We start from the raw sequence: 254,217 nt of genomic DNA, 5'->3' as shown, positions 1-254,217 counted from the left end.
ATGGCAACAATATATTATTAGTATATATGTCCAAGAAAACGTTTTATTTTTTTTAAGTTAAAACCACCATCTTTAAGTATAAAAGAACATGTTTAGAGCCAGTAAAAATAGTTACTTTGTCTTTATTTAAGTAGAAGACCCTGTCTAAAAATATGAGTTTGTGTCTGGAAGAGCTTTAATGCCAGGAAGAGCTTTAATGCCAGATAGCCACACATGCATAAGAACCATTTCTTTAATCCTCTCGGCCTTGGTTAATTTTGAGAGGTCTGGCACCAGTGACTCCATTGGAACTCTGATGGCATTAGCCCCCTTGTCTCCAAACTGCTTGTCTCTGAGCAGTCTCTTCTGAAGATCTGTGTTTCATCCAAATACTAACCAGGCCCAACCCTGCTTAGCTTTTGAGATCAGATGAGATTGGATGCGTTTAGGGTGATGTGGCCTCAGACTGAAGATCTTTCTTGATTGGTTGCTCTTTCCTGGATTTTGTTTGTTTGGTATTGGTCCCATGTTGGGGGCAAAATAACGAGCAGATCAGGTGGGAGTCAATGCCAACTAGTCCATTTTGGCCAAATTTAGCAACAAAGAGGCTTAGAAGAAGTGGCTCTTAGGCAGCGGGCTTCTAGACAAGGATAATACAAAACAAAATCTAACAAAAGCAGATGTCTGAAAAGCTAACCTAGTTGACACATAAGTAGTTTTTAGAGTCAGTTTTTAATGGACTTGATTGCAAATGCCCAGAAGGATCAGAACTGTAATGACAAAAACTTAAACGTCATGGTTAAAATTCTGATGGACAATTTAGCAACTAACAGAACAGTATATAAGTACCACTACCTTTTTGTTACCATGTTTATCTAAATTTTGTATTTAGAAGGGTTGATGTATTTGAAAAACATAAATATATTTAATATATAGGAACCATCAACAGCATCACAACTCTATAGAGGTGATATATACATATTAGCTTACTTGTTCTTAAAGTAAAACCTTAAATTTTTATCAGTTGTAGGGGGAACGAACAGTTTTAGTAAACCCAAATAGCCCTGTCACAGACACATATAGTGTACCAACTGTATTAGAATCACCCATGACAACAGTTGTTTAACTATGAGGCCATTTAGAAAATTTTACATAAACTGTTAGAAAATAAGAGGCATGGAAGAGGCAGAGAATTGTCTCAAACACCAGTACAGGGTTTATTATTTAGGCAGGAGCCTTATGGAGGGAGTCCCCAGCAAGAAAGCTAGAGCCCATTGCCATACAGAGGCTTGGGCCAGATATAGGGGGCTAGTGGAAAAGTACCAGGAAGGTCACTAAGGGATAGTGGTTGCTGGACAACCAAGAAGGATAAGTTGTAGTTAGGTCACTGTCTACCCAACTGTCCTTGGCATCTATCCAGGAAGATAAAGGTAAGCCATCTGCAAGGGGAAGGGTCTAGTCTTAACATGGCTGTCCTCATTGTTAACCCCAACATAAATCAATTCTTAAATGAACATGATTCAGTTACCTTAATAGTTAAAACCCCTACAAAAATCACCAGCGAACACAGGTAAATATTTATAGGGACTAAATGTGGAGTTAGGAAACATAGTGGCCAAGAATCATGGCTCAGATGTTGATAAGGGATCACATCTCAGATTGTTGACATTAACAGATGGCTCATGACATACAGCAGGATCCCACCAACTTGTAGTCAATGGAGCCCCCCTAAAATAACAGACCGAATCTAGACATCCCAGGGAAAAAATTCCCTCCATCCAACATGCAAAAGGAGTAGGACTAACACCTCCACTCTGTTGAATCCAATAAAAACTGGAGTTCTTGACTTTCAGTGTTGTACTACCTTTTTAGCTTTTATTTATTTATCCTATCTGGAGGGTGTACTTTGGCTTTACATAAGTAAATCTATCTTAACCCTCATATCAGTGCAGCAGTACTCCCTGTGCTCAGCTGCCTCTTATTTTTTTGTGTGTGTTTTAATAAACTTTTGTCTTGACAAATTTGTGGATTAACCTGTAACACCAAAAACTCCTGACAATTATCGTGACAAAATAAAAACCATTTTTAAGACAATTTTTTTGTAAACATTATCAAGAACAATACAATATTGTAAAGATAGCCTTGTCATTATGGGCTTAGAGAATTAAGTTTTAGTTTAACATCAGTACATTCAATTTTGACCTCACAAAATCTTTAATGTAACTCTAAGATTTTAGTCAACTTAATCATTTATGTAAGCATCTATAAGCTCCATCTTTTCATGACAACTTAGTCTGTACCTTTATGACAACTTATTTTGTATCCCCCGGGGGAGATTTTCTTTACCTTTTTTTTTTTTTGAGACAATTTTGAGGACAAACCTTTTTTTTTTTTAACAATCCTTGTTTTATCTAAAAGTTATTTTATCCTTCCTTTTATTTTTAAAAACCATATCCTTAATATCTTTTGTATATTTTTGTTACTTGTTGAAAATAATTTATAAAATCTTTTAACTTAGAGTCTTACATTTGTATGGAAAAAAAACCAAAAAGAAAGCAACCTTGAAATTATTTTTGTATAAATGCAATTTATAGAAAGCTTATTTGTTAATAGACCCATGTATAATAAGAGAGAATTAAATTCCAGATTGTATTTATGGCAGAATGAAACATGCTAAGGTCATTTTTTTAACTACCCAAATTTTAAGATTCCTGCTTCAGACTGTGGCCCCCTGCCTTTTTTTTTCTTTTCTTTTTTTTTTCTCCTCTGGTCTGAGCTGGAGTGTTTACCCCTGAATGCCTGCATCTTAGTGAGACCTGGTTGAAATAAGTTTGAAAACTGCTTTTCTTAAAAATAGCAGTAGAACAGAGTAATAATTTTTTTACATTGACCTATAATAAGAACTGTTCTCAAGATGTTTACATTTTTATGTGTAAAAAGCCTAAGCAGTTTATAATAGAGACCTTTAAAACAAACACCCTGGTTTTTTGTTACCTTGAATATCATATTAACCTTATAGCAGCAGTTTAAGAACCAATTTGAAGATGCTTACACCTACATACACACTGTGAGCACGCCATTAGATGGATGCATAATCTGACCAGCCATTAGCAAGGGAAACATAAGCATCTCATGACTGTCTCAATAACAGACAAAGCCTACTGCACCAACATTTTGGAACAGTTTTTTTTACTAGCAATAGTCAAAGTTGCTCTCTTTTTTTCCTCACCCTTTTAGGTAACTTCTTCCTGTTTATACTCCCTAGAAGTAAAGGTGCCAGCACGCTCAGTATTTCTGGCATATTTTAATAATCTTAAATTGTTTTTTATTTACTTTTTATTTTTAAGACATAAAAACTCAACTGAAGGCGTGTATTATACCTTTCATTCTTTTCTGTCTTCAAAAATTTCATGACATTTACACTTTCGATTTACTAGACTTCATCCATGAAGACCTCATCCTAATTTTGTTTCCTTTCCTCCATTTCCCCCTCTCCACATTCACAACCCTTCTGCAACATTCCTTTTCTTTCAAGTCAGACCGGATCTTATGTATCAGTGCCAGTCCATCCTTCATGAGTTAATTTTTGTAAGAGCTCAGTTAGTGCTGAGCCTCAGTCCTCCTTCAGGATGCCCATTTTGGGTGAAGATGTGCAAACTGGGGCACCAAAGCTACCCATCAAGACCGAAAGACTGATTTCTCCTGAGTTCGCCCAATAAATTGCTACCTGAATTTAAATAAACAACAGAGTCTGGTGTTTGAAGACCAATTTTAGCCTCTTGGCTTTTCTCATTCTCCTGGATGTTCGGTTTTTGGTTTTTGGTTTTTTTTTTTTTCAATTACTCTGTAAACTTTGCTAACCACACAGTTTTATCTAGTGATCTGACCCTTCCAGAGGCCATCCTACACCAAAAGCAGGCCAATCTACTTCACAAAGGACCTTTAGCTTGTTAGGAGTTAACTTAACTCCATAGGCTCCATTAAATCCCTTTTTAAAGTTATTAATCATAAACTCCAAGGGAGTGTTTTACTCAGATTTCCACACATCTCCTCCCATCAACAGACTGTCAGACAGTCACAGAGGGGGAGGGGTTTTGGAAAAGAAGCAGCTTTGTTGTCTCCTGCTGCCCTGCCCCCCTTGCGGGATTTAGGTGTCTCTCTGGCCATAGTGAGTTCATATAAACCCTTGGACCGGAGGCCCCGTTGGGGCTCACCCTTGACCTTATGAGTTCACCATGAACCGAGGATCGGGACTTCTCACTCCCTTCACAGCTGGGCTGTGTCTCAGGCTCATACTTTCACACACTCTCACCCAGCACAGTACTTCCACCCTGCTCCCCGAACCTGAGAGACATGGCTTCACCCCAAAAAAGGCAATTACTAACACTCTCTGGGAGGTGATCAGTCTCCCCTTCTGCCTCCTGGGGCAGGCCTGAATATGAACCTGGGTTCTTACCAGTCTGATGAGCAGTGCTGCCCTCCCCTAGCTGGTTCCTGCACCTCACTGGATTCTGTTGTGTGTCTGAGGCCCTCACTCCAACCCACAGGGAGGAGGAATCCCCCCTTTGGATCAAGCTGTCCGTTGGTGGCTGGTGGGATCTCCTCCCATTGTTCCGGGGGATGCACCCCAGTGGCAAGGGAGGTGATAACTCACCATCTCTGCAATCCTGGATAACGAGCCCCCAAGAAATGTTGCAGGAGTTTGCTAGCTGAGATCCTAGACTCTGAGGCAGTTTAGCAGGAAGCAATGTTTTATTGTGCCAGCACAGACTCAGCAGACTCATGTCCAAAGACTGAGCCCTCAGAACAAAAGGGCTTATATACCCTTGCAAGCAGGTTACAGAGGCAAAAAAATTAAAAAACAAGGTTTAACCCATATATGGTTACATGCAATTCTATAGGCTAGTTCAGCCTAGTTGTTTCCTGCCCTTCTACCCCTAGTGCTGTATGACCTTTGTCACCTTTGAATTCTTTAGGTTTTATCTCTCTGCTATGCCATCCCTTCCTCCTGCTACTTTATCAGAACTCAGGCCTAGTTTCTTCCCTGCTACATTACTTGGGGCTATTGAGTCAAAGCTGGGGCCAGCCAAGGAATATGTGATGGAATTCAGAAAGCAGACACTTAAGGTGACTCTGGACAACAAGCTTCTTTTGCCTTCAAGGTCCTAACATTCTGAGCCTATGTTGTGTGTGTCAGAGTTTATGATCTGTGACACAATTGATTTCCTGGTCTTCTACTATCTTGATGAACACTATCTGGACCCCTTCTACTCATACTAAAGTCTCTAACATTGCTTGGCTACACCTTAGTATTCTTTCCAGAAAAATTGTTTTTATTCTTTATATGGCCATGATGTGAGTTTTCCAAAGCTTTACATTCTTTTCACTTTTAATTATAAATTCTGTGTTTCAATAATCTTTTTCCCTCTTAGAGCTTACATTAAACTATCCAAACCCAGCCATGTAGCATCTTGAATGCTTTGCAACTTAACTACTTCTTCTGAAGATACCCTAGTCTGTTACTTTTGAACTCTACTTTTCACAAAGTCCTAGGTCATGGACACACTTCAGTGAGGCTCTCTGCAATGGTATCACAAAGGTGGCCTATTCTCCAGTTTCCAGTATTTTGTTCCTCATCTGAGATGTACTCACAATGGGTTATACTGACCATATTACTGTTAACATTCTGATCATGACCATGAAGTGAACTTTAAGAAGTTCCAGACTTTCCCTAGTCTTCTCTTCTTCTGAGCCCTCAACAGAATCAACCATAATGTTCTTTATAGCCCACTTCCACAAATTCTTCTAGCCTGTATGCATTACCTGGTCTCAAAGCTGCCTCCATTCTAATAAAGCTGCCTCTATTAGTTATGATACTGGTTTTCAGTTCATCAGGCACTTGTCCAGGATCAGGTGAAGAAAGACAAGCCTGGACAGTCAGTGAGTAGCAAGTGGGAAAGAAGTTTATTGAAGAAAAGTTCAGAATACTACCCACATGTGGAACTCAGAAAGATGGGGCCATTGCAGCTGCAAGTACAAAAGTTTTTATCTAGTTTTTGGAGTACTTTTGGGGCAGACCTTGTAAGTCCTGGATATACCCAATTTTCTTCTTACAAGGGATTGGCACACTTTTTCTTCCCTTCTCCCTGATGGTCCTTTGTCTTTAAATTTTAACTGTCTTCACTTTTTCCCTATCCTGGGCCTACTTTGAAGTTAGCTACTCATCTAAAACTTAATCCACTCTTTACTTAAGGGTAATCTCCATCTTAAACATCAGCTAGGCCTGGTGCTGGGAGTTTACTCAGGTGTGTTTAACAAAATAAAGACCCAGACCTAGGAGCTGGATAGAGCAGAGGTTAGGCATTTCAGACAGAAACTCACTAGCAATTAGAGCAGGAACTGGTAGTTTACACAGGCAATCTCTCTCATTTAACAAGACAAAGACCCAAACCCAGAAAATCATCCTAGGGGCCAAATAAACCCAAAGCTAAATTTCTATAATACACATTCCAACCTTAAAGCCTAACCTATCTTTCTCTCCCTTGAGGCAACCCACCCTCAGTCTGCCTCTCCTTTCCTAATGCACTTGGTTAATATTTTTATTATAATCTTTGCATCTTACTTGAATTCTCCTGCCAGATGCAAAAACCAAGGTATCTACCAGTGCTATTTTTCTGGTAACATAATTTCTTACTTTAATTGCAACTTTATAGCCCCCAACCCTAACTGCCTAAGATCAAGCTAGTTCCTAACAGTTATAGCAGTAACTTCACTCTTGGTAATAGTTTTTTGTTTTACTGTTTTCCATTGTTATAATAGAAATACACCTTTGGGATAAGTTATGGGAAAAAGAATTGTGTTACTTACAGTACTAGAGGATGGAAACTCTAAGTCTGAGGTGCTTTCTGGAGCATTATTCCCTAGTGGCACAGAGAAAGGCAAGAGGGGGCACATGAAAGAGAAGACACTAGCTTCATAACAAACGGAGTCCTGCAATAACCACCCGCTTCCATTATAGTTGCCTTAATCAGTCTAGGGGCCCTGTCAAAATATCTTGTTGAGGCCCTACCTCATAATAATTTTACATTGAAAATTAGATACTAGTTTTAAAGAAGACAGACAAACCACCACAGCATACATACATACATACATACAGATAGATAGATAATTTTATTGTATGTAGGTCATTTTTTATTGTATGTAGGTCATTATGTGTAAAAAAAAACTTTCATAGAATCTCCAGGTAGTTCTCTTAGAGATTCTTCCATATTCCTCTATTAGAAAGACACACTAAAGAACTGATTACCCACATCATTCATGGATTAATTTACATCAGAGGTGAGTGAGTTTTTCAATAACTTTCTCATTCTCCTTTACTTATATGGAACTGTTCAGATACACGCATTTATACTTTTACTGGGAGTACAGATTTTAAAAGTTTTGGGGATTAATCTCTGTGATGATTAATCTTGAGTTTCAGTTTGGATCTAGTAACACCTAAGGGATTAGTAAAGCACTCCTCTAAGGGCACTTCTAGAGACAATTAGTTCATGAGGACTGTTGCTCAATGAATGATTTAATTCACAGATTGATTCAAAATTTGAGGAGACTATTGGGGGTTGGAGGAACTGTGGAAGGTGTGGTCTCATTGGAGAAAGGAGGTCACTGGAGGGATGTCCTCAGAGCTGTGTCTTGTCCCAGGCCCCTTCCTGATTCTTTCTGTTTTCCAGCTACCTTGACGTAAGCAGCTTCTGCACTATTCTCCCATTACCACGATACTCAATCTGGCTTGTGGTCTATGGCAATAGTCCTTGAAACCTCTGAAACTGTTAACCAAAAAAATAAGCCTTTGTGTGAAGATTTATGTTTTTGTGTGAAGAGTTTGGAAAAGTTTCAAGAAATTGGCAAGTGAAATCCTAGACTTCAGAGTCTAATAGGGGATTCTGGTAGTAGCTCAGAAGGCCAGAATTCCGGTAGAAATGCAGGAAATAAAGACTGTCCCCATGCGGTTTCAGATGGGAACAACAGGTGCACAACTGGAAATTAAACTAGAGGCCTTGTGGGTTGCATTCTGGCAAAGAACTTGTCTACATTTTGTCTGCATCCTAAGAATTTGTGAGAGGTTGAGTTTAATGGTGCCAGACTAATGTATCTGGTAGAAGAGAGTACAAGGCAGTACAATATTCAGGCTTTAGCATAGATATCACTAGCTACTTTTAGCCAGGTTTACAGTGAGAAGTAGGTGCAAACTGCTATAAAAAGATTTGACAAATTTATGTTTTGGTCAGAAAATTCTGGCTAAAGGTTTGGCTAAGGAAGCTATGGTTTCTGAAAAGATTAACACAGATGATAAGTAGTACTTCGCACCAGGACAACAGGAAATAAGCCTTGCAGAACATCTCAGGAATCATCAAGAAAGACCACATGCTCCAGGGTATAAAAATGTAAACTCAATTGAAAGATTCCCTAGACAAAAAGAGCTATGCCAGGGTACACTGCTCACTTAGGACTACATAGGAAGTTGTTTCCCTAGCATTCATTTCACCATGTCTAGCAACTCAGAGGTCACTACAACCATGGTATGGGGGCCCTGCTGCAGCTGGTGGCAGGCCTTGGTGTCATCCATATGATGCTGATTTTGCAAGCATCCAGTATGCAAGAGTTACCAGGGAAATCATGGAAGGCCAGGTAATGTGTAGCAGGGTCAGAGTCCCTGCAGGGAGTCTCTGAGTGGGCAACATATGAAGGTATAAGAGTGAAGGCAAAGATCCGGTAGTGACCCCAGGAAGCTGGAGATGACAGGAAGTTGGAACCTCTAGCAAGGAAAGCTTCTGGAGTGAGCAGAGCCAGCCCAAAAGAGAGACCATGTGGACTGCACCAGTAAGGACACAGTGGTAGGTCTGGGGATGGAGCTCAAGGATAGAGTGCTTGCCTAACATGTGTGATATCTGGGGTTCAAACCCCAACATCATGTTTTTTAAAAAAATAAAAAGAGGGGATGCGGCGGTGGAATGGCGCTGGGCGCGTGATTTTGAACAAACCCGGGTTTGTGTCTCGGAGGCGCCGCCGCCGCCGCCGCCGCGGCTGCTGGGAGCCCGGGGAGCGCAGCGCGAGAAGGAGGCGGCGGCGCCGCCGGCTTTGCACCTGATCACCTTTCTAGCAGGAGAAGATCATGGAGGTGGTGCCAGCTGAGGTGAATAGTTTGCTTCCAGAGGAGATAATGGACACTGGTATAACTTTAGTGGATGATGATAGTATTGAGGCTGTTATTGTTTCATCCCCAATTCCTATGGAGACAGAACTGGAAGAAATTGTCAACATAAATTCTACTGGTGACTCTACAGCCACGCCCTTTCCACGGAACCAATCACAGTGTACAGTAACCACACTAACCAAGTTGCAGTGAATACCACAATTACTAAAGCAGATTCTGTTCCTTTGGAACATGAGAGGAATGTCATGCCACTTCGACCTATACCACAGTGAAACCAACTTTTCCAAGTGGCCTTCAAAAACTTGGTGCTCAGACTCCTGTGACTATATCAGCCAATCAGATTATTTTAAACAAAGTATCACAGACATCTGATCTTAAACTTGACAACCAGACCCTTAAACCAGATGGACAGAAGTTAATTTTAACAACTTTGGGCAAGTCTGGTTCACCAATTGTTTTAGCACTACCCCATAGCCAACTACCCCAGGCTCAGAAAGTTACAACTCAGGCCCAGTGAGGAGATGCTAAGTTACCACCGCAGCAAATTAAAGTAGTTACCATTGGAGGGAGGCCAGAGGTGAAACCTGTCATTGGTGTCTCAGCATTGACCCCAGGAAGTCAACTGATTAATACTACAACTCAGCGCTCTGTGTTACAGACCCAACAGTTAAAAACAGTACAGGTAAAAAAACAAACAAACAAAAAAACCAAAAACAAACAAAAAAGGGGCTTATTAATTAAAATGCATGTTAAAAAAATTAAACTGATTCATAGTTGTGTTTGTAGGGCTATTAATTGCATAGCTGTTAATGAATTCTTTTGAATGTTGCTTTAAGTAATTGTGTGGATTTTTTGTTTTTGTTTTTAAGCTTGAACTGTCTAATGCTTATGAAAAATTTTTGCCAGAGAACGTAGAGCAAACTTTGGTTAAATTCCAAACTATTATATTTATAGCCTTATATCACTTTAAAATGCATTTTATTCTCGATGGTAGCTTGGTTACAAGGATGTTTTGCTGGTGTAAAGATGCAGAGTTACTGCAGGGTTATCAAAAAATCATTCAGACAAATTTTTTTTTTTTTTGTTAACCCATGGCCGAAAGCTAGCAAAACTTTGCTTCTCTGAGTTAGCAATACTACATGCTAGCCAGTATGTATCTCTTATTTGCAGTTTAAGGACTATTGCTGTCACTCATGTTTGCAATGATAAAGATAGTGACATATGGAAGATGACATAGGCTTCTGAGTTGAACTAACTGGGCTTGAGTTACCTCAGGCTACCCTCCCAGCTATGAAATTTTGGAGAGCTTTTGCTTTCTGAGTTTTAGCATAAAATGACTTATTTGATCATTGAAGAAATACCTAGTGTAGTTCTCAAAACATTGAGGGTCCTTTAGAATGGTACCTATTAGTAGTATGAGTAGGACTCTAAGATAGAAGGTTATCAGAACATATATTAATGGTTTCTAGTTTTTCATGTCCCAGAAGACCTTCTTAGCCACAACTACTCTTAGAAATACAATGATCCACTTAAGAGCAGGAAATTAAAATGCATTTGCTATTTGAAAAGGTGAGGAAAGTAGAAGGCAGAGTTAAAGTTAGTAAAGGAACTATGTAAGAAAGTAGGAAAGTTTGGAAGTACTGTCTGTTACTTTAGCTGATACTTACAAATAATGTTGGGAAAGAATTAGAAACTTACTTTTGATTGGCTTTGCATTTAAGAACTTTGTAAAAATTTCTCAAACCTTGTAATTTGCTGGTGTCCTTTCTGACACTGTTAACTATATCATGCTCTTTTTTTTTTCTTGATCATTGTCAGCTCTCTCTTCTCTCTGACTTCCTTTTACTACTTGTTTTTGCTGAGGAACTCTTGAATGATATATCCTATCACATCTTGTCCTTAGCTTTGAAAGTTGTTTATATTGGTTTACCAGAGTTTATCTGGCTTTTGCAATGCAGATCATAATCATGTTCATAAGTAACTGATAACAAATATTAGAATGTCATTTTTTCATTTATAAAAGGAATGTATGCATATGATTTCAGTAATTGGTGTATTTGTATCCACTGGTTTTCTACTATAATTTCCTGAGAACTGATAATAAAAACAATGACTGGGAAAAAAAATAAAAAAATAAAAAGAAAGGAAAAGAAGGGGGAAAAAAGAAAGAATAATTCTTTCTAGTGGAGTGGGAGGGGGGCATTCCTGAAATGTCAGTACTTGTGAGACTTAGGCAAGAAGCTTGCAGGCCCCAGCCATTCTGGGCTATATAGTGAGAACCTGTCTCCAAAAAGCATAGCAAGGTCAGGTGCAGTAGCTTGTGTCTGTAATTCCAGTTACATGGGAGGTAGAGATCAGAAGGACTATGGTTTAAGTCAGTCCTGGGAAAAAGTTAGCAAACCCAATCTCAACAAATAAATCAGTCAGACATGCTGGTACACACCATATAATTCCAACTACATGTTAGAAGTAAATAAGAGGACAGCAGACCAAGGCTGGACCAGGAAAAAAGTGGAATACACTATTGGAAAAATAACTCAAAGCAAAAGGTCTAGGGATGAGGTTCAAGTGGTAAAGCATTTGCCTAGAGTTCAATCCCTGGTAAAGCCAACAAGCAAACAAACCCTAAAATAATCCACTCAAATTGCTTAAATAATGAGAAGTGAGACTGTGTTAGGATTACATTTAATGTTGAAAGTTCAAGATCCTATCATTATTGATCTCTGTGTTTCCATGGTTTTGATGCATGCAGGACACTAAAAATAAATACATGTAAAGTTTCATTGAGGATTGGAATTATTTACTGCAGCTGAAGATTTTGCTATTAGACAGAAGTTGGAGCTTCCCCTTCTTTCTTAGATGCTGTATGCCTCTTCCACAGCAAAACTAACAAACACAAAAATAAAACCCAAAAAGGAATCCAAAAAAGTAGATTAAAGTAACTTCTGGCCAATCCTTCATTTGTCTCAGGAGGAGGGCCACTGTCAACACTACCTCCAGAGCCATTTATCAGGCAGTTGGGGGGACCAGATCCAAAGTTGCAATGGCAGTGATGTTTATTGTTGCAGACCCCTTTCATATTGCAAGTATTTGGTGAACAATCACTTGTCCAAACTGACTTGTGAACACACTTCCTGTTCATGCACACATGTAGTGGACTACACTCTGTGCCATCTTTCACATCACCAATATCAGGTATGCTCATTCCTGAATGGTAGTCAATACCCCAGCATGTGAACTCATTGAATTGAGTCCGATGCACAGTAGAGTGTTCTCTTAAAAAGGGAATTTCTGCCACGTTATCACACTGAATTCTCCCACAGAGGATATCTGAGCTATTACACTTTATGTATGTATCGCGACTTATTCCGCAGTTACCAAAACGGTCACCTCTGGTGTTCATTTCCCTATAGCAACTCCGAGATGCACTCCTGGCATTAATGCCAAAAATCTGCCTACACTGCTCATCATGGATATTACATCTCTTTTCATAGCAGAAGCCCATGCCTAGGCAAGGACTGCCATCCTGCAGATAAACATCTTCTGGACAGTCCTGTGAAGTTCCATTACACCATTCTGGAAGATCACATACATTGCCCTGTTCTCTACACACTGTGCCTGATGGCATGAATTGGCAATTTTTGCAACAAAGCCCAGAAGCACAGCGGGCACCAGATTTTAGAGTGCAGCCTAGCTGACAACATGGATCGTTTTTACACATTTTTAAGGATCCACAGTCACACTCCTCCCCATCTTCAACCATGCCATTCCCACAGTGCTTCAATGGCAAGATGTCCGCAACATTGGGTGCACTGAGTATACAGCTTTTTGTTGCATCAATTTTCACCAATACAGAATAACTGCAGTTGCTGAATTTTGTAGACAGATTTTCTATGGGAGTCATTACACACTCTTCCTGCCCACAGGTACATGGAGCATGGTCATCATGATCCATTCCCAGATTATGACCGAGCTCATGTGCTACAATGTGGCCAATGCTATGGAAATCATCTCCCAAAAGACTATCAACTCCACAACTAAAAGTGGGATTACACACAGTGCTCTTATAAGCTACACCAAGATATATACCAAAATTATGCTTTGCGAAAAGATGTGCTACATCATGTGGTATGCGATTATTAAGGTTTGCTCTCTTCCACTTGCAAAATTCTCGCAGGACAGGAAATATTTCTTCCAGTAGCATGGGGTTTCCTTTATTCCAGATCTCAAGTCCAAGTAAAGCAATATCAACATCCAGTGAGGCTAAAACTAAATTTGCTTCATTGAGAATGATGAATAATTCCTGTAGCACTTTTGATGTATTACTTTGCCGATGAAGGAAACGTTCATAGTCTACAACCAATGCCAGTTCAATAAACCGTGTGTGGGTCCACCAGCCCTCATAGCCACTTTGCATCAAAATGGATTTATCACGTCCTTGAAGCTTCAGTTGTCGTGCTATTTCTTCTTCCGTTAATGCACATCTTCTGGGGTGGATTTCTGTCTCATCAGTATCCATCTTATAAACTAGATGTTCAAATGTGTCAGAAAGGCTCTTGGGCTTGATTTCATAGAGCATATCATTTATCTGTAGTGTTCCTTGAAAGCCCCCAAAACAGGTGCTAAGAGCAACCAGGGATTCTGGGTTCCCTTCCACATAACCATGATAGTAGCAGTCATTTTGCACATAAGGCTGGTCCTCGAGAAGAGCGCCCTGATCTGTGTAGGTGAACACAGAGAGGTGTTTGGATACCAAAAGCTTCTTGGCCTTCATGTGGACAAAATATCTCTGTCCCCCAAAGTGGAGGCTGTAGGAGAGCCAGTTTTGAGTCCCCATGTCTTTACTTGTGCCAGTTACCCTCAAGGGTATCACTACTTCTGGGGGACTATGGTGTTGAATATGTGCAGATTGGGACCATCCAGAAAGAAGTAGTAATACACCCAGCCAGAGATGCAGGAGAGTGATCCTCAGGTGCACCAGGGCCTGACCCAGAGCCATCATGAGCTATGAGACAGCAAAGGAGGGGAGGGCAGGAGGCAGTGCTGGCCTTTCTTCTCCCTTTGTCTTGGTTTATGCAGCACTGACCTTTAATGGTCTGTTTTTGGTACAGTCAATTTTCAGAGCAGTAGCCCTACAAGAAAAATAAAAGGAAGGGCACACATTGAAGTGGAGAAATTATAAGTAAGCCAAGGTGGAGAAAAAGGATGGATGATGTGGCTTAAAATGTAATAGCATTTGGACCAAGACAGGACTTGATATAGTACCTGGGATTTGCTGTTTCATTTAGGTGAGTCAGAGTCTCACTTAACTAACACTTTATTCGTGCTCAAAGACCTGCAGTTGGCCACAAGTTAATAATCCCGAACCTGAATGAAGCACATGTGGATTCCTTTCATAGTCATTTCAATGTTCTCCAAATATATGTATATATGGAAACATTTCCACAAAAAACATTTAAAACCAAGGTATTTTAATAAGATTCAGCATAAACCTTGTTTTGATGTGGGAATTTTTATTTATGCATTATTAAACTGGAATAAATATCAATATTTCTTCCTTTCAATTTTAAATAATTAGTCATGTTTTTAGGAGATCTGTAATAAAACACTCAATATTTTTTTTCTTAGTCTTTTTTTTTTCCCTCGGTAATACAGACTCAAAGCAATAATTGTAATTCAAAAGTATTTGAATCTACTATAATGGAAATCTTGAATCAATAAGGCAAAACACAGTAGTGGAATCAGAAGGGAGGTGTACTTTTAGTTGATAGATGAATGTGCTCCAAAGGCGTTTATATTTGACTATACTCATAAGTATAACATTTTTCTAACCTCCTGGTCATATACTGAAAAAGAAATCAAAGTAGCTGGGAAAGCAAAAGTTGGGGATGGGAGAATTCTGAAGTCAAAACTAAGTGCCTTCAGAAATGAGAAGGAAATCAAAATACCTCAAAAGGATGGAGGAAAGCTCTGGGGAAGAAAATGTGGTTGTAATGGGACAAAGGTATCAAAATGTGGATATTTAAGATTGTAAGGATTAACCTTCAAATAGATTTATCTCAGAAATAAAAACACTGGTACACATCTCATATAAAAATTCAATTATAATAATTTGTCTCAATAATGCAAATGTACTACTGTGTACTTGTGAAAATGAGATTTGGCCAATCTGGCACAGTGCCAGGCTTACAATAGTGATGTGTTGCTTTCTTCTTAAGTAAAATATTATTAAATCTGAATAATATGCAGATACTATGGTACACAGTGGTGGAACACAAATGGAAGGTATAAAACTGTTAAATTAATGATCTGGACCATCAATTTGTGCAGAATAGCTAGTAAAAATATATACTTGAGATATCTGTAAACTTGCATTGAACATTTTACATTGACTATTGACAATACTTGCATTGACTAGTGCAAGTATTCACAGGGCTCATGAGATCATTAAAGTACTGAGATTAAGAATCATAGGAATGTTTGGGAGAAAAACAACTGTGAAAAATGAAATTTGCCCTGAAGGATAAAAATCACATTGATCAAGCACCACTTTCCACAGTAGGGATTACAAAAATGAAAGATGCCAGATTCAGCACCTACCATCTTCTGGACAAAGGACCCATTTCACCTGAAGTTTTCCTTTATCTTGATTCTAAGTTCTTTGACCTTCTCCCTCTAAAATCATTTTCCTGTCACTTATGGAAATTTCTTTTCCTAAAAAGCAACAAAAAGTATCTTTCCTGTTAACACTCTGTTAAGGTGAAATATTTTGCTTACTTAAATATACATAAATATATAGAGATGATTTCCACTTTCAGAATTCTCAGCAGTCATACAGACCGATATTCAGTTATAATTTTCTTTTACTGCTAAAGCTACTTCCAAATGCATGTCTGAAGAGACCACTACTTCCTTTTCTTCTTGTTTTGCACTAAATTCCTAAATCAATCCTTTACCAATCTCAACAAATTGGATGCCTACTAATTTTTCTCCACCAATAACCTTATCCATACCTTCACTGTATTCATGCCTGTGGACAACACATACAGTGCTGGTGTCTGTTTGATTTTACTGTGACAATTCATCCTCAAATATCTTTAGCCACTGACCCCTATTCATGTTCTGTATCATAGTTTCACCCTATGTTTTTCAAACTATGAGTTACAACAAATTAAAAAGATTAGTGGCTCCCAACTAAATAAATAGAAGAGAGTAAAAAAATAATAAAGAGTATAATTTTCCCCAAGATCTGGACAATTGGCAAAGAATTTTGGTGTCTGTGCATGTGTTCATGTACTAATTATTTGTGTTTCCAACCTTATAGTTACACTCTTGAATGGACTTACCAACAGATGAAGTGATGATTACCATGATTCTTAATATTGATACCAGGCCTCATGACTTCTTTGCAACAACTATCACATGAACAATGATTTTTATATGAGACCTCACAACCAAGAGAAATATTATACAAATCCCCTCCTTCAATTGTCTATCATTGGATTAAGTTCTAGATTTAGCTGCCTAGCAACAAGAGCCTCTCAGTCTATAGAACTTGGCAACTGACCAAGATTCCTCCCTACTGGGCTCCTACCATCTCAAACAAATTTTATTTCTTCTCACTCTTCAATATAAGTAAGCCTGAATTCCTTACCCTTGTGTACTGTGATCTAGTAACTGTTGAATATGAAAAACATCTGATTTCTTTACTCCCGTTCCATCTGTTTCTCCACACAGTATAGACAACTTACATCGTGTATCCTTTCGAATATTGCTTCCCCAGTCCCAGTTTATCTCAACATTGAACAATATTGCATAATACTTGATATTCTCCAGGTTCTAGAAAGCTCAAACCCATCTCAGAAATTACATAAGGAATTCAGACTTCGGTAATCATTGGTATCTTTCTTTCTAAGGTCAATGAATGACTCAGAGACATTACATATTTGCACATAAATATGTTTTATCTATTCTGGAAAACTATTGCCTGTATCAACAGGTAAAACCAGAATTTAGAGAAAGAGACAGATGAATTAATAATAATACAGGAATAAATTTCATAGGTAAATTGGCTAACTGGCATTTTGACTGAAGATAATTTTAGAAGACTACATTTAAGATATTGTATGGATTAACACACCAAAAATATTAGTTGCACATTATTCTCATAAGTTTATGTGTAGAATAAGTAAGAGCTTACTATATCTGTAAGTGTAGTTAATATTGACTGTCTTCCTTATTGGATTGACAGATAACTAGGCGATTTATAAAGCACATCTCTTGGTGTGTCTGTGAGACAGATTCAAGACACCATCAAAACAAGAAGACTCTGACCTAGTTAATTATTCTTTTGATAGAGTCAAATTTTGAATAGAATATTGAGAGAAGAGGAACTATAAAAGTGAGCCCTAATTGGAGGAAGTAAGTCATTGGGGATGTGTCCTTGGGGTTATATCTTGTCCCAGGTCTCTTCCTGATTCTCTCTGTGTCTTTTCTGGCCACCATGGGGTGAGTAGCTTTGTACCACGATGCTCTCTCCACTACAATGGTCTGCATAGACCCAGAAACACAGAGGTAATGGATATGGACTGAAACCTCAGAAACCATAAGCCAAAATAAATCTTCTTACTTTTGAGTTGAATTCCTGGTATTTCATCACAGCATCATGAAACTGACCATCATAATCTGTCATTCAAAAGATCACTGTTTAGCTCTCAACCTTCTTACCAAATATAAGTAAAAAACCAAGTAAGCATTCTAATAGAGAAACTGAGTCTGAACTGAGACAAGCTCCCTTTTAGTATGACCTATGTTCAGAACAGACCATGATTTACAAACATATCCACTTAGAAATCTCAGACTTGTTCAGCAAGATTCCATAAAAATCCTTGAATTTAACAAATGTAACGGGAGAAAATGATAAGAAATTGAAGCCCCCGAAATGCCTAATTCATGAATCTATCCCTTTGTAGTACTAAGAACATTGGGGTTTCTCTGTCTTGAGCAAAGGCCCTCTCCTCTCACTGGACCAAACCTCATTTCCTATTCATATGCAGTGCTGGCAGGTACTCAAGAGGGAATAATACAGGTCACCATGCAATTCATTTCAGAATTACCTTGTTTTAATTTGTCTAGTTCTCCTTGTAAGCACAGCTCTCTGTTACCTTTAATATATGGTTTTATAAGTTTTAATTGGGAATTTTTGGTTTTAATTCCAGAGAAAGCATCATTTATTATTACATCTAACATACAATTGTAAGCGTATTCTTTATCCTATTTTAAAAAGAAAGTTGCAAAGGAGTTGAGTGGCAAGTGCTATTTATCGTCTGCTTACTGTCTTAAAGAAATTCTACTTAAGTTTAAACCATTTCCCTAAGATGGAAGAGGGCAATGGTGAAAAACTTTAAAATCTTCTGGTGTCTGATTCCTTATTAGTACTATATTGAACCAAGGTAAGTACTGTACCATTCAGATATTAGTCACATAATAAGAAACCACATGCCTGAGATGACCACAAGTTTTAAACTAGAAGGTATAGCTGTCACCACTGGGGCCAGGGATCAAATGGAAGATGTTGAAGGATATTCATACCCAGAGATTTAGAGTTGGTCACATAACTGTAGTACTCTAAACTCTGAGGAGAGGGTACAGCTAGCTTGGAGATGGAACTTCTGGGATTTGGTGCAGGGCTCAGAGACTTGGGACCCAGAACTATGTGGGTGAGTGGTTTGGTAGTTGTTCTGGGTCTCTGGGGCTGATAATGCAGTTGCTCTGGAGTTATTAGATATACATCACATATTGTGCATACTGAAAATCACTACCTAGAGCTCTTACTAAGGCTATGCCGACATGAGCTTCAACCATTCAATTTATTCAGATTCCAGTCTCCTTCTGCTTCCCTTTTAGGAAAAAAAATATTTAAGAGGACTAGCAAAGATGAAAGGTTATTTATAGGTACGCCTTTTCTCTGTGGGAAGGTAGTTTGGAATTAAGAGGCACCAAATGAAAACACACACACACACACTACCCATAAACTGAGCCTTTGCTCAGAAAACACGAATGGACTACATTCATTAAAAATACATCACTAGGACTTGGTCTGGGATGTAGCTCAGCAGTAGAGTGCTTCCTAATATGTACAAAGTCTGGGGTTCATACCACAACATCACATTAAAAAAAAAAGAAGCGGGCAAAAGGGTGGAGGAGTAGGAGCTTTCTGTTACACACTTTGTGAATGAGAAGAGTCTGAACAACAAAGGAGAGACTATGTTCAGAAGAGCAAAAGAAAGGAAGAGCACTGAGAACCAAGAAAGAGGGGAAAGGACAGCTGAAAAACACAGCAAAACAGAAAGATGACAGAATAAATTAGTAAACAGTTTGGGGTTCCAGCCCCAGCTCCCCTGGAGAGGGGCACAGAAGTCCAATCCTCCACCACAAAGTAACACAGGTGGTTTCTGTGGCAGACTGGCAGACCTACCTGTGGGACAAAAATCACACCTCCCACAAACTTTAACTCCACTGAAGAGATTAGATGAGACAGCGACTTCTCCAGCACAAGAGGCCAACATCGGACAAGACACACTTTCATTCTCCAAAGTGTAGATTGCTGCAGCAAAGTGCCATCTTCAGAGAGAGAGCCTCCTGATTGAGACTAGGGTGCTTGGAGGGTCTTGAAAACAAGGGACAACTGCAGCTCAGAGCATCTTGAGAAACCTGACCAAGTATCTGAGAGGGTACAGCCATAAGATGCTCATGGAGAGGGAGAGGCTTTGACTTGGGGCAAGCAGAGAAGTTGATAGGGGCTTGGGAAGGGAGGAGTGCCCATGCTACTTAGTTTGAGCAGCTCCATTGTTTGAGGAAAAGTTAAAAAACAATCACGTAGCCTCTGTTGTCAGAGATCTTAGGTGCGTGTAGACAGGCAACCTCTAAGATTAAGCCATCCAGGAGACTAGAAAAATTGCAGCTCAGGGAGTTCTGGGACTGTTGCTACAGTGTCCAGTGAAAGATTGCCACCAGAGGCGATGAGAAGTGGGAGAAGAGGTTTTGACTTGGATAATCTCAGGGCTCCTGGTACAGCTTGGGAAGTAGCAAAAGGTCCCGAGTTCATAGGTCCTGCCCTAATCTATGGAAGCAGCTTCATTGCCTGAGGACAATTTAAAAAACAAAGCATTTTGCGTCCTCTGGCAGAGAGCTAAGGTTACAGGAGCTCCCCAAATTGCTGGTGACCAGGCAGGCTTTGAGACGGAGCCAGCCCAGAAAACCAAGGAATAGTTTCACCCCAGGAAGTTCTGGGATACTCAATCAGAGTGTTGGGAGAGAGACAGCCAAGAAAAGGAAAAGCAGAAGCTTTGATAATGGTGAGCTGAGAAAGTAAAGCACCATAAGGAGCTAAGGCAGTGAAGGTTATGGTGGTTGGTGGCCCTGTCCTCCCTGGCTAGAGCAAGCCCCTGTGCCAGGGTTTCACTGCAGAACAGCACCATTTTCAAAAATTATAGGAGAATTTTCCTCAAGTCTTGAGAAAGAGACAGCCAATCAGGTACAGGAGGCTTTTAGGACACCCAAAAGACAAAAACAGAACAGAAAAGAACTACTTCAGGACATATCGTAGTTAAAACATTATGTATGAAGAATAAGGAAAGGGCGTGAAGTGAGGTATGTTAAGCATTGAAAGAAAATAACTGCCAACCCAGATTACTATACCCATCAAAGCTGTCATTCATAACTGAAGGAGAAAGAAAAACCTCCTAGGATGATTAAAGCAATTTATGTCCAACAAAAGAGCACAGCAGAACATATCCAAAGGAATTCTACATACAGAGGAAGAAGGTATAGATAACCATGAAAATATGAGAAAAAAAACTCATCAGATGAGTAACAAGCAAATGCAGAATAGAAAAGAATCAAAAAAACTACAAAAACAATAAAAATGGCATGAATTACTACATATATTTCAATATTAACACTGAATTTTAATGGCCTCAATTCTGCAATCAAAAGGCATAGAATAACAGGTTAGAGGGAAAAAGCAAAACCTGATCATTTGTTGCCTACAAGAAATGGATCTCACTGACAAAAACAATCATTGGCTTAGAATGAAAGTATGGAAAAGATCTACCAAGCAAATTTACCTGAAAGCAAGTAGCAATAGCTATACTCATACTTGATAAAGTAAACTTCAAACAAAGATAAGTCAGAAGAGACAAAGAAGGTTACTTCTTTGTCAGGGAATAGTCAGTCAAGAGGGAAAAAACAACTGTTAATATATATGTACCAAATATTGGTACATCCAGCTTCATTAAATAAAGATTACTAGACTTCAAAACACTGGTAGACTAACACAATGATAGTGAGAGACTTCTATACCCAAATTTCATCAGTAGCTAGGCCATCCACACACAAAAAAAATCAATAAGGTCAATAAGGAAGCCTCAGAATTATACAACACAGTAGATAAAATGGACTTGGCAGCCGGCATTTACAGAGTGTTTCAACTAGGTACTATACAACACACATTCTTCTAGACAGCCCATGGAATTTTCTCTAAAATAGACCATATCTTAGAACACAAATTAAGTCTTAGCAAGTATAATAAAATTGAAACTCCCTGTATTCTATCAGATCAGAATAGAATAAAACTAAACTGCAATAGTAAAAGAAACTACATAACATATTCAAATACATGGAAACTGAACAAAATATTTTTGAATGACCAGTGGATCACTGAAGAAATAAGGGAGGAAATCCAAAATTTCCTAGAATCTAATGAAAATGAAAATATGGCCTACCAGAATCTTTGGGACACAGTAAAAGCAATACTAAAAGAAAAGTTTATGACTATGAGTGCCTACATTAGAAAAAAGAGACATCTCAAGTAAATAACATAATGATGGACCCAAATTCCTAGAAATTTGAGAACAAGGCAAACCCAAAATTAGCAGATGAGAAGAAATGAGAAAAATTAGGACAGATATTAATGAGACAGAGACAAAAAATCAGCTATACAAAGAATCAATGAAACAAAAAGTTGATTTTTGAAAAGATAAAAAAACAATTGATAAACCCGTCAGCCAATATGACTAGAAGTAGGAGAGAAGAGACACAGATTAATAAAATTAGAGATGAAAAGGAGGAAATCATGACAAACAACAATGAAAACAACAGGATCATGAAAACTTACATTCAAACAAACTTGAGACTCTAGAAGAAATGGATAAATGTTTAGAAGCATTTGGCCTACAAAAATTAAACCAAGAAGATATAAGCCATTTAAGTAGCGCTATAGCAAACAATGATACTAAAACAGTAATAGAGCCTCACAACAAAGAAAAGCCTGAGATCTGATGAATTCACTGCTGACTTCTACCAGACCAAATTTTTCCATGTAATACAAAGGGAAGGAACATTATCAAATTCATTTTGTGAAGCCAGTATTAAACCATTCCAAAACCAGACAGAAACACAGCAAAAGAAGAGAACTGTAGACCAATCTTTTTAAAGAACATAGATGAAAAAATTTGTAATAAAATACTTGCAAACCAAATTCAACAACACATCAAAAAGATCATACAACATGTCATTGGCTCCATTCCAGGAATCCATGGATGATTCAACATACATAAATCAATATGTAAAGCATATAAACAGAATTAAGAGAAAAATCACATGATCATCCCAGATGTAGAAAAGGCTATTGGCAAAATTCAACATCCTTTTACAATAAAAGCTCTGAGAAACTAGGATTAGGAGGAAAATACCTCAGCGCAATAAGGACTGTAGATGACAAACCTATAGCCAACATCATACTAAATGGGGAAAAACCGAAATCATTTCCTTCAAAGTCAGGAACAAGACAAGGGTATCCACTTTCTCCACTCTTATTCAATATAGTATTGGAATTCCTAGCCAGAGCAATAAAGCAAGAAAAAGAAGTAAAAGTGATTCAAATAGGAAAAGAAATCAAATCATCACTATTTGCAAATGGTGTGACTCTATATTTACAAGACTCCAAAAAATCCAATAAAAAACTCCTAGATCTGCTAAAAACTTTCAGCAGCATAGCAGGATATAAAAACAACATACAAAAATCAATAGATTTTCTATATACCAACAATGAACAGGTTAGGAAAGAACTCAGGAAAATAATTCCATTCACAATAAACTAAAAAGAAACATCCAAGGATAAACTTAACCAAGTTCTATAAAATATTGAAGAAGGAAATTGAAGAAGACAGAAGATGCTCATGGATTGGCATTGGAAATGGTTATACTACCAAAAGTGACCCACAGATTAATTTCAGAGTTCATCAAAATCCCAATGTCATTCTTCACATAAATACACAAATAATTCTAAAATTCATATCGAAACATAAAAGACCCTGGATAGCAAAAGCAGTTCAGAGCAAACAGAGCAATGCTGGAGGTAGCAGTGTATCAGACTTCAAATCACACTACAGAGTCATAGTAACAAAAACAACATGATACTGACACAAAAACAGACTCAAATGAAGCAAAATAGAAGACAGAAATCTAACCACACAGCTATAGCCATCTGATTTTTCACAAAGGAGCCAAAAACATACAATGGAGAAAAGATAGCCTCTTCAACAAATGGCAATGGGAAAATCAGATACATGCAGGAGACTGAAATTAAACCCCTATCTCTTGCCCTGTACAAAAATCAACTCCAAATGGATCAAAGATCTCAGTGCAAGACCTAAAACTTTGAAATTACTATAAGAAAAAATAGGGAAAACTCTGGAAGATTTATACATAGGTAATTATTTTCTAAATAGGATTTCAATTGCCCAGAAAATAAGAGCAAGAATTGACAAATGGGACTGCACATCAAAAGAAACAGTTACCAGAATCAAGAAACAACCCACAAGATGGGAGAAAAGTCTTCTCCAACTATTCAACACATAAGGGATTGATATCCAAAATATACAAAGAGCTCAAAAAACTAAATGGCAAAAGAACAAATAATCTGATCAATACACAGGAAAATGATTTGAAAAGACAGTCCACAGAAGAAGAAATTCAAAAGACTAACAAATATATGAAGAAATGTTCAACACCCTTATCCATAAAGGAAAAGCCAATGAAAACATCAATAAGATCCTATCTCAGCCTAGTCAGAATGGCTATCATCAAGAAATAAACAGCTGCTGATAAATACGTGGCGGGGGAAAGAAACCCTCATACACTGTTGGTGGGAATGTAAACTAGTGTAACCACTGTGGAAAACACTATAGAGGTTCCTCAGAAAACTAAAAGTAGACTTACCTTATGATCCTAACATAGCACTCTTGAGCATATATCCAAAAGTGTGTAATCAATATGCAAGAAAGATACCTGCACCACGTTTACTACAGTTCTCTTCACATTAGCCAAACTGTGGAAACAGCCAAGGTGCCAAAACCCAAAGAATTGATAAAGAAAATATTATATGTATACATGTACACATATGCATATATATGGTATATTTATAATGGACTATTACTCAACCATAAAGTAAAATGAAATTATGTCATTTGCAGGAAAATAGTTGGAATTTGAGACTCTAATGCTCAGTGAGATAAGCCAAGCTCAAAAAGCCAAATATAGTATTTCTCACTCGTTTATGGGATCTGGTCTTAAAATGATGATTATGGTATTAATAATAATGGGATGTTAATGTATATGGAGAAATGTCTAGGGTAGAGACCAATGGGAGGGGGAGGGGAGAAGGAAAGGATACTGAGTGATGAAAAGGGTGGAATTATAAACATATATACATATAAAGAGAGCATAATGAAACTCACCAAAGTCTGTTTGAAAAAGTGGGAATGGAAATATAATGGAGAGGGTAAACTTGCCCAAAATGCACTGTATACATGTATAAAATTATTATAATAAGACCCTCTTGTCTTTTTAATGTATGCTAATTCAAAAATAAAATTAAAAAACAAATTGAAGTCTAAAAACAAGAAGAACAAGAAAAGAAAAGAGGAAAAAGAAAGAGAAAAGAATTACTCATTTTAGCGGGTATGGTGGGACATGCTTATAATCTCAGTGCTTGTGGTTTAGGCAAGAAAATTTAGCATTCCTGGCTACATAGAGGGACCCTGTTTCAAAAACCAAAGCAAGGCCAGATGCAATGGCTCACACCTGTAATTCCAGTTACTTGGGAGGCAGAGATCATGAAGTTTGTGGTACAAGGCCAGCCTGGGAAAAAAGCTGGTGAATATCCATCCCAATCAACAAGTAGTCATGGTGGTACACTCCATATAATCCCAGCTCTGTGGGATAGTAGGTAGGAGGAACACAGTCTGAGATTGGAATCAGGCAAAAAGCTGGAGACACTATGAGAAATGACTAAAAAGGAAAAAGGCAGGGGTGTGGCTCCAGTGGTAGAGCACTTGCCTAGCAAATGCAAAGCTCTGAGTTCGATCCCCAATAACTCTAAAATGATAACAAAACAAATATTTTAAATAATCCACTAAAATTGCTTAAATAATGAAAGGTGGAATATGCTGGATATTACCTTAATTGATGGCAAATTCATGATCCTATAACATCATTGATGCCAGGGAACTTCTGCATTTTCTGACACACACAGTGGTATCATTTATACTGTCAGAATACTAAAAATTACTTCATGGGAAATTTCATTAAGGATTGGAATATTTATTGAAGTTGAAGATTTTGCTGTTTTTGACAGATGACTAGAATTTTGTGTTCTTTTTCCTACAGTGATCTATTCTTCCACAACAAAATTAAGAAACCAAACTCCAAAAGATCCAGAAGAATCAAAAAAAAGAAGAGTGAAGTCATTTCTTTTGACCATCTTTTTTCCCACTTCTTCCTCAGGAGGTGGTCCACTATCAACACTTTCTCCAAAGCCATTCATCATGCAGCTGGGAGGTGCCCATCCAAAGATGCAATGGCAGTGATGTTTATTGTTGCAGACCCCTTTCATATTGCATGTCTTAACTGAACAAGCACTTTTCCAAATTGACTTGTGAACATACTTCCTATTGATGCACACATGTTCTAAACCACACTCAGTGCCATCTTTCACATCACCAATATCAGATATAGTCATCCCCAAATGGTAGTTGGTACCGCAGCAGGTGACTCTATTCAAGTGAGTCTGATGCACAGTAGAATGTTCTCTTAGAAAGGGAATTGCTGTCACATTCTCACACTGAACTCTCCCACAGAGGACATCTGAGCTGTTACACCTTATGAACGTATTGCTAGTGATACCACAGTTAGCAAAACGGTCACCATGGGTATTCATTTCCCTACAGCAACTCCAAGATGCATTCCTGGCATTAATGCCAAAAGTATGCCTGCACTGCTCATTATGGTTATTACATCTCTTTTCATAGCAGTAGCCCATGCCCAGGCAAGGGATCCTGTCTTGCAGATATACATCTTCTGAACAGTTTGATGAATTTCCATTACACCATTCTGGAAGATCACATGCATTGCCCTTTTCTCTACACACTGTGCCTGATGGCATGAATTGGCAATTTTTGCAACAAAGCCCAGAAGCACAGCGGGCACCAGATTTTAGAGTGCAGCTTAGCTGACAACATGGATCAAATGTACACAGTTTTAGGGATCCACAGTCACACTCCTCCCCATCTTCAACCATGCCATTCCCACAGTGCTTCAATGGCAAGATGTCCACGATGTTAGGTGCACTGAGTATACAGCTTTTTGTTGCAGCAATTGTCACCAATACAGAATAACTGCAGTTCCTGAACTTGGTAGAGAGATTATTTGTTTCTGCCATTACACATGCTTCCTGCCCACAGGTACATGGACCAAGTTCATCATGATCCACACCCAGATTATGACCAATCTCATGTGCCACAATATGTCCTATGTTGTGGAAGTCATCTCCCAATAGACTATCAACTCCACAATTAAAAGTGGGATTACACACAGTGCTCTTATAAACTAAGCCAAGATATTTTTCAAAACAATGCTTTGTGAAAAGATGTGCTACATCATGTGCTATGCGATTATTAAGGTTTGCTCTCTTCCACTTGCAAAATTCTCGCAGGACAGCATTTATTTTTTCCACTGCATGGGGTTTCCTTTATTCCAGATCTCAAGTCCAAGTAAAGCAATATCAACATCCAGTGAGGCTAAAACTAAATTTGCTTCATTGAGAATGATGAATAATTCCTGTAGCACTTTTGATGTATTACTTTGCCGATGAAGGAAACGTTCATAGTCTACAACCAATGCCAGTTCAATAAACCGTGTGTGGGTCCACCAGCCCTCATAGCCACTTTGCATCAAAATGGATTTATCACGTCCTTGAAGCTTCAGTTGTTGTGCTATTTCTTCTTCCGTTAATTCACATCTTCTGGGGTGGGTTTCTGTCTCATCAGTGTCCATCTTATAAACTAGATGTTCAAATGTGTCAGAAAGGCTCTTGGGCTTGATTTCATAGAGCATATCATTTATCTGTAATGTTCCTTGAAAGCCCCCAAAACAGGTGCTAAGAGCAACCAGGGATTCTGGGTTCCCTTCCACATAACCATGATAGTAGCAGTCATTTTGCACATAAGGCTGGTCCTCGAGAAGAGCGCCCTGGTCTGTGTAGGCGAACACAGAGAGGTGTCTGGATACCAAAAGCTTCTTGGCCTCATGTGGACAAAATGTCTCTGTCCCCCAAAGTGGAGGCTGTAGGAGAGCCAGCCTGGACTCTTCATGCCTCTACTAGTGCCAGTTACCTCAAGGGTATCACCACTTCTGGGGGGCTATGGTGTTGAACACTTTCACATTGGGACCATCTAGAAAGGAAGAGTAATATGCCAAGACAGTGTTGCAGGAGTGTGATCCTTGCATGTATCAGGGCCTCACCCATAGCCATCATGGGCTATGAGAGAGAGCAAAGGAGGGGAGGGCAGGAGGCAGTGCTGGTCTGTCTCCTCCCTTTGTCTTGGTTTATGCACCACTGACCTTTAGTGGTCTGTTTTTGCAGAGTCAATACTTCAGAACAGCAGAACTAAAAGAAAAAAGAAATTATAAAGTGTAGACATGGGGTGGCTAAATTATGAGCAAGCCACTGTGGGGGAGAAACAGCCGGGTGTGGGTTAAAATGTATTAGGATCTGTTCCAAAACATGACATGACCTAATGCATTTGATCTGCTGTTTAATTTAGGCGAGGCAGAGTCAGACAGTTGGTGTGCAAATAATGACATTGACTATAGATTAAAACTACTTATTTTATATTTTTCCAGTACATGAATAGTGTGAACACTTTCATATTAAGTATTTAAAATCAAAGTATCTCAATGAAATTTGAGCATACGTTTTCTTTCAATAAGATAATTTGGGTTTATACATATGAAATTAGAATAAATATGAATATCTCTTCACTTTTATATCAAGTAATAAATTAGTCATATTTTAGGAGACATGTAAGAAAACACCCACATACAATATTTTTTCTTTTAGTCTATATTATGATAACTACAGGCACAAAGAAGCAATTGTCCTTCAAAAATATGAGAATATACTCTAACAGAAATCTTTGGGCAATGAAGCGATAAGTAATAGTTAAATAAATGATAGTTAGATTGAGAAATGAATGTTCTTCAAAGGTGTTTATATTTGGTCATTATCTTTTTATTGTTACTCCTTATTAGTTGTACAGGGAGATTATTTGTGACATTCCTATATATGCTTACAATGAATCTTGGTTAGGATAGCTCCCACCATCTCTCTCCCTCAACCCTCACCTGCTTCTGGCAATATAATAAAAAGAAAAATCAAACTATTTGGAAAGCAAAAGTTCCAGATGGGAGAATTCTGAAGGAAAAAAGAAAGTGCCTTCAACTATAAAGGAAATTAATGAATCTGAAAAGGAGGGAGGAAAGCTCAGGAGAAAATAATGTGGTTACAATGGGGTAAAGGCATCAAAATGTTTGGATATTTTAGATTATGAGGATCAATCTTCAAATAAATTTATTTCAGAAATAAAAAATGATACATATCTCACATAAAAATCCAACTACAAAATATTGTGTCAATAATACCAATGTACTATAATGTATTTGTGAAAATGAGAAATTGGGTACCAACAGTACCTTGCTTGCAATACTGATGTGCTGTTCGCTCCTTAATAAAATATTAATAAATCTGGCTGACAGAGTAATTCAGTGGTGGAACACTTGTGTAGCAAGTATGAGGCCCTGAATTCAAACCCCAGAACCAAAAGAAATTAATAAGTGTGAATAATGTGCAGATCCTATGGTACATACAGAGGAAACATAAACAGATGCTATGGGCCTCATAGGTTCATGATGTAGACCATCACTTTATGTAGAATGGCTGGTGCAAAGATACACTTGAAGATTCTTTAAACTTGCACTGAATATTTCACAAATAAAACACCTATTTTGTTGATTTAGTTAAAATATTCACAGTCTAAAGAGATCATTTCATTAAAGCACATTATTCCAGGAATGGGGTAGGAGATAAAGGAGAATAATGGAGGGGGTGGATTCAACTATGATATATTTGACATAGTGTAAGAACTTTTGTAAATGTCAGAATGTATCCCCAGCACAACAATGAAAAATTTAAAACCAGAAATTACGGAGAAAAATACAGAAGGAAAAAATAAAGTACTGAGATGAAAAACTATAGAACTATTTGTAAAGAAAAAATTCCAGCAACCGTAGAAAGTGAAATCTGCTCTGATGGATCTAAAACATATTCACCAAACACCATTTCCAACACAGTAGGGAACACAGAAACGAAAGATGCCAGATTAAATTATATCATCTTCTGGACCCAGGACCCATTTCACTTTAAATTTTCTTTTATCTTGATTCTAAGTTCTTTAACCTTTTCCCTCTAAAATCATTTTCCTGTCACTTATGGAAACTTCCTTTCTTAAAATGCAACAAAAATCTCTTCTCTGTTAACATTTTCTTAAGGTGAAACACTTTTTCTACTTAAATCTGGAAATGACTTCTTAGCACTCTCAGAATTTCCATCAGTCATGAAGACCAGATATTCAGTTATAATTTGCTTTCATTGTCAAATGTATGTCTCGAGAGAACACTATTTGCTTTCTTCCTTGCTTCGTACTAAATTTCCAAATCAATCTTTACAATTCTCAACAAATTGGATGCCTACTAATTTTTTTCCACCAATAACCATATCCATACCCTTACTGTGCTTAGCCAGCATGTGGACAACCTATACAGTACTGGTGTCTGTTTGATTTTACTGTGACAACTCATCTTCAAATATCTTTAGCCATTGACCTCTATCTATGTTCTGTATCATATTATTCCCTCTAATATCCCATCTCTTACACCTTAGTGGACCACAACTTTCATTTTGAATTAAAACAAGATTCGTAGAGGATTCCCACAGCTTTTGATGCTTTCTCAGTTTCAAGTTCCCACACAGTCTGCCTGCTGTCCCGGTAGCCTAGCTCTAGACTCATCATTTCAAACACTCTGGACCAAAGTATCAATCAAATCTAGATGAATGTTTTTGCCACTCCTGCAACACACTGCCAACACTGTTGGGAATTTAAATCAGAGTCTATCCAAAGGGTTGAGTAAGAGAGGGAAACACAAAACGCACATATGATAGCCTGACATCTCAACTGGAAAGCTGAAGTTGGGAAGACATATTCATTTTTAAAATCTATGCTTTGAATAATTTGTGCCTTATTGTCCACATTGTTTTCTAACATTCTGATTTTATAAATTTTCTCTTCAATACATAGGATACTAAGCTGAAAATCAACATTATCATTGTTTTCTTTTTCTTTTTTATTAGCATATATTAGCTATTCAAAGGGGGTTTTCAATCATGGTAATTTAAGTTGTAAAACCAAGAATTCTAAATTTAATACCTATATATACAACATTGTATCTTTTTCTTAGCTTTTCCTTTGACATTGCACATAGGTGTCAAGGAACTTGTTTCAGGCTGAACACTATCCTTATTGCTCAAGTGACATGAGTGCATTTATTATTTTTACTAAAATAATCAAGTGAAATACAGAAAAGGCTTATGAACAAAATGCTAAGAGCCGTAGAAGAAAAAAGATAATGAAGGAAACCACTGACGACAATATCTCTGATTTGTGAGTTAAATCTAAATGCTGGTTCCCTTTTCATGTCTGTTCTAATATGTATTTAGTAATTATTATGCAGTGTTAATTTTTCGTGATGGACAAGGATTATTTATGCAGTAACAGTGTTGAGATTAAAATTAACCAGTGCAATCCCATTAGAAGTTGTTCCTAAGACCTCATCTTGCAAGCAGTTTACAGAAAACAAAACTGAAAGAATATTTAAGCCAAACTCTCCTTATATTATTTTACAGAGGCCATGCCTCCTGAGAGAATACAACATTTTTATTCATAAGTTGTAATAGTGCCATAACAATATAGAGATATCTTTGATAACTCATATACCATCCTAAATCAATTCTGCCTTTATCTCCCCACAGCTTCATCAAATTCATTTATCTCTGTAGCCTAATTATCACTTACTCCTGACTCTGATTTAATGCAAAATTCAGTGTTTTTCAAACTATGAATAACAACACATTAAAAACAGTTCAGAGGTTCCCAACCATGTAAGCAGCAGGGCAAAGAAAATGATAAAGGGCAAAGTTCTCCTCAAGATTTGAACTATCGGCAAAGAATCATTGTTTTGTGTGTCTTGGTGTGTATATGTGTGTGTATTCATGTACTAATTATTTGTGCTTCTCTCCTTGATAAACTCTTGAGTCACTTACCAGGAGATGTAGTGGTTATTTCCATGATCCTTTCTCTTTATAGTTCTCTCCATAACTCATTTGAATCCCTCATCTCATGAACAAAGATTTTAATTCAAGATCTCACATGACAAAGAAAAATATAAGTCCCCTCCTTTAGTTGTCTTTCATTGGCTGAAGTTCTAGATTGTGTCACTTAGCAACAAGAGCCTCTCAGTCTACAGAACCTGACAACTAATATTTTTCCCCACTGTGCCTCCACCATCTCAATCAAACGTTGAACCTTACTCCCTAATATGAGTAAACCTGATTTCCTTACTCTTATTTACTGTGCTCCAATAACTGTTCAATATGAATAAGTCTCATTTCCTTGCCTTCATTTCATATGTTCCTAATGTATGCTATCTACTTTCTGTAACTTTTCTTATATTGGTACCTTGATTCCAGTTTATTTCCTCAACATTAAATCATATTATGCAATCCTTGAATTACTTCAAGTTTCAGAAAAACATTCAAACCCATCTAAAAATTCTCTAAGGAATCCAGACATCACTAATCATCTGTATCTTTCTTTTTAAGTTCAATGAATGACTCACAGTCATTTCATATCTTACATAAATATACTTTATCTATTACGGAAAATGCAAAAACAGAATTTACAAGAAGAGAGAGATGAAAACGAACAATTTTCATAGTTAAATACTATCTAGCAGTTTTAAATTATCAGAGAAAATTGTATTTAGCAAATGAACTAAACAAACCATGGAAACAAGTTTATTTATTTATTGTCATTCAGCATTTACCTGTACAATGGAGAGGATATTGGTGATCAGAATGTTTGATATCTGTAAATGTCTTTCCATGCTTTTTCTTTTTTATAAGTAAATATTAACTACCCAGCTCTGCACCCTTCCCTTATTGGTCTTTTAAACATTTTTTTCCTACTTTTCATCACAAATAGTTTTTAAGGGGCCATAGTTCAACTATTTTTTGTTGTTTTTGGTTTTGTAACTCATTATGCTTTTTTAAACTCATATATGCATACATTGTTTGGGTCATTTCTCCCCCCGCCCCTCTCCCCCTTCCTCTCCCCCCTACCTCTCTTGCTTCCAGGCCAAACCTGTTCTGCCCATGACTCCAATTTTGTTGAAGAGAAGACACAGCAATAATTAGAAAGACAAAGTGTTTTTCCTAGTTCAAATAAGGATAGGTATACAGAGAGATTCCTAGCATTGCTTCCATGCACAAGTGTATTACACCCTGAATTTATTCATCTCTACCTGACTTCTTCACTACTTCCCAGTCATCTTCCCATATTGACCTCTGTTGCTTTAAGGTTGCTGTATTATTAGCTCCTCTGCAGTGGGGACATCAGACACTTTCATGTTTTGGGTTTCCTACCTATCCCCATTCATCCCATATGTGCTCTCCCCTTAGCATGTGACACAAGTTCAACAACATTACTGCCTTTGCCCCAGATCTAAAGTCCGCATATGAGGGAGAACATACGATTTTTGGTCTTCTGAGCCTGGCTAACCTCAATCAGGATGATGTTCTCCAGTTCCATCCATTTACTTGAGAATGACAAGATTTCATTCTTCTTCATGGCTGAGTAAAACTCCATTGTGCTTAAATACCACATTTTCTTAATCCATTTGTCAGCAGTGGGGCATCTTGGCTGTTTCCATAACTTGGCTATTGTGAATAGTGCTGCATTAAACAGGGGTGTGCAGGTGCCTTTGGAGTAACCTGAGTCACATTCCTTTGGGTACATCTCTAGGAGTGGGATTGCTGGATCATATGGCAGATCTATGTTTAGTTTTTTAAGAAGCTTCATGTTGTTTTCCAGAGTGGTTGCACTAGCTTTCATTCCTACCAGCAGTGTATGAGGGTTCCCTTTTCACCACATCCTCGCCAACTCCTGTTGTTGGTGGTGTTTTTGATGATAGCTATTCTAACAGGGGTGAGGTGAAATCTTAGTGTGGTTTTGATTTGCATTTCGTTTTTGGCTAGAGATGGTGAGCATTTTCTCATGTTTTTTGGCCATTTGAATTTCTTCTTTTGAAAAAGTTCTGTTTACTTCAATTGCCATTTCTTTATTGGTTTATTGATTTGGAGAGAGTTTAGTTTTTTGAGCTCCCTGTATGTTCTGGTTATCAGTGCTTGGTCTGATGTATAGCTGGCAAATGTTTTCTCCTACTCTGTGAGTGGTGTCTTCAGTTTAGAGACCATTTCTTCTGTTGTGCAGAAGCTTTTGAATTTTCTGAAGTCCCATTTGTCCATCCTTTCTCTTAGTTGCTGAGTTGCTGGGGTTCTGTTGAAGAAGTCCTTTCCTATATCTATTGCCTCCAGAGTATTCCCTGCTCTTTCCTGTACTAAATTCAGAGTTTCAGGTTTGATATTAAGGACCTTGATCCATTTTGAGTTGATACTAGTACAAGGTGATAAACATGGATCTAGTTTCAGTTTTTTTTCAGGCATATAACCACTTTTCCCAACAACATTTGTTGAGGAGGCTATCTTCTCCATCATATGTCTTTGGCTTTTTTGTCAAAAATAAGGTGGGCATAGCTGTGTGGATTCATATCCGAGTCCTCTATTTTGTTCCACTGGACTTCATATCTGTTTTTGTGCTAATACCATGGTGTTTTTATTGCTGCTGCTTTGTACTATAGTTTGAAGTCGGGTATTGTGATACCTCCAGCATTGCTCTTTTTGCTGAGTAATGCCTTGGCTGTTCGCGGTCTCGTGTGTTTCCAAATGAACTTTAGGGTAGCTTTTTTGATCTCTGTTTTGAATGTCATTGGGATTTGATGGGAATTGCCTTAAACATATTGATTGCTTTTGGTGGTATCGCCATTTTTACTATGTTGATTCTACCAATACATGAGCACGGGAGATCTTTCCACCATTTGTAGTCTTCCTTGATCTCTTTCTTCAGGGGTTTGTAGTTCTCCTTGTAGAGGTCATTCACATCCTTTGTTAAGTTTACTCCTAGGTATTTGATTTTTTTTGAGGCTATTGTAAATGGAATTGTTTCTATATATTCTTTCTCAGTTTGTTCATTGTTGGTATATAGAAAAGTTAATGATTTTTGTAAGTAGATTTTGTATCCTACTACCTTGCTGTAGCTGTTTATGGTGTCTAGGAGATTTTGGGTAGAGTTTTTTGGGTCTTTAAGATATAGGATCATATCTTCTGCAAATAAAGATATTTTGACAGTTCCTTTACCTATTTGTATTCCTTTATTTCTTATTCTTGCCTAATTGCTCTTGTTAGGAATTCCAGGACTATGTTTTTATCATGAAGTGGTGTTGGATCTTATCAAAGGCTTTTTCTGCATCTATTGAGATGATCAAGTGGTTTTTATCTTTGCTTCTATTAATGTGCTGTATTACATTTATAGATTTGTGTATGTTGAACCACCTCTTCATCCCTGGGATGAAACTGACTTGGTCTTGGTGAATGATCTTTCTGATATGTTGTTAGATTTGGTTTGCCATTATTTTTTTGAGGATTTTTGCATCAGGAGATTGGCCTATAGTTCTCCTTTTTGGAGGTGTCTTTGTCTGGTTTTGGGATGAGTGTAATACTGGCTTCATAAAATGAGTTAGGCAGTGTTCCTTCACTTTCTATTTGGAACAATTTAAGGAGGATTAGTATTAGTTCTTCTTTAAAAGTCTGAGAGAATTCAGCAGAGATTCTATCAGGTCCTGGACTTTTCGTTTGTGGGAAACTCTTTAATGCTACTTCAATTTCATTTTGTGTTATAGATCTCTCAGGTGATTAATATCATCTTGGTTCAATTTTGGGTAGTCATAAAATATCTAGAAATTTGCCCACTTATTCATGATTTTCAAGTTTATTGGAATATAGGTTCTCAAAGTAGTATCTGATGGTTCCCTGGATTTCCATGGTGTTTGTTGTTATCTCCCCTTTTGCAGTTCTGATTTTACTGATTTGGGTTTTTTCTCTCCTCATTTTAGTCAGGTTTGCCAGGGGTCTGTCAATCTTCTTTATTTTTTCAAAGAACCAGCTTCTTGTTTCGTTGACTCTTTGCATGGTTTTTTGTTTGTTTGTGCTATTTCGTTAATTTCAGCCCTTATTTATATAATTTCTCTCCTGCTTGCTTTGGGTTTTGCTTGTTCTTGTTTTTCTAGGAGTTTGAGATGTAGCATTAGGTCATTGATTTGAAATCTTTCTGTCCTTTTAATATATACACTCATAGCTATAAACTTACCTCTTAGGACTGCCTTTGCTGTGTCCTGTAGGTTCCTATAGGTCATGTTTTCATTTTCATTAACTTTCAGGAATCTTTTAATTTCCTGTTTTATTTCATCAATGACCCATTGATCATTGATCAATGTGTTTTTTCAGCTTCCAATTGCTTGCATGTTTTGTACTATTGTTTTTGTTGTTGAGTTCTAGTTTTAATGCACTGTGATCAGATAGAATGCATGGGATTATTTCTATTTTCTTATATTTGCTGAGGCTTGCTTTGTGCCCTAAGATATGATCCATTTTGGAGAAGGTTCCATTGGCTGCTGAGAAGAATGTATATTGTGCAGAAGATGGATGAAATATTGTATAGACATCAGCTAGGTCCATTTGACCTATGGTGTGATTTAGTTCTACAATTTCTTTGTTGCTTTTTTGTTTGGATGACCTATCTATTGGTGATGGGGGGGATATTAAAGTCTCCCACTACCACTGTGTTGTTATTCTTTTAGGTCCTTCAGAGTATGTTTGATGAAATTGGGTGCATTGATGTTGGGTGCATATAGGTTGATAATTGTTATTTTCTTTTGGTGTATTTCCCCTTTTATTAGCATGAAGTGTCTTTTATCTCGTTTAATCAATGCAAGTTTGAAGTCTACTTTGTCCGAGAGAAGTATTGCTACTCCGGCTTGTTTTTGGGACCATTGGCTTGGTAAATCTTCTTCCAGCCTTTCACCCTAAGCCAGTGCTTGTTTCTGTCAATGAGATTGACAATCTGTAAACAACAGATTGTTGGATCTTCCTTTTTAAATCCAGTTTGCCAAATGGTGTCTTCTGATGGGGGAGTTAAGTCTGTTAACATTCAGTGTTAGTATTGATATGTATGTGGTGATTCTTGTCATTTAGTTGTTTTTGTTGTTTAAGGGTTTGATTGTGTAGAGCTGAGTTAATGTTACTCTCTGATTCCTTGTCTTTTCTTCTCCTGTGGTTTGGTCCTGCCTGTCCTCTCATGGTTTTGTTTGCTTTCATTTTCTGGGTGCAGAATTCTTTAAAGAATCTTTTGTAGTGATGGCTTGGTGGTCATATATTGTTTTACTTTCTGTTTATTGTGGAAGGCTTTTATTGTTCCATCTATTTTAAATGATGGTTTTGGTGGGTAGAGTATCCTAGGTTTGAAGTTGTTTTCACTCAGTGTCCAGAATACCTCACTCCATGCCCTTGTTGCTTTTAAGGTTTCCATTGAGAAATCTGCTGTGATTTTGATGGGTTTACCTTTGTTTGTTATTTGTTTTTTCTCTCTTACAGCCTTATATTTTTTTCTCCATTCTCTGTGCTTGTTGTTTTAATGATAATATGTCATGAGGTAGTTCTATTTTGGTCAAGTCTGTTTGGTGTACTGGAGGCCTCCTGTCCCTGAATGGGCATAGCTTTCTCTAGGTTTGGGAAATTTTTTGTTATTGTTTTGTTCAATATATTATGAATCTCTTTTGCTTGCACCTCTTCTCCTTCTTCAATGCCCATGATTCTCAGGTTTGGTCTTTTGATGTAGTCAGTGATTTCTTGCATATTCCTTTCGCAGGTCTTGAGTTGTTTGACTAATAGCTCTTAAGTTTTTTCTGTAATTTCTATTTTATCTTCAAGTTCTGAGATTCTGTCTTCTACTTTTTCTAGTCTGCTGGATTGGCCTTCCTTTTTTTTTTTTTTTTTTTTTTTTGTATTTCTGTTTCATTCTTTTTTCTGAGGTTTTCCATATCATGGGTCACTTCCTCTTTAATATTGTCTATTTTCATCTTTAATTCATTTATCTATTTATAGTGTCCTCTGTTTCACTTTGATGTTTATTTAGGACTCCTATGAGTTCATTTATTTGTTTTTGTGTCTTATCATATTCTTTATTTTTGGTGACTTGAAATTTCTTCAGTGCCTCTTGTACACTTTGGTTAATCATGTCTAGTAACAGCTCCATGAAATTCTCAGTGATTACTTGCAGTATTTCTTCTTTGAGGTTGTTCTTTTGGGCATCATTGGGTTCCTTGGTGTCATTTTTCTTTGTTTTGTTGGAGTCCAGAACTGAGTATCCATCTTCTTCATTTCCCTCTGAATTCTGTATTAAATCATTTTGGGTGGGGAGAATGATTTCCATCCATTTTTTGTCTTCCCATCACTCCACTTAGTACTGTGCAACTATGTTCTTGATAAGCTAGTTAGTGGTTTCAGTCACCTGTTTTCTGTCTCTTGGTTTAATTTTGTTTTGTGGTTGTATTGGGTTTGTAGCTAGTGTGTGTGTGCTATTTCTGTCCCTGGTGTGGGTGTAATTTAGTATTTGTTAATTCAATAATAAAACTAACCAAAAAAAAAAAAAACCCCAAAAAACTCAACGTGGAGAGATGAACAAACAAACACAAACAAACAGGAAACAGAACAAACAAACAGACAAACAAACAAATTTCAGGTTCAGGAACAATAGAATATCAGTCTTTAAGTTCTGGTGTTACTCCTCCAGCATCCAATCCTGGTGTTGGTATTTAAGCAGAAGCTCTGTCATAATCTCACCACGTGGTTGGGTAGTTTTTTTTTCTTCTGTCTTTCAGAGGCAGCTACTTGGTCAGTTTGTATGTTGTCCTCAGGTTCCAAAATCAGCTTGATAGCCCACCAGCTGTCCTGCTTTGGAGTTGGGTTTTCACTGTGCTTGATAACTGGGCACTTGTTTCTTTGCCTTGTTCCCTTTCTCTGGGACAAAGTCAGTGATCCAACAGCTGGCCCCCTGCTATCAGTGTGTTATGATAGTTTGCTGATTATTTTTAAATTTTGCAGTAGTCTTTGTCTTTGGATTTGCTCACTGGCTCAGGAGATGAGCTTTGTGGACTGCTACCTGCCCTTTTTCAGGCAGTGGCTTATCACTCACCCACTGTCGGCCCTTGTGCTTTTCCAGCCTTTGCTGAAAGTTAGCATGGAGATTAGCTCCTTACTTCTCCCCCTTCTCTGGTGTGCTATCAGCAACTCTGCCCTTCTGCTGTGTGTTAGTTTTCAGTCCTTTGTTTATTGTTCAGTTTTTTGTTTTGTGAGGGGAGGGGTCAGTCTGCCCAGAGGGCTATGCTGGTTTATCCCAGCAGTGGCTAGGGGAATACCATGTGATGCTTGGTGCTCACCTGTTTGGTCTGCCAAATGTCTCCCAAGTAGGGAGACACTGCCAGTGTCTGGCAGTGCAACAGCCCTACTGTTTTCTCAGTGTAATGTGGCATGGAGAAACTTGCCATTAGCTAGGGGTTCAGGGTGTTGAAGTTTTGATTCTCCTTGCTGCTTTATTTCTGCCAAGTGTGGCTCCAGTGTCTCAGTGAGGTTTTGGAGTCACCAACATCAAGCTGTCTGCTTCTGCACCCTAGTTGCCATCTTGGATCATCTCCAAATGCTAGTTTTAATCTCTGTATTAGTTTGCTATGGCTTCCATCACAAAATAACACAAAATAAGTTGCCTAAACAACAGCAATTTATTAGCTAACAGTTTTGGATTATAGATGTTCAATATCATGGTGTAATCAAGGCCATACTTTGTCAAAAGTTGCTAAGGAATGATTTATTTAAGTCTTCATCCTCAGCTTCTAGTAGTTCCCTGGTTTGTAGTAGTATGATTCTAATCATTACTTGCTGTTCTTCTCTACAAACTTTTCTCCTTTTCAAGGATGCCAACTGATATTATGTAATATAGATGTTAAGACAAAAAAAATCCTAAGAGACAAAGAAGGTATTAATACAATGGTGAAATTTCAATTCATCAGAAAGATATATAACAATTTTAAGAATATATGCATCCAATATCAGACTACAAATGTGAAATAAACATCAAGAGTCACTATGATATCCAGACAGAAAGTCACAACAGATTTGAACAACATTGTGGAATAAACAACTAACAGACATATATGGAACATGCCACCCAACAGCATGTAGAATATACATTCTTTTCAAGCATATACAAAATATTTTTCAGAACTGATCACATGCTTCATTACAGACTATCAGAACTATTTTCAGAAGAATGAAATTATACCAGGTATCTCTTCTGACTATAAAAGTGATGAAACTAGAAATCAGTAACAGAAGAAAATCTGGAAAAATTCATAAGTGTAAACTACACAGTAACCCCTGAACACCTCAATGGGTTGGATAATATGAAGGAACATTTTGAAAATATCTTAGTTCAACCAAAAATAAAAACAGGACATTCCAAAACTTATGGGGTACAGAAAAACAATAAAAGAAACTTGTTCCCTAGAAAAAATAGGAATAAACCTAAATCCAAAATTAGCCAAAGGAAGAAAATCACAAAGATTAAAACAAAACCAGAAAATAAGATAATAGGGGGAAAATAAGGAAAAATAATCTATAAAACTAAGTGTTGGTTGTTCAGAAAGACAAAAAATAATTGACAAATTATTTTGTCTAAACTAATGGAGGGTATGTGAGAATATTCAAAAAATAAAATCAGAAACCAAAAAAGAAGATGTCACAGCAGATTCCTCAGAAATAAAGAGGATCATAATGGTCCATTATAAAATTCTACAAACCAACAAATTAAATAACCTAGACTAGATAGGTATAAATAAAGATATAGAAAACCTAACTAGAATTGAACCAAGAATTACAAAATCTGAACATAGCAAAAGAAACAAGGAGATTGAAGAGTAATGGAACAGCTCACAAGCAAAGAAAGGCCCTGGTCCACATGACTTCACTGGTAAATTCTACCAAACATGTAAAGACTAAGACCAATCCTTTTCAAGCTCTTCTAAAAAGTCAAAGAAGAGGAAATGCTCATTGTATATGGCTGGTACCTACTAAAACAAATGCCACACAAAGCTACCACAAGAAAAGAACTGTATGAGCCATTATCCCTGATGAAACTAGAAACTAGATGCAAAAATGCTCAATAAAATAGTATCAATTCAAATTCTATAGTGTATGAAAAGGATCATACATCCTGACCAAGTTTGATTTCTTCTTGACATGCAAAGACAACTGAACATAGGCAAATTTAGTCATTGTGATACATCTCATTAACAGAATGAAGCATAAAAACTATAAGATCATCTCAATAGATACATTAAGGCAGGTAACAAAATTCAACAACACAATAAAATCCATGTATGAAAAACCCACAGCTAACATTATACTCCATGATAAAAACTGAAGCTTTCCTCCTAAGTTCAGGAACCAGACAAGGATTTCTTCTCCCCTCCCTTTTAATTAACATAGTACTGTAAGTCCTACCCTATGCAAGTTGGGAATACAGAAATAAATCCACCCAAATTGGAAAGGAAGAAGTAAGTTTATCTCTCTTTGCAGATGACATGATTGCATATGTACAAAACCATAAGGACTCAACAAAAAACTTCTAGAACTAATAAACTAATCTAGTAAATTTGCAATATGCAAATTCATTTGTTTCTATACTGTATCAAGGAGCTATCTTGAAATGAAATTAAGAAAACAATTGCCATAGGTATGAAAGAATAAAATTCTTAGAAATAAACTTAGTCAAAAAGGTTAAAAACGTATATTCAAAATAATAAAACATTGAAGGAAAATAAAAGACATAGATAAACCAGGCTTGGTGGCTCATGCCTGTAATTCCAGCTACTTGAGAGGCAGAGATCAGGAGAATTGTGATTTAAGGCCAGCCCAGGCAAAAACTTCATAAGATCCCATCTCAACTGAAAGAAGCTGGGCATGGTGATGCATGGCTATCATCCCAGCAATGGTGAAAAGTTTAAAATAGGAGCATAATGGTCCAGGCTGCCTGGGCAAAGAGCAAGACCCTGTCTCCAAAATAACCAGAGTAGAAAGGGCTAGATGCATGGCTCAAGTGGTAGAATGCCTGCCTCACAAGTACAAAGCCCTGAGTTCAAACCCTAGTAGGAAACAAAGAAAAGAAAGAAAGGACAGGAGCGGGGGAGGAAGGAAGGAAGGGAAAGAGAAGACAGATAAATGAAATGAAATCTCATGTTAATGGATTATAAATTGTTATAATGTTAAAATAGCCATAATACTTTTTGAATCTGTCCATTCTATAGACTCAATGTGATCTTTGTAAAATCATAACCCTATGCCTTACAGAAATTTTTTTTGAAAACTGTAAAAATTTTTATGGAGCCATAAAAAAGGTCAAATAGCAAAAGCATTTTTAAGCAAGAATAAGAGTAGAGGAAGTATTATACTTCTTAATTTTGAAATGCATTGCAAAGTTACAGAGGTCAATCAGTTTGGTTCTGATATGAAAACAGATAGATTGCCCTATGGAAACAAATAGAAAATTTCTAAATAAACTCATGCATTTGTAACTCACAAGCATGGGTTAGACAGAGATGCAAGGACTACCCTCTTTCTTCAGTTTTTAGTGTTGAGAAATCTGGATAGCCATATGTTTAATAATGAAATTGGACCCTTATTTAGCATTACACACAAGCATTAGGCCAAAGTTGACTAAAGATTTAAACATAATTGTGGGGAGTGGAGTAGGAGAAGCCTATGAGGACATAAGCACAGTTGTACTCAGTGTTCTGCAGGCTGAGTTCAGCATGGCCCCAGCTGCAGAATAGGACAAGAATAAGATGCAGAGCAGCTTCTTTTCCTAAGATGTTTATGTCAAATAATCTGTAGGCTGAGATTTGGCACAGTCCCAGCCACAGAAGAGAGTGAGAACACAAGATGCAGCTCAGCCACTTTTCCTAAGTTGTTTACATTCAGAGAAACGGGAATGCAGTTTCCTCTTTTTACAATGTCACACCCCTCCCTGAGAACTGCTGCCCCACCTCCTTGTTTATCACTGGGTATAAAAGACTTGCTGAAGGAGGATGCAAGGTTTTTTGATTATGGGAGGCTTTTGCATGAAGGTGGGGTTGTATAGGGAGGCTTTTTGGATGGGGAAGACTTTTTGATGGGGGTGTTTGGCTGAAGGGAAATTGCTGGAGGGAGGATTGCTGAAGGGGGAAAAAGAATTGCTGAAGGGAGAATTGCTGAAGGGAGGATTGCTGAAGAGAAAAGAATTGCTGAAGGAGAATTCTAAAGGGGAATTGCTAAAGCTAAAGAGAGAACATGGGACAGTGCAAGTCTGCACCAAGGACTTTATACATAGGCTTTAGAAAAGCTAAGCTAAAGAAAAGCTAAAGAGAACATGGGACAGTGCAAATCTGAGGGCAAAGACTTTAAGAGAGATTATGCTAAAGAAAAATTAACAGAAAACATAGATCAGAGTGAGTCTAAGGAAAGAGACTTTAAAGACTAGAAAAGAAGACTTTTAGAAGCAAGTTTTTAAAGAATTATAAAGGAGTAAGGCCTTAAATATGAGCACAGAATTAAAAAAAATGTATATGTGAGAGTGAGTCAAGCTAAAAATCTTCTTTCCAGCAAAGGAAGCAATTAACAGAATGAAAATTCAGCCTAGGTTTCTGTTACTGTGTGAGTATGAAATGTCAACCCCAGGGTCACATGTTGAATGCTTGGTCCCTAGCTGATGGTGTTATTTTAAGAGGTGGTGGAAACTTTTAAGAGGTGGGGACTAGCTGTAGCAATTAGGCCACTTTGGGGAGTGTTGACTAGGTTATACCTAGTTCCTGGCCTCTTCTCTCTCTGCTTCCTGCTTTCTGTGAGCCTCTGCCACTACCGTGATGTTTTCCTCATCATGAGCCTAGAATCAATGAAGCCAAGGACTATGGACTAAAACTTTTAAAACCATGAGCCACCACTAAATAAAACCCTACTTTAAGTTATTTATCTTGTATTTTCCCACAGCGATGAAAAAAATCTGACTAACACCATTTCTTAGTCATTGTAAACAACCATTATAAAGTACCGTGGACTGAGTGACTTATAAACCACAGACACTTATTTTTCACAGTTCTAAAGGTTTGAAGTCAGAGATTAGGATGCCAGAATGGTTGAGTTCTGGTCAGAGTTCTCTTGCATGTTCTAGACTTCTAACCTTTCCTCATATCCTCAGTTAATGGAAAGAAAGCTAAAGATAAAGAGATCTTTAAGGTATTTTATGAGAACTCTAATCCCATCCATGTGGGCTCCACAATCATCACCTTAAATTACCTCCCAAAGGTAATATCTCCTAATAATATCATATTGCAGGTTAGGTTTCCAAAATATTAATTTGAGGAGGACACAAACATTAGTAAATTGCAGTATGGAATGACAGAAAAAAATTGTAGATGGTATAAGTGAAAAGAAGTTAAAACTCAAAATATAATATATAAATAACTCATATAATTCAATAGGAAAACAACAAACCAAAATAGCCCAATTTAAAAGTAAGTAAAATCCCTGAATAAATATTTCTCAAGACAAAACATAGGAAAGGTCAATAGGTGTATGATGGATGCTCAATGTTATGAATAGGGAAATGAAAATGAAACCACAGCAGTATGTCACCTCACACCTGCTCAGATGGCAATTAGGAGAGGGCAGGAGAGAGGAGTGGGGGGGGGGAGAGAGAGAAAGAGAGAGAGAGAGAGAGAGATGGGATGTTATCGATAGGAATATAAATTGTTACAGCCCTTATTAAAAACAGTTTGGAATTTTCTCAAAAAAAGTAAAAATAGAACTACAATATGACTCAGCATATATTCTAAGGAAATGAAATAAAATAAAATAATTATCTCAATGACATATCTACATTTCTATGTTCATTGCAGCATTTCCAAGACATGGAAATAACCTAAATGCTCATCAACAGATGAATAGATAAGGAAAATGTTACACATGAGAGAGAGAGAGAGAGAGAGAGAGAGAGAGAGAGAAATGAGATATTTGCATGTTATTGATGGGAATATAAATTGTTACAGCCCTTATTAAAAACAGTTTGGAGTTTTCTCAAAAAAAGTAAAAATAGAAATAGAAAGACAATGAAATATTATTCAACTATAAGAAGGAAATTGCTGAACCTGGAGACATTAATTCTAAGTGAAATAAACTAGACAAAGGCTTTCGGGTCATTATTTTTTTTGGTTGTTATAGTTGTTTCCACATATGAGAGAAAACAGTGATACATGTCTTTTAATGTCTGACTTATTTTGCTTAAAATGATATCCTTTAGCTCTATCCATTTTCCTGCAACTGACATGATTTCATTCTTTAAGACTGAATAGTGTGTATACATATCATGTTTTCTTTACACATTTGTGTATTTATAAGCACCTGGGCTGATTCTATATCTTGGTTATTGTGAAAAGTGCTGCTGTAAACATGGGTGTGTAATTGTCACTTTTGTGTGCTGACTTTGTTCCCTTTGGATATATACCTAGCATTAGGATAGATGGATTATATGGTAGTTTTAATTTTTTGAGGAACATCCATACTGCTGTCCATAGTGGCTGTACTAATTTACAGTCTTATCAATACTGTATGTTTGTTTTTCTCCACATCCTTGCCAACACTTTTTATAATAGCTATTCTAACTGGAGTAAGATGTAATTTCATTGAAACTTTTCTTAACTATTGCATTTTAGCTATGAGCACCTCTAACACTACTATCTGCAGAACATTGAATTTTTGTGCACTTTTAAATAACAGACTAATTGTGATAGTTAAACTTCCAAGTTCCCTTAAAAACTATGAATATTTAGAGAAAAAAGCATGTTGTGATCTTGTAACATAGGCTGAAGTGTGAGTATAAGATATTGACTTTTGAGTGACAGCTCATGAGCCAAGGAGAAAGTAGAAGAGAGAGCTCAGTCCCATTGTTAAGTAACTTGTTGGAGTTTTATAGTGAGTAGTTCTTATGGGATTTCCAGGCACTTTCCCTTCTATTGTTCATATATTCCTTTCATAGGGTTGATAGCTAATACTTAAAAAAATTTTATAATAAGACAACAATCCCAAAATGAGATCATATACAATCAGTTGGCAAAGTATTGCTGCCTTCCTCTTTTTGTCTTTTTCCCAATTCTGTGCTTTCTGATTTGTGATCCTGTAACCTCAATTACTGATTAATAAGAACAAGTAGGCATTCTCTAAATTTCTAAATTTAAATTTTTTCTTGCTGTTGTCCTTGTTTCAAAGTCTGAATTCTTTTTTGGCATCTACAACACATAAAGTATGTTATCCTCTTAATTATTTACAAAAAGGATTTTCTGATGTTCTTAAGTTACTTGTTATTTGTCAGCCTTCCTCACTTGTTCAATAACGGACATGTACTTCAGCTGAGTCAAAGAGAATGACTTCCAAAAAAATTACCAATATTTTACAATGCCTAAGTATAGATATATAAAGAGAATCATGTATGGCTTTCCCCCAAAGAAAGAGGGCAGATGCCTTTGTCAATTGGTATGTTGTCAAGATGTTATTTGTTCATCCTTTGAATATACAGTAAAAAATTCTTTATATGATTTTTTTGTCAGTCTCCATTTGCTATAAAGTACATGCAAATAACACTAGCACTAATTCCAGACCCAGGAGATTAAGAGTAAATATTGGACCAGGTTGGATGACTAAGAATTCTCTAGCTTGGCTCTCCCCCAAACCCCAGAATTCCAACTAACATATCCATAAACAAGAATACCCTCATGAATATCCCAGAACTTGAGAGTGACTGAAACCCCCCCAATTATACTGAAGAAATGAAAACAGCAGCATGAGAAGGTAAGAAGAATGGCTTCACTTTGAAAGCATTGTCCCTGTCCCAAGCAGGCACAGTGCTGAGCCAAGGATACCCTGAGATCTATAGTTTTTATAGAGGGAGGAGAAAGTTGGAGGTGAACATTTAGATTTCCCATGATTCAAAGATCTTTTACAAGAGGCACTTTTAAAAATCTCATCCAGTGGGAAACACTTAAATGTATGGCAGAGCTGACTACATGGATAAGTTATAATCAAAGGGCAGAGGTGGGGGTCATAGCAATCAGTAGCTGGATCTTTGTAGTTGCTTTGCATTCCAGTCATTGAAGATACACCACCAGAGAGGATAGCTCACTGTATCACTCTGCAGGCAGGAGAAGGTTCTCTCAGACTTGAATCTCTGGATGGCTTCCCTACCTAGCTCCAATGTTCTCTTGAATTTTCCAGGTATGGTGATCATCTGCAGTGGAAAGACTAGCCCCACCCACTCAAACTCCAGTGCAATATTTAGCCCTTCCCCATGTCAAAAGATAGTGACAGGTAGATGATTAATTGTGGACAATCTAGTCCCACCCAGACCCAGAGACCAAGTCACTGAGTCTCAGCATTCGGCTTACACCTACCCCAGGAGAGAAGATAAACCTCACTAGAACTCAGAACCCAACATGTGGCCCTGCCCAAATACAGATCCCAAATTGTAGCACTGGCCATCCAGGAAAGACAATTTCCCATACTTCCTGATCAGAAGCAATTGTGGAGTCCAGTTAACATCTCTGTCATACTGTAGAATCTAGCCGGTGGTCTTACCACACTATACAGCACAGCCAGCAGTTCCACTGAACCCAAGAACACAGTTACTAACCCAGGCTAAGGAGATGTGGTTTAACAAGGTCTGTCTTTCTGAGGTCACTACAGACTGGCACAAATTCTAACCTAGACTAAATAATAAAGTTCTACTATTCCCCCAAAGAACACCAGCAAAGGCAAGAAGGGGTTGCCATTTCCTCAAATGTTTAGTCATACAAAGATTTTGAAAAATCAGGGAAAAATGAAAACACCAAAATAAACTAATGCTCTAATTATGGGCCCCCTGGAAATGGAAATCTATGAAATGACTGACAAAGAATATAGAATAATCTTCATAAAATTGAACAGGGAACTATAAGAAAATATGGATATAAAGTTAAATGAAATTTTAAAAATATAATTCATGAAAAAATAAGAAGTTTGTCAAAGAAATGGAAACAATTTTAAAAAACAAATAGAAATCATAGAGTCACAAATTCAACAACTAAACTAAAAAACAATAGAAAATCTTCAAGAGTGGAACTTAACAAGCATAAGAATTGGGTAACTCAGAGATAGAACATTTGATACTATCTGCTTTGAGGAGAGAATTGGGGAAAAAAAGAATGAAGATGGCTTATGAGAAGTATGAGATTCCATCAAGAGAAATAATCTATGTATAACAGAATTTTATGAAGGAAAATAGACACAAATGTCCAGAAAATATATTTAAAGTAATACTGCTGCAAACTTCCCAAATCTGTGGAAAGGTGACAACATCCAGGAACAAGAAGCTCAGAGGTCTATAATAAAATTCAGTCCAAAGAGGAATTCACAAGATTATGGGGAATTCTTCTCAAATATGGCAGAGTAAAAACTTTCTCCATTGGACTCCGTGAATGAGAAAAGTCAGAGTAACAAAGGAGAGACTATGTTCAGGAGAGTGAGAGTAAGAGCACCAAGAACTATGAAAAATGAAATGGGACAGCTGGAAAGTATAGTGAAACAGAAAGGCAACAGAGTGGACTAGGAACAGTTTGTAACTCCAGCCCTGTCTCTTCTGGGGATAAGGGGAAGACAAAGCCTCCACCACAAGGTAAGGTAGGCAACCTTGGCCACAGACTGGTAGACCTAGCTGTGAGACAAGCAAACATTTCCCTCAAGCCTTAACCTGAGTGCAGAGATTTGGTAGGACAGTGACTCCCCAGGCATGACAGGCTAGCATTGGACAAGATAATTTTTGTTGCTTCCCATATCTTGAAGAGTTGTGGTGGGGTGACATCTTGAGAGAAGTACTACTGCTCAAGACCAAGTTACATGGGGAACTTGAAAACAAGGAGTAAAGCAGCCCAGGGAGTCTTGGAACAACCAGATACAGTGTGTGGGAAGGAGATGGCCACAGGAAGTGGTCAAGGAGAGGGAGAAGGTATGACCTGGGCCAGCTGAGAAGCTTAAGTGGCTGCTGGGATCTTGAGAAGCAAAAGGTACAGTGGTGATTACAGGTGATTAAACCTCCCAACAAATGACTTGGCCTCAGATGTACAAGTCAATGCAAAAACACAAGAAATATGAAAAAACAAGGTAAAAATGGCACCTCTACAGGGCAGCAACCCCACAGACACTAAGATATTGAAGTGGAAGAAAGCCCAGACAAAGAACTCAAAAGCATGATTATAAGAATGATCAACAAAATTAAGGGGACATGGATAAGTATCTGAATGAACTCAAAGAGAATACAAATAAACAGCTGAATGAAATATGGAGACAATGCAGGATATGAAAGAGTAATTCCATAAAGATACAGGAATCTTGAAAAATAATCAAACTGAAATTCTGGAAATGAAAAGCTCAGGATGTAAAATAAAAAATGCAGTGGAAAGCCTCTAAAACCAGAATTGAAGAGAATGTGGATGTATTAGATAAATCTGAAAAGAGGAAAAATAAAGAAGTATGAATGGAACATGTAATAATTCTGAGACACTATTAAAAGGCCAAACCTACAAATTATGAACAAAGAAAGATAAGATGTACAAGTTAAAGCAGTAAAAAGCATAGTCAATAAAATAACAAGAGAAAATTTCCCAAATCCTGAGAAAGAGATAGCTATACTATACAGATACAGGAGGGTTTTGGAACTTTGAACAGATAACACCAGAAAAGAACAACTCCAAGACATATCAGAAATAAATATACAAAACAAAGAGAGAATATTGAAAGTGCAAGAGACAAGTGACAAGTCACATATAAAGACAAACCTATCAGAATAACAAGAAATCTCAACAGAAATGCTCTAAAAGTAAATAGTGCATGGAATGATTGTTTCCAGCTTAGAAAGAAAATGACTCATAACATAGATTACTGTATCCAGCAAAGCAATCTTTTATAATTGAAGGAGAAATACATGATAAACAAAAACTAAACAAATTCATGGCCACTAAGCTAGTACTGCAGAAGATACTTAAAAGAATCCTACACACAGAAGAGGAAGATAAACACAATCGGAAAAACATGGAAAAGAAAAAATCTGATTAAATGAGTTTGAAGCAAATGAGGATTAGGAAAGAACCAAACATTATAAGAAAAACAAAATGACAGGTATTACTAATTAATTTTCAATAATAACTTTCAATGTTAATGGTCTCAATTCTCTAATCAAAAGACACCAATGAAACAAAACCCAACATTTGTTGCCTATAGGAACTGTACTTCACTAATAACGACAAAAGCAACTTTAATTTTTTTTTGATTTTGCAAGCAAAAGGAGCTCAAAGCAAGTAGGAGTAGCTGTCTTCATATCTGACAAAGCAGACTTCAAAACAAAGTTAATCTGAAGAGACAAAGAAGGTCACTTCATATTGATAAAGGGAACAATCCATCAAGAGAAGATAACAATTGCAAACTTTTATACACTAAACATCAGCACACTCAATTTCATAAAACAAACACTACTAGACATAAAAGCACAAGTAACTCCAACACAATAATAATGGGTGACTTCAATAATTTGTTCTCCAAAAAATCAAAAAGGAATTTCAGAACTAAATGACATGATAAGTCAAATGGACTTAATGGATGTCTATAGAACATTCTACACAACAGCTACAAAATATGCATTCTTCTCAGCAATCCATGGAACTTTCTCCAAAATAGGTCATATTTTGGACACAAATCAAGTCTTAGCAAATATAAGAAGGTAGAAATACCTTACTGTATTTTAAGAGGCTATAATGGAATAAAATTAGAAATCAACAGCAAAAAATCACAGAAGATATTCCAAAATATGGAAACTAAACAACAGACTGCTAAATGATCAGTGGGTCATAGAAGAAACAGGAGAAAACTTTTAAATTCCTATAATCAAATGGAAATTAAAATACAACTTACCAGAACTTTTGAGACACAGCAAAGGCAGTGTTAAGGGGAAAGTTTATATCTCTGAATACCTACCTTAAAAAAACAGAGAGATCTCAAAGAAATAACCTAATGATGTACCTTAAACTCTTAGAAAAACAATAGGTCAAACCTCAAATTTGTAGGTAGAAAGAAATAATAAAGATCAGAGTAGAAATTAATGAAATACAGACTAAAAGAATCATGAAACAAAAAATGAAACCCACAGTAATATTAAGAAACGAGAAGATTCCAAGATGGCAGGTAGAGGGAGGAAGCAGAAAGCGTGCCTTATAGAGTAAAATCTTGGAGAGATGCTAGAGATACACCTTACAGGAAAAACTACCAAGAAGAGGCAAAAATTGACTCCTCCACACCTCCAGCCTGCACATAGCATCTCCACTTCACGTTAAAGGGAGAAACCAGGAGGGCTCCCGCACCGCCACCAGACACCAGTGCTAAGATGGCTTGGGAAGACACGGACCACAAGGTGAGCTAAGTGGTACGTGGTATTCCCACAGACAACCCTGGGCCAGATCAGCATAGCCCACTGGACAGACCGACCCACACCAGGGAAAAAAGAAAAACTGAATAATAAGCAATAACAACAACAAAAAAGACACGTAGCAAAGAGGGCGGGGCACACTGAGCACTGAAGAGGGGGGGAGAGGAATCCCTCATGGAACTGTAAACAAGCTGGGACAGAGAAGGCAGGAGCAGCGACACCTGCCCAGCAACCAGGAGTGGGAAAGCTTGTAAAAGCAGTGGTGGGAGGAAAACTCCACAGCAGAGGGGAGAATGCCCACTTCCCACATGAGCTGTAAATAAACATGCAGGCCTGAGAAAGCTGGTGCAGTGTCACCTGTCCCAGTGTGCTTGGAAAGGGAAAAGCTTGTAGCAGCGGCTCAGGCACTGGAGAACTCTGAGAATACAAAGCCTGCAGGGCCAGGTGAGTGCTAAGCTCACTCCTGAGATCTGAATAAATAAAGCCTCCAGTAACAGCAGGCTGAGAGCACTGGGCAGGCAAGACACAGCCACAGATAGCCATTCACAGAACTGCCTCCAGACTCTTTTTTTTCTCTCTCCCTACCTTTGATGAGACAACAACCGAACTACATCTGCATGCTGAAAAACTTACTAAAACTGTATTTCATTTGAACTCAGAACAATTTGTGGAGTTTTTTTTTGTTTTGTGCAGTTTTGTTTTATTTTGGTTTTCCCAGTCTTTTTCCCCTTTGATGAGACAACCACAGAACTACTTCTGAGGCACCATCTCCAGGATTTGAGGCTGAGGGACGAACACCAAAATTATTAAGACTGAAATTTTATCACAACTTGGAGATTTATTTATTTATTTTCATTTATTTTTTAAATTTATTTACTTCTTTTTTTTTTTTTTAATTTTCAATCCTCTGTCTCTCTAATGCCTGTTCAGCTGACAGTTGATTAGTACACTATCTTTCCCTGTTTATATGTTTGAAACTTTTTTGTTTACATCTTTGTTTTGTTTTTTTCTACTTCTTTATTTGTTTTTCCCTTTTCCTTTAACTTCTTTGCTTTCCTACTCCTCTCACCCTTCCATTCTAAATATCACCAGTGCTATTATTACAAGCTAGAAAATACTTAACAGCACACAGTACAGGGACAATAACAACACCAAGGGCAATGACAGGAAGGCAGAAAAAACAGGGAAACCAGTTTTGCCACAGCAAAGAATTAGTACAGGAACCAGAGGGAAATGAAGAAAACAGATACTCAGATCCAGACTCCAACAAAATGAAGATAAACTATGCCAAAGAACCCAATGAAGCCCACAAGAACAATCTAAAAGAAGAAATACTACAGGTAATCAATGAGAATTTTATAGAGATGATACTGGATATGGTCCAGTATGCTGTGGAGAAACTGGCTTCCCTGTTTTTTCTGTCTTCCTGTCATTGTCTTTGGTGTTGTTACTGTCCCTGTACAGTGTGCAATTAAGTATTTTCTAGCTTGTAATAATAACAATGGTAATATTTAGAATGGAAGGGTGAGCTGAGATGGAAAGCAAGAAATTAAAGAAATGGGAAAAACAAATACACAGACTAGAAGGAGAAAACAGAACAAGGTATCAGACAAGAAGATTTCAAAGGTATAAATAGGGAGCTTTAGTGTACTAATCGACAGTAAGCTGAACAGACATTAGAGAGACAGAGAGAGGATTGAAAATCAAAAATAAAAAAATAAAGAGAAGAATAAAAATAAAAAATAAGTAAATGAAAGAAAAATCTATATATAAAAATGTATTAAAATAAAATGAAAAAATAGAAAATTTCAAAAAACAAAAAACCCAAAAATCCTCCAAGTTCAAATGCAATGATTTCAGTCTTAATAATTTGGGTGTCTGTCTCAGTCTCCAATCCTGGAGATGGTGCTTCAGATGTTGTTCTGTAGTTGTCTCATCAAAGGGGACGCATAAAGTAGAACAAAACTACACACACATGCACAAAAAAAACCCCACCAAGTGTCTCAAGTTCAAATTCAATACAGTTTCAGTAAGTTTTTCAGCTTTCAGGTGTAATTCAGTTGTTCTCTCATCAAACGTAGGGAGACAAAGAACAAAAAAGAGTCTGGAGACAGCTCTGAGAATGGTATCTGCAGCTGTGGCTTGCCTGCCCACTGCTGTCAGCCTGCTGTTGCTGGAGGCATTATTTATGCAGATCTCAGGGGTGAGCTTAGCACTCACCTGGCCCTGCAGGCTTTGTTTGCTCAGATTTCTCCTGTGCGTGAGCCTCTGCTACAAGCTTTCCCCTTTCCAAGCACACTGGGAAAAGTGACACTGCACCCACGCTCTCAGGCCTGCATGTTTATTTACAGTTCATGTGGGAGGTGGGTCTTCCCCCCTCTCCTGTGCAGTTTTCCTCCCACCACCACTTTCACAAGCTTTCCTGCTCCTGATTACTGGGCGGTGCTGCTGCTCCTGCCAGCCGCCATGTTTGTTTACAGTTCACATGGGAAGTGGGTCTTCCCTCCTCTCCTGTGGAGTTTTCCTCTCTCTGCCACTCTCACAAGCTTTCCCGCTCCTGGTTGCTGGGTGCACGCCCCTGCTCTGGCCGGAGGCTCTCCGGCCAGGCTGGCTTTTATATTTACAGTCCCGAGAAGGGTTCCCTTCCCCCAATCTTCAGCGCTCAGTGCGCCCCACACTCTTTCCCACGTGTCTTTATTGTTTTTATTGCTTATTAGTCAGTTTCTCTTTTTTCCCCGGGTGGAGGTCAGTCTGTCCAGGGGGTTATGCTGCTCTGGCCCAGGCTTGTCTGTGCGAGTACCACATACCATGAAGCTCACCTGGTCCGTGTCTTCCCAAGCCATCTGGGTGCCGGCGACTGGTGGCCCGGGGTCCCTCCTGGTTTCTCTGTTTAATGTAAAGTGGAGATTCTCTGCGCCGGCTGGAGGTGTGGAGGGGTCAAAGTTATGCCTCTTCTCAGTGATTATGCCTGCAAAGTGTGTCTCCAGCATCTCTCCAAGATTTCACTATAGGAGGCTCACTTTCTGCTTCCTCCCTCTATCCACCATCTTGGAATCAGTCGAGTGCATATATTAAAAAGACTGAAAGATCCCAAATCAATGACCTAATGATACATCTCAAACTCCTAAAAAAACAAGAACAAGCAAATCCCAAAACTAATAGAAGGAGAGAAATAATAAAAAATAAGAGCTGAAATCATCAAAATAGAAACTAAAAAAACCATACAAAGAATTAATGAAACAAAAAGTTGGTTCTTTGAAAAAATAAACAAGATTGACAGACCCCTGGCAAACCTGACTAAAATGAGGAGAGAAAACCCCAAATTAGTAGAATCAGGAATGCAAAAGGGGAGATAACAACAAACACCATCGAAGTCCAGGAAATCATCAGAGACTACATTGAGAACCTATATTCAAATAAATTTGAAAATCTTAAGGAAATGGACAGATTTCTAGATACATATGATCATCTAAAATTGAACCAAGAGGATATTAATCACCTGAATAGATCTATAACACAAAATGAAATTGAAGCAACAATCAAAGAGTCTTCCCAAAAAGAAAAGTCCAGGACCTGATGGATTCTCTGATGAATTCTATCAGACCTTTAAAGAAGAACTGCTACCAAACTTCCTTAAACTGTTCCATGAAATAGAAAGGGAAGGAAAACTGCCTAACACATTTTATGAAGCCAGTATTACACTTATCCCCAAACCAGGCAAAGACACCTCCAAAAAGGAGAACTATAGGCCAATCTCCTTAATGAACATTGATGCAAAAATCCTCAACAAAATAATGGCAAACTGAATTCAACAACACATCAAAAAGATTATTCACCACGACCAAGTAGGCTTCATCCCAGGAATGCAGGGGTGGTTCAACATACAAAAATCAATAAACGTAATAAACCACATTAACAGAAGCAAAGACAAAAACCACTTGATCATCTCAATAGATGCAGAAAAAGCCTTTGATAAGATCCAACACCATTTTCATGATAAAAGCTCTAAGAAAACTAGGAATAGAAGGAAAGTACCTCAACATTATAAAAGTTATATATGACAAACCTACAGCCAGCATTATACTTAACAGAGAAAAACTGAAACCATTCCCTCTAAAATCAGGAACTAGACAAGGATGCTCACTATCTCCACTCCTATTCAACATAGTATTGGAATTCCTAGCTAGAGCAATTAGGCAAGAAGAAGGAATAAAAGGAATACAAATAGGTAAAGAAACTGTCAAAATATCCCTATTTGCAGATGACATGACCCTATACCTTAAAGACCAAAAAACTCTACTCAGAAGCTTCTAGACATCATCATAGCTACAGCAAGTTAGCAGGATATCAAATCAACATAGAAAAATCATTAGCATATCTATATGAGCAAACTGAGAAAGAATATATGAAAACAATTCCATTTACAATAGCCTCAAAAAAATAAAATACCCAGGTGTAAACCTAACAAAGGATGTGAATGACCTCTATAAGGAAAACTATACACTTCTGAAGAAACAGAATGAGGAAGACTATAGAAAGTGGAGAGATCTCCCATGCTCATGAATTGGTAGAATCAACATAGTAAAAATGTCTATACTCCCAAAAATAATTTACATGTTTAATGTAATTCCCATCAAAAGTCCAAGGACATTCATTAAAGACACTGAAAAATCTATCTTTAAATTTATATGGAAATACAAGAGGCCACGAATAGCCAAGGCAATACTTAGTCAAAAGAACAATGCTGGAGGTATCACGATACCCAACTTCAAACTATATTACAAAGCAATAATAATAAAAACACCATAATAAAAACACAAAAACAGACATGAAGACCAGTGGAACAGAATAGAGGACCCAGATATGAAGCCACACAACTATAACCAACTTGTCTTTGACAAAGGTGCTAAAAATATACGATGGAGAAAAGACAGCCTCTTCAACAAAAACTGCTGGGAAAACTGGTTAGCAGTCTGTAAAAAACTGAAACTAGATCCATGTATATCACCCTATACCAATATTAACTTAAAATGGATAAAGGATCTTAATATCAGACCCCAAACTCTAAAGCTAGTACAGGAAAGTGTAGGAAATACTCTGGAGTTAGTAGGTATAGGTAAGAACTTTCTCAATGGAACCCCAGCAGCACAGCAACTAAGAGATAGCATAGATAAATGGGACTTCAGAAAACTAAAAAGCAAGCTTCTGCTCAACAAAAGAAATGGTCTCTAAATTGAAGAGACTACCCACAGAGTGGGAGAAAATATTTGCCAGCTACACATCAGACAAAGGACTGATAACTAGAATACATAGGGAACTTAAAAAACTAAATTCTCCCAAAACTGATGAACCAATAAAGAAATGGGCAAGTGAACTAAACAGAACTTTTTCAAAAGAAGAAATTCAAATGTCCAGAAAACACATGAAAAAGTGCTCACCATCTCTAGCAATAAAGGAAATGCAAATTAAAACCACACTAAGATTCCACCTCACCCCTGTTAGAATAGCCATCATTAGCAACACCACCAACAACAGGTGTTGGCGAGGATGCAGAGAAAAAGGAACCCTCTTACACTGCTGGTGTGAATGTAAACTAGTACAACCACTCTGGAAAAAAATTTGGAGACTACTTAAAAAGCTAAACATTGATCTACCATTTGATCCAGCAGTACCACTCCTGGGGATATACCCAAAAGACTGTGACACAGGTTACTCCAGAGGCACCTGCACTCCCATGTTTATTGCAGCACTACTCACAATAGCCAAGTTATGGAAACAGCCAAGATGCCCCACTACTGACGAATGGATCAAGAAAATGTGGTACCTACACACAATGGAATTTTATGCAGCCATGAAGAAGAACGAAATGTTATCATTTGCTGGAGAATGGATGGAATTGGAGAACATCGTTCTGAGTGAGGTTAGCCTGGCCCAAAAGACCAAAAATCGTATGTTCTCCCTCATATGTGGACATTAGATAAAGAGCAAACACAACAAGGTGATTGGACTTTGATCACAAGATAAAATCGAGAGCACAGAGGGGATGTATGAGGATAGGTAAGACACCTAAAAAACTAGATAGCATTTGTTGCCCTCAATGCAGAGAAACTAAATCAGATACCTTAAAAGCTATTGAGGCCAATAGGAGAAGGGGACCAGGAACTAGAGAAAAGGTTAGATCAAAAAGAATTAACCTAGAAGGTAACACACACACACAGGAAATCAATGTGAGTCAATGCCCTGTATAGCTATCCTTATCTCAACCAGCAAAAACTCTTGTTCCTTCCTATTATTGCTTATACTCTCTCTTCAACAAAATTAGAGATAAGGGCAAAATAGTTTCTGTCAGGTATCAAGGGGGCTGGGGGGGGAGGGATGGGATGGGTGGTAAGTGAGGGGGCCGAGGGAGGGTGGAGAAATGACCCAAACATTGTATGCACATATGTATAAAAAAAAAAGGAGAAGATTCAAATTAATAAAATTAGAAATGGAAAAGGGAATATCACAACAAATACAAACAAAATTCAGAGAATCATTAAGGGAATACTTCGCAAACTTATGTTCTAATAAACTAAAAAATCTAGAATAAGTGGATAAATTTCAAGACTCATATTGGCTGTCTAAATTAACAAGATGGTATAGGCCCCTTAAACACATATATAACAAATAATAAGATATAAGCAGTAATAAAGTCTCCCAACAAAGAAGAGCCCAGGCCTGAATGGATTTACTGCTGAATTCTAACAGACCTTTAAAGAAAAACTAACACCAACGCTCCTCAAACTGTTTCACAAAATAGAAAAGGAAGGAACTCTACCAAACTCATTCCATAAAGTCAGTATTACCCTGATACCCAAGCCAGATAAGGACACAACAAAAAAGAAAATTATAGACAAATTCCTTGATGAATGTAGATATAATAATTCTCAATAAAATACTTGCAAACAGAATTCAACAATGTGTTAAAAATGATCAAGTTGGCTTAATTCCAGGGATGCAAGTATGGTTTAACATATTCAAATCAATGCAGCACATAAACAGAATAAAGGTCACAAATCACATGATTATCTCAATAGATGCAGGAAAATCTTGTATACAACATCTCATCATAATAAAAGCATCAAAGAAACCATGAATAGAAAGACTATACCTTGATATAATAAAAACCATATATTACAAACATACAGCAATATTGTACTAAATGGGTAAAAACTGAAACCATGGTCTCTATAGTAAGGAATGAGAGAAGGATGTCTACTCTCTTCAGTCTCACTCAGTATAGTGCTGCAATTCCTAGCCAAAGGAGTAAAAGAAAGAAATAAAGGGATTCAAATAGTAAAGGAAGAAGTGATATTATCTCTGCTTGCAAATGATATGAGCCTATACTTAAAGACACTAAAGTCTCAACCAAAAAACTCTTAGAGCTAATAAACACTTTTGGCAAAGTAGCAGGATGCAAAATTAACATACAAAAATAAGTAGCTTTCTATATACTAACAGCAGGCAATCTGAGAAAGAGATCAGGAAAACAATCACATTGTCAATAGCTTCAAATAAGTAATATACCTAGGAATAAACTTAAATAAAGATGTGAACAACCTCTATGAAAACTATAAAGAAGAAAGCTGAAGAAGACACTAGAAGATGGAAAGACCTCCCATGTTCATGGATAGGCAGAATTAACATCCTGAAAATGACTACATTACTGAAAGCAATCTACAGACTTAATACAATTGCCATTAAGATCCCAGTAGCATTCTTCACATAAATAGAAAAATGAATCCATAAATTCATATGGAAGTATAAAAGAACTCAAGTAGCTAAGGCAACCTTAAGCAAAAAAGAGCAATGCTGGAGGTGTCATAATACCTCACTTCAAATTATACTACAGAGCAATAGTAACAAAAAACCAGCATGAAAATGGCACAAAACAGACAATGGAATAGAATAGAAGACTTACAATAAACCCACTTAGCTAAAGTGTATGATTTTGCCCCAGCAGAAAAATATGACATGGCTTCTGTTAAGAGCTTAAGATATATGACCTTATTTAATTTTTTGACAATTTGCAAGAAAATGGATAGAATTGGATATCATCATGTTAAGTGTGATAATTCAAGCTCAGAATGATAAATACTGTATATTTTCACTTATGTGCAGAATCTAGATGTAAAAAATAGTAATATGACATGATTGAGGTAGGCAGCAAGTCAGGGAGAGGTAAAGGAGACAGTGACAGGGAGTGAGTGTGGTAGATGTACATTACATAGATGTATGAAAATAACAAAATGAAACCCACCAAAAACTTAAAAAGGGAGGAGTAAGGAGGAGCTTAAAAAAAAAATACAGAGAGGGTAAATGTGATCGAAGTACATTATATGCATGTGAATATAAGATTGAAACCCCTTTGTACAATTAATTTATCCTAATAAAAAAATTTAAAACAAAAAGAAATTCACAAAAGCAATTATAATAACAATAATAAATTATCAAAACTCAAAGATGAAGAAAGAATACTAAAAGCAGCAATATATAAGAGACACATCCCATTCAAGGGAGTCCTTGACTGTGTCACTGCTCTATTAATGAGGTTTTCAGGCACTCTGTGGGTGAAAGCTGAAGTAGCTGGCAGGACAGTAGCACCTACCTCACACATGCTTTCCACTGGACAAATAGGGATTTCAATACTTAGAACAGCTTGTGCTTAACTGTGTGCTTTTAGAGATTTTGGTGGAAATTTAAGAGGAAAGAGAGCAATACAATGACTGGATATTTGTCAAAACCATCTTTCAATAAGATGAAATGTGTCATAGCCTGTAAAAATGCGAAAGGTAAAGTACATTAGGCATATTACTTAAAAAGAGAAATCTAACATTGTTGCTCAACTTTTCTTTTAAACAAAACTTAATAGAAAATAAAAATAATAAAGCAAAATTGTTGGATTGTCTGTCCATCTGGCAACCCTGTGATTAGTGATACCAGGGGGTGGGTGGAGGGGTGTGGCTGGCAAGCCGCAATCATTGCTTCTTATCTGGTATTGACGTGGGTGTCAAGAACCAGATGACAAGTTTGAAATGTTGGGCAATTTTTGTGATGACTTAGTTCTTAGGCAAACACCTAAGTGAAAAACAGACTGTAAATGTCTGTTAGTTGGAGTATCTGGAGGCTGGTGAGTTTTTCCTCCATGCCCTGCATATACCTGTTGCTAGCAGATGGTCAGGATGAACTTGTGCAAGGTAGTATATATTTTCTTGTTTAGTGACCCATAAGTGACAAATTCTCTGCCTTAAACAGTTAACAATAGTTTGATACAATCCCAAAAAATCAATGATAGGCTAATAATAAATAATGGCTTTTAGAAAATACATAAGGGCAGTGTTAGTCAAACTCTTTGTTATTGTAAGAAATACCTGAGAGAAACAGTTTAAAGGAGGGAAGATTTTTTTTTTTGACAGATGGTTTAAAAAATTTCATTCTATGGTTGACTAGCTTCATTGCTCTGGGCCTAAGGGAGGCTGAATACCATGCCAGCAAGAGCATGTGGCAGAGGCATGGCAGCCAGGAAGCAGAGAGAAGTTATAGGAAGGGGCCAGGGTCAAGATCTACCCTTCAAAAGGCACATCCCCAAAGACTGACTGTCTCCAACAAAGCCCCACTTTCCACAGTTCTTCCACTCAAAAAGTCTATTTGAATTTTTTCTATTCAAACTTTGAATTCATCAAAGTATTAAACCATTCATTAGATAAGAGCCCTCATGATTTAATCACTTCTGGAAATGTCCTTACAGACACCCCCAGAGGTGTGTCTCTCCATCCAATCAAATTGACAATCAAAAATAACCAGTCCAAGGGCAAATAATCTGCCTTAAATGAAACCTTTATCATGGTAATCTGGTTTTGTGAAGAGTAAAAGGAATGCTGTGAAATTCTGTGAAGAAGCTGACATGTCTGACACTGAAAATTAAGTTTATAATAAGGAAATAATGATTGGGACTTTGAGTTTTTTGAAAGTAAATTTGAGACTTAAAATGCTTTGAAAATTCTCTTAATGTAATCCATTGATATCAACCAATTCATAGAGAAATGTAGGCTTTTTAAACATCATACAAATAAATGAAAGTTACAATCACTGTTCTCTAAGAGATTTCAACTGAAAATAGGGGTACATCAACTCGACAGATACAAAAAAAACGCAGATATGAAACTCTGTAGCAGACCTAGGGATAATATGGCATGATCAACATTCTTGGATAGCCTTTCAAACACAATAGTTGATTTTATATAAAAGAGATTGTTTTTCTCACCTACCTACTTACCCCTAAAGGAAATAGTCAATTTCATTTCCACTTAAATTAGTAAATATGAATACAGGATCTTCTAAAAGTCCATGATTTTCAGTAGGAAATCATGAGCAATGCAATGGTCAGACATAAGGCTTGAATTTTAAAAATAAACTGTATTGTCAAATGAAATATTTAAAAAAGGGAAAGGTTCAATTTAATACTGTGTCAATTTTTATTACAATTCATTAAGGATACAAATGAAAATAATTTTACTGGTTTGGTTCAAAGAAACACTGTACCAAGCTTTTCCTAGAACACATTTTGGCAATCACTATTCTGCTTGATTCTTAAGCACATTTGAACTGCAAAAAAAAAAAAAAAAAAAAAAGATGAAATAAGATGTAGTGCTGTAGAAAGTATTTGAAATTTAAGCAGCTTCTAAGCCACATGTTTTCCTTATTTAATGGAACTCAAAGGAAGAATTAAGTTATGTTTAACTGGAATATTACTTTTAGACTGAGGAATGTCATTAGCTCATGTGGCTTAATATGTATTATTATGCTATCTCTAGGAAATAGACAAGCAGTAGAGAATGTTTAGCCAAATAAATCCTCACTATTCCTTCTTCTATTGACTTTTTTGCTTTCTTTAAAAAAAAGAGAGAGAAAGAAACAGAGGGAATTTGGCTTGCAAAGATAAAGTGCTCTCTCAAGGGGTATAATGCAGGTGATTGCTTTTCTCTTTAATCCTTTAGGTAAACGATAATGCTAGCTCTTGGTCAGACTTTTGATTCCTGTCTATAATTACTTAACTGGAGTGACGCTCCATAAAGTCAGTGTCTGTTCTTCAGTCTTGCATTTCCACATCTGGCACAACACCCTGATGGTCTTGTGGAGGTAAAGAGCACCCTGCCTTGTGTTTCTTATTCCTGAGTGGAGTGCAAGAAGGCTCTGCAAACTTTAAGTAGGCACACTTGGGAAAATGATTCAGACATGTTGCAGTAAAGCTGATATTGGGCTTTTGGAAAATTTGAAATATTTTAACTACTCTGGTCATCTTATCATCAAAAATTCTTCAGTCTTTTAAAGTTGGCTTTCCAACCAAAATTAATTATCAGGAGAGTTGCCAACTGAATAACCCATTGAACATCTTTACTGCAGCATCAGCAACATTCCACATTGCCACCTGAGAGAAGTTTCTCCCTCAAAGATGGCACTTCAAGGACCAGAGCCTTCCCTGTCATTTCTTCAGCCACTCAGTGGTGACTAGAGTTGAACCCCAAGACAGCCAGGTGCTATCCTTTGATAGGTGGACTTTTTAAATGCAAATATCTTACAAAATATGTGTTTATTATGTAGGTCTTGCTTCTTCTTTAAATTTATTCCATAGATGACCCCACAATTATTTTCCAGTACTTTTGAAAGGAGATTTTGTCATCAATTTCTTTCTTTTTAGCACCACTTAACATGGCAGTGAACTATAGGAAAAGACCAAGTATTTAAGGTTAGAATAAACTTGGTTTCAAAACAAGCAGTGTAAAAACAAGCAGTGTAAAATTGGACAAATAGCTCAACTTCTCTGAACATCAGTTAATTCTTATTTTTCTTTCCACTCATAGCCAGAAGAGTATAGAGGATCAGATTTATTTCTGTACATTTTATCAGGAACCAATTTTGAGATAGGTAGTCTGGTGAGCATGTTTTCTTAAAACATCAAATTGAGTGTGAGAGAGAATTAAACAATTGCACAAATAAGTATGCATTTAAAAATTGCAGCATAATATGAAGGAATAGTGGACTGATAAACAGTACTGCCAGATACCCATTTTCTGGTCATCTGGTTCTATAAGTAACACCATGAAAAATGTCTTCTTGCATCTAGCTTTTGTCTAATTTAGGATGATATCCTTAAAGGTCCAAAAAAGATTCCTTGGTAAAAATTTTGAAAAAAAAATTCACTAAGATTGTGTCATTAAAATGCCTTCAGAAAGATTTGTCAGCATACTTCTTCCTGTCTCATCTTGCTTATTATCTGTTTTTATTTTAAACTTTTATTTTGAAATAGTTACAGGCTCACAGGAAGCTGCAGAGAAATGTACAGAGAGGTCCTGTTCTTCTTCACCCAGCTTCCCACTGCTAACATTTTGTGTGACATAATATAACTGTAACAACAAAATTAGAAAATTGACATTGGTACAGTCTACAGAGCATATTCAAGTTTCACTACACATGCATTTGTGTGTGTGTGTGTGTGTGTGTGAAAGAGAGAGAGAGTGAGAGAGAGAGAGAGAGAGGAGAGAAAGAGATTATCTCTGTCTCCTATTTTTTCCAAAAATTTTATAATTCCCATTTAACTTCACAATTCATATTAAGTAAAATATCATATAAAGGGTGAGGTTTAGGTCATCTTCCTTTCTTCCTTCCTTCTCTTTTTACATCCCTTCTTTCCTCCCTCCCTTCCTTCCTTCCTTTCTTTTGCCATGAATGTGCAGTTATTTTAATACCATTTATTAAAAAGAGTATCTCTCCTCCACTGAATTGCTTTTTGTCAAAAATAAATTGAATACATATTTGTGTGAATCTCTTTCTGGGTCTTCATTTGGTTTTACTGATCTATATGTCTATCCTTCCGCTCTTGATTACTACAGTTCTGTAGTAAACCTGTAAATTAATTTAGACAGAATTGACATCCTTACTACGCCAAATCTTCCAGTCCATCGACAAAGTCTGTCTCTCCAAGTACTGAGGTCTTCTTTTTTATCAGAATTTTATAACTTGCATTATCTATATATAGTACATATTTTGTTAGGTTTATACATAAGTGTTTAATTTTCCTGGAAGCAATTGTAAATTGTGTTGTGCGTGAACATTTTAGTATGGTTTCCACTTGTCCATTGCCCGTATGTAATTAACTTTTGTGAGTTGATTTTATATTTTGTGACCCTACTGAACTCGTAAATTCTAATAGTATTTTTTATAGATTTTCTGATATTTCTATGTAGATAATACCATCATCTGCAAATAGAGATGGTTTTATTTGTTCCTTTATAATCCATATGCTTTTTTTTTCATTTCCTGCCTTATTACTATGGCCTGGATTTCTAGCACAGTGCTGAGTAAGAATGGTGAGAGAATACTTCTTCGCCTTGCTCCCAAATAAAGTCTTTCACCAAGTGTGATGTTTCTGAAGGTTTTTACAGATGTTTTCTATGAAGTTGAGGAAATTTTCCTCTATTTCCACTGCACTGAGATTTTTTTAAATCATGAATTGATATTGAATTCTGTCAAATGCCTTTTTTGCATCAATTGATATATCAATAATTTTTCTTTTTTAGATTGCTAAGAGATGGCTAACACTAATTGATTTTTAAAGATTTAACCAGTTTTAGTCTTTTTGTATGTAATTTGATTGCTAAAATCCTTGTTAAGTTTGCTTGTATCTAAATCTATGAGAGTAATTTTCTTTTTTGTGTGTTATCTTTGTTTGGTTTGGGAAACAGGACAATAATGGTCACTTAAAAGTAATTGGTAAATGTTTGTTCCTCTTTCTGGAAGAGGTTGTGTAAAAGTGGTGTTAATTGAATGTTTGATAAAATTTTCCAGCAAAATGGTCTGGGGCTAGAAAATTCTCAGAGGCTTTTTAACGAAAATTCAATTTTGTTAGTAGTTATAGGACTATTCAGGTTATCTGTTTCATCCTGTCTGAGTATTGATAGTTTGTGGAATGTGAGAAAGAATGGAAAAAGAGAAGCACACATCTAGGCGAAAGCAATATTATAATAGTATTGGATGTATACCTAGAATTCAGTCTCAAGATGTCCCCAACAGATACCACTTGTTACTTTTTCACTAACAGAGCTTCCAAACTCACAGACCTTCTGAAGGATCAATTTTTGTCTTTGTGTTTTCATTTTCAGTGGCACACATGACTCCATAGTTAGTTTAGATTGGGCGATGTGGCTATATCTAGCAGGTTCTATGTATAATTTGGAGATTGAATTCTGTATTTTATAATTATAATGTGTATTGATACAGGCTCTTCACCCAGGCTGACACACTGCAACACCCCCAATTGTGTAGTGGTGCTTACTCCAAGGCACACAAAAACTTAGATACTTGTCAGTGACAGATACCCAAGCATCTGCCACACAATTGGTGCTAGGATTTGTATCCTACAAAGGTCCACTGTAATCAAAGTTTTGGATCCCCGTGTGGTGTTGTTGAGAGATGGTCAGATCTTTGAGAGGTGGAATTTAATAGGAAGTCCTTAGGTCATGGGGATGCAACCTCAGAGTGATTTGTGGGACTCCCATTTCTTATTCTTTTCTCTGTCTCTGGGCTCATCAGCAGCAGCTTGTTTCCACATACAGTCCCCACACTGATGTGACTGCAGCCAAGAGGGTGAGAACTGAGCCAATGCTGGGAGCCATGCCCTTGAACCTCCAAATCTGTGAATTAAATAAACATTTTCTCTGTATAAAGCTAACTGTGTCAGGTATTCTGTTGTAGTAATGCAAGGCTGATTAATATACTGGGACAAACTAGAGCAACTCAAAATGTCCTAAAACCAATAATTGTTTCAAAAGCCAGCTAGAGGAAATTTGATCTTAATTTGGCTTTGAGAATATTGATTGCAAAAAAGAGAAAAAGCTTAAATTTATTTATCAGAGGGACAGAGCTAAATGCTAGCAAAACCTTGGTCAATTTTGGGAGGAGCCAGTCCTCATGCCATGCTGCCTTTCAGCTGAGTCATAACACTGTGGCCAAGAGTCTTTTAGCAACACACCCTTGGAACCTCAGGCAAAGGCTTTTCCAACATCCAGCATGTTCCATAAACAGTTTAGTCACTCAAACCTTTGACTTTTTTTTTTCCTTTTGCGACAGGTCTCACCATACAGCCCAATCTCAAGCTAGCCTGGAACTCTCTATGTAGTCCAGACTGGCCACGAACACATGATCACCCTGTCTCAGCCTCCCAAGTACTGGAATGATAGGTTTGTACCACCATGTCCAGCCACCTTTAGCATTTTAATCTGATAGTTGACCTGGTTGATATATGTTGCTCACAAAGAATTCTGTCTTTGTGAAAATTATACCTGTTGACTCAGAATGGTGGTTTCATATTGGGTTTTTACATTTAACATTTCTAAGCAAATATTCACAACATGAGCCAACTCTTTAGAAATAGATTTTATTATCTACATTCATGAGGAATCAACTTTGTTGTGTTGGCTGTAAGAACACAAGACCTGAGGATGTCAACCAAATCCTCAGGCCTGGTGACCATCAAGTAATCATGGACCCTAGCTGATCACAAGTACCAGCCAGGAGCATCCCAAAGTTACCCTGATTCAGTTTTTGGCAAGAACACCTTTAAGGATTAAAGGTCACTATAATAGGAATTTTTTTATGTTTTAGAAGAGTAAGATACTGATTATTATTATATCCCAAACATCACACATTGTATAATTTTGATCCTGTAATGTTATACACTATAGAGATTTGAACATCAAAATACAAGAAAATTATCAACCTCCAAAGCGTCTATTTTATTCATATACCTGCTGTTGCATTTAAGACATTTAAGCAATAAGAATACTTAAATCAGGGATTCACTTCTAACATTTTATCCGAAGTTACTATTGCTTTCTTTCCTGCATAGATTTTTGGGGATATTGTTTTATAAAACAGTGAGACCGTGTCTTTTATTTTTATTAATAAGTTCATTATCCTGTATGCTTAAAGCAATTTAAATTGTTCAAAATATGCAAGGGTTATAGCTGTTACCATCTTGTGCAGTATGACAAGTAGAAAGCAGCATTGTAGGTACAAACCCACTATAGTAGTCCTACTCTTACCTAAAGTTTTGCTTTCTGCCCTTTCAGCTACCTATGGTCAAACTAAATCCAAAATACTAAATGAAAAATTCCAGAAATAAACAATTCATAAGTTTTAAATAAATTTTATTACCATATATTGTTATAATTATTCCATATCATTATCTGTCATTGGTGCTAATCACTGTGCCTAATTTACAAATTACATTTTATTGAAAGTATACTCTATGTAGGGTCCAGTACTATTTGAGGTTTCAGGCATCCAAGGAATATCTTGGAACATATCTTCCACAGATGAGGAGGAACAACTATAATTGCAGTTACATAACGTAAGACTATAAGAAAATAGTCCCAATTTTTTCTTCTGTGAAAATTTATAGCTTGTCATTCCCCCTGAACTTGAGCTTCCTGAGTGTTTTTCAAGTATGCTCATCTGGTCCATATTATTATGCTTTTCAATTTCATTCTGTAAAGAAGAAAATGTGGAGTAGAAAGAACAGAATAGAAAAGCAGAGAGAACACACCAAACAGAAAAGGCACCCCAGTGTTTTATCATTCCTTACATCAGTATGTTGACATAGGGATGCATGTTAATGTTTCTGTAAGTAAACTGTTACGTAAGTAAATTCTTTCAGAATTATTGAGCTAAATAATTCTGAGGGTAAGAATTACTGAAAGCACTTGCTAAAAATATGAATTCTCAGTCTGTGCCTTTGAAGAGTCTGGTTCAATAGGCTTAGGGTGGTGCTCATTTATTAAGCTGTCAGGAGTAGGGCAGTTTGGAGAATGTTGAGTTACAGTTGGTTTTCACACATTGCATTTCAAGAACCACATTTAAAGAATCAGGCACCTCAGATAGGCTGTGCAGGTTATGCTCTACTCAGTCAACTAGGCAAGACTTGGGCTGAAACAGATTAGTTGCATATTATTTTATATGTGTGTGTGTAGTGCTGGGAATGGAACATGGGTTCTATACATCCTTGCAAGCAGTCTGAACTATGTCCCCAATCCTGACTATATTTTCAACAAGCTCTCCTTACTCCCAAGCACTATAATTCATAGATAGAAAAGTTGGAGGTCCAACAACAGCTTAGATCCAAGTCTTTTAAACAGCAGTCTCTTTGATAGACATGGCTATGTATTGTCTCATTACTCATCTTTGTGGACTAATATCAGAAGTTGCAGGTAGCACTGGGATACTAGAGTTCTAATAGTACAATCTGGAAGGCAAAAGTCAATAGGTCATCAGTCCTTTGGTTCCACCAGTTCCTAACACCTTTGGACCTGGAGTCTATGTATGATAAACACCACGTTTCAACTGTAACTCAACCACCACCATCCAACCTGCATTGCTGTATGAACCCAGTACCTGTCTGTCCCTCATTTTCCTTCATCCCACACTTTGCTGGATTCCATTCCTCATGTTCTGGTTGTACAGTAACTCATTTCAAAGTTTTATTCTGTATAGATTTTTCAAGGTCCCCGAACCCAATCTCTCTGGTATTTCAGCTCTACCTGCTGTGTTGCTTTCGCAGTATCAAAGGATGCTTGGAAGCCCTTCCTCTCCACCTCACTGACCTCTCCCCACCTGAATGACCACTATCCACTCACAGTGTCAGCCTCACCCAACCTCAGTGCCAGGAACATGCCTTCAGGACACACTGACTTCCTTCCTGAGGGGCAGAACAAACACCTCTTTTGGATGGTCCACCACTAATGAAGTTCCTCATGAACTCTACAGGCCCAGAAATCTGGAAACAGATTTTATTGAATTGTTTCTCATTCACTGATTGATTTTGTTCTGTGATTTAACTATTGTTGCATTCATGTGAGTACCACACACTTCATCAGGTGGTCTCTGAACGCCTGCTGAAAAGGACAAAATTGAGAATCACCACAAAACTGACTAAACTTTGAATTTGTTTGTAAACATTGCATTATGATTTAAACACTGCTTCCTTCTTTCTTAGAAAATTTGAACCTGGTACATGTTTCTTTTTTTCCTGATCTCTGCTTCCTCAAGCAGTGAATGATGAAATATGCTTGGAAGTCTACCTACTTTGAAAACTAGTAAGCAATGGCATTCCTATTTTCAGATCTCTCCTTATGACTGGTTACTGCTGATGCCTCTGTTAGTGGTAAGAGGATTCACCTACTCTACAGTTCAGATGGTCGTATTAGATACATCTGGTAAGAAAGGCTTTTCACTTATTAAAGGGACTGGACATTATTTTTGCTTTGCTTCTTATAACTATAGTCATGAATAATATAGTAGAAGATCAAAAATAATTCTTCAGTGGTTTAAAATAGCTTTCCAAGGGATAAAGAACTTCACTTTGGCAGGGGGTTGAAAATCATTAGTTAGGATTTGAAAAACACTACTCAATCAACTGACTCTTCCTAGAAGCAATTATCTTATCATGGAAATTAAACAAAACAAAGAACTGTCACTGGCCTATGATAATTGAAAAATGATTAATTCTGAAAGTGAAAGGATACATACTACCTATTATATGTTATAAATGAGATGCACCAACTTTTCTATAATACAAACTAAAGTTTTAGCCTTATAAACCAATTCATTTTCCTGTAGAATTCACCCCAGAAAACTGGTTATGAATCAGTAAGTATGCTGATTTTCCACATAACTTAACTGGACCGGAGTAATCATTGCTCACTCTATTTAACAATGTCGAACACCTTGTGACACAGATAACCTGAAAAGCTTTGCTACTTGATACACTTTCAGTGGCCTTGGATGTGGAAATCAATGAGTGAAAACAAACTCTTAGATTTTTAAAGTATGTCCTCCTTGGAATAGAATCACCTGACACTAGACAAGTTTCTGCACATGGATAAGTGACAACTCCTGTGATGGGACTGACAGACCAGTAAGGGGCTTACTTCACGGAGGAAAAGGAGGCTTGAGCTGCATTCAGTCATGTTGTGTTGTCATCATGAGAGAAGGGCCTAGACTAATGCAAATTGCCAAATGCTGTTCTATTTCAGCATTGTTTTCCTCACCTGCATCTGTCTTTCATTATATTTAAAGCCACGCAGAGAACATATCCCAAAAAGGAACTTTCTGTCTTATTTTTAAAACGGGAGGGAAAGCCTTGCTGTTACTCAGATGATGTGGGAAACACTGAAATGCTGTGACACATTGTGATTATTTGGTTAAGAGAGGGAAGCAGCAGGAAGCCATGGAAGCAGGTGGACTAGATAGTGTGGCTCCTGGCACCTGATGTCTCACCCACATAGTATTCTGTCTTGGAGAAAAGAAAATCAATGCTTTAATATTTTTTTTAAATCCCCAAAGAATGGGACACATAACAACACAATCTTTGAAAACTAGGATTTATATTTTCAAAGCCTTAGAAAGGTAACCTGTTATTTCTCTTTGATAGTTTAAGAAGAAAGCTGGGAAACAGATAGGAGTATTTTGGTAAAACATTTTGCCAGGTAATAGATTGTGCTTGGGTGTTTTCTTCTTTTAAGATCCAGTTATAAAAACATATCAACTCAAATCTTAGGGGACATGGGAGCTGATATTCAGTGTCAAGAGTTCTGATTCAGATAACAATTCAAAGTTTATAATAAGCTCAGAAACAACTGGGATCCTACAAAATAGCCTGACACAGACACAAGAAAGGCTCTCATGAGACTTTTCAGTTACTTCCTGCCCTGTTCAAGACACACACACATATGAATATCGTTTCTTAGCCTGTCTCTACTTTCATTTCTAAGTGAAATGGCACATTTAGGCATGATTGGGATGTGGAATGGAAAAACATACTTCATATATTATTATTAGATGATTACTTCCATCGTCCTTTAGTAGTCAATGAGATCTTTTTGGTCATTTCTTTAAAATATAATTTTAACAGAGCTTTCTCCTCTCTTCACATACATGTTTTCACATATATGTGTGTGTATACTTACACACATACACACACATACATATTTTGGGTGTAGGTGTATAGCTCAGTGGTAGACCATGCATTGAGCATACACAAGGCCCTGAGTTTGATCCCTAGCATCAAAAAAAATGAACAAACAAAAACCCAAAGAAAGAAACCAAAACCAAACCAACAACAAAAATTCCCAACAAAAATATCTCATTCATATTTAGAAAAAAATAAAAGGGCAAAAATTCTAGTGCCCAGAGATACAGATTTACAAATGCTATAATCTTTTTATATTTTAAGAAAGAATATATGGAAGCACTTTACATGAGGAGACATGTCTTGTCTCAAATAAAACTCTATTAGAAATAATAGAACAAAATTTAAAGACTTTTTCTGTGTATCTAAAAACTGAATATACCCACTAGCTTAATGGAGGAAAAAATAGGTAAGAATAACTTTTAAAATTTCTGTACTTTTCTTTACAGAGCAACTACTCAGTACAATAAAGAATTGCAAATATTAGTATTTTTAGTTTACAGGAAAGCTTGATACTTATACCAGAATTTTAAAAGATTGACTTCTGAGCCCTGAGCCTTTGCCAATTCATTATACTTATTTTTGGCTCTATGGGTTCTTACAGTTTACGTATACCAAGTTTTATGTAGGCTTTGATTTTTATCCAAAAGATCTGCCCAACACTCCTAGAGTGTCCCCTCTCTGACAGGTTAGTGGCCTTTCCACAGAGAATGAACATTTGCCCCTTCCCCTCAAGTTTGGCTCATTTTAAATGAACAGTGTTGATGGTAATGGAGAGAACACGCAGGAACCCAGGGCTGTGCCACACGAAGCACCAGGAATGACTCATCAGGAAGTTCCCAGAGTAAATAATTCCTGTTTACCACTGGACTTAAAGATAAGGATAGAACCAATATTTTTTAAATTAAAATTAAAAATGTTGACATCTTATACTTAGTAGTACTTTAGGGGTAAGTGTGTGTGTGTGTGTGTGTGTGTGTGTCTATGTTTGTGTGTGTGTGTCTGTGTATGTGTGTGTATGTGTGTCTGTGTAGAATGCAATGTTTGACTCTATTCTTCTTAGTCCCTGAAATACTTCGTGGAAGATCTTTTATGAAGATAACAGAATCACAAAATGCAAAACCCAATCATGAAGCTTAATCATGTCTAGTTAATGAAGGACTAAGAAACTCCATACAAAAAGCAAAAGTAATTAAACTCTAATTTTATTAGATTAGTTCATCTAGTGAGTAAGCTTTCCTAAGGTGAAGTCTGAATGACCCTAATATACCTTGAATGTAATCAGTGTGGGTTGTGGTTAAAACTTGAAAACAAGCAAACATGCTAATTTAGCTTGTTTTCCAAAAGGTTTAGGGCTCAGAATTATTATTCAAGTAAAGATTTCAATTTAGATATGAAACAGATCTGACAGTGTATGACCAATGTATTTGAGGCAAGGAGAGCTGCAGGCAAGTTCTGGTCAATCATTCCATCATCAGTTATTAATTATTCATGTGGCAAGTACTGTGCTAGGCAATGGACATATAAAAATAAAGAACTGTGAACTTTATGGTACAGGGAGGGGACATATGACAGATCATTGTAGTATATAACAAGGCTGTGGTAGAGGTATCTGCTGAGCATTCCAGGAGAACATGGGGTCAGAACATAGCTGCCTCAGAGAACTAGAAATGGCTCCAGAGATGAAGGGAACATGAAGGATGAGCAGGCATGTTTCCTGAGTGAGAGGAGCTGGTCATTTCAGGAAAGGGGAACTATGTGTACCAAGACATGAAGTTCTAATCTCACAACAGGTTTTACAAAAGCTGAATGTGTCTGGAGTGTAGATTATTTGGAGGTGAGTACAAGGTAGGAGGCAGGACATGCTAGGTTGATTCTCTCACTGCTGTCCTGCATTGTCCTCATCTCTCATTTAGTTTATAAAATTAGACTAAATGATCCCTTAGGTTCAAATTCTATGATTCTATGAAATTCATGGAGAAAAAAAAATCTGCTCTTAGTTGGAAGAAAAGAACTCTTTGGGGTGAACAAGGGTGTGGGATTGTTTCCATGAAAATGAAGAATTGCAGCTGCCCCACACAACTACATTAAACAGTGAAAAAAAAAAAGAGACAATTTTATTTTCCTACTCTTAGCATGCTTCCTTGACATGTGCCTCTAGTGCTATTTGGAAGGGAGATGACAATTTTTCTCCATAGATAAGTTTCTTTTCATTTTCTTTTATTAGGTTTGCCCCAGTGGAATTTTTTTTCCTGGTCTCATTCTTTGACAGAAAAGTATGTATTTTAAAATCAAGACATCTGCTTCTAAGAACAAGAAGAATTCTCTCTTGTTATTTAACTACAGATAAGCACATATGAAGGAAATTTAGGCTCCACATTCTGGGTGGAACTGCCTGATAACAAGGTTCTTTGCAGATTTCAGAAACTGAACTGGACCTCAAGTTATTGAAATGAGAGGAATGATCTGTAAAGCTGATATGCTGTTGATCAATGAAGGAAACATAAGCAGAAAATGACTATTCCCTCATAATACATAATCTCAACTAAAAACAAAGAAGTAAGATGGACTTATAAAAGACAAAGAACATTGGAAGGTTCTTTTTAAATCCATCTTACTAAAATTACTGTGAGTATTCATATTCTTAAGGAATAAGTTAATTTGTTGATTATTTAAATAATTGCACTTGAAGTCATGAACACAGAGATTGTAGCTATACTTAAATTTTAACTTAGACAAAACTAAGAAAACATAATACTTTTCCAAATGATTATTTCTTTTTTTAAGTAATAGAAGTAACTATTTGAGTTCAAGATAAATGAGTTTTTATACTCAGTTGCTCACTGTAACCTGCTTAAAGTTCTATTTTTTTGCCAACCAGTGTCCTTTTTTTATTTTATATATTTTTTAATATATATTGTAGCATTTACAAAGGTTTTACAATGTATCAAAATATATCATACTTGAATTCACCCCCTCTCAAATGATTATTTCTTTAGAATGCAGTTTTATGAACTAGTTAAAAGGCATCACTTGATTTTTAAAATTTTGAATTTAAACTAATTTATTTTAGTCTCCAAAGTCTTTCTTTTAGTCTCTTTACTATAAGAGTACTTGAAACATTTTATTTTTGTTTTGTGTTGTTTGCAGGGCTGGTTATAGAACCCAGGAAATTGCACATGCTAGGCAAGTGCTATACCACTGGGCTACATCCCCAGTCTAATATTTTGCTTCTTGGAGATCTATAATTAAAGACCACTGATTGCTCTGACATAAGGAATTTCATTCCAATCACTCTTTCATGCTATCTTTAATGGAAAAACAGCCTCTCATAAGGCACCATTTGTGTTCTTCTCCCCCCATACCATTTTCACTCATTCAAGACTTAACTACCCCTTAAGACCAGATTGAGGACATCTAACACTTGATCGTCTTCTGATCAAATAGTTGTTTTCTGAACCAAAATTCTTCATTCCCTATTACCTGACTGGCATTGTTGACTTAGAGTATGTTCAGGTGTTTATGCTTAGTCTCCTCAATGAGGTCATTGATCCTTGAGGACAAGACCTTTTCTTCTTGGCGCCTCCACAATGTTTAGCTCAGCAAATATTTGTTGATTTGAATAATTGGTTAATTCAACAAACATTTACCAAGCAGCTACCATGTGAAATGAACTAACATAGACCCTGTATCTTTTTCCAAGTTTGTCATAAAGACTGCCAGCAAACTCAAAATCATTTAGATTTAAAATTCTTCAAGCTTTATAGATGAGTTGCTTATTTCTACAAGTTAATAAACTGAAATTTTGTATTTGGGCATAAAAAGGAGAAGGACAAGGAGGAATACAGAGAAGAAGGCAATGAACTTGAAGTGTTTATAGGATTTTTATAGTCTCAATGTTTATATTATTTTGTTTACTTAACAGCACTACTACTGTGTCATAGGCTTATTGCTAATGCCATCACACTCACAAAAGGGATATATGCTGTCCCTCTGAATTTAGGGACCTCCTATTGCTCTCTTGAACCAGATGTGAGCCCATGTCTGAAAAAATATAATGATCTATGTGATGTGAGTATGTCACAATCAGCAGTAACATGATGAATTTAGCAATAACCTAGAGAAAACGACAGGGTAGAGGAAGGAGTTGCATAATCTAATTTTGGATTTAGCTGTATTGCTTCATTATGGTTCTTAGCTTCACCTCTATCTAGAAAACTGGGAATTTTTATCATGAGAATTATAATAAAATCTATCTTCAGAGAGTTGGCATAAAAATAAAAAAGATAAGTTACCTAAAAAGACTTTGCACACTATAAAGTGCAATTAGTTATGATTGTAGATTTCATGTTGGCCTATTATTCCTCCACAATTCATTTGAAAAATATTAATTGCCCATATTATGAGCCAATTACCATATATTTCCCAAATATATAGCATATGTGGTCTCATTTTTTAAAAAAATTGAAATGAGAGCTCTGACTTGTTCATTTTTCTGTCTTTTAAATAAGGTTGTGTATTAGTCTGTTTTCTCTTGCTATGACAAAATACCTGAAGCTGAGTGATCTGTAAAGAAAAGAGCCTTCTTTAGCTCACATTTCTGGAGATTCAAGAGCATGGCATCAGCTTCTGCTTGACACTGGTGAAGGCTTCTTGGCGGCTGGCACCACAAAGGTGGGAGCACGTGTGAGAGCAATCACATGGAGAGACAGAGGCCAGAGTGCAGTTCAGGGGCCAAGCGTGCTGGAACTAACTCACAAGACCTGCACTGATCCTTTCTGAGGGTCAATGACCTAATCATCTTCTATTAGGCCCCACCTCTTGAAGTTTCCATGGATCTTTACCCTGAGGGCCAAACCACATTTAACCTGTAGCAGGCTGCAAGGACATAATCATGGACTTAGTTCCTTATTACTAATGTGAAATATCAACATCAAATATACCTCAAAGCACTATAAAACAGAGGACATTACTTTTTAAATAAAGGTTTTTAATGCCATAAGTTGTGGCACAGAGATAAAAGTATCAGATCACCTACCTCAAACCTGCACAAGCACAAAAGGGAAGCTATTAGAGATATCAGTGTGAGTCCTGTTTGTTTTAAATAATTTTCATATGATGGACAAAAGACAGCCTCTTCAACAAATGTTGCTGGGGAAAGTGGTTATCTGTCTGCAAAGAACTGAAACTAGATCCATGTTTATCATCCTATACTTGTGTCAACTCAAAATGGATTAAGGACCTTAATATCAGACCTGAAACTCTGAATTTAGTACAGGAAAGAGCAGGGAATACTCTGGAAGCAGTTGGTATAGGCAAGGATTTCCTCAATAGAACCCTAGCAGCTCAGCAACCAAGAGAAAGGATGGACAAATGGAACTTCATAAAATTCAAAAGCTTCTGCACAACAAAAGAAGTGGTCTCTAAACTGAAGACCCACCCACAGAGTGGGAGAAAACATTTGCCAGCTATATATCAGACCAAGCACTGATAACCAGAATATACAGGGAGCTCAAAAAACCAAACTCTCCCCAAATCAATGAACCAATAAAGAAATGGGTAATTGAACTAAACAGAACTTTTTCAAAAGAAGAAATTCAAATGGCCAAAAAACACAAGAAAAAGTGCTCCCTATCTCCGGCCATAAAGGAAATGAAAATCAAAACCACACTTAAGATTCCACCTCAGCCCTGTTAGAATAGCTATCATCAAAAACACCACCTACAACAGGTGTTGGTGAGGATGTGGGAAAATGAACTCTTGTACAGTGCTGGTGGGAATGAAGGCTAGTGCAACCACTCTGGGAAAAAATATGGAAGCTTCTTAAAAATCTAAATATAGATCCCACTCCTGGGGATATAACCAAAGGAATGCAACTCAGGTTACTCCAAAGGCACCTGAACACCCACGTTTATTGCAGCGCTACAATAGCCAAGCTATGGAAACATCCAAGATGCCCCACTACTGATGAATGGATTAAGAAAATGTGGTATTTATACACAATGGAGTTTTACTCAGCCATAAAGAAAAATGAAATCTTATCATTCACAAGTAAATGGACGGAACTGGAGAACATTATTGTGAGGGAGGTTAGCCAGGCTCAGAAGGCCAAATATTCCATATTCTCCCTCATATGCAGATTTAGACCTAAAACAAATGCTGTAATATTATTGGACATGGGTCACATGCTAAGGCGAGAGCACATACGGGAGGAATGGGGATAGGTAGGAAACCCAAAACCTGAAAGTGTTTGATGTCCCCACTGCAGAGGACCTAATACAGCAACCTTAAAGCAACAGAGGTCAATATGGGAAGGTGATCAGGAACTAGTGAAAAGTTCAGGTAGAAATGAATTAACTTGGGATGTAACACACTTGTGCATGGGAGCAATGCTAGGAATCTCTCTGTATAGCTATCTTCATCTCAACTAGCAAAAACACTTTGTCTTTCTTATTATTGCTTATGTCTTCTCTTTAACAAAATTGGAGAAAAGGGCAGAACAGGTTCTGCCTGGAAGCGAGGGCAGTCTGGGGGAGATGGAAGGGGCGAGGGGCAAGGGGGAGAAATGGCCCAAACAGTGTATGCACATATGAATAAATGAATAAAAATAAATAAATAAATTAGGCACAGTGGGAGGTTAACAATAATAGTTAATAATAAAGTAGAACAATTATAATAATTGTTAATAAAATTGCTACCATCAAAAAATAATATTTTAAAATAGATAGAAATATAAATAATTTCAAGGATGTGTGTATACAAGTTAATATGTATACATATGTTGGCTTAGTAGCAGTAACACTTCAGAAGAAATAGGCACACTCAGTGCTCAAATTTTTATTTCTAAATATCATTTTTCAATAAAAGGAAGCAAGGTTCCTTGCAGAAATGGTTGATCCTAGGACTGGATAGGGGAAAATATGAGATTAGAACATCTCATAGTGCCAGAAGGTAAGGAAGTGCTAAAGGGGTGGGGTGGGGTGGGTGGTAAGGGCCATATCAAAAGACAAAGGACATAGAAGCCAATCTGAAAGGTCACACTATAGACAAATCTGGAATAATTTGAGCAACCAAACATATAATATCAGTATTGAAGTATAACAAAAATAATAAAATATGTATCAATGAGTGCATAGTGGTATAAATAAATAAATGAATAAATGAATGACATGGGCATAGTTTCCTTATGGAAGAATACCAAATAATACATGTTGATGCTCCTCCCTCCAGAAAGGAGAGCTTAATTCCCTTACCTTTGGGATAGACTTAGTGATCCACTTCCAAAAAATAGAGGGTGGAAAGAGGAAATAATAACTTGATAGAGAAGAAACCACATTAATCAAGTGATCAAGTTTTGCATCACCAGTGTAAGTCATATCAGCTACCCCACATATGATGCATAGGGACAAGCACCTCACCTCCATGGTATTCTAACAGAAAAGCACACACCCCTAGGACAATTATGATGGACTAATCTAAATTGAAGGAAATTCTACAAAATATCTGACCTATACCTTTGAAAATGTCAAGGTCATGAGAAACAAAAAGAAATGAGAAAATGGGCAAACCAGAGGAGAAACTAAGGAGACATGGCTATTAGATACAATGGAACATTTTGGATTACATACTGAAACAGGAAAAATGACACTTTGCTTCAAAAAGTGAAGTCTAAATGACATCGATAGTTTAGTTAATATTATTTCTTAGTTTTGTCAAATACACCAGAATTATATAAGATGTTACTATTGGAAGAAACTAGCTGAAGGTTAAGGGCACTATCTTTGCAACACTTCATTTGAATTTTCGGCAATAAGAAGAGATGAAGTCCTGATACATACTACAACTTCAATGAACCTTGAAAACATTACATTAGGTTTCAAAAGCCAGTCACAAAAAGCCATTTATGACCACATTACATTTATATGAAATGTCCAGAATAGGCAAATATATAGAGACAGAAAGGTAGATTAGTGGTTGCCTTGGGCTGGGAGAGTGGAGGAAGAGAAGTAACTGGTAATTGATACAGATTTTTTGGAGAGTGATAGAAATCTAAAACTGACTGTGGCAATAGTTACCCAATTCTGTGAAAATACCAAAAACCATGAAGTTGCACATGTTAAAATAGGTGAATTGTAGTAGGTAAATTACATTCCTCAATAAAGCTACTATTTAACAAAAATCTCCAGGGCAGGCTTTGTTTGTGAGGCATATCATTAGACTTCCTTCTTCTCAACTTTTTGGTTCAACTTCCTGTTTTGCTGGTGACTCCCTCAGCTCCGCATGGATACTCCCTGCTTAAACTGCCCTCACTTCCTAGTCTTCCAGTGGCATGACATGTCTTTCTCCCTTCAGTCTCCAGTTGACTTCATTGGTTCTGATTGCATGATGAGAATGTTCCTATACCAAATTCTACCATGCTTGTGTGATAGTCCAGGGGTACAAGAGGTGAGTGAGTTTTGGGGGTGTTGACAGTTACTTAGTAAAAACAAACATCGTTATATTACTAGGAAAAATGTGAGTGAATGCTGAGTAGCAAAATAACATATATGTACTGTAATTTTCTTGCTCACTATATGGAACTTGATAGACAAGAATCTTTCACTTAATGAAATGAACAGGTTTTCCTTTTAAAAAGAAAAGAAAATGCCAAATGTGGTGGGGCATGCCTATAATCTCAGGGAGCTGGAGGTAGTAGGATTTCAGTCCCAGACCAGCCCCAGCGAAAAAGCACGAGACCCTGTCTAAAAACAAAGTAGATCAAAAAGTGCTGGTGGCATGTTCAATTGGTAGGGTGCTTGCCTAGCAAGTGCAAGGCCCTGAGTTCAAACCCCTAGTACCACAAAGAAAAGAAAATCCTATGTCATATTTTCTAAAATTTTTCTCTTTATATTCATCAGGACAAACCTAACAGGAATAAGAAAAAAAAAAAGTGCCAGTTTTGAGGTGCTCTCAAATACTGAATGCCAAAATATCAGTGCTTTTTCTTTGCAGCAATTTAATTAGTTTATTAAATTTCACTCAGGCAGGACAACATTATACACCATCAACTAAAATGCAGACTATTTCAGTATAGGTTAAAACTGTTGATGATTGTATGCATCACAACTCAAATACAAATTAAAATTGAAGACTCGGTAACTTGACTGCATTAGCAACATTGCCGTGTCGAGGGGTCACAGGTGACCAATGACTCACACTTTGGACAGTGGAGGTGGAGAATGTGCCCGTTATGGTGGGACATGCTACTGTGCGATGATGGTCTGAACTATCACGTTTGTTTCTAGAATTTTATCATACGTAAGATTCTTGAAAACATCTCATAAGACAGATGGATAAAAACTGGCTGGGCACCAATGGCTCTCACTTATAAATCCTAACTACTTGGGAGACAGAGATCAGGAGGATGGAGGTTAGAAGCCAACCAGAGCAAAAGTTTGCAAGACCCTATCTCGAAAATACCCAACAAAAAAAAACAACATTGCTGAGTGGCTCAGTGGTAGAGTGCCTGCCTAGCAAGAGTGAGATCCTGAGTTTAAACCCCAGAACTGCCAAAAAAAATTGTGAGTGGATTATAAAGTAAGACTTTTGCTTCCTTACCTTTCTCTCTTGAACATCCAAGTGACCCCCACTTTCATAATATTAGCACTTCCTTGGTCATTGTTAACTGTTCCATCCAGTGTGACATTTGAGTCCTTCCTGGCTAGGCCCCCAAGGATCTCTTGCCAGCAAGCAGTACTGGGGTAGTTCTTACTTCTTCTCATATGTCTTAGTCTGTTTTCTTTTATTATAATAGAACGCCTGTGACTGGGTAAGTTATAAAGGAAAGAAATTTATTTTGACTCTTGGTCCTTGATGATGGGAAGTCTAAGTGACTGGTGATGGCTTCTAGTGCTACCTTGACTTATGGAGAAAAGCAGAAGGGTAAGTGGCTATGTGTGGAAGAGACAAAAGACTATATAACAGCCCACTCTTGTAGTGAGTAATCCCATCCTGCAAGAGCAAGAAGTCACCCAGTCTCACAAGACTACATTAATGAATTCATGGGGACAGAGCCCAAATGCCTCACTAGACCCCAATCCCCAGCACTGCTACACTCAGGAATCAAGGTTTCAGCATGGGACCTTTTGAGGGACATATTAAAACCATGGCACCAGTAGCCCTCACAACATCATCTTGATCACTGGCCTGGTTTTGCTTGCTCTAGACAGAGCCCTACCATGTCTGGCTGGTTGGAGCCAAAGTCATTTGCTCCTGGCCACAGCTGCTGGGACCACAGAAGCACAGTGGCCCTTTTCATGTCACCATTGCCGGTGCAACTGGCACACTAAGTCTTTTATTGAAATTGGCAGAAACACACAAATCACTTCTAGAACATGCACATGGATTACTTTGGTCTCCTCTGCTCTTCTCAAGGGGCCTAAAACACCGGGGGTTTCTGTGCTATGGCCTTTTCATTCTCTAGGACAGGCCTTTGTGACCACCTCCCTGAAAGTCAGAAAGATAGAGGAGCCAAGCAAGCATACCTGTACTATGACAGTGCCCTACTCTGTGTGGTGGGGTGTGGTGAAGAGTGTGGCCAACTCAGGAAGACTAGGAGCAAACACTGCCCAGGCCCATTTCCATTGTCAGCCTCTGCCTACATTTCCCCTATCCCAAAATCCAAGCTTCCAGTCAATACTTCCTGCTATCTAGGCTTCTCCTACAGATTTCACCCTCTCTGGAATGTACAATTTCCTGTCCCTAGACAAAGCCTTCACACACTTCACCTACCAGACTCTATACAGCCCTAGGTTGTACCAGATGATACCAGATCTTTGTTGACATAAATTTGCCTTTTAGAGATCTCGCTGTCCAGCTTTCCTTTCTTAGCCACAGCATCACAAAATGTAAATGTTCTTATAAGATGATTGTTTGAAGCACTTCCAAAAAAAACCCTTAATTTTTTTATTTTAAAATATAGGACAGAGAAATTAATCATATTTTTCTCAACTGAATATATTAAAATCATTAAAGGGTTTTCATATAACAGATTTATTGACATATAATAGTATCATGTTTAAAGCATAAAATTTGGAAGGTTTTAGTATACATGACACCTTCACTATAATCAGTAATGAATTGCCACTGGAATTTCTTTTTGCCTCTTGGTTATGCTTCCTTTTTGTCCTCTCTCTCCCACCATAACTTCCTCCCACTAATCCCGGGCAACCACAGATCTTCTTTCTGTCATTATAAATAGCTTATATATTTTAGAATTTTGTATAAATAGAATTATATAGTATGTGCTCTTTTTTAAGGGGTAAAGAGGAGTCTGACTTCTTTTATTCAGCATAAGTATTTTGAAATTCATCTATGCCATCTGTATATATTGATCACTTTTTAAAAAATTGCTGAATAATGTTCAATTGTGTGACTACAGAATAACTTATGCCTAGTGTTGGACATTTGGGTGTTTCCAGTTTGGGACTATTACAAATAAGTGTTCAATGCACAATCATTTACAAGTCTTTGTATATGTCTTTCTTTCTCTTGGTAAATGCATAAGAGGGGAATGGCTATATCAAATGATAGATATATGTTTTATTTATTCAAGAGATTTCTAAACTGCTTTCTAAAGTGTTTGAACCATCTTTTACATTTCTATAAACAGTGTATGAGAATTCCAGTAGCTAAAAATCTTTGCCAACACCTGGTATGGTTAATCTTTTTAATTTTAGTCATTCTTATTTATAGGTATGATGTGATACTCATTATGGCTTTAATTTATATTTCCCTATTGACTAAATAATGTTGAGCACATTTTCAAACTCTTATTTGTCATTCATATGACTTATTTGGTAAAGTACCTGATCAAATTTTTGACCATTTTTTAAACTGGTGTTTTTCTGTTATCAAGTTTTAAGTGTATTTTACATACAAATTCTGAATATGAGTCCTTTATAAAAAATGTGATTTATAAATAATTTTTCTTCCAGTCAGTAGTTTTTCTCTCTGTCTCTGTCTCTCTCTCTTTCTCTCTGAGACAATATCTTACTATGTAGCCCATGATGACCTTGATCTCACTATGTAGCCCCCACTGGTCTTGAACTTGTAATCTTTCATCTGAGTAGTTTCACTTTTTACTCTCTCAAGATGTTTTTGAAAGAGCAGATGTTCTTGATTTGATGAAGCTTAATTTATGAAGTTTTAATTGTCTTTGCTCAGCCTAAGCTCACAAAGATGTGCTCCTGTTTTCTTTTATGTTTATGATTCACTTTGAGTTAATTTTTGGATGGTGTGAAGTATGGAGTATAGTTTTTTATTATAGTGAATATCATATGCAAAATATTCATTTGTATACGAATATCTAATTTTTCCTAGCACCGTGTGTTCAAAAAACTATCTCCACTGAATTGTTTATACAACTGTTTTGAAAACTAATTGACCATATGTGATTCTATTTTTTGTTTTTTTAGCTACTCTTTGCCTTTTCTTTGGCCAATACTACATTGTCTTGATACTTTAACTTACTAGTAAGTCTTGAAGTTTGAATTTCCATATGATTTTTTAAGTCAGTTTGTCAATATTACAAAAAAAAACCTACTAGAACTTTGAGTAGGAAACCACAAATCTATAATTCAGTTTGGGGAGCGACATCATAACAATATTGAACCCTTCAAACCATGAAGGCAGTATAATTCTTCATTTATTTTGGTGCTTAATTTTTCTCAGCAATGTGTATAGTTTGCAGTGGCCCAGGGTTGCACAATTTTTGTTGGATGTATCCCTAGCATTGTTGATACTTTTGTAAATGATATTTTTCAATTTCTAGTTGTGGTTAAATTTTTTATAGTCTTGTATTACATCCTTGCTAAGATTGCTTGTTAAATGTTTTGTATATTTAATATGATTTTTTTGTGTATGGAATAATCTCTGTTGCAAATAAAGGTATTTTTGCTTCTTAATTTTCACTTTAGACATCTTTAAATTCTCAAAATGACCCTGGACATTTTTGACTCATTTCTAATCTTAGGGAGAAAGCTTTCCATCTCTCATCATTGAGGACAATGTTAGCTGTATTTTGAAAATTTTGTTTAGTTTCATTCTGTATAAGGAGGTATCTTTTATCAAGTAGAGGAAGCTGTTTTCTATTCCTGATTTGCTAAGAGATTTTTAAAAAATCAGGAATGAATGTTGAATTTTGTCAAATGCTTTTTATGCATCTATTAAGGTGACAATACAAATTTTTAGTCTTATATTATGGTGAATTGCTTTGGCATTTTTATTCTTAAACCAATCTGTGTTCCTGGGATAAGCAAAACATTTTTAAAAATACAGAAATTGATAAAGTTGGATTTGAGTTTAATTACCTGATTTCTTACTTAGTTATTGTAGCATAGTTTATTAGCTCATGAAAAGCTGGGGATTTTTAGCTATGACTGTTTCAAAGATGTCAAGAATTGCTTGATTTTTAATGAAACACTCAAAATATATAGACTTTGTAATGAGAATTAGTTTGCCAAGGTTAAATGCCATCTGTTTTCAGTCTTTTTAGAAATGAGAAAACATCTGAAGTGTCTTCTTCTCATGTGCTGGCAGACGTGTCCAAATAAGTAACTTTTCAGTTGAGGGTGTCTTGTGTGGTTCTAACAGTTTACACAACTCTCTTTTCTCCTCTCTCTTTTGTGAGAACATTGGCTGGGAACTAATCTAAATCAACTCCCATTTAGAGACATTTCCTCAAAGAAAGTTGAAGAATCACTACTTTGGGTGACCCTGGTAGTCCACAAGGGGGGCGGACATAGGATGATTAAACAATAATACCACCAATCAGCTGCTGCTCCCAGAGAGAGGTACAGGAAATGTTCATGATCAAATTTCAGTACAAACTCAGGACAGGAAATGACTATTCTCATCAAAGGGGAATTATAAGATTCTCTTGGGCCTCAGAAAGCAGTGAGCAGCTGACTGTACTACTGAGAAAATTGCTGAAGTGAGAAGGCAGAGAATGAACTTTCAGGGTGGAGAAACAGTCAATCAGCCAGGAGTAGCTTCATTAACAAGACTGGAGGGAATTCAAGCCTCTGGATAAAATGAAACAATCAAGACTTAATCTTTAAACCCTTGGTCCTTCCTATTATTGCTTATACTCTCTCTTCAACAAAATTAGAGATAAGGGCAAAATAGTTTCTGCCAGGTAGTGAGGGGTAAGGGTGGGGGGTAAGTAGGGGGAGAAGGAGGGCCCAGGGGGAAGGGGGGAGAAATGACCCAAACATTGTATGCATGTATGAATAAAATAAAAAATTTTAAAAAAGACTTAATCTTTAAGATTGTTAAGCAGTATGTAAGCAAATGCTAGAAATTTTTGCAATACAATGACTAGTTGTGCAGGATTTGGTAATAAGGACAATTAGGATTGAATACTGGTCCTACAATTTCTCACCTGTGTCTCCTTTAATTTTCTTTCTGAGCCTCTGTCAGTTTTTTTATTTGTATTATTATAATATTACATAAATAAAGCAACTAGCACATTACTGGTACCTAAGTGTAAAAAGAAAAAGATGTCAATTATAACCTTAATGGTTTCTAAGAAAGTGCTCTGTGCAATGTGTGTTCAAGGGTGCTCCATGTTTCTGAAGACATAGCAGGTTTATATGTAGTCAGAGGAGGAGCAGAGGAGTGTTGATTTGCTCTGCACATCATACAGTTAGAATCTGGAATTTCTAAGGCACTCTTAATGAAAAGGGAGGAGAGAAGTGAGTGTGAGTAAAGAAAGCCAGTAAGAAGAAGAAAGACTGAAGAAGGCCAATGAGAAACTCTCCTGAGGGTATGTGCATTGAGCAATTTCAACAACAGGAACGACAGATGTGAGTGAACCTTGTATAGACATTTCCCACACATTGCACATGTATGCCAAACTGAATCTTTTCCATTTCTCTATTACTGAACTAGATTTCAAGTCACCCTTTTCACTTGGTAGTGACCAAAGGAATGTTCTGATTCAAGGTTTATAACTCAGTGAATAATGGCGATCTTCTCAATCAAGTCCATATTCTTCCTCAGTTCTTATCTTCCTTCTGCTTAGGTGGTAATGTAAATTCCAGAGTGAAGGGACATAACTATCATCCAGATCAGGGGAAGGAGACACTAGGACCTCCATTATCTGGCAGCTGCTGAGCTGCAACTTATCCCCAGGCCTCTGGGTTCATGATCCAATGCATGTGCTGAAGTGACCACTGTTTTCCCACGGACTATGAGTCTTCATTTAATGCAGGCTACTCTGGGTCCTCCTCACTGGGATATAGAGCTCAGATACCTTCATCTCCATGAACTGGGGTGCAATCTCCACTGTTCTCTCATGGCCCATACTAACTTTCTGCCACTGTCCCTGTATCACGATCCCTGGAGGCTCCATGAGACTGCCCCGAGACAGCTGTGTGAGTATCCCTCTCAGAATTTTCTGGCCAGGAAGGATACTGAATTTCCTTTAGAGCCTTTTAGTATTCCCACCCTGAAGGAAGACTAAGTATTTTCTTGCCTTGGTTCCCCTAACCCATCTTGGATTTCCAGTTGACTTCTTCACCTAGACCTAGCCAAGGGAGGAATGGGAGACAAAAACAATACACATTCACACACTCATTCTTTGGCTTTTACCTCTCCTTTGAAGTTCTTTTCCCCAGCCAAGAAAAGTCTTTCATCTTCTTCTTGTGTGGTGGAACATGGGCTTTTCATCTTTCTCTTCCCATGTGTTGTTTGTGGATAAGCTTTATGTCTTCTTCCTTCAGGCCTTGGCTCTTGATAATTAAAGTGATGTTTTTGGGATTCAGAAAACACGTTTCTTCTCAGGTGCTGTGGCTCTCAGTTCAAAACATTCTTGTGGCTTCAAGACTTTTTAGCTCGAGTTCCTCTTCATGTACATGAAAATGTCACAGCTGCTGGAACAGAAAGAAGAAAGATAATGGTAAAAGGAAATGTAAGGAAAGGAAATTTTAATTAATAATTCAAATATTATTCACTACACTAATAGGTGTTTTAGATTGGTAGAACTGTGTTGAATGAAGAAAGCCTTCCATGGAAGTTAAAAATAGTATAGTCTACATTTTCTGATCTTTGGTTTGAGTTGTTTTATGTGGAAATAGAGAAAAAAGCCTAGTTGTAAGTCTGAGATGATATACTGTGTGTCATGGCTAATTATGATTGTCAATTTGGTTGAATTGAGAAATGACGAGGAGATTAATAAAGCAAACTTCTGGTTATGTCTTTGAGGGTATTTCCAGAGATAATTTCTAAGAGGGGAAGAGTCACCTTGAAAGTGGATGGTACCACTCAATAGTCTGAGGGCCCTGATGGAGAAAAGGAGAAGGAGGAAGATTTCCAGCACAGCTCTTTCTCTGTCTTTCCTGGTTGCTATGATACCTATCTTACCACAGGCCCAGAAACAATGGTGTCAGATAAACATGGCCTATAATCCTCCTTTAAATTGTTCTCTCAGGTTTTTAGTCATAGTGATGAAAAAGCTAACTAACACACTGTGGAGAGAGAGAGAGACCAGAAAACCTTGAGTCTACACTGACCTTGAGAACATAAGCTCCCCTACATCTATCTAAGAATCTGTAGAAATTCAGACTTTTCATGTGTCATGGACTTGGATTCAAGCTAATTTTATTTCATAAGAGTGAAGACATCTCAGCTGACATCTGGGTTAAATAGGAAATTGTGAAAAAATATTATCTAACTATAGTAGTCAAATAGAAGTAGGAATTGTGGTAGTAGAAATGTTCTTGAGGAAGCCTGCCTTCCAATACTGACCCATTATGAAAGAACATGAAACAAGACGAGCCCAGGGGCAGTCATCAGCAATACTGGTTTATGGTCTCAGATAAGAGAAATTGAGATTGATATTCTAACCTCCCCAAGACTTCCTGCAACTCATTCCCTACAACAGAAAATGGTGCTTCAGAGGACCTCCAAATGGTGATCAATCAATGTTTGTTGACCTTGTAAGCAGGTATGTCACTGAGCATCTGGATGAGTTACTATAATTGAAAACTTGAAGGTTGTGTGAAAAAAAAGTAGGATAAATGTAATAGGATTTTCCAAAGAAACAGAACCAGTAGGATACATATGAGAGATAGACAAACAGATTTATTTTAAGTAATTGGCTGACATGATTGTAGGGACTGGCCTCCTGCTGGAATTCTGGCAATAGCTGATGTTGCATTCTTGAGTACAGAGGCAATCTGTAGGCAAAATTCCTTCCTCTGCAGGAGACCTCAATCTTTTAAGGCCTTTAGCTGATTGCAAGAGGCCCACCCATGCTACAGAGGGTAATCTGCTTTATCTAAAGTTTACTAAATTTAAGTGCTAACCACACCAAAAAAATATCTTCTCAGCAGCATCCACACTGGTGCTCGACCCAACAAGTGGGTGTCATACAGTGTAGCCAAGTTGACACATAAAATTAGTCACCAAAATAATAGTTTTTGTTTTAAAGTAGGGACATCTGAGTAGGGCAGATCAGCAGGACAAGAACAGTGGACAGCATGACATAATGTCTTTTTTTACTGCCTGTTTACTCAGGCAGGATTCAACATCCATGGAAACATAGCTAAGCCCCAAACTAAAGGTGTATCATGAGAAATTCTGTGGACTTTAGACTCAAGCAGAGTTCTTTAGAAGCTGAGAGATAAAAAATGTGATCCAAAGTTGAGAACTGTGGGAAACCCAGCGTGGCTCTAGCCCTTCTAAATGGTTAGCTTAAATATGCCATAAAACAACTCTGTTGGCATGGATTTTAATCTTCTCATTGAAGACCCCAGTAGCAATGGATAAGGTACCCTTCAATTGCAGTTTTCAAATGGCAGAAGTTAGAGTGCAGCTTAAGGAGAACAGGTATTCCTGTGCATATCAGGGGAAGTCTCTAAGAATACTCAGGCACCTCTGTGAGAAATTTTCTGGAGACTGGAATTCCTGAATGAGCAAATGGAGACAAAGAAATCACTTAGTCTCAATATAAGTGTGTTGGTTAGCTTTTCATCACTGTGACCAAAATACCTGATAACAAACAACTTTAGGGAGGAGGGACTTATTCTGACTCAACATTTCAGAGGGTTTAGTGCATGGCTGCTTCACACCATGTGCTTAGACCGAACATCACATTGATGGGAATGTGTGGTGAAGAAGCATGTTCACCCCATGGCGGACAGGAAGCAGAGGAAAAGGGGAACAGAAGAAAGGTCTGGATGGAGATAGTCCTCCAAGACACTCCCCCAGTGGCTTACTTCCTCCAACTAGGCCCCACCTCCTACCTTTCACCACCTCCCCAAAATGCCATCGTATTTTGAATCCATCAAAGGACTAATTCATTCATGAGGTTAGAGTCCTCATGAGATCTAGTTGTCTTTGGAAATGTCCTCACAGACACACCTAGAAGTATGCTTTACTAATTTCCTAGATGTTTCTTAATCCAACTAGATTGACAAACAAAATTAACTTAAAAAAATTAACCTTCAAAACAATTTTTGTGTATGTCATAAGAATTCTTCTGATACGGCTGTCTTTGCCTACACAACCATATAGTTTTATAAATGAGTGTGGTAACTTCATAGTTACACAAAATCTGGTTTTTCAAACTATTAACCTAAAACCAGTATTGGGGATTGAAGTCAGGGCCTCATTACTTGCTAGGAAAGTACTCTATCACTTGATCCATGTCCTCAATTCTTTTGCTTTTATGCTTTGTTTTTCAGAAAGGTTCTTATGCTTTTTCCCAGGCTGATGTAAACAGATCTGTGAGAACACAGATCCTCCTATCTCTGCCTCCTGAGTAGCTGGGACCATAACATGAATCACCATGCCCACCTTGTTTTTGAGGCAAGGTGTCACTAACTCTTTGCCTGGATTGACCTCAACTGTGATCCTCCTACCTCTGCCTTCTGAGTAGTTGGCTGGTGCATGCATGGTAGCATGTGCCACCAGGCCAGGCTGTCTTGTACCATCTTGACACTTTTATGACTTAGATTAGTCATTTAATTTTTGCCTTAGTTTCTTCCTCTCCTTGGCATATGGTAAGAACTTGATAGTTGTTGTTAATAATATTGTTGTCTACTTCCATCCATTACCATTTCCATTTTTCCCCTTAAATTTTAGCTGACATCAATGAAAGTGCTACATGCTTATTGTGATTCTTATCCTTGGTAGGTATTTGGGACCTAGGGACATTTGGAGATATTACTGGTGAACAGGGAACAGTTGGTTGTCACAGTAACTGGGGAATTCTATTGGTATTTACTGCCCAGAAGTCAAGAATGATAATACCCTGAAATTTTGGGTCAGTTTTGCATTATAGATTAACTGTCCCACTCAAAATACCACTAGTGCCCATAAGTGAAAATGCTACATTATCATTTCTGATCTGGAAAAGAGAAATAAAATACAGAAGTAGCTAAGCCCATAGGGAAGGGTTTGTAAGACCTAACATGTGACATGCACTGTTTTAATTCCTTTGAATTCCTTTTGGGTCCTCACAAAAACTTAATTGTCAATTCCCATTTTACAACTGAGAAAGGTGAAGCACAAAAGTTAAGCACTTTCCTGGCCTATGTGGTTGGTAAAGAGGAGGGCCTTTATGCAAAGCCAGGCAGTCTATCTCCTGAGCCCCACGCTCTTAAACATTACATTTTTTTTTAGAATGCCTCTTGACTGGGTAAAATAAAGCAAAACAAAATCAAAGAAAAATAATTAGGCAACACAAAACAGTCAGTATGCATATAATTGGTTTTAGAGTTTCCAATGATAAATTAAAATTCTTTGTTTTCCTTTAAGCCCAAAAAGATAAAAATCAAGTGATTTTTCTGGGTAGTGCCTCCCATCTTATAAGAGAAGCAGTTTGAGGAAAGTGTTAGTAATCTCAGGGGCATCTCAGACATGTTAGCTTTTACAACTAGGTTCGCAGGAGGTGTCTCCTGCAGGAGGTGTAGTGAACGCACTGTGTGAGCACATATTTTTATATCTTCTATACAGAGGCGAATTTATATCGAGGGATTATTTACTACCTCATCACATTCTAATGAAAAGTTTGATACTAAAATTTTGTTTCAGAAAATTTAAAAAATGTACTTTGTTGCTTGAAGGATGGGAAAATACCTGGATTTAACAACCTACATGACTTTAAAAAATAACCTACACTTTTATAGGTTCTATATTGATGACCCCATCTTGCAGGACTTGAACATGCACTCATCAATGTATGAACACATGTTTAGAAGTATCTTATGGTGACCCTGATTGCCAGGCAAAATATCCCCTCACGTATGTTGCTTTCTTGGATTGCCTAGAAGTGTTTGTATAATTATCTGATGATTAATTATTTTATTGCATTTTGAAGTTATTTTAAATAATTAGCAACAGAAAAATGATACTAGCAATATGACAATTGTAGCAAATGTAAATAATTAGTCATGAAAATTGTTTAGCTGTTGTTTCAATCATGTACTTTTGTGCAGGGGGTGGTACTAGAGTTTGAACTCAGGGCTTTGTGCATGCTACAAAGGGATTTACCACTTGAGCCATGGTCCAAAGCTCTTTTTGTTTTGGTTATTTTTGAGATAAGGTCTCTCTCTATGCCCAGGCCTTCCTGGATCACAATGCTCCTATATGTGCTTCCTGGGATGCTGGGAAGACAGGTTCATGCCACCATGCTCATCTTTTACTGATTGAGGTGGAGAATTGTGACCTTTTATCTTGTCTGGCCTTGGGCCACTATCTTCCTGATCTTCTCTCCCCTAGTAGCTGGGGTTACAGGCTTGAGCCATCATAACCTGCATCATGTGTGTTTTAAACTTGTGTCAAGTATGTATTAAATTACAAAGAAAAAGACAAAAAAATGCAGGAAGTTCTAGACATAAATGATTGAAGCTTATTAACGATACTTGAAGTGTACTGATAGTGGGAACAGGAAAAAATCTTTAAAATTAAGATGAGAGCTATCATTGAAAGTATTGCAGAAATTGGAAGCCTCACGATGCTCACAGACACTGACAGCGATACGGCTGGCAGCAACTTCCTCTTTCAAAGCACAAAGGAGTCGGGTATTCAGATTTCATTTGATAAATTTTTCAGCATGGCTAATGATTTTCCTCACATTTTTCTGCTCAATCCTAGGCAATTATATTTTCTAGTGTGTTTGCTAGCACTAAAACAAACTGCTTTTATTTCATGACAATGACAAGTAACCTGAGGAAACTAAACACTCCCCATTAGGAACCACTCCCAGTACTATTGTAGTATATATGTTTCCAACACATGAATGTTGGAGGACATGTTCAAATCATGACGTGACTATTTGCAAAATGACAGATTGATAAGGAACAAAACACTGAAAACAAACTTGATCTGCTCAATCTGAAAATGACAGAATTCTTGTTTTTACCATGTTCAAGCCCTTTAAGAATACCTTTGCAGTGGCAAGACAGTCAATGGTCACTACGAAATCCAAATGCAAATATAGGTGGCTCTTAGCAGATCAGCTGCACATCAAATCCTTATGTTATTTCACCATTATGAACAAATGCTGTTCACCACTTTTGTTTACAAAAATATTTTCTCTGCCAAAAAGGAAGAATTTTCTTCCAGAGCCAGCATTCAAAATTACTCATTATCTCCACAAGAAACCCTAATGTAGCCCAAAAACAGCATTTGTTAAAAATCCCAACTTGTCCTGATGACAAAATCCATATTTATATACATTTTGTTAATAATTTAGCATCTATAACTAAATTAAAAGAAGAGTGGGATTCGGGTAAGTTTCTATCAAGTTTGTAAATTCTATTTTCTCATCTGATTACTCAAAAACCAAAGATGCACTTCAGCATTTTTCTAAGAGTTGAAGTCAAATTGAGTACTTTTTATAGAACATTGGCTTTAAAACACCCCAGAACATTCCTTCAAACCTGACTGGACTTTGTAGAAAAATCTGTTTCCCTTCCCTTTCTTTTTTGGTTATGAAAACAGAATTGCTAAGATTTTGACAATTCAGTGGGGAACACCCTTCTCTTTTCTTTTCCCAGCTATTGTTATATACTTGGGATATTTGCTTTTATTATTTCCTTATGGACAATATGCCTGATTTTATCCTTGAAAAGTGACTACCTCTCAGAAAGATTAACTTTGAATTGAAATTTTAGTAAGCATATGCGTAGTATCTCAATTATTCAGTATCCAATGCAAGTTTTGCTTCAATTTTTTTCATTCTTCATAAAAATGTTTGCTTTGACTAATGACTATATGACATTACTGGGACTGTGCCTTTTTAAATTTCCAATGACTTTTAAAAAATGTATGTTCATTATAATTATTAAAATATATATTGCAAATAATTATAAAATATTTTTTAAACTTGAAGTTAAAATCAATCCACCATATTAACCCAGAAGTAAATAATCACTATATTTGCATTTTACTTTTTTGTATTTTCTCGTCACACTCTCACACACATACATACATGTGCATTTTGACACAATGCAGATTGCTGTGTATATTCAGTATTCTATTCAGGTTTTGTTGATGCTTTTGGCTTAAAATGTCACGAATTTTTTTTGAAGTCATTAAGTTTGTTTGAAAAAACTTTAAAGACCTTTACTATTTAATATATAGATGTACCACACTAATATTTTTAAATTTGTTTCTAATATTTCACTATTCAAAATTTGACAGAAGCCCTGACTACTTTGAGCTGTGACTCAGGTACTTCCAGATTGGTAGATGAGGCAAATCCTATCCCTCTAGGAATCTCTTAAAATGCATTTTTTTTCTGAAGTAGTAGAGCTTCCTGAATTTATAAAAACTTGAACTCTGAAGAGATATTTGCAACTGTCTGAAGAATTAGGGAGTCTACACCACAAGCTAAATATTATCTTGCCCCATGAATGCACCCAACTCTATCCAAAGAATGATAGGGACTCCACAATTGAAAATGGGATCAAACATGAAAAGCAAATCCTAGCATCAGGGTTTGACGTCAGAAGGTGGAGGCTCTGGGTGCACCATGCTCTCTTACACCTCGGGGTCATGTGCACCAAGGCAAAGAATATGAACTCTGACACTTTGGTGACTCACAACCTCTGCTGGGGCACAATCACTAATTGAGTCTAATACTAATGCCTTAAATTTCATTTTAGAAGAATATCCTTAGCACTGAGGCACAGTGGCAGCTTTTGTAGTTTCACTAACATTGAGGAGAGCATGTTCTCAGTATAGTCGATGACAATAACCACAGTTATTGACACTAACCACAGTTATTAAAGAGATGCTGTTAGCAACAGCAGTGACTAACATAATGGAGATAAGATCCAGTTTAGAATTGTCATTCAATGAAACTATTATGGGCTCAACTTTCATCACCATGATTGGGGGCAAAAAATCTTACATTCTAAGAGGCTGACGTCAGTTGGAATGTGAAATCCTCCAAACTGGGTGTAAGCTTGATTTTTGAATCAGAAGCAGAGGTGTCATTACAGCTTCTGTGACATCATGCACTGCATTCTTCTGGCAGCTACAATGGCAGATAAAAAGGAGCAGCAGATTTTAGGGTTTATTGTGTCTCCTGAAACTAAATCTTGACTCAGCTAGCAAGACAGCAGGAATCATTGGGATTGGCTCATATCTACATGTTGGCATGCTTTTAAATACTAGGAAGAGGACTTGCCATGAAGATAGAGGTTTAGGGTGGTATTTAGGTATTATATTTATGTCTTATAAGTTAATAAACCTTTAAATAGTTAGATTTCATAAACTACATTGTGATAAATATCTCTGTCAGGTTGGGACCATTACAAGGAAGAAAAACCACTTTAAGTATTTTTATTAGTCAGATTGGGTTACAGTGACCAAATACCACACCATGAGTGGCTTAACCAACAGAAATTTAATTCTGGAACTTCAAGGTCAAGGTCTAATAGGGTTCAATGGTTCCATTTCTCCTAAGGAGAAGCGAGAATTGGGAGGGAGGGAGAGAGAGAGAGAGAAAGAGAGAGAGAGAGAGAGAGAGAGAGGGAGAGAAGATATTAATATGAATAAGAATGAGCTCTGCTCTACATCATCTTCTTAGGGCACTATTAAATTAGGACCCCACCTTTATGACTTTATTTAAACTTTATCATCTCCTAGCAGTACTTGTGTCCAAATACAGTGATACTGTGGGTTATGACTTCAAACACAGTCCTATTGGTGGTTAGAATTTCAACATGTGATTTTCGTGTGGACACAAATATTCAATCCATAACTGAAGTTAATGCAAGGTGGTTACAAAATTAACGAAAAGGAAAAAATGAAGAGGAAGAAGAAGAGAAATAGGAAGATGAGGAGAGGCAATAAGAAGCAAAGGAGAAGAAAGTTTAATAATGAGAGGTGCCATAAAATATATCATCCTGTCCATATAATTACTTAAGAATGTCATGTGTCACCGAAGTAGATACCCTATGGTGAATACTTACATAAGACTGTAAATATTATCATACTGCAGGCTCATTTTAAGAGATCAACCCATAAAATTTTTTATTAGTTTTCATTGCTAACCTACAATTTTGTTCCTTCCAAGTCCCTGACATTTGAAAAAATGCTGGCCACACACTCTAAATTGGCATAGGTCTATGGATCTGGCCATCTATCCATCAAGGCATATGAAACTTCCAGAAAAACTGCAGAGTTCCCTGCACTGGGAGAATTGCCCTCCCCTCCACGCTTAGATTGCACAACAGTGTCAAAGAGCTTAATACCACGGAACCAAATCCGTAAAGTGGTTAAGTTGGTAAATTTTATGTTATGTGTATTTTACCCCCAATTAATACTTTTAAAAAAATTAAATGAGCACAAAAGCATTGTAGATTACATCACAGAGTAGTAGGGGCCTAATGTGTAGCAACTTGCCTCTCATGTTGGAGAGGCTATTTCAACATGTCCTCACCTACTATAGAGTCCTAGAAAATTCACTGAGACGTTAGGAACCTATATTTTTCTGGAATGTATCCCCCACCCTCTGATATGTGCTTACCTTACTTAGGCATCCGTTGTAACTTTCTGTTCACCAGATATAATCTGCAACAATTGACTATTATTATTGTCAGCATAGTAGACCAGTCATCAATTAAAGTCCCCCTGGATAAGTTGTGACAGAGAGGCAGTATAATTATACTTCCAGATGAAAGGAAACTGATTGTGCTGATCTTTGCTTATTGGAATGAACAGACATGAGTTATTTGGGAAGAACTGCATCTGGTGAGAATATTGAAGTGAATTTTAAAATGAACCTCAAAGGATCTGATAGAGATCAGTATAGGCAAACACATAGAGACAAGAAAATGCAGGATATAGAAGTGACTGGTTGATTAATTGCTACACTAAAAAGCACTTATTAAACACCTACTAGATGCCAGTTACTGATTTGGCTGAGTTGGTAAAATACAGCATTAGGATGTGGCTGGGTCTTAAGTGACAGGAAAAAGAAATAATTCAGAAGCCAACTGCAAACCATTTGAAGGTTTTTAAGCTGCATAATAATATGATTAGAATTGCTTTTCATGAAGATGAATCTGCCAGCAGAAGCTATACAAGAAGCAGTAATGACAGTGAAAAAAGAAAAGGATAGGAGAATAAATGTTGTAGAGAGGACTCTACATCAGTCCTGATATGGTGCCAGTAATAGAGATAAGCCCCTACCAGCTATGTAGAAAAATAACATAGGAGGAGAATTCAGAACTGGAAATATCTATATGGGAATTATCTGCATCAAAGTGATGGGTGAGGGATGGGAGTGGAAAGGAAATAAGTAACAATAAGTGGCCTGAGGGCATAGACTTGGGTTTGAAATGTCAGCTTTCCTGGAGAGAGAAAAAAGAGAGAGAGAGGGAGAGAAAGAGAGAGAGAGAGAGAGTATTTTAAAACCCTGCCTGTTCACAGAGTAAGTGCTCTTTTTGGCTGCCCTGAAGTTTCTTTTTTGGTTTCTGGAAAAAGGGCAGAGCTGTCTACAACCCACTGATTGATTTTTCTCTAGATCTTTGGCACAGGGTGAGCCAAAGCAGATTCTGATATTTTGTACCACTGGGTTCATAAAAATCCTGAAGGTGAGGATGCTATTTTTGCTAAAAAAAAAAAAAAAAAGACAGAACTCTAAATGCATCTCTGACCCTGCCATACTGGTATCTAATACATTTCTAGCTAGGGCTAAGCTTGTTCAGAGACATGTCTTTTCCCCTACACATAGCATGGGCGCCACTGGGGTTTAATAGTGATGACTAGGATTTTATTGGGTTTGTAATCATTAGCAATACTAGCCCCCTAGGAAACACTTCTTGGCTTCATTGCCAGATCAGAAGTTTGAATTGCCTCAGGAGAAATGTAAATATTCCGGAAAAAAGTCTTGCAAGTGTTTGATAAGTTTCCAACTTTCTCCAGGCCACTAAAGATCATAGGATTTTGGGAACGTTCCCAGTTAATATCAAATTTTTATTTAAAAATTTCTCTTTCAGTATTATGTGCAACTAGAATATTTATGTGGTAAAATCTTCTGAAGTTTTTCTCTAGATGATGTTTGGTGATGTACCATAAAGCAGTTTAGGTCTTGAATATGGTAAGTGCCCTTTAAAGGTAGTCTTTAAAACCGTTCATTCCCTTAAAAAACAAAAAACACAAAAGGTAGAGACAGTATTATATTTTGACTCTTTCCCAAATGCCTCTTCTCCATAAAGTCGGAATAGGCTAGGCTAGAAATCTCAGCCTAGAACAGCAATAGCAAAAAAGTGTGTGTGTGTGTGTGTGTGTGTGTGTGTGTGTGTTACTAGGCTTTGAACTCAGGGCCTTGTGCTTGCTAGGCAAGTGTTCTACCACTTGAATCATGTCCCCAACCCCCCCATGGCCTGCTGTGGCTCTTCTAATAATGACTCCGGATATAGTCTATTTCTCTCTTCTCATTTTTATCTAATGCTGAGTAGTTTGGACCATAGTAACTTCACATATTGAGACTAAATTCACTGCCATTATTTTCTCCTTAACCTCAACATGTGACTCTCAGCTTGTCAAGAGACGGGAGGAGAAGCTAAAGGATCACATGGGGCTTTAACCCAGAAATGACACAAGTCACTCCTCACTGGCTGTAACTACTCACATGGCTCCACCAGCAGTCAAGGATTTGGGAAATACAGTTCACTATGTGCCCAGGAAAGATGGGGAATTAAATATTGATTTGCACAGTAATCTACCATTTGACAAAGGAGAAAAATCACATGTGGCACTGTTGATAAAATGAGTACAACCATGACGTGCCTTGGCAAGGGAAAGATTGGTGAATATGCAAGTAATTAGTTCTTAACTTGCTCTGATATTTTGCATGGTGGTGAAAATAGTTTTGTTGAAATACAATTTTTTCTATGCAGGATCCACAAATATTAGAGAAACAGCTATTTTCCAACCCACTGGGCATAGGCTTATTTGGTATAAATCTGGGTGTGGATCCATCTGCAAATTATGTGGAGTTGGCAGGGTGTTTCTTTTCCCTTTATCACTTTCTGGCTTGGGACCAGATGGAGAGATTTCTGCTCTGTGAAAATTCAGAGATGCAATATCCATCCAAATGTCCTATGGTTCGTTCCAGATACACTAGACATCAAGCTTCAAGAACTAAGCATCTGATCCCGTTTATCCATTTAGTATTTTTCTAAGTAATGGAAAAGGCAGGAAGCAGATCTTCTTGAAGATTCCTTTGGCATTTCCACACACTCTGTTACTATCTTTGGCCTGCCTTTCATTAGCTTGGTGTTAGTCATAGCACAGTTACAGAAGTTAGTACCTTTTTCATGTGAGTCTCTGTTTAATCTCTCAGCATCTGCCATGATACCGAGTATGACCAATACTTAAGTAATGGCAATATTTCTTGACTAAATGAATGGTTATTTTGCCTTTCCTGTTGTTTAAGATTAATATAGTTAGTCATTTTGATAATTTACTCACGGTTCCCTCACCTTACTATCCTCTGGTCCTTTCTTCTCCTTTTCCTGCTTCTCCTTCTTTTCTTTCAATCTTTTCTGCCCTGCTGGGTGGTGGTTGGGGGAAGCAGTGAAGCTTGTGGGAATATGGCAGTGTGAGTATCAGAATTCATGTGGCTATTGAAGGTCAAGTTTATGATCTAATAATGTCACAAAGATAGAGTTGGAGGACAAGTTGAGAAGGATTCCTCAGAATCTCATTAGATGAAACAAAAATGCTTATTTATAGAAATTTCTTTCCCTATTGTTATTTTATTTCCATCTTATTCTACTATAATTTATCCTAACAATCCGATTCTAACTCGATTCATTTTAATGTAATGCTGATTTTATAACTATGATCAACATGAGTTTTTAAAGATATTCTGTGAGTTTTTTTCTAAGCGTTGGGCTATTAAATTACTCAAACTTACACCTACTTGTCTGCAAAAATTGCTCAAGGAGACTTTTTTTTGTGTGTGGCAGGGTCTCACTATGTAGCCAAGACTGGCCTGGAACTTATGATCCTACTGCCTCTGCCTCTTGAGTACTGGGATTACAGGGAGGTACCACCATGCCTGGCTATCAAGTAGTCTCCTGATTAGCTTATCAACAGAGAGACAGAAAAGCCCCAAAAGCACCCAAGTTCAAGATCATTACCCCATTCAGAATGTTTCCACCCCAGGTATTCTTACATACATGGAATCTGGAGGTGGAAACAACCCTGAGGTCATCTGGGCAGGTAACTTTTTCACTTGATGCATGTGGAGACCAAGGCCAGTATGAGCTGGGACCAGAGTGCTCTTGACTGTCTCCTTGGTGTGCTTTAGTAGGGGAGAAATACTTTGGGTGAGTCTTGTCATTTGCAAATGGGAGTGTTTGTTTTAACTGCCTCCCAGACTGGTAGCAAGACTGAAATGGTATAAAATATGTGAGGAGATATGGGACATTGAGAATAAATTCAGTATTACAGAATAAAGTTATTTGGAAAACTGGAATGTGCCTATTAGGCACGACAAAAAGGGATAAGAAAAACCAGTCTCTACATTCAAAGACTTACAATCCTGAAAGAAATAGGAGTAAGGGCTAAGAAAAAAAAAAAAAAAGAACAGCTATTTTCTCAAAACTATGTACAGTTCTATGACATTTTAGTTATGGTGGAGGGTTACACACTCGAGTTGCAGGTGAAAAAATGTTGGAAGGCATTTCTTTTTGGGTTTTCCCAATGGCTTGATGTTATCTCATAGTGGATTCTTGTCTCTCTAACTTCCAATTCAGTTAGACCTAGGAAAAGATAGCAGATGTGCACCCAACACAGCGGCAAGGGAAAAGTGTCTCTTGCAAGAGTTCTAGCTGTGAAGTCTCAGGTTGGTGTGAGATGCCTGACTTCACAGCTCATTCACTAGACAGCTGAACACTGTTTCTACTATGTCCACTCTTGTCCCAAATGCAATGCCGGCTGAGCTTGTGCCAAAATATAGACAGAGCCCAGTAGGCCATAACTACATCGGGGTGTACACTGAAATCTTTTTTCTGCCCCACCCTGAAATCCAACCTATCTTGGGATACAGGACACCTTGGAAGGAAGCCAACGAGGGAGCCATGTTTTCGTTTGCCTCTTCTCCTCCAAGAAGCCACACCCAACACAAGGCCCTTATTGTACCATGGGGAACAGTAGCCCCTGAGTATTACGAGGCCCCTCTCTTACACTTTTCTTTTTTGTGAGACGGGGGTCTCGCTATGTCGCCCAGGCTGTTTCCAAGCTCCTGGGCTCCAAGGTTCCTCCAGTCGCAGTCTCCCCAGTAGCTGGGCGCCGCTTTCGGGTGCCCCTCATTCTCTAACAACCCCAGCAGAGGGTACTTGGAGACTGGCAGGTGGGAGGCGGCGCCGAGCGGCGCGCTCCACGGCCGCGCAGGCGCCCCGGATCCCGCACGCAGGGCCCGGCGCGAGCGCGGCGCACCTGGAGGCGGAGCCAAGCCTGCGCCTGCCCGCCCCTCGGCCCGCTCCTGCGCGCGAAGCCCCCTCCTCGCGCCCCGCCCTTCGCACCGCACAGGCGCGCAGGTGCGGGAGACCTCTCCCGCCCCGGACCCTGCAGACACAGGTCCGCCATGGAGCACATCCGCACGCCCAAGGTTGGTGGCACGGGCGAGGGCGGAGGAGGGATGCTGAGCGCGCGCGAGGCTGGGCTTCCCTGCGGGGAGCTGGCGAGCCTGGACCGCGGCGAGGGAGAAGCAGGCGGCGTTGGAGCATCTCCCGGGCGCTAGGAGGCCGGCCTTCGCTTGCTGTCTAACAGGCCTAGCTTTCGCTGCTGCCCAAGCTAACCTCCTGTCCTTGGGGGTGCGCCCTGGTCATGGGGTGGGCGGGAGGGAACCCCGATTGTCTGCTGCGGATAAACAATTTCTTGGGGCCTGACACTTAGGCTTTTACAATTTCTTTCTTTTTAAATGTTGAAAGGGAAAGAAGTTGAACAGTTGAAAGGGAAACAAGCCTTTGAATGACAGGTGCAAGGAAAGCCTGTTATATGCAGATGTATTGCATGCACTAAGCTTGTGGACTCTAGGGCTTCAGACTTGCCCGACACACCCTTCCCCTTCCCTTTTCTCAGGCCAGGAGCTGCAAGGGATCTTCCACAGAGCCCACGTTTAATGCTCACCATAGATTGAATGATGGTGCGTTCTTGCTTTTTCCAGTTTGTTTAGTTCTTTGGAGAGAGGGATGTAATTTATAGATTTCGTTCACTGGTATTTGATTTTATTTTGGAGGAAAACATCTACAAATATTTTATTATTAGACTCAACACACCAAATTAATCAGACTGATGTGATTTAAACTGTACCCGATTTCGCCATTCAACAAAAGTGGTCCCTGATCACCACTTAAATAACACTGAAAGCATTGTCCTCGGTACCAATCTTCCTACTCATGGTTGTAAGATGATTTAGAGTGAAAATGATGATCGTCATTCCTGTCTGATAAAAATCCCTAAACCAGAATATGTTTTAAAATCCTATTGGCTGTCTCTTGTTACTACCACTACAGCTCCTTGTGTTTTTGTTAGACTGAAAGAGGCAGAAGACGGCTCAAACGCCAGCACAGGGGCTTATTGGGGAAGAAATCCTGCCGAGGGGAGTATCTAGCTCATGCCAGAGCTCCACTGCTGCTTACAAACTTGGAGTAGATGTAAAAGGTTAGTGGGAGAAGTCCCAGAAAGATTCCTGGAAGAGAAAATCCTCAATCCTGCCCGCCCTGTGACCTTCCCGAGATAATGGCTTAAGGGCGGGTCATTCTTTGAGGCCGGGTAGAGGGTTTCCAGTAAGCCACTTTCAAGAGAAATGAGGTCTGGTTCTAAGGTTCTAACCTGGCAGCGCAGTGTTTCCCCCAACAGTTTCCAGAATGATATATTCAAAATGTCGAATTCCTGACACAGAGTTAGGAAAATAGATGCAGCCCAGGTAGCCCTAGGGATATTACTTATTTCATTGGAAGATGGAGGCAGTTGTTTCGTATCCAGCAAGAAGACTATATTTCTATGTTCTGGAATGGTTTCTGAGTATCTCTGTGTAAAATCCCCTTAAAAATGATCTCATGTCAGTGGACGAATCAGTTGTTTAGTTTGCTTGAGAATCATTTCCAACAAATTTAAATTATATTGATTTTTGCGCCACGGAATTAAATTGTTGCTTCACAATCAGGAAATTGTAAACTTAGAAGACAGTGCCATAAACCACAAAATAGGTGGCTCAAAGCTTCCAGGGTTTAAGTGGTACTAAATAATTTATTCCAGGATGATGAGTTTAACTCATGGACTCCTTCTGTCCTTGCCAAGGGCATCCTTCTTTCATGGTGAAGAGGGCCCTTTATAAAATAGTATCTGATAACAATGTTAGCAGCAAGAATGAGAGGGCGATGTGGCACTGGATGTCATTTTTTTTATATAGAATATGAATTTGGAGGAGTAAAGGCCTTTTCTATCCACATTCCAACTCACCCTGGACCAAGCCATATGTGTAAACCTGAGTAGCAATCAGTATTCTTACCTATTCAAATTGGTTTTCATAAACATCCTCTAAGCAGTATAATATTTCCACTAGAAGTAGAAATCCTCTTCTACCTGGAAAAGGAAAGAAATGGGTGGTAATGGTGGAGATGAAGAATTGTTTGAAGTGTCATTGAATTTCAGGGTTGTTAACATTTAGTATAATGCAAACCTCAAATTAAAGAGATTGGATGGATGAGATTCATTTGTTTCATTCATTTCATTCCTCAGCATTTGACCATCATGTACCAGGTTCTGTGTGAAGTGCTGGGATTACTAAGCATATAGAAACTCTCAGCCTGGAAGAGGAGTCAGTTGTAAATAAATACGCATTGCAAGTACCCATTGTGCAGTGGGTGGAGAAGGGACAATAGATAGAGGGTCGACTCTACCATGAAGGGCGAGAGAACCTTCTTGAGCTGAGTGTTAAAATGGAAGGAACCAAGGAGGACTCAGAACATTCAAGACAGCTGTCATGTAGTTTGTAAATCTATATTATAATACATAATTACAGCCTCAAAAAAGTTGAAGACAATAACAGTGCTAACAGTTAATGATTCTGTGAGGATAAACAAAGAATCTTTACATTTATAAGTCCATAACTAATTTTCACCATCTGAATGAAAAAGAGAACAAGACTACTTTCAAAACATGTATTGTAAAATATATAGTTGTTAACAGTCATATTCATCCTTATTTGCTTCCATTATACTGAAAAGACAGGTTTCCTTTGATTTCATGTCTTGGGTTTGTAAGAAATATACAGTTTGTTTATTTGACTCATTGTGGGTTTGAAGCAGTATTTACCATGGAGGTATTGGGTTTTATTTTAACAGGAAAAGAAAGGTATGCATGTGTAACATTCATTTATATACTGTTGCTCTCCAACTACAATGCAAGTCATTCATACACTCTTTGAAAACTGTGGAATAGCCCTCATAGCCTCTGTTCTGTTCTGCTTCAGTATCTGGAGTGCAGTTTAAGGAGACATATGTGCATGAATAATTTGGAATTCTGTGCACATATTTCTTTACTGTGTGTGTGTGTGTAACTGAAGCTGTAAATAGAGCATATGCTCAGCAGGGTGCTTTTCTCCCAGAATGGTTCCTCTAAAGGGGAAAGATATATTCCAAGGACAATCTAGTTTGCAGTTAGGTGGAGGTGAGGACACCAGGTATTACCTGTATTCATTACAGTGAGATATTACTTTTCTCCTTCATCATCGTTCCTTTGCACTCTGAAAACTAGCCAATAAGAAACTGGTCTGCTGGAAGCTTAGGAATAATTTGACTTCAGGTGCTACTTAATTATATGAAAAGACTACAGGGCTTCTAGAAGTAGCTTGAAGTGTTTGTAGGATTGAGTTTGTTACTGGATTGATGCTAATGTCTTTGGGATCCTGGCTAAGCAAGCTTTTCTTTCTCTGTAAGAGAGAAAATATGGGAAATTGAGTTATTAAATAGAATATACAATCATCTGTAATATAGACCTTGAAAATGTCTTCTCCTTCTTCTACCTCTAGTCCTCTAGCCTGAGCCCTTACTCTAAGAGCCTCCTGACTGGTCCCCTAAATTATTCTTTTGTTCTTCTTGAATCCCTTTTCCACAGAAGGGCCTGGGTGGTGCCTTTATGTGGCAATGTGATAATGTTATTTTTCTGCTTAGATTCTTGGGTGACAATACCCAGGAGGACTAGAGGGCCCTGGGTTGTCAGACCTGTTCTACCTTTCTAGTCTCATTTTATGGCTACCCTCTGATGGGGAACTAGCCTTTGTATGTTTCTCAAGTGCAACAGGTTCTTTTCTACCTCATGAGTTCTGCACCACTGTTTCATCTGGGGGATACTAATCCTCCCTCTTCACCTAGCTAAACGTCTCATCTTTCTGGTTTCAAGTTAAATGTAATTTCCTCAGAGGCCATTGCCTGGGTCCCCCATTTAAATCAGATTTGCCTGTTAAATTTTATCATAGAACCTTATACTTTCCTTTTATGCTCCTTATTAAATTATTATATTTATTTGAGTGATGATATTTGGAAACTCTGTGATGGTAAGGATTGCATTGTATTCACCCCTCATCTATACCACCTAACACACAGCCAGGTAAGCATTCAGTAAATAATAATTAAAGGAATGAGTAATTATTGAGTTTGGTACTTCATTTTCTAGAATTTTTATTAGTAATCCAGGACTCATGTGTATTGTAACCAAAACTTGACAGTATTCTGAATCTTCTAAAAGTGTTAAGTATTTTTGGATGTCATTATATCCTACATAATACATGATGTATTTATATTACATTATATATTATTATTATATATTTGTGTTACAAGTAACAATAAAAGTTACCATTTTTATCCTTTTTGGCGATACTGGGGTTTGAACCCAACACCTCACACTTGCTAGGCAAATGCTCAAATGGTCCTGCTCTCTGGGATTAGTGATGTGCCCTTCACCTGACTTGTTTTGTTGAGTTGGAATCTTGCTAACTTTTTGCCTGGACTGGCCTCAAACCATAATCCTTGTAATCTCTGCTTCCAAATAGTTAGGCTTATAGGTGGGAACCACTGCACTTGGCCCTTTTTTGGGTTTACACAAAGTTCCATTAAATGAACTAATTGTAGAATCTTGCCTGGAATTTATGTCAAACTCAACAAGTTCATGGTATTCTCCATTTGAAAATAGTGGTCTATTTGCAAGCTTTCTGAGGGAGAGACATCAATAGACTCATGAGAAGATTTGCTTTCTGTCACTCACCATCATTATACTAATAGCACTAAGAATTATTTATTCTTTTGTCTTCATTTAGCAAATAATTTTTAGGTTATAAAAGTGCTATAGAATGCATATAGAAATTACCAACTGTTAATATTCTGGTATTTTTTTATTTGCATAATCAAACTTTTTGTTGACTTAGAAATTTAGGATTGCATAGTTCAATTGAGTAGTTTACTTTTTTTAGCTTACTGTATTGTTTTCAAAAAGACACTCTTAGAAGACTGTGTGTTTTTAAAAAGTCTATGGAAATATCATTATCACATTAACTATTTCTCTGTTTAAAGCTATTTAAATAATATTAAAATGAACATCTCATTTTTAAGTTATTATGATCATGTGTCATTACCTTCCTGTAATGGAGTCCCAGATGGAATTATTTATTATGTCAAAGAAGATGAACATTTTTATGGTTGTGATACATTGCCAAATGACTTTGCAAAAGTATAGCATTTGAAATGTTCAGAAACAGTGTAGATTACCTTTTTTTTAAAAATTATTCATTTATTCACATGTTCATACATTGTTTGGGTCATTTCTCCCCCCGCCCCCCTTCCCACCTTCTTCCTGCCTTCCCCCCTCACTTCCAGGCAGAGCCTGTTCTGCCCTTATGTCTAATTTTGTTGAAGAAAAGACATAAGCATAATAAGGAAGACAAAGCATTTTTGCTAGCTGAGTTAAGGACAGCTATACAAAAATATTCCTAGCACTGCTTCCATGTACAAATGTGTTACAACCCATGTTGATTCATCTCTAACTGATCTTTACACTGGTTCCTGATCCCCTTCTCATGTTAACCTCTGTTGCTTTAAGGTTTCTGTATTAGCTCCTCTGGAGTGGGGACATCAAACGCTTTCATGTTTTGGGTTTTCTACTTATTCCAACATGTGTCGGCGAGGACATGAGGAAAAAGGAACCCTGGTACACTGCTGGTGGGAATGCAAGCTGGTGCAACCACTCTGGAAAAAAATTTGGAGGCTTCTTAAAAATCTAAACATAGACCTGCCATATGATCCAGCAATACCACTCCTGGGGATACACCCAAAGGAATGCAACTCAGGTTACTCCAGAGGCACCTGCACACCCATGTTTATTGCAGCACTATTCACAATAGACAAGTTATGGAAACAACCAAGATGCCCCACCACTGATGAATGGATTAAGAAAATGTGGTATCTATACACAATGGAATTTTATGCAGCCATGAAGAATGAAATGTTATCATTTGCAGGTAAATGGATGGAATTGGAGAACATCATTCTGAGTGAAGTTAGCCAGGCTCAGAAGACCAAGTCCTCATAAGCAGACTTTAGATCTAGGGCAAATGCAGCAATGTGGTTGGACTTGGATCACATGACAAGGGGAGAGCACATATGGGAGATATAGGAATAAGTAGATTACCTTTCTTATTGTTCTTCATGATTGTGGAGCATTTTTTTTGCATGTGGTTGAGCATTTGTACATCTTTGCAGAATATTCTATTTACATGCTTTGTTCATTTTTAAATTGAGTTACTTATCTTTTGTTTGGATTCTTCTTGTCTTCAAAAAATTTATTTTAGAAATTATAATAATTGTTAATGCATATTAGCTGTGCACATTAACGGGCTTCACTGTGATATTTCTCCGACATGCATATATTGTGCTTTGATTGTGTTTACAATACCAATTGCCCTTTCATTATCCTCTACTTTCTCTCCCCTCCCTCTTTTATCTTTTTAAATACTGAGTTCCAAGATTCCTTTATGTATTCAAGGTGCAAATCCCTAATGACATATATGATTTGATGTTTTCCCCATTCTGTAGGTTTTCCTTTCACTGTTCTAATGGTATCCTTTGATGCACATTTTTTTACCTTGTCCCAATCTTTATTATTTCTTTCTGCCTGCTATTTTTGAGTTAGGTGGTTTCTCCTCCTCTTCCTCTTTCTTCTCCTTCTTCTTCTGTTGTGCTGGTTTAGTGGTCCTAAATTCCTTTAGTTTTTGTTTATTGTAGAAGGTTTTTATTTCTTCTTCAATTATGAAGGATAGCTTTGTTGGATATATTAATCTAAGTTGATAATTATTTTCTTTCAGGTTTACCATTCCATGCTCTCCTTGCTTTTAGAGTTTCTGTTGAGAAATCTATTTTTATTCTGATGGGATTGCCTTTATGTGTGATTTGTTACTTTTCTTGCAGCTTTCATTATTATTTCATTGTTTTGTATATTTTGTGTTTTGACATTAAGTTTTGGGATGTTTCTCAAGACTGGAGAAGTTTTCTGCTGGTATTTCTTCAAATGTGTTTTATATGCCTTTAGCTTATATCTTTTCTACTCCCTCTATACCCATGATTTGTAGGTTTGACCTTTTGATGGTGTCCCAGAGGTCTTGCATATTCTGTTCACATTTTCTTAGTAATTTTTTCTTTGTCTTTCTTTGACTGGTTGCTCTAATTCTTCTACTTTATTTTTGATCTCTGATACTCTTATTTTCAACTTGTTCTATTATTAGTAAGGCTTTCAACTGAGTTTTTCTTTTTTTTTTTAATTTGAGCTATTGGGCTATTCATCCCCAGGCTATTGATTTTTTTTCCAGGATTTCTTTATCTTTATTGAGTTCCTCTTACATATTGTGCATTGTCTTCCTTATTTCATGTGTACAGTCTGTGAATTCATTCAGGTGCTTATTAATACATGTCTGTTAATTTTGTTGATCATTCTTATCATTGTTCCTTTGAGTTCATTGTTTGAAATTTCATCTAGTTCACTGTTGTTCAAGTCCTTTCTTGTGAACTGTTGACTTTTGGAAGAAGCATGTTGCCTCGTTTTTTCATATTACTTGCATTTCTATGTTGCGATTTATATATTTCATTGAAGTTTTAATCACCTGTAGTCTTTCATTTGAAATAGTCTCAGTGTTCAGGCAGGACAGTGTAGTGGCCATGTTCAGGTGTTATTTCTAACCACTGGACTGGGGTTGGGGGATAGGGCTCAATAGCTAAACGTTTATGCTCAGGGCACTGGGCCCGATTCCCAGCACTGCTGAGATCGAGGTAAATTAATTGGAGCCTCTTGTAGAAAAGTTGGTTGTCTACTTCTGGGTGGCTTTTACTATAGAAATTTCTTCCTTTGTTTACTGGTAGCTGCTGTTGTCTGCAGAAAACTTTACAACCTGTGAGCTGCTCCACAAGCCCTCTGGTTTATGTGTTCAGGGGCAGGAAAGCATCCAGGCCTCAAGGTGACCCCTGGATGTGTCAAGAGCTGGGGAGCAAACAGAGCACTCAGGTCTGCACTGACTGGGGGAGTACTGAGGATCTAATCTCTCTGTCTGCTTGTCTTATGGTTATAGAGTCAGCAGTTCACCTCTCTGTGCAGAGGATGAGGCTGTTAGAAGTCCTGACTTGTCAGCAGACACATGCCAGGATATAGTTCCCAGTGTGGGTCTCAGTGTTTTCTGGCCCTGCCTGACAATGCATGTCTGAATGACAGGGAGGGGACTTTGAGTATCATGTGATTCAGAGTCCGGGTGCAGGACTCTGAAAAGTTTTAAATTTTTATAGTCTAGCTTATTCATTTTTTTTTTTGGCACTTGTGCGTTTTTTATGTCATGTCTCTATATTTTTTAAAATGACTTTTTTCTTATTAAAAATAGTGCATTGCAGAAAATTTAGTTCAAAAAGCAGAAAGGAAACAAAAATAATGCATTATCTCAAATTCAAAAAAAACACTACTGCTTTGTATGTGTTATCAGCCTTTTCCTTCACATGTAAATAGAAATGCAGTTTGAAACAAAACTGGGTCCATTTTCTGTCTTTTCATGTGCATACGTGTATGCATGTGTGTATGATTGTTAGGAATGAAAACCTGTTTTTATATCTCCTAGTATACCTAAAACATTTTTCTCATTTTATTATACATTCTTCTGAAAAGTGATTTTTCATAACCATGTAGACTCCCATTCTGCGAATTTACTGTAAATTACGTAGTTTCAGGAGACAGTTCTCTGTGGGTTGTTCACATTTTTACACTTTTGTTTAGAGCTGTGTTTTCAAGGATGATTTTACAGTGAACAGCTTTGGAAGAGAGAAATAGTTTCTCAGATAGTAGATGTGATTGCTGCTCACCGTAATAGAAATGTTTTAGCTAGGTGCCTGTGACTCACGCCTGTAATCCTAGCTACCCAGGAGGCAGAGATCAGGATTGGAGTTTGAAGCCAGCCCTGGGCAAACAGTTCACGAGACCCTATCTCAAAAAAACCCATCACAAAAAAAGGCTGGCAAAGTGGCTCAAGTGGTAAGAGTGCCTCCCTAGCAAGTGTGAGGCCCTGAGTTCAAGCCCCAGTATCACCAAAAAAAAAAAAAAAAAAAAAGAGTAATATTCTTTAGGGGCAAAGCCTGATCAGGTTTGTTAGTAGCCTAACTTATAGGATTGGCAGTTTTGAAATTCTGAGCTCAAAACTCCCATGTGTGACACAATCTGTGCACTGCATCCATGTGGGCTGCTCCATATTGACCCATAGATGTGGTAGGGAGGCTGCCCGGGGAGCTAATGTGAACATGAAACTCCTACTTCTTGGTGTACAGTGAGTAATAACATCCTTTGTTTCTGACCCAGAGGTCTTGTGTCTTCTGGCAGCATGCATGGAACTGTGGGAGGCTGCTTGTTAAGTTGTAAGCAGGAAACAATCTCAAATATGTACTAGGTCTTGATAATCCTCTAGCCTATGGTATTTTGTCACTATAGTAAGAAACTATAGTAAATATAATGTATTTAAACCATCTCTGTTGCCTCAAATTAAGTTTCTAAGGTGTATTTTTTTTTTGTTCCATTTCTTTACATATTTGGTTTTTGGTGCTTTTTGCTACATTTTCCTCTAGAATTATGTCTGCTAGTACTATAGCAAAGAAACTTTAAAAGCAAAATCTTGAGAATTGATATGTGAAGTGTGGCTTCTTGTTAATTTATGGGGTTTTTTCTTATTGGTAAGCTCATACTTATTTTGGCTTATTGATAACAGTACATTACAACAGTAGTACCGATTAAAGAAAATCCTTGAAGAGCACCACAAGCATTGTATTGTCACCTTTCGATAGCATCACAAAACATTCTGTGAGGTGAGTACTATTTTTACCTCCATTTCAAACTGAGGAAACTGAGATTAAATAACTTAATTAGCTGTGAGGTGAGAAAGAACATTCAAAGTCGGGCAGGGTGGTTCCAAAATTTGTGTTCTTTGCATTTTGGCGGATTGAACTCAGGGCCTGGTGCTTGCTAGGCAAGTGCTCTACCATTTAGGCCATGCCCCCAGTCCCTCTTTTAGTTTGTTTTTCAGACAGGCTCTCATGCTTTTGTCTGGGCTGGCCTCTGACTGTAATCCTCTTACTTCTGCCTTCACAGTACCTGGGATTATAGAAGTACGCTCCCAGGTACAACTTATTTTTGAGCTAGAGTCTTACTAACTCTTCTCTGGACTGGTCTTGAACTGTGATCCTTTGTCTTCACATTGTGAGTAGAAAATTTGTGTACTTATCAGCTATGCCAGTCTGTGTTTTGATTTTGAGATTGGGAGTGAGGATGCATTCTCAGTGGCTGTACAGTCCTAGTTCCAGGTCTTGTGCTGCCTGCTTGAATCTTTGCCTCTGTATTATCAACCAGTCCCCTCACTTTTTCTTTATTTTGCAGTTTGGATTTATGAAATGAACCAAGTTCAGCATTGTGGTTGGATTAAGCTTTGTCTAAAGACAGAGTGTAGTCCAGTCATTAAATTCTTACTGCCCAATATTTAACAACTGTTGTGGAGATTGTCTGTGTAATCAAATATGTTCTCTCACTTCAAAGACAAGGCTGATAAGTTTGTTGTGGTGAACCAGGCCACTTCAAAGTATAGCCAGGGCAGTTACATTTTCTTTAGTTTTCTAAAGAATGGATTGTCAGAGCTAGGTACTCATAGGAGTTGTGGTTAAGTATTCCTCAAAATCACCCATACTTCTTGAAATCTTCACTTCCAATAGGTCTGGCAAAGGCTTGGTTGAAGTCTGGGTGTCCTGGGAGAAGCTTGTATGTATAGAACATTCAATCTGTTATAGAATTTAAGAACCTATATTCCTTCATATAATGTTTATATATAAAAGCACCTAGCTGCCAGGTACCTTTTTGTGGCTGTGTGTGTGTGTGTGTGTGTGTGTGTGTATGTGGTGTATTAGGGAGAGACTGTTAGGGAGAAAAATGTAAGGTGGACTGTTAGGGAGAAAAACGTAAGGTGAGTAATATTGGTTGGGGGTGAGTTAAGATTGTTATTTTATATATGATGATGATACATGGATTAAATGACATTTTAGAATATTTACCTAACAATGTTCTAAAAAGATGCTTGTATCCATTAGCAATCACTTCCTACATTTTGTTTCCCCTTACCCCTGACAACCACTAATTTACATTCTATCTCTATACAGATTTTCCTTTTCTGGACATTTTACATAAATGGAATCATAAAATATATTACTTGTTGTGACTGGCTGCTTTCAGTTAACATAACATTTTTAGGTTCATCCAAATAATAGCATGTCTCAGTACTCCATTCCTTTTTATCACTGAATAATATTCCATTGTCTGGATGTACTCATGTTTGTTTATGCATTTCTCAGTTGGAGGATATTTGGGTTGTTTCCATTTTTGGTTTATTATAAATAGTTCTGCTGTGAACATTTATGTGCATGTATTTTCAGTTCTTGTGGGTTTATACTCAGGAATGGAACTGTTAGGTCATAACAATTCTCCAAAGATGCTGAACTATTTTATGTTTCCAACAGATGTATGAGGGTTCCAATTTTACTATATCCTCATAAATACTTGTCCTAATCTGTCTTTCTGAATATAGCTGTCATTTAATGGGTATGAAGTGGCATCTCATTTAGGTTGATTTGCATTTCTGTTACTAGATCCTTATCAGGTATATGACTCACATTTTTTTTCCATTTCTGGGATGTCTTCTCACTTTTTTTAAGGTACTAGAGATTGAACTGAGGGCCTTGTGCATGCCCCCCATCCTTTTGTTTTGGGTTGTTTTCCAGATAGGGTCTCACACTTTTGCCCAGGCCAGCCTTAGACCCTGATCCTGCTGCATCTGCCTCCTAAGTAGGTGGGATTACAGGATGCAATACCATACTTGCATTTTTTACTTTATTATTGTCTTTTGAAACACAAAGGTTTTTAATTTTGATGAAGTTCAGTTTATCTCAGCTTGTCTGTTTTTTTACCCTTTGATTTCTTGCCCTTTCTGTACAATAGCTAACAAAACATTATCTAATGCAAGGTCATGAAAAACTTAACAATATTTAGGTTTTTGATACCCTTAGAGTTAATGAGGTAGAAGTCCAAATTTATTCTTTTTTTAATGTCTGTTGAGCACATAGCACATTTGTTATTGTTTAGTGTTTTATTTATTTTGTAGTACTTTTAAACAGATGTATTCTTTGGCTGTGGAATTCCAGTTGTTCCGGCACTCTTTACTGCGAAAACTTTCTTAAACCATCTAATTGTTTTGGCACACATGTTGAAATCAGTCACTATAGACGTGTAGGTTTCTTTCTGGACTCTTAGTTCTGCTCTTTCACAATATCACACAGTCTCAATTGCTATAGGTAGGTGTATGATCTTCACTGAGTTACTTGAGGCCTCTCAAAGCCTTAGTTTCCTAACCTATAATTTGTCAGAGATTAAATACATAATACACTTAAAGCAGTTAGTAATTCAGCGTGTAGTAACTTAGCTATTTCTATTGCCATCAACGCAAAGGAGGTAACCCCAGGTTTGTAGGTTGAAAGAGCTTCCATGAAATTTGAGAATAAAAATCTTTTCTTAATCCAAACATTTCATTTGACCTACTTATTCACTTCCCTACTGCACAATGGGTTTAAATATTTTTTTTCCCCTCTGGAGGCAATCTACAAAGAGTGGTTTTGTGTAACCAGGTCTAGTTCACACCCATGCTTCAGAGGATATTTTTCTTTAATGAAAACATTCATAACATGGATTTTAGGAAGGGAATTCAGTTTTGCTCAGGAAGGCCTCTGCAGTAGCCTGGGAGACAAAGCCTGGGAGACATCACCAAGATTACTGAGGGAGGGTCTTTTTAGACTGGATGTGTGGAGAGGAAACTAGGATACACACTTTGACTTTTTAAGGGAGGAAAGTAACATTTGTGCTGTGGTTAGAGCATTTAAAAGCGATTGAATGAAGGTGTTATACACCTGAAACATCTAGAGCTTGTGAGCAGTGATGAGAGCATGAATTTATAACCTCCTGTGTATGTCCACATCAGCTATTATTTATTTATTAGTACTTTTCAACATTTCCCCAGTCAATTCACTTTATTAACTGATGAGGTTTGGTTATCTTACCTCCGAAGGCAAAATAGTCTCTGGAATGCTTATTTTCACAGACCAGATGGACATATATTTTCTCATTCTTACTTAAAACTTATTTTTATTGTTTTTTTTTCCATTCTGAACAGGAAAAGCTGTGAAGTTTGTATGAAATTAAACCTCTTGACCAAACGCCCAAGATTCCGTGACTGTCGTGTGATGGTTCAGTTTTGTATTCTTATATTGCACTCAGAAGGAGTCCAAGCAGCTTATTTTGTACCATATTTCTTAGGCCAGGAACAGTCAAAACTATTTTTTCTAGTGCCCTTTCCCCTGGTGGACAGCTAGTTGAAGCCTTTGGGAGTAAAAGTACTTCCCAGGACATAAACCCAACCCTTGCTCCCACAGCCATTTAAAAAAGTTTAAAAATAACTTATACTTAAAGTTTTGTGTCAGGCTATGACAGCTTTATAAAAATTGTATATTTACTTTTCTGCTCTTTTTCATTTATTAAAACACTGCTTATCACAGATTCCCGGAGAAATAAATTTATTGCCAAGCTATGAAAGAAAGTTTTATTCCTTTGGACATGTAGCAAAGCATAAGTTATTTAGAATGTTCAAGGTACAGTTCAGTCGGTTTGAGTGGTGGTGTAAGAAAGCGATTCTGACTTTTGAGCTAGTAGATGGAAAGACTCTGCTCATGAATTTATTCACATTCACCAAGTACTCCTTGAGTGCTCCCAGTTTGCCAGGTACTGTTTAAAACCTGGAGATTAAGTGGTGAATGAGGCAGGCAGAGCCCCTACTTTCATGGAGCTTACATTGTTATAAAGAATTAAACAGGTGATTGCATGTATAATCACTACATGAAGACCTTAGAAAATCTTCTATTTGGAGATTTATTCCACAAATTCTGTTATCTTTTCCCTATAAACCTTCCATTTGCTTCCCACCCCATCAAAGTTGTACAGCCAAAGTTGTATCATTATCCTGGGAAGCCCTTCAAGGTCTTTCCCCACTAACTGTGCCTTGGCCCTCATAACTATCAGGAGTCTTACCTCCTTGTAGACCCTTGAACCTACCAAAGGTGCTCCTGCTGGGACCTTTGCATTTTTTCTTCCCTCTGTCTGGAATGCTTTTTCCTCAGATTTACTCATGGATGCTTTTTTCACTTACTTTGGATCACTACAGAAATATCTAGTATCATTTTATTAGAGGAGACTTCCCTGGACAGCTTGCTTCCTCTCTCTCCTAACTACTTATTGCTTTAATTTCCCTTTGCGTCTTCTGACACACACATAAGCACACATTTTTTTTTCTAGCTTATCTGTGTATTGCCTGTTTCCCTGCCTATCCATTCCAAAACAGAATGCAGGCTCCATGTGAGCAGTGACTTTATCTTGTCCACTCATATATTCCCAGCACCTAGAACATTCTTTTGGTGCAGGCTGGAGGAGCCCATTGAAGATATGTTGAATGAATGAATAAAAGAAATGGTTCAATGTGACTTCGGGTCCAAGCTTCAGTATCCTAATGGCCTTGTTTTCTATTCTTCTTTAGGATTGTCTCTACTTAAATTGTATGACACTAGTTTCTCTTTTGTAAAGTTTTGCTTTATTTTCTTTTTCTCTCCCTTTTTTTGGCGAGATATTCTATAATTGAATATTCTTCACCTTCTTGTCTGAAAATTCAAATTCAATAATAAAGCCTTCCTGCTTAACCTAATCCTAACTATAAGCCATCACAAACTTTGTTTTTACCAAAGCATTGTTAGTTGCATTCATTGGACAAGTATTTTAGCACATGTGCTGTACATTAGAATACAAAGATAAAAAAATGTGATACATATCCCTAAGGATCCTAGAGTTGAGGGTAGCTATGATGCTATGCAATTGCGATTTTTTGTTTGTTTGTTTGTTTGTTTCCCAAAGCCAGGATGCCAAGGACTGTATGTCCTACTTCTTTCTTTCCCCAGGTCTCACCAAAGTGTGTTCCTAGCATTGTCCATAGGGCTGCAGGGAACATGAGGCATAAAATAACCTGAAAATATATGTTCTTGGTAACAATTAGAGCAGTGCAAAGAGAATAGCCATGTAATACAGCAGTGTAGAATAAGTGGGAAATAGGTAGTAATGACCAGCGGTGTCACCGCAGTTAGAGAAGGTTAACAGTGATAGGGGTGGTCGAGGTAAGGTGTTGTTAAGGAGGTGGGCCTTGGATATTGGTCTGGAGAGGGACATGCAGTGCTGGGTATGTGATCTTGGTAACCTCAGCTCACTGTGACAGGCCAGTAGTGAAGCTTTTCTCTTTGGGTCTCAGAAGAGGCCTCACATCATTGTGTATGCAAGGCATTTTACTTTGCACTCATTTCCCAGAAAGGGAATGATGGACTCTTGAGGGTTGTACTGTAAGAGGAGAAAGAGAAAAATGTGCAATTATGCAATCTGTCCTTGAGGGTTTCAGAGCCCAGGAGTGAGGCATGGGAATGTGTACATGGGCTGGAACCTGGCCTTGCCTGGGATGGACAGACTGTACCCCTTCGTCCTCTGGCCCTGATACTTGCCAGAAGTTGGTGGGAGAGGGCATATGGCTTTCTTCTTTCTGTGCCTGGACTGTCTCCTCTTTGGACCTGCAATAAGTTCTATTTGGCACAGCTTGGCCTTGGAAAAATGTTCTCCTGTAGTTCCCAAAGAGCTATATAAGTAGATAATTTAGTCCTTTGCTATTAGTGCTTTTGTCAAAAACATGTCAAACTCAGAAGCATTTTTGAAATTTTAGGATGCTTTTAGAGGAAAATCATCTCCAATATCACAAAATGAGCCCTTGACTTTCTGTATTGCTTCAATACAAGATCTTTTTCTCTCAATACCACTTTATTTTTTAAATGATTTTATTTTTCTTAACTCAGCTATCTTTAATAAGTCAGACCATACGTTGATTCTTTGAGTTACGTTGGGCTCAGCATCTGTTCTTAATTTATTCTCCTTAACATCTCTCTTCCTCTTTTTCACTTACTTGTACTTGTTGAAAGTGGTATTTTTGGTTGAGGTTATTTTAAGGTAGTGTTGAAATAAATCCTGGGACTGTTCTTTTGTTCAGCAGCGCATGTTCCTTTAAGTCTACACATCCAGGGTCATCCTACCAAAATAAATTATATGGGCCCTGTGCAAAACTCTCAAGTGTGTAGCTTTTTATTTATGAGAGTTGGCTTCTGGCATCATGCTTATAGCTTCCCCTAAGCCAAAATGGGCTCCCTTTTCTTCTGTCTGCCTTTTCCAAGAATTTCCAGCACTCTTACTTCTGAAGCAACTATGGCTCTGTGTCACTAACTATTTTAGCTTCGTTATTCCCCTCAGAGGATTTTTAAAATTGAGTTAAATGTCAGTCAATCTACCATCTTAACAAATGTGTAAGTGGATAGAACAGCAAACTGCCCATCTATAGGCACTGAAGTCTATCCAAATTATCATTATTTTCTTTATCTTGACTTAAGTTTAGCAAAAGAATCTTTATGTAAGAAGGTCGATTGGTATTTTTTACTTCTTTAAAAAGCAAGTTTCTCAAAATCTCTATTTTCCACATAGTCTTTATATTGGGGGTTTCTAAGTGGCTCAAAAAGCTTTTGAAGCATATGTAACAAGTACTCTAATTCCCATATGGAGGAAGGACTTAAGTGTTCAAGCAAACTGAGAAGTATGTAGCTTATTTACTTTGAAAGCTGATACATTAAAAATCATTCTAATATACAATACAATTCCAAGATTTCAATTCATTTTTGCTGTCATTTTGTATTAATAGCATAACAGTAGTCTGAATGTACCCATCTAGCCTTTCCCTCTTAGTTTTGAAAACTGTATCAAAATTATTGTAATGAATTTTTCTGCCAGTATCTTCCCTGTTTCTATCTAAACCCATTGGATTATGAGTCTATTTTAAAGTGGGTCTTGGTGTTTCCAAATCTAAACCCTCCTACTTCAGTTAACCTGGCTGAATATGACTCTATCCAAAGGGAAGTTGGTGCTCAGAGAGGTAAGGTTGAAGATTTGAGCTAAACAGCTCGTGATAGAGGAGGAAAGAAAATAAACGGTTATCTTCACAAGTACAGATTTGTTATATCAATATGTTTTTGGAGAATAGTCAGGGACATCTAGGATACTGGTGATTGTTGTGGCTCCCTCTGAAGAGGTTTGCTCAGTCTGTATGTTTTGGGTGTGTCATGTATTGCTGGATTGTCCACCCAAATTGTGTCATGCGACCACACTGTCTGGTTTCATCATCAACATGTGACCCAGTGAAATGCAATGAGACTTTGCTTAGGCTGCCTGGGGAGCAGCCATGCATGTGATAGTTGATAAGGCTGGGGTTGCTGGAGCCATCCAGACCAGAGAGCTGAGGTCCAGCAGAGAGTGCAGACAGGAGGTGGAGGGGAGGATCTGAGGGTTTTGAGCCAGTCTGAAGCTAATCCTGCCACTGACCTTTATAGACATATGGTCCAGTATTGGCTTAAGCCATGTGAAGTTGAGACTTCTTCTAGAAGGGTCTGGAAAGACAGAGATGAAGTCAGATAATCTGTTTTACTAGTTAGGACCTTTTGATAAATAGTTTGAGTCCCTGGCACAGAATAGGCACTCTGCAAATTAACATAGCTAATTAAATTAAAAGAACTTGACCAGATAGGCATCAGCTGTCTAATTTTCATATGGTTTTTCTATAGGTAGCTTGATTTGTATTACATTTGACTACAATAATTATGTTTTAGACAGCTTGAAATAGGATTCTTTTCATACATCTTCAGTATCCTGGTAACATTTTTCTCTGTTATATTGAAGGTCTTTATGGATTTCATGATGGACAGAATCTCTGTTTCTTTTGGTTACATGTCATATATTTTCTTGGACTGTGCTCTGTGATTTTTGTCCTTCCGTTAGTTTTTCCCTAATCTCTGACCTTTGAATGAAATGGTCCTGGGAAATTACTTCATTGGTTTTATAGTTTTAAACAGATTAAATATGCCTTTTGGGGAAAGGATTGATGTTCCTGATTTCTCTATCAAAAGACTGGATTAGAAAACTCCTAAAGCTTCATGGCTGCCCACCCTCTCCTCCTTTATTTAAGAAACTTTGCATAGAAGGGGAAAAAGTTCTTCCTTTTTAAATTGGAAAAATTGAATACATTTTTTTCTGTAATTATAAGAGATTATAGCAATTCTGAATGGTCTGAAGAATTTGTTTTGCTTTAGCTTTTCTTCTTGCATGTCATAGTACTCTGCTAACTGTAATTGAGTAGTCCATCTTTCAGACATACTCTATAGCTGCATGGGATGTGAGGCGAGCATTCAACAGGACTAAGAAGGAAAACTCAGAAGTCTGTTATGAATTCACTTAATGATAATTACTATTTGTTAAGAATTACTGAGATATAGTGTCCACCCCCTCTCATATTCATTGCACATAGATGGGGTCATTCATTATTTTGGAGCTCTAGAGTCTAACTTGAAGTATTTCAGCACCTATTATGTGACAGGGATGCCTGACATAAGCAAAACCACTTTGGAATTTCTGATTAGGTAGACATTTGTATAATTAATGCAAGACTGGTTAGAAGAGTCCTGAAATGACTCCTCCAAGCTGCAAGAGGTCATCACACTTTATGATGTGAAACACATTGGTGTATACCTCAAGGCATTGGCCAGCTTATCCTGGGACCACCAGACAAATCAGGCTCTTCAGGCTTATAATGGGGGTTGCCCCTCCAGACAAGATGGAGAGAGCAGGCAGGGGATAAAATGGCCAACTAAGCTACTTGACACCAAATTTTCAATTTTTTAGCTTTCTTCAGAGGTTTTACTTGTTAAACATGTTAGTCTCTTATTGAAATTTCAAGGAAAATGGAGGATAGAATTTCGATCCATGGTGCTTTTCCCTAATTGATAGTATCAGGCCTGTGCTCAAGAGGGAAAGAATGGGAGAGGTCTAGGGACATGGACACTTTTGGTTTGCAACTGTACTCAACCACTTTCTACCGGTGAGGCCAGGGGCAATCCATTTTCTCTTCATGGGATTCTGTTTTATCATCTGTGAAATGGGGGTCACTGTGTCTGTCTCTGCACTAAGGTTAGCATTAGCATGTGGACAGCACCTGGTATTGTATCCTACACTCAGCATTTGTTCAGTAAATGGTAAGGTCATTATTATTATCTTTCCTCCTCTTGTTCCCTCTGTTGCAGGGTAAAGTTAAAAGAGATCTGCCACAATTCTGCTGCCTTCCTTCCCATCAACTTTTCTGAAAAAATTAGTCCTAAAGTACCCTGATTGGCACCAGCAGTCAGATAAGTGGAGAAAAAGGGGGGTAGGCACTGCTTACAGGCAAAACAGCATCCACACCTGTGGTCATCCACCCTGTCTAGGCACACCTCCCCTTCCTGGGAGATTCCTCCCACCCTGTATAGGTAGGTGCCCTTTTCTGAAAAGCTGCCAGACCAGGTTCCTGGGTTTCAGAGCAGCTGCACCGACTTGTTCATATTGTCCTTTCCTCCTAGCTGGCCTGAGTATTGGTATGAGTACTGCTTACAGCCACTGATCTGAGCCCTGACCACTTTCTCCTAATCAATACTAATTATTATAAGAGAACTACGTTAGCTGTTTTGTATTTTAAGCTTCATTATCAACACACACTTTTTTGTGTTGTATACATTCACATTTTATGGCTCATGTGACATATTCTGTTCACAACTGAAGAAAAGTATAAGAAAAATGTGCTCTGCCTATACTTTTATGTTCTGGTTACTATTAGGATCTCAACATTGGTTTCTGCAGCAGTCGTTCTTGTCACTCAGGTACTTTTTGACCAGTGGGGCAGGCATTTGGTAAGTATATTGGTCTAAATGCTAGGCAGCCTGAATATCAACCTGAAAGACTGCAAACAAACAAAAAATAGGTAGATGGCAAAATAGATAGATTTTAAAATGTTTTGCTTTCAGAAAATCAAGTTGGCATTCTGATATACATATATATATTTTCAAGAATGTTTTCCTTTGTTTTATCTTACATTTTTATGGCATTAGATTGAACATGATACTGAAAAAGAGATTTAGTCTGTCATTTTTTTTAAAGAAAGTCAACCAAAGAGCTTTATTTTTAATATTACAATAAGACACTTTATTAATTCAGACTTAAACCAAGTGGAACTTAATTATTAGAGGTAGAAATAACTCAGGATATCTTACAAATGCTCTAGGATACGTAGCCAATCATTTCCTAACTCTAAAAGAAGCAAAAAGCAAGAGATGAGTTTAAGACTGGGAATGGGAACAAGGTGACTGAAAAGAGCTGGGGCCCAGCAGCTTCTCCCCCAGGCTAGGGGGCTGGTGAGCTGTGCTTGGTCTGCACATTGCTCCCTTTGGGTTTAGTGTTAATGCAGCCTCTGGACCAAATGCATCCTTGTGGAAGCTGGGGCTTCCTTTTCTTTCCCTTAAAGCACTTGGGTTCTGTTGGCCAGCCATGTTCCTGTTGGCCCAGCTAAATTTCTGGGGCTTTTCATATTGAATCACTGTTGTGTTTTCACAGTTGATGTTTTGTGGCCTTCTAGGTAGTCTCTGAATAACTTTGAGTCAGCTGCAGAATGGAATGGAAGGAGACGTGAGAGACCCCCTAGATGCTTTACAAAGCCAAAACTCAGAGACTAAACTGCCTATGCCCAACAGTTCAATTTCAAAACCAGAACCAGAACCAGAGCCCAAACCTCTTGACTTGCAAATACTTTTCTTTTCACATTGGTAGAGTCAGAAAATGTCATGATACCAAATTTAGCATGACAAACTATTTATCTAGCTGCTTTTCTTAGATTAGAACATAAACTTGTCTTAGGTTTTGGCTGCTGCAGACATTTTGATTTCTCCCTGTTCAATAATCTCTGGATCTCTTCCCCCAGATGATTGACATTGACCTTCAACCTAATTTATGTGGCCCAAGGACTTGGTCTTTGCCCCAAGAACAATTTGTGGCTAGTGCCTTTGGATTTTCTTCTGCCCTCTTTAATGAATGGTAACTCCACTCTGCTCTGTAAATTCCTCATCCTGCAGAGCAGCTTTGCTTACCTAAACTGTCTGAGATGATTCTAGAACCCAAAATGTTCAGCAACCCATTATTTGACTTGCAGGGTAGAAAGTAGAGGCCTGGATTCTATTAAGGTTGAAATTAGAAGGTGGCACTATGAGAATTGCTGAAGAGAGGCTCTGTCTCTCAGTCAGGATTTATAAGATCCTCCTGACTCCCAGGCAACAAGGGAAGGGCAAAGAAGGGCTTGTGTTCCTTAGCCAGGGTTTCCTGTTTCAGACCTGGCAGTGCTGCCCTACCTTTTGACTGAGGCTTTTAAGCCTTGGCCTAGAAAAGCTGATGAAACCTTTTCTCCCCTCTGTTTTACCTGTTTACACATAGGTAAAAACGGATATTAAACTGGGGCAGAGTCTTTTCTATAGTATCTGTAAGATTCTTGATGGTATACAGTGACTTTATCTTAAAATATTCATCCATTTGTTTTTCTTCTCAGAACATAGCACACTGCTATCCATAGGTATTTTATTGAATGGAGCCAGATGTTTAGTGCCCTCTCTTTTATTAGTTCTGGGACTCCTGCAAGTCTGTTTGTGCCAACATTTGAGCTCTTCTATGCGCAAGCTTCTGTCTTTGGTTTTACCTGTAAGAGTATTACCCTGATAGTGGTTTGCAAATATATTTTTACAGTATAATTTTGTCTTAAAACATTCTGTTTTCAGAAATTGCATTTCATGTATAAAATTGCTTTAAAAATGTTAACTGATTTTTAACATTATACTGATTTTGAGAAGCAGTACTAGAATGACTTCAAAGGTATTTCCAAGTGCCCACAGCCATGATGGATGAAGAGCTTGGGTTTTGGAGGTAGATATACCTTAGCTTCAGGCTGAACCTTGCTACTAGTACCCTGAATAACCTGAAGACATTTGCCAAATCTCTAAACAGGACTTTAATTATGTCAAAACCCAACTCATAAGTTTATTGTGGAGATTAATTGATGTCAGAGATGCAAAGTAATGTACTATGCATGGCATAAGGATAAGAGCCTACCTTAAAATATTTGTTATTTTTTATACTATTGGTTGTTACTTTGGTAATTTATAAAAAACCAAATGACAACTTGGTCTGGCTGATCGATGAGATGTTGATAGAGTTATTTTGAACACCCCTGTTCTCTTCCCTTTGAAAGTACAAAGCTCTATGGAGAATTTCTGCCTAATCCCATATGGGGACTTGGATTTTCATGGTTAGCTCTTCTGAGTTCATATTGTAGATAGTTCCACCATCCATTTGTACATTGCTCTGTCCCATGGCACAGCTAGGCATGGAACCTGCCTCTTCCTTACTTATACTCCACTGTCCAAAACCATCAAGGTTTTTCTTGTATATAGACAGCTGTCTGGATGATTTGTGCAAAGGGAGGGTAAATAAAGCAGTTGACTGAAGATAGATTAGATTACACTTATCTACCCTATCCCTAGGGATTATTTCCTTCACTACCTAATTAAAAAAAGAAAGAGCACTTAAAAGGAGGTATAGATATTATCTATAATATACTAAAAGATAAACAGTGCTGGTATTTGGATTATAATTCTGGGGGTGATTTTCTTCCTTCTATATTCCCGAATCTTTTAACATTAAATAAGTCAGTACATCCATCTTTCTTTCTTTCTTGGTTGCTTCTTTCTGTTCTTTTTTTTTGTAGGGAATCAAACCTACAACCTGCAGGTGCTTTACCAGTGATCTACACCCTCAGCCCCATTGTTCATAATTTTTAAAAAGACCAATTTTAAAATTAAAAAATATATTCACATAATTAAAATGCTAAGTGGTTCAAAAAAATTTATACCAAAAAATAGGAAACTACACGTGCCCCTTCTTACCTCCATCATCCTGTTCCTTAGATGCCACCAGCTCAATATTCACATGCTTTATTCAGGGGAAGGAATTTGAAATGATAAGCTAATATTGTTCATTTCATTATTGTTCTATTGTGCTATTTAAATGTAGAGAAGGATATAGATATTCCTATTTTGCCTTAAAAGAGCAGTTTTAAAAGCCAAGAAACTTGTTGGATTGGAAAAGATTTTTGAATAAGCAAGATGAACAAATGCTTACCCAATGATCCTCATCTCCTTTTCCTAATCCTTTAAAATGTATTCCTCACAAATTCCTTCTAATGGAGTCTGTTTATTTCCTGTGTGTATAACAAGTGCAGATGTGCTGTTGGTAATGCTAATAGGCTTCTTTAAAATGTCTTGATCTGCCCTCTACTCCTGAAAAGCTTTTAACATACTCTGGCCTTGTATGGCTCTGGGGTGGGGTTTGAGTGGTCAGGCTTTCCTCCGCCTTCTGCCCAGTCACAACTTCACTTCTGCTTGGACTGAAACCTTTGCATGTGAGTTCCAGCCAATGGCTTCTGAGTCTTGTGTTCCCAGACCCATTCCTGCTAAGGCACCGGTGTCTTCCATGTTACTGACAGCAGTGGGCAATTTGCAGTTCTTTTCTTACTCCATCTTAGAGAGCATTTGAAACAAACACTCCCTCTCTCTTAAAATATTTCCTCTGCTCCCACCTTCCATGGCAAAATCACTCATCATGGCCTGCTGTGCTTTCAGATTACTCCTCTTCCCGAGACTTGTGAACATTGAATTTCCTCAGACCTCTTCTCACTATCCATGCTCTTCCTAGCTTCCATTTTTCAGTCCCATGGCTTCAAATGTTATTTATATGCCATAGACTGTAAGTTTACTGCATTTTAGTAAACCTAAGTCACCAGCGATTGTGAGAGGCAGCACGATTTTATGTCCTACAGAGGAAGAAGAAAGCAGTGCAATTAAATGACATGGTGATGTCTTATCCCATTAATTATATGATGGATATATTTCATTTTCAGAAATGTTAGCATGAGAAAATGTATAAGCAAGAATTAATAATAGTGCACAATATCCTTTGCATAGATTAAATGCTATCTCTACAACATGAGCACCTAGTGTACCTTAAGCAGTTCACAGCAATAAGCAGATGAGTTGCAATAATTTTGTCTCAAGAAATGAGTGGTTTCCCCAGTCTTATCTCTACAAGTGTGAGGCCCTGTTGCACTGTGTAGCTTCTTATGTGTGCGGGTAAGGAAGACTTAAGTTATTTGAACAATGAGGCACAGTTAATGAACCAGTGGGACTTTAGGAACTCTCTAGCTATCTTAGTATGGTAGGCCCTTGATATCTGCGGGTTTATGGTTTCAAGGAAATCTCTTAGCAAAAACTGTGAATGTTCAAGATGCATAGAGTTCATTACTCTAAAATTACTCAAATTTACCTATACCGTGCTTACAGTAGGTGTAAGCATCCATGCTTGAAACTGCGTGGAGTAGGCTGCATTACTCTTACAAGATGATTATTGTACACATTCATACTGCTCACCAAAAGACTAGATCTTGTTTCATGCTCTTGAATACTGTGGATGCTTGATTCGTTTTTCCCACAACACTGCCCAACTTCTGCTTAAGACATGCTGCCTTTCAACAAATCTCACACTTTCACTTGATCAGTTAAGTTAAGCACATTAAATTTTAACTTGCTTTTGGTCCTCCGTTTGCTTTTTGGGAGGTAGATTTTCACAGAATGAAGGGCAGAGAAACGCTCAGTAGATCACACAGTGATTTAAACACAACTGAAGATAACGCAGGACTGACTGAGCTTCTTGTCTGCATCACCTGAGCTGTGTAATGCATGTGTGGAAATTTCTTTTGATTTTTAAAATTTGTTTATTGTTTTGACCGTGCTTGATCAAAACCTCATATAATAAATCTGTGAATAAGGTGGGTTTATTATACCCACCATGAATTGGCTGCGAACACTGCTGTCTGTCATACTGTTTTTCAGATAACTGAATTTTAATTTTTATTATTCACTTCTTTTGTTTTTACATATCACTGGGAAATAATGCTGTGGTGTTTCCCTTGTAGGCTTTTCATTTATTTATTTTCCCTTGTAGCTTCAAAATTGCTTTTGACAGCTTTGGGACCTACAAGAACTATTGCCAAATTTTGAAATTTAATTTTCCTGTACCAGCATCCAAAGTTAACAAAAAGATTTGGAAAAATCTCACTAAGTATTCCAATCTACCAACATCTGTGTACCTTATTCTGTTCCACTGGGGTTTTCTAAAAATAATTTCGGTGGTATAACCCCTTTCACTTCTGTAAGGAGAATAACCCATATTGAATATCTTTCCCCAGAAATAGTATTTTATATTCAATATATTCTCCCAATAAAGTTCTGTTTCACTAGTCCCAAGAGCAGAGAAAACTACTTGTAGTATTTGTATTTTACATATTGTTAGCTGGTATATTGACCCTGGATTTAATGCTTAACTTAGTATAGGCCATTTTAACATGCAAATTATTTTTTTCCCAAAGAAATGTTCTAAAAATAGCTTATCCCCTTATTTTTCTCCTTCTACAGCTCTCTTTCATAATATATCTCTTACTTCAAAATAGAATGTTTAATAACAAAATTTTAAATAAAATAATAATCCAGCCGTGTGGGAACTGAAAAATAATAAAGCTGCAATTACAGAGTTTTTAGAAAGCAGGAAGAGTAAGAATACTATGAACAGAACTCACAGATGCAGTCAAAGATTTATGTGGAGGAAAATGATTATATTTAAAACTTTTGTTATTAAACAAAAATAATGAAAGTTGATGTACTATTAAATCTGTACTTCTGTAACAAGGTATAGCTGTATTTGTTTTAAATAATAAGTAATTTGTTGAGAGCTTTTTTGTACTCATAACTACAGTTAATTCAGTTGGTAAAGTGGCTCTGTTTATGATAGAAGTCACTGGGTTGCACTGTCCACATGCCCTGTGAAGGCTGTCTCTTTTCCATTGCTTTTCATGTCGGTGTGGTCCTGGCACACATATCCTTCACGTTGCTCTACAAAAAATAGATGAATGCTTGATCAAAATTGTTTCCAGACATGTCTTCTAACAGTATGGATTTTAGATCAGGGATGAGAATTCTGTTCATTAGAAAAATTTTATTATAAGTGATTGTGAAGATCTGAACTTGGTAGGATTTCTTTATTTATAAATTTCTCTAATTTTTTTCCACATGTATCTTTGCATTTCCTACAAATTTATATGAAAGCAAACAATCATAAAGCTATTTCTACAACTTTGGAAACACATGGGAAAAGTGCCATTTGCTTTTCATGTAGAATGTAATTCCTACATTGTCATTCTGTGAATTCAGAGTTTGAATGTGTATACTTTCTGCCTTAAGTTAGAATTTCTATATAATTGCAATGAAGTAAAATCACCAGCCTTTTAAAACTCAAAGAAAAAATAGGGTCTATATAAATCTTTTGTGGTACATACATTTTAGCAATTGCTCAACTCTTGTTTTTTGATACACATTGTCATGTTCTGAGGTCTAATTAAGGGGTATATTTTGGTTTTTATTATTGGGGGGATTCTCAAAAATTATATTTTAGACCAAGTACGAGTTTATGTACTATTTTTGTATGGCTCTTTTGCTTTATCAAAAAACTCTTTTCATGAAACTGTTTTCTCCAGGTTGAAAATGTCCGTTTGGTAGATCGAGTGTCTTCTAAAAAAGCAGCCCTGGGTACTTTGTATCTGACGGCCACTCATGTCATCTTTGTGGAAAATGTACCTGATACAAGAAAAGAAACATGGGTATGTATACTTTCCTTATTTTTTGGCTTTCCATGTCTTCCATTATTTGAAGTATATTTTGACTCTGTTCTTTTATTTGTCCTCAGGGTAAGGTGAGTGGGCTGTTGGTGCCCAGGTGTTCAGGGGACTAGTGCTAGAATATAGGCCTTGCCTTTGCTGTATAGTCATAGCTACCTGATCTGCTTATTTATTCTAAATACTAATTATTAGGGCATTATCAATTATAGACCTGGAAATAGCCTGAAGATAGATACAAGTGCTTCATGTCATAGCTATCAATTTGACATTTTCGTATATTTCATATTGATTTGCTATATACATTATTTGCAGGATCCTATAATGTGCCACTGTCATTTTATTATGTTGTCTCTCCTTTTCTGATAATTTAAAAAAAAGAAAGGAAAGCTAGAGATGAGTCCCATCATCAGGTGTTTCTGCTACTTAATAATGAAATCATTAAATATTTGTTACTTCATACAGCAACCTAACTATGACATTATGACCAGAACCAGAATGCCAAATTGTAGATTTTCCCTTTCCTGTATTCCATGAATAGGGTTATGTTTTTGGCAGAAGGTAACAGGCACTCTTTAGTGGAAGGGAACTTAAAGAATGAAGAGCTGTTCTTGAGGACTGGGCATAGATCTTTCTGAAATACCAGAGAGATACACTTTAGCAGGATTGTTTTCAGACAAATATCTTCCTTATAGAGTAGAGTGATGGATGTCTGATTTTGGAAGCTAAGCAGGGTTGGGCCTGGCTAGTACTTGAACAGGAGAGTCTAATGATGGTTGCTAGAAAGTTGGAGCTGGGGTGAAGAGGAAGGGAATGGGAAATTGTTGATCAAAGTGCACAAAGTTTCATATAGACAGGAAGAATAGGTTTGGAGATCTATTACACAGCAAGGTACTATAGCCAATAATAATGTTTCCTATATTTCAAAGTAAGTAAGAGTAAATTTCAGATGTCTCACTATAAAAAATGATAAAAAAGGTGATACTTATCTTATTTATCTTGATTTAATCATTCTACGTTGTTTACATGTATCGAAACATCACATCTACCTTATTAATATATATAATTATGATTTGTCCATTGAAAATGATATTAATAAAAATTTAAAAATAAAATAAATCTTTTCTTCTGCAGCCTGCCTGACCACCAACATCTTAGAAAACAATAATCCCAATGCAATGCTGTTGACTTTGAGCATTCCGTCTGGAATTAAGGAGCATGGTGGCACCTCCCAGCGGAGCAATCTCTTAACTTTTGTTGATTGCTCAAGTTTATTTTACTAACTTCCCATGACCTTATTTAATTTTAGCTATTAAGTGCATTAAACATTTAAGTACCAAAATGTTCCCTTACCTGAAATTGTTCAAATTTATGCTGAATAGTTTGCTTCAGAGTGATTATTCTGGATATCAGAAAACTTAGTATTGAAAACTAAAGTTACTGATTAGGCAATTGGAACCTCTCATTTCTTGTTACCTGAGTGCAGGTGTTGAGCTTGCCAAAGCTTGGGTTGTTTCTTATTTATCTGTGTGACACAGGGAGACCTGGTAGTCCTTGTTGTAGTTGTTACTCATGCTTAGTGTATCCAAATTAAACTTCTGGTTCTAGATTCTCCACAGTCAGATCTCCACCATTGAAAAACAGGCAACAACTGCTACTGGCTGTCCTCTGCTCATTCGCTGCAAGAACTTTCAGATAATACAGCTCATCATACCACAGGAAAGAGACTGCCATGACGTGTACATCTCTCTCATACGGCTTGCACGGCCAGGTAAGCAATAGAACTTGGCATTTAGTATGGATGAGTCTTAGGAAGTCCAAAATCACATTCAAGGATTTGTATAGTGCTTAGGAATGACAGTGTTTTTAGGAATTGTATGTCAGCCCCAGATCAGATTAGGAAGCTGGATGACCACTTGCTACATAGTTCCTTGTCTTTTGGGGTCCCTTCTGAGTTATTTACCATTTGGTCTTCTTTCATTAGTTTTAGCATTCCTGTTTTCTTGGTGGGGTTGTAGAGTGTTTTCCTCTGGGGTAAAATCACCTTAAAATTATGCCCTTTTGGAGTTGGGTGTGGTGGTACATGTTTGCAATTCCAGAACTTGGGAGCCTGAGGCATGAGGATAGTGAGTTTGAAGCCCATATGAGCTACTTACAGAGACCCTGTCTAAAATAGCAGCCCCCCTGCAAAAAAATTATGCCCTCAGTCCTGAATGATGCCTGAGACAAAAGTGACAGATTGTTTTGTGTGGAAAACATTGTTACCCGTCTCAGGGTTTCTAAGGTTTGGTCTGCATGGTCTTTGTTAGTAATATATGTTTTCCAAGGTTGATTCAACTAACCAGACTTTTGTCAGTGTTCATGAGCATTACTGGTATCACATGTCCTCTCCCCTAAACACAGCCTCCTTAAAGGGTGGTGAGAAGAATGTTTGGATTTAAAAAATAGATTCTCTCTGTCACTGTCTTATTCTAGCCCTCATGGTTAGGGATCTTCAGATTGTTAGCATGTTATTTACTTCTGCCCAAAGCATTTCTTATGTCTCTGTAAGGCTTGTGGAAGCAGTGGTATTCTTTTTCTTAAAACAAAACAAAACAAAAAAACCTTATGTGTTTCTTGGGACAATACAGTGAACTTAGATCATTTATATAAAAGCGAAGTGTAGTACAACGGTCACCAATAAGATAAATAGGGGTATGTACTTACAGTTACTCTACAAATGTGTTTTGATTCAGGACAAGAAGTTTGTGTACTTCTTAAGACATTTGACTGGGGCTTGGGTTCCCTATGATATTACCTTATCATTTGTAGGTAACTGAGAGCCAACGTTATTTAATGGAAATGGTGCATGGAGCTGTCAAAATCCAGTCATTTTGACTTTACATTGTCCCCTTTAGAGCAGTTTGTTGAGGCTTTTTTCTTCTTAAGTGTGTTGAGAAGAGCTGCAGAGAATGCCAGAAAAGCAGTTGAACTTTTGGAGGGTGGACTATAATTGGAACAGAAGTTCTGGGAAGATGTACATTAGGTTGCATGCAGCAGAGAATGTGAGGAGGGTTGTGTGCCAGCAATTTCTGTGTCACTGATTAATGGATGTGCTGGTCATAAATGCGCTCTGACCAGATTAATGGGATTTAGGAACAACCCCAGGAACTGGGAAAGGGCTGAGCAGCTGGAAGAGTGGATTGCAGGGGTGGTGAGGGGCGTGGCCAAAGGCAGCAAGCCCGGGACTCTCACTAGGAGGGTCCAAAGTGAAGAACACCAACATGTTTCTTTACTTTTAATAATACATGCTTTTTCTTAAAAGGTGACATTGTGGGCATGAGGTATAAGATAGAGTCAGAGTCTTGAATGGCTTCCTTTTCTAAAAAAAAATAGGGAAACCATAGTAATTAGTTGAATCAAAGCCATCACCTGAGAGGATTTAAAAAGAGTCACTAACATTTTGAAATGTTGGCATTAGAAATGCCACTTTACATAACACAGTGCTTAGTAAGTGTGGGAAGATGGAGTCAAAGCCAGGCAGTCCCACAGTTTAAAGGCTAAAGTCTTGAAGGTCAGGTTCTGAATAAGGGTTCTTATGGGGAAAGGTAAAGGGTCAGATAGGAAACTGTGGCTTTCAGCCATCTGAGGATGGTATACAAAATACACCTTAACTGTCCTCTGGGTACACCAGAGTAAGGAAGAGAGGAGAGGAGGAGGAGGGGAAGTGTGTGTGTGTGTGTGTGTATGTAATATGTAGTACAATATAGTTCTCTTTGGTTATTCTTGAATCACATATTTCCTGTTATGGACCCAGCTAACTGAAAGGTGCTATGGAGGACAAACTTTTTTTTTTACAAAAGAAATGTCCGGGAGTTCATTTAAGTCAGGGCCTATGAAGGAGATATTCTCAAAGCTCTAGAGATTCTTAGAATTTCTGGGATGAGGGCAAATTAAATTACTTCACAATTGGCAGAGATTTTATTGGTTTACCTTTTGTATGAATAAAGATGAAAAAGTTGTTGGTCACAGACTACAAAAGATGCCAGTACAAAATCATATGGCCAAATTCAGTACACTCTTTAAATTCTCAGTAAATAAAATAGCATAAATTAAAATAAAGGTTGTGGCCCAAATGAGAAAATAAGTGAATCACATTGATCCAGGGTACTAATAAGGACATAAAACTTTCTGATCGAAAGACCCCTGTTTCTCTGAGACCTTCTGCTTTTCCCATGGCCTCTTTACTCCTCCCTTTAATTTGCCTCCTACTGTTTATTTTTGTATTAGTTATCTTTCCTTCTTTAGTGTTTGTGGGCCCTTCAACATTTAAATAATTTATTTTGTTTATTTCTTACTAAATTACAGTTGTTTTTAGTTCATCTTAGTTCCCAATTCTGCATTTTCCCCCTTTGTGGTAATGGGGATTGAACCCAGGAATGGCATATGCCAAGTACATGCTACACTCCAGCTCTGCATGTTTATTATGATTGTAAAAATCTCATGATGAGGTAGTCTCATTTGCTTAATTTTAACTTTGTGTATTATCTAAGGCATTGATGTTTAGCAATTTTTACACTGGTAATTTCTCTTTTATCAATGATACTTAACTGAGTCTAATGATCCCTTTCCATGTTGGCAGCTGAACAGTCCTGATACTGAATTCAAACTCTTGTTTGTTTAAAATAGCAGGAAAAGTGAGATACCTCACTATTTGGTTTTAAATATATAAAATCCAATAATAGCCATGTTATATTCTCACCCCTAGCTAAATAGTCTTTCAACTATATTTTAAGTTCCCTGAATTCAACAGAATGGAGCAATTTGGCTTTCAACAGTCATATTTGGTTCTTAAAACCCCACAAGTTTTTCTGTGGTAACTTTCCCCTCCCCTTATCGACCGTTCAGTTTCTACTTCATGTTTGTTTTTCTTTCAAATTGTTTTTTCTTTTCTTTATTCATTTATTCCTATGTGTATACATTGTTTGGGTCATTTCTCCTCGCTACCCCCTGCTCCCAACCTGTCCCCCCCAACCCCTCGCTTCTAGGCAGAGCCTGTTCTGCCCTTTTCTCCAATTTTGTTGAAGAGTAAACATAAGCAATAATAAAAAAGACAAAGTGTTTTTGCTAGTTGAGATAAGGGCAGCTATACAGAGAGATTCCTAGCATTTCTTCCATGCATAAGTGTACTACAACCCAAATTGATTCATCTCTACCTGACCTCTTCACTACTCCCTGGTCACCTTCCCATATTGACCTCTGTCTTTTTAAGGTTGCTGTATTAGCTCCTCTGCAGTGGGGACATCAAACACTTTCAAGTTTGGGGTTTCCTACCTTTCCCCATTACTCCCGTATGTGCTCTGCCCTTAGTGTGTGACCAAAGTCCAACAAAATTACTGCTTTTGCCCTAAATCTAAAGACCTCATATGAGGCAGAACATGCAATTTTTGGTCTGCTGAGCCTGGCTAACCTCACTCAGGATGAGTTCCATCCATTCACTTGAGAATTATAAGCTTTCATTCTACTTCATGGCTGAGTAAAACTCCATTATGTATAATACTACATTTTCTTAATCCATTAGTCTGTAATAGGGCATCTTGGTTGTTTCTATAACTTGGCTATTGTGAATAGCGCTCCAATAAACATGGATGTGCAGGTGCCTCTGGAGTAACCTGAGTCGCATTCCTTTGGGTATATCCCTAGGAGTGGGATTGCTGGATCATATGGCAGATCTATGTTTAGATTTTTCAAGAAGCCTTCATATTGTTTTCCAGAGTGGTTGCACTAGCTTGCATTCCCAGCAGCAATGTATAAGGGTTCCTTTTTCCCCACATCCTCTCCAACACAAGTTGTTGGTTGTGTTTTTGATGATAACTACTCTAATAGGCGTTAGGTGGAATCTTAGTGTGGTTTTGATTTGCATTTCCTTTTTGGCCAGAGATGGTGAGCATTTTCTCATGTCTTTTTGGCCATTTGAATTTCTTCTTTTGAAAGTTCTGTTTAGTTCAGCTGCCTACTTATTGGTTCATTGATTTGGGGAGCATTTAGTTTTTTGAGCTGCCTGTATATTCTGGTTATCCGTCCTCTGTCTGCTGTATAGCTGGTAAATATTTTCTTCCACTCTGTGGGTGGTCTCTTCAGTTTAGAGACCATTTCTTCTGTCATACAGAAGCTTTTTAATTTTCTGAAGTCCCATTTGTCCATCCTTTCTCTTAGTTGCTGAGCTGCTGGGGTTCTATTGAGGAAGTCCTTGCCTTCACCTATTGCTTCCAGAGGAATCCCTGCTCTTTCCTGTACTAACTTCAGAGTTTCAGGTCTGATATTAAGGTCCTTGATTCATATTGAGTTGATACAAGTATAGGGTGATAAACATGGATCTAGTTTCAGGTTTTGTAGACAGATAACCACTTTTCCCAGCAACATTTGTTGAAGAGGCTATCTATTCTCCATTGTATGTTTTTGGCGCCTTTGTTAAAAATAAGGTGGGCATAGCTGTGTGGATTCATATCTGGGTCCACTATTCTGTTCCACTGGTTTTCATGTCTGTTTTTGTGCCAGTACCATGCTGTTTTTATTGCAATTGCTTTGTAATATGGTTTGAACTCAGGTATTGTGATACTTCCAGCATTGCTCTTTTTGCTGAGTATTGCCTTGGCTATTCGTGGTCTCTTGTGTTTCCAAATGAACTTTAAGGTAGATTTTTCTTTTTTTTTTTTTTCTATACACAGCCTTTTTACTTATTTATTTATTTATGTTCTTTTTTTTTTCTTTTATTATTCATATGTGCATACAAGGGTTGGGTCATTTCTCCCCCCTGCCCCCACCCCCTCCCTTACCACCCACTCCACCCCCTCCCTCTCCCCCCCACCCCCTCAATACCCAGCAGAAACTATTTTGCCCTTATCGCTAATTTTGTTGTAGAGAGAATATAAGCAATAATAGGAAGGAACAAGGGTTTTTCTGGTTGAGATAAGGATAGCTATACAGGGCATTGACTCACATTGATTTCCTGTGTGTGTGTGTTACCTTCTAGGTTAATTCTTTTTGATCTCACCTTTTCTCTAGTTCCTGGTCCCCTTTTCCTATTGGCCTCAGTTGCTTTTAAGGTATCTGCTTTAGTTTCTCTGCGTTAAGGGCAACAAATGCTAGCTAATTTTTTAGGTGTCTTACCTATCCTCACCCCTCCCTTGTGTGCTCTCACTTTTATCATGTGCTCAAAGTCCAATCCCATTGTTGTGTTTGCCTTTGATCTAATGTCCACATATGAGGGAGAACATACGATTTTTGGTCTTTTGCGCCAGGCTAACCTCACTCAGAATGATGTTCTCCAATTCCATCCATTTACCAGCGAATGATAACATTTCATTCTTCTTCATGGCTGCATAAAATTCCACTGTGTATACCACATTTTCTTAATCCATTTGTCAGTGGTGGGGCATCTTGGCTGTTTCCATAACTTGGCTATTGTGAATAGTGCCGCAATAAACATGGGTGTGCAGGTGCCTCTGGAGTAACCTGAATTGCATTCCTTTGGGTATATCCCCAGGAGTGGTATTGCTGAATCATATGGCAGGTCTATGTTTAGATTTTTAAGAAGCCTCCAAATTTTTTTCCAGAGTGGTTGTACTAGTTTACATTCCCACCAACAGTGTAAGAGGGTTCCTTTTTCCCCCGCATCCTCGCCAACACCTGTTGTTGGTGGTGTTTTTGATGATGGCTATTCTAACAGGGGTGAGGTGGAATCTTAGTGTGGTTTTAATTTGCATTTCCTTTATTGCTAGAGATGGTGAGCATTTTTTCATGTGTCTTTTGGCCATTTGAATTTCTTCTTTTGAGAAACTTCTGTTTAGTTCACTTGCCCATTTCTTTATTGGTTCATTAGTTTTAGGAGAATTTAGTTTTTTAAGTTCCTATATATTCTGGTTATCAGTCCTTTGTCTGATGTGTAGCTGGCAAATATTTTCTCCCACTCTTTGGGTGTTCTCTTCAGTTTAGAGACCATTTCTTTTGATGAACAGAAGCTTTTTAGCTTTATGTGGTCCCATTTATCTATGCTATCTCTTAGTTGCTGTGCTGCTGGGGTTTCGTTGAGAATCTTCTTACCTACACCTATTAACTCCAGAGTATTTCCTACTCTTTCCTGTATCAACTTTAGAGTTTGTGGTCTGATATTAAGATCCTTGATCCATTTTGAATTAATATTGGTAATTGAATTGAATTAATATTGGTAATTAATTGAATTAATATTGGTATATGGATCTAGTTTCAGTTTTTTGCAGACTGCTAACCAGTTTTCCCAGCAGTTTTTGTTGAAGAGTCTGCTATTTCTCCATCATATATTTTTAGCTCCTTTGTCAAAGACAAGTTGGTTATAGTTGTGTGGCTTCATATCTGGGTCCTCTATTCTGTTCCACTGGTCTTCATGTCTGTTTTTGTGCCAGTACCATGCTGTTTTTATTGTTATTGCTTTGTAATATAGTTTGAAGTCAGGTATCGTGATACCTCCATCTTTGTTCTTTTCACTGAGTATTTCCTTGGCTATTCGTGGCGTTTTGTGTTTCCATATAAATTTCACGGTAGATTTTTCAATCTCTTTAATGAATGTCCTTGGAAATTTGATGGGAATTGCATTAAACATGTAGATTACTTTTGGGAGTCTAGACATTTTTACTATGTTGATTCTACCAATCCATAAGCATGGGAGATCTCTCCACTTTCTGTAGTCTTCCTTAATCTCTTTCTTCAGAAGTTTATAGTTTTCCTTATAGAGGTCTTTCACATCTTTTGTTAGTTTTACACCTGGGTATTTGATTTTTTTTTGAGGCTATTGTAAATGGAATTGTTTTCATACATTCTTTTTCAGTTTGCTCATTGTTAGTGTATAGAAATGCTAATGGTTTTTCTATGTTGATTTTATATCCTGCTACCTTGCTATAGCTATTGATGATGTCTAGAAGCTTCTGAGTAGAGTTTTTTGGGTCTTTAAGGTATAGGATCATGTCATCTGCAAATAGGGATATTTTGACAGTTTCTTTACCTATTTGTATTCCTTTTATTCCTTCTTCTTGTCTAATTGCTCTGGCTAGGAATTCTAGTACTATGTTGAATAGGAGTGGAGATAGTGGGCATCCTTGTCTGGTTCCTGATTTTAGAGGGAATGGTTTCAGTTTTTCTCCATTAAGTATAATGCTGGCTGTAGGTTTGTCATATATAGCTTTTATAATGTTGAGGTACTTTCCTTCTATTCCTAGTTTTCTTAGAGCTTTTACCATGAAATGGTGTTGGATCTTATCAAAGGCTTTTTCTGCATCTATTGAGGTGATCAAGTGTTTTTTGTCTTTGCTTCTGTTAATGTGGTTAATTACGTTTATTGATTTTCATATGTTGAACCACCCCTGCCTCCCTGGGATGAAGCCTACTTGGTCGTGGTGAATAATCTTTTTGGTGTGTTGTTGTTTTGGTTGGTATCAGTTCTCCTTTAAAGGTCTGATAGAATTCAGCAGAGAATCTATCAGGTCCTGGACTTTTCTTTTTTGGGAGACTCTTGATTGTTGCTTCAATTTCATTTTGTGTTATAGATCTATTCAGGTGATTACTATCCTCTTGGTTCAATTTTGGATGGTCATAAATATCTAGAAATTTGTCCATTTCTTCAAGATTTTCAAATTTATTGGAATATAGGTTCTCAAAGTAGTCTCTGATGATTCCCTGGATTTCCATGGTGTTTGTCCTTATCTCCCCTTTGGGTTTTTTCTCTCCTTCTTTTAGTAATGTTTGCCAGAAGTCTGTCAATCTTCTTTATTTTTTCAAAGAACCAGCTTTTTGTTTCATTGATTCTTTGTAGGGGTTTTTTGTTTCTATTTCATTAATTTCAGCCCCTATTTTTATTATTTCTCTCCTCCTCCTTGTTTTGGGTTTTGCTTGTTCTTGTTTTCTAGGAGTTTGAGATGTAACATTAGGTCATTGATTTGAGATCTTTTTGTCCTTTTAATATATGCACTATGGGTATAAACTTTCCTCTTTGGACTGCCTTTGCTGTGTCCCATAGGTTCTTGTAGGTTGTGCTTTCATTTTCTTTAACTTCCAGGAACCTTTTAATTTCCTCTTTTATTTCATTGATGATTCACTGATCATTGAGCAGTGTATTGCTCAGCTTTGAATTGTTTGCATGTGTTCTACTATTGTTTTTGTTCAGTTCTAGTTTTAATGCATTGTGATCAGGTAGAATGCATGGGATTATTTATTTTCTTATATTTGCTGAAGCTTGCTTTGTTCCCTAAGATATGATCAATTTTGGGAAAATTCCATGGGCTGCTGAGAAGAATGTATATTGTGGGGAAGTTGGATGAAATATTCTGTATACATCAGCTAGGTCCATTTGATCTTTGGTGTGATTCAGTTTTATAATTTCTTTCTTGATTTTTTTGTTTGGATGACCTATCTGTTGGTGGTGGGGGTATTAAAGTCTCCCACTTCCACTGTGTTGGAGTCTATATATGCTTTTAGGTCCTTCAGAGTATGTTTGATGAAATTGGGTGCACTGATGTTGGGTGCATATAGGTTGATAGTTGTTATTTCCTTTTGGTCTATTTCCCCTTTTATTAGTATGGAGTGTCCTTCTTTATCTTGTTTGATCCATGTGGGTTTGAAGTCTTTTTGTCCAAGATAAGTATTGCTACTCCTTCCTGTTTGGGGGGACCATTGGCTTGGTAAATCTTCCAGCCTTTCACCCTAAGCCAGTGCTTGTTTCTGTGAATGAGATGGGTCTCCAGTAAACAACAGATTGTTGGATCTTCCTTTTTAATCCAGTTTGCCAAATGGTGTCTTTTGATGGGGAAGTTAAGTCCATTATCATTCAGTGTTAACATTGATAGGTATGTGGTGATTCCTGTCATTTAGTTATCTTTGTTGTTTAAAGGTTTGATTGTGTGGAGCTGAATTAATGTTACTCTCTGATTCCTTGTCTTTTCTTCTCCTGTGGTTTGGTACTGTCTGTCCTCTCATGGTTTGTTTGCTTTCCTTTTCTGTGTGCAGAATTCCTTGAAGAATCTTTTGTAGTGATTGCTTGGTGGTCATGTATTGTTTTAGTTTCTGTTTATCATAGAAGACTTTTATTGCTCCATCTTTTTTGAATGATAGTTTTGCTGGGTAGAGTATCCTAGGGTTGAAGTTCTTTTCATTCAGTGCCCAGAATACCTTACTCCATGCCCTCCTTGCTTTTAAGGTTTCCATTGAGAAATCTGCTGTGATTTTGATGGGTTTACCTTGTATGTTATTTGTTTTGTCTCTCTTTTGGCCTTCAATATTCTTTCTTTATTCTCTGTGCTTGTTGTTTTAATGATAATATGTCGTGGGGTACCTCTATTTTTGTTAAGTCTGTTTGGTGTCCTGGAGGCTTCCTGTACCTGAATGGGCATAGCTTTCTCTCGATTTGGGAAATTTTCTGTTATTATTTTGTTGAATATATTATGAATCCCTTTGCTTGCACCTCTTCTTCTTCAATGCCCATGATTCTCAGGTTTGGTCTTTTGGTTGGAGTTGGTGATTTCTTGCATATTCCTTTCACAGGTCTTGAATTGTTTGACTAATAGCTCTTCAGTTTTTCCTTTAATTTCCATTTAACTTCAAGTTTTGAGATTCTGTCTTCTGCTTTTTCTAGTCTGCTGGAGTGACCTTCCATTATGTTTTGTATTTCTGTTTCATTCTTTTTTCTGAGGTTTTCCATATCATGGATCACTTCCTCTTTAATATTGTGTATTTTCTTCTTTTATTCATTTATCTCTCTTTTTATAGCATTCTGTGTTTCACTTCGGTTTTTATTTAGGGCTCCTATGAGTTCATTTATTTGTTTCTGTGTCTTCTTGTATTCTTTATTTTTGGTGTCTTGAAATTTCTTGAGTGCCTGTTGTACAGTTTGGTTGACCATGTCTAGTAACAGCTCCATGAAATTCTTAATGATTACTTGCAGAATTTCTTTTTTAAGGATTTTCTTGTGGGCACTGTTCTGTTCCTTGGCATCGTTTATCTTTGTTTTGTTGGAGTCTGTAACTGGGTTTCAATTTTCTTAATTTCCCTCTGAATCCTGTATGTAAGTATTTTTGGGGGGAGAATCGTTTCCATCCCTTTTACGTCTTCTCATTGCTCCACTTGGTACTCTGCAACTATGTTCTTGATAGACTAGTTGGTAGTTTCAGTCACCTGTTTTCTTTCCCTTGGTTTAATTTTGTTTTGTGGCTGTATTGGGTTTGTAGCTAATTGTGTGTGTGCTATTTCTGTCCCTGGTCTGGGGGTAATTTAGTATTAAGTAATTCATAATTGTAAACTAACAACAACAAAAAAACTCCCAACAGAACAAAACAAAAAACCTAAAGATATCAATGTAGAGAGATAAACAAAAAACACAATCAAACAGGAAACAAAATAAACAAACAAAAACATTCCAGGTTCAAGAACAGTAGAATTTCAGTCTTTACATTCTGTTGTTACTCCTCCACCATCCAGTTCTGGTGTTGGTATTTAAGCCGAAGGTCTGTTGTAGTCTTGCCAGATGGTTGGATAGTTGGTTTTTTTTTTTTCCTTCTTTTTTTTCAGAAGCAGCTGCTTGATCAGCAACTCCTTAAGTGAGTTGTGGCAGTTTTAAGTTTGCATTCTGTCCTCAGGTTCCAGAGATCAGCTCTGTAGCCTGCCAACTGTCCTGGTTTGGAGTTGGGTTTTCACTGTGCTAGTTTACTGGGGGCTTGTTTCTTTGCCTTGCCCCCTTTCTCTGGGGCAAGGTCATTGATCCATCAGCTGGCCCCCTGGTGGTTTGCTGATTATCTTTTACTTTGCAGTGTTGTTTGACTTTGGATGTTGCTCACTGGCTCAGGAGATGAGCTTTGTAGACTGCTACCTGCCCTATTTCAGGCAGCAGCTTATTACCTGCCCACTGTCAGCCCTTCTGCCTTTCCAGCCTTTGTTTGCTGAAAGTCTGCCTGGAGATCAGCTCCTTGCTTCTCCCCTTCTCTGGTGCGCTTACAGCACCCTGCTCTCTTCCACTATGTGCTAATTTTCAGTTCATTGTTTAAGTTTCTTTTGTGTGGGGGGAGGTGTCAGTCTGCCCAGGAGGTATGCTGGTTTATCCCTGCGGTAGCTGGGGGAATACTGCACGATGCTTGGCTCTCATCTGTTTGGTTTGTCGAATGTCTCCCAAGCATAATTGGAGCTGGTGTCTGGTGGTGGCGGGATCCCTCCTGTTTTCTCAGTGTAATGTGGCGTGGAGAAGGTTTCTATGGCTAGGGGTTCAGGGTGTCGAAGTTTTGATTCTCCTTGCTGCTTTATTTCTGCCAAGTGTGACTCCAGCATCTCACCAAGTTTTTGATTCACGTAGGTCACGCTGTCTGCTTCTGCGCCCTAGTCGCTATCTTGGATCCTCATCTTTCAATTTGTAAAGTAATTTTGATTTTAATAGTAGCATCCTCTTTTTTCTCAGTTAGTCTATAAGGAGAGGCAGTTCCCTCAATATTTTTTTCCTCAAATATTCTGTTTTTATCACCTTTTCCCTGATACCTGAGAAAGAAACTGGCTTATTTTTCCTTGTTCCCTAACATTTTGTGTTACCCATATATATGGTTCCTTGGGTAAGAGAAGGAAGGAGTGGAGGTTGCGTGCTGGTATTGTCTTATTTACAGGCTTAGTGATTCCAACTTGAGAGATTCCACTTGATGACTTCCATTTTTTCTGGGAAACAGGAAGTGAGAGTGATGGTGATGGTGAGAACATTAGTGTTGGATCTCGATTGTAGTGACACATGCTTCTTCCCTTGGTTAAGGAGACCATGATGAGTAATAGTGCCAAAATAAAGGATGTCAAGGGCTGAATAGCTCATGTCTACAATCCCAGTCATTTGGGAGGCAGAGGATTTTGGTTCAAGGCCAGCCCTGGCAAAAAGTTACCAAGATCCTGTGTCAACAAACAAGCCATGCATGATGGTGCACAACCTTAATAATCCCAGTTACGCAGGAAGTGTAGGTAGGAAGATTGTGATCTGGGCTGGTCTGGGCAACGTAGCAAGACCCTATCTTAAATATACTGAATAAAAAAAGTGACTGTGTGGTTCAAATGATAGAGTACTTGTCTAGCAATCACAAGGCCCTAAGTTCAAATCCCAGTTGATCAATCAATCAGTCAATCAGTGAAGAAATAAGTAAGTCAAAGCATGCATTTCTTTGCTTGGGTTGAGTGTACTTTTGACTGAAGCACCAATTAGGTTTTCCTAGAAAGCTTCATTCTTAATTATTTTCATGTAGCATGTCATGTAATATTTTAGAAATTGTCATTTTTCTTTCTGAATAGAGAGAAAAACATTAAAGTCTGCCTTGTTAAGTTTATGATATGACTTAAGTAAATAATATATGTGAAGTAAGTACTAAGATGATTTCCATATAACTTTATCTAAAAAAAAGTTTTTAATTAATGGCATCCTTTTAGTTTTCTCCCCCAGGTCACAGTCATGGTGAATATTTGCGTTTCATGGAAAGAGGTCTGAGGCCACCCTAGCAAGGGCCCCATAGAATGAGGCTTTCAATGCTTGTGCTGTTGACACCTGCTGATCACTAGGGCCAATGGTGTTTTATTGGCTGCGATGGCTCAGACTTTGTAATGTGAGAAGCCAGTCGAAAATTTAACATGTTTGTCTTAAAGAGTAGGTGAACCAGGTGAGGGGTAGGACCTTTCTAGATGAAGCAAATATTTTTCTCTGAATTCAGATTCTGTAAAGATTTCTTTGAAGTAAAAAGCTGCTGCACAGCAAAGGAAACAGTTATCAGAGTGAGAGATTACCTATGCATTGGGAGAGTATTTGTGAGTTATATTTTTATAAGGAACTAATAAATAAGATTTATAATAAGGAACTCAACTCTATAGGAAGAAAACACATGGTCCAATTAAGAATTGGGCAAGGCACCTAAATAGACATTTTTCAAAAGAAGAGTGAATACAAATGAATAACAGATATATGAGAAAATGTTCAACATCACTAAGTGATGAAAATTAAAACCACATTGAGATATCTCCTCACACCTGTTAGAATGGCTAATATGAAAAAATTAAAGATAATTCTTTCATGTAAAAAATATATGGAGAAAAGAGAACACTGGTACAGTCTTGGAGAGAATGTAAATTAGTACAGCAATTATAGAAAAGAGTATTCCTTAAACAATAGTTGCTCAAAAAATTAACTACATATTATCCAGCTATACCAGTTCTGAATATTTACCCTTAAGATTTGAAATCAATATGTTGAAGAGATGTCTACAATGCAGCATTATCCATAGTAGCCTAGTTATGGTTGCTGAATGGATAAGGAAAATGTATATATGTATATACACAGTGGAATAATATTCAGCTTTTGAAAAAGGCAGAAGTTCTGTCATGGGCAACATTGTGGATGGAATTTAGAGAATATCATGCTAAGTAAAATATGCCAAACACAGAATGACCAATACCACATATTCTCACTTATGTTTGGATTATAAAACAATTGAATTCATAGAAGCAGAGAAAAGAATGGTAGTTATCAAAGGCTAGGAATGGACAGAATAGGGAGATGATCGTCAAAACGACACAAAGTGTCAGTTTAAGCCTGATTTGTTTTTGTTTGTTTTTAGATCTGTTTCACAGCATGGTGACTATAGCTAATAATTGAGTACTGTACATTTTGATGTTACTAAAACAGTACATTTCAAATGTTCTAGTCACAAAAAATTAGTTATTTCAGGTGATGGATATGTTACTTAGCTTGATTTAATCATTCTTCATTGTATTTAAAAATCTTGTATCATATTGTGTCTCATAAATATACACAACTATAATTTGTCAATATATAACTTCTTTCAAAAATCTGTAACCAAAAAAAATCCTTAAATGTAGCTCTAGATTTTCTTTTTTATGATTTTTATTAGGATATATTCATTATACAGGGAGGGATTCACAGTGACAATTCCAATTAGACTTATATTGTACATTGGTTACATCACCCCCATCACCTCTCCCCTTTAACCCCATCCCTGCCCCACTTAAAGCAATTGCAAGAGGTTTCTTAGTTCTATTTCATATAGGTGTATGAAATCCATCAACCATATTCCCTTCCTTCATCCTCCCCCTGCCACTAATACCTTCCCACACATTGTACCTATTTTATAGCCCTTTCGTTATTATTTAAGTTGATGTTCAAAGGGGTTTCTCAGTGTATCTCCACTGTGGGTATACTTTATATCTAATATCCACTACCTTCATATCTCATGTTGTTGGAATTGGGAGTGTGAGGAGCAGAAAATTATGAAATGGGATGTATTCAGTAGGATTTACATCTCTGCTAACGGTGCTTTTGAATTTCTCAGAGTACACAGTCTCAGAGCTCCTTCTGGTCTGGCCTTGGGATAATAAACTTGCCCACATTGACAAAACTGAGATTTAACCAAAAAATGGGGGCCCTCCTGCCTTCACCTAGAATTTTACTTAAATTGAGCCTAAGGATAAGCTGATCATCCTTTTCCTTAAAAATATCAGAAGGAAAAAATTTCCTTATTTTAATGTCAACTCATTCTAATGTCTCCCAACTCAAGAGTGACCTTCCTAATGTCTGTTATGAAAATTTCTTGCTTTAGTTTCTGTGCGGTTTCATTGCCTCTTCCTAGTGGAAACAGGCATCAGCCACACAGAGAGTTGTCAGCAGTCATGGATTGTTATTATTCTTCCACCTCTAAACCTATTTGTAAATATTTAACAAAAGAAACTTAACTTCCATTATTCCTTGTGTTTATCAGCTCTTCTCTCACTGAGGAAACGGAAGCTTTCTCAAGAGAAACTTCTGGCATCTTAAACAAATTGTATTTGTGGTTAACATTATGGTAGCAGAAGCCTGAGTCATGAAAATGGTACTTAGAGATGGAAAAGATGTGTCAGTGTTGAACCAGCTGTTCCCAGAACAGGATCTCATTTTTCTGTGCTGCCCCTCAATTATCTAAGATGACAAGCAACCCTTTGCTGAAAGCAGCTGCTCTGTATTTGTGTGTCGGTGCACCTGTATGTGGGCATGTTTTATTTGATCCAATAATCGGTGTTCTGAGTTTTGAGGTTTAGAAAGATGGCATTAAGAAAGATTTTCATAGGACATAATTTATCAAGTTGGGTCCCTTCTTATTACATGTGTGATTAAAAAAATCTGTTACTTAAAATACTCTTATCTTTCTTCAAAATATGACCCTTAGGTTTCTTCTTTCATGTGAATGAGTCATCTCAGTAGCAATCAAAACAAGTTTGAAGCTGAGTTTTGATCTTAGTCTGTCTGTGTATTACTCAGCCTTTTGCCGGCAGTGAGATCTTTTATGGAGCCTGCAAACATATGTGTAGGAGAATTAAATTTTCCACACTACTATCAGCAAGCTAAGGAATAAATGGGAGGACCTGGGGAAACTAAAAGGAGGTAAAAATCTATTGGAGAGAAATAGGAAAATTAGGAGGATGAAACAAGGAAAGTCAAGGAGGAACAGAGAAGAATCTGCCTTGTGCAGTCAGCATGTGCAGTCAGGGGGAGCCTGCACTCTGCAGCAATCGCCTCGTGGCAGTCTGGACTCCTCTTTTACCAGCTGTGTGATCCTGGGTGAGGGTGTGTTCCTACACTGCCTTTGCCTCACATTCCTCATCTGTTAAATGAGGATCAGCAACAAAGCCAGGACTTTATTATCAAAGAAGGGCTGCACTGTCCAAAATGGTTGCCATTGGCTCTTCAAGCACTTGAAATGTGGCTGTCTCTAAACTGAGAGGTGTAAAATGCACATGGAATTTCAAAGACAGCACAAAACAAAATGTGCAAAATATTAATACATTTCGTACTGTGCACATGTTGAAATGATAATATTTTGTATTTATTAGGTTAAATGATAGCATTACTAAAGTAATTTCACTCTCCCATTTTACTTTTTAAATGTGGCTATGAGGACATTTTAAATGTCGTACATGGCTTGCATTATATTTCTGCTGGGCAGTGCTGGTCTAACACTTCCCTTATATGGTAAGACCAGAGCAAGAAACCAAATCATAGATTTTGCTGGAAAGAAGGAAGCATTGAGGCTCTTGGGCTTGGCTTCACAAGCATAAAGGTGATGCATAGAGACAGAAATACCATGGCAAAATTGAAAGAAGACTTTCATGATGCATCCTGCAGCTTGTGATCCATGACTAGCTGCTGTGCCTTATGACTGGATGTTTTTATGAATCCTATAAATATCTTATGAGTAGCACAATTGTGAAATTTATGTAGTTGTTGAAAGTTCAAATGTTTTTAATGCAAGTGTAACATAATCCATAGCTTTTGCAACTGCTTAGTTACCGCATTTTTAATATTGCAAGCATCAGTCAAAATGTGGAAGTAGCCTTAGGGCTGTGTCTACCTCTGAAAAGCCGCCCCAAATCCATATTTGTCATATACATAAAAAAGATGTCTAATGCACACATATGTTCTTAACTATTTTTATGTTCCATATTTTATGTGGTTTGGAAGATATATCCGCTTTTAAGGAAACTAAAAAATAAAAAAGGCCCAAGAGAAGGTCCTATTTTCTTCAAGGAGAAGCTCTTGCGCAGTCAACTCCAGATGCCTCAAGGTCTTCTCATCATGGCTGGGAGGAGGCAGGGAGTGACCTTGTCTATAGTGACAGGGAGTGTGCCAGAGGTGGAAGACTGGGATGGTAAACCCAGCTGGGACAGAATGTTTTTGGGGAGATTTGATTCTGGCTTTGACTTAGCTTGATTTGGCTTATTCTGCTTTTTTTTTTTTTTTGCAGTGAAATATGAGGAGCTATACTGCTTTTCATTCAATCCCAAGCTGGATAAAGAAGAAAGAGAGCAAGGCTGGATGCTGATCAATCTTAGTGAAGAGTATAAGCGAATGGGCCTCCCCAACAATTATTGGCAGCTCAGCGATGTGAATAGAGACTACAGAGTGAGTGGATGCATGGAGTGAAATTAGTTTAGTATGACTTTTATCTGGTTTAGATTTTATAGCTCTTCATAGATAAAAGAATGAGGGTTTCCAAGTGTCTCTTAGTTATTGCTGACTTATTTTCTACCTGAAAGTGTGAAAAAGGGAAACAGCCCCTGTGCATTCCTCTTCTAAGGGTTGAAGAATTGGAAACACAGGGAGGCCTCATGGCCAAGCAGTTGGTGGGAGAACTGGCTGGGACCTCATTCTCCCATCACATCTTTTTATAGCATAGGGAGCGATTAGTAGGGAAGTCTGAGAGACTCTGATGACAGTTTGGCACCAGCTTCTCAATGTGCTCATTGGATTCTTGATTGGTACACAAGGTCACCAAGAGGTTCCCTAGAGAGATGTGGGGAAATGTGTCTGCATTTGCAGGAAGGAATACAGAAGAGGAGGGAAACAGGAGTGGCAAATTAAGTCCCTGTTCTTCCCAGTGATGGTCACATGTCAGTGTTGGCTTCCCTATGAATTCATGACTTCTTAAAATGTTTTAAGTAATAAAAGTAAACCTTCTAGAAAGATTTTTTTGTGGCTTTTTTTTTTCTTTTTCCTTTTGCAGTGCTGGGAATTGAATCCAGGGCCTTATGCTTGCTAGACAAGCACTTTGTTACTGAGCCACAGGCCCGGCCCACTCTTCAGTCTTTAAATTTTCCTTCATTTGTTCTTAATTGCATACTTTGGTAAGTTTTTTTCTTACCTAGGTAATGCTTGTGTTTACCTGCCATCCACGGTGACTGTTCTTTGAATTGGTCATTTACATTTTTGCTCTTTTTCCTGTAAAATTGTTTGTCGTTTTTTGTATTACATATTTGTAGAAGATTGTTTGGGGTACAGTGGATACTTATGATACTTCTTTGTAATTACATTCAAATTTAACAACTGCAGACTTACTTAATCATTACTTAAGCATCTGACTAATATAATCAGATTGGTTTATTTTAAAGCCAACCTTTGCATTGAATTTTTAGCCTTGAAATGAAAGGAAGGGAAATCCGAGTTTAATAAAGAAAATTGAAGGTCTTTTTGAGAAAAAAAAAAAACCCATGACACATCTTGGGCAAGGAAGAAAATGAAGCTGAGCCACATCTAGTGGAATAGTATTTTCTTGGAAATACAGGTTCTTTTTATGTTTTGATGAGATTTTCTTCTAGAATTAGCATCACAAACATGACTCATGTGTACTCACTTAAGTCTGTAAGTTGTAGACTGTATAACGTATGTTAATCAGCATTTGTTTTCACGAGTGACACATAGGAAAACAAAGGTAACCACTAACAATCTGTGTTGAGACAGAAAAGGAAAACCTAGGGGATTTTCTGAGTTTGTAAATATCATTGAAATAGAGAAAAGCTGATGGATGTACATTTCTTACCAATTTAGAAATAAAATAAATACTGTGGTCTTGAAGAAATCTCTAAGTAGAAGTCCACTGAAAGAGCTTCATCTTAATTCATTCCTGGTGGTTTTAACCTTATGGTTCAGAACATGTGTTTATTTCCCTCCTTTGTTTTATGAGTTATTTTACACTTTTCACAAATCCTTTGAGGTAGATAGGGCAGGTGGTATCATGTGATCGAGAAGAAACTATTGTGTATGGTAGAAATTACATCAGAGCTGGTGTATGAAAACTTGGGACCCAGGACCAGTTCTGCCATTTTCTATTTGTGTGGTCTTAGGCAGGCTAATTATTATTAGTAGTAGTATTATTGTCATCTATCATCATTATTGCCTCATTAATGACACTTGCTTATGGTAGTCTTAACTCTCTAAGCTTGGATTTCATTCTATACCTACTCTTGAAATTATCTTTATTTAAATAAAATAACTGGTATTAATTACTAACTTAAAATTTTAATTGAATTCTCTTTAAATAAAATTTTAAAATGTAATTCAAACCAGCCATTTTATTAAATCTTGTTTACTTCAGTTCCCTACGGCTATATTTTATGTATTATTTATTTATTTATAATCACTTTTTGTTGTTCATACCCTTCTTTTCCTCATTCATCATAAATTACTTGAAATAAATTTTAGGTCCTAAATGTTTAAGAAGAAAGTTTCTATACAGATATAGTTCAGTTCCTGACCAACAAACTCTTACCCCAAATTGCTCAGTTTAGTAATTGATCTATAAATACAGAGGTCTTGGGCTGCATCTCAGATGGATAGTACTCTGCAGAAATAAACAGGTTTGCAGGGATGGCATAACAGGTCAACAAAGACCCATTGTTCTGGGAGCTTGAAGTGGTCAAGGCCACAAAGTGTTTTTCTGTTCTGCCCCAGTGCCTAACAATAATGTCTGGTGTATAGTAAGTACTCAGGAAAGCTTGAATGAGTGACAGAATCATGGAAAAGATTCCTTTGGGCAAGACCATGCTGAGACATGTGGGTATTCCAGGCAGGTAATTTGTTTAGTGGAAGACAAAATTATTTCCTTATTCATAAGAAAGCCCAGAAGACTAACTTGCTAATCTATTTTCATTAATAAGTAAAGTAGAGTCAGAACAAATTCTGAAGAAAAGAAAAAAGAATCAGAAGAAAAGTTGGTTTTTTTTTTTTTTTTTCGTTCTTGTGAGCTTTTCTTACCCTCTGAATTCTCTGTTTTAATTTTAAAGACCAGATCAAGTCTGGAGGCATATTGAAGAGTTTTAAAACTTAGTGGCGTGAATCACGTTCTGTGGTGCAGATTATTCATTATCAGAATTCCGACTACAACTTTGTAAACTTGTTGCAGAAGTAACATCAGTCACTGCTAAGACTGTTGTTTCTTTTTTATTGTGATAAAAATACATAACTTAAATTTACCATTTTGAGTGTATAGTTTAGCAATGTTCAGTATATTCACACTGTTGTGCTGTTGAACACTAAAACTTCTTTCATCTTATAGTTTCATCAACTGAAGCCTTGTACCCATTGAACAGTTCCCTCCTTCCTCCTCCCCCAGCCTTTGGCAACCACCGTTCTACTTACTGTTTCTATGAATTTGACTATTTTAGATACCTCATATAAGTGGAATCATACAGTACTATCTCTTTGTGGCTGACATATTTTAAAGGATTTTCCTCCTTTTTAAGGCTGAATAATATTCCATTGTAAATAGACTACATTTTGTTTATCCATTTCTTAGGTGATAGACATTTGGGCTATTCTCTCTCTTTTTCTTTCATTCATATGTGCATACAATGTTTGGGTCATTTCTTCCCCCTTCTCCCTGCCCCCTCCCTTTTCCTCCACCCTCTCCCTCTCCCTCCCTACCCCCTTGCTACCAGGCAGAAACTATTTTGCCATTGTCTCTAATTTTGTTGTAGAGAGAGAATAAGCAATAATAGGAAGGACCAAGGGTTTTTGCTAGTTGAGATAAGGATAGCTGTACAGGGAGTTTACTCGCATTGCTTTCCTGTACATATGTGTTACATTCTAAATTAATTGTCAAACTAACCTTTTCTCTAGTTCCTGGTCCCCTTTTCCTATTGGCCTCTGTCACTTTAAAGTTTCTGCATTAGTTCCTTTGCACTGAGGACATCAAATGCTATCTTGGCTTTTTTTGGGGGGGGGGGGTTCTTGCCTATCCTCATGCCTCCCTTGTGTGCTCTCACCTCATCATGTGATCAAAGTTCAATCCCCTTGTTGTGTTTGCCCTTGATCTAATGTCTGCATATGAGGGAGAACATATGATTTTTGGTCTTTTGGCCTAGGCTAACCTCACTCAGAATGATGTTCTCCAATTCCATCCATTTACAGCGAATGATAACATTTCGTTCTTCTTCACGGCTGCATAAAATTCCATTGTATATAGATACCACATTTTCTTAATCCATTCGTCAGTGGTGGAGCATCTTGGCTGTTTCCATAACTTGGCTATTGTGAATAGTGCCGCAATAAACATGGGTGTGCAGGTGCCTCTGGAGTAACCTGTGTCACAGTCTTTTGGGTATATCCCCAAGAGTGGTATTGCTGGATCATATGGTAGATCAACGTTTAGCCTTTTAAGTAGCCTCCAAATTTTTTTCCAGAGTGGTTGTACTAGTTTATATTCCCACCAGCAGTGTAAGAGGGTTCCTTTTTCCCACATCCTCGCCAATACCTGTTGTTAGTGGTGTTGCTAATGATGGCTATTCTAACAGGGGTGAGGTGGAATCTTAGTGTGGTTTTAATTTGCATTTCCTTTATTGCTAGAGATGGTGAGCATTTTTTCATGTATTTTCTGGCCATTTGAATTTCTTCTTTTGAGAAAGTTCTGTTTAGTTCACTTGCCCATTTCTTTATTGGTTCATTAATTTTGGGAGAATTTAGTTTTTTAAGTTCCCTATGTATTCTGGTTATCAGTCCTTTGTCTTATGTGTAGCTGGCAAATATTTTCTCCCACTCTGTGGGTGTTCTCTTCAGTTTAGAGACCATTTCTTTTGTTGAGCAGAAGCTTTTTAGTTTTATGAAGTCCCATTTATCTATGCTATCTCTTAGTTGCTGTGCTGCTGGGGTTCCATTGAGAAAATTCTTACCTATACCCACTAATTCCAGAGTATTTCCTACTCTTTCCTGTACCAACTTTAGAGTTTGTGGTCTGATATTAAGATCCTTGATCCATTTTGAGTTAATCTTGGTATAGGGTGATATACATGGATCTAGTTTCAGTTTTTTGCAGACTGCTAACCAGTTTTCCCAGCAGTTTTTGTTGAAGAGGCTGCTTTTTCTCCATTGTATATTTTTAGCACCTTTGTCAAAGACAAGTTGGTTATAGTTGAGTGGCTTCATATCTGGGTCCTCTGTTCTGTTCCATAAGTATTTTTTTTAAGGTGGTTTAATTTCTTTGCACTCCCCTTGTAAGTGCTCATTAGAATGCCCTGCATTTAAGCTCTGTCTCATGGAGTTGTTTCCCCTAGAGCCAGTGCTCTGGGAAAGCAGGAATGAATGCTTGTGACTGGTGTTTTGTTCCTAGAGGGGAGTATATGCCAGCTGGCGCAAGCCTGACCTTTTTGACTGGGCTCAGGTTGTTGAGCTCTTGGCCCTTGTATATACCAACCTTGAAGGTCTGCAGGGGTAGAGCTCTGGTACTTCTAGAGGGTGAGAAGCTGTCTCTGTGCTCCCCAGCTAAGTAAAGATGATCGTGTGTGCACAGATTAACAGTGAGGTTCTTGAGTTAGGCTGAGAGTATCAAGGAGAGTGTGCTTTCTCTTGGTCTTGCTTTGGTGCACCTAGAGCCATGACCTGAGGCAAGCTGGGTATTTTTTGGTCTGGAATATCATTGTTGGACCTGGCAAGATCTCCAGAGTCTATCACTCATCTCTTGGTTTTCTGAAGCTATAGGTAATAAGTGTGATGGGAAATCTTGCCTCATTTCACCTAGTCATAAAAATTTGCAGTTCCTTAGTGTTGTTTTAAGGAAGTACTTATTTACTGAAAAACCTACCTATTTCCTCTTAAAAATGGTTATTTTAAGAAATGTCAGTCTGGTGCAATGACTGATGTCTCTTGAACCTCAGGCAAGCAGGCATGGTCTGTGTGGTAATCCTCACACTGGCTGACTTAAGGCAGATTCAGACACTAGGCTGGCATGGGGAAGAAAGTCCATGGTCTTGCAGCATCCTTCCAGCACTCTGGCTCCAAGTGGGTTGGGTCCCTGCTCAACTGGATTTTCTTCCAGAGTCTAGAGCCTGTGTAAAGCTCTTTGTTTTGTTTTTGTTTCTTCACAGCACTGGGGTTTGAACCAAGGGCTTCACGCTTGCTGGACAGGTGCTCTTACCGTTTGAGCCTCTCTATTGGCCACTCTTTGGTAGTCTTCTATCCTAACATGTCTTTGGTGGAGTCCTGAAATTGCACTTTGAGCCTCTGAACATTTTCTTTGTGGCACTTTTATCTCCTGCTCCATGCTGTTTACCAGTTTGGTGAACAAAGACAGAGGAGGCAGGCAAGGTGGGACATCGTGACAAGGCAAATGGCAAGAGCTTGGGATCTCTCTTGTAGTGTTTTCATTCCTTCATTCCCATCTGATAGTGATAAGCATGGATGGAGATGGACAGGGGACCTGCAGGTAAAGTATTTCCTCTGTTGCTATACCAGCTTGAGGACTCCCTTGATTTGCCTAGGCAGATGCCTGACTTCCAGGAAATGAACATTCCCTTGATGAAGCCCAGGAACTGGCATTGCCACATTGCAGAAGGATGGGTTGGTTGACTGATGTGATAGGAAAATACGTGTTAAGCAACATAAAAACTACAACTGTTACCACTGTTGGCATTTCTTTTCACTCTAATCAGTTACAAAGTGCTTTGCCACGGGTGTTGTCTGATTGTTCCTTTATCAACCCCTTGAGATATTCTTGCTGTAGTAGCAATTTTAGACATTAGAAAAACCAAAGTGCTTGGTGTGGTTTGGTTTCCCCTAGGTCATTAAAGTTGCTAAATCAGAGCCAGGTGCTAAATTGCTGATTTCTGATTCTAAATGACAAGATCCTTTCAAGCTGTTATCATTGCTATCAGAAAAAGCAAATCACTTCTTGTCACTTACAAAACCAACATAAAAGAAAGCGAATAAAGTTGTAACATTGTGTGGTAAGGGGTGGCACATTAGGAAATCAGATCTGGAAATTGGCTAGAGCTGGAGGATCACAGAGAAGGCTTCTGAAGAAGTAGGATGGGGTTGGCTCTGGATGCATGGATGAGATTTGAGAAGACAGGCAGGGTTATCCAAGAAGAGCAAAGGATTGCCCAACGTGTGCCAGGGACAGAGGGGGAAACCTCAGGACTTTACTACTGTGCTTACATTTTAGGAACATTGTCCCCAGGGTCAGGCTGTCTTTCAACCAGATATAGGCAGCTAAAGTTTTTTCACCTGTCAGGATGCAAAATTATAATTTGTCCTTTATGAAAGGAGGGCTCATTGTTACTTTCTTGCCTCACATAAAGAGCCTTGGAGAGAAGAGACAATGCCCAAAGACAGGACATTCATGGCTGTCTTGCTTTTTCTTCAGAATCATTTCAGAATTATTTCTCTGAAGTGACTTCTGGTTTCTTAGAAATAACCTCCTCCGTAACTCAAGGAAACATAAATATGCCACCTCTAAGCATGTTGGAATGGAATTTGCAGAACATTACTTGATTGCCTAAAACCCTTTGTGTTTTCCGGTGATAGGTTTGTGACTCCTACCCTACTGAACTGTATGTTCCCAAATCAGCCACGGCACACATTATTGTGGGGAGTTCCAAATTCCGGAGTAGACGGCGATTTCCTGCCCTTTCTTACTACTATAAAGATAACCACGTAAGTCTCCAGGCATGCTTTTGTTTTATCATAAACAGACACTTTCTAGCTGCCTTCAGGCTGTGTTTGCACTTATGTGTTTTGTTTGAATTTTTTTTTTTTTTTTTTGAGGCAGGATCTCACAGTGTAGCTCAAGCTGGCCTCAAATACACTATGTAGCCCAGGCTGGCCTTGAACTTGCGATCCTCCTGCTTCAGCCTCCCAAGATTATAGGTGGTGTTTGCATTCTTCTTAAAGGGATATGGATATTTCTCTGCAGAGTATGGTGCAATCCAACTGTGCTTACATCTTTGTCTCATGTAGAAGTTGACCTTCCACGTTTATTTGACAATAAATTCACGTGAATTCACCCACATGAATACCCTCCTCCTCTAAACGGCCCCCTCAGGAGGCTCTCTGCTATCTACATGCTGGAGATCCTTTTGTGTGTCTATTTTAGAAAAGATCCTGAAGTACATGGCTGATTCCTTCCTCTCCCTCCCTCCCTCCCTCCCTTCCTTCTTTTCTCCCCTCCTCCCTCCTTTCTCCTGTCCCCTTACTGCCTCTCTTCTTTTCTCCTTTCAACTTGGCCTCGCACTTGCTAGTCAAGTGCCCTATAGCTCTTGTTTGCTTTAGTTATTTTTCAGGTAGGGTCTTGTGTTTTTGCCCTCAGCTGGCCTTTGACCACAGTCTTCCTCTAATGTAGCTGGTATCGCAGGCATACATTGTAATACCCAACTTACTTGTTGAGATGGGGTTTCACTAAGTTTATGCTGGGGCTGGTTTTATACTACAGTCCTCTTGATCTCTTGTCTCCCAAGTAACTGGGATTGTAGGCATGAGCCACCACACTCAGCCTTTTTTTTCTTAATGGCTGTGTTCTTTCAAGTATCCTTAATATAGGAAACTTTTGTCTATGAAGAGTGGGTTTTATTTTAAGTATTATTTGTGAAAGCTAGAATTAGGTTTGTCTGTAACTAAGAGACCTTCAATGACAGTGACTTAATAGGCTAAGATTTTATTTTCTCTCACATAAAACCAGAGGTGGGCAGTCCAGGCTTGATGCCTTGACTTTACACCACAGAGCCCTCAGGGACCCAGCTGTCCCCACCTCTCTGCTCTGCTGCCCTAGGGTTTGGTCCACATCCACATGGTGTACAAAGCGACTGTGGCACCAGTCATCACCTCCACACTCCAGACAGTAAGTGAAGGAGGGGATAGTGGTGTGCTCCCAGCTTTGGGGTGGGAGGCTCTGAGAAATGTGTGTGACACTTCTGCTCACTTCCTATTATCAGAACTGCAGAGACAGGTAAGAAAATACAGTCATATGGGTAACCATGTAAATTGCTAAAAATTGGAGTTTTCATTTCTGTGAATGATAGAAGAACAAATTTGGAGGAGTAGGAATGGTGTTTGCCACCTACTTCAGAAGTTACTTGACTCCAGCCAGGTGAGAAACTATGGTTTCCATGCTTGATACCATGGTTTTGGATTCAAAGCCAAGTGATGTTAAAATTGAGAGAGGGGTTCTGACCTTTCTTTCTTACCTGTGGTGATGTTAGACAGTTTAGGCTTAAGTAAATGTATTCCTACCCCAATGGAACTTTTGCTTGTGAATAAAAATACAACATCTTAAGTTTCTGTCCCCCTTGTGCCATTACCAAAGGGGCACTTATATTTTGACAGTTGAGCAGGTGGACTTGGTGTTAGATTAAGGAATGTTTGAAACACACAGCATTTTATGAACCTGAAGTCCTGTTGAGGGTCCTTTGCTATAAATTCTTCTGCTGGTGGTACATATTTGCCTTTGGATTAGCTGCTATCCTGCTTGGTTCTGTAATCATGTTCTGTTCACCTCTGGTGAATTTGGGGCTCCCACCCTTGGGTTATGGGCCAACATGACACTTGAACACTGGACGGAGGAGATCCCCAGCAGTTTACTAACCACATCTGCTCCCTGCTCAGGGGAATAGGACTCCACATGCATGAGAGGCCCTGAAGGGGTTGTAGCAGGGGACAGAATGACAAGGAGGAGCCCTGAGAGGCAGCATCAAGAGGGTGAGGTCAGCCATGGTTCCTGCAGGATGGTGTGATTGGGTTGATTGAATAATTCCATGGGCTGGTGGGGAACTGAAACCCCATACTCAGAGGTGACCAGGAGCTCCCTATGTGTGTTAGATAAGGAGAACTGTTTAACAAGGAAGCCTTACCCATAGAGGAAGAGTGTGGAGGAGAACTTGCTTCTAGGCCTGTCCATTTTACCAGATGTCATGTAACCCATAATATTGATTTTAGACCTTTTGCCAGATGCAGGTTGTATTGAGCCATCCAGACTCCCTTTGCAGTCAAACAGCTTTGCAGATCATGGTTCGATGTGTGTAGCTATCCCTCGTGTTCAGAATTCTTTGCAAGCTTGTAATTGAGAACCCTTAGAATTCCCTGATCCTTTTTCTTTATTATTATGTTACAGTTTTTTAAAAAGAAGTTATTTTGCTTTAAATTGTGCATCACATGGTCTTCTAAATTCATAGCACCGATCTCTAGGACACAAGCTTCATGAAGATTGCCAGTGAGGCAATTTTCCTTAAGAAAAACAGACTTGCTCTCCATAGTAACTGCTTATTGGAACTTGTGTGTTAGGCACAGATCTAGGAGTGTCGCAGTGTCATATACATTATCGTTACCTATTTTATACATGAGAAAACTGATATTCAGAGAAGAGACACAAATTACCCAAGATCACCACAGATCCAGAGTGAAACTAGGATTAAAAGCCAGGTCCTCTTGAATGATGCTTTTAGTGCTATACCATGCTGTCTGATGTATTTCTTCCCAGGGCTGCTATACTGTTTTGGTTAGAAATTCAGTTTGTTTTTTAATTTATTTTTGTGGTGCTGGGGTCAAACCCAGCACATGCTAGGTAAGTGTGCTATCATTGAGCTACATCTCCAGCCCCTGGTTTGGTTAAGAATTCAAGATTAGGAACTGTATTATCTCGATTCAAATCCTGATTTTCTCAATTGGTAGCTGTGTGGCCTTGAACAAGTTCTTCAAGATGATGTGTGCCTCTTCACATCATCTATAAGTAATAATAGTTCTTACTGTGATGATAATTAGGAAGATTAAGTAAATTAGGTACTAATGTTTGCCTCATAAGCATCCAAAACACGTAATACTCAATGATCTGACCATCTGGGATGTATGTGATAGGGTCCACAAGGCACTCAGAGACTACTTTCTGTTCTTTTTGAAACTAGAAAGGGTGAACAGTCACTTGAGTCATGCAGAATTCTATTTGGAGCACCTCAAAGATTATTAAGAAAATGAACTACAAGAGGCCAAAATGTAATCCAAAATGTAAAGTTGAATTTATCAACCACACTTTATAGTATAACTCTGTTCTGACTTAACCTTCATTTAAAGCTAGCTAGTTGGGCTGGGCATGGTAGTACACATCTGTAATCCCACCTACTCGGGAGGTGGAGATAGAAAGATTGTGGTTTGAGGCTAGCCCTGACAAAAGTTAGTGAGACCCTTGCTGTCTCAAACATAAGCAAGACATGGTGATGTATGTTTGTAATCTCAGCTGCTCAGAAGAGGTAGAGGTAGAATGAGACCCTATTTGAAAAACAATCTAAAAGCAAAAGGACTGGGAGTGTGGCTCAGGAGGCCCTTAGTTCAGTCCCTAGTACCACATAAATAAATAAATAAATAAATAAATAAACAATCAAATAAATAAAGCTAGTTGCTTTTCCTCAGAAGGTAATTAATAGCAGTTGTCACTAATTTGCTTAATTTCATGATTGAGATTTCTCTAGATTAGTGAGTTTGGATGTGTGCAACCTCAAACAAATGCTTGCCAGCTCAGAATTATTCTCTCTCCAGTCAGAATTCCCTCAGAGCGGGGGTGGCAGACCCTGACCCTTGAAAGGTCAAAGGAGTGAGAACCCTGCCTCCCAACCAAGTCATCTGTGGCACTTTGCTTTGTGTCCTCTGGACACAGCTTGTGTTTGCTCCTCAAGCCCCTTTGTCCCTACTGTGACTTCATCTTGCTTTCGGATCTTGCCCTTGTTTATTGTCCCCGTCCCTGTTCAGATCCTCTAGTCCCTTTCTCCTCCACACTCCTCAAGATTTAGATGACTCTGGGGAACTCAGCACTGCTCTCCTGAATTCTGAACCTGGCTTCAGGCCCCGATTTCCTTGAACGACATCAGCAATTGCCCTGTTGTACTACAGAATGGTCCTGGAGGCTCAGACAGCTGTGTGTCCAGCATTCTACAAATGATGCTTGGTCTGGTCTTTAGCGCTAGTGAGAAATAAACCTGCCCTCTCCAATGAAGAATTATTTAGCTCATTCTTTCTGGAGAAATCCAAGCCCTTGCTAAGTTGTCATGGGTTGAGCCTTCAGGACAGGAAAGTTGGGGCTGCACTTTGGGGGTGGGGCTGTAGTAGACCCCTTCATGGACAGAGCCCTGCACACAAATCCCTGTGCAGGAGTAATTGACGGTTTTCAGTAAGTTTCCCTTCCTTGTCTGCCAGGGGCTCTGTTTACTGACCATCGCTATCCACATCCTCTTACACAGTGGATTTAACTGTTTCAATGTAGATTCTTTGAGTCACTTGTGTATTTTATTGGGAGATTTATATTAAATTTAAGTGTTAAAACCTAATACCCCAAAAAGTACTTTTCCACGAAAGCTTAAGTTTTATAGTTGCAAAGTAATCTACACTCACTCATGATTCAGGGAAAGACTCATGCACTTCAGTCATCCCTGGGTGTTTATGGGGGATTGGTTACAGGATCTCCTTTGGATACCAGATTCTGAGAATGCTCAAGTCCCTTGTATAAAATGGCATAGTATTTCCACATAACCTGCACACATCTTCCTGCATACTTTAAACCCTCTCTAGATTACTTGTAATACCCGGTACAATGTAAATGCTATGGAAATAGTTGTCATTCTATATTGTTTAGGGAATGGTGACAAAGCATCTGGGTACATTCGGATGCGTGTTTCTGAGTATTGCTGAACTGTGGTTGATTGAATCCATGGAGATAGGACCTGTGAATGTGGAAGGCTGACTCTACTCTGCTAGAATTGCAGGGTAGGGGAAACTGCAAGATAGAATGCAGATTGATTCTGAAGAAACCCTTTATCTCTAAGCATAGCATGGGAATGTGCCTGCTCTCCTTAGATATCAAACCTCGGTGTCACCTGGGATTTCATTATTGTGGAAATTTGACATTTGGAATTAGAATTGTTTTTTGATATTTGTGATATTTTAAAAATAGGCTCATTTTTTTAAAATGATGGAAAGCATTAAAATATATTTTCATTAATCTTGCCATGAATAGTATCCTGTAAGTTTTGGGAGAATAGTTATTTATTTTGTATTTCTACTTTCAGCAGGAAAATGAAAGAATATCAGTGAAATGGAAAGTAGGTTATTTAAATGGGTTTGAATTTCATGATTTGGATCCTATGTAAACATCTTTAAACATTCCCGAAATCTTCCACACAGAGTTTTTGGTTTCTTTGACCTGAATTTAAAAATAAACAAATCTTGATTTCCACAAAGTGTTATCATATTTTCATAAGCTGGCATGGGAAGTAGGTGAACCGAGGGACTTTTTCCTGGAGATAGTCAGAGGGTCTTTGCTGGGTACAGTGCCTGATGGTCCTGTGTTGCTGTGGCTTCTTTCCTCCAGGCCTCCATCTGCAGAAGCAGCCAACCTCTGTCTGGCTTCAGTGCCCGGTGCATGGAGGATGAACAGATGCTCCAGGCCATCAGGAAAGCCAATCCAGGAAGTGACTTCATTTACGTTGTGGACACTCGGCCTAAAGTAAGTGTCACCATTCTGATGCATGTCATGAAGCTGAAGTCAGGGCAAAACCTAATAGACCCTTTAACCTGCTCTCATTACTTCACCTGGAAAGGGGATGTTCTCCCTGCATGGTCAGTACCTGGGTCCCCTGCTGGCTGCTTTCTGGAGGGCCTGAGCTCCCAAAGGAGTTGACTATGTCCAGTACACTTTATGTTTCTCTGTCCCTAGCATTGTTTGGGCACAATAAATGAGTGTGGTTTAGTTTGAGAGACTGATTCCTTAAGTACACACTATTATCATCTGATTTGTTTCTAAAACATCTCTTTCTGCTCTGACAATAGGAGGTTCACTGTGGAGCTCCAGCTGTTCAATTTTTGTGAGGTATTCAGCTATACTTTTTCAAATTCTGCTTATAATCATCTCTCCTTATGATTTGAAAAGATCTATAAAATGTAATGTTAAGTTTAAAAATGCAAGTCACAAAATAAGATATATACTATTGTATTTGTGCAAGAAAAAAATTATAGGGGACTGGAGGTGTGGCTCAAGTGGTAGAGAATCTGCTTTGCAAGCATGAAGCCCTGAGTTCAAACCCCCATCCCACAAAACAAAGAAAAAACAAAAACTATAGACATGTAAAAATATAGGAAAAACATCTGGAATGACAAGCCCTAAGCTATTAAAATTCTATGGAGAAGGGTAGAGAACTTTCTACTTGTCTGTTGTTAGAAAATACTATTTTATAATTACATACATGTTAATGTACTGATCTTCTAATTTAAGAATGCATCCAGTAGGAAATAATAGCTATTCGTTAAGAGGAAAGCCAAGTTGATCTTATACTTTCCTCCCATTCAGCCTTACTTTTTTTTTTTTTTTAAGAAGACTCAGTATTGAAGGCAATGCAATTTCTAGTTTTTTTCCGTAGACCCAATTCTTTCAAAAGCTGTCAATGAATAGAGTCCACAGAGGGGTGTGCCAGTGAAGACATGGAAACAAATCACCTATGTGTATAGTGAATACATAGCACAAAATGCAAGGTCAGAATGGAATGTTTTTTAGTCAACATTCTTGGCATTGTAATCTCTAGACAATAATGAAATAAGGAAAATGTAGCTGGGTCTATGACTGATGAGATAGAAAGATGCCACATAAAAACTTGTTATGAATGTTTATTCATTATTAATAATAGCAAAATGCAGAAATAACCAAATGTTCAACTGAGAATGGGTTTATAAAATGTGGTATGTCCATTCAATGGAACATTTTTTAGCTGTAAAAAAGGAATAAATATTGATATATACTACAACAAGGATGAACCTTGAAAATGTTATGCTAAGTGGAAGAAACCTGTCATAAAGGATCCCTTAATTGTAAGATTCCATTCACATGAAATGTCCAGAATAGGCAAAAATTCACAGTGATAGGGAATAGACTGATTGTTGCCTAGGACTGGAGATAATGAGAAAAATGGGAGGTGACTGTTAATGGGTAGAGTATTTCTCTCTGGAGTGATGGAAGTATTCTAAAGTTAGGTTATGGCAGTAGTTGTGAATATACCAAATATCACTGAATTTTACAGTTTAAATGGGTGCATTGTATGATATGTGAATTATATCGATGAAGTGACTAAAAAGAGGACCTGAGTAAATAAAAAGCATTACAAAAGGAAGGAAAAATAGGACTAAAGTTCAAGTCACTGAAAAGTATATGCCATTAGGTGTAGGTATTTACAGACAGTCTACATTCATGGGCAGTATGAGAAATAATGAGACTGGATGCTATCTTTGTGTAAATTCTCAGAGCCTAGTAGCTTTTACTGCTTCTCTAAGCTTCATTTCACCAAATATTGTGAGTTATGAGCCGGATCTCTTACTGCGTGGTTCTCCTAGTGTAAGATCAGTGTCCTTCTCATTCCTTGACCTCAGAATATTTGATCACATCATGCTATAGAATGGGTGTGTGTGGAGTAGTGAAGATGAAGTCTTGGGTGTCAATCAGCAAACCAGTCATGAAGACCAGTAGTGAAATAGATATTATGGCTAAATCATATTCACATTCTAGTAGGTTATGTATATGCAAAGGGTCCCTTCTTTTAAAATACATTCTCAAAGGACAACACACAGACACAATGTTAAATCAGAAACAGAAATAGCTTTCTGCTTGAAGATTTTCACTTGAAAGATGCCAGAAAAACTTCTGACCTTTACTGTTCTCTTTCAATTTATGCTTTTGTTTCTGGCTCACACTTTAACCCCTTCCTCTGAACACTGACTGCCTTCCCTCTTCTTGTTATGCAAGTTAAGTGGGGCTGTTTTGAATTTCTTAATGTCTCAGACAGATATACTGAAAACAAGAGGGGGGGAAAAAAAGAAAGGGGCTTTATGGAGTCGAGACTAGAAAGTTCCTTTCCTGTCCTATTTTTCCAGCTTTAAATAAAGGCAAACAGATTCACCTACTAATTTCAGAGCCAGTGATCCAAGTTTGTACTATTATGTAAGCCTTCCGTAGAATGTGGCAGCTGTAGGGTCAGGCATATTCCAGATTTAAAATAAATTAATCCAAAGGATTTGATTTGAAGGGTACATTTGGCACTCAGTGTGTTTACTCTCAGTGATAAGAAGTTTGACACTGATGCATTAAAGAAAATTGGTGGCCCCTTTATGTTTATACATGCACACGCACACTACATGATTTTTGAACTGTTTGTTTCGAGCTTTCATTCTTTTAAAGATCAGGTCTGTTGATTTTTTGTCCCAGAGTGTGTTAGGTTTCCTTGGTAGCCAGGAGACTGAGTGGATTTTTGCCATGGAAGTTGTGGACAATAGCACACAGACACTTCCCAGGTTTGCTCACAGGTTTAGTTAAAAAGAAAAAGGCTTAGGAAGCAGCCTGAATGATTCTTGTTCTTTGAGCAAGGATAACCTCACATTTGAGCCTTCTAACTTGCTTCTAACATTTCAGTAATGGACTGTTGATGCAGTATTTGTTGAATTATAAGATGAGGAGTAGCTCATTTTATCTCATCATCATTCACAACATTATCAAATGTCCTAGGAACTTGCTGAGCTTTTAAAAGTACCAGGTGCTTTCTCATTTAATTGTTGTAACAATCCTGCAGATTAGGAGTTTTTGTTTTTGTTTTTTTCTTTTGGGTTTATAAAGGTTAAGTAATTTACCCAAGGTCACACAGTTTGGGGCAGAATCCAGATTCAAATGCAGGCTTCTCTTTCTGTTTGACCATGGAGTTTTTTCTGTTTATAAAAACAATCTACAGCAGAACCATGTCCCCACTTAAGGCTCAGTAGGGTCACCACCTCTGAGTTGAATACACAGCCAGTGAAGCTGGAGATGTAAGCTGAAGAACCAGCCACAAGCTCATCCAGTGTTAAGCCAGGGACAGAGAAGCAAGGCAGCCCCTGAGCTGTGTGCTGAATGCTGGTTGCTGTGGATGAGTGTGGAGCCCCAAAGGGAAGGGGTGAGGTTAAGGCAGGCAGAGCTGAGTTAATACTCAGCTTTCTGTTCTTGTTCCGTCGCCAAAGATTTCTTTGTGGTTATGGCCTCTGATTTCACCATGTCACTGATTTCTTTCATTATTCAAAAGGTGGCATTTGGAAACTACAGTTGTAAAGGTTAGGGGTGCCTGAAAGAACTGAAGCTAAGATCTCATTTTCTAGTCAGATGTGTGATGGCCATTGTGGCAACAAGCAAAGGAAATAGAATGGGAGAGTGACAGTAGTGTTGAGTGGTGGTAGAACAGTCTGTACACTTGCTCTTTTGTCAGCACGAGGATGGGGAAATTTCAATGAACATGAGCCATCTTGCTAGAACCTTTTTAAAAGGGCTGTGCACTAAGGGCTCCCAGCAAAAGTGACTGTAGGATGTATTGTGGCAAAGAAAGCTGAGGGGATTGGAACAGGCTCATGCCACAGTAGATCTCCCTTCAAGAACCCGTATGTAGGCCTTAGGAGATTTAGTGTCTGGACCCTTATCCTGTGAAGGGAGAAATGGTCAATTAGTATTAATCAGAAAAGCAATGGCAGCCAATAAAGAGAGAATGCAACCTTGCCTTGGTTTGCAAAGATCTTTTACCTTCCTGCATCCCTCCTCTGCAACCCCCACTCATTAAGAGAGCCTCCAAGAAAGAGATGAGGAAGGAAGTCCCTGAGCAAAGCACTTACCAGTTCAAATAGCCTGTGATGGTACATCATGTATGGGTTGAAAATTTAAATTAAACTGGGTGCAGATTTCCTATCTGAATGTAATCCTAAAACTGTTAAATCACCCAAGATGCCCCCTAGGAGGTAGGAAAAGATTTTTACCAGCTCACTTGTAGACAGTAGTTGCAAGGAATAAAATCACCATATTTTAATGTTTGTGCCATAAGTTAAGGTCCTTTATTTAACAAGTTATAGACTGGGAGAGAAAGGACAATTATTTGATAACCTGTAGAGGGTTTGGCCAGAAGTTGATCTCTTCCTGCAAAGATCAGCTTCTGTCTTCTACTGTTTGTCCTTGTCAGATCAGGCCCAGTCACAATTCGGGTATAAAGTATAACTGGTAAAATGTTAGACTTCAAGACTAAGATGAGGAGCAGGCTGACCTTTAACTTGATACGATGACACTCACAAAGTTTTCCTAGGTTTGACTGATGCAGGGTTAAGGAGAGAATCTGAGTGTTTCTTTGCAGCTGTAGTGTGCTCACTCTTACTTCATTTTGTCATTTATCCAGTTGGTCAGACTGTCAGTAAATCTCCATTTAGTGGCTGGTCTGTGCTAGTAGGGGTATGTCCACAAATGAGGTGTCAGTGATGGCCGTAAACAAGATTACAAGACTTCCTATGGAGTTTAAGGAGCTTACGTTCTCCACTTCTCTCATTCACTGCTGAATTTTCACACGCCCACCTGTCACCACCCTCCGATTCTGCTTGGTCTTTTTTATTATAATAGACTCTAGGTCAATCGCAAGTTTTCCAGTTAAACATGCTCAAAATTATTATTTGTTCTCCACTGCCCCAGATGAAGTCTATGTTTCTTAATGGAGCCTGTTTGTAGAGGACCCTAAATGCATTTGAGCCTCTTCTCTTGCTACTGCGTCTATGAGCCTCTGCTTGACTTAGAATGGATGACTCACTGATGCCCACATGCTCTGATTTTGCCCCTCTATCTCTTCCTCCTCCCTGCTTCAGCTAGAATGTCCTCCTTCTGTCTCCAACATCCATGGTGACTAATGTCCATTTAAACTTTCAGTTTATATCATAAAACATTACCCGGGCGTCTAGTCAGATGAGGTTGCTCTAGATTCTGACTCTCACCTCTTTCCACTGTCGCTATCTCTGCTGTTCACTCAACTCCTACCCAGATCTAGTAGGGATTGTCTGCTGCTGCTGGGCACCATATGCATTTGTTTCCATATGAATGAGGACAGTAAGAACAGCTTCTTATGTGTGTTTTTATTTCATTCAGTGCCCAGATCACAGTCTGTGTTCATTGAGAAATGAGTTAGGTTTATGTTGTTTTGTTTCTTTCATGACTCTTTCTGTACCCAAAGATGCTGGTATCAAATAGCAAAGTGATCTTGTGTTAGACAAAAAGTACTTTTTCCAACTCCCACCTTTCGTTTGTGTTGTGGTTCTTAAATTTAAATAGAAGCTGGAATGAGCTTACCTCTGTTGTTTTATCTACTTGAGAATTTTTAGGAGCTAAAACAAATAGCTTTTTCTTTGTTTGTGACATAGAGTTCTTAGCCAGAAGGACCAAATTAGACTTGCTAATAGTGATTTAATTACGTAAGGGATACTGTATCTTTATTTGTATATATAATGAGTCTAGGAAAACTTTTTGAATGCATTTAGTTATAAACCATGTTTCCTGCCTTGAGGGGTCAGCTTTTGTCACATTATCACAGCAGATCCTGTAAAATAGGTAGAACTCCTGAAAAATTATACTTTGGATGTAGATTAAATATTGCCACCTTCTGTTCATAATGTGAAGTACACATTGGCTCTCAAAAGTTTGCCTTGAATTTGCTCTTTTGCTTTAAAGAAAGACTACCAATCAGTTCTCTCATCACAGGTAATCAGTCCTTTAAGATGTGAGCATAGAGTCTTAATTATATATTATAATAATTATCATTATTATAATAGTAGTATTTTGCTTTTGTAGTGTCTTAAAACAATAACATTTATTTTGCTTACAAATCTGAAGTTTTACCAAGTTCTGAGAAAGGCGGGTTCCTATATGCATCCCCTAAAGTGTATTACACTTTTTAGAACAACAAGATGTGTGGTGAACAGACTTAACTTGAATTATTTAATATAACAGAATAAACATAGTGCACATGTAATATACGAATATTTGTATGTATCTTGATTTGTTTTATGAAGTGTGTCATAAAGGATTAACCAACAGCCTTGAAAATAATTATATAAAACAATAATATTTTGTAATACATAGTTCCAGAAGAAAAATGGCCATAGATAAGTGTTGAAAAAATTTCCCCTTACAATATATGAACTTTTAAAAGAATGAGCGTAAGTTGTCTCTAGGGTATATCATTTAAACGTTTTTCCTGATTAACGCTGAAGCCTTTATTCTCATGATCTGTTCAGGAGAATGGTGGCCTTCTTTTGTAGACTTGGAGCAGAGTCCTGAGGGGCTGATGCTTCCCAGTTGATTCACCTGAGCTACACTGTAGAACAAGGCTGCTATTGAAATGGGAGCCCCTGTGGGACCTGCCCTTCTGCTGTTTTATTTGTCACTTGGGATAATTTTATTTCTGTTATTTAAATTACAAACTTAATGTATGTTCTTTGTGGCTGTGAAAGTACGCAGGAGTATTGATAGTATTTTCTTGCAACTTGCTACCTTCTGTGTTTCTGCTGTAACTGTTAACGAATTGGTATATTCTTCCATAGACTTATTCTGCTTAAGTGGACATGCATAAACATAAATATATATTGGTAAGAAGTTGGTTTGTTTTATTAAAAATGAATGATTATATGTATATTATTCTGTATTTTGCACACACACACAACACAATGTTCTTCTTGGTGCCTGGTCCAGGGCATGAAGATACCATAATTTATCCTGTCATTGTTCTTTTGAGATATTCATGGGTTTTCAGTTCTTTACTATTATAAAAAAATTATAAAAAAATTAACATTCTTAGACAGCTGTCTTTATGTATTGATAATTTTAATTTTGTCAGTCTCAGAAATAGGAGATCTGAGACAAAGAATGTATGTTTTTAACTTAATTTAGCTTTTTCAACTTAGCTTAGCTTTTTGAAAAGTGCCACTTTGCCCTGTTCCCTTAAAAGCATATATTTTTTCTGCTTGTGAGGTCCTGGTATAGGTTTTCTGCCTGGGGTAGTTTTCTGCCCTGTTTGGCCTGAGGATGAGAAACTGTTTAGTAGCTGTGATGGCCTGCTTAGTCAAACAGCAAGAGTAGAGTATTACCAGACATTGATCTGTTCTAGAAATCGGTTTGTTTCCCAGCTAAGGCAGCACTTGTCCACCTCTTGATTTTACTATGCAGGGTTAGGACAGAGTTTGGGCTTAATAAATTTCTTCAGAGTCCATTATTATTTAACTCAGTTTTCTCTAAGAGACCTCCAACTTCTCATATGCAAAATTAGTGGAATTTTTTTTTAAGCCCACTTCTTTGGTGTCTACATTTAAGTAAGGTGCTGGAGGAAATGTCTCTGGAGATTGAGTGTCTGAACTCTTTCTCTTCATTCTATTCAGTGATTTTGTTCGAGGCTTGTTTGGGTATCTGGGGGATCCTTATGTGAAAATTAGAATGATGTAAACATTCCTCTTTGATAACTTGTTTATTGGCAATGTCTGCTGGAAGATAATAATTTAACTTATAGAGCCTTACATTGACCACTGTCTCTGCTGATATTCTTCTGCCATCCTGCAGGATGTTACGTGTGGTACTAAATTAGAGCATCTTGTCTCTGTCACAGAATTCCACACTCAATTTGGCATCAGTTTGGCAGATGTTGAATCTGCAAGAGGTATCTCCAGAAGGGTTTATTCTATAGGATGTTTTCCAGCTAAGAAAATGTTTCCATGCCAACAACTTTATATTGCGGAAGATACACAACTCACTACAGCATCCCAGTAATTTAAATCATACTACGTTTCTGTCCGTCATTCTGAATGTTTTTATGAGTATCCATGAAATGCGTTGGTTGCCTTGTGTCCTGAATATAATTGACGGCTGTTCTGTTTTGCTGACACTGCAGCTTAATGCAATGGCAAATCGTGCTGCAGGGAAAGGCTATGAGAATGAAGACAATTATTCCAATATCAAGTTTCAGTTTGTCGGGATAGAGAACATCCATGTCATGCGGAACAGTCTGCAGAAAATGCTGGAAGGTAAACCATTTCCTTATGCACAGCACTAAAAGAATACAGCTATTTTTTGATGCCAATGCAAAATAAGATAGTCTTTTGATTTTAAATTGTTTTTTTTTTCAATGATGCTATTACATAGGCATGATAAGCTTGGGAAGTAGGTTGCAGTGATTCTGTAAGCATTAAACAACCTGCTTTATTTTATTTCTTTCAAGAATTAGTATCAAGTGTGTCATTTGGTAGCCAGCATTCAGAGAGTCCAGTGGCCCTTAACATCTAAGATAAAAGTGCACAGGGATATTTGCTTTTTCTTCCTCATAATGTCAGTCTGATCCATATTCAAGGCCAGTTGGAAAGAAAGCAATCCTACATTTAAAGCAATAACCTGCTGTTATTTTGTGCAGATCATTTTTATAAACTGTATCTGCAACTTGCTGAGTGACCTTTGAAGGAAGGATATTGGAGGTCCTGACCCTTACTTCTCACCAGCAGCAACTGCTGCAGTACACACGTACATAACATCCCCATCCTTGACAAGCAGAGTAGCGAGATTGCAGGACATTCACACACAGACTTGTACTCATGTACAGAGGAAATTTAAAAAGAATGCTCATATAAAACAGAGCTATTCTTATAGCTATAAGCTGGTTAGCAGAAATTCTGCATTTCAAGCAAAACCTACTTTACCTACTGCTTATGTTCCTTATGATCAAAAGGCCCACTGAACAAACAATCTGTTACCATGCTCTACCACTTCTGGCCTTAGTGGCACCTGAGAAAAGAAAGAGGATGCAGAAGCCATGGCTTTACCTTGCCTGTGAATACTTTTCTGGAGAAAATGTGGAGAGATGGAGCTGAGTGCTATGGAAGTGGGCTGTCTTGATGGGAGAATGTGGAGTCTGGAGTGAGAAGGACAAAGAAGGGGCAGAATTACTGTTTTCTATGAATACACATTTGTCCTCAGTTACTTACCTCTGTTCAATCAGAACAACAGAGTGTGGTAAGAACTTAATGTTGGGACTGGAGAAACGTGAGTGTTACAGACACCATTCTCTTTCCTATACTACCTGGTTTATTTCAGTTATGAAACTTTGAACACATCAGTTAATTTCTTTGGAGCTCTCTTACCTGCTATAAAGTGAGAGGATGAAATTAATAATTACCATGGATCTTTCTAGCTTTGGCAATTTGATGCCTCTGGTTGTAAATATTTTAAAATGAAGCATGTGCAAGCCGGGGGTGTGCAGTTTCATGGTAGAGTACTTGTCTGGCATCTTCAAGGTCCTAGGTTCAATCTTCAGTCCTGGAAAAAAAGAACATTTGAATGTTAGAAGTAATTCTTTCCTGCATCTAAAACAAAAGTCACAGCTCCATATCATCATCTTAGCTCAACACATAATTTGCTGTCTGTTAGGTCACAGTGACAATACTGTCAGTGTGACCATTTGAACTTCTTATGCTTCTACAGATTTTCATGGACTGTTCCTACTATAAACAGTGCATTTGATATGGGCTAACTTTGTACTGTTGTTGAAAAGGTAGTCTAATGTTAGCATAAAAGAAGTGTCACAGTTGTTAAAATCATTAGAAAATCTTTTACATTGATAAACTCTACATTTTCATTTAGCAATTTCATAAACTACTTTTGAGAACATCAGTTTTCTTCAGTGCAGAAAGTTGTTTCCAGGAATGCTCATACAATATAAATTTGACTATAATTTTAAATTGACATTTATTTAGTTTCTCAACCCTTATCCCCATGGTCTGACTCACTGCATTTTCTAAAGTACAAGCAAATGGACCAAGTTCCTGAGGGCAGCTGTCTGTTTCACAAGGGATTATGGTACTTCTACATCACTTTTCCAGCTATGTGTCACGCAACAAGCAAGGACATCTTTCTGGATGCCTTTCAGGGGACTTGACTAATGTTTGACTATCTGTTTTTCTGAGTAAATTATAAACCACTTGTGGAGGCTCAGCCAGTGATGAAGTGATGCAATCAGACCCTCCTTCTTAGGCAGGGTCTTCTTCAAACAGCTGTCCTTGGCGTCACAGATTAGAAGGGTTATACAGTGGGTCACTGGTGGGTAGGTGTAAGTTCTAAACTTTGTAAGTTCTAAACCAAACTATTTTGTGGTAATTGCTCCTCCTAAGGAGATAAAATGATGCCCTTCAGTTATGTAGCAATTTTGGAAATCCATATACATAATGGTTTTCCCCTCATAATAAAAGGACACCCTGAATTTTCTTTGCTATTAAAATGCCTAGTTAAGAGCCTGAAATAGACATTTTTCAAGGCTAAGGATATTGATATCATCAGAGGTGGAGCTATAACTTTTCCCATCCTCCATGTTGGAGAGGGAATCATTAGGAGGAAGGTTGAGTGGTGTACATGAAGTACATACATATCATTTGGTGAGATGCACCGAGGTGCCTCTTTGTGTACCTCTGCTGTCAGGGGAGGCAGGAATTCACTGCAAAGGTGTGGCAGGACTGCTTCCTTTTTCAATCAGCATGCCATCTTTTGGATGTTACTTAGAAATTTCCACTTTCTCTCCACTGCTAGCTCTGTGTCTATATTACACATGAAAGTTAGATTAATACTGCTGGCTATTATGTAGTTGTATATAACTGGCTATTCATGTAACTAAAAACTGAGCAGCTTCCATGTACCAGGCCTCACAAGAATTTCCTCTTAAATGATTGTGTTTCATAATTCACCAGCAATAGTGTCCAGTGCACGACATCCCTACTTTACAGATGAAGAGACTCTTAGAGAGGTTAGGCAATTTAAGTTGGCTTAGCAAGGCAAAAGCTATTTTGTTAGGAGATAAATAATTTTTTTTACTAGATTGCTTCCTGTTAGGGACTATTCTAAAGTATAATTTTAAAATATAATGACATAAACCTGCCTATGTTGGTAGTAGTGTTTCATTTATAATAATAGAGTATCAGAAATCACACAAATGTCCAATAATAGTGGACCAATTAAATCATCTGCTCCACTTTCTTCATAGTAATGTTTGCATTCCTTAAAAAGGCTATATCCCTTACAAGGGTGCAAAGTATCAGCTGGGCTGTGTTCTCATCAGAAGGCTCAGATGGGAGAATCTGCTTCCAAGGTCATCCAGGCGGTTGGCAGAGTTCATTGAGTGCCCTGCATTTTGTTGACTGGAAGCTTCTCTTAGCTCCCAAGGCTGCTGCAGTGAATATAAAAATATGTGGCTGATACGTGGCAGTTTGTTTTTCAAGGCCAGTGGCAGTGTCTCTCTGCTGTTCTAGATCTAGTACATCACAGTTTTAATTAAGACATTTTATAAACATCCTTCCCAGGATTTAGACCTAGTACTTTCTGTCACATTACAGCCATCGTCACTGATTTGTGGCTCTGATATCAGACAGGTTCACAGAAAACCACCCCATGTACTTGAAACTCAATTTTTAAAGATGTTTTCACACAAGTGATCCTTATTGTGATCATGTTGTAGTTTTTCTTGTTATGTTCATTTTACAGATGAGGAAGTAGAGGTATAGAGGCTATGGATGGCTCTCAGAAGCAACTGGTAGACCAAGGTTTTCACCTCATTACTATAATTCAGATGCCATCGTCTGCACTGCTGGGCTGTACTGCCTTTGTAGGGAGTGGGTTGGAGTGGAACATGCCCTGCTAAGAATGTGAGGACCTACGTTTGGTACCTGAGTAAAATTGAACAGATCTCATTTCCTATATGTGTAAAGTCATGTAAATATTATATTCTCACTGTTTAATTCATGACTTGTTAAAAAGACTCCTTGCAAACCACAAGTGCTTTCCAGTGCATGTGTTTTCTCTTGGGAAGCAATAACATATTTTAAAATAAGCACTGGATAAAATGGGTAAGTTGATGGGCTCTAGATTAATTCAGTCACTAAGGCAAGTATTTGCTAGATCCCATGCCTTCTATGGTAAAATTTCTTTATTCAAAACACAGCACAATTAGCCAGGCATAGTGGTGCACTTGGGAGGCTGAGGTAGAAGGGTTATGAATTTGAGGCTAGACTGGGCTGCATAGTAAGAACGTTCCTGAAAAACAAAATGAAACAAAAAAGACAGTACAATTTTCAGAGGCAGGTAAGTGTTTGCCTCACAATATGGTCTTTGTCCACTCAGTGAAAATTCATCAAAAATAATTTAATAAGCATGTCAAGCTTTGTGGGGATTTTCTCAGCAAGTTGTTTTACAAACCTCAGCCTGAGAGCAGATCAGATGGAAAGTAGGCCCAGAGGACATGGAGCGAAGGCTCACTGTCAGTTTAGCAGTTTTGATAGTAATGCAGTAAAAGGGTTGTTTGAAAGGAGACTGAGCAGATTTGATTTAAAAGATTGAAGTCTTTTTTAGCAGGCCTCAAAATATAATCATAGCTTCTGACATTGTGGACATTGGCTATGGAAATCTTTTGTAGCAAAATCAGGTGGCCTTAGAGATCCTATCCAACCTGTTCTTTTGTGTAAAGGTTCTGAGGCCTGATTAATCAGTCTTCCTTAGGCATAGAAACTTGGAGTGTGTCATGGGAGGTGCCATTTTGGTGGGTGTTATGGGCATATGTTCGATTGCTCTGGTCTCCCTGCCAGGTTGCCTTGGGGGCACCCAGCTCTGCCAGGGAATGGTCCCTAATACACCTAGCTCCATGGTTTCCATGGGACATTTCTCTCTGCTCAGAGAGGTGTAGCCATCTGTACAAATGACCTTTCTTGAGTCTTTCTTTCTTACTTCATGTCTCTTTGGGGTGATAACTAACTCAATTTTAAAGCAATGGAAGACTTCAGCCCTTTACAGGTATTTCAAATTTAAGTTTTTCATTTTGAAATTTTTCTTTATCACATTACCAACAAATTTATAGTAGGAAGCTCTACTAGATATGATCTAATGAAATGCTATAAGGGTTAATCCTTTTTTAGTTCTCTATATTCTCACTTTCATCAGTTTTAATTTCCTCAGATTACTAAACCATTAGATGGGACAACCAATAAAGACCTGAAATGTGAGCATTTCTCCTCAGAATTTAGCACCATGGTATAGTTTCCACATGGAAGATCCACCTGTAAATTGGAACTTGGTACAGAAATAGCAGGTGTAAGGCTTTTTAATGACTGTTATGCTGGACCAACCGTCTGTCCTGTCAGAATTTATTGGTTATCATTACAGGCGACTTGGAGGAAAGAAATGAGAAAGTGTGTACTTTGCTTCTGTGTGTTGTTTTATGAGGAACATAGGAATCCTGAATGTTACCAGCTAGTCTAGACAATAATGTGCTAAGCACTGAGGTATAGGGCATGAGCCTGCCCCCTTTGTGTGTATGTGCTTATGGAACAGATTTCAGTTCTATTACTTGCTGGCTGTGTAACCACAGATAATTTAGCAAACCTTAAGTCACTCTTTCCAGTCATACAACTGGGAATGAATAAAACCCAATGTGAAGGGCTGGAATAGTGTCACACCTTTATAGTCTCAGTTACTCCGGGGTGGAGATAGGAGGATCCTGGTCTGAGGCTAGCCTCAAGGCAAAAGCTCAAGACCCTATCTGAAAAGTCTAAAAGCAAAAAAAGTGTTGGGGGCATGGTTCAAGTGGTAGAGCACTTGCCTACCAAGTACCAAGCCCTGAGTTCAATCTCTGGTGCCACCACCACCAACAACAATAAAATTCAACCTATGTGGTAGATAATATACACAGAGCCTGAGGCATAAATCTTGCTTATAGTAAGTACTTAGTAAGTAGGAGCTACCACAGTTACCTCATCCATTCATCAAATAGTTATTGAGATTCCCATTAATACAAAATGAAGTAACCAATTTTGATAGGGGCAAAAATTATAGCAGGAATAAAAGATGATGCCTGCCTTATTAGTGCTCTCACTGAGGACTTGAGTAAGTCCCAGTTGGATGTTTTAACTGGGTGTCAAAACCAAAAAACTTCATATCTAGGTGACATTATCAAGGGAGAGGACAAAAAGAAAAGAGTGACTTAACAAGAAGATAGTGGCTATTTTTTTCCAGATTCTGCTTCCATTTGCAACTCACTGAGACCAAAGGCTGATGTAACAATTTCCTACCCTCACATATATTTTGTTAGCCATGACGACAAGTTTTTGGATAACTAGGACATTTACAGAAGGAGTACCCATGGAATTAAAAGGCAGGCATGGCTAATTTAAGTGACATGATGACCTGTTTTTCCAGAAGGCTGTGGCTGGGGTCAGGCAGTTCAGTATTTGCTTGCCAGTGCCAACGTGGTCTCACATTTGATGAGAGTGTTGGTCCAGGAGGCCTCTGCGCTGGCACGGGTAGTGTGCCATGGGTCCTGCCCCCACTTCCTCTGCTTCTCACTTGGCCACTTCAGTTATCTGCTGCCAGCGTCTGCACCTTTCATGGTTCCTCATCTCCCATCCAGTGTCTCAGCCCCCCGTCTCCTCCTAGTCTGAATGTCGCTATTTCCATTTGTTGTAAGTTTCCATAAACCCTACTTTCAATTCAGTTTCTGTTCTACCTGGCTCAGTTCATATATTGACTTTTAGTTATTCTTTATTTTGTAGTAAACTGAGTATAGAAAATGGAGCCAGTATGTTACTGTCCCAGTGTCCTTGCTGTGTCGAAGGCATCTGAGCCCATCTCTCCTCTGTACCCTGAGACAGGAAGGTCATGGTGTCTCACAGAGCAGAAAGTATCAAGGCCCTTACTCACACATGGACAATGTAATGTAAATGCTCACACATATTTTTACTTGCAGCAAACTGTCACACACCAGAGTGTTAATATTCACCTTTTACTGTTCTTGACACCTGTTAAGCCTAAGATAGCAAGGCCACCACCATACACTGTGAATTTGTTGGTTAGACACAAGATTCTTGTATGAAGCTGATGACAGCTAATTGGATGTTCCTGGGGGAGCCTGCTGCTTGATTTTCCTTAGGCCAGTGTTCAGTATTGTAGAATGCACACACACACGACACGTATGTTTGCATACATACACACACGTGTGTACAGTTTTCATATACACATGCTTGTTTATTAGTAGCAGGACTCGCACCTGTGTGTGTTTGCAAGCAATGCTAGCACAGGTGTACAGAATTTGGCTTGATTGCTTACATTATCATGTGGAAATGGCTTTCATCATACTATAAGTTTTTAAAATCCAGAAAATATCATTATGAACAAAGTTAGAAATGGCTTTGAAGAATGATCTTTCATCTTCCCCCCACCCAGTAGTACTAGGGTTTGAACTCAGGCCCTCACACTTGCTAGGCAGGTGCTGTTGCACTTGAGCCATGCCCCCTTTTTTATTTTAGTTATTTTTCAGATAGGGTCTAACACTTACTGCTTGAGAATGGCCTTGAACTGCACACAATCCTTCTACCTGCACCTTCCATATAGCTGGGATTATAGGTGTGACTCACTGTACCTGGCTTGTGTGTTGAAATGGGAATTTGCTAACTTTTTGCCTGGGCAGGCCTCAACCTGTGATCCTCTCAAACTCTGCCTCCCAAGTAATGGGGATTACAGGTGTGTAACACCATTCTTGGCTCCAATCTTTAATCTTGTTGGTGTTTTGTGCAGAAGCTCACACACAAGTGTCTCCAGGTGATGCAGGTTTCTCTAGAAGGGGCCATGTTGTTGGCTTGGGTGGGAAGGAAAGCAACACTATCATTAATACGTTGAGTACAGTTCACAATAAAGCCAGAGGTTATTTTATGTCGCCATGGTGGGCTCTTAGTAAAACAAAGAGACAACAGAGCAGGCCAGAATGGCTTCCCTTGCTAGGTTGTTCAGGGAGGGGAGCCAGTCATCATTTTTCTGGATCTTTTTAAAAAATATTTATTTTTTATTAGCATATATTGTAGGGAATTGCTGTGACACAGTCTGAATAGTCTTACATTGTACAATAGCTAGATCACCCCCTTCCCATCCCATGTTAAACAATTACAAGAAGGTTTCTATTCCCTTAATGTCTATGAAGCCCATCAACCCTATACGTTCATCTTCGTCTCCTCTGTTCACCCTGTTACCCACAAGTACCCTCCCTCACACTGTACCTGTTTTACAGTCCTGTCTTTCATTATTATTCCAAAGTCAGTGTTTAAAGGCGTTCCTCAATGTGTCCCAGCTGTGAATATGCTTTACTTTGGTCAGTTCAGTCCCCTCTGTTACTCTTCTCTTTCCCCTTCCCTCCTACCCTCCATTATTCGGCAGTTTGCAGTACATATCGTTGTGTTGTCTACCCGCACAGATGTGAAATATTTTGATATTATTGACTCTCTATCATTCTCTTTTCCTTTCCCTCCTCCCCTGAGTTCAGTAGTGAACTCAGTAGTGTAGTTCCACTATTACACACATGTTCTCCAAGTAGATATTCTTCTGAACAGTATCTCATTGGTTTTAGTTTCTTGACTCCAAAATGGGAAAGGAGTCAATCAAACATTAGCAGAACTCAGGCATGCATCGGGATAGTCAGTTGGGGAGGATCAGGTCCACGGCAACTTGAATTTCTGATATTTCTTAGGAAATATCAGACCCATGGGGTTCAAATGGAGCCTTTCTTTGTTGCCTCCCTTATCCCATGCAGATGACTAGGACAAAGCCAAGGAAGACCAGAGGAGGCTTCTTTTCTTCTAAGCCAATTTCGCATTTCTCAAGGTCTAAAATTATATATCTTGTCTTTTCTTATGGTGGTTTGTATATGTTTGTGGGATATAGTTGCATTGTTATATAGAGCAGATATTACTAGCCCTGGCACTGAACTCCTGGTTGGTAGGCAGGGTTCTCTGTCATCTGTGGCATATGCCTCTGATGTCAGCTGATGTGAACTTTGTTCAGCAGAATGGTTTGTAAATATTGGTTTGGATTTGGCAAGAAGAGTGAACAAATCAGTATTTCTGCCTTATCCTGAGTTTATGCAAACAAACCCACAGTTATATATTTAAAAAACCAACTGCTAATTATTTTAGTCTCAAGTGCACCTCCATCTGTCTTGTGTGTTAATCATCTGCAGAACTGTTTGCCTTGACTATGGCCACTGGCCATTAGGGGAAAACATCCTCTCAGTTGTCAACTTGCCTGAAAACCTGATGGGGTTATTTTACCAAGTGTATGCAATTTTAGTGTTCCTGAAAACAGAAATGTTACACAAGGAGCTGTTCTTAGTGTGGGAAGAAAGGAGCTGACGTGGCAAGAGCCCAGCAGCTTGTCCCATGGCAAGTGAGTGAAATGCAACAGGGAGCTTGGGGCATTCTCGAGCCTTCTTCTGAGCCATGCGTTCCTCTCTTGTCTTTGGCACAGCCTGTCGCCAGGAAAGCCTAGCAACTTTTATTTTTAAACCTGTCATTTCTGTGCCTTGTGGGGAGAGAAGGTGAAAAGGATCGTTTGTTCTTGGGCCGAGCTTCAGAGTTTGGATGCCAAGATATTCCCAGGCTCCCTTAGACTTTTTGACATAAACAAGAATATTAACCACTCTTCAGCCCTCCAATAACAACCTGAAAGCTTGTCCTGTTTAGTAAAAAAAAAAAAAACTGCAAGAGAATGAATGTTATCTGTGAAAGGTTTAAAGGAATCAGTTGAGTGCTGCGATTTCACGCAGTAGAATGTGTATATTTTAGGATTAACTTGAATACTTTGGGTCGTGGCCTGGGATTGGATGGAAAGATGAGCACCAGGCACCCCAGGGAGTAGCAGGCGCTCACAAAGGGTGCTGGAATTTGCCACGCTTTCTGCTGGGCTGTGCTTGTGGGCGGTATGTACAGGCGGAGGCAAGCCTGACACTTGGAGGGCCTGTCCAGGATTGCTGGGCAGTGTCTCTAGTGGACAGACCTCCAGGCTGGGGCAAGGCTGGCATTTGGCCTGTGCATCAAATTCAGCTGTCTGTCACCAAACTATTTTTGCTCCCTGGAGTTCTCAGGAACACTTTGTGAGGTGTGCTGTGTCCATATTGCCTCTTAGACCATTAACTGACATTTGCTGTACTTCCTGAAACCACGTGACCATCTAAGACAGAAGGCTCCTCCGTTAGGCTTTCTGCCAGTTCCTGTTTCCCACCTTCCCTTCCTAAATACCATTTTGACAGTGTGTGAAGGAAAAACACACTGTCTACCATCTCTTGAATTTTCTGAAGATGGCTTATCTCGGGGTGATTGTGTGATGGGCTCACAGTTTTACAGTTTATTAAGAGGTATGTGTGCAAAAGTGTTTCTAATCAGATTAAGAATTTCTTGAGCAACATAAATCACCATTGTCCATAGAAATATGCAAGCCACAGTGTGGACAGTATTTGTAATTTTAAATTTTCTGGTGGCTACATTTAAAAAGTGAAAAAAAAAGTGTGTGGGGGGGTTAATTTTAGTAACACATTGTATGTAACAGTATATCTAAAATATTGCCATTTCAACAGGCAGTCAGTATAAAAGCTATTCAGGAGATATTTTATATGCTTTTTCTCTATGAAGTGTTTAAAATTTGATTCTTACTTTGTACTCACAGTACATCTCAGTTCAGAAAATCCCCATTTCTAGTGCTCTGTAGCCACAGGTATTGGGACAGCGCATTGTAAGTGATAGGCCACATAACCTTTAAGCTGGTAGTATGGGTGAGCCAAGGAGTACTTAGAGTGGTCATGTTTGAATTACGGAAAAGAACACTTCTGCAGTGAAGGGCTAGGGAGAGGAAAGATTAGAAGGCCATTGTCCCCAGTGAACATATTTGTTTAAATTTGTCTTTTGTTTCTCAGTTAACTTTGTACTTGAAGGATGTTTTAAAAATTCCAAATAGTTCTGTGCTTGTAACAAAAATAGCAGCAAAACTGTGGTTCCCGTACCAACTGTCCCCATGTCCATTTCTGCTTCTCAGGGCACCTTTCTGTGACTTTAGGCCCTGGTGTTTCTGTTCCCAACACCCACTGTGTTCACTGCTCTTACTTGATGTTTCCTTTTTTGCACGGGGCCTGTTGACTTGAGCAATGGGCTTTTGAACACTCTCCCCTCCATTTCCCAGAGTGCCTGCCCCAGAGTTCATCACCATTTTGATTAGCTCCAGACTCAGTGTGTACATCATCATTATTACTAAAGTAATAAATACAAGTACTAAAAGGAAATACAACTTAATATGTTTCCTGAGGATAATACAGAGTCATCTCATAGTTTCAGTTTGCTCCATTCTCTTCAGACCAGGAGAGCTGGGCAAATAGAGGTGGTTAGAAAGGTGGCCCTGTCGCAGGGAGATGTTGGGAAGCTGAAATGCAGAGGGAGGCCACTGATGACCAGCTTTGGAGGGAGCTTAGGATGCTGCTTATCTTGTGTTGGGCAGAGGGTCCAGCGCTGAAAGTGAGGAAAGAAAGCTGGCTAGGAGGTAGGAAGTGAGGACGGATTGGTGTGGGCAGAGACTACCCTCACCTGTGCCTGTATGTGGGGAGCGGATTATGAGAGGCCTGTGAGAACTTGACATTAGCACAGTTGTGTTCAATGATCTACAGGCTGAGTTTGGCACAGCCCCAGCTGCAGAAGAGAGCAAGAGGCAGAATGCAGCACAGCTGCTTTTCCTAAGTTGTTTATGTTCAGAGAAGTAAGAATGCAGGTTTCTGTTGTTACACTGTCATACCCCTGCACAAGAACTGTTGTTCCACCTCGTTTACCCCTATATATATATAAGACTCAAAACATGAAAGTGTTTGATGGCCCCACTCCAGAGGAACTAACACAGAAACTTAAAGCGACAGAGGTCAACATGAGAAGGGGATCAGGAACCAGTGTAAAGATCAGTTAGAGATGAGTCAACTTGGGTTGTAACACATGTGTACATGGAAGCAATGCTAGGAATCTCTCTCTATAGCTATCCTTAACTCGACTAGCAAAAATGATTTGTCTTTCTTATTACGCTTATGTCTTCTCTTCAACAAGATTAGAGATAAGGGCAGAACAGGTTCTGCCTGAAAGTGAGGGGAGGTTGGGGGGGAGAATATGGGGGCAGGGGGCAGGGGGGAGAAATGACCCAAATAATGTATGTACATGTGAATAAATGAATTTAAAAAAGTAAAATTTAAAAAAAAAGACTCGCTGAGGATTGATGGGGAATTGATTGATGGGTTTGGATTGGTAGGCTGCTTGCGAGAATGACGCTGCTGCTGCCGGCTGTTGGTGTGTCTAAGGACTGAGACTTTAAGAGAGAACATGGGACACTGCAAGTCTAAGGTCCAAGTCTTTAAGAGAGATTAAAGAAAACATTGGACAGTGTGAGTCTGAGGAAAGAGACTTTAAAGAACAGAAAAGAAGAAAGACTTTAGAAGTAAGATTTTAAAGAAGAGAAAAGAAGCAAAGTAAAAGAAGAGACTAATAGAGAAAAGAAGTAATGAGGCTGTTGTGCTTCTCCATCCGACCACCCAGCACACCTGACCCCAACTTTATGCATGTTTGTCTGCTATCTTTTATCCTTTCTGCATCTCTAGTAGTCCCCAGTTAGGTTGGTAGAATGGAGCTCAAGAAAGCTTTTGGCACCTGTAGCCCCGCAGAGCACGAATGTTGTTCTTTTTCTACTTCATTTCATCTGGGCATCCATGGAAAATTCTAACCTGGAACCATTAAGAAAGGGGAATCATGGGAATTTTGGCTGTGAATTCTCCGACTTGACTGGGATCAACCTTACTGGAGCAGCCAACACTGATTCATGTATGAATCCAAATACATGGGGAAAGTGACCCGTTTTGTGTTTTTTTCAGTTCCCCTGCACCAATTCAAATATATTAAAGTCTTTTTGTGATTACGTTCTATTGTATCATATACTTGGGGCTAATCCTGTATGTTTTTTTCTTTGTCAGCTTGATTTTATTAGGAACACTGTTCCTAGGTGTGTTGTAAACTTACCTTCAGTGAAGCTTTTCCTGGGTCTTGTTTTGCTTCTATCAAGTGCCTGTGAGACTCCCAGCCCAAATATAATAATTTCTCAGTTGTGGATTTCTGCACATAAAGAGAGTGAATTTGGCTCTAAACATGGATGAGTCCAAGCCCAGGGTTTCAACATCTCAGGGTAAATTTTTATTTCCCTCATGTGGAGTCCAGGCTGAGACTGACTTCTTGGTCCACCACCCTGAGTCCATGAGTGGATTTTTTTTTCTTTTTTTTAATGCCTTAGTTTGATTGTAGGGAGACTCAGTTCCAACTCCTGCCCTACACTGGCCCAAAGTTTGATCTCTTGTTTCTGTTCCAGTTAAATACAACATATAACTTACCTACTTCCTCCTGGCTCTGCACTAAAATGATGATGAAGTGGTAAAAAGACAAAAATGCTGAAGGATGAGAAAATGGAAGAGGAGGTAGCAGTAATGAAAATACAGTGGCTAGAAAAATAGATGGATGAGTGATAACTCAACAGACTTAAAAAAAAGCTGAAATTGATGGTGGAAGCATGAGAAACCCAAAAGCAAGCCACATGCAACAGTACGTACTTAGGCTGTGGAATCCAAGGCATTGGGTACTTTTGAAACAAGAGCACTGGCTAAATGTTTGTATAAACAGCAGCTCATCAGGCCAGCCTCTCCCTCCCCAGCATTGCTAATGAAACCTCTTCCCACACCTGTGCAAGTGCAGATGGTAATGAACTTTCTGGAAAGGTTGACCAGAGGGACTGTGTTATCAGGAATACCAGGCAACACTGGTGAAGAGGGACAGAGAATATCAGGCAAAAAAGGTGCAGATACAGGTGGAAGAATGAAACCCGTGGTTTCCCAAGCAATGCCACTCTTAGAACATTGTTAAAGTCTTAACAACTTGCTTAGGTATTTGGAAGGTCCCTCTCTGGAATATCCAGCCACACCAAGAGAGAGGTCTTGCCGATCCTGACATCTGGAGTCAAATGGACCAGAATCTCCTACAGCAAAGCCCAGAGGCTAAGAAGCCTGCCTACAGGCTTCATAATATTATTATATAAATATACATTCATATAATAACTATATTATTTGAGGATAGTAATAGCAGTAAGGGTTGCATATGTAACAACTCTCTGATGTTATTATTATCCCTGATTTACAACTGAAAAAACTGAGACACGGTGATATTAAGTAACATGTCCAAGCTCACACAGCCACCGTGCATGCCTTGAAAGGATTAAACATGTTTGAGAATGTTAACAAACTGCAAAGAGAAGAAGTAAGATGACATGGGAACATGGGACTTCATTTGTAACATTTTCTGTCTTAGAGATCTTAAGCAGTTGTGGCCAATATAGGTGTCAGTTTTTGCTATGTTATCTTTTAAGACTTGTTTTTAGAGTAAAACTGAGTGGTAGGTACAGAGATTTCCTATACACCCCTCATTCTCACACATGTATGGTCTTAACCTTATTCACATCCCTCACCAGACTGATTGGTACATTTGTTAAAACCTGTGAACCTACAATGACACAGGATTATCACCCAAAGTCCATAGTTAACATTAGGGTTCACTCTTGTTCTACATTCTTTGGGCTTGGATGATAGAGTAGTTTTACTGCCCTCAAAATTCTTGTGCTACCTGGCCATCCCTGTTTCTGACCCAGTACCCAACAGCCACAGATATTTTGCTGTCTCCATACTTTTTTGCCTTCCCTAGAGGTAATAGAAGTTGGAAGCATATGATATGTGGCCTTGTCATATTGACTTTCACTTTGTTACACACATATCTTTTCATTGCTTGCTTGTTCATATCTTTTTGTTGTTTAATAATATTTCATTGTCTAAATGTGTTACATTATTCTTAATATTTGTATGTTTGAATATTTCATAGCTTTTAGCAATTAAAGCCATAATCCCAGAAACACTTGGCCCACTGCTGAGTACCCAGGGCCACAGGGGCTGACTAATAGAGCCATAGATTCTGTGAATTGACATATTTTTTCCTGGGCTTCACAAAGTCCCTGTTTCTTTACAGTTTTGCAGAATGACAGTGTCTTCCTGCCTGTGATGTTGTGGCTGGAGGTGGCAACAATATAACCTCAGACGGAAAGGACAGTGCTCTGCATACAGTGTGGTTTCCTTAAGAGGCTTTGCTAGGAATTTCGGTGTTATTTCCAACATCATTGCTATCTCTGTGACTTAGAATTGAACTGCTTGTGCTTTTTTGTATGGCTCTTTTGTTACAGAAAATCAGAGTGACTCCCCTGCTATTTGACATATCTGGGGGCTGGGTATCTACTAAACTAAATATTGTCATGAATGCTTGATTGATAGGTATTCCAGATACACAGTACTTTCAGAAGTTAACAAAGTTAAATTTCTGAGTTTAGAGTTGGAAGGAACACAACTTCCTTATTTTAAAAAGGAAGAAATTGAGGCTCAAAGAGTTGAATAATATTTACAAGATTACACAGTTTATGTTTACTATATCACAGAGTACCATGTCATATACTTAAGCCAAAAACAAAGCAAAACTAGGGGTTATTTTCATGGGTTGATTTGTAAGACTCCTCAAGAGGGCCTCATGGGTATAACACAAACTTACAAACTTTGGAATGCAGTATTTGTGATAGAGTCAGAACACCAGGTATAAAGCTTTTTCATGTCTATTTTTTTTTAAACAGTACTGGGGATCACACCCAGGGCCTTGCACATAGAGGGCAATTACACTACCACTGAGCCATGTCCCTAATCCTTCTTTCTTATATCTTATGTTAAATAAAAGATAAGTTCTTGAGATATAAGTTGCTTATTGATAATGCTAAAGAAGTATTTACACACCTGCCTGAGTTGTATAAATGTAGGTATCATTTGGGATCCTAGTTTTTCTTTTAGTCAGAGGGAGAACCCCTAACCTGATGTGCTAGAATTGGATCAGAGGTATAGATCTCATTTTTAACTTTACATGCTTTACTCTTATTGGATGGGGATTGTTGGCAACAGGAGTCTGATAATTTTTAAGGCTTTTAGGATTGTTGAGGGTGTGTGTGTGTGTGTGTGTGTGTGTGTGTGTGTGTGTTCACAGCAGTTCTAATTTGAAGTGGTTGGGTGATGGAGAGTTCTAATTGGGTAGTGCTGGAGTTATTTTTATATTTCCTCCACAGCACTCAAGTAAGTGAAGTGCTTCTTAGGTGCCCGTTTGTAATATCTACTGGAAAGGTAATTGGATGTTCTGTGCTGGCCCTTCACTTTGGTAGCATTGAATGATTCTCATAAACAAATGCAGCATCTCTCAGGATCAAAAGTGGTTCAGAAAGATGAAGTTTAGTAAACTTGGGTATTTATTTTGACTTAAGTCTTTCATACACAACAAAGAAATCATTGACAAACTGCCTATAAAATAGGAACGTACGTAAAATGAGATTGCCTTAATTTCATTTTTATGACCTGGTTTATCTTGCAGTGTGTGAACTTAAATCTCCCTCCATGAGTGATTTTCTGTGGGGGCTGGAGAACTCGGGCTGGCTAAGGCACATTAAAGCCATTATGGATGCAGGAATCTTCATTGCAAAGGTATGGGTGCAGAGAAAACAAACTAAGGGGTCCACCAGCAAGCCGCTCTGACTTCCAGTGGTGATCTGTTCCCTATGTGGTGGACACCCTGTGTGCCACACTGAGTGAGATGTGATTTTGCAAAGTACAGTACTCAGTTAATAGGAAGTCAACAGTGATCATATGCCAAAATATTTCCAGAATATTTCTTCACTTAGACTTACTCCTGGATTCAGGAAAGAATTTTCTGTAAAAGAGTACAAACACATGCAAGTCTCCTCAGTGGTAGGGCTTGAGGCTTATCCCTAGTAGATCCTTTTTTTCAGTTATGACATGAGCAAAATTTATGTTCTTATAGCTAGTGGGTGAATTTACACTCTGTGATGGGAAGAATATTCCTGCAGCTTTTGTAGAAGATGGTTTTTTTGATGCATTCTGTTGTGTTGTTGAGAGTTTTAATTTTTAAGCAAATTCATCTTAGATTTGTACAACATATCTGTCTTTTCTGATGGCATTGTACATTCTTCTTTATTAGAAAATCACTTATTCAACAGATAATTCTTTAGCACCTGGGGCTGTTCCAAATGCCATGGATGCAATACTGAATAAGTCAGATCAAGTTTCTTCTCTTTTAGAACTGCCATTTTGATGTGGGAGACAAAAAAGTGTAAACAAATAAAAAAAAGATCTCAGATGGTGATAAATGCTATGATGAAGTCTGTATTATATTTTCTAGTTTATGTTTTTCTCCCAAGATAGTAGGCTAAAAGTAATGTACACATTTACGATAGCAATGGAAATTCTTTCTTAGCAGATTTTCTGGTAGAATTTTTACCTTTGTTTTCCCCTCCTTCCCTTTCCCCTGGATCTATTACTTGGTTCTTATCCTTTTATCTATAACTTCATAGTTTTATACTTAAAAATTTTTGTACCTTTTTCCTTTTTGGAAAAGGTAGGGGGCATTAGCAACCCCAGCAGTTCAGTAAGGCTTAATGTAGAAACCAGAGAGAGGAGAGAGGGTGGCAGGTGGGTCACAGAATATGTCATGACATGTTTGCATAGGATGCATATTTTTTTGGATGTTAGGTGACTTGAGCTGTCGCCTCTGGATGTAAGGGGATGGGAAGGAAAACTTAGCTACTAGCATCAAGCCAGTCCTTGGCACTACCTTAACAAGGTTTGACGTAAAGAATGAACAGGTCTTTGTTTTTTTCCTGTTTCTTTCTGTAAGTCTGTGACCAAACCTATTTCTGATGGGGGATTTTTCTTGTTTATAGCCTTTCTTTGTGACTCTTTGCCATCGGGTGTTTTTTAGGCAGTTTTGGAGGAAGGGGCTAGCGTGCTTGTTCACTGTTCTGATGGCTGGGACAGGACTGCCCAAGTGTGCTCAGTGGCGAGCCTCCTTCTGGACCCGCACTACCGGACTCTGAAAGGCTTCATGGTGAGTGTGCTGACTGCTGGACTTTCCAAGAGAGACGTGGGGGCCCTGACCAGCAATGCACCTCTGTTTTAAAGAACTTTTGGTGCCTTTTTTTTTTTTAATCAGCATTATTTTTCTCTTAAACAAGCAAGGTTAATTAAAGGGGAAAAGGATGAAATAGGCTTGACGTAAAGAGGTGGATTTCTGGGATACTGAAACCAATTCAAACCAGTGCTGCTGGATGGGCATTTGGGGGACAAATACAAAATACATTCAGTAGTTTGGATGATAATTTTATGTACAATTTGCTTATAAGTATTTCACAACTTTGGATGAGATGACTGAACAGTACGCAGTGCTTTTGTGGTTTTTCCTTAAATGATGAGTGTGTCCTCCCCAGCAGCTTGATCCTGTAGGTGTACATCATAGTGGTACACGGTGCTTCCAGCTGCACAGTTGCCTAGGGGGTGAAGCTGTGGCTAGGCTGGTGCCATTTCCTAATGATTGCAGTGCTTCCCAGTGACTGGGAGGTTGCCTCTGGCCTGCCTTTTGACCCTCAACAGCTTAGAAAGTCCCTCAGTTAATCCTGAACCCCTGCTAGGTACAGATGCTGACAAAAGAGCTGAGCTGGAGAATCTTTACTGCTAGATTTCCACTAGCAAGTGTTATCAGCTGACACCTGGGGACAAAAGAGAAGAGAAACAGGCTTCCTCTCCAGAGCTGTCCTTTTTTTGGAGGAAGTGTCCAAGAACTTCAGTTACCTGTGGCAGCACTGAGACTTGACAGTGACACTCCTGTTACAGACCCTTCTCCTGGACCATTATGAGGCTGGATTCCTTTATTACATTTGGAGTGGAAGGTTCCCTGTCACACACTGCCATAGATCTTTCTCTCACACACCATCATTTCCTGCCACTGACTTTATCCTCATTGTGCCACATTAAGTCATGGAACTTCCAACACAAAGAAAACGCTTTACATTGTCAAGGGCAGACTTCATCTGGTCCATATATTTCTAGGGAAAACTCATGTCCATTTTAGAGCATTGGTGATATTAATCCATATTATTTGATTAAACCTTTAGAAAAAATCCAGGATACTATGAACTCATGGTACCCATAATTCCAAAGCAGGGCTGAATTTTCTAATTTATACTCCTAAACCCCATGATTGTGGAATGCAATGTGTAATAAAGATCAGTAGAAAACATTCCTAGTGATTTCTTATTGAAAGGTTAGTATTTCATATTATATAGAGAGGCAGCATCACATACTGGTTAAAAGATGGGTTTTGGAACAGAGAGACCTAGGTTATGAAGTGGTATCCACAGTTTTCATGCTAGTAGCATGATCTTTGCTTCAGCTTTGCTTCAGCTTCCCCTTCTCTAAAATATAATAACACTTGTCCCACAATTAAATGAGATCACACATGAAGCAATGTAAGCAATGCCTGACACAGAGGAAGCACTTAGTGGGTGCATTCATCCATTCTCATTCATTATTTTCCTGTGGGTAGCCTTCACCTTTACCCTTCCTGTGTGCAATGGTGGATAAAGCATCCTCAACCATTTATAGGTTACCTGAGGATAGTGACTTAGTGACTTCTGCTCCAAGTACCTCTAAATCCTGTGGTCTGTTAGTTTCCTCATTCGCTTCTCTCTGTGATATTTCATTTTCTTGCGTAGGTATTAATCGAAAAGGACTGGATTTCCTTTGGCCATAAGTTTAATCATAGGTAAGAAATACTTAATGATCTGTTGTTTTGAATATTTAGAATAAGAACATTGATTCTGAAGTTTTCAGTGGAGTTCCTGGGGCAAAATAACCTTGGTTATGAAATGTTTCTTACTTTGTGTATCTTACTTGGAAAGTTTGTTTGTTGTGTATCACAGATAAATGAAGTTCCCACACTCTGATTACTTTCAGAATTAGCTGGGTAGAACTAACAATGTTAAATTGTTCTAGGAGAGACAGAGAGTGCTTGTTCATTCCTTGACCTAGAAAGGATCAGCTCTCACTTTGTCTCAGGAGTCTTTGGAGCGGTAATAAAAGACAGTGGGCCAGGCTTTGGAGCCGGACAGATCCATTTTGAAATCCAGGTTGTAGCATTTACTGCCTGTCCTTAGCCATGTGGCGTCTCGACTTTTGTCTTCCTATCTGTGGAATGGAGCTGTCCTTTCTCTTCCATAGAGTTGTGGCAAGAGTTTTTACAAAGTACATGCATCTCCCAAAAGCTGTTATTTATGGAACAGCCAGCCTCCTTGTGTTAGTGTTGATGAGAAAGCCTGCTCTATATTCGAATGTTCTCTAATCTCAGAATCATAAATGTAGTAGCTATACTTAGTCTTTTGGTGCTAAGATTTAAATTTATGGTAGGTTAATAATTTCATTAGACCTTTTGACATATATCTTTAACTATTTCAATATGTTTTCCTAAAGTAAGTTCTAAGTTCGTGCAACTGCCCATAAGTACTTTTGTGACTTTTGCATTTAGCATTAATTGATCATCAATTCTGTCGGTATCTGGAATTCTGTTTTCATAATTATTTCCCCAGGAAAGCATAATAATTATTTACTTTGTTTGTTTGTTTTGAGATGGGGATTCACTGTGTTGTCCAGGCTGTCCTCACACTCCTGGGCTCAAGCAATACTACCTCAGCCTTCGGAGTATTGGGATTATACGCACATACCACTGTACCTGGCTAATAAATTCCATTTTACAAATAAGAAAAAGAAAGCCCCCAAACAATTAAGTAAATTTCTTCAGATCACATTATTATTTTCAGTTTTTGGGTTCTGCTGACTATGTGTTAGGAAGTTAGGATCTCTGAGGTAAAAGATAACAGAAAGAACATGGAAATTGCTGAAGAACTGGATAACTGTTTGTCTGGCAAGGAAAGAATATATAGGGCAATCCTTTTTAAAAGACAAGTGGAACTGAAACTTTTGAGAAGTTTCTAGACAATTTCTAATGTTTCCACTCTTGGACAAACTCTTAAACTGACACTAATCATTTTTGTTCCTTGAGTTGGTTAGTCATTGTGGCAAAGATGAGGTTCTATGTTCTTTGTCTTTGATGGCACCCATCTCACCTTTTGAATTCTTACTAAAAATCACAGCATATTGATTGAAAATAAATATAAATCTGAAGGGAAGACTGGTGTATTCTTGAAAACAAAAATAAGGGAGGTAAAATAGTATCTGCAGAACATTATGACAAGTTTTAAGTGCAAGAGAAATAGGAATATATGCCTAGACACCTGGGAAACCTCTATGTTTTCAAGTTGTCTGCCTCATTCTTTCCTAGCAAACAATGCAAGAGTAAAAAACCCTGAAGTTGCTTAAAAATTTTTTTTCATTCTTCCATTGGTCACTAGTAAAATGGAAGATTTATTTCAGAAGTTCTGATGTACTTTAAAGTTTGAATTTGAAAAATGCTTTTTCAGAGAGGTTCCTTGAGTTTTATCTCTAGCTTTGACAGTTTCTTTCGTAACTATAACATGTTCTCTATCCAGACCTTCATCACAAAGTTTGTTTTGAAACTGGAATTTAAAGTTAATTTTTTACTTCACTGTGAGTTTATAAGACTTAGGAACAATGCTGATTTTATTATTTTTGCACTTAAGAGTTTCCTAATTAAATGACCTTATCAAGTCTTCAATATTGTTTTATAGATACGGCAATCTAGATGGTGACCCGAAAGAAATCTCTCCAGTGATCGACCAATTCATTGAGTGTGTCTGGCAGTTAATGGAACAATTTCCTTGTGCCTTTGAGTTCAATGAGAGGTTTTTGATTCACATTCAACATCATATTTATTCCTGCCAATTTGGAAACTTCCTATGTAACAGCCAAAAGGAGAGACGAGAACTCAAGTAAGTGTTTTGGTGTTTAATTTTTATCTAAAGATTTGGGTAATTGAGAATTTCAAGTGGCCGTTCATAATTTTGAAGATTACTTCATTTAGTCGCATAATTTTGAAGATTATTTCATTTAGACTGAAGTTCTTTTCCTGCTCCTGACATCATAAGTGTTCAGATAACAATTACTAGTTTCTTTCCAGCTGTTACATGATACAAAAGAACCAGGATCGGTCATTTTCAGACTTTCTTTCATTTTAACAGAACTCAAGAGAGAACATACTCTTTATGGTCTCATCTGTGGAAGAATCGGGCCGACTACCTGAACCCTCTGTTTAGAGCTGATCACAGTCAGACCCAGGGAAGCCTCCATCTCCCTACAGCTCCATGCAACTTCATGTATAAGTACGCAATTGATTTCCCTTGTGGAAATAAGTTATTTTAAGATTATTGGGATGAAGAGAATGTAGGTTCTACTAGTGTATACTAGGTAGTATGTTGTATGGTATGTTTTGGTTTCTTCTCTGATCTTATATGATATGGAAAAATGACTCGTCATCAAAAAGACAAACAGAATAAACTACGACACTACATTCCTTCTCCCTACTCACTCCACAACACATACTTAGTGGCTTTTTTTCTTCTATAGATGGTTGTATTCTTAATTATTTCAATATTATTTTGCTAGACTTTTAAAGCAGGATATCGATTCTTCTTTAATACTAAAATAGAAGCGTGTATGGCTTCTTAAAACTGCTGTTTACACAGCAGTTGAAACACTGCAATCGTTTGTCTTATAATTAATTAATAGCCAGTTATTATTTCTCTAAATATTTTGTTGCAGAAAAAGCATTCTAGGCATGGTGGGTAAAGGACACTGCGTTCCTGCCTTAACTACTTTTCTGTTCTAAGTAAGAGCAGGTCTAAGGATAGTCCTGTGACAGCCCCATTCATTCTCATTTGCATTCCAGTATGCTTTACTGTGTAAGATAAAAGGAGATTTATTGCACATGCAAATGTCAGTTTTTGGTGACTGTTGGAAAACAAAAGCTAAATATTTCAAGTTTAAAAGCCTCCCTCTGCAGCTGAAAGACTAAATATAAAATCCCTAGTTTTCAGTTTAAAATACTAAGATATTTTCTCAAACCAAAATTGAAGAAAAATAGCAACATGTAGTGCTTCAACCTACTGTAGAAAAATATGTTATGTGCCATCCAATTCAGTATCATATATGCAAGAAGAGGCTTCATAAAGCTATTCTTCCCAGAAGAAACTTACTGACCGAAGAAAAAGAAAACATCGACATGGGTCTTTGTCCAGTCTATAATTTGTATTTGTATTAAGATTGTGGGTCTGTGATAAAAAGATGCAGTACAAGACTTGAAAATGGGAATTCTCAGCTTGGGATATAGTGGTATCACAAAGCTCTGTTTCCTTCCCAGGTTTTGGAGTGGAATGTATAACCGCTTTGAGAAGGGGATGCAGCCTCGACAGTCTGTGACAGATTACCTGATGGCAGTAAAGGAGGAGTCACAGCAGCTGGAGGAGGAGCTGGAGGCCCTAGAAGAAGTAAGACGAACTTGCTATTGTTAATCTGTTTTCTTAATTTGCTTCTCTTTTCTCTCCCTCCCTCCCTCTCTTCTCTTCTTCCCTCTACCCCTTCCTCCTACAATAACACCATATCATGTACTTGCCCAAGAATTGACAATAAATTTCTATTGTTTGGGACCTAAATTTTAAAGTGAGTCTTAATGTTATAAATACAATTAGACCCTTTTTAAAAATATGATATATTTAGAAATATGGATCTACCCAAAGAAATGAAGAGATCAGAAGTGTAATAAAGGTCAAATAAAATATTTCCTTTTCTTCAAAAAAAATGTAGAAAAAAGCATTAAAAACTGGGAAATTGTCAATAGTTAAGGATGTTCATTATACCTCATAAGGCAATTCATATTGGCAAATGTCTAAAGATTGGCAAAATATCACAAGTTGGATTTAAAGCCAGTTCCTTTGCCTGCTGGATATTTACCTGCAGGCTCTGAGAATCATGGTTTTATGGTTCAAGTACAGGTCATTTAGAGGTAGCTGGTGAGGCTGACTCCTCTTACAATATTCTAGAAAACACACCTTTCAAGATATATTGTGGAAGATCTTAAGTCTAGGTTTAGAACATCAAGTGCACAGTGGAACCAGATAGGTAAGCCAATTTCACAAGGTTCAGCTTTTGGTTTTGAGAACTTTTGAAACTAAATAAATGGTGCCCTAGTATAAATCCTTAGGGTCAAAGAGAACATCATCATATCCATTATGAAGAGGCCTGCCTTAACATCATTTATGTTTTATTGGAGAGGTAGGCTTTAACTATTTGTGCGTCAAGACCAATACCTTGCTAGTTGTGATGGTGCAGTTCCATAATCCCACCACTAGGGTGGTAGAGGCAAGAAAATGAAGCCAGCCTGGGGCTACATAGTAAGACCCTATCTGAAAAACATCAAAAAACAAATGACACACATAAAACCTAAAAAGAGCACCACCTCCCAAGAAAAAGTCCTGATGCCTAGGCACTATGCTTAAAAGTTCTAAATCTTCAGAGTACCACAGATGATTGCAAATTGTATCCATTGCTGAGCAATTGTGGGTTAAAGAATACATGGCAGAGAACTGAAATAAGCCACAAGTTAAGCTTTTAGAATTCTAGAGCCATTGCAGACCTTTGCCATTCAAAATTCCCTCATGTCATTGTTGGGGCAGTTTTATTTAGTGTTCCTTAAGACATCCAAGGATTGTAAGAAATTTAGGATTCTAATAGTCTATTCCAGCATCTTTTGTTAAAATAATTTAAAAATTATTTAGAATATCTAAAAGTACCTTAATGTTAAAATGTTGGCTCTTGTTTCTTTATAATAAAGTTAACATTTCTTAGACTGACATGTGATTTTTCCCACAATCTAGTCTAATCCTTTTTCAATTTTATTCTCCAGTATTCCTCCCTGTTAAAGTTGAACATTTTCTGCTTCTTGTGCACAGCTGACTACTTCCTACTTTGTGTTTTTCCTCTCACCGTCCCTCCTGCTGGGAATGCTTTCTAACCATCACTGGAGTGTCCAAGTTTCATTCTTTCACAATCCTACTAAAATATTCTCTCCTCCCTAAAGTTTACTCTGCTGTCTTCCCTCAAACCACACCTCCTTATCCCTCTTCAGTTTGCTTCTTCCAAATTCCTACATTACATAAACTCTGCATGTCTTTGTTGTAACACTCCAAGTTCTCTATGGCTGGATCTGGATTTATGTCTCTGTTCCTCCTACTGCCTAGCAATGGTGTGGTTCTGCACTAATAACTTATATAAGTGTGTTTTGAATGAATATATAGTACTTGATCTTATAATACCTCCCAAGGTATATTCAGGTAAAATGTACTTTGAACAGCCAGTACATCCATGACCTGATGAATGGAGGAACAAAATGTTGTATATCCATGTAACAGAGTACAGTTCATCCATAAAAAGCAAAGAACTACTGATACAGCACTACAACATGGATAATCCCGTGAGCATAAGTTAAGTGAAAGAAGCCAGAGAGAAAATGTCACATAATGCATGATCCATTGATATGAAATGTCTAAACTAAGCAAATTCATACAGACAGAAAGTTGATTAGTGATTGCCAGGTGCTGCAAGAGGAGAGAATAGGGAATGACTACTTCTGAGTATGAAATTTGGGGGAGAGGGAGTAATGAAAATGGTTTAAAATTAGGAGGTTTGGTTGCACAACCCTATAAACACCAAAAACCACTCAATTCTATATTTTTAAAGGGTGAATTTTATAATGAGTTATATCTCAATAAGATCAGAAAAACATCCTTGACTTTTAAAAAACATTTGAATTCAGAGGATGGAAATCATGTGAAACTACATAGGCATAGAAAAGAAAGTACTGGTGGCCAGGTATTTTACCTGTGTTATAGCATTCACTTTTATAGGAAACCTGTTAAGTTATTGCCATCCTGACGTTGGAGATGAACAAAGAAAGCCTCACAGAATTTGTTCTGTACAGGTCATGAAGTCTAGGTTTGAACCCACATCTGTGTCCTTTATGTCCCAGCTTAGAGGCAGTGAATACTAAAGGCATACATATACAAAAGAAGTAACGATTTATGATTTTTTCCCTGAAATTGTTGTTTGCATTTTAGAGACTGGAAAAGATTCAGAAAGTGCAGTTAAATGGCACTCATGTGAAAAGTAAGCCCAGTGAACCCAGCAAATACTCAGGGTTTTCTACCTCAGATAACAGCACAGCCAACACTCCCCAGGACTACAGTGGGAACCTGAAATCATTTCCCTCCAGGAGCCCTTCGCAGGGCGATGAAGATTCTGCTCTGATTCTAACCCAAGACAATTTGAAAAGCTCAGATCCAGATCTGTCTGTGAACAGTGATCAAGAATCCGGGGTGGAGGATCTGAGCTGTCGGTCTCCGAGTGGTGGTGAGCATGCACCCAGTGAAGACAGCAGCAAGGACCGGGACTCTGATGAAGCTGTGTTTCTCACTGCCTGAGGTTTCCCTTTGGAGTTCCAAAGTAAAGGACACAAAGAAATACTTCCAAAAATAAGGGGACAGTGCAATTCAAAATAAAAATAACTCAAGAAGTGGACATCACTGAGAATTGTAACATGCAACTAAGAAAATGGTAAAAAAAATGTCCAACTCTTAGTTTCTTTACAGATACTGAAGAACAGGAAGTAGCCATTTCTTTTATCAAATATAAGAATTGCTCACTGTTTTGAAAGTCATTATAGACTATGAAAATTATATTCACTATAGAGCAATTACTCTGTCATCACTTGAGGTTATCAATATAAATCTTCCTTGCCATAGCATGCATCTATCAATAAGTCCCTCTCCCGCTTCTCTCACAATTGTTATTGTTTAGGAGCACAGTTTTTGTTTTCTAAAACATTTAACATTACCTTCCCTTCTGACCTTTTGACCTATATTTCTAAAGACAAAGAGTATTGTTGAGAATATACCTTTTTTGTTTTTTTGGCTAATAGATATAGTCCTAAGGAGATTTGAAACTTTTTAAGCTTATCCTTCAGATATAACAACCACTTTAACTTCTCCTTAGGCAAAATATTTTGCATTGTTATAATTTTGTTGTCTTTTTTTGGAACTGTCTCCTCACTTAAAAAGTGCTAAAATTTGTAACTCACTTTCTCTCTGAAATGAGCTTAATACCTAATAAAATAGAAGCAACACTCACTCTCTGGGTCTTACATATGAATCAGATCATGTTTGCTTTCTTGATAACCTTTTATTACTATTTCAGAGACTACACTATCAAGACCGTGTGACCCAACCACCAGCCTGATCCCAAAGTATAACACTATAAAGTTAGTGGGATAAAACGTCAGCAAGAAAAAATCCCAGTTAAGAACTAGAGAATCTGGTTGTCATGTCTGTTAAACAAGTTGATTAAGTTATGGCATCTATCATTTTAGAAATTATGTAACTGGTTAGTATGCTGTAATTAACATAAGTAACATCTCATGACCTTGAACTGCTAAACGTGAGTTCTGAAAAGTTTTTGCTTTATTAAAATGCACATTAGAAATAGAATCATTCCCCTGTCTTATGCTAAAACACAGGACTTAACTAGGTGGCCTAAGTTTTGATCTGAAGAAACTTAGTGGAGAAACGTTGCCACGTTTGAATAGAAAGAAATGATATTCACATTGTATGGTTTTGAAATACATTCTAGAATGTAAGGGAATTTGAACTTAATTTGTATAATTTACATTGATATTTTAAATTTGTGAAAAATTTTATAGGATAATGTATTAAATTTGCCTGAAATGGGAACAAGATAAAGTGCAAGAAAGTGATATTACTGAACTATCTAGTAGGAAAGATTTGGAGTGTAGTGATATATACAAATGAAATAACATATAGTATAATTGTAACTGTGTTCATCATATTTAAGAACAGAATGCTTTTAATATACTAAAAACCTGTAATATAAAATTACTTTGTTAATGTAAAAATAAAAGCAAATATAGTTCTTTTAGAATATAAAATTTGAGCATTTTTCTGCTGAGATGTTCCCAAATTAAGTACATTTAATAAATTAAATAATTAATGATTATTCATTTCCTGATTGCTAATAAACACTTAGGATATAGTGGCGATGGCTTTTACATTTTTATAATAGTTCACTTCATACCATTCTTATAGCTGTCCACTCTTAGAAAGTTTGTTGCCTAGTACTGAGGATGTGACTTTGATTTCTTCCAGTTGCAGCATAAGTCTATAAAAATACTTTCAAATAATGAAGGCTAGGTGTGGTGGTTCACATCTAGAATCCCAACTACACAGGAGGTGTAGATGAAAAATAACTAAAGCATAAGAGTGCTAGGGGCATGTCTCAAGTGAGCTTGTCTACTAAGCTCAAGGCCCAGCATTCAAACCCCAGATAAAACAATATCTGCTACATACAGGATGAAGTGTTATTTGGAAAAACAAATAGTATATTTTATATTTTACATTTTAATTGTTAAATGATGTCTTCCACATCAAAGTCATAACATTTTGTCCTTTCACCCTTTTTATAAGCTATTATAATTTAAGTTTATGCTCATTTAGGCTATTTATTAAAAGTTAACACTGATAACTACATAAAAAGCTACATTTATTGATTATTAGAACCTTATTTGCTTTCACAGTGCCTTAAAACACCATGGCCAATCCAACAAGATTATAATTTCTAACACTACATTTTAATTTTAAATCAAAATTCAATCAGGAAGTATCTTATTGTTTAGGGTAGTGGTTTACAGCATAGGAAATAAATCAATGTATAATTGACTTTAGTAATATTTAGGACTCAAGTGATATTAAGGAAAGTTTGATAAGGAAAAAAAGTAAGAATTTTGATCATGACTAAGCAATAATTGAAGTTTTATATATTGAAGATAAGGAAAAGAGAGACAGTAAGTTTTTATTCTTGGTTTTTGTTCCTGGTAGTACTGGTGTTTAAGCTCAGGGCCTTGTTCTTGTAAGGCAGGTACTCTACCACTTGAGCCATACCCATAGTCCTAAATTTTTATTCTTTAGAGCACATGATTAGTTTACTTTCTTCTAAAAATGAATATGAGCTGCCCTTTGAGAATAATTATGGTGAAATCTACTTACAAACAACCCCTATTCTGATATAAATTCCCTAATACCAAAATTTATTTACGGAAATTTCTTCAGATTTTGAAATGGGTATTTTTAGTATGCAGGTCATTGATTTAGAACTTCCTTCTATTTTTAGAATCTAGCTTTTAACTCTTTATCCATTACCACCTCTACCCTGGAGAGCCCAATAACCCCTAGGCTTTCTTCCACGTCTGTGATTGCCATCTAGTCTTCCATTAGCTATTAAAGTAAACTCAGAATATCTACTTTGGAATGCATGTCTAGAGCCAGTTTTTTACAAAGAATTATCCATAAAACACAAAAACCATAAATTTCTACTGCAATTACAGAACCCACATTCACAAAGGCATATTCAAATGTACTCTTTGCATCCTAAATGTCATGTAACATACATGAACTAAACTGTCAAGTTGTTAAATGCAGGTAATTGTGATCAAACTCCTCTATTTGATGACTGAGTTGTAAGGAGGTTCTCAGAAAATTAATTTTGAAAGAGAAAATAAGCTGTATTAAGTAGTATGGAATGAAACTGGAATAAGCTTAAAGGGAAAAAAAGGCATTTTTTGTAATTACATAGAAGAGAGATTACTATGTAAGCAAATGATTTTTATTTTGGTAGTGGTGACAGTAGATAAACACTCAAACCATGTTACAATTATCTTTGTACAGTATTTCCAAAATACCTTGTTTTTTAGTAGGTGCTTAGTAAAATTAGTAGGTCAAATGAATTAATGTTCCTTTAGAAGGACTGCAGTCTGCTGATCTCTTGTTTATACCAGATTGTTTGCAGAAGGTTAGGACTGTTGTCTTCTACTGCCTGCAGTGATTCCTGGTGGTGGTAAACTGACAGCAAGTGCACTAAAGAAAGATTCTGAGTGCCCTCCAAACTATAACAAGTTTGAAACACCATTACCTCAGTTATCTCCTCTACAGATCAGGAATACTAATCTTACCTTCATCTGGTCATTTTGAAGATTAAATAGCATGCCTTTAGCAAATGTCAAACAATTAATAAAACTTATCTGCTATGTCCAACAATATTATCCTTGTAGTTAATGTGAATATTTGCCTTCTACAAACAGACTAAGTAGTTTTCAGTTCTAAGAAAATAATTTTGATTTTCCCCAAACTGTATTGCTAACATGTATAGGAAGAACAGAAGAATGATGATGAAAAGGTCTGTACTATATGCTGGTGTTGCAGTGACAATCACAGTGGGAGGAAATCTACACGAAAATATTCATTCAGGTGATTTGTTATTTAGATAACTTCTTTACCAAGCCTCACATGTATAGTTCAAGAGTTTCTCCTTCATGAGTTCACAGGGATACCCATAAAAAGTATTCATTCTGTGACATGGTATAAAAGCAAATTGCTGACTATAATACATATTAAAGAGAAAAATAAATTCATTAAAAATTAGGACTGTCTAAAAATTAAATATTTACTACTATATAGGTTTTCCTTTAGAAAAGATAAGACAGTAAAGGTCAAAAAATTCATTGACTTTTTTGTCTAGATTTACTATCAGCAAAAAGAAAAAAATTGGTGTTAACATTAGGAATTTAGAAAGTAAACCCTTATCTAATCACAGCCTATCAGATACTTTAAAAAAATTAATATGAAAGTTTGTGTTGGACTGGATTAAGTGAAAGGGAAGTTTTCTAAAATAAGTGAAATATTTACTGACCTGCATTGTTTCTTAAGTGCATTTTAGTTTCAAAAATAAAACAATATAAAAGAGCAGCTGGTTTATTCTTTTGATTTATTGTAGGTGTTAAAATTTACTTTCTTGAGATGGCACATTGGCAGGTTTGGTATTTCCTGACACACAGAAAGAAAGGGGGGAAAAAGTGAAAGGGTGTTTTTCCATAGTTGAAAATAGTTTTTCAAAAATGTTTGTGAAGAAAATAATCTAAATAACATACCATTCTTGAAAAAGAAATGAGGCAGCTTCAAATTAAAAGTATAAATTTAAGTAGTTTTCATAAAATATTAAAAACTAGCTAAAATTACATGCACAGTCATTTAATCAATAATAAGACGAATAGCACTGGAACTTAAATATAGGATTTATCAATAATAAATAAACATTTTTTAGTGCAAATAGTGCAGAAAAATTTGAAAGCAAAGATCATAGCAGTCATTCTAATCTATACAAAAATCAGTCTCAGTTCTGTATACAATCTATAGAGTACATCTGTGAATTCAGCCATTGTAATGAAATGCCAATTTACAAATCATAAATATAAAAAACAATGTGCTTAGTTTTGTGTCCCATTTCTTTCTTGGCAATTCACATTTTCAGAAAAATCTGGAAAGAAAAGAAAATTTTGAAAAGCTAAGATTTAAGATGATAAATCTTCATCACTTTACATTTTCTTGCAATTAAAATTTACTACAAGCCAGGTACTGGTGGCTCAAGCCTATAATCCTAGCTACTCAGGAGGCAGACGCAGAGGCAGAGATCAGGAGGATCGCGGTTTGAAGCCAGCCTGGGCAAGTAGTTCACGAGACTCTATCTCGATAAAATCCATTACAAAATGGGCTGGTGGAGTGGCTCAAGGTGAAGGCCCTGAATTCAAGTCCCAGTACCGCAAAAAAAAAAAAAAATTACTGTAAGATAACTTGATATTGAGGGAATGAGGGAATAGGGGTAAAGAATGGCTTTCAGTATGTTCAGATAAATAAGCAGTTACTTATTTCTACTTCATTCTCAAGCTTAGTATTAAATTTGGAAAATAAAACAATTCAGAGTTGGAGTAATGCTAATTTGAGCTGGAGATGAGAAACACCTATCAATTCCTTCCTTGAGCCCACTCCCTTTGTCAGGGAACCTCTCATGATGCTTCTTCTTAAAGTCCACTCCTTCAGACTATCTGACACCAATCTCCAGGCCAAGCTGATTAGGCCAGGATGGATACCTCATCTGTCTCTTTCCCAGGGGTTTTTATTGGAACACCAGAGACTTGTTAAATGTCTAATGGCTGCTTGAATTGTCAGATGAAGTAATCAGGTTGTAACCAGTAATAGTTGAAGGGCGACTGAGAGATAGAAAAAAGGGCTGTGGATACAGCTCTGGTAGAATGCATGTCTAACATGTGCAAGGCCTTAGGTTTGAACCTAGCACTGGGGAAAAACAAAATAGATACAGAAATAAGAAAAAAGCCTCAAAAAGTGAGAGAAAAAGCTGTTCTTGGCTACTGAGCAGCTTCTAATGTTTCTACTGTCAGGTAACTAGCTGTCCCTTTTTTCATTTTGGCTTGGTGATGGATTTTTCATTATCCAATGACAAGTTTTTGCTTAAGTATGGCAGGGGGTGGTTGAGATTTGTTCTAATCAAATCATTACTAAAACAAAATAGGTAGAGAGGAAAAGGAAAAGGGTTTGAGGAAAGAGTGAAAGCATGAAGGAAGACTAAGACATGTAAGACAACCTAAGGGGAAATGGGAAATTAGTGGATGATCCATTGATTCCTACCACCACCACTACCAAAACAAACAAAAATAATAATAATAAAAAGTAGAAGGAATAGGCCAGGCACCAGTGGCTCATGCCTGCAATCTCAGCTACTCAGGAGGCAGAGATCAGGAGAATCGTAGTTTAAAGCCAGCCCAGACAAACAGTTTGTAAGACCCTTTCTCGAAAATACCCATCACAAAAAGGGCTAGTGGAGTGGCTCAAGCTGAAGGTCCTGAGTTCAAGCCCCAGTACCACACACACACAAAAAAAAGTAGAAGGACTAAAATGATGATATGAAATATATGCCTATTTAGATTACAGAAATCTTAGAACCATAGAGAAATATGCAGTTACCACTGTTACTACTAGGGGCTTATTACAGGATTTGAAGCTGAGAACTTTTATGACATAAGTGGTACTTTAGGAAGATGATTCCATCTGTACTTTCTAGAAGACTCTTAAAGTCAGGAGAGGCCAGAAAACTACAGGAGTAATTTTGATGTGCGAAGGAAAAGAGACAAACTGAGGTTCATTTTAAAGGAAGAAATGACAAGACTGTTGAGTCAACCAACATACTCTATATACCAGCTGAAAGAAAAGAAATTAACTATAACATGAACCTCTATATAAGAAGCTCTCAGATGATGAAAAACCATTTCATCTAAGCCAATATAATACTGAGAAGATATCCAAAAGTTTTCTACTGGTTACAATGCTAATTGATACACTATTACGTTTAATAGTCTATATGTTTAAAAGATTCTGTATGTCACATAGCATGGCCACTACAATGATAGAATTATGCTTAAAGCTGTCTGAGCAGGCACTGTTACAAACAGTTTGGCTGAAGAACATGTAATAGACTTGAGGCTCAAATCTAAAAGCAGTTTACCTATAGTGGAGCATGAAATTGGCTGTGCATTGCTATCACCTGTTGAAGTTTCTCTTCCTTGGCTCTTCTACAGTGGCAAATCTAGAAGATAAATTATTTAACATACCAGTCACTTTCCCAAAAATATACTTACTACTTCCTATGTTATGGCAAAATGCTAAGTAAGAATGTTTTATTAGTCTGTTGACATTCTTACAAGTTTTGAATGTTGAAGATTCCTAATTCCTCTGAATTTAATAGTTAAGAAAAGCATTCAATTTTGACTGGAAGATAGCCTTTGTCAGTAAATTTCCAGAATGTAAAACAAACTTTGATCCTTTATTCTCTGATTATTTAATCTCAAATACTTGTTTTAAAAATATGAAAATAAATCCTGTTCTTATTAACCATGGAAGATTAACAAATAAAAATTTCAAGGCATTGTTACATAAAGTAGAATGATGGACCAGAAACCAATGCCTGTTACTGTAACAATAGACAAGTCACTAACATCTGTGGACTTCAGTTTTCTCTCATGAAAAATAGAGATGATAAAATCTGCCCTGCTTGCCTTAGCAAGATAAAAATTGATTTTTCTAAAGCTTATTTATATTAAAGATTATTTTTTAAATGTGGTCTCAGACAGATTTATTTAGAACTCTATTAAAGAGCAAGAAAAGATTAAGCAGACTTTTTTAGTTTTTCTCTTGATGTGATAGAAGTGACCAGAACAGAAGCTGCTCCAGAATGTTCTGATACTTTTTAATATTCAGGAATATATTTCAACTATGACGAGACCTGAACTGATTTACTAGCGCCTACAGAATGATACACAGATACTACATTTCTGAAACAGAACTATTACTTGACTTACCTGCTTGTGCCACTGAGAACAAGCAGGTTTACAGTGATAGTAGGGTGTTGCTATCCTTCTCTTCAGAGTCCTCTCACAGCACTCAAAATTCCAGCTCAGTAATGTGCTAAGTCTTTTACTCATGAGTACACTTAAATAATTTGATACTATGTTGTCACTCATCATCAACTGAAAAATATTACATACTGTTCTCTTTTCCATGAAGCTACTGAGAAAATCATCTATTTCAGTTTTTCCTTCCAAGAAATCTTCAGCAATATTATCAGATTCCTCCTCAGCTTCATGTGCAGCTACTTTCAATCTTGCCTGTAGGGCACTTGCACTACAGCTCTGGAAAAAAAAAAAAAATCAGGCATTACATTAGTTGATAATACTCAGAAAAACTTCTTAGAGGGAAAAAAATGAGATAGAGTACCTCATTTTTGAATTAATGAAATTATATGAATTAATGAATAAATTCATTATATTCCTTACATACCCTCTTTTTGAGAAAGTCTACCTCATAATGCCCCACACTGTCGTTAATTTTTGGATATAGGGATAGATCCCAAACACAAGAGAAACCAATCCACTGGCTATAAACTATTAAATGAGAAACTAGCAAATTATGTGCTGCCTCAGGGAATTTGGAATTATAATTGATTATGGGAGGCGTGCACTTAGATTACCTCTAATTCCCAGTATTCCTATTCTTGGCTAATCCCCTCCCTATGAGTGTGGGCTGGACCTAGTGACTCACTTTTAATAAGCATAATATGACAAAAGTGATAGGATTCAATTTGACAGAAGAGATAGAAGATTTGTACACTGAGAACTACAAAACACTTGTCCAAAAAACTGAAGACATAAGTAAGTATAATGGATCCCGTGTTCATGGATTAGAAGATTTAGTATTGTTAATACTAACCTAAGTGACCTATAGATTGAATGCCATCTCTTTTGAAATCTCAATGGCATCTTTTGTAGAAGTAGAAAAGTCCACCCCAAAATTCATAGGGAATATTATGGGACCCTAAATAGCCAAAGCAATTTTTAAAAAGAACAGTATTGGAGGATTTGTATTTCCTAACTTTAAAACTTACTACCAAAGCTACCTTAATCAAAATAGTATGGTACTAGCATGGAACAGAAGAGAAAGCCAAGAAATAAATTCTCACATATATAGTCAAATGATTTCTGACAAGGTTGCCAAGTTACTGAATAGGAACAGGATGGTCTTTTCAACAAACAATGCTACAACTGCTAAATGTCCATGTGCAAAAGAACAAAGTTGGACCTTACTTCACAGACAAAAATTTACTCAAAATGGAACAAAGACCTAAATGTAGGAACTAAAACTATTTTTAATAGTTACCCTAAAGCATGTGGAAGTGGTATCTCATTGGGATACATCAGAGTTATGTATAGTAACGCACCATTTTCTTATCATCCTTATTAAAACTGGTTATTTTTATAAGTTTGGATCACGTGAATGGTTTATTCTGCTTTAAAAGATTATTGTAAATGTTAGCATATTTTCAAATGTTTCCACTTAATTATTCGTCAAATATTTACTGGGTACCTATTATGTGCCAAGCACTGGCATAGATGTTGGGTAATATAAGGGGTATTAAACAGGACAGATCCCTGCACTCATGTAAACAACAATGATGTGATTTGCATATGTGAGAGCAAAGAGGATTCATCAACAGACTTCTGAGTACATTTTGAAAGGAGCCCAGAAATCAAGGTGTTTTTAATTTTGTTTTTGAAATTTTTACGTGTTTTAAGAATCATTTCAAGCAAATCTTATATAAAAGTTCAGATGTAAGAATAACTGTTAAAGCAGAAGACTTCTGTGTGTATCAGGGTGGTGGAGGTGTGGTGCTGGAGATCAAACCCAGGGCCTCACGCATGCTAGGCAACAGTTCTACCACTGAGCTATATCTCTACCCCTAAAGCAGTATCTTTAGTGAATACTCCTATTACCCCTCTGGTGAGTTCCCTGCTTTCTCCTTTTCTTTTTATAAACCACTGACATTAAAATTTGTGTCACATCACCTAAAAAATTAGCTAGCATTTGTTGCCCTTAACACAGAGAAACTAAAGCAGATACCTTAAAAGAAACGGAGGCCAATAGGAAAAGGGGACCAGGAACTAGAGAAAAGGTTAGATCAAAAAGAATTAACCTAGAAGGTAACACACACGCACAGGAAATTAATGTGAGTCAACTCCCTGTATAGCTATCCTTATCTCAACCAGCAAAAACCCTTGTTCCTTCCTATTATTGCTTATACTCTCTCTTCAACAAAATTAGAGATAAGGGCAAAATAGTTTATGCTGGGTATTGAGGGGGTGGGGGGGACAGGGAGGGGGCGAGTGGGTGGTAAGGGAGGGGGTGGGGGCAGGGTGGAGAAATGACCCAAGCCTTGTATGCACATATGAATAATAAAACAATAAAAAAAATTTGTGTCACATACGCTATAAGTGTTTTTTTTAACTTCATTCTGACTATATTATAATATATACATATTTTTAATTTGCATATAGTCAATTTTTTTCATTATGTCTCTGCATTGTTATTATGCTTAGAAAGGTTTTATCCCACTGTAATCTCAAAAAGAAAAAAATGCTAGGAGCTAGCTGACATTTTATGGTTTCCACTGAAATAAATTATATCTTGTATGATGTAACTTAAATTGTTAGATGTAAAGGCTCTAACCTCTTCCTGAATGGACACTAAATGGATAACCATTTATGTAATTTGTTGGTTCCTCAATTTTTTCCAACCAATTACTCACATATGAGTCTATTTCTCAGTTGCCTACTTTGTTCCACAGAACTATTTTTCTCTCCCTACAAAATACTATACCATTTAAAATAATGAGGTTTTATAGTGTATTTTAATACCAGGAACGGGAAGTCTTCTGCATTATTCTTTTGTGTTCAAGCTCTTAACTAATTTATTCCATTTAGTCTTTCAGATGAACTTTCACAATAAATCTGTTAAGGTTTTAAAAAATACTTTGGGATTTTGATTGGAGCCATATTAAATTACAAGTTATTTTAGCAAGAATAAATTACCTTTCCATCCATGAATACTCTATGTTGCCTTAAATGGTCTTTAGAGGAAAGTCAAGTCTTCTTTCTTGCCATTTAGTAAAGTTTCCTAACTTATGTCATCTGATTCACTTGTAAATATTTTATAGTTTGTTGCTCTTGTAAATGAGGTTTTTTTTTCTTATTTCATTTTGCAGCAGTAATTACTGTAGCATGAGGAAGTCCTGTCATTTCTCTAGAATTTTCAGTTGTTTATATTTTGATATACAACTACTTTACCTCTTTCACACTAATACTTTTTTTTTTTTTCTTGGCTTATTGCAGTGTCCATAACTTCCCAAGTGACATTATATAGCAATGGTAATGGGCCATTACTCTTTTCCTAACAGTGAGACCCTGGGGTGTTTAGTCAGTGTGATGTTCACTGTTGGTTTCTAATATGTTATTTCTAGTTTTAGTTTACTAAGAATTTGTATAAGGAATAATGTTGACTGTTGTGAAAAGCTTCTTCAGCATCTACGAGGCTCCAATTAATTCTTACAGATTTTCCCAAGAAGGAAGGTTCAGATTTGAATCCTAACTCCAGTCTGTTCTATTTCTAACTCAAGGAAGTTATTTAACCCTTCTATGCCTCAGTTTCCTCATATGAAAAATGGAAAATAGAAAAAAAATAACACTACCTTTCTCATAGAATTTGGGGCTAATAATGGACCAGTAAATGTATTAACTTTATGTAGTACAAGACACATATTAATTGCTCAATTAACTGCTCAATGTTAACTATTTTTTCATTCTAAAGGATGATCATATTATCTGAAATTCATTATGAATTTATATTCTCCTTAGTATTTTTGTTTTATGGTATTGTTTTATTGCTATTTTATATTATTGTCTTTACCTTCCAATATTCAATTTTAAAAGAAATAGAATAGTATTACTATGATGTTGCTTATTGGTATAAGCTAGAAAAATTATATCTTCCATTCTCATTTAAAAAAAATTTTTTTTTGTGGAACTGAGGATTGAACTCAGCCCTTCACACATGCTGGCAAATGCTCTACTCCTGAACTGCATCCCCAACCACCCTCATTCTCTTTTATTTTTAAAGATTTATTTTTTCAGAAATGTAGGTTGAATTTTATAAAATACTTTTCATACATTACACTTCTCAATTTGGTACCTTTTCATGTATAAAACCTTACAAGTGAGTATAAAGTGTTTTGTTGTTAGGTTTTATTAAAAAGGCTTGTTACACTACTTTTCTAATGTACCCAGAAAAGTTACTGGGGGGTGAGGGGAATGTTCTTTATATTTTTCTGTGGTTTAGAGCAAGATATGAGCTTGCATAAACATAAATGATTTATAGTATTTATAACTGAGCTGTTCATCTACATTTAAAGGAATCAGCCTTATAAAGTCAGAAACCTAACAAATGGTTTCTGATAAAAATGAAAGTAGGAACATGGCCCATTAGAATTAAAACCTCTGCCAGTTGCTGGTGGCTCACACCTGTAATCCTAGCTACTCAGGACACAGAGATCAGGAGGATCACAATTTGATACCAGCCCAGGCAAATAGTTTGTGAGACCTTATCTCCAAAAAAAAAAAAAATCACAAAAAAAGGGCTGCCAGAGTGGCTCAAGTGGTAAAGTGTGAGGCCCTGAGATATAAACCTCAGTGCCACCAAAAAAAAAAAAAGTTCTTTATATAGGAAAGTGAAAGAACTAGACAATATTAACAATCTTACCTCACTTAATTCATGCTGCCTTTGCATCTTCTTTTCAAAAGTAGATTTCATTTGTGTAAGTAATTCATACTAAGAAAAAACAAAAATGCTTTTAAATTCTGTTTTTAAATTGTATAAATTTCTTCAATATGATCACTAACTCACCTTATCTAAAACAGTTTGCCTTTTGGCTTCCAAGCTGGGCTCCAAAAGGAGATTTTTTCCTGTAAGATAAATCTCTGGTTTATTTCCAGGTGAGGATCACGTTTTTCTCAGGAAATATGAATTGAGGTAACTAAGGGAAGACATACTTGCTAATTCCTCAATACTTTTTACTAAGTCATCCTTGTCAGTTATAATTTGTTTTAGTTGAGGCAAAGTCAGAAACTGTTCTAGTAATACCTCCTCTTGTTCATTCATATCTGAGAGTTGTGACACGCTAGAATACAAAAGAAAAATGTATGTTAACAAATACCAGTCATCTAGTTTTTCTCCATGACAATAAATATTCACAATTTTAAAATTTTATTTTGGTTGACAGGGCTCCAAATAATTTATATACCTCTATCTATATTTACACAAACACACAAACACACACACAAAGGCTAACTGTAATTTCAAGAGCAAATAAAACATCAACCATAGTGGAACATAAAGCGTCTGTCATAAATTCCTAACACAATCTATAAAAGTAAATTCTGCTTCAATGAATTTACCCATACATCTAGTTTCTTTAAGCATACAGCTGTGGGGAAGTGTTTACAATTATATCAACCTGAAATTAACAATAAGGTTTACTTAGCTGAGGTAAAGAAAAAGGATGAAACTAGGGAGAACTAGAGTTCTCCCTTATTCAGCAGAGGCACCTTAAAATAGTAAAGTAGTAATATAGTTAAATATTTTTTCTTGCTTTAAGTTCTACTTAACTGCTTTAAAATATCATTTATTTCTTCACTTTCCTTGATAGGAACTAGCCTTACAGATATGTAAAATTTAGGCTATTTATTGCCTCCAGACATAATACTGAACATACCAGTAATACAGTAAATCTAGAGGAGTAAAAAGTCCACAAATAGGCTAGCATTAGAAGAAACTTTTCCTCTTCCTTCATATGTAGGAAAGAAATGGAAAGAGACCAGAATAGCTACTGTTGTATTTTGACTTGTGAAAAACTTTTATGGGAAGTTGGTTTACCAAGTCAGCTTGATGCCAATATTTTTTTGGCAGTACTGAGGTTTGAACTCAAGGCCTCATGCCTGCTAGGCAGACACTCTATTATTGAGCCATTCTGCCAGGTACCTAGTCAGCTTGAGACCTGATCATTGCCTGATTGCAAGGATATGTTGGCCAAAATATGGGCAATAAAATTCCCCTAGACTCTACAAGGTACACAGTCTCTACTATCATATTGTGTCAAATTACTGTAGGGCTACAAAGACTAGGGTGCATGCATAGCCATAACAGCCTCCCACTTTAACCTCTGTGCCTATTTAGCTAATAGATGCATGGCTATCACAGTATAAGAGACATATGTGTCTGTCTATATATGTATGTGAACATATTCATAAAATACTAAAAGAAAAGAAATAAAAGAAGACTAAGCCCAAACTAAAAATGGATGTTATAGGGTAAAAGAGAGAAAGAACTAAGTGGAGGGGATATGGATGGAAGCTGAATCTTTCTAAATACATGTTTTGGTTTTGACCTGGAGCCATGTAAAAACATTATATAATTTTAAAAGACAAAAGGGAGGAAAAAGCCCTAAAAAATGAATTACTTTGGAAATAATTGAGCCAGTTTTTTTCTAAGCTACATGATCATCCAGAGGTATTATCTGAAGAAATATAAAAAAAATAGTATTTGGTTATATTCTGGTGTGATATATCCTAAAGACAAAATAACTACAAAGACAATAAACGAAACAAAAACTTAACCTGCAGTCAATAATCTTAGTAATAACATTAGTATTACTATTTTAAAAAGAACAAGTTTCCTTCTGAGGTGTGGATGACCCTAGGTCTGAGAAAAGAAATGTCCATAATGAACCCTAGCATCTTCTTCACTAGAAATAACACAGAAGACACCTAAGTTTCTCACCCATTAGAACAACTTCTGAAGCTTATTAGCATGTCAAGTCATTACTCTAAAAATGATAAATAAAGGAAAAAATTTTATCCTGTTTTTCATGTATGAAGTATATTTCAGTGTAACTAATTAAGGAAAGCTCTTCATAGAAGAATTCTGACTAATAAATTCTGGCAATAGGAAAGACAAAATCAGGAAATAACATCTGTAACTCTTAATAAAATAATGGATGGTCAACAATTTTTAGGTGCTTCAAACTCATCTACTCTTAAGTCACTAAAATAGGGCAACTAGACATCATTGCTGCTTTATGTGATATAATATGAAGTATGCATTAATTATGATGCAAACACTGTACAAATACACCTAAATCTAATCAAGGACCCCAGTTCTAGTGACCAGTAGCAGGAAATATGGGAAATAGAAAAGTAAATTCAATGTTACCACAAGGATACCATCAGACAAAAATAGGCTATGGGAGAGAAATGATCAGTTTCTTTAACAACTATAAAAGAAATACATAATATATGTGTGTGCATGTATGTGTACTTATGCCTACGTGTGTATATAAAGGTGGAGAAAAATGAGAAATGGTTCATGATTAAAAGAAACTTAAGAAAGCCAGTATTCACATGCAACCTTGTTCTGAATCCTAATTCAAATATGCTACCAACAACAACAACAAAAAATTATTAAGGTACTGGAGAAATAAAACAGTATTATCAATTTTGTTAGGTCTGATGCTGATACTGACTGGAGTTAGAGAGAGAGAGACTTATTTGGTGGAGAAATTTACAAAAGAATTTATGGTGAAAATTATGTAATATCTGGAATTTGCTTTGACATAAACTTGCCTGACCTGTACCCACAGCTGCCCCAGAGAGCTAGAGAGAAGGGTGTATGAGTTAAGTTGACCAAGGAGGTTCAGAAATACTAATGCTGAATGACGGATACATGGAGGCTCATTATACTGTTTTCTTCACTTTTTTTGTAGTTCTGATATTTTCACAATAAGTTTTTTTTTTTAAGAAAGGAATAACTTTTAAAAAGAAAAAGGAAAATCTCATAGGATTATTGTGAGCATTATAAAGACTATTAAACTCTTAAGATGTACATAATATATTGTAAAAATCCACTAAAATATTATTGCGAGTAGAAAACAGTCAGTCCCTATTTCCTAAAATTACCGTAAAACATTGGGTCAAATAAAGTTAAACTTTTTTAAACTATAGGATTTCTAATGGACATTTGATTGTACAACCCTGGTGGATTTTAAATTGTCTTAAAATAGCCTTATAATTATCATAAACCTTCAATGGAGGTATAAAGGATGCTATGTACTCTCATGCTTTAAAAAAAAAAAAAAATCAGAGATTTTCCAAGAAAAATGGTACCTTAAACTTGAATGTCACCAACTTATCTGCCATAAATTTGAATAAAATTTTGGCTCTATAAAAACTGCTAAAACTTCATGATAACTTTAATCTATTTCTCTATGTACAAAATTTGTCTAGTAAAGGAACAATGAAAGACCTAAAATAAGTCAGGATATTTTGATATCATCAGGAATGATATATTCAGAAATAATTTTCAAAGAATACAAACCACATGATTGAAAGGATCTTGTTACCGTGTGTGTGTGTGTGTGTGTGTGTGTGTGTGTGTGTGATACTAGGGGACTGAATTCAGGACTTCACACTTGCTATACAGGTGCACTGCCACTTGAGCCACTATGCACACCCATTTTGCTTCAGTTATTTTTGAAATAGGGTCTTCACTTTATGTCAGGGCCTTTCTGGACTGTGAACCTCCTACTTGTGCTTCCCCATGTAGCTGGGGATGTGTGACTCATTATTTACGGCTGAGTTAGGATCTTGCAAACTTTTTGCGTAGTCTGGCCTCAAACTGCAATCCTCTAAATCTCTACCTCCCAAGTAGCTAGGATTACAGACTTGAAGCACCACATCTGGCCAGATCTCATTATCTTGCTAGCTATTAAATCATTCCTAGCAGCTAGAAAAATGCCTGGATAAAGACAAGTCACTTAATAATGTACACCTAAAACTGATTTATAAAACTTTCCCACAAAGACAACCACGATATAGGGACAATGGAGATTTTTAAAAAATCTTTTTATTTAATATGGCTATGAAATGATCATCTGGTTTATATTTTAAAATATAATGTGATCAAAAATTTTACTGTCCACGTTTTTTTACCTTAGTTCTGAGAGTTCTGGAAAGGCGTCAGGGACATCTGGCATCTTGTAACCAAAACCATTTTGGCTTATCTAAAGAAGAGTTTTAAAGGGTATTAAATTTCAGCCATCCTTTTTATTGTTCCTATTTACTTATAGAATTTTTAATGTACTAAATTCCATAACTGTTTTCATTATGACATCTTCATCTTTGCACTTTACACTGTCCTTATGCTCCTCTCTTCAATTTTTTTTCAGTGTAATCTTTACATACAAGGTTCCTTTGTTTTCTCTTCCTTTATTAGTGTGTATTAATTGTACAAAGGAATTTCATTGTGATATTTCCATATATTCATGTAATATACTTTGATCAAATTCAACACCTCTAATACTTTGTCTTATTTCCTCTCCCCTTTTTTTGAACAATTTTCAATGGGTTTATTATTCCACTTTCACACATGCATTTGAAATCATATTCATCTCCCTACCTTCACTTTCTTTTCTTTTTCTGAGGGCTTTATAAGAGCCAGTGTCAGCTCTCTTTCATGGGCAAGTATATGGTTGCAAACTAAATCTCTTAAGCGTATCTATGACAGGTATGAAGAGTGATTTGTGGATTTTACTGATTTAGATGAATATATTTCTCTTGAGTGAAAAAAACAATAAGTACAGAAAAACTTCATAAATTATCAGTAGTCTGAATAATTATGTATCTAAGATAGATGAGACAGTAGGGTAGACATCCACTGTTTGAATCTACATGATTTTTTTAAACATGAAGACCCTTGAAAAATTCTCTTGAAATTTTGTTAATACTAATTGTTGTTTATAATCTTCATGAACACAATAAATAATGGAAGGTTTTGGAAAAACAGTCCATTTGGGTATATATGCTAAATAATTACAAACTCTGAAATTAGCGATGCTGGATAATAAAGTTTTACAATATTTTAGCAATATTAGAGGTGATATTCACTAAGGGTCAAAACTGACAGTTTTTAAATCCTTGTAAATATTCTATGCACAAAGTGTTAGTCTCCCCTCTCTAACATATGTAATAGCAAGTCATGAGCTTCACTCCTGAACTTTCTTCAGTTAACTTTCTCAAGGACATACAATTTTTAATTGTAGGATATCTGAAGCCTTTAGCAGGCTATAGTAGACCTTCCTAACCTGACACCTGCTTCTTCTGTATGATCACTTCTTGTGCCTTTGCCTACACCCCACTGACAACCAGAGAGGCCTATTACAGCTTGTTCACTAAATACACCTGGCATGTATCCCAAGGCTTTTGTCAATATCATGGCCTCTCACAGGATGCCTTATATATCTTTTTGTTATCCTGGCAAGCACATAACCATTTCAAAATCTGGCCTCAAACACAAATTCATTCATTCATGTATCTGCCTCACTTTTACTGAGCATCTATTATATATGCCAGGCCCAGTCTGAGGCACCAGGGACAGTTTACTAGTGCAGTAGCTGATACATAGTAAATGTTTGCTGACTAAATGTGTATCATGGGTACTTAATATAGATTACTGAAGATACCAACCAGTGCTGAAGTTTCTGTTGTGGGGACTGGTAATGGCAGACTTGAAAGGACACCAAATGAAGGAGCAGCAGGCTTGGCAGTGGTGTAACTTGTTGTTGAAGAAGAAACAGTGTCGGCAACAGACAAAGAAGTGACATTCCTGTTAGCTTCTTGTGGAGGATATGGAGGAAGAAATGGGAAACCCTGAGAAGTATAAGGAGGCATCCCACCCGGGTTACTGTACAGGCTAAAGAAAAAAAGAGAAGAATTATTAGATCAGATGATAGGGGTAAAATATGTACACTTACTCCTAAATTGTTCTAAATAAAAACAGTCACACACTTCCACACATGTAATGACTAAACTAAATGTTATGTAAATTAAATGTTATGTAAATTGATAAGATAGAAAGTTACAGAAAGAGAACTGTGGTTTCTGTATGAAAAAGATGAATGCTCTAGAAAATATACAGTTCAACCAGTCAGAGTGAAAGTGAGTAACCAGGGCAATTTTGAGTTTCTAGTATCCCACAGGCCTCAATCAGTTTCTTCATAGATAAAAGGGAGAATATTTAATTCAGAAAATTTATTCACATGGATGCTACTAAGTAGATTTCATTGGGCTTGGCAAAATCTAACTGAAACTCAAGACTATCTTTCTAGAAAGCTTTAAAGGAAAATTAAATGTGCAAATGAGCTACTAAAATAATTAAATATTAAAAAACTGACTTACATAGAAGCATGTATATATATTAGAAAGAGAACAGCACAGCATTATGGACTTGTGATTTAATCAGCTACTCTGAAGATGGAGATCAGGAGGATCATGGTTTTAGGCCAGCATAGGCAAAAAGTTCATGAGACCCCATCTCAATCAGTAAGCTGGGCATGGTGGTATATGTCTGTGATCTCAGTTATACAAGAGGCCTTAGGTAAGAAGATTATGGTCTGAGGCTGGCCTAGGCAAAAATGTAAGACCCTAACCTGAAACATAACTAAAGCAAACAAAAGGACTAGTGGATGACTAAAGTGGTAGAGTGTCTACCTAGCCAGTGCAAGGCCCCCTAGTTCAAACCCTAGTGCCATCAAAACAAAACAGTAAAAAACTAAAGAAATTTGTGGGATATTCCAAACTTCAGGTGAAAATAGACCTTTTGTGATCCAAAATTCAGAAGTTATAAAACAAAATAATGATAAAATTCCACAACAGTTTAAATCTACATGACAGGCCCTTTATGAGACAAATAGGAATTGGGGGGAGGTGGTGAATATAATTGTGTATACCTGTATGGAAATAGCATAATGAAAACCCCCACACTGTACAACTAATACATGCTAATAAAAAATGTGGTGAAAAAGGCAAATACAGTTGGAGATTTAGCTCAGTGCTTTTCTAAGCATGTCCAAGGCCCTGGGTTCAATCCCCAGTAAAACAAACAAACAAACAAGACAAAGATAAAAATATTTTCACATTTCACATGAAAAAGAATAATTTCTCTAATATATAAATATTTCCTACAAGCTGATAAAGAACTAACAATCCAGTAGCAAAGTAGAGAATAGAACAGTATATCCAGGTTGCAGAAAAGAAAATAAAATATCTTTAAAGCACAGGAAAAGATGCTCAACTTCCTGTTAATAAGACAAATACAACTAAAATGATGTTAACATTATTTTTTGCCTATAAATGGGCAAATATCCATTTCAATGCTATCCTATATTTGAAAAGGGTATGGAAAATAGGTACTGTACACAGGACTAGAAAGTGGTATAACTACCATGAGGGATAACATTGCAATATTAATCAAAATCACTAATTCTAGAATTTGTCCAACCAATCTAATATTTGGGAAACATATTTACTGCAGCACTGAGGGCAATGAAGAAGGGCAAGTCTTTTAGGAAAGATTAGAAATGAAACAACAAATATCTCCATCAATGGGAATCTTGCTAATGTTTATAGTATATCCATAAAATGAATACTTTGTGGCCATAAGGAATAATGAGGAAGTGCGAAACAATATGATCAACATGAAAGAATATTTATACTATCCCTGATTAAAGTTTTAATAATTTTGAAACAATATACTTTATTTTGAACTCACTACAGATACAATCCATAAGTGCACCAAACTTAATTTATAATAATGTGCACTGTATCACAAAACCTATTTGAAATGGAGCAAGTAAATTTTTGGCTTATATTTTCAAATAAATTAAATGAGTTTATACCCAAACCTACCACTATCGAACACAAGAAATACAGTTTTTAGATAAAGAATACCCAACTTCTTTATCCAAAAATAAAGACTCAGGACTCTGGGACATAGATAGCAGGAAGGCAAAAAGTGCAGGGGAGAACATTGAGGTACCTAATGAACTAGATGAGCTGGCTAAGAGATTTGCAAGCAGTGTCTGTCATAGATAGTATCTGGCTTCTGAACGAGAAGGAAGTTCTTGGAAATTAAGGCCTTAGAGATAAAGCAAAGCAATACCATGGGGAGAAGAAATAAAAAATAGGCATAATAAGCTAAGCTATAATATCAAACTTAAAAGGAGTTTCATAAAAAAAAAGAAAGTTTAGGAATATAGTTCAGTGGTAGAGCACACTTGCCTCCCATGCACTAGGCCCTAGGTTTGATCCCAACACTGTAGGGGTAAAAAAAGAGAAAAAGAAAATATGTAGACATTATTTGCAGATGAATAGTGTTTTTACCCTGCTTCTGGACTGCAGATGTCTAAGGGTCCAAAGACCTCTTCATTTGAAACTATCTCTGTCCCTTTTAGACTAAGATGACAAAATTCCTTTAAAATGTTTATGGTTTTCTTATGAATCCATTTTCTTCATTTATTTCAACAGACAAAAAGCAATACTCCAAAGACTCTGCAAAATCAGCTTCTGGGCTTCAAGTGAGGCTGCTGAGAGAACATGCCCTTAAGATTTTTAGAAAGGCCTTTTTCTTACTGAACAGTTCCCTAAGGCACTGCCTTGATTCTAGAAGATCCTTTGTTAACACCACTGAAAGAGGTTTGAACTTTGCTTTTCAGGCTGTCTCTTAATTTGAGTATCTTAGGGAATTTGGAAGTAAGTTTATTTTCCATCTCAGGAAATTGTTTACATTTAGCAACTTCATCTTCCCTCTGCTGTCTCATTTTACTACAGCCAGTAGAAGTCATGTGGCACCTTTAACAGTGACTAGAAATCTCCTTGGCTAGATCATCCAATTCACTAGGTACATTTTCTGTTTTCCACATTACTGAAGCAAGAGTATTGGTTAACTTTTCAGTAATACAAAGTTCCCCTTCCAATGATCATCTCCTTTGACCAAAGGCAATCAGGTTTTGCCCACAGTCTTGGAGGCCCTTCCTTCTTTCATACTTACTTGAGTGTACTTCCAGTTTTCACCTGTTTGTCTCAAAGTCACTCCCACATTTTAGATTTTTGTGTGTATGTCATAGCAGTATTCCATTTTTCAGGTACCAAAATCAATTGCAGTTATTAAGGCCCCATAAATATATTATCTACAAAATTATTGCCTAAAACAATGAAAATACTTATTTTGGTCTAATCTGGAGTTCAGGCAAGGGTTATCAGAGAGAGCTCATGTATGCTGAGTTCATCATCAGTTTGCTCCCAGCTTTTACCTGGGGATATCAGCTGATATACCTAGACACGGTCTCTCTGTGCTGTAGGCTTCCTTACATGATGGTTCACTTCCAAGAATACAAGCACATGCAGCCTGTGTCTCTTGAGAGACAGCTATGAGAAGTTATATTGCCTTCTATGACTTAGCTGCTAAAGTCACCCAGAGTCACTTTTGCCACATTCCATTTGTTGAGGCAATCTCAAAGTCTTGACCAGATCCAAGGGAGGAGAAATAAGCTTTTCTTGGTGATGGGCAAGGGGCAAGGCTCTGAAAGAACATGTGTGACTAGAAATATTGATGTGGCGATTTTTGGAAAATATATTTATCTTCCAAGTCAAAGAAACCTGGAAAATAAATTGTGAAACTTTTAAAAAATTCAATAAACACATTGAACATACTCTCATATTGGATAGTTGGTATAGTTCAAATTCTAGGTTGGTGCATTTCTTCATTCAGACTTTTAAAGGCACAGCTCTGTTATTTATATATAGGCTTTCACTAAGATATCCAATGTCACTTTATTTCTGATCTTTTATGACTTATTTGTTTAATCTTTGGTAATCTGAAGCTTCATGATGATGCAAGTTGTTACAGGTCTTTTTCAATGTGTTTCATGGGCCCTTTTAATATACAGAGATTTACATTGTCATTTCTAGTAAAGTAATCTTTTTTTGTTTTAATTTCATCCCACTTTTTTCTTCCTTTTTTTCTTCTTTTTCTTGTGGCACTGGGGATGGAACCCAAGGCTTCAACCCAAGCTATACATCCTCAACCCAAGGTATACATTTGATAGAAAGAAGACTCAAAAGCGGACCTAATTATCCAGACTTATTCTGGGGAAAAAATCACTCTCTCATAGTAAGATTAAGTCCTCAATAAAGAAATGTGGATTTTTGGATTTCTTATGGGGCAGCAGCTCCTATGTTTCTTATTTTCCTTTTTGATTGGAACCGTCTATAGTGGTTATCTTAGGCTTGTTCTTCCAGTATGATGGGTATGTCAGGGGCATACCCTGTATAATATGTCATTTTAATTCACCAGTCTTCAGATCATAAAGAATTGTTACTGAAGAATACATCTGAGAAACCACATCTGTACCTGAAGCTGATATAGGCAGTAAAAGCTGGAAATGTGAACACAATCCTGATTCTAAAACACAGTGAATTCTGGAAGTTCTTGGGAAAGGGGATGGATATATTTTTGTATATAGAAAAAGAGCTGAATTCTTGTGGCCAGAACTCTGATACATTGTATCTTCCAGAACAGTTATCAGCAGATTTCCAGGCCCACATGCTCTTCTTGAGCTTTGTCACCCTGTTGAGAGATGGAATCTATTTCTCCTGCCCGTTCAGCCTGGATAGGACTTAAAAATGCAGCAGAAATGACATCAAATGATCCAGGACTGTGTCGGACAGGCAGTCCAGCTTCCACTTGGCTGTTTTGACCTCTCTCTCCTAGAACCCAATACCCCATATTATGAGGAAGCCTAGGCCACATATCAAAGGATCAGTTGATAGCCTCCACTGAGGTCTCAGTATTGGGCCAACAGTAACAGCCAGACATTGAGAATTAAGTGAGCCTCCAGATGATTCAACCCTTAAACTTCTTCAAACCATGCCAACTAACGCAAAAAGTGAAGCAAAAATAAGCAGTCACCACTGGTCATCACCAAATTACAGATTCCAAAGAAAATAAATGTTATTATTTTAAGTACAAGTTCTAAAGTAATTGTTATGCATCCTAAATAACTAGAAAGTATTTTATTCAGAAAACTACTGGAAAACAGTAAGCCAAGAAACTAACAAAGATAAAAAATATAAAATCCAAGAAATAGAGAATCTAATATTAAGTAGTAAAGGAAAATCTGAAGAAGACAACAAAGGGAAATTCCTAGATGACAGCTGTGTGATAATCATAGATAGTAACTCAAATGGAGGGAATAGTGAGCATTCCACAATGTACCCCCACCAGCACAACAATAAAAGAAAAAAGGAAGGAAAGAAAAAAAAAGAAGAAAAGTGGAGGACTGTCTACAAGGGGAAAAAACAAAACAATAAAACATGGAGCCTAGAGATTGCTTGACTGGTATGATGTAAAAAAAAAATACATATTAAGAGATATTTTTACTTTTTTTTTTTTTTTTTTGATAGTACTGGGGTGTGAAATCAGAGCTTCATGTGGCTACTGCTTTAGCCACATCTCAGGAACAGGTACTTTTTTAGAATTGGTAAAAGCCCTGTGAAAATTTAAGATCGTAAAATTTAAGAAGATGTGGAAAATTAAGAAGTTCTAAGAAAACAAAGTCATTGGAACATTAACGTAACTATTAAATCAAGAAAAAAGTAAAATGATAACATACTTGGCTCAGGTAATATTTAGAGTCAAAGTAATAAAAACACAAAATACAGACTTACATAAAAGTCACAATATAATTTTACTGGAAGGATGAAGAGAAGGGAAGTTTTGTGAAAGCTAGATAAAATCTTCATCTATTATATAGATAATACATAAAATGAAAGAAATGGGACAGCACTATGTACATATTATTCAGAAAAATGAAGGTAAATATTAGAAGAAATAGCTAAGCTTGGAAAATACATCTGCCTGTGAATAGTGTAGACATTTGTGACAAGGTGGGGATGTGGAGATCAGGTTTTCTTTTAACATCATTTTTTTAAACTACATTTTGATTTCTTTGCTAAATGAAACAATATGCAGAAGTTTTTATTGTTATAAATATACTTACTATGGAAATGCTGTTGAAGTAGGAGCTAAAACTGGAGGATTCTTCCAGAACTCATCCAATAAACTCTGAATAATTTTTCCAAGATCTGAGTGCATTGTAAACTGAAAGTTAATAGTAATATATGATGATTAAAATTACTCTCAAAAAATGATTATAAAGTCCCATTGGGATATTATGCTAAATCTTAACCCATGTTTGCAGGTGAAGAATAAACAGAAAAGCAAACTGAACATAATAGCAGTCCACAACTTATGTCATTTTCTTATATAATCAATACTATAAATATTTGGTAACTAGCAGATCAGGTTAAAAGTCCATTCAGTCATTAATGGAGGTAAAACATTTCACTATTTACTACAATCTGAGGGTTCAAAGTTAAATACTGATAGTACATTTAAGTTACAGTCTTTTACATTAATCAGCTATATCATATCCAAGAACTTCAAGACTTATTCTTAAATAAACACAGTATTACCTACTATACAAAGGGAAACATTTTTTGGACAATTGCTGACTCTAAAATGAAATTTTAAACACATTTCAGGTTTCTAAAATATTTAATAAATGAGTAATAGGCTTGTTATATCACTCTGAAATAAACCATACCATATACATACATTGCTTACTAATGGAGAAGTAACATATACTCCTTGTTTATCCATTAAGTGATGTCGGATTGGTGGATAAACACTGATCACTGGTTTTTCCTGAGGAAATTGTGGAGGAAGCAATCTGGTAAAGGTACCACAGATTAAAAACAGTAAGTGTTATGTTATACAGACATAATTCTAAATCAAAGTCAGTTAAGAGCATATTAAATTTTCATACTATCTATGGATTAATTACTTAGTAATAAGTGCTTTATTATAGTTGAGCTGACTCTGAATATACAAAACATTGAACTTTGATAAAAAGACTATATAGTAATTGAGCACAGTAAAACCTAAATGTGAAAGATAGACATCACAAATTATAGACTAGTCTCTACACCATGTCAATTAATTGCTTTCAAACATAATATACCAAGCTGTAAAAAATCTCAGCTAAAAGCTAGATAACTCATTTGTATCATGTGAATTACACAACTCATTTTGACTACTTATGGGATCACTGGTTCTAGCCATAAAGTTTTCTTGCAATTTTTTAACTTATGAAATGCTGCCAACAACAATTCTAGTATCTATTCTATTTCTAAAGAGTAAGTGGATAAAATGGAAAGTACTAGGATTGAAATACTTTCACTGTCATCATGCCTTGGTTCTGACTCCCTTCTAAATGTCCCAGTTAACACCTCTCTTCCAATTGTGAGATAAATTCTTTCAAGTGAAGAACAATTAATTCTCAATACGAAAAAATAGAGGATCCAGATATGAAGCCACACAACTATGAGCAACTTATCTTTGACAAAGGAGCTAAAAATATACGATGGAGAAATAGCAGCCTCTTCAACAAAAACTGCTGGGAAAACTGGTTAGCAGTCTGCAAAAAACTGAAACTAAGTCCATGTATATCACCCTATACCAAGATTAACTCAAAATGGATCAAGGATCTTAATATCAGACCCCAAACTCTTAAGTTGATACAAGAAAGAATAGGAAATACTCTGGAGTTAGTAGGTATAGGTAAGAACTTTCTCAATGAAACCCCAGCAGCACAGCAACTAAGAGATAGCATAGATAAATGGGACCTCATAAAACTAAAAAGCTTCTGTTCATCAAAAGAAATGGTCTCTAAACTGAAGAGAACACCCACAGAGTGGGAGAAAATATTTGCCAATTATACATCAGACAAAGGACTGATAACCAGAATATACAGGGAACTTAAAAAACTAAATTCTCCCAAAACTAATGAACCAATAAAGAAATGGGCATGTGAACTAAACAGAACTTTCTCAAAAGAAGAAATTCAAATGGCCAGAAAACACATGAAAAAATGCTCACCATCTCTAGCAATAAAGGAAATGCAAATTAAAACCACACTAAGATTCCACCTCACCCCTGTTAGAATAGCCATCATCAGCAACACCACCAACAACAGGTGTTGGCGAGGATGCGGGGAAAAAGGAACCCTCTTACACTGTTGGTGGGAATGTAGACTAGTACAACCACTCTGGAAAAAAATTTGGAGGCTACTTAAAAAGCTGGACATCGATCTACCATTTGATCCAGCAATACTACTCTTGGGGATATACCCAAAAGACTGTTACTCCAGAGGCACCTGCACATCCATGTTTATTGCGGCACTATTCACAATAGCCAAGTTATGGAAACAGCCAAGATGCCCCAGCACAGACGAATGGATTAAGAAAATGTGGTATCTATACACAATGGAATTCTATGCAGCCATGAAGAAGAACGAAATGTTATCATTCGCTGGTAAATGGATGGAACTGGAGAACATCATTCTGAGTGAGGTTAGCCTGGCCCAAAAGACCAAAAATCGTATGTTCTCCCTCATATGTGGACATTAGATCAAGGGCAAACACAACAAGGGGATTGGACTATGAGCACATGATAAAAGCGAGAGCACACAAGGGAGGGGTGAGGATAGGTAAGACACCTAAAAGACTAGCTAGCATTTGTTGCCCTTAATGCAGAGAAACTAAAGCAGATACCTTAAAGCAACTGAGGCAATAGGAAAAGGGGAACAGGTACTAGAGAAAAGGTTAGAGCAAAAAGAATTAACCTAGAAGGTAACACCCATGCACAGGAAATCAATGTGAGTCAATGCTCTGTATAGCTATCCTTATCTCAACCAGCAAAACCCCTTGTTCCTTCCTATTATTGCTTATACTCTCTCTACAACAAAATTAGAAATAAGGGCAAAATAGTTTCTGCTGGGTATTGAGGGGGGGAGTGGGAGGGGGTGGAGTGGGTGGTAAGGGAGGGGGTGGGAGCAGGGGGGAGAAATGAACCAAGCCTTGTATGCACATATGAATAATAAAAGAAAAATGAGAAAAAAAATTAAAAAAAAAAAAAAAAGAAAAAACAAGTGAAGAGTTTAACCTTATTTGAAGTACTTCAAAATTAAGATTAACATATGTACTTTAAACTCTCTTTCTCTGTTGGCTCAGAAAACTATTAGCTAGAAGCACTATTAGGAAAAAAAACCTGGGTCCTTGTCACTCTTCTACCTAGCTCTACCTGGGCATTTGATAAGAAATAAAACTACTTCTTTTATATAGTTAAAAATTTTATTCATGAAACTAGTATTTAATAAGGCCTCCTATATGCAGGCTCTATGATAGGCAATGAAACATGAAGATGAATAAGGCATGGGTCTTGTCTTCAAATTAGATGCCTTGTTACCGAACATTTGCTCTAGCATCCAGCCACCTACGGCAGTCTGGAGTAAAAATTTAATTCTTTCACACTAGAAGCTGGTAGTTGCATTTAAGGCTAAATAGGTGCATAGGCAATCACTTAGTCCAACTTGTTCTCTTTGTGACTTAAATAAAAAAATCTAGTGATGATATTTTTAACTTTTTTCTCCTAAAAATAATAGATCAAATCAAAACTTGAACTTTCTGGTTGATTTAGTGTCTTTGTTGCTGACATTTTGAATATTTTAACTTATTTCTGATGTAAATTTGAATCTATCTCTATTACTTGTCCACATATGATCCCTTTGTAATTACCATTTTCCAGCCTACCCCTAGCTAAGACTATTGCTAATAATAAAAACTATAATATTAAAGATTATTAGTGCACCTTTTAATTGTATTTCTTTTATAGTTCTTTCTAATATCAATCTAAAGATCAGTGATGTCTTAAATTTTTGAAATTTCACTAAATTAGACATTATTTTTATAAATTATACCTACTTAAAATAAGTTTACTTTGAACAGCTTACTTCTAATACTAATTAAGAGAAAGAAAACAAAAAATTTAAATCCTGTTATATGAGAAAATAAGACACAAATCTACTCACATATTAATGTTAATTGTCAGATTGTTTACAGTGAATGGCAATCTGTATTCCACATCTTTCTGTATTTCAGCTATACTGTAAGAGAAAATTTGGAGGAAAATTATCAAAAGCTATAAAATCATCAAAGTTAAAAATAAACATTAAATGTTAGCATTTACTAAAACTATTTTTAATTTTAATAACAGAATCTGGATAGCATCCATAACTTGTATCCTGAGAGAAAAATTATAGTTAGAACAGCTTCCCAAATAAGCAAACAATAATATTCTGAAATATCCAAGGGGTAGGAGTAGGATGTTGATAAAAGTGACAAGGAAAAACTCTTGAATTAATGCCAGATTGATTTACTATCATTTTATCCAATTCATCATTAATAGTAGCAGTGGTGTACAAGCTAGTTAGCAAGATGTCTGGGTTCTAATAACAACTCTGCTATTATCTAGTGTAGTCTTAGGATATGAGCTGCTGGCTGCTTTCCAAAAACAAATATTCACGTTCTTCCCAAGAGAAGCCTGATTTTATTCTGGGTAGCAATGTTCTGGTCTTTCTTCTGAGTAGTTGCTGGTAAAGACTTAAGTCACAGCTAATGTTTATAAGGAAGTTGCTGACAACTGGTATGAGTTCATTTTGCCTTTCTTGCTTTCTTCCTACTTCCTTCTTAGATCTGATAGCTGGAGTTCTAGTAGCCATTTTGGACCACGAATGACCATAAGAATGAGAGCCACGTGCTAGAGATGGCTAAGCAGAATAAAAGAAGTAGCTTGAGTCCCTCATTACTGAAATTGCCAGACTCTTAATTTCTTTTATGTGAGAGAAAAATAAACTTATCTCTTGTTGAAGCCACCATTTGGAGGTCTTTGTTACTGGTAACAGAATATAAAGCCTCTTAAGCCTTTTAAATTAGATGACCTGGGTTCAAATTCTGCCAATATCATTAACTTGCATGGGCAAGTTCCTCAAGCTAAGACTTTTCTCTCAAATGGGAAATAGGGATGTTAAAAGTATCTATCTACCTAAAAAAGTTATAAGACATAGTACTAGGCAAATAATCATTCAATATTTTAGCTATTATTAGAGAAGCATTTCGCATGCATCTAAGTAGGGCCCCATCTGGATTTGTGATACTAAAGTTTTAACTCATTAGTTTTGCAGGTACTATGTAAGTTTTTATAGAACATTTTCATAAGATATTAAAATGAATTTCATTAAATTTTTACTTAAATTTTTCAATTAAGGAATATCCAATTCATTTCCCCCACTGTTATGTTGTTAACATTAAACTTTTTTACATGCTTTGTTCACAAATAAGGTATCAATAAAAACAAAAAGCGACACTCATATCATCACCTTTTACTGAGAACTGAACCACCATTAGCAAATTGTAAAAGAAGTTAATCATGGCAACAATGCAGTTTTACTAGCTGCATCAGACAAAATGGCAGGCGGGTGTTAGTTTCTACTTAATCAAAATAAGAATCATCCCCTGAGTAGCTTATAAATGTGATTTTGAACATTTTGCTACCTTAATAACCTTAAAAAACTTATTCAAAATTAATTCATTCTTATTGAAAAAAGAATAAACAAAGAGAATATAACAATGACCCAGGATCTCTTATCACCAAGACAACCACTATTCTAATTTTCTATATTCACACCCTTATTTACAATGAAAATACAATTGTATTCTACATACAATTTTGAAACTTGCTCTTTTTTCCCACAGGATTCCTTGTGATTATCTCTCTAAATTTACATCAGTGACAATGTTATCTTACATTACCATTTTTAATGGCTACAAATGTTTTAGTATGTGGTCATGCTGTTATTTAACCTATTCGCTACTATTAGATATTTTTCCAATTTTTACTATTAAAAGTTATGCTGTGATAAACATTCTTATAACTGCATCTTTATGTTGACAGTGGTACTATTTTGTTTGTGTGTGTGCACGCACGCATGTGTGCTGGAGATGAAGCCCAGAGTCTTACACGTTAGGCATGTGCTCTACAATTCAGCTACATCGGAGGCGGAGTGGTACTATTAATAATTTTGCTAAATTCTCTGAAAGAAGAGAATTAATGTGGTTTTACTTCAGTGCCTCCAAATCTGTTTGTGGCTAAATAAAGCTAAGATAGTAGAAAATTAATTAATCAAAATATATATTTAACTGGTATTCTTATTTCTTTGATAATCCCTAAAACTTAAAATGCAATAGAGGCATTATTTAAAGATTTCTTTATGAAATAAGCAATAATTTTTGCTTGGTTTGTATTTTGTGTAAATTAGGATTTTCCAAGGCAGAGTTCAACTGAACAGGTATCATGTATCTATAGCATCTTGCGAGGCAATGAGATGAGTATGGTGTGTTTCTGTTCTGAAAGAGAACTCAGCTTGACCTGAAAGTAAAGTGATGTTTTAAAGAAGATCAGTTCAAGACAATGATTTCCTACAGTCCTGGGTAATTCAAGTAATAGTTTATATGTAAATTTTGCAAATAAGGGATTCAGATGCTTAAAGAATGTAGATGGAAAATAGACAATTTTCCTTTCCCATCTACATCTCCATAACATATCAAAACAGATTTCTTGGGGCGGGGAGCAGTACTGGGGTTTGAACACAGGTCCTTGCACTTGCTATGTAGGTGCTCTACCACTTGAACGCCATCCCCCCCGACAGCCCTTTCTTAGTTATTTTTTCGAATAGGGTCTCATTTTTATGCCCATGTAGTTGGAATGACATTTGTGCAGCATGCCTAGCTTTCATGTCTTGAGTTGGGGTCTCATGAACTTCTAGCCCAAGCTGGCCTCAAACTTTGATCCTCCCAATCTCTGCCTCCTGAGTAGCTGGGATTACAATTGTGGGAACCACAATGTTCAGCTTAAAATAGATATTTAAAATAAAATCCATAACAGCATTGAAAAGCAAATAGTGTCATAAGTAGACAAGAAATTTTGAGGAAGTCCAGAAAGATAAAAGATGTGACTTGATTTAAGGAAAAGGATGAAAATAAAGAAAAAGAACATAAATACAGGTAATAATTGCAATCCAAAACAAATGACTAATACAAAGTTAGGAGCCATTTGAAGGTCCTCTAACTCACTGAACCTAATCAGTGCAAACTAAGAATACGCAGGGATGGGGAAGGGTAGGAGCATTTCTCAGAGTAATGAGTGAGGTGACATATGTAGCAGGGTAGGTTAGGTAACTCTCCTCCTACTTGTCCCAACCAGTAAATGGCAATAATATTTGTATTCAGCAAATCACAGTGAGCAGCCTCTAAAATAGCAGTGCTTCAGGAAGTTACCAAACTCTGGGCAGCTGCTGACTCCCAGAAGACAACTATCAGCTTGCCCCATAAAGGAACAAGTTATTCATTTTCCTTCATCCTCAGAGGCAAGTCATGGCAAAGACAATATGTTTCCTCAGTAAGCCAATGAGAAATCTCAAACACATAAAACTCTGGAAGGCATGCAGGAAGCTCAACAAACCAAAAACACAAATTAACAGACCAAAAGGAGACTGTTAAGTCTGTGTAATCAATATCCTTAGAGGAATAAAAGAAAACTAGCACCTGCATGTACCCATGAAGTCATAAAGCCTATAAAAATTACATGACCATCCAAGATTATACTGCCAGGCAATGACACATCTGAATTTCCTGACATCTTGCTCATTTTTTCTTTCATTAAGAAAAAATGAATCTATATGCACCAGGTGCATAGAAAAAATGAATCTATATGCACCAGGGTGAAAGAGAAACAAAAATTCTGATAAAAGCACTAACTCCTAAATAAGATACTCTTGTTGAATACAGAAGAAAAATAGCACCAGAGTTATCATGTAATTGATTATTATTTAAATGAATGCAGAAGTCCTTTACCTGGGAGATACAGGTAAAAGGTAATAAAGGAGGATTATTATTTGTATAATGTTGAGTTTACATTGTTAATTATAAATTATAATTACCACTCAACATATCTGCAGGTTGTTGTTCTAGAGATAAGGAAATTAACTTACTTTAAATATTGTGAGAGAGTTCTGGCTAGAATAGTCACTGCTAAGACCATCAGTTTTTTAATATTTTCTGACTGTTGGTGCAATCTAGAGAAATACTACTTAAAGGCTTCACTTCTGAAGAAGTAAGATTAGTAAGTATAACCACTTCAGATAGTCTCAAATGTAAGTAACTGAAAACCAAAGTGAAAGTGCCTTTAGTAGTGAGGAGTTGTTTACCTTAAACTACAAGTAGTACAGGGGAAGGAAGCTTCCAGAGTTGTTTAATTTAGTAGTAAAACATCATATTTCTATTTTACCATAGTCAATGGTCAGTTCATGATACAAATAGTTCCAGAAGTCCATGTTACACAATAGTACCCAAAACATCAGAGGCATTTCTTACACCCATCTGTTTTTCCTCCCATACATCCTTTTCATTATTTTGAGCCCCTCCCAGAAGACTTCCCTTCCAACTCCCATTTACCAAGATCAAGTCAAGAGTTGGACTTCCACAACAGGAGGGGGTGGGCTGTGTATGGAGTTGAGCCCATCATTATTTATGTAAACAATCATATTCACCTTCGGAGGCTGAAAGAGCCCAACCTCCACTAAGTCTGTGGCTCTGCAGAGGGGAAAATGGAATAAAAACAAGTGCTATTTCAAGAAGTCAGACGAAATGGATCCAAATAGGAAACCAAGTGCCTCTTGAAGTGAGCTTCTTCAGGATGTAGAAAAACAGCAGAATTAGTTCTTCTACACATAAAATCAGAAAGTTTAGTGGTAAATTTAATACTGTCATTCAGAAGATACAGTACTTGAGCCTAGTCTATATAACTTTCACCTTCCATTTTCATAGCAGACTTAAACCTGTTATTGTGATTTAGTTAAACATCTTCTCTGGGTCATTTATGATGATCTCCCACTCACCCAATGAATGAAGAAATACCTATAAATTTCACCTAATTTTTGGAGAGGCCCAAGGAAAATAAGAACTTAAAAATTTATTAAATTAACTACAAATGAGTTTATATCCATTAGCAAAATGGAATTTTCAATGTTATAAGGAGCTGGAAGGGAAATGAGACAGTGCAGTGGGAGAAAGGCTACTCAGTAAAGTAGCATAAAAATAAAGTTGAAAACTTATACAGTGAGAAAGAGACCCTAATCTTACTTTTGAAAAAAAAAAAGAGTATGAAAAATGAGTGAAGTAGGCATCATGTAATAATATTCTGATGTTTGCAATTTAGCAATTTTTTGTATTATTTATAAAATGGTTAAAACATTCTTTTACCTTTTACTGAGTTCACTTCAGAATAACTAATCATGGTGCCTTTGCATACAAATCTTTTAATTATTAGGTGAGTTACTAATTTGCCTAATTAAGGAACATATTTTTGGATACTACACAGATCAATCATTTTTACTAGATAGCTTAGAAATATGTCATTAGTTAAAAGGGACAACTTAATAAGAATAGGTAAATGGTATCTTTTTCTGGGATTGTGCCCCACTCTTTAACAACTGGAAGCGTATGATGTATTTGAATGTCTCCAGAATTATCCAACTACAGTTTGTAAGTGTGAACTATTTTAATTAAATCAAGCCTCAAGTTTTTTATAGGAATCAGTTAAGGTTATATGTTCATACTACTGTAAAATATGTAGATAATGTCACATGTCCAAAATTTCTGGTTCAAAAAATAGTCACAAATGGATCTTTCCTCCATTCAATTTAAGGTTCTCACTGATCCTATGCCAACTGGATGAACAATCACTGCTTTACAATTTCAGTTTATTTGGGAGGGCAAAAAGTAAATTTTAGATCACTTTCTGTCTCAGCAGTAAGGGACTATGGAGTATTTCAAAATTGCAATTCCAACCTCAAAGAATAGATTTTTTTTTTCCAGCACTGAGAATATGTACCAAAATATACTAAAGGCTTAAAACCAATTAATTCTAAAAATGTGGTTCTAAAAAATGTTTCTGCATTAATAGGACTAGTACAGTATATAGTGTTCCAAGGTGACAACTTCTAAGGGGATGAACTTTTTGTTATGTTTGTTAAAAATGAAGTCACCTTATTTTACAATTATAGATTATGAGAGTAGTTCTTATCAGCTAATAAAGAACACCATTTAGAATAAGACTGACTTGGGTTGGGGCTCAGAAAACCATACCCCAAAGCATGACACTTTGAACTAAAGGAGATTTGAGGGCTTCAAAAGCAAAGTCTCTCAGACTTTCTTCTGTCCTCCTACTTCTCACCCCACTTTGTCCCCCAAAGCAGTCATAAAAGGAGAATTCGTCTTTCTCAAAGCCAAAAAAGCTAGAACTCCTCTCCCCCAAAGCAACCTGTAAGTCTTCCTAGAAGACTCTCATTCCCAAGGAGTCCTGTCCCATACATAGTAGAAGGACTGCTACACAGAGACGCCAAGAATCTGGACCAGCCTGCTAGGTCTCCCCACCTCAGTTGACTCAGTGACTATCTCACAGCTTTTATCCAATTATGCTTCTACCCAGCTGTCCATTCTTCATTGAACCTAAGCATAGAAATACAGTTTTCCCTGAGGCTTTGACTCTTCATCTCTAAAGGCTACCAGGAAACATAAAACTTTGGTTGAATAAATTTGTTGTGCTTTTTCTCATGTAACGTCTTTCCTTAAAGGAGTATGGACCATGACCCACACATTGTATGAGGAAAAGTATCACATCTTTCCTCCTGCACACTTGTTAGAACTTTGTGAACTTTATTTTCCAAAATGAAAGCTACCAATAATAGTCTGCCATTCCTTTCAGTCAAAACCACAAATTTTCTTCTTCTTCTTTTTTTTTTTTGGCACTACTGGTGATTGAACTCAAGGCCTGGTGCTACAAGTCATCTACTAAGTAGAGCCACACCCCAAGTCCTTTTGCTTTTAGTTTCTTTTTTCAGATAGGGTCTTTGCCTGGGCTGACCTTGGACCTCAATCCTCCTACCTCTGTATCTGGGATTACATAGGTTTACTGGCATTTCTGGCCACAAATTTTCACTTTATGAAAGTTTTCTAAAAGCAGAATAATTGAGACAAGGAATCAAGATAAACTTAAAGTTCAGTCTGCAACAGGCCTCATGCTAGCCAAACTGATTTTACAACTGACTTTTAACAAGACATTTAATTTAAAACTTACTTGCTTTGAAAAAAAATTAGTGGTGTCTAACAAATGAAATGTCCCTTAATAGCTTGTTCAATAGGAAATACTCAATTTTATTATCTCATGATATACACATATACATTAATTGTTGAAAAGATTATTTTAAAAAGGGCTAAGTTTAGGCATGATGACACTCATATAAAACACATGCTGTGAAACTGTTAAGTATAATTGTAAAACTCATAACACAAAGAAGTTCTAATTTTTTAAAACCCTAGTGGTCACAGACATTTGCAATATAAAAAGACTATAGCAAACCAGTTGATAATAACTCCAATTAAAAAAATTTCTAATCTGACCACGATAAAATGAAAAACTCTGATAACAAAACAACCCAAACAATACATGGCAATTCCTTAGCGTGTGGCCAAGACTATTAAGGAAGTAAGAAAGTCACAGACACTAACAGTGACAAGATGGGGAGAGGTTATTGGAACGGGGTAAGTTTTTAATTACTACTCAAAAGGATTGACTGTTACTTGGAGAAGAATTCACTGATGAAAACTTTGGCTTCCCTTTCCTTTGATGTTGCAACAGTTTTACTTTCCACTTGGTGAAACTAGGGGGTTATTCTTCGCAAATCTCTTTAGCCAAGTATAGCATTGTAACAATTTGGCCAATGCTGCAATTAAGGTGGACAAGAGGGATAGTAGTAAGAAAGCCAGGGATAGCAATGACACTGGATATAGACTAAGAGGGATTACTGTCAGCCACGACGTGACAAGGGGGATGAGCAAGTCGGAAGGGGGCTGGGCAGCGGCGGGCAGGACACCGGGATCCGGAGGAGGAAGGTGAACTCCGGGAGGAATGGAGAAAGCGCGCGCCCACAGCAAGCCAGGTCTACCGACAGGACGCGTCTAAGCAGCCGGCCGGAGGACCGTGGAGGGCGGGGAGGACCAGCCCGCCACCCCCCACCTCCTCCTCCCTCCGCCCCACTTCTCCCTAGGGTGGGAGAAGCGGCCACAGTCACCTGGAGTGTGAGTTCCGGAGGGACTCGATCAAGCGCTGCTTCTGCTGTTGGAGGCTGGTGAGACCACCGGGGGACCCAGCTGCGGAGGCGCTCTTGGTTAAGGGAAAGAGCCAGCTCATCCTCCTTGGGTCCCCTGGCCCGACGCTCTAGAAGGCTCCGGGCCTGCTTCTCCCAGCTGCTCAGCCCGGTCGTTCTCCAGTGGCAGAGGCGCGGGCTAGGACGCCCGTGGTCCAAGCACTGGGAGGCTGAGTCTTCACTAAGCAAGCCTGGCTCGCGGTTCCCGGGTCTGGGGGGACATGCTATAGCTACAGAGGGGCAACTTGCCCGGCGGGACAAGCAGTCCGACCCTCGCGGCCCAGACGCCCAGGGCAGCCAGTCAGAGACAGTCGGACCGCCCAGCACTCCACCAGCGTCCGTCACCTGCGCGCTCCGCCCCCTCCCGCGCGCTCCTCCCCCTCTGCGCGTTACGTCATCATCGAGCGCCCCCGCCTGGACGTGCTAGGAGCGGCGGCGCAGCACGGTGCGGCGTAGCTCCGGCTCCCCTTTCCCACTTGCTGGGCGAGAGGAGTCTATGGGGCACCCGTTGCCGCCGAGGATACCGCCACCGCCACCGCCGCCGGGTGCTGTCTCTATGGCGAGAAGGAGGAGGAGGAGCGCGAGCTCAGAGACACAAGTAGATCTTGCTTCTGCCGCGGACCCGCGGGGGGAAGGGCGGGCTGGGGAAGTAGAAAAGGGGCGGGAACGATGAACCTCAGAGGGTATATGAGGCGGTTGTTGGGAGGGTGCCTGATGGAGGAAAGAGCTTGGCGGCGGTTAACGGGCTGGGGGCTATGTCAAGAGGGTGGCGCGGAAAGATGACGCAACGGCTTTGTACCTGGGACTTAGATGTGGGACGGAAATTGAGGGTGGAGGGCGGTGGCCTAGATCCTGAGCTTTGATACCTCCTTACGTAGCAGTGCTGGGGAGTCAATCTGGCTCCAGCAAATGCTATCAGTACCTTCGCTCTGGCTCTCTGCCAGGGAAAAGACTTACCTGTGACATGAATATCTTTGTGCTGTCCGCTTGTTTCTCTGGGAGCCTGTGGAGATGCCAACTAAGTCATGAGAAGGCCTTTGGTGCCTCTTGAGAGCTTCTGGGACTGCAGTAGAGAGAGGTGGAGGAAAGCAGTCTTAAACTAGTCTTTCCAAGTGTGTGTGTCAGGGCTGGGAGAGTTACAAGGAATGCCCTTGCTTTCTGTTCTTAGACCCCTCGGGGTACATTTATGACTCCTGAAGAGTTCAGAAAGACACAGGACCCTCCGCCTTAACCTGTTTTTTTTTTTTTCTTCCACATTTTTGTGTAAACTGAAGGAGCATTTGGAATTTCCCTACCTAAGAATCAGTATATTGGTCTGTGTTATCATTATATACCATGAATTCTGTGTTTATGGACCAGGATGTGAAATCTATCTTTGGTAGCGATGGGAAATTCTCCGACTTTTGAAAATTAGAAAATTTTAAACTTCTGTTGCCTTTCTCCCTCCTGCAGTTATGGACACTCATGATTTCTGTAGCCATCTGTTTTTTTTTTTTTTTTCTCAGCATTTATTTAAAATATTGTTTTAGTTTTGTTCCCTTCAGTCTGGCTTGAATAAATAATTCTAGTAAAGCAGAGTTTATAATAAGTAAAATTTTAAATGTTTTATTAATGAGGAGTAAAAACAAAGACTATCTTTGTCATGGTAACAGCTGATCTTGTTAGCTTCATTTTTATCTGGAAATGGATGGTTTAATAAATTTTGTGCAAAAAGTGAATTGAACTCGGAGTAGTCTTTAATTAGAGTTTTAAAAGTATGTTTTGTGTATGCATAAAAACACTGTAAAAAGTGTAACACTGAAATTGTAACCAAGAAACTGGGGCTGTAGTCCTTTTTTTCTTATAAATTAGCTGTGCAGCTTTAGAAAAGTAACTTGCCAAAATTTGATCTTGTTATGAATCAGGGACTTTAAATAAGTAACCTCTTAACTTTTCTACCAGCTCAGTTTCTCAATTCCTATGATTGAGATTTATAATATAGTTGGTTTTTACTTTGGTTTTTATTTTACAGGTACATAAATAAAGGATAAAGTATTTTATGAAGTAAATCTTCAATCAAGTATAACGTTTTGATGCTTGGCATCTAGACTTCTTTTGCCCTCACTATGCCAGCAGCAACTGTAGATCATAGCCAAAGAATTTGTGAAGTTTGGGCTTGTAACCTGGATGAAGAGATGAAGAAAATTCGTCAAGTTATCCGAAAATATAATTATGTTGCTATGGTAATGCACATGACCAGATCTTTAAAATGTTTCTTACAAAGGGGGGTTTAAAAGTTTAACTTCAACCTTTTGGTTGACTTTTAGGGATTAATTTAATCATGAAAAAAATTGCAAATCCCATTCAGCCAGAAACATACCTGTAATTTGACAAGTCTGGTTTAATACTACTGCAGTGAGAGAAAATGCATTGGGAGCCATGGGGCAATTGAGAAAAAGCGTTTGAAAGCACTTTAGGATTTGGGCTAGCGTGAGATGGTTGTAGTAAAGACTTAGTGAGGCAGAGCTTTTGCTGTGGATCAGATGCTGTCAGGAAGCTAGGGGAACTCTATGAGTATCTTATTAACTCTTAGCTGAAATGAGAGAAGACTAGAATAAGGCTGCAGAGAGGCAACAGTCACTCATTTATCAAGGGTGAGCGATTTAGTCATTTTTACGGTTTGAAAGGGGTTTTTTGTTTTTCAAGACTTTTTTTTTGGCTTTGTTCAGACATGGTTACAGAATGCACTTTTCTGATGCTGAGTTCTGGAAAATTATTAAATGAGTATCAGGTGAGTTCTCAGCAGCACCATAGTACTAGATGAGCTTTTGGAAGCCATGGACCTCCTGAATATGTTTTTTTAAAGAAAAATGTCAGGCCTCCCATGAAACGTTGGTCTGCAGTTTTAAAAAATTATCAGTAGAGTTCCATGAACGCACTATAATACTAAGCAACTCTGCTTTTGTACATGTTACTTAAACTGCCTAGACTGTTTATGCAATTATTTTTCTGCTTTACTATTGTACTTTGTGTATCTCTTGCAGCTACTCTTCTTTTCTAGATCAACTAGATTATTTGCTCTGTAAAGCAAGGGGTTAACATTTTATACATCCGCCCTCCCCATCTACCCTAGCGCAGTAACATACACTCTCCTTATTCTTATTAACTTGATAGTTTTTGTTCTTAGCTAGTTTCAGTTTGAACTCTAATATCAAACTGATACATTATATTCTTAGTATTTTTAATACAGATAAATAAAAATAAATATGCTTCTTTGGGAATGGATAGGATGATTAGTTAAAATGTGAATATTTGTACACAGGCAATATTCTATTTAATAAAGGTACTTATTTATATTTAGAGCTGAAGTTAATTTTCTTTCTTCGGGAGGGAGGGTTATTTTCCTAGGCAGTAGAAATTCAGAGTGATCTTTTATTTCTTAGATGATAGGAGTAGCAGCATTGCAGAAATAATATTCTACAGGAAGCTGGAGATGGCAACTCTAGAGAGAATTCTAGGTTAGCTAAAGAAATTAGGGGACTAATAGTCCTTCTAGTGTTATTAGTGTTGAGATAAACTGTTTCACAGAAACATTTGAAAAACACAGTGCATTTTCTACTTTTTAATCAGTTTTTCCTGCAGTTTGGGTTTAGTATTGTAATACTGTGAGCATAGCTCCATCTACCCCTTGGGAGACATGAATTCATTATTTTTTTCCTCTTCCTTGGTTATAGAGTAAGTATTTGGTTGTGTTTATCTTGTGTATCTTATACATAGTAATTTATTGATATATTTAAAGTAAGAAAGAATAATTAAGTTTATAGTTCCTAGTTGAAAAATATTTACTAACTGAATGAACATTTAGAATATCATCTGTAACAGAATTCTTTTGACTTGCATCAAAAATTATTCTAGGAGTTTATGGATCATGTTTGTGACCATTTAGTAGATAATGAATCTTAAAACTCTTTTACAGGACACCGAGTTTCCAGGTGTGGTTGCAAGACCCATTGGAGAATTCAGGAGCAATGCTGACTATCAGTACCAACTATTGCGGTGTAATGTAGACTTGTTAAAGATAATTCAGCTAGGACTGACATTTATGAATGAGCAAGGAGAATACCCTCCAGGAACTTCAACTTGGCAGTTTAATTTTAAATTTAATTTGACGTAAGTGGGAAATAAATACATAACCCAGACTTTTTTTTTTTTTACTAGTTTGATTTTAGGAATTATTTTCCTGGATACAGTAGAATCTTGGTATCTGTAGATATATTGTACCAAGGAGACCACCATTGAGAGCGTTCAGGATGCATGGAGTTCAGTACTCTACTGTGGATGCGTGATTCATTTTACCCGTAGTGCTATCCAGCTTCTGCTAACAATGTGCTTTCAACAGTTCTAGAGTTTATGCTTTATCACTTGAATTAAGCATAGTACTTGCCCTCTTTGGCTTTTGGATCACTATTTGCTTTTTGGGAGACATATTTTCACAAAATCAAAAGCAGGGAAACAGCAGATCACAGTGCAGGACTGACTTGAGAGCCAATGTAAGAATTCTTTGTTCTTATTCTTCATTGATTACTGTGCTTTTTAACATACAAGACTTAGAACAGGGCTGATGAACTTAGAGGATAATAGTGGTTAGTGGTGTATTTGTATGGCTCATAATTGCATTGCGTTTAATGCAACTTTCTTGTACTCTATAAAAATAATATTAGAATAGCATTTTACTATGTAATACCCTACATCTTATATAGAGGCTAAAAAGTAATCATCTCCACCATAACTAATAACCTTTTAAAAATAGTACAGCTCTGAAACACAATGAAAATTGCCTTCCGTCCTCAAATAATAACCCTTTTCTTTAGTCCTTTACCATTTCATTTGTTCCAGGTTCTTTTTTTCCATACTGGTTATTAGAACATTGTTTTCTAAATAAGAGTTACTGTTTGGATCTCAGTACACGGTAGGAAGTGACTCATCAGTGTCTCTGTTTTAGTGAAATTGACAGTTTTCTTTTCAAGAAACATCTCTGATTTAGTGAGAATGACTTAGTATAATCTTGCAGCATTTTTTTCTTACACAGAGAAGACTTAAGTGTAAAGTTAGGGCATGGGTAAGAAGGAGGATATAGTGCAATACAGTAAGTAGAAAACGTCATTTGGAGTACAAACCAGTACTGGGTTAATGTCGAGAAACCATGAATAGCATCTTGGATATATTGAAGAAGAAAGAAAATTTACTTTTTTTTTAATTGAATGACTACAATGAATGTGTTGATCAGTGTGCTAGGCGCTTAGGCATATTGTGGAGAAAAGTTGGTCATGGTCATTATACCTTAGTGTTTTCTTTTGTCTGCTTTCTATGTTTGTAAACTTTGTGTATTCAGTTTCCACAATGGTCCAAGTCAGGGTTGCTCCTAAGAATTCAGTATTTAGATTTTCCAGTGTTCTTTCAAATTTTACCATTAGCACCAAGGAAGTAACTGCAAATCCTTATTTTCAGACATAGCTCTAAAGACTTGGGTGATATGGAAAGCTATTTGCAGTTAAAATGTGTATTTCATTAGGCTATGAACAAATGTTTCAAAATAGCATATAGCTAAAAAGCATCTGAGATCCAAATGACACTAGTCAGTAGTTTCAGTTATAAGTGATAATTTTCTCTGAATCTTGAAGGTCTGATTTGTAGTGTCTAAAGCTAAATTAAAGCGAAATAGATTTGTGAGCAAATTAAGTTTTCTACATAGAAAGGATTTTACTTTCTATTCACTTTTCTTAATATTTGTAATTACTATACCTATTGTGGGCTTGGAAGCAAAAACCTTTTTTGTGCTTATTTTAAAGCTAGGGAAAGTTTGATTCTGTTGATTTACTAACATTAGTATGTAGAGTTTCAAATAGGGAGCACAGTAGCTGCTATAATATTCTAAATTAGAGTTGAATTCAGTGGTCTGAAATAAACTGAGTATAGCCGCTACTGTGATATGTAGACTAAAAACAATATTATTCTAGAGTTCTTTTTTCCTTCTTACTATCTATTTGGGTATTAAGGATTATTGGTGAGTTAAACACTATTCAGATGACCAATTTGGATTCATCAGCATAAGGACTGGACTTTAACATCAAAGCCTATGGATTTTAGACATGAAATAAGACCAACAATCTGAGATTGTGATATGTAAAACATACTGGCAATTTTTGTCTAGTTTTTTCAGTTTATGAAAGTAGCGTACTTGTACAAAATTCAGAAAATACAGAAAAATAAAACTGTCATCATAGTTTGCTAATATTTCCTCCGAGTTGTTTTGTAACTCTACTAGTATATCTTTTATTTACATTAAGAATATATACTTTTTGGTGGGCAACAGTGGCTCATGCCTCTAATCCTAACTAAGGAGGCAGAGATCAGGAGAACTGCAGCCCTTGCCAAAAGTTCACAAGACCCCATTTCAACCAATAGCTGGGCTCAATGGTGTGGGCCTGTCATTCAAGCTATGCAGTAAGCTGTGATTGGGAAGATCACAATTCTGGGCCAACTTGGGCAAAAAATTTAGGAAACCCTGACTTAACAGAAAAAGCTGGGTATTCCTGCTTCCACCTGTCATCCCAGCTTCAGTGGGAAGTATAAATAGGAGGGTTGCTGTTCAGGCCAGCTCAGGAATAAAGGAGAGACCCCCAACTCCAAAATAACTAGAATCAAAAGAGCTCAAGGTATGACTCAAGCAATAGAGTGCCTGCCTAGCAAGCACAAAGATGAGTTCAAACCCCAGTACTGCTAAAAAAAAAAAAAAAAAAGTATCATTTTTATACTGTGATCGTGTTACTAACAGATCTTTTAATTATTTGACAAGAGTCAAAATAGATCTTTTTCAGTATACCATGATATAACTAACCATTTGCTAATGTTGCATATTTAGAGTGTGTGCTTTGAATTTTCTTGTTTCCTTGTTCTTAAAATAATGACATTCTTGATATATCTTTATATCAGTCTTAAGATACTGTATTATATGTTACATATACTGTTATATGTACTATATAGTTCAGGTAACAGTTTTTATTAGTTTGTTCAACTAACAGTTTTTGACTGTACAAAAGCAATATGCATTCAGTAGGAACTAGACTTTGAATTTTGATCTTTTCCCTGGCTAGCAACAGATATTCTTGAAATTTGGGGTGGTAGCAGCCAACAGTGTCTCCCAGTTAGCCACAGGATTATGGGTGTAAACAAACAGTATTTTACAGTGTATTGTGCCACTATGCTGTGATGAAAGTTGGGTGGATTAGATGCATTTTCACCTTGTGTTCTTTTCAACTCATGATGAGTTTTATCAGGTCATAATTTCATTGTTAGTCAAGGAGCATCTGTATCTGTTCAGCCAGTAGGGGAAATTATTGGAAGTAGAGATCTCCATTCAAAGATAAAAATATTTTTAAGCTTCAGTAATTCAAAGAATGGCATTTTCAAGATTCTTGATGTGCTTTATATACATGCATGAATGTATTACTGAGAAAAAGAAAAATGGGATTGATAGTGTTTTCTGGAAAATTATATTCACTTACAAGTTGATGAAGACTCCTTTCCCATTGCACCCATCTAAATAGCAAATATTAGCATATTTGGATGTTTGCCATTTTGACTTGTGAGAATATTGTTTTTTTATTTGATTTCTTTGATAACATGCTGATGGCTCATGTTTTTCAAGCATACAAATCATTGTTTTTTGTTTTTCATGACTTTTCCAGATTTTTTTCATAGTGCAAGTGATAGCAAAGTTTAATAGAAAAGGAATACACTCAATAGAGTGAAAGTGAGTCATCTCTAGAGAGAGAATAGTACTCGATTAATCTTTAGTGTTAGAAGAGATCTTATAAGTTGTCACAATTGTTTTGAACAAAAGATCTCATTAAAAAGTCAACACCAGCACCTGTAGCAATTCTTATAATTTGACTAAACAATATTTTAATTATTCTTTTAAGGTTATTATACCTTAATAGTTTTTCCTTCCATTGAGGAAAGAAGGTGGGGAGGGCAGAATGAAAAGGTTTAAAAACTTGAAATGGTTACCACCAGAAAAGGATAGTTTGTTGATTTGAAGAATTGACTTATAACCACAGGAAGTTATCCACAAAATTTAGATAAGAGTACATAGATTGAGCTGAATTCAGCTATGTGTACTGTAGCAGAGAAAAAAGAGAAGTAATTATACACATATCTTTTGTGTACCAAACTTGAGTAAAAATGCCCAAGGTGCTCATCCAGATCTCCTAACCTGGGCATGGTGACTCAGTAGGTCTTGGACTTCAGTGGGACCTAGGAATCCATACTTTTGGTAAGTTCTCTGGGTGATTATTATCATTGGGCAAGTTTGGGAGATACCGATTTAAACAGTACAGTATTCACTATTGTATTGCATTGATGTATTATTTAATATGGAGATAAAAAGTTGCAAAAAGCTAAAATAAAAGTAAATTTAGCATATGGCCAAGAATAACTTGAACCTTTGGTTGGTTATAGTTGTTGAAGCATGCCTCAGTGAGCACTGGGACTTGAGTGATACTCTCATTGGTTAAGGTACATATTTTTTAGTATAGCAAAGCAAATATCTATTGTTTAATGGGGAGAAAAAAAAAACTTGAATTTATTGTCTTTCCTAAAGGATTTCCAGGAGAAATTTTGATTGTTGTAGTTACTGTTTTTAAATGTTTTAGTAATTAGTTTTGCTATTTATAGACATTGATTTCCAGAGAATAAACCATAATAAAAAAACAAAAAACATTTTGACTCAAGTAAAATATTTCTTGTGGTTTGATTAGTTTATTGAAGCTTATAATAGATTTTTTTTTCTCAGTACCAGAGATTGAACTCAAGACCTTGTGCTTGACAGTCAACCACTTTACCACTTGAGCCATGCCTCATTCCTAGAAATTTCTTTTTCTAAAGGTGGAAATCAATATTCTTAAAAGTTACAAAGTAAATAAAAAAATTAAATGATAAATCCACAAAGTACCTATTTATTGATTCTCAATAATATATATCAGCATTTTTATAACTTTTTAACTTAGTATTTTAATATTTTGGATACCACTGTATTTATGCTTAGAAATTAGAGGTGGCTCTCTGGCTTAAGTGAAACCTTGAAGGGCTGGTTTATATTTAGATTTCCTGGCTTGATTTTGGAAGACCGTCTTCTAGGACTAGGATTGTTGGAAAAAGAAACTGTTGAGCTTGTAACAGTATTTTAAACAGTTCACAGCTTATTGGAGCCATTTGAAAGACTCATCATTTGTAAGAGGAGGCATCTCCTTTTTCTTTAAGATTGAATGTAGTTTAATTCAGCCATACAAGATGTTTTCCAGTTGTTGTCTCTTTCCTGGTTCTGCTGAGTGTGTGAAAGATAGGCGTAGTCCCTCATAGCTATGGCTGCAGCTCCATCTAGCAGCATTAAAATGGCTGCTTGAGACTGAGAGCTCCTGAAAAGAACATACCTTATCACTTTGCAATGGTAGCATTTGGTGAGTAGAAAACCCCTTTTTCAAGCCCAATTAAATTTATGTAATATGTAGAATTTATGTACTGTGGGATTGAAGGCTAAAATCTTACCTTTGGACTGTTATGAATGATTATTTACTTTTTAAACACTTTTTCTGAAGTAATGATCCTTATATTTGAGTTGCATTTTTCTTGCAAAGATGTAAAGCCTTGGAACAGTTGGACCCAAAACAATCTCTGTCTTGTTTCTAGCACTGTAGTTGTAGGTATAAGTGGGGGAAAAACTGAAGTAATGGCATTTTTGAATATTGTTTTTCTTTCTCCTGCCAGGGAAGACATGTATGCTCAGGACTCTATAGAGCTACTAACAACGTCTGGTATCCAGTTTAAAAAACACGAAGAGGAAGGAATTGAGACCCAGTACTTTGCAGAGCTTCTTATGACATCTGGAGTAGTCCTCTGTGAAGGGGTCAAATGGTTATCATTTCATAGGTAAAAAGATTACATTGAAAACGGCATTTGTGTTTTCATCTTACACCTCCCTCACACTTGGCTTTGGTCACTATATCACCAATTTCAGGCTTAGTTCTAGAAAGAATTTACTGTCATGTAGCTGTCTTCCTATCCTCTTATAAGGCTTGTGCTGGTCTACTTTAAAGTTAGCTTATTAACATGGGATCTCTTTTAGCCTGTGTGAGGCAGTATTGCTCAGTGGAAAGAGTATAAGCTGGTTGATATCCAACAGTGCCATTGAGGATCTGTGTCACCTGTGGTGCTTTAACGTGTTTATGTTCATAGAAAGGAGACCATTTAGAAAAATTCTTTTTTGAGGCTGGGTGTAGTGGCTCATGCATGAAGCAATGATCAGGAGGATCATGGTTCAAGGCCAGCACAAGCAAAAAGTCTGCAAGACCCCATCTCATCCAATAGGTGCCATACCTATCATCCCAGCTACACTGGAAGCATAAATAAAATCACAGTCCAAGCCAACTTCTCAAAAATGCAAAACCCTATACCAAAAAATAACTAAAGCAAAAAGGGCTGGGGTGTGGCACAAGTGGTAACATGCCTGCCTAGCAAACATGAAGCCTGGAATTCAACCTGCAGTGCCACCAATCATTCAGTTAATCAACAAAATCTTCCATATGTCAATCACTCTGATAGGATTTTTAAGAATTAAAAACAAAACAGTAAAGGCCTTGTCTTCAATGGAGTTTACATTCTGGTGAGGCTAGACAGCTTATTTTTTAAATGAACTAATTCATATTGTTTCTCTGCTAGTAATAACTGCTTTTAAGAAAAATGAAATGTCAGAGTGCTGTGGATGGATATGTGGGCACTTTGGAGTAGTTTTTAAGTAGGTGATAAGGCTTCGTGTAGAAGAAACATCTTACAGACTTGTTTTAGTGATCAATAACAACATGCTTAAAGCATCTAGTAAAGTGTTTTACACACAGTAAATGCTAAGTACTGGTTTTTAATTTTTTATTATAAAATAAAACTAGACCATTTGAGAGAATTTCTAGAAAGGAAATTAGTTCTCTTTTGTAAAAATAGACTTCCAGTTGTGAGAAAGTTTTTCCTGTGTAAGCAAACTAAATTGGCAATCTGGGGTCTGAAAGGGACCTTGGAAATATATATATTTTTTGGCCTTTTGTTAAATTTTTAAGAAGCATTGTGTTACACAAGTGTTAATGCTATTATACTTGCTCCCCTCCACACATTTATTTTAAGTATGTATCTCCTGCATTCATTAGAGTTTTCACTATTTGCTCTGTGTAACGATTACAGTGAAGGACTATTCCCTTTGTAAACTTTCATGTAGTACTAAGCAGTTAAATTTTGAGTTGGAGGTACTGACTGTTCGAATTCTCACCTATCTTTTCTCTATTCTGTTCTGCTTGAACTTGTATGTCAGTAATCAAGACTTTGAGTCTGTTAATTTAAGGGATATTTTTTGAGTTTTTCTTAGGTTATGTTTTCTTGGAGTTTAGAATCTAGGTTAGACTATGTTGTATGTAAATATTTACCATGATAAGAATTATTCCACTAAATATGATTAAAAATATTTTCTTTCCTAAACTCTAGGAGCAAGCAAAAGCCATATTTTGGCTTGTTTTAGATAGTCAGCAACTATAATTGTGGGCCAACTGTAATTCCTTTCCAACTATCATAAGTTTAAGTTCCTGGTCTTTAAAGCTAATACTTGGTATTCCTTAAAGATCTTCAATGATAATGCTCTCCCCTTTTTCAAATTAGAAGTAAAATTGTGAACATGAAATAGAATTTATTTTGTTTCCCCTCCAAAAGATAGGTTAAGTAGCATTTAATGAAATATTTGAGTCCCAGTTATGTGCAAGAGAAAAAATAATTTAAAAATGTGATTCCTGTCCTTTAAACCAATAGAGAAAACAATCCATGTACTTTAAGGGGTAGTACAAGAAAACCGCTTGTGCTTCATAAGAAAGCTCTGAGAGCTGAGCTCTTCAGGGAAGGCTTGCTGCCAGCTTAGCAGAAAGAAAGGTAGTTAAGAAATATATGACTGCTATAGGATAAAGGTAGGTAGAAAGCTGTGGGAAAATGGCCAATCAAAAGGATAGGAGATCTTATTTGAGAGCTTACATTTTACTATCCAGGATAGTAGTTCTCAGCTTTTAGTACATTCATTCTTTCATGTGCAAGCTTCCCACTAGTAATGCAACTTGGAGAGTCAGACAGAGATAGAACAGAATTGTAAGGGAAAAGAATGCACTTACAAAGGAAATCACTTAGGAGAAGTGCAAAAATTTTGTAGGGAATTACTCTTTGGACTTTGGAAATGTGTAAAAAGTGGCATGATGTGCATTATTTTGCAAGAGAATTGGTAGGTTTTTAACATTTTTGGTCAGCTTTCCATTCATCTTTATTTCTCTATTCCGTATTTATTTAATTTTTTTCAAGACATCAGTCAGTAGTTTTATACTCTTCTTGATTTTCCCTACCTAATCATATGGCAGTTCAGATCCTGTGTATTTGGGTCTCTGAAGGATCAAATGACAAGTTTTAGCATTGTCTATAAAATGATGGTATTTACAACTGTAAATATGACTGGTTTCTCCACTCTTGTATGAACTTTGTTTTCTTTTATTCTTTTTTGCCATTTAAAATTTGTATCAGAAAGGCATTTTGTTTTTTTCATGTCTTTGGTATTGATGTTTCTTCTTTATTCTTTTATCATTTTGCAGTGGTTATGACTTTGGCTATTTAATCAAAATCCTGACCAACTCTAACTTGCCTGAAGAAGAACTTGACTTCTTTGAGATCCTTCGACTGTTTTTTCCTGTCATTTATGATGTGAAGTACCTCATGAAGAGCTGCAAAAATCTCAAAGTAAGGCTTCAGGTGACATTACCTGCATTCAGCACACTATTCAGATCAAATAACTGACAAAGTCCTCGGCAAGAATATTGTTTTAAGCATATTTTTAAATGTTATAGTAAATACAGTCATATTATTTGATTATTTTTCTTGCACAAATAGTAATTTTTAGGTAGTTTCTTTTCAGCTTCAGTATATCTTGTCAGAATGTTTTCTGTTTTGTTTGAGGATTTTTTAAACACAGGGCTTTGTGCTTGCTAAGTAGGCACTATACCACTTGAGCCATACCTCCAGCCCTTTTGCTTAAGTAATTTTAGAATATGATCTCTCATTTTTGCCTTGGCCAGCATGGACTGGCATTCTCCTACTTCAAGCCTCCTGGGTAGCTGGGATTACAGGTATGAGCCACTGTGCCTGGCCAGGTAAAATAAGTTTTTAACAAAAGTCCAGCTAAGGGTCAGATTTTTGTTATTGCTTGCTATATTTAAAAATCATGAACTAAAACAGAAATTTTAGTGCTAGTGGGGCTCATCTGTGCATAGAAATAGTGTAAGATCTTACGCTCCCAACGTGCATATAATGTGTCTAAGATAAAATTCAAGTTGGCCCACAATGGGCAGATTAATACAATAGTGTGATAGTTTTTTCCTTCAGCTTATCTTGGTTAGGGATTTTATTTTCCTTCTCAGTTCAAGATAACGTTCCTAGAATTAAATTACATAACTAAAACTACCCCCCCACCAAAAAAAAAATAAAATGTGAATTTTGTTAGGAATAAGTGCTGTTGTAAATGTAGGCCCTACAGTAGCTTACATTCTGACATGGCTTTACAGGTATGCAATCGTCTTACTTCTAAACATGAACTCTTTAAAAAGGAGACATTTTTTGTTAAGGAATATTGCTCCTTCTGTTTGAGAACAAGTCACCTGTGTTGGCATAGACTCCTGGGAATGCAGTGGGTTTGTTTATTTGTTTATTGATTAGTTGGTGTTTGTACTTAAGCTATAAAGAAACAAGCATATCTAGGCTATGTGGTTGCTTTATACTCTTTTATCCTTTCTTTAGTGAAACCAAGGTTAGTCAAATTTTCTCCTCATCGAGTTTTAGAAAAGAACAAAAGGTATACTTTTAGAAATGGTCAGGACTTTTAACTTTTTCTTTCTCCTTAAAATTTTGCTTTTAAGTAGAGAGAAACAATATAGGAATTGAGTAAGGAAACTTTGTTTTTAACAAATGAACTGAAAAGTGTAAGAGGAACATAAAGTTTGTTTGTGCTTAATACAGGATATGGCCAGTGTGTAACTAGGGAATTTTTTCAGAAAGATTATTTTATGATTGTGGCTGCTGACAATAATGGAAGTCTGTGTAATTTGAGGAGATTTCCAACAAGTGAACTTGCAGTATGAACTCAGCTTACCCTGAGAATGTATGGCATACTAAGAATCCAATCCTTCTGTTTCAATATGGCTTTGGAAGCTTTTTTTTTTTTTAATTGACAAGTCTGTACAATGATAGTTTTTAGGAACAAAGTGCCCAAATTTGGGGAAATGTATAAGAATATAAGATACTCTGATTATGTCCTGTCTGAGCTGTTATGTTGAAAGTTCAGGTTAGCAACAAGGGTGCTTTTTGACCTGTAATCACCCATACATTCCATTCTGTTCTCCCTTGTTCTCAGCAGCTGCTAATGATACCTAATCCTCATGCTGTTTTTAGCACAGAAGCAACTGCTGTGCAAAACATTGTATCAAGCAGTGATGTGATGAAGGGCTGGTTTGCTAATAGAGGCTTTCAGTTTAAAGAATTGTATTGGCTTTACTTTGTTGTTGGAGTTTGTCCCCCATTTCTCCATATTTTTTCTCCTCTTATTCTTTTTCTTCCTTTCTTTCATTGTCATTATTTTTCCTTTTTAGTCCTAGCAATACTAACTTAAGCAGAGTATGGCAGATCATTCTAAGAAGTCATATTCTTACAACATACTTTTTCTTCTTAACTTATAAAACTGTGGTTAGGCATGTAGTGAATTCCTAATTTGATTACTCATAATGACAAAATTATTCAGATGGAATGATTTAGTGGTAGATGGTGGGAATTTAAGAAAATTTAAAAGAAACTGTCTATACTATCTGTTGAGTTCTCTGATGATTGATGGATTGATATGTGGTGAGTATATTTGATAACTGTTACCTTGAATAAAATCTGCTTCCTCCACAGCTTTAGGAAGGTTTATTTGCCTGTCCCATGACTTAAAACATATGAAGATAAATTTTCCCAATTAGGATCTTATTTTCCTATAGACTTATGGGAAAATATATAGACTTCTATATATAGACTTCTCCCACATTCAGCAAATAAACTGGTAATTCATATTCTCTCTCCCCAGCTCCAGTCCTCATAAGGTTAACCTTTACATATTAAACTTCATTCATATTTTGGTCAGTGGCCAATTTTGTGATTTGTGGGTTCAGGCACTGAAGTGTTTCTTCCTTTGACAAGCAATTTTTATTTCTTCTAGGGTGGATTACAGGAAGTTGCTGAACAGTTAGAGCTGGAACGGATAGGACCACAACATCAGGCAGGATCTGATTCATTGCTTACAGGAATGGCCTTTTTCAAAATGAGAGAAGTATGAAGACATCAGTGCATTTTTCTCAGTTGGTTGTTAGGTAGAGAACATTAAAAATCTGATGGGAAAAGTTTGGGGCAATAAGAACCTACTAAATGAAGATGTAATTGGAGGTACTATGTAAGTCACACTTGAGTGAAAGTATTCAAGAATAAATTTTGAAATATAATTCAGAAGGAGATGGAAGAATAAGTTCTTTGTAAAATTAAAAATTTAAACTACCTTAGAAATCATGTAGATCCAACCATTATTATTTCTCAGGTGAGAAAACAAACCAGAGGCTGGTAACTTTTATCTAACATCAAACATGTTTCTAGTAGAAGAATTCCAGAGACCTTTCTTAGACTTCATCAGTGGTACATCTGCCAAGTCTGGGAATTTGTGTTAGTTTTCCCTAACATGCCTTTCTCTTAGACTTTAAACTAAAGTAAAAATTTTATTTGCTCATGCCATTCTTCATTGCTTTGAAGATTTTACAGAGTAGGACTCATGCTTTTTACTGAATTAAGTCTTAGAAGGGGTTTTGAATTCTCAAAGGATGAAATAAATCTGAAGTAATAGCTGAATCAAAACCCATATTGGGAAGTCCCTCCTTAAGTGACAAAAAGCAGAGGTTATATACCTCAAGTATAAAATTGTTAGTTATGGAAGAATGAAACTTAGTGAACCCAAGTCCACTCTTAGGTTATGAATTAAGTAAGATGCACAGTATACCTTATAGATAACCATAAAAGAAATCTGGTGTGCAAAAACAAAATTGGAGGGGTTTGCCCACAAAAAAAAAAAAAAAAACACCTTTCCTTTTTGTGAACTATTTGCTGTGGAATTCTTTTGAGTGTGTACTCTTAAGTTTTAGAGTTGACTAAGACAAGCAACTGAAGTTTTTTTGTAGATATGTAAAAGCAAGCATTAAATCTGTTTTGACTCAAGTGATTTGGATTGTCCATTCATGACAAGTAGATACTTTGTTTTGTACTCCTTTCCAGGGCTTCATTATATAGTTAAAACAACCTTTTGGATTTTTTCAGATTTGCATTTTAAAAATGCTTTAGTGGTTTAATTAATGGTGGATTTCTGGCACTAATTTGATACCTTTGTTTTTTTTCTTGGCTTCTTCAAGGGCAATAACCTAATGTGAATGTTCAGATGTTATTGTCTATAACATGTTTAGGGTTTGATTATTTCTAGTCACTTCAGCCTTGCTCATAGATTCAAGGCAGTTTAAAAGCCTTCTTCCCCCATCATCATTGGCTGTTTTCATTCTGTTTAGTATTGAAATTAATGGACTGAAAGTGTCTGCCATTTTTCCATGCTTACAAACTCTCATAAAAGTGATGTAAATATTAACGAGAAAGATGTGCATTTTTTTTGTTGTTCCTTTGAGCTCTGTACTTGTGAAGACATCAGTCTTAATGTTAAATATCAGTATATGGCTTCAAAGGAATACCATAGAAAAGAGTTGTCACAGCTAGTGAACAGTCATTACTTACATTGCTGAAATATAAATTACAAGTGATACCTTTTGGTTAAAATTATCTTTTTTTTTTCTTCAAAATTCCTTTTTAGATGTTCTTTGAAGATCATATTGATGATGCCAAATATTGTGGTCATTTGTATGGCCTTGGTTCTGGTTCATCCTATGTACAGAATGGCACAGGGAATGCATATGAAGAGGAAGCCAACAAGCAGTCATGACATGAAATAGTCCTTTTATTTTTATTTGACCTATACACATGCTTGTATATAGGTTTTATCTCTGATTGAGACTGTCCCTTGAACTATAGACAATACCTTTTCTCTCTTTTATAGCCCATTTTATTTTCTGCCTTTCAGTACTAAGTACCTTTCCTATCTCAGATCTTAATAAGTAGACGTACATTCAGGTTAAATTTGGCCTTAATTTAATATACTTGTTAGCAAGCGTGTGTGACAGTGAGGAAAGCCACATCATACTGAATAATTTGATAAACTTTGCCTACTTGAGCTTGGTTTTGTTTTTCCCTTTCCTAAATTAACTAGTATTGACTATAATTTATTTCCCTGTTTCATGTCTCTCCCTTCATTCTGCTGGAGTTTTAGGTATTTGAGATTGTGGACCATCAATTTTGCACTTTAGAGAGTGATTCCAGTCCTCTGTTTTATCAGAAATTGTGGTTTTTCTTGCTCTTAGCTGGAAAAATGACCATCTGCCAATTTTATACAGTATTTGCTTGTTTTTGACCTACAGAATATAGCACTTGTATTGTGCAAACTGTTGATTCATCAAAACTAGTAACATCAACAAAAGACAAGGAACTACTGAGGAGCTTAGTAACTACTGTTCTGTCTGTAGTGTTTAATCTTCCAAGCACATCTCATGTCTGTCATTCTAATTGGCATGTGTAGGCTGCTTTGTGACTGAAGAACTTTCAAACCAGCTTTACACCCTTCAGGAAAAAGCCCTCTGATTGGATATTTAGTATCTAACAGAAAATTTCTATTCAAGATGTTGAAGCTACAGTTATTTTATGATAGCACACTTCCCTTTATCTGCTTTTTATTCCATCATTGCTTACCCTTTTTTTATTTTTATAGCCATACTTACAATGCTTTTGATTTGTTGATTACACAAATCAGTTTCATTAAAGTCCAAAGATAACAAGTCTTTAGGTATATCTTATATCAAAATAAAAGTCAAAAATTGTGCTTTCATAGCTACAAAGATAAATAATGGAGCGATTTGGTGCAAAATAACAAAATATATATACACATATATATATATAGCTAATAAAATTACCTGAGGAGTGTAATGCTTGTTTATTTTTTTGTGTATATCTTTGCAATCTATTTTATATATATTGACAAAAGAAACTGTGAAATATTTAGCCATGCAGAATATGTGACCAGACCAGAGCATGTGTGGGAAGACTTTTTGGTTATCATTAACTCTACCTTGAGTGATGGACTACAAGTTATAATGTGTGTTATCTACACTTCAATCAGTTATATTAGCAAATCTCCAAATGTTAGCAACATTAGTTTCTCTTGTACATTCTTTCTTCATGATAATACAATGCTATAACTGGGTGGTCCTTTTTAAATAGAACATTATTTGCAAAACAGAGGGTATTTGTTTTTAAAGCTTTTGTAAATAAAGGCTTCCGAAATGTTTTCTTAAATGTTGCTGGCTGGTGATTTTGTTTTAGAAATACTTATTTAGGAGGATGTTAAGTACTTGTTCCATTATATTTGCCCAACTGAATGGAACTTAGTAACTTCATTAATGGTAGGTGGTTATTAGTCTTTTAATTGAAAAATCATTCTGTATCTTCTGCATTTTAACAGTGATGGCTTATTCTTTCTCTTTAAGAGTACCTCAACTAGGTAATTAATAATTAGTTTTTCTTGTAATTCCAGTACTTGGGAGATACAGGCAGTAGAATCTTGAGTTCAGAGCCTGCCTAGGCTACACAGGGGTATACTGTCTCAAAAAAACCCAAGTAACAGGAACGTAGCTCAGTTGTATGTAGAGCATTTGCCTAGCATATACAAGGCCCTGGGTTCGTTCTCCAGCACCACAAAAAGGGAAGAAAAATTCTTTCCATGAGTGCATTTATTCTAAGACTGACAAAGTAAAGACATTTGGTATACCTTACTATGGCTTCTTTTTAAAACACATATGATTAAGCAAGTTTCTATATGACATAACTTAGGTAGAGGAACATAACCTTTACTAAATGTAGGTGTTGGATACATTTGGTTCATAATTTTTTTAGGGCTCCTGAGACACCCATCTGGACCCACCCTAGTTTGTTAAATTTAATAGAGCAGGGGTCAGCCAACTAGCCTGTAAGCCAAAATCAGTCTGTTGCTTATTTTTGTGTGGCCTGCAAACTGAGCAAGGTGAGAGAACATGTCCTTAACATGAAAATTACATGAAACTCAGATTGACTGTCCATAAATAAAGTTTTACTGGAATGAAGCCACATTGATCATTTATGTATTGGCTGTGGCTACTTTCCCCCTAGAATAGGGAAGTTGAATTGCTGCTACAGAACTGCCTCTGATGGCCATTTTACATTGCTGTTTGGCAATAAAAGGTGAGATCTGACAACATTTGGAGGGAACATGTATATCACTGTACCACACAGCATTTTTTTCTGTTCTCAATACATGTCCAATATGTCAAAATGAGAAAAGTGCACTTTGCATGGCACATTGGGTCATAGATTTCCCCCTCCCCATTAGGTGTACTCCTGAGATGCCCTCAAAATTGTCCTGGTGCAAAGTACTTGGCCTCTTTTAATGATGATGATCTCTTCAGCAACCACACCTTCACACCTTCCTTGGGCAGGATCTGCTGCCTAAAGGTGCCCACCCTATTTTAGCAGTTTAGGTGATGGTAGTGCTTTGTGGTTATAATGAGGTAAAACTAACTGGTAAAAGAATATAATGTATGTTGACATTACCAGGTAAATACTCATCACAGTGTCCCCAATTTACTGGAAAGCAACAGAAGAATTAGAAAATTTAAGATAGAGTATCTCATCACAGCATAATTTCTTCATGAAAATGAGGCTACAACCAAAATACCTTTATAAGTTGACAATTCATTAACCAAGCAAAAAAAGCCATTTACTCTGACTTTTAATGTAATAGAACAAATAAAGATCTCTAGAGAATGTAAGGCTATCGGCTGTTTGAGGACATTGAAAGCAGTACTGCCTGGCCTTGTTTTTCTTTTCTCTTGCATTTTTACTAGCAAATATTCATTGTACAAAGCAGTTTCATTATATTTCCACCCGTGCATACAATGTACCTTGATCAAACTCATCCCTATTCTTTGAGAATTATTTGAATAATTAGTTTATAATTGATAGTCTGTTAGAAACAATCATAGATAGGAATATATTGAAGGAAGTTGAGAAACCACTGTCAAGCTGAAGCGGAAGTTACTAAAACTAAAACTAGTGGTTGTGAAAATATGCATGGAGCACGAAGTGGTTCAAATGGCCTAATTTATAAAGCTTACAAAAATAAGGTGTTTAATAAAGCCTATAGCTATTCACTTTTATCAGTGGACACTGCAGAAAAACTGGTTATAGTACTGTTAGTGCCAACAAGTTCAGTCACTGTGGACTTTATCAATTCCATAAATTTTTGTATGAAACCACATGGAATATCTTGATTTCACCTGTGATATAAAAGTTAATACCTTAGCATTAGTAACATTTTAATGTAATTTGTAAACCCAGGGCTCACAGTGAAACTGTCTGTCCTCAACCACTGTTTGGAACAGAGTGGTTTTGGAAATTACCTTTTACTTGATAATGTTTCTTAATGAATTTGACATAAAATTAGAAAATCAAAGACTGGTAAAATTTCAACAAAAACTAACATGTAAATCAAAAGAATGTCAAGCTGATTTATATACTTGGTGTTATCAAAAGTTAAAGCAGAAAGTGAGATCATTCCCATATAAATTGTCATCAGATATGTTTTACTGCGGTTCCTTCAGCAAACTTTTTTTGGCAGGGGGAGGAGTCTTGACTCAAGTGAAAAAAACTTGTCATATTTCAAAATCCATTTAACTGCAATTGAAGACTTTCCTCTTAATCTATTGGACATGAATAATCTGCAATTAAATGACAGCAAGAAAAGACCAATGGAACCATACATGCCTTTACAAATGATGAATGTGCTTAAGTAAAATCACATGCTTGGATGACCATTAAGTTTTGGCAGTACCATGACCTGTAAAGAGAACTTCAAAGATGATATAAGTAAAATCTCATTATAGGTGATCATTTTCAATTGATTATGATGATAAGGAAGCTGGTGAGCTCATATTAGGTAAAATTTTACACACATACCCCCACCATTCCACTTTTCTCAATGTTCTTGACTTTGGCTTTTAGCATACAGAGCCTCAAACATTTTCTATTTGACCTTCTACAGAAAAGGTTTGTCCATGCCTCTCTCTACTCAAAGGGTCCATATCTGTCCAGTTGGCTGCTGCTTCTGTAATGCCAGATGCAGTGGTTCCTTTGGATAAACGGCTTGAGGTGGAATCAAATTACACTTAGGAATTACCCTCTTCCATAGGATGAGTATGCTAGAGTTTGTAACTTCTTAAATTGAAAGAGAAAAATAACTGATTAAATTATTTCTCCTGACTGTAGGTACCTCTGTATTAACCCACTTGACATATACCATTGGCTGTGTTGCAGGGTATAGTTTATATGACAATATTGTTTCAGATATACATTGCCTTTTACTTGTTTTTCTGTTGGGGCACTGTAAAAATGTAGGACTACATACAAATCATCCAAATCCTTTCCATTTTCAGACTTAAAAATTTTTTTAGATAGTAGTTAACTTGGGGGCTGGGAGAGTGATTGAAGTGGTAGAACACCTGCCTAACAAGCATAAGGCCCTGAGTTCAAACCCCAGTTCTGCCAAAAAAAAAGTTAAATGATAATCATAGGCATATCAAAAGTTAAATGATAATCATATACATTCTTTTATTTTGCTTATTTATTTTGCTGGTACTGGGGTTTGATCTCAGGGCCTCATGCTTGCAATACAGATGCTTTACCATCTCAACCATGCCTCTAGCCTCCTGTACATTCTTACAATTTCCAGTTGTTCTGA

The 254,217-nt window shown here is 37.3% G+C and overlaps 5 protein-coding genes across 14 annotated transcripts; 2 read left to right on the top strand and 3 right to left on the bottom strand.

Annotated features, from left to right (window-relative positions):
- Window positions 1–11,871: 11,871 nt before the first annotated feature.
- On the bottom strand, window positions 11,872–60,163 carry LOC109696324 (disintegrin and metalloproteinase domain-containing protein 25-like). Its single transcript, XM_074053444.1, has 2 exons — window positions 60,113–60,163; window positions 11,872–14,325 (listed from the first exon to the last, which is right to left on the bottom strand). Exon 2 carries the CDS (start codon window positions 14,193–14,195, stop codon window positions 12,018–12,020), a length of 2,178 nt encoding a protein of 725 aa, XP_073909545.1. The 5' UTR covers window positions 14,196–14,325; window positions 60,113–60,163; the 3' UTR covers window positions 11,872–12,017.
- LOC109696325 (disintegrin and metalloproteinase domain-containing protein 25-like) lies at window positions 25,929–28,067 on the bottom strand. The gene is given in 4 exon segments (XM_074053318.1): window positions 25,929–27,262; window positions 27,265–27,837; window positions 27,840–27,929; window positions 27,932–28,067. Coding segments are annotated over 4 exon segments (2,133 nt in total).
- Window positions 60,164–101,499: 41,336 nt separating the features above from the next.
- Window positions 101,500–199,528, top strand: Mtmr7 (myotubularin related protein 7). 2 transcript variants are annotated; one of them, XM_074054738.1, is made up of 14 exons: window positions 101,521–101,651; window positions 128,307–128,429; window positions 130,053–130,215; window positions 147,245–147,402; window positions 154,573–154,701; window positions 160,391–160,525; window positions 168,762–168,894; window positions 185,218–185,327; window positions 186,622–186,747; window positions 188,411–188,460; window positions 190,400–190,600; window positions 190,850–190,990; window positions 192,028–192,154; window positions 194,780–199,528. In XM_074054738.1, the coding sequence occupies exons 1-14, from the start codon at window positions 101,628–101,630 to the stop codon at window positions 195,140–195,142; spliced, it is 1,983 nt and encodes a 660-aa protein (XP_073910839.1). In that variant the 5' UTR covers window positions 101,521–101,627; the 3' UTR covers window positions 195,143–199,528. The 2 variants fall into 2 exon arrangements, with proteins under 2 accessions (XP_073910840.1, XP_073910839.1); XM_074054739.1 differs by lacking the exon at window positions 154,573–154,701 and having other exon boundaries at window positions 101,500–101,651.
- On the bottom strand, window positions 191,895–232,497 carry Vps37a (VPS37A subunit of ESCRT-I). 8 transcript variants are annotated; one of them, XM_074054740.1, is made up of 13 exons: window positions 232,053–232,497; window positions 223,896–223,970; window positions 220,583–220,697; window positions 219,966–220,066; window positions 213,595–213,820; window positions 212,062–212,132; window positions 208,069–208,196; window positions 207,923–207,996; window positions 207,779–207,847; window positions 203,179–203,322; window positions 202,179–202,220; window positions 192,974–193,069; window positions 191,895–192,145 (listed from the first exon to the last, which is right to left on the bottom strand). In XM_074054740.1, the coding sequence occupies exons 1-13, from the start codon at window positions 232,169–232,171 to the stop codon at window positions 192,116–192,118; spliced, it is 1,290 nt and encodes a 429-aa protein (XP_073910841.1). In that variant the 5' UTR covers window positions 232,172–232,497; the 3' UTR covers window positions 191,895–192,115. The 8 variants fall into 8 exon arrangements, with proteins under 8 accessions (XP_073910841.1, XP_073910842.1, XP_073910843.1 ...); XM_074054741.1 differs by having other exon boundaries at window positions 207,923–207,981; window positions 232,053–232,496; XM_074054742.1 differs by lacking the exon at window positions 192,974–193,069 and having other exon boundaries at window positions 232,053–232,496.
- Window positions 232,498–232,520: 23 nt separating this feature from the next.
- On the top strand, window positions 232,521–250,742 carry Cnot7 (CCR4-NOT transcription complex subunit 7). 2 transcript variants are annotated; one of them, XM_020181991.2, is made up of 7 exons: window positions 232,521–232,725; window positions 234,139–234,349; window positions 236,083–236,276; window positions 241,932–242,093; window positions 244,826–244,970; window positions 247,474–247,584; window positions 249,151–250,742. In XM_020181991.2, the coding sequence occupies exons 2-7, from the start codon at window positions 234,233–234,235 to the stop codon at window positions 249,277–249,279; spliced, it is 858 nt and encodes a 285-aa protein (XP_020037580.1). In that variant the 5' UTR covers window positions 232,521–232,725; window positions 234,139–234,232; the 3' UTR covers window positions 249,280–250,742. The 2 variants fall into 2 exon arrangements, with proteins under 2 accessions (XP_020037580.1, XP_020037581.1); XM_020181992.2 differs by having other exon boundaries at window positions 247,474–247,624; window positions 249,151–249,286.
- The last annotated feature ends 3,475 nt before the right edge of the window (window positions 250,743–254,217 follow it).

This window comes from Castor canadensis, chromosome 14, assembly GCF_047511655.1.
Source record: "Castor canadensis chromosome 14, mCasCan1.hap1v2, whole genome shotgun sequence".
NCBI classification, from domain to species: domain Eukaryota; kingdom Metazoa; phylum Chordata; class Mammalia; order Rodentia; family Castoridae; genus Castor; species Castor canadensis.
This window is presented reverse-complemented; position numbering and strand designations above follow the sequence as displayed.

What these genes read in the sequence shown, in the direction of transcription:
- LOC109696324 (XM_074053444.1), bottom strand. Translation starts at nt 14,195, where the DNA reads ATGATGGCTCTGGGTCAGGCCCTGGTGCACCTGAGGATCACTCTCCTG.
- Mtmr7 (XM_074054738.1), top strand. Translation starts at nt 101,628, where the DNA reads ATGGAGCACATCCGCACGCCCAAG. An exon ending in ATGTGAATAGAGACTACAGA is followed by an intron (nt 147,403 to 154,572) that starts GTGAGTGGATGC and finishes TTCCGGTGATAG; the next exon opens with GTTTGTGACTCCTACCCTAC. An exon ending in AAGGAGAGACGAGAACTCAA is followed by an intron (nt 190,601 to 190,849) that starts GTAAGTGTTTTG and finishes TCATTTTAACAG; the next exon opens with AACTCAAGAGAGAACATACT.
- Vps37a (XM_074054740.1), bottom strand. Translation starts at nt 232,171, where the DNA reads ATGAGCTGGCTCTTTCCCTTAACCAAGAGCGCCTCCGCAGCTGGGTCC. An exon ending in CAACAGAAACTTCAGCACTG is followed by an intron (nt 212,133 to 213,594) that starts GTTGGTATCTTC and finishes ACTCTTCTTTAG; the next exon opens with ATAAGCCAAAATGGTTTTGG. An exon ending in GCTTCATGGAAAAGAGAACA is followed by an intron (nt 202,221 to 203,178) that starts GTATGTAATATT and finishes TTTATCTTCTAG; the next exon opens with ATTTGCCACTGTAGAAGAGC.
- Cnot7 (XM_020181991.2), top strand. Translation starts at nt 234,233, where the DNA reads ATGCCAGCAGCAACTGTAGATCATAGCCAAAGAATTTGTGAAGTTTGG. An exon ending in AAATGGTTATCATTTCATAG is followed by an intron (nt 242,094 to 244,825) that starts GTAAAAAGATTA and finishes ATCATTTTGCAG; the next exon opens with TGGTTATGACTTTGGCTATT. An exon ending in CCTTTTTCAAAATGAGAGAA is followed by an intron (nt 247,585 to 249,150) that starts GTATGAAGACAT and finishes ATTCCTTTTTAG; the next exon opens with ATGTTCTTTGAAGATCATAT.